This window comes from Cervus elaphus, chromosome 21 (assembly GCF_910594005.1).
Source record: "Cervus elaphus chromosome 21, mCerEla1.1, whole genome shotgun sequence".
Classification (NCBI taxonomy): Eukaryota; Metazoa; Chordata; class Mammalia; order Artiodactyla; family Cervidae; genus Cervus; species Cervus elaphus.
The window spans coordinates 3,809,873-4,098,230 of NC_057835.1; the positions used below are offsets into that span (position 1 = coordinate 3,809,873).

At 41.3% G+C, this 288,358-nt stretch overlaps 1 long non-coding RNA gene and 2 pseudogenes across 2 annotated transcripts; 1 reads left to right on the plus strand and 2 right to left on the minus strand.

Annotated features, from left to right (window-relative positions):
* Positions 1-21,775: 21,775 nt before the first annotated feature.
* Positions 21,776-215,364, minus strand: LOC122679146 (annotated as a pseudogene).
* On the minus strand, positions 59,679-124,970 carry LOC122679147. Its single transcript, XR_006336333.1, has 3 exons — positions 124,937-124,970; positions 98,365-98,462; positions 59,679-60,340 (listed from the first exon to the last, which is right to left on the minus strand). It is a non-coding gene; the product is annotated as an uncharacterized LOC122679147 (long non-coding RNA).
* Positions 139,547-140,275, plus strand: LOC122679145 (annotated as a pseudogene). The gene has a single exon (XR_006336332.1). The product of XR_006336332.1 is annotated as an SAP domain-containing ribonucleoprotein-like (transcript).
* Positions 215,365-288,358: the final 72,994 nt, after the last annotated feature.

The window sequence follows — 288,358 nt, forward strand, 5'->3', positions numbered from 1 at the left end:
ACTCACTCGACTTCCAGTCCTGGCTTTTCTTGGTTTTATTGTCTGACAAATTGGTGTTCTCTGTAAATAGACTAATGTAAATGTAACAGATGTAACATCATGAAAAAGTTCTTTTCTCTATTGGATGGAAGATAGCACAGAATCAGAATTGTTAGTCTTCCCTGTTTGTCTTTTGTTTGTTTTGAATTTGAATTAACTAAGAATTTGTATGGGAAAAATTCCTTGATACAGACCAGCGAGTCTTGTATTTCTGTTTTTATGCTTGATCCATAGCTGACATTTTAAACTTGAAGCTATTTCTCTCTGTATGTGTTTGTGTGTTTATATATATATGATTCAGAAAGACCTTCACCTTTCCTTTGTGTGACTGTGTAATGTTTTCCTGTTTCTGAATTGTATTACTAAATTAGATTATAAATCTCTTTATAGGAGCTCTATTCTGATTACCTTAGAGGTAAATAAGTGCTTATGTAAATGGAATATTCCTAAAATTCCAAGAAATTAAGGAAATTAAGCCCCAAATATTTTCAATGTGAAAAAGAGATATTCCTATGTAAATGAACTCAGAAATGATTTAAGAATTCAAGTTAACATAATTTAGGTAAATCTTTCACAAAGAAGACTTGTATAATTTTGGTTTAATAAAAACAGCTGTTTTTCTGAGTTATTGACAGTAAGTATAAAAATAGCATATGTTTTGTTGTACTTTATGGGTTTTCTAAACATACACGTGTTCACTTATTAGATAATTAACATTACTTTTACTTAATGCTTAAGGTTATGAAAGACATACATTTATATTTTCCCAAATTGAATCACTATTCTGAAAACTTTATTTCAACAGTAATTATCTTTTGTAATATGTAAGCTTGAAGGTAATTTCCCAGAATATTAGGTGATTTAAAACTTTAGACTTCTACTAAATTGAGTTTACATACATCACCTCCAAGTAAGATAGAGTACTAAAACATTAATTACTAATCATAATTTAAAGTTTGAATACACTTGCCTCTTATTTTTATACACTGCAGAGAGGTTTTCTACTTTGGGTTGTTAATGAGCATGTTTAATTTTTGCCACTTTGAGACACTGTATTGTAAGGGACATGTATGGTTACAGGAAGTTGTGAGCTCTGCTAATGTGCTGCAAAATGCTGGTGTGTGGCAGATTGTTCAGTTATCAGCCTCTTAATTTTCCCTCTGGAATAGAAGTTGCTGTGGTTAAAAGTTATAATCAATATATGTGAAGGAGATGCCAGAGAGGACTAACTCCATATGCAAGGTAGGTAGGATGTGCTTTTGTTAATGAAGCAAGAGAGTGGTTTGGTTCTAAGCTATCACTGGTTGCTGCAGAATGAGAAAGAGAAAAGAGGAAGGCCGAACCTAAATGGATGTAAAACCTAATAGAAAATTTGTGAAAAGGAAATTTTATTTGTTGTGGTCAGTGCTATCTCAACTTTGATAGGTTTCTTATAAGATTTCAAAAAGGGCTTTTAGTGTCAAATATTGGTGGTAGTGGTTTAGTTACTAAGTCATGTTTGACTCTTGCAACCCCAAGGACTGTAAAGTGCCAGGCTCCTCTGTCCCTGGGATTTCCAGAATACTGGAGGCGGTTGCCATTTCCTTCTCCAGGATCAGGAGAAGGGATCCTGATCTTCCTGGATCAGGGATCAAACCTCAGTATCCTGCATTGAAGGCAGATTCTACACCATCCAAGCCACCAGAGAAGCCCGAGTGTCAAATATTATGCTGATGCAAAATTGAGATTGTTTTTATCTCTGTTAAAACGGCAAAATTTTCTGTCCATTTAGCATGAAGTTTTAAAATATTATTCTTTGCCTTCTGCATAATGTTTTAGTTCACAAAGATTTTGTGTCTTAACAGAATAACCCTCTATGGTTTAATGTTGGTTTTAATGTATCTTTGAAGATTTAAGAAAATAAAAGCTTATCACTTAGGAAAAAGCACGTTACCTTCGGTGTTTATTTTTGGATGTTCCATTGTCACTTTGAAACAAGAAGCAAAATGTCTCAGGCACTCATGATGCAATTCTATCTTAGGTGTTCAAATTTCCTAACAACTTTTGAGTTTTGTATTTCCAAAATACAGTTATAAATGATATCTTTACACCTAAAACTGCCTTTGAGATTTCCCAGAGGGCCCCTAGAAACTCACAGAGAATTTGTTCTTTCACCTTATCAAAAGAGAGGTGCTAGAAATAATCAAATTTATTTCCTATGTTACTATTGATGAAAGGCAAAGAGTTGTCAAATCAAAAGAGATGCTTAGCCTTCCCTAGGTAAATTTGTATGGGTGATATTATTAATACAAACATTTTAAATTGTATGTCATAGAGGAAGTTCCTAGAGATCTGTCGGTGCCCTTGCTTTCTACAGTATGTTTCTATTTATCAGATTTCTGGTTCTTCATTGCCTTATATTAGATAACATCAGTGTAGTATTAGTCATATTTTCAGTATTTAAAAAAAATTTAACTTTGTTGCAACTTTATTTCTTTACTTTAAATCTGATAACTTCTAGAACTGAAATCTGACTGCCTAGATCCCTATTAGGATACTAGATTGCCTTGTAGGTGGTGCTATTTCCCAAGATCTGAAGAGGCCCTGCAAGCTGAAGCCCAGCAACTTGCCATAAACTTCCAAGGGCTCACCACTGCAGCAGAATTCTCCCTGTACAAGCTGTGTTTGGATCACTAAGTGAGTGCAGTGAAAAGTTCAGGTCATACATGCTCTTTTACAAGATGTAACCAAGACAGTGGACAACATCACCAAGAACAACAACGTCCCAACTGGAGAACTTTAAGAAATCGAGTACTGCCGAACAACCTTCTCCAACCTCTTGGAGTCCATTGGACTAGCTGCCCTTAGAATTCAGCTTCTGGCTCTTTACCTTAATACAACATTCAGTGCTAATATTTACCTTTCTAACTTTAGGTATCCCTCTTTCAAGATGCCTGATCTCCAGAACCCTAAAACGACTGATCTTCGCTACCACTTCTCAACAGATGGTTCACCTGGTCTTACATGAATGGCATTAACAAGAATGCTTGCATTGCAGGAAGAGGGACCCTGAGAGTGGATTCTTGTCTAACACTTGGAAATGAATTGGCACCTCCTTTTGACTTTCCCAAGTTCTTCTATTAATCATTGTTGGTGGCTTGTTAGTTTCATGTTCCTTACCAGGATCACTTGTCATCAAATAACTCACACAAATTGTTACTGTGGTGGCTGGCCAGGATAGGCAGTTTCAGTCAGTGTTTTCTCTAACAACTACCTTCCTGCAACACCTGGGAGACTATTTCTTAGATTCTACCTTGCCCTCTCAAGAGGCTTATAATTACCTCTGAGTTGTTCAGCAATGAATGATGCTTGTCTGGAAAAAAGGGGTTCTGACAATGTTGAATTATTTTCTGAAACTTGTGCTCTCAGAAAGTTGCAACAGTTAAGAAATCCCTACACTACTGTATATAAAATAAACAAGGTCCTACTGTGTAGCATAGGGAACTATATTCAACACCTTGTGATAGCCTATAATGGAAAAGAATTTGAAAAGAAAATTAGTTGTGCATATGTGTGTGTGTGTATAACTTTGCTGTACACCAGAAAATAACACAGCACTGTAAACCAACTATACTTCAAAAAGTAAAGTAAAAATGAATGCCAAAAGTCAAAAATCCAAAACCAACCAACCAAACAAAAAAGAAACCTTCCCCCTAATCCTTCCTTTGTATACTCCAAGATCCATTCCCATCCTTTCTCCTGACTTCCATAAGACTTGTAGATTACTTCCTTATTTATCTGCTCTACAAAACCCAGGTTCTCTTCCTTTTTATGAGATGCTCTTCATTAATGAATGTTGTCCTTGTTGCAATAGCCTGAACAAAATCATATCCTTAATTATCTGATACAGTCTGTCACACTCTCATTTCTACGGTTGAGTTCTCTCAATTTCTTCATTTCTCTGAGCCTCAATTTCCCCATCTATAAAGGACCATTATGTCCACCTCCAAAAGATGTGAAGGTTGAGGCAATACACAAGATAGAACAAGCTAGTCTAATAGCAGGTGGTCAATAAGTAATAGTCCTTCTCCCTAGAGGAAAACAATCTCAATGCAATTGGTAGCCAGAGTGGGAACTGTGGTGACTCAAGATTGAAATAGCAGATGAAACCAAGGAGGGGCTTGGAATGCAGGAACAGAAAAGCCAGACCCTTATTGTCCTTCCCTCCCCCATGTTGTAACTATTAATGGATTTCAGGTCCTCCTGGGCAGTGTAACCTGTCTCCCCTCCTACCCCACAGGGAGAAGGTATTTGCCCTACTCTTCCCCCCACCCACTACATGTGCCTTATCCAATCAGCAAATGACCCGCAAGACCCCTATCCCACTCCTTGTACCCTGGGTATAAAAGTGGACTAAGGACCCCTGTTCAACGTCCCTTCTCTCTTGAGCTGGCCAGCTGTTCTAACAGCGCCTCCCACTCTAATAAACTGTATTTCCCTCTCATTCTGTCTCATGTCTGGAAATTCTTTTCCTACTACTGCCCGGACCACGACCTTTTTGGGGCCTGTATGGGGACTTGGGGTCTCTTCCCCACTGCCTCAATTCTCCTTTCTCAAAGGGACCCTCTGCGAACACACAAGTGCTGTGGAGCAACTGAGGCACTCTGGCCAGGGTTATCCTCTGGTGTGTTCCAAAGGGCCCGCTGCCCGCTGCGCCCCAGTAGCTGCTGCCAGAACGGGTGAGGGTCTTTCCTTTGTCTTCTTTCCAACTGAGGACTAGGCCAACCAATATCGTGTGAGCACAGGTTAGGCACTTAAAAGCCACATGAAGACTCCCGTGTGAGGATAAGGGGCACACGGAACAGATCAGGCCACAAGGGCCTCCGCCCACAGCAAGACAACTTCCATGCACCGTGTCAGGCTCACAGTGGTTAACGCAAAGCAGAGCCCACTGTCCCCTGGTCACCGCCTCCCCAGGAGGCTCGGAAGGCAGATTCCTCAGCCTTCTTCCCTGTCACTCTCCCTTCTTTCCCTTTCAGTCCGGATTCGGTTACAGGAGCCTCGGTGTTGCCTCTGGGCCATGCCAAGAGTGCCCTCCGCGTTTCAGGGAGTCTCCCAGCCGTGCATCACCCTGTTGCTCCCGGGAAGCTGTCTTTCTCTGCCCGGGTCACACGGTGCCCTAGCTGCACGGCTCTCGGGGGTCGCCTCTCACTGTCGGACACGGCTGTGGGGAAGGGCAGCCATTTTTATGCCGTTAGTGGCACAGAGAGATCCCTGGGACAAAGGGACGCCTTTCTGTCAGCCGGTGACTCTCAGGACCCACGTTCTATGGCAGGTAGGCTAAGAGTGGGTTCTGGGTGTCCTGGGAGCCCTCTCAGACTCACCCCCTGGCTACATTCTCAGAGACGGGAAAATTCTGACCTTGTGAAAGGTCTGGCCTCAATACAAACTGGGGGACGCCCCCAAAATGGCCTCTGAATGGCACACTAGCTCTTGCCAAGAGCAGGGAAACGACCCAGAATCTCCTCACATTCAGTCCTTCATGGCCCTCAGTCAGAATTCGGATTTCAGGACTCATGCCTCACGTGTCTGTCTGTTGCCTCCTTATCTCCCGTCCCCCTCTGACTCTCTCCACCAGATTTCCTAGGCGACCCCTACTCGACCTTTCATATCCGCATGATTTCTAGGAAAGGATTCTGAGGTTCCCTTTGGTCCAAGTCTTTCTCCTATATTCAAAAGCCTGAAGGATTAAAACCTCTCCTAACATTCTAAAGAATGTTCTAACTACACTCATCTCACGGGTGTGGAGGGAACCAAGCTTTCCCCACTCCTGAACATCCTAAAGAATTCCCTTCTAACTACTTCTGTTTCTCAGGGTAGAGAAATACCAAGCTTCCCCCACTCCTGCAAACTCCCTTAACCCTTCAGATTCTTCTGATGTGACGAAGACCTCCCTTCCCACCAGAGATTTTTATCAGCTGATATCGCCTGATATCAGAGTCAGTTTGAGCACTATTTGGTCTATATTTTAGCTATAGAACTATGACTACAGAAAGGAAAGATGACTTTTTGACACAGGATGGCCATGATATTCTTTAGACTCTGGAGAAATCTGGTTAAAATGAAAATTTTTTTTCTTGGAAATTGCAAGACCAATTCTTTTTGCATATGCAATTAAAAAAAAACTAGCTTGTCAAAAGGCCTGCCTAGGGAAAAGCTTGAAGTTAACCCCTTCCATGTCCTTGAAACACACAACCAACTTTGAGACCTCAACCTTGGCCAAATTAGAACTGCAAGCCAAAAAAGAGGGTGGGGGCCGGGGAGGTGGTGTCAAAGTGATATTTTAAAGCTCAAGCAGAAAATTATGAGATCTTGCAGAAAACTGAGATCTCTGTCTGTCTGTCTGGATTTATGCATGTCTCAGTGTGTGTCTTTTGTGTTTTGTTTTTTTGATAATATTGCTGAAGTTGTAAATGAGTTCTAAATTGGCCTAAAGAAAAGTAAGCACTTACAAGTGAGATAATTCTAAATACAAGAGAAATTAACCTAAATGAATTTAAGATTCACATGAACTGGGAAATATTCAGTATTAGATATCTAGTATTAATGTTTGCTTGTTAACCTAATATAGGCATGTCCAAGAGTTATTAACATTAAGCATACTATTTTCACTGTCCCTAGGTTTATTATAAGTTATGTGTTATTATATTGTTATTATCTATTACAAGTTTATCCACAAGGAAAGAACCTCAAGAGAAGAAACTTCCAAAAAATATGTAAATGAGATATGAGCTTTTAGATAAACTCTGTTAAGAATAACCATACTTTAGAAATGTCTGTCTAAAACAGTCTCTCTAGATTTTGGTAACCTGAATTTCTAGGGTTGTGCTAAACTAAGTAACAGAAGTTTATTGAATAGATAGGTCATTTCCAAATAAAATAAGATTCTGAAACATTCATTACTGAATACTAACTTCCTCTTACAGAGAAACTAGAGATTTTGGACTATTAATGAATAATGTTTGATGGCATCCTGAGATGTTCTATAGAATTTTTTTTTTTAGAAATTGTCTATGTTCACCAATCTATAGAATGCTAATATAAAAGTCACTTCTTGGTTGCTTGAGGAAGGTAGGATGTGTGTTTTCAGTAAAGAAGGTATGAGGAATGAAATTACATTTTATAAATGGAAACATGAGTAGGTCTGACTTATAGGTGGCTGTTTCAGGATGGGTGAGGAAAGTAATGGGTACAGATAGTGATAAGAAGATTTTATGGAAAGTGGACCCCAAGGGAAGAGTTTTTTGCATAAATACAAGTTTTCTTGAGATGTTGAACTGCCTTTGATAATAGATTTTAAGTTTCTTTACCTCTGAAGTGATATGTTCTATGTTTACCTTTGAAATCTTCCTTAATACTTTGGTTAAATGAATATATTGTTTTACAGTGATCTATATGATTCTATCTGACTGTTATAAACCCTTTTGATATTTATCGACAAAACTTCTTAAATAACTTAACTTCTAGCTAACTTTGGGATGCTTCAGAGGGCCCCTGAGACATCCCAAGGAGCTATTAAACTACCTGGGTTCATTGGACATGTTAAAGTACATGGGAAGTACTATTGAAGGGGTGACAAATCTTCTCAGGTTATACTGAATGGTTGATGTTATTAATATAGATATCCTAAAGTTATATGGAATTCATATAGATCTGATATACCCTGAGAAAATGTGGTTAACTATAATGCTAGTTAGCATATTGAAGTGTTACATCTCACAGCAATGACCAGGCTATTTTGTCAATTGGAATTTAATCAGATTTTAAACATGCCTTCTATGGTTTCACTCTGATAACTGCAAGAATACTGCTACTTCAAGATTTATGGAAAAGACTTATCTAAGATTAACCAATAAACAAATTTTCTTTGTTTCTTATCTGGTAAACTGGTAACAGACTGGAATTTATTCTACTCTCTTTGTTAAGAGAACAAAGTTTTCTTAGAATGAAACTTTTGTTAATGGATTATGAATTTCTTTGCCTTTAAGTGATTTATATTTGTTTTTAAAATCTTTTGTTACTTTGATAAAGTAAATAAGTATTATTTAAGATTATGGTACATATAGGCAAAGCTCATTCTGCTTCTACAAAAAATAAGTCCTCACTGTTAGACCTTTGCTATCCTGATGTCCTTAAAACATGGCAACAGTCTACTCCTAAATCGGGGAATTAGAAATAGGTGAACAATAGCTGTAAATCAAAGAGTCAGGGCTGTGGGAAATCCAAGGTGGCCGCTTGGCTTTCCTTGCTCCCTGACAAACCTCATTTTCATTTGATGAGTTAAAGCCTTCCCTGGCTACAGGGTTAATGTCCTCACAATGACAAAAAATTATATTTCACTTAATATTAAGTTCTAGTTTTGCTAATTAAGGCCTGGTTTAGTACGATTCATTTCTGAGATAGTTCCTTGTTGTTATGTTATATTGCTAAAAGGTTTAATTAATTAAGTTATTAGAAAGGACATTCTAAGTTTGTTTCTAAAGCTTATCTCAACGACTAATCTTTGGATAAAGGTCAGAGGCTCCATGATGTACACCAGGAGATTAACACATGGCTATAGTCATTTAACTAAGTCAGATGACCTGGGGTATACTGGGCTATACCTAATGAAAGTTCTTGACTTAAATTCTTGCTTAAAGTGAAGTCGCTCAGTCGTGTCCGACTCTATGACCCCATGGACTGTAGCCTACCAGGCTTCTCCGTCCATGGGATTTTCCAGGCAAGAATACTGGAGTGGGTTGCCATTTCCTTCTCCAAAATTCTTGCTTATGACCTTACTAATACCTGCTAGCTATATTATTTTCTGTGTCACTTGTTTCAGAACTGTTTCTTATGTTACTAAATGTGTGCCTGAGCCTGTGATAAAATGCTGATATGCAGTTTCATATGAGATCAATGATTGTAATAATGTAACTCTAGAATTGGGAAGAAGCAACAAGAGGGAATACTTTCCTGGACCAAGAGGCTAGTAAGACAGGTATGGTCCAGAGACTTTTGCTACTCTCAAGGTCTGGTCCAATAACAGCACACTGAGTGGCCTCTCAATGGGATCTTCCCAAGACCTGGGAATGAGCCTTCCCAGCACCGTGGGACACAATGGCCATGAAATGCCCCCCAAACATGGTCAAATATGTGACTATGAAGGGATCCTGCTGACTGGAAATTGGTGCTTGCCAGCTATCTCTACAAAGATTACATCATGACCATTGCAAGCTGTTGACCTTCAACACCCCTTGAAAGAAATTCAGGGTGGAGATCAGAAATAAGGCACTCTGTGCTCTGGGAAAAACCCAAAAGAACTGGCCTTCAGAGGGTCAGATGCTTTCAGGTAAAGGTTTTTATGAGCCCAAATTCTTGCATCTTCTCTTACCTGGAAAAACACTAATGTCACAAACCAAAGTCTAGTCCTGGTTCTCCTGGCTAGCTCCTCAGAATCTTTTCTACTTCTATTAGTCTTTAGGCCATATATCTTTAAATTTCTCATTAAGCTGATTTCTTCTAGAAAACAAAAAATCTCCGAGTGATAGTTTGACAAGAATATTCCCGACCAACACCTAGACAATGCTGAAACAAGCCACTTTATTATTCCATGGACTCTCATCTCCCTCCATAAATGCACCCTGACAGAGAGCAGGCAAAGGGAACTGAAACCCAGAGCCCCAGTATGCCCCTACAGCCTGAAGAAACCAGAGTGGTCATCGCCTCTTTTCCTTTGAGACTGGGTTCCCAAATGCTTGAAAAGGAAAATAGGTAGATAGTTAGACGTGAGCAGAGTATCAACAGGGGCCAAAAATTTGGTCCTAAAAGTAAAGAGAGGGAGGAATGTGGTGACCCAAGGACGAATGAGCAGATGAAACCAAGGAGGGTCCTGGAATTCAGGAACAGAAAACCAGACCCTTATTGTCCTTCCTTCCCCCACATTGTAACTATTAATGGATTTCAGGTTCTCCTGAGAAGTATAACCTGTCTCCCTCCTACCCAATAGTGAGAAGGTATTTGCCTTACTCTTCCTCCCACACCATATATGTGCCTAGTCCAATCAGCAAGTGACCCGCAAGTCCCCTATCACACTCATTGTACCCTGGGTATAAAAGTGAGCTAAGGACCCCTTTTCAACATCCCTTCTCTCTTGGGCTGGCCAGCTGTTCTAACAGCCTCTTCCACTCTAATAAACTTTATTTCCCTCTCATTCTGTCTCATGTCTGGAAATCCTTTTCCAACCCGCACACAGACCATGACATAGATGATATAGATGTAGAATAGACTTATTAATAGATGGTATAGATATAGTGCAACTGAGTAGGATTCTAGGGGGCTTTTTCAGACAAGCCTTCCTCGATGCCGTATGCTTCTCTCTAAAGTACCTAGATTTGATGCACATTTCCCGAGTTGTTTTGCAGATGTGAAAATCCCTCCACAGATTCAGTGCAGTTCAGTTCAGTCGCTCAGTCGTGTCTGACTCTTTGTGACTCCATGAATCACAGCACGCCAGGCCTCCCTGTCTATCACCGACTCCCGGAGTTGACTCAAACTCATGCCTGTTGAGTCGGTGATGCCATCCGGCCATCTCATCTTCTGTCGTCCCCTTCTCTTCCTGCCCCCAATCCCTCCCAGGATCAGGGTCTTTTCCAATGAGTCAACTCTTCGCATGAGGTGGCCAAAGTATTGGAGTTTCAGCTTCAGCATCAGTCCTTCCAATGAACACCCAGGACTGATTTCCTTTAGGATGGACTGGTTCAATCTCCTTACAGTCCAAGGGACTCTCAAGAGTCTTCTCCAGCACCACAGTTCAAAAGCAATTTTTCAGCGCTCAGCTTTCTTCACAGTCCAATTCTCACATCCATACATGACCACTGGTAAAATCATAGCCTTGACTAGATGGACCTTTGTTGGCAAAGTAATGTCTCTGCTTTTTAATATGCTATCTAGGTTGGTCATAACTTTCCTTCTAAGGAGTAAACATCTTTTAATTTCATGGCTCCACAGAATAGAAGACACTAATTACTTGACAACTAAAAGCACACAGCCTCAGGCCTCCTGGAGCCTAAGGACTGATAATGTGACACCACCCTGTTCCCTCCCCAAATCAGAGAATTGTATACCAGCTCACCCCTCCCCCCTCACCTGGCTTTTAAAAGTGCTTTGCTAAACTCTTAAGGGAGTTTGGGCTTTTAGGGTGTGAGCCACCTGTCTCCTTGCATAGCCCTGCAATAAACCTTTCTCTGCTTCAAACTCTGATGTTTCAGTTTGTTTGACCCCAGTGTGCATGCACAGGAATGTGTGCTAACAGTAGAATAAGTGTAGTTGATATAGATATAGAATAGATGGAAATAATAGAGACATAGAATAGATGTAGTTCATATAGATGTAGATGTAGAATAGATGGAGATGATACAGATATAGAATCTGTGAAGAGCACCCTGGGGTGACAGTGGGGATGATACTGGGCTGGTGGAGGGACCAGATCCAGGGCTGGCTTACAAGCAGTGGCAGTGACACCAACGAACCCAAGGTGGGGGCCCGCACCATCATTGTGAGGCCGGCCATTTCCTCCGACCTCAGCAGCCAAGAACACATGCCTCCCGCCAGCCCTGAAGTGTCCATGCTTATTCCTGACTGGCTTTGGGATACCATTCAGCAGCAGGAGAACCAGGAGTCAAGGAGAAGACCAGAGAGCCTGCCACTCCCTCACCCTGCCCGGAGGCGAGGACCGTCACCCCCAGCTCAGCCCCCTCCACTCACGACACCCATGATGACAGCAGCGCCCGAGCCACCGATCACGCCGGTGACCGCCACGACACGTGCAGCACCACGGCCGTGGGGGACCACGCTGAGGCAAGCGCTGCGCTCACGGGCAGGACCGGGCCCCCCGGCCCAGCCGCCGCCGCCGCCACCTACCACAAGTAGGTGTCCCTGTCGCACGTGTAGGAGGAGGCGGACAAGGGACCAGGAGCCGGGCGGGAGTTGAGGGAGCTAGGTTGTTTTCCGTTGGTAGCTTTGCCAAGGTCACTTCCGTTTTACCTTAATGGTGCTGACGCCCGCTCCTGGGGCAACTTGGAGAGGAGGGGAAGGGGCTGTTTCCAGGGGGGCACCTGTCCCAGGACTTCTCAGAGGGGCTCAGCTGACGTCTGCTCTATCTTCCTGCCTTTTTGAGGGGAACCATGTTTTTAATTTATATGTCGTTTTCTTAATTTTTAACTTTGTTGCATTTTGGCAACAAAACTTACCTTTGCTTTGGGGGGGCGGTTACAATCCTGAGGTTGGCATTATAATGAAGGTCCACTTGGTTCAGGGTTCTGTGAACTGTGTGGTCTCAATTGGGAAAATGTATTTCCTATACTTGTGTCTTTAAAAATAATGTGAACAGTGAAAGTTTAGGTTGCTGTGAGCGGGAAGTTTCTCGTGGGCTTCTCCAGCTTACTTCTCCTTCCACTGCTTAAAGTGTCCCAGATGCTTTAAGATGAGCTGCTTGGCCCTTTCCCTAACTTTGGGGACACCCTAAGTCATACTGAGGAGGGGGAGCATAATGGGTTTACACCTCCAGAAAGTGACAAGGTTAGGAAATGTTGAGAGTTTCTGTGTGCGTCCTAGCTTTGTTTAGCAAGCTTGAGTTTCTTTTCTGTAGTCCTTGTAATCATTCTCATTCTTAACAGTGCCAGCTTTGCTTGAATGACTTAGAGGTAGCATTGTAAGTGTCCAGAATAAATGTTTGGAATAGTGCTAACCTAAGGGATGGCGATTGGTTGAACTTCAATTCCAGACTGTTAAGATGGCAGCTTTGTGCTGGAGGAGTGGGTGGTTCTTAATAGACTCTAGTGATCTTACTTAAAAAAAAACCAACAAAAAACTTGTGTTATATTTTGGTAAAAATGAGCCCACTTCCTTCTTCTGAAAGTACTTAGTGATAGAGCTGAAGGGGTCTCCTTTTTACATTTAAGGACTAAACTGGATATACCTCCTGTAATTAAGTAAATTTCCAACACTTCTCTTATCTGCTCCTCCCCCATCCCACCTCCTTTATCATGTTAAACAGTCCTTTTGCTTTTCTTATTCCTCCTCTCCTGGAGAGCTGTGATTAGAAACCACACCCATCCTTGAATGAGGGGCTTGAAAGGGAGGCTGGCTACCTGTGAACAAACATTGGCAGCAATGAGGGAAAATGACTGTCCCTGGACATTGGACTAGATTACAGCCAGATATTTCAAAAGCAGCGAGACACTGCTCTCTGCAGCCTCTGACAACAAATGAGACCCATAACACACTTGCTTAAGCTTTTGAAACGTGAATCAGTGTAGCAAAAGGAAAGCCGTTTTCCCCACCCCACCTCAATATATTTTTCTTTTCCTCCTCTTCTGAGAAAGCTTGTATATTGGTGAGCACACCCTCACAAACTTTACTGTTAGAGAATTCTGTTTGCTTTTCTAATCTGTTGAACCATTCCCTCATTCTTATATGAAAGCCTGCGTATTGTTGAATACACACGTACACACACTACACACACACACTTTACTATTAAAAATGCTGTTTGCTTTTCTAATCTGTTTAACCATTCATTCAAGAAGAGTGTGAGGCTATAGTTGGGGAAGGGAGTGACAGTGCATTTTCCGGTAAAATACTGGGGACTAGATTTAAGAAGCTAAAATGGCAAATGCAATTAAAATTTGGGAAGGCCTCTCTAGAAAAATGACAAGTATAACGATTTGCACTTCATTTATACCAAAGTTGGAAAAGTAAGATTTAAGCCCAGGGCAGCTTTTACTTTATGGATATTAAGTAAACAAGTGTGTATTTTCCACAATGGATTTAAGCACTATGCTGATGGAAAGAAGCATGATGTTAATAGTCTTCATGAACTTTCAAAGGCTGTTCATGTTTATAAAAATGCACTGCTCTTAAACACTCACCTAAATCAAAATTAAATTTCAGTATATTTGACAAAACCTGGTACACCGAGCTACAGAACTTTCTGCACATCTAATTCGTCTGCTTTTTCTGCAGCTGCTTAGAACCTTGAAATAGATCCCCTGCCTGAGGGCCAGTTCCTCTCCTGTTTTTCAAATGAGGACCTTTTCTGATCACCTTGACCTCTTCCCAGAAAATACATAGATTATTCTGCTGCCTTCAGTCATTGTGTCTAATTTGGGTTGTTCCTTTTCCTTTTTTTTTTTTTTTTTTTGTGGAAGAGTGTAAAGATGATGCAGAATTTATCTAAAAGTTGTGAGAGGATGTGGTTGAAGTGATTTAATTCTTACTTTTAAAACAATTATTTTTTTATTTCGGCAACATACCAAACCTAAAAAGAACAACCAATTTACTTTAAAAACAATTTAAGACAGTTAAGAGAAAGGATACTAAGGCAAAGAGCAGTAATAGAGGTAATGCACTGGAGGTTTTTTGGTTCATCCCAGTTGTTAGCGTTGCCTGTTTTCAGTCTCTCTCTCACCCCTGCTCTCCCTTCCCTCAAAGATTAAGCCCACTGCTTCCTGAAGTCTTGCATCAGCCACCCCTCCCCCTACCCAGGCAGAGAAACCCATCTATTTATGCTCACCCCCTGTTTCCATCTCATACTCAATTCTCTCCTGATTTTTATTTTCATTAGGCAGACCATCCATACTCATGAAAGCAATTATAAAATGAAAGGATGTGAGGTAGTTTAGCAACTTCTTTACAGCTAGCTCTGATTTTAGTGAGGATTTAAGGCCCAGTTTAGTCTCATACACAGCTTTTGGGCTGTCCCTTTCGTGGTTCAATTTTAAGCAATGTCTCTCAGCATAGATAGGAGGGTGAAGATTTAGAAGGAACTAATATGCGACCTATCAGTGAATCAGCTGACAAGAGCCTTAGGAAGTCTTTTTACTATGTATTATTAACCTCACATTCTGAAGCTGTCTAAATTGACTGGAAGAAAGTTCTCTTGGTGCCTTATTGGTTTATCCTTGCAAACCTTTGTCATACTTTCTTGCCGTCGCTTCCAACGACGGGCCCATGTGTGTGTTGTGTGTCACTGTGCGCATGTACAGGCTTAAATAATGTGCCAGCAGCCCTGTTTCCAAGTTGGTATTCATTAGGCCCTTTCCTCCTGGGCTAGGGCTGCACTAATCCTGACACCGGCTGCCAGGAGAAAACCTCATGGATCCCGCACCGAACCTTAGTAACAGCATCCGTGACCCGCAGTCTCAAGTACAGAATGGGAACCCCAGAGCTAGGAGACGTAGTTGTATATTTTAATGAACTGCCACCCCTGCTAAAGAGGCTTCTTTCACTTTTGTGCTCTACAGAAAGACCAAGGCGGGTAGGAGGGACAAAGCTTTGAATCACTGCTTTCTAACACTGAATGGGGCCAACAGGACAGAGAACATCACAAATCTAGGCAGGTGTGAGGTACAGTGGCTGAGAATTGCCTGCTCCCTCAGCGTGCCCTTTCTTGCCTCCAAAGTCCAATCAAGTGATCCTGGGAAAGAAATCTGCCTGGGTTGAGGAGGGTGGTTCTGAAAGAAAAAGCTACCAGGACATGAAAGCAGGGTGAAGGGTAGGCAGGATGAAAGTAACTAAGTAACCCGACTCAGAACTCTCAAAAGCTTCTAGCAGCTTGATGACAATTACAGGATTTATTTCAGCCAGGATAATGTCTGTGGTACATCATTTGAAGACAATATTACTTCATGTTGTTAAAAACTGTATGCATAGTATGTGTGTGTTGTGGGTGTATATAAATAATTTTTATATATGGGAGATTTAGTGACTTTTGATACGGGTTTGGTGCAGGTGAATTTATTACTGAGCCAAATGAGGCACATACCGAGTCAGTAGTTTGAGCCCAGGGCATTCACTACTTTTTCTGATTTCCACATATGTGTATTGCCTGTCCCATGAGGTATTGTCGATGTCATGTCAAATCCAGAACTCATAAAGCAATGCCAGTGGTATTTTATTTGTAGACAATCAACTCAAATCTATAAATTATTACTGGCAGATGATTATAATATTGAATCTCTTAACACTAACAAAAGGAAATCCAGAGCATCTTGATAAAAAGTTTTTTGTTTTGTTCCTGGAAGTCAGTAGAACAGCAGTTGCATGTGGTTATGTTAGTTTCAAGGTACTTAATTTGCTGACACTATTTCAGATAAAAAATCTGTATGTATTATATTTGTGGGAAGCTAAAATAATGGTTTGAGATTTTTATCAAATATGGAGAGTAGCTATTTATGAAAAACAAAGAAATGTCTGTTTTTGTTTCTTTGTTCCCAATATAGATAAATTTTAAAGTGCATTAAAGCAATGGTAAAGTAAGTAAAAAGATGCTACACAAGTATTTTTCTCCTCATGCTTTTTACAAAGAGACACACTGCTTTCTAAGGGATTCCCTGGAGTAGGAAATGGCAAACCACTCCAGTATTCCTGCCTGAAAAATTCCAAGGACAGAGGAGCCTGGTGGGCTACAGTTCACGGCATCTCACAGAGTTGGACATGAATGAGCATGTGCTGGCTGAAGGCGCTATGTGGATTCTAACTTAATTATCAGATTTTTCAGATATGAGTGGCAACCTTTTTGTTGATAATGAAATTAAGCAAACTCCAATCACAGAAGCAGAACTAATGAAAACATGTTTTACTTGAATATACTTCTTAGGTTTCTCCTGCCAATCCTGTGATTGTTTTATGATTCACTGGAAGAAGGGAAATACACAAGAGCAGAGGCACTGCCTGACATTGTGTTGTTTTGTCAGCTCTGTCTAGACTGCTGAAGCAATTTGGATGGAAGCGGTGCTGTTCTGTGTGTCTGCTTGGCAGTCATGAACTCCCCAAACTTGATCATTCAATTTACAACTTGGTATGAAGGCCTCCCAGGTGGCTGAGACGGTAAATTATGTGCCTGCAATGCTGGAGACCTGGGTTCTATCCCTGGGTCTGGAAGATCCCCTGGAGAAGGAAATGGCAACCTACTCCAGTATTCTTGCCTGGAGAATTCCATGGACAGAGGAGCCTGGTGGGCTATAGTCCATGGGGTCACAAAGAGTTGGACATGACTGAGCAACTAACACCTTCACTTTCATTAAGGTCTAAACACCAGTCAAGGAGCCCAGATAAGGAGATATATATTCTCCCTCTATATTTGTGGAGTACTGGTTCCAGGAACTTTCCCTCCTGCAAATACCAAAATCCACAGATGCTCAAGTCCTTTATGTAAAATGGTGCAATATTTCCATATAACCTACACACAGTCCTTCCGTCTTCCCCCTGCATCCTCCCATATACTTTAAATCATGTCTAGATTACTTCTAATGTCTAATACAAATCCTCAGTAAGGAGTTGTTTTAAGTATAATGCAAATGGTTGGTAGTATGCAGCAAATTAAAGTTTTGTTTTTCGGAACTTTCTTAAATTTTTTCCCCAAGTATTTCCAACCCATGGTGATTGAATCCACTGATCAGAATCTGTGGGTACAGAGGACCTATTGTAAGTTGATTTAAAGTTGCCACTTCCCTGACAATATGGACAGATGCTTAGCAAACCTGAGAGAATGTAGTGTCAAAGTAAGATGAGCATTGTTAGACTGGTACACATTAGGGCATTTGAGAGAATAGAAAATACAGCAGCTGAGCTGGATCCTGGTAGAAGAGCCACTGTGCCTTCCCCATACAGGTCTCCATAGTTGACACATCTTCCTGATGCTTTCTAAGACATTGCTTATTCCCCACCAGTAGAAAAGGGGCCTGTTAGACTTGGGTGGCTAGAGAAGTAGGTCATAATGCATTTTTAGTGGCTTAGTTGCACAGCTCTTTAATTGGTCACATCCAGCAGAAGGAGAGGCAGTATAAGCGTTCTATGCATAGATTTGGGAGCTAGACTGACGAGGGACTCAGATTCCAGCTCCATCAATCATGGGCTGCTTGATCCTAGACAGATGGCTTAACCTTTTAGTACTCTCATCTTAGCACTTTCTCATCTGTGAAAGGGCGATAATGATAGTATTTATATTTTAGAGTTGAGAGGACCTGAAGGATTAAACCAGGTTAAGGTAAGTATCAATAAAATGAGGAGGAAGCAGCCATTCAGGCATGGGATGGGAGAGAATTGAAAGACTAGTTTTCAAGTTTGTGTCTGTGTAAGAATCATTGGGGGTTCCTATTAGAAATGTAGATTTCCTGGCTTCGCTCCAGGAACTGAGATTCGTTTAGTCTAGGGCCCAGGAAGTGGTTCTTTTTGTTTTGTTTGCTTGTTTAAACTTTTAGAATTATTTTAGGTTTACACAGAAGTTGCAAAAATATATACATCTTGCCCTAATATTAACATATTATCATAGCACTTTTGTTAAACTGAAGTCAAGATTATCATATTACTATTAACTCCAGACTTCATTTGGATCTCACCAGACTTTCTACTAATGTTTCTTTAGCTGTTCCAGGATTCCCCTCATTTCTTACAAGTTTTCAGCCCATGAGAGGCAAGATGGTCTAGAGACCACATCTTGTGAAATACTGGGACATGTAAAGGACCAAGCAAGGTCAAACTGCCCTATCCTCATGTTGGGAAGATGAATGCAATTTTGAAGCAGAAGGGAATAAACTGGTGAGGTTCTGGAGGGGATGGGGGTGGATATAGCAGTTTGATTTTAAGCCTTGGGATGGAATTGCCTCCGTTGGATGAGAGGGGTTACCTTAAGAGTGAGGCATCTGTTCCTAACGCCAGGTGAAACAAGTTGTGGAGTCTGCACGTGGGGTTGCTGCTTAGCCTGAGGTGATACGTCTAGAATTGTGGGCAGGTCAGGGGACTGAGTGCAGCAGATGGGGAACAAGCACCTTGAGGAGGGCCCAAGCAGTTGATTAAAGGGGATCACAGGGACCAGTTAGCCTGTGAGCCATATAAATCCTGTACTTCCTGGAACCTGCTAAGGCTTTGGAAGTGGATCACAGTAGTAACCAGCATCAAGCACTGCCACATTTGGCACTAGCAGAAAATCAGAGGGTGAAGCTGAGATGATCCTGAGAGAGGCCAGTGGGAGGTGACCGAACACTCAACCTTTGCCCTTGGAAGGGTCAGTTCCCACAGGGAACTGTGGGAATACAGGGCCACCGTCTGGGGAGCCAGAAGTAAAGGTTGGAAATGAGAATGCTAGGATGAAGGAATAGATGTTTTAAGAAAAAGTCAGAACAATCTGAGTAGATATGGACACATTCTTGAGTACCTTAGGTTCTGAGGCTGTCGCTGAATTTTTCTAATATTCAAATTACTAGCTCCCTTCACATTTACCTGGGCCTTTTTTTTTTTTTTTTTTTTATGAAGATTACTTTCCTGTATCCATTTTATGCTTCTAACTTAGCAGTTTATCTTGCACCAATGTTATTCCTGTATTTTTGAAAAAACAGAAATGACGTGTTGTTTGTTTGGTAATTTCTTTTTTTTTTTTTTTTAATTTTTTTATTAGTTGGAGGCTAATTACTTCACAACATTTCAGTGGGTTTTGTCATACATTGATATGAATCAGCCATAGATTTACACTTATTCCCCATCCCGATCCCCCCTCCCACCTCCCTCTCCACCCGACTCCTCTGGGTCTTCCCAGTGCACCAGGCCCGAGCACTTGTCTCATGCATCCCACCTGGGCTGGTGATCTGTTTCACCATAGATAGTATACATGCTGTTCTTTTGAAACATCCCACCCTCACATTCTCCCACAGAGTTCAAAAGTCTGTTCTGTATTTCTGTGTCTCTTTTTCTGTTTTGCATACCTGGGCCTTTTTTAAAGAATGTTAACCACTTTTCATTTGACTCTGGATTCCTCTTAATTTCTGTTTCACTTTCCTAGTTCTTTCTGCATCCTAGAGTTCCCTAAACCACAAACTGGTATTCTTAAAATTTGTTTCACATTAAATTGTTCTCTCATCTGCCAAACCCATTTAAAATAGACTAAATTGCCTCCGAAACCAGACTGCACCTGTGTACAAGGGACCAGACTTTGCTGAAGGGCTCCTGGATTTTATTTTTGCTGGCAGTGTCAGGCCGGCCAGGGTGATAAGTAGCCAACAGTTGAGATCTTAGGTGATCTAATCCTTGGTAGATGCTAGGGATAATCGACAGATTCTGCACAGAAACTAGCGCTTGCCTGAGAGAGGCTCTGCCAGCCATCAGGTGCTTTACCTAGTAGCTCTGAACTCACAGACCACGGCTTCTGGGCGAGGAACAGTCCTAGTCACTCTACACGTGGTAGAAGGCTTGTGTGATCAAAGAGTTCAGGTAACCTACATGCTGTATGGAAACACTTCCCAAAACACTGCATAACCTGAAATATAGAGTGAATGATTTTCCAGTAAATACTGACTTCATCAGCACTTTTAAAAAATCAAGTAATGGTATATCTTATAAAATGGGAAAACTAACAAATGAAACATGAGTTGTTATAAAACCAGGACTTTGTAAGGTTGAATTTCAATAATGGGCATACAGGGTACTTTAGATGTGATAGAATAGGGTCATGATAGAATCTGATACAGAATGGAAAAAACTTCTCAGAAACACTGGGCCCTAAGTTGTCTTAGGGTGAACCACGTGAATTTAATGTAGAAAAATGACAATTTCATTTGGTTCATACATAGATTTGAAACCTTTGTCTTGTCCTTATAAAGTTCAGTTCACAGTATTCCAGTTAAAATTGCACCGTCAGTATATTCCAAAAACTAAAAATGAAAATAAATTTGAGTTGAGGTATTCTTTTATAGTCTTAGTACTTTAGGGAATAAACTCTTCCTAGGTATAAAATCTCAACACTACCCTATTGCCCCTACTAGGAACTAGTTTTCATGCCCTATAGTACTTATGAGAATCTTTAAGTTTTCCATTTATCAAAATGGCTGTAATTGTCTCTAGAATTAACACTGAAAGAGCAATGTTTAGTGATTCTAACTTGTCTTCAAACTACAGTCGTGTCCAAGCAGTGTTCCTACCCCCACTTTTTTTTAACCTTTGACCACTCAAGATGTGACAGCATTTCTGCTTAGTAACTGGCATATTATTACATGGTACAAACTATCTTAGTGATTTGTCATAGTTTTTCTCTCCTTCTGCACTAATTCAGATTATTTCTCCTAATCAACAACTTACCAAGAACAAAGTTAAAAGATCTGACCTTAGGTAGTGAATTAAGGTGGATGAAGACACAACAATACTATCAGGAGTGATGGAATATTGCGCGAGTGCAGTGACTAGGGTCTTAGAGAAACCTGATGGTGATCTGGTACATCACATGGCTTGTTTAACATCACCCTCTTTACAACAACCGCAGTTCTACTTCCTCTTATTCCATTTTCTTTCCTGTTCAGTGGCTTGAAATCCTCAAGTAACTCATGTTCTGATTCAACAGTATTTCTCTAACTCCTTTCTGTGTTTTACCTTTTATCTTCCAATGTGCTTTTTTCCCCTGTTGGTACAATAACACACAATTCCAAAGTGCCATCTAATGCACTATGCCACTGAGCACCACAGCCAGTGATTTTAAGTGTACTAAATTATCTTCTGGTTGAAAAGAACATAAGCCGAAGAAATAAATGCCTCTTAACTAAAGGCAACGGTCAAAGAAACTTTTGAATGGGTAGTCGGAAAATGCTTTCAGGCCTGCCTATCAGAGCGGATTGAGAACATTTGCGCTAAGCAGAGCCGTGATGTTACGTGAGCAGTGAGAAGGTGCACAACAGCCACGTATTTTAATTAAAATACTTTTATTCTTTTCTTTTAATATAAACATGAGGAAGAAAAACCACACAAGTTGTAGCATCCTTTTCAAAATAAAACTGCAATCGATACTTGAATCTCCAAGCTCCATAAACAACATTTTTTGAGGTGGTAGACTGTAATATTTTATATCCATTATTTATCGTTTATGTCTCTGTCCTTTAAAAATGATGGAACCTGTGGCACTCAATATAATGTGAAGCCTTGCTATAAAGAGAGAAAGTATTTATAGCCCAGAAATGCTTTGTTTACAGGCAAAATTCCTAGGATTATGTTTGAGAAGGTAGGAGAAAGATTTTACATAGTTGAGAACACTTTTTTTTTTTAATGTTTCACATTTAGGTGACATCATTACCAATTTCCTAAAAGACTGATTACTGGACCTCCCTGTCTTTTAATGGGCTTCCTGGTGGCTAAGTGGTACCCTGTGTTTTAAAAAGCCTGAGGTAAGGGTTCCTAAGATTTATCTTTCCTCAAGTAACAACTTGAACTGACACACCTACAGCCAGGTTAACACGCAGAACAGAAAAGCTGTTTCATGTCGCTTACTTCCCTGTCACTACTACTAGGGTCCAGTTCCTTTCAGTTTATTATCGATAACTAATGCTATTGTTCGTAATTCCTTTACCAAACCTATAAAAAAGAAACTTCCGGGCTCAAGCAGATCAACAGCCCAGCCAGGCAAAGGACTATTTTAAAAAGAGGAGGCCAGGTCTATAAAGATACAAGATATCCTCCTGAAGTCTTGGTGCAATTTGAAGCTTTGATACTTGTAGAAATATAAATGCTACAAACTTACAAAACATCACCTGAGAGTTTACTTGAATTTCTTCTAAACTCATTTAGTTTTGTAAATTTTAAACATTAAGCTCTTAATTTTAATCTTTTGTTTTAGCCTATTGTTTGCCATCTTCAAGAGGGACTGAAACAAAAAATTCAAATTAAAAGCTTAACATCTAAGATTTACAAAACCAAATGAGTTTAGAAGAAATTCAAGTAAACTTTCAAGTCACATTTTGCGTCTGTAGCATTTATACTTCCACGGCAGTGTCCTGGAGTGTCCAAGCACACTGTATTAAAGCTTAAAATTGCACCAAGACTTTTGGGACACCTTCTATTTCACTATCTGCTTATTCCTGGACTAACAGGTTGGCTGCAATTATGAAAATATCCTTTAATACAAGTATTTAACAAAGAGGAAAATCATCAGAAAATGAGAAGCACCATTAGAGTTAACAAGAAACGCAGCAGGGACCCAATAGAAGCAGGTAACAACATACTTTCTCTGCTTATGATCCCAAACATGCTAATATGCTAATAAGTAGTGCTTGCAAAAAAACTGAATGACAAGTGTTATTCAGCAGCTTTTTGGTTTAAACTGATTGCCAAAAATGACTAGCAGCTTCAATGAAATAGGGAGGAAGAATCCTTCAAAACCTAACAGTGCTACAGCAGTCTGTTCCTAAGTGGCTATATGAGTTGTCAGGAGTCCCGTGTTTGAACGGCAATACTGCACTGATTCTAAAGGAATATGCAGCAATATGGGTGAGAAAAATAGGAAAAAGTAAAAGTTATACAGTTAGTGTCTTTAAAGTCTAAAAATTTAAACTATTAAAAAAACCTCACATAGTTCACAGTTATCGGCCTACACAGTAAGCAAATATCTGTGGGTGGGTTGGGAGCTTTTAGCTTTGGAGTGGTTTTTGTAACTCTGTTTACATTAAAAAGGACAGAAGAGTGTGTTGTCTTGACAAGGTCCAGTTTTTTCCTATGACCATAACCTTTGCTGTCTGCAAGTCTCTTGAATTCAGTGTCTTTCTTCTGGGTGAAATACTAACTTTGCTGGTTTCTGAGCAGGAGAGGTGGTATTTCTCCAGTCCTTGTTACGAGGGGTTCATGATGTTACAACCCCTCACCTCTCTCTGTTCATGAGAGGATGGCATTGGAGCGCTGAATACCAATGAAATGATCAGCGCTGAAAGACCTTCTCACAGCAACTCTGCCCACTTTGTATTTGTCTTCACACAGTCTGGAGATGGCCTAAGAAAGTCAATCAGATAGAACATAAGTATAATTGGGGGAAAAAAGTTCCAACCTTAAAGAAAGCAGCATTGATAAGCCACACATCTGCATTCATTTAGGTTGACAGTTGCTGCTACTTTGGATAGCTCATATCTACACTGCTGATTCCCTAAGATAATATTCTTCAAGGGCTATGATGAGATTGCTGGGGCAGGGAGGAACATATTTAAAAACTGGGTTCCCAAAATAGGCCCCATCTAACAGCAATATGATGTTACCTACATACTAGGTCCTTAAGCATAATGAACACACCTGAGCAAAATCAGTGTTTACCCAGCTATTCAACTTCTATTCAGTCTTCATTATTTACTACACTACGAACATTTTAATGAGGGTAGGTGTGTGTTGAAGGCAAGAAAGGTCTAGTGATGAAGCACTACAAGGTGCTATTTCACATGCATGTAAATTATTGTAGAAAAATGTCTTATTTCTAAAGTACCAAGGTACCAGAAAAAGTGTCAACTTTATATGTATTCATTTCAGTTGTAAATTTTGCTGTATACCCACCAGAAATCACAAACTACTTCAAATTACTCTTCAAATCACTACTACAAATTCCTTCATCCCATGTATGTTACCACTTCCATTAAAAACCCACCTACTTTCTACATCCAGTTTCTGAACCCACATTCTAATTTCCAAGTATAGGTCTCACAGGTTAGCCCCTGATGCTTCTGGTCTAATAAACTCATGGGGCTGAACTGTGATACACAAACACACACTACAAGCTCAGGCAGTTAAGAATGGTAAGTAATTATCAATGTACATATGATTAGGGACACAATTATAAGAATTATTCCTGTATGGTTATATGTAAGTGTGGAGGTTCAAATGGAAAACCATTAAGAACAATTAAATCTGATTTAAAATATTCTGAATTATGGTTACATAAGAGATATCTGTAATTTTTTTAAAAAAATAATGTGATATCTCTGTCTAACCCATAAAAGACACAGGGAATAAGATGCCAATGGGTTAATAAGCTCTGCAAACTGTCAGTCACTGCAGAGTGTAAGTCAGCCACAGACGCTGGCTTTGGTGGCTGACAGAAAACCCAGTTAGTGAATCCCCAGTCTTACCTCTAGGCTCTGTGCTCTTTCTGTGCTAAAAGGAGCAATTGGAAAACTCAGGTTGTCGTCATCTGCTAAGGAGAAAAGGTCAAAGTAGTATCTGGCATAAACACTGGTGGAAACCTTAAGATGAAACTGGAGGAGCTCCACAAAGTGCAGTTCCGCCTCATTCCTGGGGGAGGAGAAGACAAAACCAACATAGGACAATTTTAGTCAACTGGGCTATCTTCAGAAACCCCATTCTGTGCCACAACAGCTCTAAATACAGCTTGGAAACAAATAACGGCTCCCCAGCTGGATTAATACACTCATGTTCAAACAAGGGACAGCTCTTGGTGGTTCTTCCTGCGTCCTGGCACTTGGAGTTTGGGACAAGGGGGGGAGGTTACGGCCCTCTTATGCACCCATGCTGCTGACTCGGGGGCTCATTCCTCAGAGTTCCATCAGTGCAGCTGCGCATTCATGCTCCACGCTCGCTCACACGGCCCCGCTACAGTCATCAGATGACAGGAATGATGTGTGCTGTTTACTAGCTCTGGAGAACTTGCAGACATTCCCACAGATAACAGGAAGGGGCTTATTGAAGTAGAGACACGCCAACAAAAGGAGTAGGCACATCACCACGGCAACAAATGGGGCCATGGAGAGCCACTGCTATTATCTCTGAGGGGAGAAGACTCTTGAGGCAACAAGGATTCATCTCAGATAAATAAATAAATAAGCTACACGCGATGCGAAAGGGAATCCCCTCCCCCCGCTCCAGTGCAGGGGACTGTGGCAAAGGGCAGAATGCAAGTTTCTGTTCCTCTTAATCCCAGTAGGACCAGAAGGTGTTCCTGGGACAGGATGGGATACACTTTTCAAGCTATGGGAGGCAGTAGGATTAAGGGGAGACGTCTTGGCTAGACTAAATGCACCTGAGCAATGACCCCGATGGAGCAGTTCCCCCTGCGCTCTGTCCGCCGGCCCTGACTAGGACAGAAGGTGCATAGGCACGCAGGGGGCGAATTCAATGAAGTGGGAAAGTAGGGTCCTGGGAGCAGGTCTTTCCTGTGGGACCATACACAGTCATTAGCTTGTCTAATGTTTAAGTAAATAAAATCAGAGTAAGTCTTACCACTTTCACAGCAATCACTTTAAAGAGTTAATTATATACAAATGATAAATACCCAGACAAATGAAAGTGACTTATTTTTCAAAATATTTGTTTCCTGGTTTTAAAGTGTTAATATTTTATCCATTGGTAAGTCATCAAATGTTTGATGTTCTCCTGCATGGAGAGCAGAGTGTGAGCAGAAATGAGGTTTCTCATTTGCTGAACTTTAAACCTAACTGAACCTACCTCCAAAATTAATTTCCTGTTCATATGGCCATAAGTCTATAGAAATGTAAAACAGATAATGTTTTGATAATCAGCTAATGAGGACTTAATTTATTATGGGAATAAATGCACTTCACTATCCCTTTTATATTCTCTTCCACTAATACATTTTAATTGTGTGGAAATACAGTACTTCATAGGATTAACATGTCTATTAACAGAGCTTTACTTACTGAAGAAAAAGGCATTAGAACTACAGAATACGCTTCTGCGTTTTTTTTTTTTTTTTAAATGACTAGATGACTGAAGAGCATGCCATTTATAGGTGCAGCAAATTTTCTGAACAGCAGCTGCTCAATATATTCAAACAAGATACATGAATGTTAGAAAACTTTTAAGGAAAAGCTGATAGATGCCAATTTTTCAATTTAGACTCAAAATGAGACCATTACAAATAGCAGCCAACAGCAGGGGGATGAGACAAATGTGACTTGAACACTTGGCTGTAATGCTTTCCAGTTTCCAAAGATCATAAACAAAAGCAACCTATTACGAACATAGCTCCTGGTGATTCTGTTGTACACAGAAAAGGGCTGTTTACAATTAGCTTCTTCCTGTAGCTAGACACTGCCATCAGTGCTATTGGGCTCACATCTATGAACATCCACACACTTCCCTGCATGTTCTCTGATGCTGTAACTGGACCCAGAGCCCCCGTCAGCTTAGCTGCAGGTTCTGAGAAAATTTCAGCTGCCATCATGGCAGACCTGGTGTTTATGATTACACATTTTCCTTCCTTCAAGGAACCAGTTTAAAGATGGATGATAGTGGTGCTCAACGTCACCTTAGTTTCTACAAATTCCAAAAGTACTTCTACTTATCTCGAATTATCTGCCGTAACACTAAGGTGGCTACCAGCAATATCACCATGACCCTTTCTATCATCAAAGTGGACATTTTCACCAAAAGCCACTTTGACAGCTACCAACAATCACTGGTCCCTTCTCTTAGTCACAAGCTTCTTTGCTTCAGTTGTAAATATGCACTTTGGTAAATCTGAATTAAGAGTCAGGGGCAAAGGGAACAAACTCTTGCCACTGCCTGCCATGACCTTGATCGTCCTCTGCTGTTCAGTATAATAAAGAGGTGCCCCTTTACGTTTTCCTAAATGCCACCCACAAGGACATTTTTCCTGTCAAGTGAGCACTTCTAGAGTCTGCTGCAAATACCTCTCTGGTTCCTGCTGCCTCCCACCCTCGAGGCCCTTCCCTGCAGCCAGACAGCAAGCCTGATGTTTCACGCCCATGGGAGCATGCCATCTGTGAGGAACCCCCCAAGTTAACTCGAGGCCCCACCAAGTACCACTGTGGTTGCTGAGTGCCCCGGGTGAGGCCCCACTGACACTTCCTGGGCTATCTGAGACAAAGGAGTTTCCTAACTCAGCAGACCTACTTCTAAACATGGGGAACACTCCTGACAGTGGAGGAGACAGAACACAGAGATCTGAAACCTTTCTATTTGGTCATCTGTACATCATGGTTTCCGTAACAACAGAACCTTAGAGACAACCTCAGATTACAAAAGAAAAGACCTGCAAAAACAAACATACAATGTGTGACTCAAGTTGAAGTTATAACCTCAGTAGTCTGGAGGTGCTAAGATCTCAGCAGTGACCACTTAACTTCCAAGGCCAGACATGTGTCTCTTAAAAACAGACTGGACCTGGTAGACAGCTTTAAGAAAGACGTGAAGTTATTTACTGCATCATGTTGTTCTGGTAGTGAGCTTGTAAAATGGCAAAAACCACCAGAAAAGTAATTTCAATTTATCAAGCAGAATATTACAACAGTAACACACCAAGATTTAACTAATTAATGATGGGAAATACAAATGGTTATACTACAGCTAGACAGAAAGAAGTCTAATTTTATATTTATACCTAATTCAGCTCTCTGCACAATGTAACATTTCTTAAAATGTAACATATCTTAAGCTGTAAACTTTATGGGAGTAAATAAGGTATTGGAAAATGGTTAGACAGTTCACCGTAACCTTACAAACTCACATGTCCTCAAGCGTAATGTCCTTTAGGATCTGGCAGTAGTCCGAAATAGCCTTATCGTCCCAAATCTTGGAGGCAAGAAGAATGGCTCCCAAAACAATTCTTTTCCAGTTAGTGGGGCAAAGGTCGATCTCAGCATAAGTTAAAAGCCTTTCTAAGTAAACCTGCAAAAGTAGAGGACTGACCTTTGATTTTAGTTCAGTTTAAAAGCTGTCATAGAATTGTTAGGAATGATAGGTTTCATCTGTTTTTAACATATCTTTTATTCTTTGGTTCTACAGAGACTTTTGCTTGGCCAGCCAAGGCCAAAGGCCAGGTCACAGTTGTAAGGCAAATATTTCTGTCAGTCTGGTATTTCTACTCTGCCCATGTGAATTTCCAACCCAATTTTGGTCGCAGGAATGAAAGGACATCTCAGCATTCTAAAGACAGGCATTGTGTTATTACCTTCCCACTTGTAAAAGGCAGCACGTATGGCCCAGCATTGATTCAACCGTTCAGTAAATGCTTGAGTGCCTACCGTGTGCAATGTACCTACCATACTGGTGGTGGGTACGTGGCAATTTTACATAAAGCTTGAGTATGTAAAACTCTGGTAAGACTGAGCATTTCTTTATCTTCTCTTCAGAGGGTGAACTTGAAGATAATAACTGGTGGTCAAGGAGCCTCCCAGGTCAAGGAGCCTCCTTGCTGCGCCCCACAGGGCAGGCAGCACGGAGCAGCTGTGCTTTACACTCAGGGCCTCTTCAGGGAAGATTCACGCACAAAGAGCTCTTTGTTCACACCCCGATTTTTCACATCTCCATTATTTCATAACTCACTGGTCTTACATATTCTGCAACTTAGTCAATTTGTTTGGTTCTAAGGTGGTTAAGAGCTGCCGATGTCTGAATCCCTGGGGCTCCTCTAAATCTGCCAGGTAGTTTGTGAGATGACTTCATGGCTTCTTTTATATGTGTCAAATGGCTATTCTATAAAGAACCAGACCAAGTTAACAGCTGAGTAAAGACTAAAGACATAAGTTGTGATGGTGTTACCTCTGCAGAAGAAAATATATGCCATTTGACAAAAAGAAAAATGTCCCGTTATCAGACTGACAGCTCCGATCTGCCAAAGCTCTCCAAACTCAATTGTGTTTCAAACAAGGTTACTGAGATTATATACTCTTAGTGAACTTCTGCACCCCACTCCCCAGAGAACTCCACACGCGCCAGTACTCTCCAAGAACGAGTCTCCCGCAGGGTCCGCCCCTCTGCTGTATTATGGCACTGACAGAGGCAGTTCAGCCTTAGGGGCAGTCCCTCAGCTTCCTCTCAGCTTCACTTTATAAAGGCAAACCTGGTCTCATTTACACCACTTGCCCTCCTGTCTCAGTGGAAGTTACACTTCTTTCTTTTCCCTGAAGCTAACTCTTCTATGAATGAAGTCAGTCCCACCTCTCATTTCTGCAGAACACTGTTCCCACAATTCATCTCTTCTTGAACAACCCCCTCTCTGTCAGAGATTTTCTCCAATGTTTTCTTACATGTTCTCAGCCCATCCGTCACCACCCCTTAGAACACTTCCTTCAGGAAATGTTCTGACACTGGCTCCTCATGACCCATCCTCTCCTTAGCCCATCTAGTCTGCCCCTGGCCGCCACTGCCCCCCTGAAACTACTGAGGCATGGTCACTGCTGCCTTCATGACAAACAGCCAGCACTCTTCATCACAGCGCCCCACTCCCCAGGCCTGCCCTCAGAGCTGAGAGACACTGCCACACGCCTGGCTGCCGGGACCAAAGACCTCCACTTGAGTTATCTCACTACCATCTGTTGGGAATTCTTATCTCCACTTTCACTGGTCACCTGCCGGCTCTGCTCTTCTGTCCGTCACTTCTGGCTTCTATCACTGCCATTGCCTCCTAACTTCTCTGCTTCCACTGAAAGCCAACCACAGTCTGTTCTCCCCAGAGCAGCCAGGAGAGCCTCTCAGATTAAGTGCACTTCACGGGCCTGCTCAACATCTGCCAGGGCTCTCCCATCAAACAGGTCACTTCTGTGGCCTGCTAGTCACGAGGCCCTGGGTGAGATGCCATCGTCCTTCTGTGCCCTCATTGCCTGTGCCTTCCCTCATTCCCTACTCTGATCACAGCGGCACCCTGCTGACCCCTCAGCACAGAACCCGCTCCTGTCTGCGCCTCGTGCTCTGCCCCCTGCCTGTGCTCTCAGGCCCCTCATCTTCCTCAGTCCAGCCAGGTCCTGGTTCAGATCTCACCTCTGTAAAGAGGCTCTTCCTGGTCTTTCTAGCGTGCATGTGTTAAGTCGCTCAGTCGTGTCTGACTCTGTGACCCCATGGACCCGTCTGGCTCCTCTGTCCATGGGGAATTCTCCAGGCAAGAATACTGCAGTGGGTTGCCACTCCCTTCTCCAGGGGATCTTCCCAAACCAGGGATGGAACCCAAGTCTCCTGCACTGCAGGCAGACTGCTTCCTGTCTGAGCCACCAGGGAAGCCCCTCGAATCTCTCCATCCCTTTACCTTGCTTTCTCTTTCTAGCTTTCACTACTACTTCAAACAGTCATCTTTTTAAAAATACTCATTTTAAAAAGTCTTACACTCTGTGGTACACCCGATACTTACACACACTGTAAATGAACCATACTCCATAAAAACTAGAGAAAAACAAAACCCTTATGTCTGCTATACTTACCTCAGAAAGGCAAGAACTCTCCTCCATGCCCAGCACTTAGAACCGTGACACGGGCAGGCATCTGGTGCCCATGTATGCCCTAAGGAGCTCCTTGGCAGCACTCAGCACGTGCACCATGCTCTCCTTCTTCAAGCTCTCCTGGCAGCTCTTCTGATTCTGTCCTGGGTTTCCTACCACTCCGGCCACTCCTCTGGGGATGTGTCCTGTGAGTGCTGACAGTCCCCACAGATCTATCTTCTCCTCAACTTTTATTTAACGTACTTTCTCTGCATTTGAACAGCTACACGTAATTCCCTGCCTCTTGCTCAGCTTCGGGCTCCAATCCCATACAGTCAAATGACTGCTAGACACTGTCACTCTGCTGTCTCACAGGTCCATCGGGCTTAACTTGTCTACAAAGAAATGCCCCTCTTCCAACCCACACACCCTCTCCTGCCTGCATTTCCCAGCTCTCCACGTGCCAGCGCCACTCCCGCCTCTCTCAAGCACATGCCAACTGAGCCCTGTACCTGGCTCGCAGCTCCAAGAAAAGGCCTGCGTCTGACCCGGGCCCACTGAGGGGAAGCCTCCTCTCCTACACTCTGCCTGCAGGGGCGCGGGCAGCGGTGGACGCAGGCCCTCCCTCCAGACCATGCAGCTGACCTTCCCCTATGGGTTTGCTATAGGGAGGAGTTAGGCAATCCCAACGACCTCTCAGCTGAATATGATGTATTAGTCAAATGATGAAATCTTACCACAGGAATTCAGTATGGATGACAGAAAGGTCCTCACATAGCTGGAGCTCGGCAGGCTAACCTGAGTAAAGCCTTTCCAAGCACTGCTGACACCCCAGTCCTGGGTACCTTCACACGCCGGCACCAGGGGACAGTAGAGATGGTTAACACTGTCGTCCAAGGTCAGGGAGGTGAAGGCAGTCAGTCTCAATCAAGACACACATCACACTGCCTAGGCAACACAGCCTGAGACTCAGAAACACACTGAATCTACACCTGCCGTGGGCCAGGAAGTTCAGTGATCGCCTCCATCCTACCACCCAGCACACTTTGCCGGTGTGCGCCTGTGTGCCCTGTGTGTGCATGCATCCTGAGGTGTGGAAGGAGAAACCAGAAGTCTCTCCTGCTGCCTTTAACATCAATTGTTTTGTGATGAGAAAAGCAGTGGCAACATTTTAAATCATGATGATTACTAAAGCTCAAATCTGTATGTTTTCATTCCTTTTGATACATTTCTCTTTAATAAAGTTCTGATGATCATTTCAGGAACCTACTTTCATTTGAAAAACAGGCCCATACCTTCTGTACAAGAAAAAAATTTCTAGAGATGCTTCTATTAAGAGAAAAATATATTACCAAAGTCACTATTGCACATTTAATAGTAGCCAGCTGGGCGGCACTGAAGAGAGCATACACAAATCTGTAGATGTATTTGGGTTCAGGATCATGCTGAAAGTACTCCTCCGGAACCCTTTCTCGCTGAAAGAAGAAAAAACACAGTGTTAAGTATCCACTGAAGAAAAATACTTAAAAGTACCCTCAAGATAGCAATCTTCACACGTGGGCCCACGTGCTACTTAAAATAATTTTGACTAGGTGACATATCTTGTAGTCTTTTAAATATAAACAATTGGATCCTAAAGTACCATAGTGATTCAATACTCACTACCATTCATTAAAGAAAAATGCAAGCACAACCTCAGAAAATGTATTTTCACCTTCTTCCCCAAAGAATTCTAACCAAATGCAAACTATTTTTAGGCTCAAAGTCTTGCTGATCATTGTACGTCATCAGACTTTTCTGCAGTCAACTATGAAAACACCTTTCCAGTGTCCTGTAACCAGAGGCTCTAAGAGTGTGCTCTCTTACACAGCGGTCACCAGTCACATGTGTCTACTGAGCACCTGAAGAAGTGAGTTTTTAAACCCTGTCATTTTAATTAGTTTAAAATTTAAACAGTTTTTAAATTTTCTCCTTAGAGGTCTTACATATGTGTTAGGAAATGTTTATATTGTGTGACGCTATGGAAAATCATCCTTTAAAAACCTACATTTTCTGTTGCTTGTGTATGTTTACTTACCTGCTCATTCGTCATACAAAGCGTAACTTGGTTCTTATCAGTCACACCCCTGACACAACATGCTTTTGGTAAAATTACTTGACATAATATGGGGTGGGGGAAGAAGACTTAAAGGAAGACAATCTTGGCTTTGAGCTGGAGGCAATAATTTTCTTCTAGTAATTAATTTCAAAGCAAATCAGCATGAAATAAACACAACTGTAATAAGAGAAAAATACACCTTCAATAAAAGTGACACTTACTGTGAGTGGATGTGATCTCTCATCAAAAATGTCCAAGGACCTATTAGAATCTCTATAAAATAAGAATGTGTATTTTAAAAATTAATTCAGGAGTTACTAGCTTAGTAAAATATCTGCTAAAAGTAGAGAGAGGAGTAGAGGAAGCTTAACCTTAATAAAGCAAACAGTTTTACATATTCTCCTGGATTCTGCCCTTAGAAAGGTTTTCTGACCTATTTTATACTCAGCACACCAAGTTGCATGAAATCTCTTCTATAACCAGCCAGAGCTGCCTTTACCCACACAGACCCCTTCTAACAGGCAATGTTCGTAGACCAATACATTTCCACTTCACTAACCTCACAATGGAATATACAAGAACATTTTATAAAGTGGTAGTAGTAGGCAATAAAGTCTTCTAACTTCAATGAATGTAAATATGAGATTCATGATTTTTTCTTGTCTCCACCCCGCTTTTGTTCTTCATATTATATTCTTATTGTTTATTTCTTCTTGTCTCTTTTAAATAGTTTGAGTTAAAAATTTTAATTGTCTTTTAAGAGAGACCAGGCTTTTTCTTTTAAATTCCACCACACTACTACACTGTGCCCATTTAAACAGTAGTTCTGCAAATGTGGTCTATAGGCCTCTATAGGAATCTCCCCTGGCCCCTCTTCAGAAATCCTGTAAGTCCAAAAGGTCAAAACGTGTTTTATAAGAATACCAAGACATCACCTGCCTTTACCCTGTTTGACACTTAACTATGATTGTATAAAAGCAAAAGTGGGTAAAATTGCTCATTTCTGAGTGTGAATCAAGGCAGTGGTATGAAACTAAATTAGAAGTCATTCACTTATTCCTGGCCAAATGAATGTAAAAAATCTGCTTCACTTAAGAACATCCATGATGAAAGAGTAAAAATTAAGTGTTCTTAAACCTTTACTCTTCTTCTTCATATTCTGAGTAAGCGGAAAGTATGCATTAAGCGCTTGTATGGACTGAAATATGGCTGTGCTAAGGAAGAGCATTTGTAACTTACTGGTAACCAAGTCACTTTCTTCCCCCTAGAACATCATATTTAAACCACTTTTTTCATGAAACGCCAATTGACAGTCATTTTTTCAAAAATGAACAAAGTGAGCCTGTCACTTCAAAGAAAACTCTAAACTATTTGTTGCCAATGATAAAATTCAAACCATCAAGCTAAAAATATTAGGATTTTTGGAAAATTTGTACCTTCCAGTGTGTTATTTATGGTGAGCTTGATTTATCAATACTTAAAGACTTTCCTGATAAGACTGGTAGTGATACTAACAAGAGTGAGTTTTTGACACTGTCTGAAGACATGTGAACCAATACTTTGCAAATGACAATGTATAATATAAAATCATGTACAGATAAAAAGATCCACTCAGTATGCATGACAGATCAATGGGCATTAATTTAACATAGTATCTACCTCAAGTTCACTGATAATGACTTGGAACTCCATCTTAACTAATTTAATAAACTGGCACATGTGGATTTTGGGGACAGTATCAAAGAATATGTCCAATTATCTCAAGGCTTTAAAAATTCACCTTTTCCCAACTATATGTCTGCATGTAGCTGGATCTTCATATTGCTTCTTCAAAGCAAATGACTGAAGACAATGTTGACATGAGAATCAACTGTCTCCTATTAATGAGATACTATCCTCTCCACTATTTTGTTGTGGAAAATGGTTATTTTTCATTAAAAAAATGACTTATGTTAAACACTGGGGTCCCCAGTCAGATGGTGATCTCATCCCTCAGGAGACAGTGTTCCTGTCCTAATGTGGAGAGAAGCAGAACACCTTACTTGCACCTACAGAGCAGAGGCCGGGGTGCTGCTAAACACTCTGCGGCACACAGGGTGGCACCCCACACCAAAGCCTCATCCGGCTCAGAACTTCAGCAGTGCTGAGGAAAGCCTGTTTTCACATACAGTGGATTTAATTTTTTAAATTTTAAATTTCAATTTCTAATACAGTAAATATCCATGTAAACCACATAAAACTTAAAGAATTAAGAGTCTCAAAATAAAAATAAATGATTCACTTCAATACTGTAATGAAAGGACTCCTAACAGTAAAAGCTTACTCTAATACTGTCCATTGTTATTAACACTAAACTTGATACTGTGTAAATTAATTAGCTGGAATAACAAGACAGGTTTTAAAAGAGCTCACCTGTTTTTTATGTGGTTATATATTTCTAAGCTCACCCTGTGGAGGAAAAAAAAATATTGTAATAATTGGTTTTTATCACATTAGGCCTGAAGACATTTTAAAGGGTTGGTAGAGAGGTAAGACCATCCAGATGCCCGGTGGCCCCCACACCCCCTAATTCAGAGCAGTACCCATAGGTGGTATCCCCCATGTTTTAGGTTCTTTGGCTTTTAGCAAAATTAGGAGACCCAAAATATAGATGTGCTCTTAGAAGACATGTTTGGGTTGATTATTATAATATATAAATTCTTACATATTTCCCCGGTCATTTGTCCTTCTATGCACAGAATCTTTCATCCCATACAAGTTACATCATCTATCCACATGGTTAAATTTAAGCCATACAGATTTTGTGCGTGTGGCTTTTTGTTAGGCACTGCATTTCAGTTGATTCCGTTCGGTAGTCCCCCTAACACATCTATTTTCCATTATTTCTCTAAAAGTAAGTAATACAAGTGCTCCATATCAAATAAAATGGATTTAAAATCACTTTCACACATAATTATTAGAAAATTTAATAGCAAAATTTTATAGTCACAAAATTGATGATAGGCCTAGTTATCCTGAAATAAGCACTGCTAATAAGGCAGCACAATACAACACAGTACACTATTAATGACAGGTATTTCCACATTATTTTAAATAAAGTATTAACTAACCAACAGGTACAAGTCCTCAGATAGTTTTTACACTACTATAGCCCTAAGTTATTCACAGATGCTGTGTATTAGGCAATTAAGGGGTTCTCTGGTTAAGTTATTTGCTTCCCTTTGTTCTCAGTATCTAAAATGAAACTCAAAATAATAGAGAGAAGGCAAATCTGAATTTTGTAACTCCTCTATAGAATCTTAGCATTTGCAGAAAGGCCTGTAACACTGTTAGCATCAAAGATGGATACTTCTATAGTGCTTCAAAGTTTCTTCAAATTGATTTTAAAGTCACAGAATTAAAAGTTACACGATAAAAAGGGCAACTGAACCTAATATGATACTTAACCCATTTTACAAATAAGAGAATCAAGGCTTAAAATTGACTTACTCAACGTCCCACCAGTTATCAGAAGTAGTTCTCTTTCTCCTACCCTCAAAGCAGAGAGTGGTTCCCAAGGTCAGCTGCACACTGGATTACCCGGGACGCTTTAAACACTGCCTGGCTTCTGCTTCAAAATGTTCTGATTTAACTGCATTAGGTACGACCTGGGCAACAGGATTGTATTTAAAGCTCCCCAGGTGACTGCAACGTGCAGCCAAGTCTAGGAATGAATGAGTCAGGGTTAAGATCAGAATCTCTCAGGATGCTTTTGTCTATGAAATCATGCCTCACACATCATTCCTCAGCTTGTCAAAAGGGGTGTGTGTGTGAGAGAAAGAGACACAGGGACAGAGAGGCAGATAGACCCACAGACTGTGTCTTGAGGGCAGGGAGGAAAGGTGGAATTCATGTATGTGTTCAGAGACATACATCTTGAAAAAGTTGCACAAGTGATTCTAATAAGGCTCACCTACCCCAAATGAAAACTAATCCCATCGTATTTTTCAAGATCATTCCTAAAAGCCAATTTGCCCTATTAATTTTCTCAGTAAACCTTTATTTCATCAATAATGAATGTGAATGGTCATTTTTAAAACTTAATGAGAAAAAAATTTACTTTATTTCCAAACACTAAGACTAGGTTGAGAATAAAAAGCATGAAACCTACTTGTCTGAGCAAGGTTAATCTTTAAAACTACTTCTGAATTATATACTGGAACATCAGGCTCTTTTGAATTCAAAAGAAGCTGTGAGTCTAGCCACAGTGAGAGTAGTTTTTAACCCACAGATTTAGAGTCTTGGCTGAATAAAAACATTCAGTGATTACGAGAGAAGTGCCAAAACTCAGGACTTTAAAGAGCAATGGGGCTCAGTTTTTGTTGAAATACGATTTGACCGAAACTAATATTATAAGAAAGTTACATTATTATGATTGTGAACTGGTTGTTTTTAATTAAAGTTAGAAGTTACTGATCATTTAAATAGCTAAAAAATAAAAAGCCTTGCACATTAAAAATTAAATTAAATTTATAAGCTAATTATACTTTTAAGACAGAAAAGTAAAATTAATGATAAGGATACTAATATATTTTTTTTAAATTTTATTTATTTTTTCAGTGGGTTTTGTCATACATTGATATGAATCAGCAATAGATTTACACGTATTCCCCATCCCGATCCCCCCCTCCCACCTCCCTCTCCACCCGATTCCTCTGGGTCTTCCCAGTGCACCAGGCCGGAGCACTTTGTCTCATGCATCCCACCTGGGCTGGTGACCTGTTTCACCATAGATAATATACATGCTGTTCTTTCGAAACATCCCACCCTCACCTTCTCCCAGAGAGTTCAAAAGTCTGTTCTGTACTTCTGTGTCTCTTTTTCTGTTTTTGCATATAGGGTTGTCGTTACCATATTTCTAAATTCCATATATATGTGTTAGTATGCTGTAATGGTCTTTATCTTTCTGGCTCACTTCACTCTGTATAAGGGGCTCCAGTTTCATCCATCTCATTAGAACTGATTCAAATGAATTCTTTTTAACGGCTGAGTAATATTCCATGGTGTATATGTACCACAGCTTCCTTATCCATTCATCTGCTGATGGGCATCTAGGTTGCTTCCATGTCCTGGCTATTATAAACAGTGCTGTGATGAACATTGGGGTGCACGTGTCTCTTTCAGATCTGGTTTCCTCAGTGTGTATGCCCAGAAGTGGGATTGCTGGGTCATATGGCAGTTCCATTTCCAGTTTTTTAAGAAATCTCCACACTGTTTTCCATAGCGGCTGTACTAGTTTGCATTCCCACCAACAGTGTAAGAGGGTTCCCTTTTCTCCACACCCTCTCCAGCATTTATTGCTTGTAGACTTTTGGATAGCAGCCATCCTGACTGGCGTGTAATGGTACCTCATTGTGGTTTTGATTTGCATTTCTCTGATAATGAGTGATGTTGAGCATCTTTTCATGTGTTTGTTAGCCATCTGTATGTCTTCTTTGGAGAAATGTCTGTTTAGTTCTTTGGCCCATTTTTTGATTGGGTCATTTATTTTTCTGGAATTGAGCTTCAAGAGTTGCTTGTATATTTTTGAGATTAATCCTTTGTCTGTTTCTTCATTTGCTATTATTTTCTCCCAATCTGAGGGCTGTCTTTTCACCTTACTTATAGTTTCCTTTGTTGTGCAAAAGCTTTTAAGTTTCATTAGGTCCCATTTGTTTATTTTTGCTTTTATTTCCAATATTCTGGGAGGTGGGTCATAGAGGATCTTGCTGTGATTTATGTCGGAGAGTGTTTTGCCTATGTTCTCCTCTAGGAGTTTTATAGTTTCTGGTCTTACATTTAGATCTTTAATCCATTTTGAGTTTATTTTTGTGTATGGTGTTAGAAAGTGTTCTAGTTTCAGAATCCAGATAGGAAAAGAAGAAGTGAAACTCTCGCTGTTTGCAGATGACATGATCCTCTACATAGAAAACCCTAAAGACTCTACCAGAAAATTACTAGAGCTAATCAATGAATATAGTAAAGTTGCAGGATATAAAATTAACACACGAAAATCCCTTGCATTCCTATATACTAACAATGAGAAAACAGAAAGAGAAATTAAGGAAACAATACCATTCACCATTGCAACAAAAAGAATAAAATACTTAGGAGTATATCTACCTAAAGAAACAAAAGACCTATACATAGAAAACTATAAAACACTGATGAAAGAAATCAAAGAGGACACAAACAGATGGAGAAACATACCGTGTTCATGGATTGGAAGAATCAATATTGTCAAAATGGCTATTCTACCCAAAGCAATCTATAGATTCAATGCAATCCCTATCAAGCTACCAACGGTATTTGTCACAGAACTAGACCAAAGAATTTCACAATTTGTATGGAAATACAAAAAACCTCGAATAGCCAAAGTAATCTTGAGAAAGAAGAATGGAACTGGAGGAATCAACCTGCCTGACTTCAGACTCTACTACAAAGCCACAGTCATCAAGACAGTATGGTACTGGCACAAAGACAGAAATACAGATCAATGGAACAGAATAGAAAGCCCAGAGATAAATCCATGAACTTATGGACACCTTATCTTTGACAAAGGAGGCAAGGATATACAATGGAAAAAAGACAACCTCTTTAACAAGTGGTGCTGGGAAAGCTGGTCAACCACTTGTAAAAGAATGAAACTAGGATACTAATATTTTCAAGTAGCATTTCCCAAACTGTTCTGGAAAGTCAACATTCATATGCTAAGAAGACATTATTTAATGTTCCATGGACAACCCCAAGGGAGGCAGGAAGGTCTGCATCCTGTTTCGTTTTTAATTCTCTCTCTTAAATAAACTTGAACATTCCCATGATTAGGGCGTTTTGAACTGTGCATCTCCAATTGTGGACTATGAGGGGCTTCCAGAAGTTGAGGAATAGTTTTCGTCATTGTAACACTGTTCGTGTCTTCTTAAGTATAAGCCTGGCCACAGCCTTGTTTCTGAAACTTCATCTCTTTTTTTGTTCTCTGCTTTGATTGATACAGTGTGTTAGAGATACACATATATAAACAAAAATTATAAAAAAAAAACAAAAACAAAAATTTAATGTGTCTATTAAGTTAAAATCTCAGTTGAACAAATTTCATCTATGGAGAAATTAAGCTTGAGAGTATGCCCCTTAAAACGGTTTTGATATATTTTCCCCCTCTTTGGGGGAGAGGAAGGAGAAGTAAAATTTCCTACAGAAATATTGCAGGAAAAAAATGCACGGTGGGATAAATCTGACCAAGTCCAGTTAAATTTAACTGCAGATTCACTTCAGTGCCAATAGGGGACAAGCTGTTCCTTCTTCTAATGGTAGCTTCCAAACTAGTATACATAGTTGTAGGACTCTCCCAACTCATAAAGAAATAATTTTTTTTCTAGAAACATACAATAAACAGGTACCTCTGTTTCTCATTATGTTCAACATTGTCTTAACAATAGAAATGAATCAAATGAGGTTTACATTTTTCCTGGGATTTCTCACTTGCTAACTGACTTTCCCTTCTATCATGTACTCTATGATTAACATGGAAACTGAAGACTCATATTGAGAGGTCCCTGAAGCCAACATAGAGTTGACACCAGTTTCTTAACCTGATCACTGAAAAGGACAAACCAAACGAATGAAATAATGTATGGCGAGGATGCTTTCAGCATGAAGGGGGTCTGCCACTCAGCCTTGGCAACCTAGTTGTACTCACCATTTTATTGTGGTTCTAAGATTAGGCTCGCTGACTGTGCTGTCATCTGGAAATATGGTTGGGCATGAGCTATACCTTTTAGTAAGCTTCCTTGGAGATACCTGAAGGGGAAGGGAGATAGAAGAAAATGTCACAGTAAGTTAAACCTATAAAAGTGTGTTTTTTCCTTGGTTAAAATGTCAAACGATAAAGCATTAAGATTTTCCTTATACTCCATGAACTGCTGAGTGTGGCATCACGTGCAGCTCCATGGGAAACCTCTGTACTCTCACTTCCACAGGCAAGATCTGAGAAATGTGGTATAAACTGCTGCTCTTGAAAAAGGACCCACAAATGAACCTGGAAAGCACCTATTATAAATTGCCTTTATAGTAATGAGAAAGCTTTTAGTAAGACTTCAGTGTTTCTTCCTTAAGCAATGAAATGCAGCGGAGATTTCTATTTCTATTCATTTACTACAATAAAATGCAATGCTTTATATAATATCGATGTGAGAGCATTTCATTGCAGTCAATGAACGCCAATCATAAATGTATTAGTTTGGGAGACAGTGTGAGGAAACAAGCGTTTTTGAATCAGAGGCTGGGCATGCCAGGGCTGCTCTATCACTAGTGACCTGAAGGCCATAAATCTCTTTGAGCCTCAGTTTCCTTATCTGGAGGATGAAAGGGTATAGCTTTAAGATTCTCTCACAGCCAAGAAACAGACAAAGCAGCTCTGAGAATTTCACGGTTAAGTAAGACTGCCATTATATTACACAAGGGAGAGCCTCAGAGAATACTTTCCACTCATCTCACAGTTTTATTAATTCTACTCTACATGTTATCTGCCACTCATCATGGCACTCTGCTGCCTTGCACATGCTGCTCTCTGCCTGCAGTGGCTTCTTCCTCCTCCTTGTCCCAGCAAGCTTGACCCCATCGACCTCCAGCAAACCTCAGCCAGCAGCCACACCACCAAACTTCTACCTTTCTGCACACTTACACCTCTGTTTCACCACCTGTTACATGGTCTCAACTGCTTGCCTGGTATCCCCCTCCTAAGTAAGCAAACAAGCTCCTCCAGGTGACAGATTCTTACTGCTCCTCCTCCAGCTGCTGAGAACAGAATCTGGGACAAATTAGGAATCAAGAAGCATTTGACCAATTATTTAAGATCGATTACAACTGGAAGGTAAATCATGCTAATGATACACATTCAAACTATCTGCAGTGGTGCTGGGTAGGTGACAAAGAGCTTTGTCAGACCCTCTAGAGAACAAGCTATCTTTAAAACACTTTAGAAGTATCCATTTATTTGTGAAGAGCCCAAAACACAGCCATAGTCAAATACTAAAACAGCCTGAACTATGTGAGGACAATTCTCTTCCTTTAAGTAAAGGCCAATAATCAAATCCCAGTCACTGTCAGTAGCTCTGAGTAATAGCATTCTTTAATACCACAGAACACAAACAGTTTTAACACTTGGTTTTCTTGGGTTTTGTTTACTAATTCCGATGAGCCTTCCTTCCTTCTATTAAAATAGTTTTCACCACGCTGTCACACTCTATCCATGTCCTCCACAAACGCATCAAAGGTGAAACAAGGAGAAAGTCTAGTCAATGTTTTTTTTTAAATACAGAGCATTTAAATAAACATTGCCAGTAGCCAATAATAAGAACTATCCAAATGGGTGTATAAGCCACCGTTTTGCTTGTTTCAGGTATTTTATGGCAAGGCCACTTACTCCTTATTAACAAAAAGTTCTATACATAACATACCTGAAAAGTACCACTATTTGGGAGAATTTCTCCTTCAAGCTAGAAATGATTTCAACTGAAACTCATATATTCCTTAAGCCATCTGGTTAATGTGTAATTTCAGAATCTCAAAAGAGACACAGCATGAAAACTGTTCATTCAAATAGTTATATTCTAAATGAAGTTATCTTTTAAAAGGTCACCACTATTAAGAGTATGACACATTACACACAGTAAAAGTCAGTTCTGACTATAAAATCTACCTATGAGGGGAATAAAAATAGTAAGAAAATGCACCAAAATATAGACTAGTTTGTAGAGCTTTGGCTTTGGGTAACATTTATCCCGTTTTTCTCTATTAAAACTTTTTTCTTTATTATGAATTATATCTGTTTATCTTTGGAAATATTAGTGCTGAAACGTTTAAGAAGTTTAATCAGACGTAGCCCTACAGACTACGGGCGCTCATTTAGTCTATCAGTAACCTACAGACTACTGGCTAGATCCTACCAAAGAAATAGTGAACGCTTCTCCAGGCCTACTCCTGAAGCGATTCAAACTTTTGGCATCTACTATTCACTAAAGGATGGCAGAATTAAAGCCTCTGAGCAAAGCCTGGATGTATTAGCTGCCAACAGGTTACTTTCCCCTCATCTCACTTTAAAATTTAAGGTAACTGTCCTTTATGATTAAAGCCTTATCATCACTGGCTCAAAACCTCAATAAACTACACTGACAAAGATTAATGATATAAAATGCAAATACAAAAATCAAACAGCAGAACCCACTCACTGATAGTTTAATGTTCAATGAAGAAGAGTATTTACCTTCATTCAGAGCTAAGGACAGAACAGATGGACTTCTACAATCTTTACAAGAAGGGAAAAGGCTTACTTAGTAGACTTCAGTGTTAATGGCAAAGACTAGAAAATCATCATACTGGAAGACTAATAAGTAACAATCCCCCCCAAAACTTATCATTAAAAGTCAAGCACCTGTTGAAATTCTGCCTCCACCCAAGTGAATCTTCCCATCCTGCCTACTGCCTCTGAGTTTAACCCATCAAAAAAATTAAGCTGAAATTCACTTTTTTCTTCCCCTTTCCACAAGCTTTAGATGTGTTTATTAATAATTATTAAGACTTTAACTTAAAATTTTGTAATATTCTATGCATTAGCGTGGGGCTTCCCTGGTGGCTCAGTGGGTGAAGAATCCACCTGCCAATGCAGGAGACGCAGGTTTGATCCCTCAATCAGGAAGATCCCCTGAAGAAGGAAATAGCAACCCACTCCAGTATTCTTGCCTGGAAAAGTCCATGAACAGGGGAGCCTGGTGGGATACAGTCCCTGGGGTTGCAGAAGAGTCACGTCTGACTTAGCAACAAAACAACAAGAAGTGCATGAGTGTAAACTACTCCATCCACATTACTGCACGTTAATGGCCAATGTGGCAGGATGAGTAGTCTGAACAGGATTCTTATCAAGGCCTTAGTAGAAATGTGCAGTATTCTAATTGTAGGTATAATAGAAAGTACTGTCTGAGTCAGTATCATTAACTATACTGAATTAAAACTTTTAAACTGAGAATTTACATTCAAAGTATAAATCCAACTTTGAGTGGACCAACCACAAATCTACTTCTTTTCCCACCTTCTTTCAGAGATATCATCTCATTAGAATTAAAAGTATTTTGTCAAAAAAGCTGTACCCAAGACAGGATAAACTGCAGATGATTTTTGATGTTTGAAAGATGAAAAAATGAGATAAAGGAGTAGTAACTGACATGGCATAACAGAGGAAGCACAACCTTGGAACCACAGAGTGACTGGGCCAGGAACAACAAAACCAATCTGCTTACAGAACCCAAGGCAGGTTCAAAATTCAGAGACGTGGTCGCCAAATCCGTGCAGTGAGGTCTATCAGTTAGCAAAGTGGTGCTTCCAATTAGATCTTAACAGACAGCGAGGGACCATCACATGTTTGAGGGAAACCTCCAAGAAGTCACAGATCAAAGCAGGGAGAAGGAACTGATGGGAATGATAAAAATCCAGGAGCAAATAAAAACTTAAAAAAAAATCTTCAACATCTACAGAAAGATGAGAAATTGCATCAGTGAAAAAAAGAATGAAAGGATGGAAGAGAACTCTAAAAAATAAGGTAGACAAAACAATATATTCAATAGAAGGATTAGAGCAGAGTCAAGGAAACCTCCATGAAGTAGGACAAGAAGACAAAATGGAAAACAGAAGGGGAAAAAAATCTGTACAGAAATATTGCTCTAAAATTTTCAACATCTAACAGGAATCCAAAAGAAAAAAATAGAAAATACCAAAGCAGCACACAAAAAAATTCACTAGAAGAAAAGATGTTCTGCATGTTTAAATGCCCCAATAGCGTGACAAGGTCTATACCAAACCATGTTATGAAATTTCAAAACCCTACAAAGACAGAGGGTACTACAAAGTTCCACAGGAGGAAGGAATGGAGAAAAGACTAACTTGGTAATATACAATGTATCAAATTCAATAGATTTAAGAGCAACACTGTAAATGAGAAGACAAGAGGGAAATGTCTCTAAAACTGCAAAAATTAGTTTCGACCTAGAATTCTACACTGTATCAAATAGAAGGAGTTTCACAGAGGCTAGGTCTTTATAAAATTTTTGCTCATGTGCCTTTTTCCAGGAAAATGTGCTCCAGTAAAACAGGACAGAGGGAAACAGAATCTAGGACATAGGCGATCCAACACGAGAGAGCAGTGATGTGAGATCCCAGGTGACTTCACATAGATATCCCAGGAAAACAGGCACAGAGCTAGTCCAGGAATCATTAGTATGTAGGAAGTAGGAAGACAAAAGGTTGGCGAAGAGTGTCTCCAAGAAGAAATGGAACAGATGTGGTTTTCTGGATGGTAAATATTTTTGATAGGCATGTGACAAATGTTACAACATTTGGGGGAAAAAATAGCTGTTAGAGTGAATATAGTCAGGAAATTAATTCCACAGAACAAAAATGAAGAATGTGAAAACAGGGAGACTGGCCAGGGAGCTACTCAACTATGTTGGGCTGTGTGAGATCATGTTTGCTAGAAAAAGCAGAACTGGATTATCCTGAGAAGTGTAGAAGTGCTCAGATTTCATTAATATTGAAGAAAAAGAATGAAAGGTGTATAAGGAGGTGGCACAGAGAACTATATGGCTCAGCAATGAACAATACTTGCTTAGTCATAATAAAGTAAACAGTGATTCCGATTTAACAAAAACTGATGCATGTAAAGGGACCAGAAGGAGGGAAATAAAATCACGGTGGACGAGGAGGTTAAGCTTTCACCTGTTGTGCCAAGAAGTCAATGGACGGTGCTAAAAATTAAATTACCTATTACACTTTTATTACTTTGGTTAAAAACTAAGATAAAAAATTTAAGGCAAAAGAATTTAAGGTAGATCTTTATGCTATAACCATATTATTGAAATTTAACTTAAATGTCAGGACCCTTAAAAAAAAAAGGGTACTACTAAGTCAAAAACCTTTCTGAATATACTTGATAATTAGGAACTAGAGATTCAGAAATTTTATAAATAAGAGGTTAAATGCTAACAGTATTGGATCCATCATACTTTTTAGGAATCATGGCAGACATACTTTTAATTAATCAAACTATTGATTTCTTAACTTTTCAACTATTTACTCACATGGTTTAAATGGTTGCTCTTCCTCTTTTCTCGCACTAAGAATAAAAAAAAAACTAACTGATGAATTCTGATAAAACTACCATAGAAAAATAAGTCACTAATTATCTGATGGATTACCAATATACACAATGAGTTAAAATTTCATTCTGTTTTTTAAAATAACTTCCAACAAAATATATAATTTAAACCACCCAGCAAAATGAATCCTATAAATAATATTTAAAAACTTAGTTTTACTATTTGACTAATACTAACAGATACTCTGTATTAGGTACAAATCAAAGACTCTCCATTTACAAAAGAAAAGGACAAAGCAAATTAGGCCAGGTGAGATATTTAGCTGATAAAAAAATTTACCAGCTGCACAGTATGTAGTATTTTCTAGTTCTACATGTACTTTAGTCACCAGGATTAACAGATGACAACTCCAAGTTCCAGTTTCTGGTCAAGCACCCGTGTCTCTGGAAGCATCCCGAACCCCTTATTGGTCACCTACTCAAACACCCAACTTAAAAAATACAGGTTCTTTACACACTGGAAAGTAATCTATAAATTTTAACATACGTGCTGACCTCACTGAACATACATCGACAGCACATAGAACTGTTTTGCTCCAACAAAGGCCAGAAGAATATAAGCTCAAAGAGGGTCTTAGGCCACACACTTTCCCACGGCATCACAAGCACGAATTCCTTTAGACTGAGGAGAGACAGGGGCATGGGAGAGTGTTTCTTTTACTCTCTCCACCGTCTCTCTACAGTGTGAGCAGCTCAGGAGTCTGGAAAAGACTGAGAAATACAGTAATCCTAACTAAAAATAATTGCCTCAAGGCAAAGTACACACACTTTAAGAAAATGCAAACTAGAAACCCCAGGAGCTCCCAGGTTGGAGAACATGTGGTACACTCTGGGCCCTGCCCCCATGCCTGGCCCTCTTCCGTCTGGCTGTTCCTGAGACAGACCCTTTGATAAAAACCAGTAATCTAATGAAAATAAAAGAGGAAAAGAACCCTCTATTTTTTACTGTGCTGCATTACTTCAAATATTATAGAACGTTCACTTCTGGTATTCCTGCTCTCATAAACAACCGAAAAACCTGATCATATATGGCTTTTTAGCAAATAAACTAGGATTTAACATATATTAAGGAAGACAAGCAGGCAAGACAAGCAGGAGTGCAAAAACTTCTGATTCTCATCTTAAAACAAGCAGGACACTGGAAATTTACACAAGGTTTCCCACACTGAGGATAACCTTCTGGAAAATCCCATATGGCAGGCACATTGGTCTGATTACCCTGACCCAGCACTACATCAGGATGAAAGAACTTTGAAGAGCTAAAAGTTCTTATAAGAACTTTTAAAAGAACTTAAAAATTCACATGAATCTGGATGTGAGAGAGGTTCACCCGGTTGAGCACTGTGCAAAATGGTGCCGAAATCACAAGCCTCGACTCCCATACATAACAACTGATTATGAAGACCTAACTGTGACCTAAACCGTGTCATTCATCTTTACCTCATGTGCTCTTGGAGCGAAAGGAAAAGGACAAAGTAGCATGGAAAAACAGACCACAACTAAATCATGTGGCAAGCTGACTGCTGATAAAGAAATAGCAAAGTGTATAAACAGATGGTCTGGGTGTTTTTCCTCATTAAAACAGTGACACCTAAATGAAAAATGTATCATCACATATTAAAATAAAACATCACATATTAAAATATTATCACATATGAAAAAAAAAAAAATTAAACCATTCTAAGTGCTTTTCTGTATCTTCCTATAATACACAAAACAAAAACAGTTTTCAATCTTTTTCTCAGGGGGGGAAAACACTGTCTTACCGTCCGTTTCAGATTTGCTCCGGAAAATTGTGCTTGCCCTTGGGTGGTCAAAAGGGTTTGATTCCAAAGCTAAGTCTGCACAGGAAAAAGAAAAAGGTGTGACAATTTAGTTGAGTAGAAAAAGACATGACTTTTAAAACAGCTACACGCTGATTTTAATCAAGTTTAATAGTCTTAAGAAGAGCGTTTAGTAATGACAAGAAGGAAACTGTAGTAAAGGCAACAATACAAAAATTCTATTGGGAAACAGAAAAATTGTAGAAATTCTCCATATATGTGGAATAAAACCAGGGCTATGTCTTAGGCTTTTTTTTTTTTTAACTTGCACTTAATCTATGCCACTTTTAGGCAAATCATGTATGTGATTCCCCTCCTACATATTGATTAAAAATTCAGTCACCTCTCTTTAAGCTGATATTACTAGCACATTTCAAGAAGTCTCAAGAAGCAAGTTATGCTGTAGTCACTTACTATCAGATACCAGATCAATCAAATATGCTATAACCAAATGAGCTGCTTTTGGCAAACGTTCTTCAGACAATCTAATGGCTAATTCCAACTACACTCAACAAACCAACTCATTTAGTTGGCTGCCGTTTATCTAGGGGCTATTCATCATGGCAGATTTAAGAGGATTACATAAGAGTTCAATGTTCTGATCCATAGGAACACTTCCAGGATAGTGAGTTTTAACTTTGCCCTCTATTTCCAAAGCTAAACTCTCACTTCTTCCTTTCATGCTGCATGATTAATAGAGGGCTTCAGTAACAGTATTTCCTGGAGCACATCAAAGGGCTGCTTGAAAAAAATTTTGCCCATACCTACATAAAAAAGGTGGGTCTGCTGGCAGTTCACCTTGCACCAAGGTGGGACAGTCTTCTATTTAGGCAGAAATATCAAGCAAGCACAGGCTGCCATGCTGGACAGTAAGGTTGTTGTTTAAAACAAACGTAAAAGCCCTATGGGCAGTTACTTAGTGAAGTCCACCTCAAACCAATTAAACAATCTTTTAAGAAACTGGACCAAGATTTTTAAAGAGCAACAGTTAAGGCAGCATTTCCCAAACCACATAATAATTGGCCTATTTTTAAAGGGGACTTTGGTGGTCAACGTGATTTACACATTATCGCTGAGAATCAAAAGAATATACACATTGATATATTAAAAACTAACCATGTGTTCCCCATCCCGTATGGCAAAAACTACTACAATATTGTAAAGTAATTACCCTCCAACTAATAAAAATAAATGAAAAAATAAATAAAAACTAACCAGTCCCATAGTGAATTCTGTCTGACCCAGCATTTAACAAATGTTATCTACCTAGAAGCCTTTTCTTCCCCAAAGAAAGAATTTTGCATGAACAGTAATTTGGGACTTCCTGGTTTAATGGGAATTTAATTGTTACTGCCAGCACTAGAAATTTACATAGCTAAACCGACTGCTTTGTTCTTCGTGAAAATTCCTTCACTGCATTTGGAGTTTATTAAGCTGTTTTTGGAGAAAATATTCTACTCAACAGTTTTATGTAAAAGACCCATAAAATTATTTTAAAGTTTTTTCCCCCCTACAGATTTGAAAAGTGGGACACTGGGAAAATAAATTATTTCAGTTATACACAAAGTTGACAGGCACAGACTTTCGACCTAAGGCTTCTGAAAGGATTCATGACTACTTACTTGTACCAGAAAGTAAACAGACTACACTGGAATCTAAAAAATAAGCAGAAATGCTTGCAAAGTAGCCATATTTTTCATCAGGGTTTATGGAATGGCAAAATTTAACAAGAGTCAATGGAAGTCCAGGGAAAATAAGTGTCAGGATCAAAGAGAAGCAAGCTTTAACATACACACACACACACCCCTGCCAAACACACACACACACACACACACACACACACACACCCCTGCCAAACCAGGGTGTGTTACAGGTATGCTATGATGTGCTACTACGGATCTATATATAGAAATCAAGAAGGCTGGGATAAAAGAAATGACAACATGCAGGAAAAAAGTAAACTTGCCCAAGTGATCAGAAAAGAGCTGGCACTCCCCCTACCCTACCCTAGAGGTTTCAAGGGTGGGCACATGACCCAGAACTGACTGACAGATCACAGCTTTCCTGGAACTTTCCAAGAAGCAGAAGAAGGCAGAGGGGTGCCCTAGGACCCTTAGCTAGTCTGGGGCTGCTGGACACTCCTCTTGCCATCATGAGGGGAAAGGCTTTTCAGGAGAGATCAATAGAGGACAGCAGAACTGAGATAGGCTGTGAGGTCATTGAACTCCTGGGTCAAGTACTGCTTAATTTACTCATTCAACTCCAGTTATATAAAAGTCAATATATATATTTTTTAATTTAAGCTATTCTGAGACATTTTCTCAAACTTGCAACTGAAAGAGACCTGGTTAACCAGCAGTACTGATGATCACAATGAAGGTGGGGAAAGGTAAAAGTCACTTGCTCATTCCTTTAACAAATGTCATGAACAAAAATTTGCATGAGCCAAAATGACCCTATTTAAAAATTAACCCACAGACTTACAACCCTTACTTTTAGTTGTTTTCCTTATACATTAGAAAAAGCTCTAATTAGTGTATAATTTATGTCTTCTTGTTACTAACAACCCTTCTACATCTCACTGTTGCATATTTACTGTTTAATGAATACACAACAGTCCATCAAGCGTTATTCCTGTGCTGGACTTAGCCAATCCCCTATTGCTGGGGTTTAGGTACTTACAACGTTCTATTCTTTGATGAGGAAACTTTTCATCTATAGTTATACAGCTTTTTAAATAAATAATGGTTTTATCTCCTTAGCAAAGATCTTCAAAAGTGGGATGTCTAAGCCAAAAGGTTAGATCATTTTCATGGCTCAAGGTACAGTGCTAAACTGCTTCCTGAAGAAGGTGGGGCCACATTAATGTATAATACTACCAATCATGACAGTTTTAGTTCCGACCCCTGCTCTGTACAGTTGAGAGGCGGGGGGGAAGTTCTACTAATATAAATAAGGAACAGCACTGTAGATCTAATCTGTATTTCTTTCGATTACACAGTTTTTACTACTTTCCCATAATTATCAGCATCATTTCCACTTTGGTGAGCTGCCTATCATTCATACATACTAAACATACCAGGGCCTTACTGCTGTCAATTTGCATGAGGTTTTCAGAAAATATTAATCTTCTGTTTACAGCCTATATAACAATTTTCTATACAACTTGCACTTTTTGCCAGTGAAAACTACATCACTATTTTATAACAGACTTGACAGGTAAGCCATTAGACAGTAAACTCATACATACACACAATATTTCTGCACACTCCATTAACTGTTTTGCCAAGAGTCTAAGGAGACGATGAAAAAAACCTACCGTACTCTTCACTGTCACAAAGGTAAGACTGTCAACTCTGAAGCAAAGCATTACCACCCACACTTCCCCTCATCCCCTCTCCCACAAGCACACACAGTAATGTTAGAGGTATTTTGAGAAATTACTGTGCATTTTATATGTGAATTCTTCCTAAAATTACTTCTCTAGCAATCTTTAAGAATGTTTTAACCCAGGAGAAATATTCTTGAGCTTATGATTAGGGGTTATCATTAAAGTTATATTTTAAGACCCATCACTTTTATATTACCAATTTAAATTGCAACTTATTTGACAGCATGATAGACTTATGTGGAAAAAGGATGGCTAAAAAAATTTAAGTTGGGGTCTTAATATAAACACTCCCAGGAGGAAACCTGTAAAATACCAGGTCACTGAACATTACTTTTCCTCCAACCTAACATTCTATCAATCGTGAGATCCATCTCAATTGCAGATGTTAAAAATATGAAAATAAAGGCCACTTAGGACAAACAAGATGCATTACTGAAGCCTAAAAGTGTTAAAATTATGCTGTCAAACTGTCAATAAATGATTTTTCCCTGTCAAAATATCAGAGAGAGGGTAGTGACTAAGAAATCATCTGACAGGAGGAGACTAATGCCAACATACTGACTTCAGTTCAGTTCAGTTCAGTGGAGTCCGACTCTTTGCGACCCCATGAATCGCAGCACGCCAGGCCTCCCTGTCCATCACCAACTCCCGGAGTCCACCCAAACCCATGTCCATTGTGCCGGTGATTCCATCCAACCATCTCATCCGCTGTCGTCCCCTTCTCTGCCTGCCCTCAATCTTTCCCAGCATCAGGGTCTTTTCAAATGAGTCAGCTCTCTGCATCAGGTGGCCAGAGTATTGGAGTTTCACCTTCAACATCAGTCCTTCCAATGAACATCCAGGACTCATCTCCTTTAGGATGGACTGGTTGGATCTCCTTGCAGTTCAAGGGACTCTCAGGAGTCTTCTCCAACACCACAGTTCAAAAGCATCAATTCTTTGGCACTCAGCTTTCTGTATAGTCCAACTCTCACATCCATACATGACCACTGAAAAACCATGGCCTTGACTAGATGGACCTTTTGTCTCTGCTTTTTAGTATGCTGTCTAGGTTGGTCATAACTTTTCTTCTAAGGAGCAAGCGTCTTTTAATTTCATGGCTGCAATCACCATCCACAGTGATTTTGGAGCCCAGAAAAATAAAGTCAGCCACTGTTTCCACATCTATTTGCCATGAAGTGATGGGACTGTATGCAATGATCTTGGTTTTCTCAATGTTGAGCTTTAAGCCAACTTTTTCACTCTCCTCTTTCACTTTCACCTTCATCAAGAGGCTCTTTAGTTCTTTTTCACTTAATATATTGCAATTAAACAGGACTGTCAGCATTTTCTGGGCCAACTTCTGGGCTCCAGTTTACTTAAAGGTTTACTCCATTTACTGAACTGCCCTATCACCCCTAGTCGTACAGTATATTAGTTTTATGGCTAATATTACATTTCATGTCTTACAGTCATCCGGTGATTTCATCTGAGTCCACACTTCACACCCTAGCCAAGCGGTTCTTGCCAGCAGATGCTGACCTGGGCTGTCTCACCGGAGGGCACACAGCATGCTCCTGCAACCCCCTCAACTGACCTGCTTCCCCAGTTTCTGACCAACCTGGCTTCCAAACTGCTTCTCAACTTGCCTCTAACTTGGTTCTCAGTCCTGCCTTACCTTAATCCTCAATCAAATGCTGTAATGATGATGACCAAGAGATGATAGACAGGTAAGTATACCTGGATTTATGTATTTCTAAGGAGTACTTAGCTTGGGCTTCTTGGACTTTTAGGAACCTTTCTGGGTTGCAAGCTATGGTGATTTCATTTCACATCATACAATGTTACTGTTTTAACTCTTCAAGTTTTATTGCTTTAATACCCTAAAAATAAACAATTTTTCTAAAAGGGGCGAGAAAAAAGGTAGTATTTCAAAGCAGAGCACAAAATGACATCAATAAATTTTATCCCTATATGTCATGTACATGGAATTTACAGTCCTGATCTATCAAGGTTTTAAAAATGAGTAAAACCTTGGACAATTCTATACCTCAGAGAAGAATCCCTACACTGCCTAACTCAGAACACGATAAGAATCAAATGAAATTCAAGAGCAATCCATACACTATAGCTTCACAGAGTTACACAAGCCCCTTCACCATGACAAGGCTGCAATCCATGAGGGGATATACTATATAAAGCATAATAAATGACACATCACAGCTTTCACAAATTAACTCAAAAGCCAAAAGTGAACATTTAGCATTTCATAGGAAAACTGATGTCCACTTATCACCCTCAGCCAAATAACATCTTAAGTAGATAGTGCTTTGTTGTTGTTCAGTCACTAAGTTGTGTCTGACTTTGCAACTCCATGGACTGCAGCACGCCAGGCTTCCCAGTCCTACAGGATTCTGTTTGTGCAAACTCATGTCATTGAGTCAGGCCACCCACTAAAGGAAAGAGGATAAGAGTACCCAAGGGCAAGCATTTCTCCTAGTGTTCTTCCTTTTTCTTCTTTAATAAGCAAATACATATCATTTCTCCTGCTTCTGTCATGGAGATTGGTGTATATTTTCTCCCCATTTTTTTTCAGGTTAACATCCCCTGCAGATGAAGTCATTAACAGTGGAGAGAGCTCCTTCACAGCTCCCTAATTCTTCAGTGTCTGGATGTGCTAGTTTACCAGTCCCTTACTGGACATCTGAATTATTTCCAGTATTTTGCTACTGAAGATAATGCAACATATGCAGCCTATACCTTCAGAATAAATTCCTTTAGTAGGATCTCTGGATTAAGTGAGACTGTGCCAACTTCCCCTTCAAGGGTTGACCAATCTCCCATTTTTACCAGCAATATATGAATGTAACTTTCCTCAGTATCACCAAAGAATGCAGTGCCGAGTTTCTGAATTTTCTCCCAACACAAGCTACAGTAGTTGTATTTTCATTTCTCTTATGTGTGAGGATACGCTTAAAAGCCATCCGCATTTCTTTTTCTGTGACTTATCCCATTCATATTGTTGTTAGCCTACTTTTAGATTCACTCAGTTTCTTCAAGTCAGCCTATTTTAGGCCCTTCTTAATGTTGCTTTTTTGTTCAAACCACTGTTGGCTCTCAGCTGAGTGACTACACCAGCCTCCTAGCTTGTCTCCCTGCTTCATTCTACCCCTGCCCACGTGAGAGTAGCGAGTAGCTCGTCTGATCTCCCTCCCCTCTCCCCACGTCTCCTTCCCCTTCTTTAAGAATTATCACCATTCCCTTGCATATAACCTTTCAATGGTTTCCCATTACAATTAGACTAAAATCCGTATTTTTTCTTGTCAAGGTCTACTAGACACAAGGCCTTAACCCCCTGATATTCCTCCTGGCATTCTTTCACTCAGCTGCAGCCACCCTCTTTCTGTCCTCTGCCTACACCGAGCATATTTCCTTCTGAGGACCTCACAGGGCTCCCCTTCACTCCTAGGATGCTCACTGTCACTTAAGGAGACCACCCCCAGTAACACTGCCCCCTCCCCAGTCCATGACCATCCTTTTCTTTCTTCTCAGTGTTTCGCTACTTGACATTATTCCTGTGTCAACAGGCCCCAGGGACCTCTAGGAAGTAAAGACCAGAGTTAGGGTTTGGGTTTTGTCAGTATAACCTCTGTTTGTCCTGCCCCTAAATCGTGCCCAATAATCATCCATTTCAGTGTACCCCAAATCATTTATGCTTCTCCCAATTTTCCTTCATCATCTAAGATTTCTTCTAATGCTGTCCTTTGATGGGTCTGTCACCCAAGACCAGCATTAATTTCAGATCTCTTCGAGCGGTAGTTTAGTTACTCAGACTCAAAGACACCGACAGGTTACCAAGACCCACAAAAACCTAAGAGAGGAAATCTACTGTTCAGTGACAAATCAATGGTAACTTTAATTTGGGGACAGAACATTTAATGTTAAAATACCTTAACTACAAAATGACTCACCCTATGAATTTAATTAAGTCGAAAGACAAAGCCACAAGACCAGAATTCTGCAGGGAAGTACGATACATCACTTTTTATGTCTGTGCCCAGATTAAAGCAATATAATGAGATTATAAAAGACAACCATAAAGGGTGGGTAAATGAATGATGCTCCAACCATTAAACAGGTGGTAAAAAGCAGACTGCACAGCTACATGCAGCTGCGTGGAAATACATCCTGGGGCACGCTTCAGGTGTCAGCACGGTTCCAGGAGCTTCCCGTCTTCACTTTACAAGAGAAAGTTACAATGTGGCACACAAAGAACGATCTCATACAATAAACACAACATTCTGTTTATTCGTATACAAAAGGTTCAGGAAGAACCAACACCAAAATATTAATGAAAATTCTGGATATTCTGAGTATGAGTGAATGACTTTTTAGTATTTTGCAAATCTTTTACCCCAAATGTTTACTGGTATCAAAAAAGTAAAAAAAAAAAAAAAAAAAAAGTGTTTATAATAGCTACTGAAAGGAGGAAAAACCTGTTGCTCAGAGGTTTTCCCCCATTACGTTGTCAATTCCTTCCCTACCCGCTCCTTGGAGGATGGAAGGAAGGAATCACTTGAGAGAGCAGCTTGCACCAGAGAATGAGCAAAGTTCCTAAGAGGAGAATATAAAGGCTGTTTGAAAAGCTGATGCATAATAATAAAATCAGATAATAGGACCTTAGCATCTTATTTTCTATTATTGACAGTAACATCAGTTACATTAGATACACTGTTAAAGGCAAGATAGCCACAAAATTCTTTTGAGTCTATCTGATATTTATACTAGGTTCGTAGGAGTTAACTGAAACAGCTTGAAGAAATCATGTTCTTCTCAAAGGTTTCTGAAGAAAAACACACAGCATCATTTATGTTTGGTTTTGTCTAAGTAACCAAATAATTCTTCATTGCAGAAAAGCCAAAATGTTTTATATCAATGCAGGTATTTCTCAGTTTCCAGGGAAACTGATATAAAATTGTCTGAAATAAAAACATTAAGAGCAAACTTCCAATGTGCTTGCACTTTACATTCGTGTTCTGACCTCGTATCTATGGAAACTTAATAATAGGCAAATGCTGAAATTGAGGTTTCTCTCATCACTTTATTGAATGCCAAAAAAGAGAGACAAATTTAAGTAAAATTTTCACAATCATGTCAAACATAAAAAGGTAAATTCTGTGCTCATGAACCCTCTTTTTCTAGTTCCCGGCTCAGCACTCCCCCTCACTAAATGCTTCGTACCTTACCTGCCCCCTTACCGGTTTCTCCTAATGTCCCTCTGTCCAGGGCATTCTCGGCTTCAATTTGAGTCAGCAGAACAAACTCTTTAAAATATACCAACATGTTTACCTGACTGGTAAATTGAGGCTATTTCACGACTTCTTTTATTCCTATCCATTGTAAGAAATGTACAGACACAGAATGCAGAGGTATGTGTTGCTTCTGAGTTGTGAACAATAAACTCAAATGGAAATAACCAAACTGAAGTTGAGTTAGGCCTATCTTATGGATAAATTATAAAATAAAAAGTGCATTCCAAACTTTTTTTTAAGCACCCAACAACTGAATTTGGTGTATCTACCATTCTCAAGTCTGTCTCTTCTGTTCAGTAGCTATGTTACACAGTTATTTCAGAGCTCTAAGTCTTGGCTTCTTCATTGGCATCACAGGGAGAATATTCACAGGCCTTATTTATAGATGGAAGGGTCAGGTGAAATACACCCGAAAATATGTTGTAAATCGTAAAAGAATCATACAGAAGTCCAATTTTGGTCTCCCTACACTAGCCTACTACTGTTTTTTAAAATCACTTAGAGGCTTACCTTATAGCAACAAGCTGAGCAGTTTTCACAGGTATGCACAAGCTTTGTTTTTAAAGCTACAATTAATTTACATTAATTTGTGCTTTCACAGTATCTGAGTATTCTGAAAAGGGAGTACTTTCCACTTACAAAGCCATGTCCATCATATGGGTGAGTTCACAGGCTTACCTATTCTAACTTTGAAAGAAATTAAGTAAACCCAAATAAAATTTAAATAGAAGAGCTATAAGACATATCCTCTATGAAATAAAGAAATACTCTCTGGCATTTAAATGAAACAAGTGGGCCAGTGGGGCTTTAACATCTTTACGGCACAATGTTTTCTACTTTAAAGAACACAGTCTTGATTAATGAGCCACAGTGTTATCCAGAATCTTTTTTTTTAGAACCTAGAGCCGTCCAGTCTCAAAATTCTAGAGGAAAAAAAAAAATCAAACATTTCCTCTCCTCTCTCTCCTCTTCTCCATGACAACCCACCCCCACCCCCAGCCACTTCGTCTTCAGAATTTTCCCTGAACGTTATAAAAGTTGACTAGGATTCCACGGGCAGGAGGGGGTTGGAAGGAGAGGTAGCCATGGAGACAACTTTCCTGCAGGATCTGCCATCTCAACTGCCAAATCTTTGCATTACAAATTACAGTCTGAATTTCTCTTTTCTCCTTTGAAACTTTTGACCAACAGTCTCAGGAACCACCCCCAATCCTCCCTTAGAAGAGGCAACATGCAAGTGAAGTTGGTTAAAGCTGGGGAGCTGAAGACATTTTTGTGTCAAAGTGGGAATCTTAATCTGAGCTCCGTGGGATCGTCTTTGGGTAAAAACAACAACAACAACAACAAAACTATTCCCTGCAGCCGTTGCAGTAACGTTTCACACCGTTCAGTTATTTTAAGACCCCCTCTAACCTTTTTCTTTCTTATCGTTTTCAAATTATAGTTAGAATAAGGTCGCTTCAATCAGGACAACTCTAGACAGAATATTACTTAACGCCACACTAACTCTGTCGATAGCAGTTTTGATTTTAAATAACCAACCCTAAAATCTGTCTTAATTGTCCCGAGTATCAACTATCCTAACGAGTGGAAGTGTATCTAGATCCTTACCTCGTTCCTTCTCTTAGGTACCACCTGAATAGGTAAGGATTGGAAGATGGGATGGATATCGCCGAAGTTGGGAGTATTTAAGTTTTCATTGAGAAAAGAGAGAATACATCAGAAAGTCTTTACAAAGTCCCACAAGATGTTAAATAGAATCACGAACAGGAGCCACAGACTTGAGGGTCTTGGGTCGGGTTGCGAAAAGGGAATGAGGAAGAATTGGGCGTTCGGGTAGAGAAGAGGGAGAAAGACTGGCCGGACGCGACGGAGAAAGAATAAGGGGTGGGGACGCCAGGCAGGGCCAGCCTCCGTCCTTGGTGCCCAGCCCCGAGAGAGCCAACTCCAGGCAGGAAGGAGCCCTAGGCGGCGGCTTCCTCCCGGGGGACCTGGGGGTCGGCGGAGGCCAGAGGTAAGCCCGAGAGCAGACGGGGCCGGCCCCGCGAGGGGCGAGGCGCGCCGGCCGCTTCCTTACCTTCGGGCATCCCCCGGTCGCTGACGTGCTGCAGGTGGTGGCCTTCACCCGCTCGGAAATCCAACTCGGTGGGTTCCACGGCAGCCGGCGCCGGTGCTACGGCCACCGGGTCTCCGGCCGCCGCCTCGTAGACCTCAGACTCGGAGTCTGGCGCAGGCCCCACGCGCCGGTTGGCACTGAGGCACACGCAACAGCTCAACGTGTTCCCCATGGGGCGCCTCCGCTCGGCCCCGGACTCCGCCAAGCTCAGAGACCGCCCCCTCCCCCAACAATGGAGCGGCGGGCACCGGCAGACCCGGGCTATGCCGGGGCTGCGCCGCACAGGTAGACGCGGCCTCGCCTGCCTCTCTCCTGTCCGCCACGCCGCCGGGGCCGGAGCAGGGCTCCGGCCCGGCCGCACCCCCGCTGTCTCGCCGCCGCCGCCTCCCCGGAGTCAGCTAGTCAGTGAAGGCTGCGACCAGCCGGGCTTATTTAAAAGGGGTGGGGACCCGACAAGCGCTGAGACGCACAGCCACTGCCGGGAGAGAGCGCGGTCGGAGCTCCTCCTCCTTCCGCCGCCGCCTCCAGACTGAAAGCCGCTCGCCTGGCTGGCCCTTGCCAACCGGAATGCGTCCTTCGGTCACCTGGTTACGACGGACCAATCACACACAGAGGTTCCTCCCCGCGCCCGCCTCAGAGAGCAGGCACGTGACTCACAATGCCCCGCCCCCACCCTGCGACTGCCCCGCCCCTCGAGTGGCGCGCCCCGGACTCTTGTTTCCATTCCTCGTGCGGCACTCGGAGCTTTCCGTGTCCTTCGGGAAGCATTGCGGGAGTTTGTGAATCGAAGCTAGAGAGTCAGTGGACCCTATAGAAGGCTTGTTAGTAAAGAGTCAGTTCCGTTAAGCAACTCGGTTTCACCGGGTCTGACAGCTGACTCATTTGATGCATTCCTCAATGAACTTAGTTACACCCGAATTGTTGACAGCTTTTGTAACTAAATGCTCCTCTCAAATTGACTTCGAAAGAGTGTTAGTTTCCGCCTTCAGTTTAACCATAGCAACCCCCCGGGTCCTCAATAAAGAGCTGTGTCTGTGTCTTGAATGAGACTCCAGGACACGTCACCCCTCCGCTTCCTCCTCGGTAAATTAGGGACCGAACGCCTCCCTCCCAACTCTGAAACGCTGGGATTCAGCAACTCGGTTTTCTCGCTGTTTCTCTCTTCCACGGCACGAGTCTCCAGGTTTCCCTACTTTCACCGGTAACATAAAGCATAAAGCACGATTTTCTCATACAAAACTGAAGAGTCGCAAAGTGAAGTACCGCGGTTTTGATTTAATGAAGGTGATGGTAAAGATATGTTCCCAAGGTCACATGATTGCTCAGGGGTATGGCCAGGATTTGGTCTCCGATCGTTTGGATCCGCAAAGGCACCTTATTGTGATTATCAGAAAAGAAAGGTAGAAGTCAAATTTGATTGGAAGTGGCATAGGATTTTCTCTAAGGGAGAACAATTTTTTGAAGTGGATTTTAAAATTCTTTCCCTTCCTTCAACATTGGTTAGTCCCTCCTACTTTCTAGGCACTGTGTTCCTGCAATAGCCCTGCCCTCGATGAGCTCCGTCAGGCACAGGAGAAAACAAAGGCTTAGAAAGTCCAGTTGTCTGAGGTCACTCACACTGCTGCCAAGTACTTGAACCTGAAATTCAAACCTAGATCTGTCTAACCCCAAAGTAGGTTCTGGGGTAAAGAGCTTGATTTTTTTTCCCCCCAGAAACATGAAAGCCTTTGAATGTTGTGACGTTAAGGAGTCACAATCAGGTGGTTTCTAGTGAGGACACTATGGACAATAAGGAGGATTGATGAAAGAAACAAGAGCAATGAAGAGACTTTTTATTCATCTAAGAGCGGAGTGAGAGTTTAAACTAAAGGCAGTGGCAGAGACTGGTGTGGTGGGAAAGGATTTGAGGTCATTTGGTGACTAGATACGGAGCAAGAGGGGGAAAAGAGAGGCAAAAATGGCTACTAGGGTTCTGACTGAGGGAACTAGGGAGAGCACAGTGACTTTTTCCTAGACAGTGCAGAAAGAGGAAGAGGTTTGAGGAGGAAGATCATTTGGGGCTCTGTTAATGAGAGCATGGAATTAGAGCTCTCCAGTTGAAAGTTAGATGTAAACTTCTGTAGGCCAAGTCCATTTTGTGATATCCCATCTTATGTTTTTGAAAATAACACATACTAAATCAATTTTAAAATGTAGTTGGGGAAATCCCCTAACGCTGTGCTGACAGTTAAGACTATGATATTTTTCATGGAGCAAATTGGAATCTATGGTTTTAGTAAATGACATGTCCTATGTAAACTAAAACTGTTAAATGAGAACAATATTAAAATTGTCATTGGAGTACGTACAAAGTAGTTGAAGCCATGGGTGTAGAGGTAATTGCCTCGAGAAGACATGTATAATAAGGAAAGGGATGAAGGGAGGAAGAGAGGGAACTTCACAAATAGGGAAATTTAAATGGCGTTCAAGTAAACCTGCCAAAGGGAGAAGTGGAAATCAAGGGACCTGTGTATTAACCAGAAGTGGCTGATCAGCTGAGTTCCATGAGGGTAGAAATCACATCTGCTCTTTTCTGGAACAGAGCACCTAGCACAGTACCTGGCCAGTAGAAGCTCTAATTTGTAATTCCCCAAACAGAGTCCAGTGTTGTCCAGAGGGCAGGAAAGTTACAAGTACCACTGACCGTGGTACATGGGTAACTGAGGATGGGTGCAAACTGGAAGGCAAGCAGTGAGTAAAAGAAAGAAATAGGCGGTGATAAAGTGGAGACAAGGATTTTCTTCCCAAACATTTGACTGAGAAGAGAGGTGTGCCAGTCATTAGAAGGAAATGTGCAGTTAATGATTTTTTAAGATGGAAAAAAAATGTGAGTATATTTATATGTTAAAGGGTATGAGCCGATGGAGAAAAAACGAGTTTGAGGTTAGAGGAGATGGGAAAATTGACAGAGCAAGGTCCTCAAGAAGGCAGAAGTGGATGTCCTCCAGGGCAGACATAGATTAGCTTTGGATTGAGAGAAAAGCAAGGAAGGAAACAGGACCTGGGTGACAGATGTCTGTTCTGGGTCTGTCAGAATAGAGACATTTCTGATAGAGAAGATGTTTAAGAAGAGCTCATCTGATGACCTCTATTTTTCTCTGTTATAATAGGCTTCTGTTTGGAAAGCTACTCCAGGAAAGTGAGGATAATGTGTAAAGAAGTTTAAACACTAGAAAAGCTTGATATACCTAATAAAAAGAAAATGATAGCTTCCCTCAAGGTGACTTGGACAAAAAAGTGTGTGTGATTTCCAAGATGATCTATGTATAAAATAATTTGCCCTGTGGCCATATCATAAGTCCATATTTTTTTGCAAATGAAATCATATTAGTCCAGAGTTTATTTGCTCAAAACTACTAGGGAAACAGTAGGATCTAGTTTAAATTGCTGTCAAAAAAGCAGGAATTCACTTCAATTTTAATTCTGAAGCTACCTTGTTGCTGATGTTATATTGGTGGGGTCAGGTCAGCAAATAAATCAAATCTTTAACTAGGAAAATAAGACTTCTATTTTCATAGGTATATTTGTTTCCTGTGGCTGCTATAACAAATTACCACAAGCATGGTGCTTTAAAATAGCAGAAATTGATCTTCTCATAGTTCTAGAGGCCAAAAGTCTGAAATCAGTAGCAGTGTGCCAAAATCAAAGGCACTGTGTTGGCAGTGTCCTCCTTCCTCCAGAGGCTCTAGGGGAGAATCCGTTCCTCGCCTCTTCCAGCTCCAAGTATCTGCCAGCATTCTTCGAATTGTCGCCATGTCACTCGAGTCTTCCAGGCCAGCATCTTCAAATTTCTCTTTGCCAGGTCTTCACATCACCTTTTCCATTGTGTATTTCTGATTCACCTTTCCCTAGTTCTCAAATATACATGTGATTGCATTTCTAGCCCCTAGATTATAATCCAGGAAAATCTCCATCACTTTTTTATATAAAGCAACATGTACAGATACTCAGGACCAGGATGTGAATAATGTTTGAGGGTCCCCTCCCAAACTACACAACAATAGGGAATGTTAGATAAAGCAGGGTAGGGAACTGGAAAGAACAAAAATTCTCCAGAAAACCAGGGTCAGGCCCTTGCTTTGTTACAACCGATCTGTATTTCCTAGGCAAAGTCACCTCTTCAAGGCTCACATTTATCATCTATAATACAGATGTGTAAGATGTTGGGTTTAGGAAAATAGATGCTCCCTAGAAAGAGATGGGAATACCAGATCACCTGACTTGCCTCTTGAGAAACCTATACGCAGGTCAGGAAGCAACAGTTAGAACTGGACATGGAACAACACACTGGTTCCAAATAGGAAAAGGAGTAAGTCAAGGCTGTATATTGTCACCCTGCTTATTTAACTTATATGTAGAGTACACCATGAGAAATGCTGGGCTGGAAGAAGCACAAGCTGGAATCAAGATCGCCAGGAGAAATATCAATAACCTCAGATATGCAGATGACACCACCCTTATGGCAGAAAGTGAAGAAGAACTAACAGCCTCTTGATGAAAGTGAAAGAGGAGAGTGAAAAAGTTGGCTTAAAGCTCAACATTCAGAAAACTAACATCATGGCATCCAGTCCCATCACTTCATGGCAAATAGATGGGGAAACAGTGGAAACAGTGGCTGACTTTATTTTTCTGGGCTCCAAAATCACTGCAGATGGTGACTGCAGCCATGAAATTAAAAGACGCTTACTCCTTGGAAGGAAAGTTATGACCAACCTAGATAGCATATTAAAAAGCAGAGACATTACTTTGCCAACAAAGGTCCGTCTGGTCAAGGCTATGGTTTTTCCAGTGGTCATGTATGGATGTGAGAGTTGGACTGTGAAGAAAGCTGAGCACCGAAGAATTGATGCTTTTGAACTGTGGTGTTGGAGAAGACTCTTGAGAGTCCCTTGGACTGCAAGGAGATCCAACCAGTCCATCCTAAAGGAGATCAGTCCTGGGTGTTCATTGGAAGTACTGATGCTGAAGCTGAAACTCCAATACTTCGGCCACCTCATGCGAAGTGTTGACTCATTGGAAAAGACCCTGATGCTGGGAGGGATTGGGGGCAGGAGAAAAAGGGGATGACACAGGATGAGATGGTTGGATGGCATCACCGACTTGATGGACATGGGTTTGAGTGGACTCCAGGAGTTGGTGATGGACAGCCTGGCGTGCTGCGATTCATGGGGTCGCAAAGAGTTGGGACACAACTGAGCGACTGAACTGAACTGAAGGTTCCTTTTAAGGGCTTCCCTGGTGGCTCAGTTGGTAATGAATCTGCTTGCAATGCAGGAGACTTCCTATAACACAAGAAACCCAGATTTGATCCTTAGGTCAGAAAGATCCCCTGGAGAAGGAAATGGCAACCCACTCCAGTATTCTTGCCTGGAAAATCCCAAGGACAGAGGAACCTGGTGGGCTACAGTTCATGGGGTCGCAAGAATTGGACATGATTTAGCAATTAAACCACCACCAAGGTTTCTTTCAGCTTCAAAATTATATTAGATATAGATAGCAGAACTGTCATATTTATCCTTCATTCTCTAAGGGAAGATAAACAGTGAGAAAGAGAGGCTGACAGACATGTTTTACATACCTTTCTAGCAACCAGAAAGGTACCAGAATAGTGGAACTAAGTCTCCAGCCCACATCTCAAACCCTACAAGACCATAAAGACAGCTCCCTTTGTTTGTATTCAGAGCTTAAAAGCAACATTTAGAACTAATTCTGTGTTCCAAAGACACTGATTTCAGGAAGTCCTGACCCCTAGGGAAAAAAATATATCTTCTATTGTAAATCGATGAATTGCCTTTCTGGCTGAGAAGCCAAATTTTAGAGGTTTCCTTAGGCTTGACCAATATGACATGACCTAATAAAATATAGTTTCTTAGTGCCCACTGATTTGTGTTACCTGCTGAGGTTTATCCTGAAATAGCCTAGAACTTATTTTATTTAAAAACATTTACTCAATGTAAATAATAACAACAACAACAATAAGGGTGTCTCACATGCGCTGAAGACTTACTCAATGTCGGCACAAGGCTAACTACATGAATTGTTTCACATGTCCTCCGTAATTTTCCATTGAAATAAGTTCCTGTTCAACAAATCATCATGGAACGCTTGCTGTGCGCCAGGCATGTAATTTACGCTGGGAATATAAGGGTGAGCAAAGGAACTTAATGTCTAAAAGAGGAGACAAATATTTAAGCAAGTATCACAGAAAGAAATGTACCATTAACAGCTGCGTTAAATGCTACATATCCAAAGAAAGCACCTGGTGCTACTGTACTCATTGCAAAGATAAATCACTTTAAAAGAAATGATGTGAACTGTTCCAAGTCACAACTGAAGTAAGAAGAAAAGTCCAGCTTTTGGTCGAGAACTATTGACTTGGAACCCCTTGAGAACTCTGGGTCTGCTATGCCTTGACCCACGCCTGATTGCTCGATCATTATTTGAAGATCTATACGCTTGTCTTTTCTGTTGGCAATTATTAAGTGGACATTTCCCACCTTGACTACTTGGCTCCATAGTTTAGTTTTATTGACTCTTCTGAACATTCCTCATATGTGAAAATTCTACAAAGAACCCTCAAGTCATTTCTGGAGTCTCTGACACTGACTTGTTATCTCATTCTATTAAGAGTTTGATTCCAGGGCCACTTCTGAAAAGTGAAAGTGTGTACTCAGTAAATTCCTGAAGCTGACAAAAACCCTTTGGCTATTATTCAAAAATGTCTACTACAGTGAACTAAAGTGGTAAGTTATTTCCGCACTCACACACGACCCCTGCCTTCAAAGTAGAGCACCAAACTATGTTTACCACTGGGTCTAAAACCATTTCCCCTTGAAGATAATATGGAATAATTTGATAATGATGGCGGCCTGGAAAGCTATGTTGACACAAATCTATTTAAATCTGCTACGCTTTAAGAAAGTTATTTTAACTGACCCCAATTGTATGCAATAAATTCCTTGTATAGGATTTTGTAATTAAACTTCACACACTATTAACTAGAAATGGTATTAGTAAATACAGTCTTTCCTCTTATATTAACACAGCTACACTTAGGGTGAACTCTCTCTAAGTTTATCCCCTACAGTATAGTCATTTTTTCATATATAAGCAATATATTTTATGTGGGCAATGCCAGAAAAAGCCAAAATTCATCATGCATTTTATAGTTCCTATAGGTAAATATAAGCAGAAATGTTGACTGTACAACTAGTTTAATTTTTTAAAAAACCTAGTTTCAAATCTTTCTTTCCATTTGCATCCAAGATTATAATACAAATTAGTTATTTTTTAAAATTGACTTTTTGAAAACATTTTTATAATTTGAACTAATGGCAAAAAATGACTTAAAAGAGGTATTTTTTTCCCCTTAATAAAGAAGCAATTTTGAAGAGCTTTCCTCTGAGCAGCTCACTGGCAAACTAGTCAAGGAGTGACCCTGAGACTTATATTATCACCATTACATACTCAAAAGCAAGGACCCTGATCAAGTAAACAGCACAATTCAAACTGAAACACCAACCAAACCACTTTCCAGTCCCATTAAAATTGGTGACAAATGCCATTTAACCCCAAAGACCTGCTCTTCCATTCGTCCCTCCTCCCCTCCTTAACCTGTGAGAGCAGAAGATTCCTGAGAAATCATTTTCATTCTGCCTAGATCTGGTCAGCCCTACTTTAGAAATCCTTAAGTAAATACTTATAATCCCTGTTCTATTCAAGTGATCAGTCAAAGAGGACATGACATATTCTCTTACATGCCAAAGAGCTGTTTCCTTTCCTAATTAGGGGAGAACACTGCAAATGATAGTTCTAAATAAATGTATAATGTAATCTACTGATAATGACAATGTAAATATTATGGCAATTAGGGAAACAAATGTACATATATTTGAATATTCCTCAGAGGCTGAAATCCTTCCATGGTAAATCTTTGGCAGAAAAACTCTCTGGTGGGTGGGTTCCGCTGAGGAAGTGGGGTGTTCTACTTGGCTTCTGGCTCAGGCTCTAGGAGATGATTTGAGGAGGGAGATTCCAAGAGAAGGAGCCACTTGCAGTAAATTACCTTTCAGGAGAGAATTAGGAATCCCTGTTCTCATGGTTTCAAATCCTGGGTGGGGTAAGACTAGATGTCCCCTTGGCAAGAGGTGTTGAGGAACAGAAGACAGACAGTTTGCAGGGATCTGGGCAATCTGTCTTTCTGAGCAGAGCCCTACTTCAGAGTTCACATATACATGGTAACCAGAGATCAAAAGCATTGTTTCACTGTGAGAACATTTTTCTCCAGATAAGGTGGTACTTCTTCATAAAGCATTCATAAGAAGAAAAAAAATATGAAAGACTATACTATGAATTACAACATCTGCACTGATATTATGCAAGTCCTACTTAATTTTAGGCCATGTTTATCTAGTCTTAGTCTTCCCACCATTAAAAAGGGATTGCACCATTCCCTCACACCATATATAAAAGTAACACAAAATAGTTTACAGATTTAAATGTAAGAATGGAGCCCATAAAACTCCTAGGAGACAACATAGGCAGACCACTGTTTAACAAATTGTAGCAACATTTTTTTTAATAAGTCTCCTAAGGCAAAAGAAACAAATGCAAAAATAAACAAATGGGGCCTAATCAGACTTACAGGCTTTTGCACAGCAAAGGAAACCACTGACAAAACAAAAAGGCAATCTATGGAATGGGGACAAATATTTGCAAATGATGGGACTGACAAGAGGCTAATATTTAAAATATACAAAGAGCTCATATAACTCAATATAAAAAAAACCCCAAACAACCCAATCAAAAAATGGTCAGAATATCTAAATATACATTTTTCTGAAGAAAATATACAGATGGCTAATAGGCATATGAAAAGATATTCAACACAACTAGTTAATAGAGAAATGCAAATCAAAGACAACAATGAGATATCACCTCACACCTATTAATGGTTAGCATTCAAAAACAACAAATGTTGGAAAGGATGCAGAGAAAAGGGAACCCTCCTACACAGCTGGTGGGAATATAAATTTGTACAGCCTTGTGGCTCAGCTGGTAAAGAATCTGTCTGCAATGCGGGAGACCTGGGTTTGATCCCTGGGTTAAGACTCCTTGGAGAAGGGAAAGGCTACCCACTCCACTATTCCAGTCTGGAGAACTCCACGGACTGTATAGTCCATGGGGTTGCAAAGAGTCGGACATGACTGAGTGATTTGGGCTTCCCTGATAGCTCAGTTGGTAAAGAATCCACCTGCAATGCAGGAGACCCTGGTTCGATTCCTCGATCCAGAAGATCCGCTGGAGAAGGGACAGGTTATCCAATCCAGTATTCCTGAGCTTCCCTTGTGGTTCAGCTGGTAAAGAATCCACCTGCAATGCAGGAGACCTGGGTTCAATCCCTGGGTTGGGAAGATCCCTTGGAGGAGGGATCCACTCCAGTATTCCCGCCTGGAGAATTCTCATGGACTGTATAGTCCAAGGGGGCACAAAGAGTCAGACACAAGTGAGCCACTTTCACTTTCACAGCCACTATGGAAAACAGTGTGGAGGTTCCTCAAAAAACTAGAAATAGAGATCCTATACGATCTATGGATCATATATGACCCAGCTTTCTATTCCTGGGTATATATGTAGAAAAACACTAATTTGAAATTATACATACACCTTAATGGTCATAGCAGCATTATTTATAATAGCTAAGACATGGATACAACCTAAATGTCCATCAACAGAGGATAGGGTTAAGATGTAACACACACACACACACACACACACACACACACACACACATACACACAGAAATATTACTCAGCCATAAAAAAGAATTAAATTCTGCCATCTGGAGCAACATGAACGGACCTAGAGAATATTATGCTTAGAAAATTAAGTCAGTCAGAGAAAGACAATACCATATAATATCACTTATATGTGGAAATCTAAAAAAAACTAAAACCACAAATGAAGGTATATGCAAAACAGAAACAAAATCACAGATATAGAAAATAAACTTGTGGTTACCAAAGAATAAAGTAAAGGCAGGAGGGACAAATTAGAGGTATAAGATTAAGAGATACAAACCAACACGAGAAACAAGGATGTGCTGCATGGTGGTTTAGTCACAAAGTTGTGTCTGACTCTTGCAACTCCGTGGACTGTAGCCTGCCATGCTTCTCTTGTCCGTGGGATTCTCCAGGCAAGAATACTGGGGTGGGTTGCCATTTCCTTCTCCAAGGGATCTTCCTGATCCAGAAATTGAACCCAGGTCTCCTGCATTGCAGGCAGATTCTTAACCGATTGAGCTACGAGGGAAGCCCCTATATACTGCATGCCAAAGAGGATTATAGCTCTTATTTTATAATAAACTATCAGTTCAGTCGCTCAGTCGTGTCTGACTCTTTGTGACCCCATGAAAAGCAGCACACCAGGCCTCCCTGTCCATCACCAACTCCCAGAGTCCACCCAAACCCATGTCCATTGAGTCAGTGATGCCATCCAATCAACTCATCCTCTGTAGTCCCCTTTTCCTCCTGCCCCCAATCTTTCCCAGCATCAGGGTTGTTTCAAATGAGTCAGCTCTTCACATCAGGTGGCCAAAGTACTGGAGTTTCAGCTTCAGCATCAGTACTTCCAATGAACACCCAGGACCGATCTCCTTTAGGATGGACTGGTTGGATCTCCTTGCAGTCCAAGGGACTCTCAAGAGTCTTCTCCAACACCACAGTTCAAAAGCATCAATTCTTCGGTGCTCAGCTTTCTTCACAGTCCAACTCTCACATCCATACATGACCACTGGAAAAACCATAGCCTTGACCAGACGGACCTTTGTTGGCAAAGTAATGTCTCTGCTTTTTAATATGCTATCTAGGTTGGTCATAACTTTCCTTCCAAGGAGTAAGCGTCTTTTAATTTCATGGCTGCAGTCACCATCTGCAGTGATTTTGGAGCCCAGAAAAATAAAGTCAGCCACTGTTTCCCTGTCTATTTGTCATGAAGTGATGAGACTGGATGCCATGATGTTAGTTTTCTGAATGTTGAGCTTTAAGCCAATTTTTTCACTCTCCTCTTTCATCAAGAGGCTGTTAGTTCTTCTTCACTTTCTGCCCTAAGGGTGATGTCATCTGCGTATCTGAGGTTAATAACCTATGATAGAGTGTAATCTGCACAGATATTGAATCACTATGCTGTATACCTGAAACTAATATAGTATTGTAAATCAACTACTCTTCAATTTAAAAAATAAATAAGTAAATAAAAATTTTAAAAAGGGATTGTGCTATATCCCTTCTAGTTCCTTTATGCTCTATCTTAAGGCAGTTAAAAAAAAAGACAGTTAACATCTAAGTAATATACTTCAACTGTTAGATTGACTATTTCTTGATTACAGAATTAATAAGTTATCATTATAATGCAAACATGAATGACTAAATGACAAAACTCCTATTTTTTATCATTAATTTTCTCGTATCTATATATGTGCACACACACACATACACATATATAGGCTATGATAAATATACATATTTGAATCCTGCTTCTGTGACCTTGCAACTATGAACATTTCCTCATATCATTAAAAAAATTGTGAAAATATGGCTTGTAGTGATGTATGATATTCCATTATGTGGATGAATTGTGATATATTTAATGTACCTATCATGAGATATATACAGAGTTTCTAACATCAATAATCTCTTATAAAAATGTTCATCTCTGTTGTGTTTGAGGCTCGCTCTCTCTCTCATGGTTGACTCAAATGCTAACACTGGCAAGTCAGGAATAAAGAGTTTTGAATGCCTGCCTAGTGCTTGCTAGCCATGTGATCTCTGTGGATGTTTAACTTTTGAGAATCTCAGATTCTGGATCTACCAAATGGGGCCCACAAGCCGTATCTTTCATGGCCATAGTCAAGGTGTGTTTATATGTATGTCAAATGTCTGCAATACAGAAGCCTCCTAGTAAGAATCAGATGCTTTCTCCTCCTATCTCTTTTTGTCTTAATCCAGGAGTCCAAACTGCCTGTGATTAGATTTCAGGATTTCTGTAACAATTCCTGGAATTGTGTACAAACTTCTGTATGCTCAGATGTTTTTCAGGGGGAAAAACTCCCATAAGCATTAAGAAGCATTGCAAATCTCATTCCTCCTCCATATCTTTCCATTTTGCCACAGTGCAGTAGGACTGGCATTGACCTTGTCCCTAAGGGCTGCCTCATTGGCCCTGATTTCTCTCTGAAGGTTTCCCTCATCTGTTGGGGAGCTAACTCTACAACATGAACCTAGCCTGACATACAGTTTCTATGCTGACATTCCAAGGCACTCAGCCTCCATTTCTTGGCACACAATGAGTATTCAATCACTCAACTGATGTAACTTGTTGCTGATATTATTATATACTTGATGAAATTTTCAGGAGAGGTCCATGCATCTTAAATTAAATGACTAGCTTGACCATGGAAGGTATGGTACATATGAATGGACACCTCCCTCCTCCTGTCTGTCTTTATCTCTGTCTCTCTCTCTTTCTCAACTCAGACCTATAGGGATTGAACCAAATTCTGAAGTTCCCTTTATCCTAAGAAGGTTTATAAATTTATCAAATGAGTCCAGAGATTACAATTTCTTTTACCTCATAGAAAAGGATGTGCGCAGGGGAGAGGGATTTGGCAAGGCAAACATCAATATACAATGTTAAAATGGGATGATGGTCCATCTGTCTTGAACAACCCCAACCACAAGCTGACTGGCAAAGGAGAACTTCTGAGATTTAGACACCAAGGGATTATCTTTTAATGGGCTGTCACAGGGTTCTGTGGTATGAAAGTAAACATTTACTCACAGGTCAGCCACTACTTACACTAGACATTCTGCAGCGTGAACTCCCTGGCACAATTACCAATGTGTGGCTTTACCAAGACAAGTTTTGGGGCTTTTCTCTCCTACTTCTGTTAGAATATAAGTAGTGGTACACACTTACTTCCTTTAGCTACAAAATTTAATACTGTACTTGGAATTCTGTAGATTTAAAAACCATTTCTTTTTAACATAAGGAATTGTGAGTTGAGCGCAAATAAAATATGCAACAAAATAAAACAAATAATGACTTCAACACAGTTTAACTTTGAATGAAAACTTTCCAGAACATTTATCTGAAAAAGGACTATTTTCCTGCTTCCATGTGTCAAATACTTCTCTATTTCCTCACAACTGTATTCTGGACAGGATGACAAAATATAACTAGAAGACTCCCCACTACTCTCTCTACCTTAACTATTATGTGATAAAGGATGGACTGGAATTCAAAAGCTATTGTTTGTTAGGATTAACGGCTGCTGGATTCGTTGAAAGAATACTTCTAAAATTACATGGATGGACAAACAACCTGAATAGAGAAATGAGCAAACTTTCCCTAGAGCTTCCTTGGCTGGCTGAATCACTGAATGGCAGCTGACAAGGTTTTCAATAATGCCAAGTCAGCTGGTTCTATAACACTGTGTGCCCCAAACATAATTAAAAGTGTTAACAAGTTTGTAGCCTTTATCAGAACATATTCCCCTTGCATACCTTCAGTGACCTGGTCACAGCTACTAGAGACAAATCTCTTGTTTTACTTTATGTACTAAGGTCACTGTACCCTAGGGAACTTCCTTGACTGTATCATGCCCGAATCCGGAAGACTCCAAAATCTACCCAGATGAATTGTATAGGCTTGCTCCAACAGCATCCCTTGCCTTTATTGGGCTTCCCTGGGGCCTTAGATGTTAAAGAATCTGCTTGAAATGTAGGGGACCCAGGTTTGATCCCTGGGTTGGGAAGATACCCTGGAGAAGGGAATGACTACCCACTCCAGTATTCTTGCCTGATTCCATGGACAGGAGGAGCTTGGTGGGCTACAGTCCATGAGGTGGCAAAGAATCAGACATGACTGAGCAATTAACAGTTTCATTTTTCTTTCACTCCAACAGCATCCCTTTCCTTTCTCAGGATGACAGCAAAACATTAATCCTTTCGGATGTTTATGGAGGAGAAAAATGTGTATGGTTTGGGTCATCTTCTGTTAATTACTTTAAGTCCGTCCATACAACAGTGAAGTGAGCTAGGTTTCCTCAGACTTGTGTTGAAAAGGGGCCAGAAGAATCAAGTTATCCCCAGCGTATTACATTTTGGAAAATGAGGGCTGTAGATGTAAGATCGCTTAGCAGCATCTGAGCTTTCTAACTGCTGATGTACTGCTCTTCCCATACCACACTGTAAATTGTTGTGTCTGTGCTTCTAGAGCTGGGATAACCACATAGACCACACAGGTCAAATCACAGGTCTAAAAGTAGTCACTGGTGATTGAGACGAAACAATGCCAGATATTCTTAAAAGAGAGTAAATGCATATTAAGCACCTACCTAATGTCTTGCTTATATTCAGTACTGAGTAAATGACAGTGATTTTTTTTTTCCTGTTATGTAAGGCATTATAGATAAATGGACAACTAGACAACAGTATTATTTTTCTTATAAGACTGCTGGTCAGGAATGAAACCCTTCTGTATTCTGCCAGAGGAGACATCATGACTTGATCACAGCATTCTTTCCCACTGATTCTCCTTGGAGACTTTGAATTCTTCAAAAGACATCACTTCCAACAGCCACCATGAAGTTGACTCCAAATGAAACTTACTTATTATACTTAAAGATCAGGATCTGTACCCTGTTCCCCTCTGCATCCCCCTACCAGTGCTACCACATGCTCTGTGCATAATACGTATTCAGTAAATATACTAAAAACATACAATCAACTTAACACCAATGGGATAATTACAAGAGTGCTGCCGGGGGAAAATTAGAGGCTGGGGATTGCTGTTTATTCTGAAAAATCCCAAACCTCTTGCAGGGTTGCTGAGAGCAATAACTCAAAGGACAGGGTTTACGCCGGGTCAGAGAGACATCTTGGCTCCTCAGAGCTCCTTTCTTAGTTAAAACAGGAGTGCTGGGGCAGGAAGGAGGGGGAGGTTGGGGGGGGGGGGTCAAGGGCCACCTAGACCTGAGCTGAAGCCATGTGGTTCTACTTGGAGCTTCCAAGTCAGTGGCGCCAGTGGTCGTTTCCTCAATTATTTTAGGCCAGCATCTCCCCCTTGGCATTGGTTCTGGATCTTTGTGGCTGGACATTTACCCTCCCTGGCTCCACATGAATAATTCAGGGAGGTGGCCCAAAGCCAGAAGCTGCCCCAGAGCCCCAGATTCCATCATCAGCTCTCAGATGGGCTTTACTTAATGGCACCAGGAGACAGGGAGAATATGGATGATGACTCACTATCACATCCCTTAGAGGGAGAAAAAAAGCCCACGGGGAAGAGATGAGCATTCGGCTCCTATGAAGTTAAGAAAATATAATTTAGTCATCCAGATATCTCATTGGTAATAAAATTACAGATGAATCAAATCTAATTAGACCTGTTAAGTCTGGTGAAATGTTTAATTAATCTTAATTGGCTACCTCTGAAAGTAGCTTTGCATCCATTTCTTAAACAAAATAGAAACATTACAGCTCAAGTGACAGACTGTATGATCAGGTGATGAGTAAATACTAGTAGAATTGAGATGGTGTTGTATGAATTTAGAACAGGGGTTTCAAATTTTAATGCTGTCAGGGAACAGGCTGGGATTTTAATTTGAGCAGTAGGACAAGAGGGTAGCTGGGATGAACAGTTCTTTTTTGGCTTAATCTTTGAATTCAGTATATTTATACACTTCTGGCCATTAAACAAAAAAATCATCTGCAGTCCAAATTTGGCCAGTCCACAGGAGTTTGCAACTCTTGATTTAGAGACTTCCTTAAAATGAGCTCAAGCTCTTTAAAAGAAATTCTTATACTCAAATAATAGATGAATCGTTCAGCAGAGTCAGGTTATTTTCCAATTTCTCATTTCCATCTATACTTCCTACTCCAGCAATACAAAGATGGGCAAATAGAATCTCAGGAATTAAGCTAATGCTTTAGCTGTAGAATGTGGAGATATTTAAGAGGCAGCATGGTTAGGCACTGACCAGTGAGAACAGATGCCAGTCGAAGAACCAGAGCCCCCTTAGGAAACTAGGCCGTTAGTTTCTGGAATGTGAGGAGGTCTGGAGGGACTCGGGCTGGGGGGCGGGAAGCTCAGGTAAAGAGAGGCCTGTGGAGGGCTCAGGCACGACTTTGCCCGACTCTCTGCGACCCTATAGACTCTAGCCCTCCAGGCTCCTCTGTCCATGGGATTCTCCAGGCAAGAACACTGAAGTGGGTTGCCATGCCCTCCTCCAGGAGATCTTCCCAACCCATAGGTTGAACCTGCATCTTCTGCATTGCAGGCGGATTATTTACCTCTGAGCCACAGAGGAAGCAGCCCCGTGACAGAAATATCTGTGTCTTAGAAACCAGTATGGCTGCTCTGTTATTTACTAACTGAATATCCCAGGAGGGGAAGCAAGTTCTGAGTTGCATCCAAGAATCTTTCCCATCAGAGTCTGTGCTAGCTTTCAAGACTACTTTTGATACTATGAATCCCAACGGTATCTGATCTGGCTATTGGGCATACCCAGTTCTGTTTGGACACTCTTCCACTGAGCTTACCATTTGAAACCTTAGCGAGACAAAGAAAACTTACAACCTAATGACTTTCATTTTCATACCTGACAGAAGATAAACTCACAATTATAGCCTGAGAGCTAGAGATCTTAGAAAATGACATCATACTTTCCACTTCTCCCAGGTACTTTTGAAGAGAAATATGCCTGAATCACTTCTTTGCTGTTTACTAATACTACACAAGGTGAATTTCAGGAAGCAGAACTGAAGTATTCTGAGGGGAGAGCTTATACAAGGCTGAGCCTAAAATCTGCTAAGGTATCTGGTCACATTTTTCATATTATGCCTCAGATTTAGCAAAATTGCTAGATATCAATAAAAATGGAAGATATTGCTTCCATCAATAGCAACAAGTTATACCATTCATTCAGCTGCCTCTTATGTTTACATTACTCAATGTATATGTATTATCTTTTAAGCTTACAGCAACCCTATGTGGTACATTTTATAATCCCCATTTGCAGATGAAGAAACTAAGGTAGTCACAGTGATACTGACCAAGGATTCTTAGGTGGTCAGGGGCAGGGCTGGAATTTGAATCCTAACATCTAACTACATCTAACTGCAAAGATTCAGCTCTCAATCTCCACCAGCATTGCTCGACTTTTCATTAACCCTTGCTGCTGCTGCTAAGTCGCTTCAGTCGTGTCCGACTCTGTGCGACCCTGTAGACGGCAGCCCACCAGGCTCCTCCATCCCTGGGATTCTCCAGGCAAGAACACAGGAGTGGGTTGCCATTTCCTTCTCCAATGCATGAAAGTGAAAAGTGAAAGTGAAGCCACTCAGTCGTGTCTGACTCCTAGTGACCCCATGGACTGCAGCCTACCAGGCTCCTCCGTCCATGGAATTTTCCAGGCAAGAGTACTGGAGTGGGTTGCCATTGTCTTCTCCTCATTAACCTCTATAGCCAATTTAAACTCTAAGCTCTATCCAAAGAAATGTAATGTAAGCCACACGAGAACGCTGAAAATGTGTGGTAAAATACACATAAAATGTACCGTTTTATAATCGGCATAATTCACTGGTACTAAGTAGTCACTACCACCACTATCCATTGCCAGAACTTTTTCATCACCCACAACAGAAACGCCTTTCCTTTTAAACACTAAGTCTGCATTCCCCCTACTTCTAGTCCATGGTCACTTCTAATTCTACCTTCTGTCTCTATGAATTTGCCTATTCTAAGTATTTGATATAAATGGAATCATGCATTATCTATCCTTTTATGTCTGCCTTATTTTACTTAGCATATTTTCAAAGTTTCATCCATGCTGCTGCATGTATCAGAATTTCCTTCCTTTTAAGGCTGAATAATATTTCATTGTATTATATTGTATTATATACATGAAATAATATTTCATTGTACCACATTAAATTTATCCATTCATCTCTTGACTGGCATTTGGGTGATTTTATGTATGAATTTTTAAATGCTCTGGCGTCTCATTTAAAAGTAAAAAGTGAAGTTAATTTTAATTACATTTTTTTATTTAACCTAGTATAGCCAACTTATTATCATTTCAACATGTAAAATTATTAAGAGCATATTTTATATTCTTTGTTACTAAGTTTTTGGGTTATAGTATGTATTTCATATTTACATCACATCTTAATCTGGTCCAACTATATTTCAAGGGTTCAATAACCACATGAGCATAGGGGCTACCAGCCTGGTCAGAGCTGCTCCAGAAATTTACTTGGGGCCCTTCTCTTTAATGATGTTCCTTTGAGTCTGAAACCTTACTGATGTAAACATACCATCTGGTTTCAATGATATTTAAAGTTCCCTTTTCAATTATCTGTAATTAATGTATTTCTTTCTAACACTGGATATTGTAAAAAGATAATACAACATGGTCAAGATGAGGTTCAAGACACATGTATATAAGATAAAGGCAAGGCAGTATATTATTTATTGCCAAAAAGCAAGGGATACATAATAGCAACTTTATCTAGAGCAAATATAAGGTTCCAAGACTATAGAATTTTTCTTCTGATTTGTGAATTTTTTACACACAGTTTATGAAAGGTTAAAAAATCATTTTACTTAAGCATTTAATAGATCATCTTAATTTAAAATATAACGACATGGAATCTGAAATTTCTTTGAAAACCTAGGATGATTAAAGGAGGAATTAAGGAGAGGCCCATGAATATCAGAGTCATTGAGGAAGAAAGGACAACATTTATGAAATGACAGCCTTGTATAAGCCACACCCCATGCCTACTATGTACACACACAGGTCAAATTGTATGATATCAGTATTTGACTGTTTTTGACTTAGAAAACTATCAGTTTCAAAAAGTTCAACCTAATGCACCATTTCATCACTGCATGTGATATTAGCAAATTAATTCTTCATGAAAAAAGTAGAGTTCAGCAGGGGTCTGAGGACTGTATACAATGTACATAGGAAGAGAGGAAGGTGAGATTCTTTTGAGAAGATGGAGTCAGGTAAAGGGAAGGGAATTAACTTTATAATAACAGCAGTGGCAATAATAATAATAGTCGTCACTGGTTTTTGAGTGCTTATAACGTGGCAAAGCATTTTATATGTATAACCTCATTTAACACTTATCACAACTTTGTAGGAAAGATATTCTCATTCTCATTTGGAAACGAAGATGCTGAGACTCAAGAGAGACATTTTTGTTGTTGTGGGTCAGTCACTCAGTCGTGCACAACTCTTTGTGATCACACAGACTGCAGCAAGCCAGGCTTCCCTATTCTTCATCTCCCAAAGCTTGCTCAAACTCATGTCCATTGAATTGGTGATGCCATCCAACCATCTCATCCTCGGCTGTCCCTTTCTTCTCCTTCCTTCAATCTTCCCCAGCATCAGGGTCTTTTCTGACAAATAGACAACTTATTCCTGACAACTTATTTATCTCTCAAGTTGATTAAAATTACTATGTTATTTCTGACTCCAAAGCACTCAACAACCATCCATGTTTGCCAGGGACCGAGGGGTTCCTAGAGCCTGACTTCTCATTTTAAAACAGGGACAGTCTTAAGCAAATGGGAACAAGTTAGGCACCCTAATGCCAGAGTTCTAATAGTCTGTTATGGCAACTTGGGGCCCCTGCCCACCAGTTTAAAGAGATCTTTTCACTAGGTACAGAATATATGTGGCAGATAGTAATGTTTTTTCCATTTTTTAATCTTTTTTATTGTTAATGTGAGCCAGCAAGAATATTTTCTTAAACTAGGTAATAGTTGAAACAATTGCCCACAAATGTGGACATTCCCCCATGATGCTGGGTACAATATTTAATAGTGGTGATTCATGGACTGTTTCACTTTAGTATCGATGGCAGGAGTTCTTAACCTGGGGTAGATGGTGGGGGGCATCCGAGAAATTATAACACTATCTTCATTAACTTCTAATTGAAATTCAGCATTTCCTTCAATTATGACTACAAAGAATCAACCACAAAATTATTAGCTGTACCTGTGATTTTATCACTCATATAAATTGTATATGTTTTCATATCACACTGTAGCTATTGAGATGCACGATTTAAACTCATCACTTTAAAATTACAGTAATTATCAGGCCTACTGCAGCTCTGATATTTAATATATTAATAAATACATGAATTACTGATTTGTTTTGAAAAAAATATTTTGACAAATGCATTTCAATATAATTAGTTTGCTTTGCAATTTTATGCTCTTTTTTACACAATCAAAAACATTTTGAAAAAGAGTTAATGCCCCACAAGAGGTTAAGAACCCATGTTCTAAACCTACGGGTAACAGACATACTTCCGTAAATCAACATCAACACTTTTTCTCCACTCCTGATACCACATCACCACATCACCAACCCACTGCTTCCACAGAGGAGTTAACCACCACGTGCCTGGCTTTCAAGATCTAATCGAAGGCTGCCTCTCAGGTTCTAATCTAATCCTGTTCAATGGGAGGATTTGGGCTACAATGGACTAAATTTAGAAAATAAACATATTCACCAGCTAGGAAGTGAGGGACTGGGCTTTAAGCCTTAGAAGGAAGTAGGCTCCCTTAACTCAGTGCAGCCCACCCATTCTTTCACAGGCATTTTCCTTCCCTGGCCAATTGTGAGAGTCTCTTTGTGAATAACATGTCTGGATTAGTTTGCTGAACAATTGCCTCGTTTTAGTTAGCCTCTGATTGTCCTTGCTTTTGTGAGTCAAAAATCCTTAATCTTATTTGAATGAAATTTAATTCCCTAGAGAGCTGAGTCTTTAGTCTCTTAGTTTTATAAAGTGAGTGCTTAGAGAAAATGTAGGAGAGCTGACATGGGACTCCTTTAAAGCTAGGTCAAGCTCCTAAGAAAATAATTAGATAAATGTGCACTCCAGTTGGGGAGAAAAGGAGGAAAAGAATTTCTCCACAAATTGCTTTTAGAACATTTAAGTGGAATTGAATTTGATTGTCAAGAGCCAGACAGCTCTCAGGAGGTCATTTGATCTAGTCCCCTGTTGCTGAACCAGAGCACATGTGTGAAAATCTAGCCCAAACTTAAAAAGCTTTACAGAAGAGAACAGATAATGTACCTAAGCAGGTCCTGCCAGGTAGGTGGGAGGAGGTTGCTGACTGAAAGGAATATTCATAATAAGCCATATGGTAGCATGAGCTCATTAATTAATTATTTAATTAATGAAATGCATATTTATTGAGCCCCTACCATGTATCAGAGACTGTCCTGGGCACCTGAGACATATTCGTGAGATTACATTTTAGTGGGGGGCAGGGAAACTGATACACAATAAACCTATTAAGAATGTGATAATGTGTGTTGCGAAGAGAGAAGTACACTGAAAACAGAAAAAAAAATTAGAGCAGGGAACAAAAATGGAAGTACTGAAGTGCTGGCAGAGAAGGGATACCTTTGTAAACTTGTAAATACAAATGAGTTACTACATGTTAAGAACTTAGAATGATGCCTAGTATGATAAGTCCTCAATAAATTATATGCATATAAAATATGCATTAAATATACCATATATATTTAGTAATGCATATTATATATTATGCAATATACATTATATATGTATGTATATACATATCATTTTGGTTACTATCATAATAGATGGGCTTGATTGGGTACAAGAAATAGAAACAGACTTAAGCAAAACAGGAATTTTATTAGAAGGGTGGTGAGGGTGCCTCTGAAGAACCTCTCAGAATTAGTTGAGAACTTGATGCCAGCAGAGAACACTTCATAGTGTTCTCTGCCCAGATCTTGGCAAGATGGGGAGAGCAAAGGAGAAGGTCATCTCAAAGAAGGAAATTGGTGAAAAGATGAAGCATTGAGACTGAAAGATAGTGTCATTCTAGTTAATAATGTGACAGAGTTCTATAAGATAGATTTGGTTTCCAAAGCAGGTACTGGAGGAGGGTGTTACACTTTCCCAATATGAGTCACAGATGAATATGATGTCAAATTTAGGGGATGGGTTTTAATTTCACAGCATATAAAGTATACTAGGGCTTCCCAGGTGGCGCTAGTGGTAAATAACCTGCCTACAGATGCAGGAGATTTAAGAGACATGGGTTAGATTCCAGGGGTTGGGAAGAACCCCTGGAAAAGGGGATTGCAACCCACCCCAGTATTCTTGCCTGGAGAATCCCATGGACAGAGGAGCCTGGCGGGCTACAGTCCATAGGGTTGCAAAGAGTCAAGACACGACTGAAATGACTTAGCATGCACACAGTATATACTATGACTTTCCTATCTAAAAATTACTGAATCACAACCATGATCAGTTCACACTTGGAAACCTATAGATGGATTCTGGATATACAGATAATCTCTGAGGAGGGAATTCTTGTCCCAAAGGTGGTCAGCTGGGTAATAAATGAAATGAAACCAAACTATATATGTTCTCTTGACTTTTGATCACCTCTTTTCAAAAGAAACAAAGTCAATGTTGGCTAAAACAACTTTCCCTGCCCTTGGTTTCCCTACTCATCATCCCTTCTTATTGCTTAGTTTAGACTTGTCCACGTGCTTACAGCTCTGACGCAAGAAACTGTCTGTTACCCAGAGGAAACCTGAGTGCCTTCAAGCTGAGAGGTACAGGGGTCTCTATGGGCTATTGAAACTGGTTGTAGTGCATCTAAGAGCATAATTACCAGTTCAGTGTGATTTTCCAAAACTTTCTCACCTGAGACACAATAATTAAAAACACAATAATTCTACCTGAGTAATTCAAACACTTGATTTGTCCCTGTGAATTTCTCCCAGCACATACAGAGGCTGGGATCTGTGGCCACACTATCCCCATTTGCATATTTTACTTCCAATCTCTGGGCATGGAAGTTCCCTTTTCCTTGTAGAGCCTCTTTTTAGGCAGAAATCTCCCATTTTTCAATGAATCATGCTTATTTTGGATGTCATCATGTTGCAGGTGTGTGAAGATTTAAAGGAAGGATTTGAGTCTGAGATATAAATGATTTGGGTTTCAAATATGGAAGGCCAGAGAGACTTATATTTTTATGACCAAATGGAATAGTAATATATTTAGACATATGGTATTCACATTATGTCTCATTTTCTTCAATGTTGTTGGCAGGAAAGCCATAGCAAGAGAAATGGCTTTCTCTTCCCTTGTGGTTATCTGAAGCAGTGGAGAGTCACCAACCAACATTTGGTTCTTACATTGATCCTCTCTGCTCAGGATAAAGAATCACAGGCCACCAGCTAACAATAGGATGGTATAAACCATCAAGTGTTGGGGAATTTAAAAGTATTCAAATGCCAACTCATTACCTCCCTAGACCTTACCATTTTCAGGAAGTACCTAGAAGGAGATAATACTATAATAACCTTACAGAAGGAAAAATCTGAGCCAGAAGCATCAGGGGTCTACTCCAAGTATGAGGATCCAGTTTCCCTTCTGAACCCCTTAAAGAATTCAGAACCACAGGGGAAAATAAAGGTAACACAAGACAACGTTCACTGAAGTGCAATATATGCCTATATCAGTAGGTAAAGTTCCTTAACCAGATGTTGGTACCAGGCACTGTTCCAAGCACTTTACATTACTAACTTATCTAAAAATTTCACAATAATAGTAAGAATTAGACACTTGTTATTTTGATTTTACAGAAGAGGAATCTGAGCAAAGAGATGTTAAATGTCTTGCCTATCATCACAAAGCTAGCAATTAGCAAAGCTGGGATTTGAACCCAGGTTTTCTGGCTCCCAGGTCTGTGCTCTCAGCTACCGTACCTATCAGTTTCACATGCATCTATCACTGTATATTTGAAACAAAAAGATAACAAGCTATTATTGCTCTGGATAAGCCTAAAGTACAGACGATACTGCTAGTCCGTTTGGTATAGATATGATACCCAAATGGGCTCATGAATAAGTCAAGCCTTCAGTGACAATACCTTCTATCATATCACATTGGAAGGATGGGTATGATGTTATCTTATGCTATTAAATTAAAACCAATGTACCTATATTAAATTACAGGTTTATTTTATTTTTTTATTTTTATTTTTTTTGATTGCATACTTTTTTTTAAAATTTATTTATTTATTTTTTCAGTGGGTTTTGTCATACATTGACATGAATCAGCCATAGATTTACACGTATTCCCCATCCCGATCCCCCCTCCCCCCTCCCTCTTCACCTGATTCCTCTGGGTCTTCCCAGTGCACCAGGTTCGAGCACTTGTCTCATGCATCCCACCTGGGCTGGTGACCTGTTTCATAAATTACAGGTTTATTTTAAATGTACAGATTTATACAGGTAATCTGAATATCTGTGTATATGGCTTTATTCTTTTCAGGGTTATATTTCATGATATTTTTCCCCAAAGGGCAAAAACTTTGAACGCTATGTTTGAATGATTAATTTTGGGAAACACTGATGGTAGTCCAAATCTCCTATTTTAAAAGTGAGAAATTCAAAGCCTGGGTTCCTAAAGGAACTTGCTAAAAGTAACACAGTTAATGTCAACAATGGTTAATGTTTTTTGAGCTCTTGCTATGTATCAGGTACCATTTTAATTGTTGTTAAAAGGCTTACAGATATAAATTTAATTACAACTTGTAAGGTAAATAGTATTGTTATTATCTCCATTTTACAGATAAGGAAATATAGGCTTAGAGATAATGTTTAATTTGTCCTAAAAGGCAATATGGCTGTAAGAGTTAGAACTGGGATTGGAATCTCAGTCTTTCTAATTCCAGCGCCCAGATGTCATCTGTGCAACTACATTTCCATTCATGAAGTGTTAACAGTTAATTACAAAGCAAATCCTTTTCTATAGTTCTTTCAACATTACATGGCCTCCCACTGCCTCTGTTTACTGAGATTAGCTGCCATAAAATATAACTTTAGATGTAAAAAGTGGAAGGTATTATGCTGACGTGTACCCTCTCCTCAGAAATAATTACTTGAAGTTTCAAAATGAATGCCTTTCACAGCAGAAAGCTATTATCATATCTGTCACAGCAGCAAATGTTCTTCATTTTAATATGACTGAAATAATGCCATTAGATTACAAATAATTAATGGTACATTCACAAAAGTTTTGTAAGACCATGATGTTTTCATAACAAAATGATGTAACATGTTAGGGACCAGCCAAGTATAATTTAACTTCTCCCAGAATTCTCCTTCTCTACCTTCTCTTGCTCCAACCCTCATCTTGTTTTGTATTTCTAAATTTTACTAGGCACTGATATTACTTCAATAACAAACCATAGCCTTTAGGTAAGTCTTTCATCAGAAAGACAATCTCAAGGTTTCCTTTATAAACAGCATGTTGATTCACTGCCACTCTTTGGTGATGATAAAAATGAAGCAATTGCCAGTCGAAGACAGTGGCTGCAGAAGAAATAAAGACTGACATGCATGTATGCTTGGTCATGGGCAACTCTTTGTGACTCCAAGGACTGTAGCTGCCGGGCTCCTCTGTCCATGGGATTCTCCAGGCAAGAATACTGGAGCAGGTTGCCATGCCCTCCTCCAGGGGATCTTCCTGACCCAGGGAGCCAACGCTTGTATTGCAGGTGGATTCTTTACCATGGAGACACCTGGGAAGCCATTAAGCCTGATGTTCTGTTTTTTTAAAAAAGCGGAGCAAATGAAGCAAAGCCGCCACATAAACCAGAGAAAATCTACTCTATGGAGATTAACGAAATCCCCTATCATCTCAGACATGAGTCAAGTGTGATTTCCATTTTACAAACTCAGGAAATTAAGGCCTCAGAACCCACAGGGAGTGGAACCCAGTGAGCACACACACCCACACCTGTCTACTGGTAAAGGTGCCGCTTCGCCATCATCCTGTGCCCAGGCAGGAGGAAAGCCGGCAGTGCACAGGGAGCCCTTGGAACACACACGATCCTGATGATGATCCTCTCTCATTATTTCAGTTTCCTAAACACTTTTCCTGTGATTAAGGAACTGAATTAATTGTTGACAAGGTGGCTGGCCAGCACAGAGCAAAAATCCCACTCATGTGGGATGTGTTCCCTCTAAGTGGGGCAATGGGAAAGCATGCGGTATTGTTTTGTTTTTTCTGAGAAAGGGCTTGACAATTGGTCAGTGTCCAACAGCCTGGTCTTTGAACATAAATAATCATTTCTCCAGGGAAGGCTCTACCTAGGTCATCTGATCTGTTTTCCGCACAAAGTGTATTGCACTGACAAGGCTCTCATCCCAAGGAAGAAAGCAGAAATCTCATAATAAAACATTTTTATCAGTGAATCCCGGGAAGGGCCACAGTTCCAGGAAGGACTATTTATTCCAAGCACTGGGATGGATTTAACAATGTCCAGTCATAAAGTAGATGGCCTCCAAGAAAAGGGAACTGTTGGTAGGAATATAAATTGGTACAGCCACTATGGAAAATTATGTGGAGGTTTCTCAAAAGACTGAAAACAGAGTCACCATATGATCCAGTGATCCCACTCCTGGGCATATATCCAGACAAAACTCTAATTCAAAAAGATAAATGTACCTCAATGTTCATAGCAGCACTATTTACAATAGCCAAGACACGGAAAAAACCTAAATGTCCCATCAACAGATGAATAGATAAAGAGATGTGGTACATATATACAATGGAATATTGCTCAGCCATAAATAAGAATGAATAATGCCATTTCAGCTATCCATCCATGGATGGACCTAGAGATTATCATATTAAGTGAAGTGAGTCAGGCAGAGAAAGACAGATAGCATATAATGTCACTTGTATGTGGAATCTAAAATATGACTATGTAACAGAAATAGACTCAGATATAGAAACAGACTTGCTTGTTACTGTCTGTTTCCGTCATTAAAATGAAACTCACTGAAGGAATGGCCTCTGGTCTATAGTAGCTTCTTCAGTAACTAGAATAATGCCAGGCATGTAGGAGATGCTCAATAACATCTGTAATTTTTATTCATGAAACCAGTCATAAATATAGAGTATGTAATTGTCATTCTTCTGCAACAGAAGCATGCTGTGTTAAAGGGGAAGGAGTATTATATAATGGAAGGGTTATTAAAGTGACTTTATTATTAGCAAGATCTTTTTTACTCATTTAATTCTCTTCCATCAAATATCATTGATTTCCAGTCCTTGAGCCAACAGGTATACTATTCTCCCTGATGTACTGTCAAACCCCTCTCCTCTTCCCTTGCCATGTGTGTCTCCTCCTGTTGGTTTTCCTAATCTGACCATATCATCCCCCAGCTTAAAACATTTCCATTACATGCCAGTGCCCTTACGATAAAGTCAACTAACATGACTTGGAAAACATTTTGCAATCCTATCTGTGCTCAGATCTTGAGCTTCACTGCTTGGCCCTCACTTGTCTATCTTTCCACTTTTTCTTTGGTTTCTTGAATTCTCTCTTGCCTTTGGGCCTTTGCTCCATGCCTCACCCCTCTGCCTGGAACGCACCCGCTTCCAATTCACCAAATTAACACACATTCATCTTTCAGCTTTGAAGAAGATGTTACTTCCTTCTGGAAGCTTTGCCAACCACAACACCTCTTCTAGTATCTTTCTTGCTCCTTAGTCGTTAAGTTGTGTTCAATTCTTTGAGACACTATGCACTGTAGCCTGCCAGGCTCCTCTGTCCATGGGATTCTCCAGGCAAGAATACTAGAGTGGGTTGCCATTTCCTTCTCCAGGGGATCTTCCCAACTAGGGATTGAACCTGTGTCTCTTGCATCTCCTGCATTGACAGGTGGGTTCTTTACCACTAAGCCACCTGTGTAGCCTCTCCACTACATTATAATTTACTAATTACTGCAACCATCAGTCTACACTCTTATCCCAGCTTCCTAGTTTGCCTGCTCCCCCATCGGGTTGTATTTGTCTTACATACTCTTATTCCCCTAGAATTGAGCACTATGCTTGATATTTTTTGTCATTTAGTAATTAAAAAAATAAGACAAAATAAAGGGATGCTTATGGCATGGTTTTAAAGGAAATCTCTGTGTTGACACTTGGGAACTTTTAACCAGTCGTCAAGTGTCTAATAAGCCCTCCATGCCCAGAATCACTTTGGCCCTCTCTCCTTTTTGAATGATTACCAAGAGGCACTGTCACCCCCTGGGGAGGCTTAGTCCCAGACTCTGCCATTTAGAGTGTAATATAAGAAGTCCTTTTCTGGAAGCAACACTGTGCGTGGTGGTACCTTTCAGCACAGCGAAAACTCGAAAAAGAGGGTGGTCTCAGCCAAGGGTCAAATTGCAGATACAATGCTTTATGTATTTGGCAGTGCTCTAGAGACAAATACATAATCACAGAGGTATGCGATCTGGTTGGAAAATTCGGGCCAGATAGAATGACATGGGTAGAAAAGCACATACACAAACACGTAACAATGAGCACTCTTATTTGTAAAAACCACATTAATGGATGGCAGCTCCCTACCTCTGAAGTGATTTATAAATTAAAATAATTGCCTCTTTGAACTGTGCAGATATTAACTGACCTATCACTAATGTACATACAGTGTCTAAACCATCCAAACATTACCTAAACATTTTATTCCCTTTATTCTGGAAACCCCAAAACCCGCAAAAACAGGCTCTTTGTTCTGGAGCCAAGGGTCATAAAGGAAAAGCCATCATCTTTGATGACTTTGCAATTCTTATTCTAGTTCTTCATCAAATTAATTCTGAGTGAAATTAGTAAGCACTCTGAGCTTGAATAAGTCTTCCTATTCCCCTCCCCATTTTACAATCTCATCCCAAGCACATGGATCCATTTCTGGCTCAAATTTCTGGTAATGAGAGCAGGGCAATTCATTATTTTTTTAAATTAATTTTAGCTTTGGGTACATATCCTAAATCACTCCAGGTTGTGGGCGCCTGGCATTTCCTTCCTACGTAAAATGAGGGAGAAACTAAATTGGCTGAAGCCCAGACATGCATGGACTATGACAAGCTTGCTAAGGGTTCATTCTGGAAGGGTGATCTTGACCTAAATTGAAAGGCAGGCAGAAAAGCACAGCAGTTAGGACAGGAGTCTTAGGGCAGTGGTTATAAACCAGAGCTGATTTTGTTTCCCCAGTGAAAATTTGATAATGTCTGGAAACATTTAGGGTTGTTGCAACTTGTTGAGAGGGAGGTACTGTTGACATCTGATGTGTGGAAGTCAAGGATGCTGCTAAACATCCTACAATGCCCAGGACAGTCCCCTATGCAAAGGATTATCCAGTCCAAAATGTCAGTAGTGCTGAGGTTGAGCAACTCTACCCTAGAGGCTGTGCAACTCTACCCTAAAGGCTGCGATAGTTGAATTCACATCCCAGCTTTGCTTTTTTTATGGCTGTGTTATCTTGAGTAAGTTTCTTGATTTCTTTGAGCCTTAGAAGTTTCTCTTCTGTCAAATAGAGATAATGATAAAGTAACTACGTTGACAGCATTTTGTCAAGCCTGGCATTTGTAAAGGTTTAAAAACATTATATTCTATTTTAACTGGAGTGGGTAGCCGTTCCCTTCTCCAAGGGATCTTCCCAACCCAGGGATCGAACCCAGGTCTCTTGCACTGCGGGCAGATTCTTTACCAGCTGAGCCACCAGGGAAGCCTAAGAATACTGGAGTGGGCAGCCTGTCCCTTCTCCAGGGGATCTTCCTGACCCAGGAATTGAACGGGGTCTCCGGCATTGCGGGCGGATTCTTTAGCAGCTGAGCTACCAGGGAAGCCCCAATTCACCAATTAATGTATTTCAAATAGAAATACAAATTGCCAAAACTAGGCGGGGGGTAATTGCCAACTTTTAAATATGAGTTCCAAGCCCATACTTTATTTTTTCTTTATACTGTTACACAATGGAAGGATAAAAAAATGCATCATTTTATTTAGAAAATAGATTTGGCAACAATTGACTTTTATTTGGTGTGACTAAGTGATGCTAATTTCCAAATCTCAAAGATTCATTCTGTTTTGATTTAGGAACAGGAAAGGATGCATTATGAAGATACACCTTTTCCAGCATCTACACAGATCCATAGTTTCTAAGCCAGAAATACAGTAATATTTGCTTTAATTCATAGAGTTTTTAAAAAAAAAAAAGCCTCAGTTTTCCAGTGAGCAAAGCACTGGAATAGCATTCTAAAAATGCCTAAGAGAGTGGAAGAAAATGGAAATAAAAATCATATTCTGATATTTTTCTATGTGATACTGACATAGTATAACAGGTTAAGCAAATATGGTTTTTATACAAAGTTTAATATTTATTTGAATTAAATCAATTTGGACTTATAAAATGTGTATACAAAACAGTTTCCTGAAGTTACTTCCAATAAGAAGTGTTCTAATATTACACAGCAGTCTGCTAGTGCTTTATACCCACTCTGAAAATACTCTCCCCAAATAATTTTATACATGAAAACCAAGATCTCCTAATATTTCTTAATGTTACAACTCCTACTTCTTTGTGCCAGGCTTTACTGAATGGACTAAACTGCACAGTCTTTTGGTCATTCTACAGATATTTTTGAATACCAACTACATGTTCCCATGGAGATGGGTGCTAGGATTATATCATGCTTTGAAACATGCAGATGGTCAGGAGACCACACAGGTTGGTGAGTGAGGACTCAGATTTCCAGAGTCAGAGAGAGTTGGCTTGACCTCTGGACATTTGGCTAAGTTATGTATTAGACTGGTGAGCCTTTGGCCATCTACTGAACCTGCCTGAGGATTTGTTTCCCCATCTGAAAATAGGTGGAAAGAGTATTTCTTGTTTGTTAAGAGGATGTGGTTGACATATTAATATATATATTACCATGTGTAAAACAGATAGCTAATGGGAATCTGCTGTACAGGGCAAGGAGCTCAACTGAGTGCTCTGTGGTGACCTAGATGGGTGGGATGGGGGAGGATGGGAAGGAGGGCTAAGAGCGAGGAAATACGTGTGTATATATACACACATATGGCTGATTCAGGGGCTCCCCCAGGAGCTCAGTGGTAAAGAATCTACCTGCGGTGCAGGAGCCGCAGGAAACATGGTTCAATCCCTAGGTCAGAAAGATCACCTGGAGGAGGATATGGTAACCCACTCCACTATTCTTGCCTGGAGAATCCCATGGACAGAAGATCCTTGCAAGTTACAGTCTAGAGAGTCAAAAAGAGTGGGACACAACTGAAGCAGCTTAGCATGCACGCACGCACATGGCTGATTTGCTTCATTTCACAGCAGAAACTAACGTAACATTGTAAGACAGCTATATCCCAACTAAAAACAAACAAACAAACAGGATACTGGTAAACAGCATTGAACTTGAGTCTTGTTATTTATTCAGAAAATGGTTCAAGAATGATTAGCTATGTTATTTTAATGACCACTGTGTTATTTTTTAGTCTAGAAATGGCCTGGTTTAGGAAAATGGAAGCTTTTTGGCATTTTCTTCTTGAAACACACAAGAAAACTGATGGGAGAATTTAAAAAGCATCACAAACCAGAAGTTGAATAAACCGTATTTCTTAGCACAACGTGTACAGGCTTACCAAATGGAGCCAGCTGTCACAAAATAACCCAGGGTTGTTGCTGGTTCTCTTTTTAAGCTTCTGATCGCCAACTGGATGCTTAATCCAGTAGCTGGGCAAGCTTCTCTATGAATATGCAACTTGATGGTTTGCATATTTTCTTAGACATGGAGTAGTATTATGAAATCCTTTGTACAAATCCTTCAGTATGCACACATTCAGAGCTGCTTTCTAACTGGACTTTAGATAAATGACTTTTTTTTTATACAGACAGCTAGCTAATAAAATTCTAAGTGGTTTTGAAGAAAAAAATTACACACTAAATAGCATTTATTAGTTTTGTTACTAAAAAAAAAAAAATGCATGTTTCCTATGGAAAATACAAAAAGCAAAAAGAAGAAAATACAAATATTCATCTCTAATCTCAATGACCAGAGATAACGTTTTGTGTATGTATGTATATGTACATATGGAGTGTTATTTTCCTTCAACAAATTTTTCTCCTTTCATTTAATACTATATTGGGATCATTAAATGTTACTACATGAGAGCAGGGGTCAACAGTCTTTCTGCAAAGGGCTAAATGATAAATATATTAGATTTTGTGGGCCATGCAACTTCTGCCCCAGCTACTCAACTCTGCCACCATGGCATGAAAGCAACCAGGAACAACCTCTAAATGAATGACTGTGGCCAAATTCTGCCCGTGGTGGGCTGGGCTTCTCCCCCAACCTGCAGTTCACTGACTCCTCTATACAAAAGCCTCATCAATAATTATGATATGTTATTAAATCTAATTATACTACAGTATCATTGAACTACATTTGTTATAACAGTTATTACGGAAAATGTATGACTTTTTAATCCTCTAGATCTTAGAGATTTCTTCAAGTGTTGTCTTGTTACTGCACACTTTGGGAAATTAAATATAATCAAAGAATAACCAAGCATCAGAGGAATATAGTTTTCTGGAGGTCAGTTAAAAAAATGCAAGAACTCTGACACTACCCTTAATTAAGTGTCTGTTCCATCACCATAATTTCCCAAATTCCTAGTGTTGTTTTGGGAGCAGTGGTCCCATGCAATGAAGGCCAATGCTGCTGGTTACTCTAAGCTACAACAGTGTTTCTGTTTATGACACGAATAGCACAAATCCAACTCTCTGCTGCAGCTGCTACTGAGACCCAGTCACTTTCACAAATAATAACACTGCTTGTTTTGAGATTGTTCTAGTAAGGGGGAATATTCCTTGAATTGATTCCTTTGTCTTTTAACTCTTTGAAACATAGAGTCATGGGTTATACACTATGCTCTGTGGGAAACAAACTCTGGGACAAATACTAGCATTGAGGAGATTTATTAGGGAGTGCTCTTGGGATCATCAACACCTGTGAAAGGAAGGATGGGCTAGAGGGACAACTTGAGCTCTGTTTTATTCGCAGGACAGGCTTCAGCTGACCCCAAGAAAAGTTCTGGAGCTGAGGTGGCTCTGTAGCATTGACTTGAGATGGAGGAAGAGCATGCAGACTTGACACGCTGGAGTTGACCACCTATTGGCTGAGAATGCGTGGGAAGGGCTTGGTGGCTCTCCTTAACAGTCTTTTCCCAAAGGGGGCCAAATAACCAAGGCTGCCATCTGACTGCACTCCCAGCAGTTCATGGGTAAGCCCTTCATTCCTGAAGGGGTTTCTTAGTGTGCATCAAGACATCTACCATCTCATGGGTTAAGTCCCAGTGAGAAACTTGCCCAAGTCAATGTTCTGTTCTCAGTTTGAAAAGCCAATAAAGTGATGTTTTTGAGGTGGTGTGGAATTTTAAGTCTGGTTTAATGAAACCATTTTGTTTAATAATTTCATTCAGTCACCCTATGAATACCAAGATCTGCAAACTCTATGTGCAAGGCAAGTGTGCATAAGTTAGTAAAACAGATTAAAGAGCCATGGGGAGCTTAGAGTGTCTTGGGGGAATGTGCAAATGTGAATTACAAGGTGAAATGATGGCAGTATTGGAGGTGATGTTACAATTATATCCTATAAGAAACCACAATTTGTTCAATTCAAATTCCCATTTTATTTTTTAAACTGCTTCCTTGTTTAAATTTATTAATAAATGGTTATCAGTAGTAATCACAGTTCAATTTCTACTGTAGCAAAGCCTGGAGTCACACATGTAGATGGAAAGACTTGGAGATGGGCACCATGGTTAAGATTTATTATTTACAATACACACTTAGTTATGAGCAGTTCCATGTGCCAGGTAATCCAGCTCTCAGCACTATGATCTATAACCTTCTTCTGGATGTCACTCATTCCTTCCCTCTATGATTGTATATATATTTACCAGCATTTTATAATACATTGCAGGTTTTACTCAGGGGCCCCACTGAATAAAAATACTGTATTAAAATGTATTTTGATTCACACATGGAATGCAGCTTCAGCTCTTTCTCACCTGCAAGTCAAGAATGAGGTCTCTGTACAATTAAAAAGCTAAAGTGGGACTTTATATTGGCACCTGGAGAGCTGTGGACTAAGTTCAAGATTATGAAAAAAATTGATGCAGAATTTCAATAAGGGCAAAAGAGATTTCACTTGGAATACATAAAATGCCAACATTACTGCTTAAGTATGACATATATGCAAGGCATATATGACCACATGCGATTTTATGGTTTCTAGGAAATACTGGGCATCAAAACAGTTTTCTTCAATAAGGCAATTCTGTAATAATGGTGTCACTTATTTATTTATTCATTCTTTCATTCAATAAAGGGTTGATGTGTTGTACATTTCCAGGGAGCATCAGTGATATCATCATCTATGTGGATAGTACCCTTGAAGCGTACAGGACACGACCTTCGCAACCATATTCAGTTTGATCAACAACATAAACTGGGTGAGTCCACGCTTGGCACTGAGAACAGTGCAGTGAGCAAGGCAGATTCGGATCAGACCCCTGTAAAGCTTTATTTCAGATGAAGTCAGACAAAAAACGAGTAGCTACAAAAACCAAATGAATATAAACTGAGATGAGTCCTAGAAGTATAGGGATGGGATAGCACAAGGACCTCTAACAAGGGCTACTAAGAAAGAAATTCGGAGGAAGCAATATTCAAGTTGAAGCATAAAGGATAAGTTTCCTTATGGATGTGAAAACGGGTTAGCAAAGGATGTTTCAGGAAGAGGGAAGGATATTTCAGAAAGGAAAAACAACAGCAACAAATCACATCACGAAAGATATGGGATAGCCAAGGAACTGAAGTGTAGCTCGGAAATGGAGGAGACAGGACTGAAGGGGGAGTCAGGGGCAGTGCCCTGTAGTGAGGTCACGCTTGTGCATATGGAGAAGACATCTGACACTGACGAAATACATGTGGCTGATGATATGAGGACTCTTTCAGTAGAACAAGTGAGAGACAGCGGTGGCTTGTCTAGGGCAATGCCGAAAAAGGTGAGAAGAAGTAGACAGATAAAAGAGGTTTTCTACTGAAATGTCTTAACCTAACTTCATTCTGCTATTTGTTGGCCAGTACTGTGAATTATTTTGACCTTTGCATGCTCTTAAGATAGTATTAAACATCAACTATTGTCACTGATTCTGTGAAGAGCAGAATTATTTGAAGTTAACATCAAAGACCATTGCAATCAAGTGTTGGGTTTGCCTATTAATATGTCATAATGACAATAAAACAGTCATTACACTCTCATTCATCAGAAATCTATTTGACAACCTAAAATTTAATCCCTCTTTACTCTTCCATAACATGGAGTATCTACTCATTTGAGATTGTGGTGAAGATGCAAAGAGATGATACATACCTAAAGCACTCATCACAATGTCTGCTATACCATATTTGTTGTTGGATATTTTTTACTACTGCTATTATTCATACTTATGATGGGAGTCTGGGGTGAGAATTAATCACCGTTTTTCCTCTGAGTTGGCTGGGCACCAAAATTTTGGGAAAGAGATACAGCAGTTAAATCAAGAGAGATAGAAATATTAGCTTTATCACCAATGTTGCTGAATTTAAGAACATGATTGGCTTTTCTGCCCACTTGCACCAAATCTAGCAATGGATACCCTTAACTGAAGGAAACCTTTATATTTACACCTCGAAATTGCTCTTGTGCCTCCATCAGGAACACAGAGGCTTCGAGCAAGACCAGGACCCTGCCCTGATTCTGGTATGCTTATGTCATGGAAGAAGTGAACAGTACACTTTCACTCTTCCCTGGAACCAGAGAGGGGAGGAATTGAGAGCAAGGATCCTGGAGTTTGATTGAGTGACTATACCTGGCTGTGCCATTCATCAGCCAAGCAGACATACAAGTCCCTCAGAGCTTCTATGAGTTAATCTCCTCACCTAGAAGATGGGAATGATAAAGTGCTACCTCACAGGACTGCTGTGAGGATTAAAGAAATGAAAATGTTGGTATCTGGCACGTAGAAATATGTTTGCCATGACCAGCATCTAAAAAAAAAAAAGAGTACCGAAAATGCCGCACTCTATACTTTTCCAATCTCATCCACCAGAAAGATTACTGTTCTTCCCCAGGGGAAGAGCATACGAGAAGAAAATATTTCTGAAAGAGAAAGGAATACATATTTCCAGTGCAATCCCTTCCTGAGGCATGGGATGGGGGGTAAGCCCTTCCTCTATGCTGAAGATGAGGGAAGAGTAGGAGTTGACCTCCCATATAGTCTATCATGGACTTTCCTGGTGGCTCCGACGATCAACAATCTGCCTGCTACTCAGGAGACCTGGATTTGATCCCTGGATTGGGGAGATCCCCTGGAGAAGGGAATGGCTACCCACTCCAGTATTCCTGCTTGGAGAATCCCATGGACAGAGGAACCTGGTGGGCTACAGTCCATGGTGTTACAAAGAGTCAGACACGACTGAGCAACACACACACACACACACACACACACACACACACACACACACCCTACTCTATCACTTGATACCTTGGCCTTCAGTCACACACACACACACACACACACACACACACACACACACACACACACACCCCCTACTCTATCACGTGATACCTTGGCCTTCAATCTGTCCTATCTGCCAGGTCCCTGTCTCTCCCTCCAACTACAAAGACAGGGATCTGTCACATTCATCAGTATATCCTCTTTATAACGTTGTACCATGTACTGTGCTTTGCATGCACTGTGCCATTTACAATCCGTGCCTGATGGATTTGAACACGAGCTTCTATGTCTGAGCTACCTTGTTTCTTAACTGACTTAATTATGAAGGGCTGCTGCTGAGTGGCAAAACACAGGCCCTGAGCAGGAAGAATGAGGTTCCCATTTGTCTGCTCCTTTCTTCAGACCCTGATTTTCAGGACTACCCAGAAAGCTGGGTGCCTAAAGCTAACAAAAATTTTCTTACCAAAAGGCAAACACTCTTTACATTTACATTCCTTGCTTCTGATTTTTGCCCTACTTTAAAATTCTTGGGTTTCTCTGTCCAAAGCAGAAACAAAGAATTTAGAAAAAGTTTATTATCTTGATATCTTTTATTACCTTGATATCTTTCCTTCATATATATGCTCATCAATTAGATTTAGCTACATGTATGACACAGAGGAAGGAATATTAGGTTGGTGCAAAAATAATTTTGGTTTTGCATTACTGAATTTTGCCATTTGATATTGGAATACATTCTTAAATAAATGTGGTTTGTTATACATTATTTTAACGTGCATTTCTTGCTTTATATTTTTTGCTAATGAATTATTCCTTGGTGTTTATTTTATATGTATTTTAGACTAGGGAAATGATGTTAGACAAAAATCAATTCAAATGATCTTATTTGAGCACAAAATGGGTCATAAAGCAGTGGAGACAACTATGACTTCAACAATGCATTTGGCCCAGAAACTTTTAATGAACATACAGTGCACTGGAGGTTCAAGTAGTTTTGCAAAGTAGATTAGAGCCGTGAAGATGAGGAGTGCAGCAGAGGCTAGCCATTGGAAGTGTACAACGACCAACTGAGAGGATCACTGAAGCTAATCCTCTTTCAACTACATGCAAAGTTGCTGAAGAACTCAACATCGACCATCCTATGGTCATTTGGCATTTGAAGCAAATTGGAAAGATGAAAAAACTGATAAATGGGTGTCTCAAGAGCTGACTGCAAATCAAATAAACAGTTTCTTTTAGAAGTGTCATTTTCTCTTACCCTATGCAACAGCTCTATGCAACAACAATGTGAATTTTATGTAACAACCAGTGATGACCAGTTCAGTGGCTGGACTGAGAACAATCTCCAAAGCCAAACTTGCACCAATAAAAGTGTCATGGGCACTGTTTCATGGTTTGCTGCTAGTTTAATCCACTGCAGCTTTCTGAATCCTAGTGAAACCATTACATCTGAGAAGTATGCTCAGCAAATCAATGAGATGCACAAAAAACTACAACTCCTGCAATCAGTGGTGGTCAACAAAAAGGGCCCAATTCTTTTCTGTGACCTGGCTGCATATCACACAACCAATGCTTCAAAAGGTGAACAAACTGGGCTACAATTTTTGTCTTAGGTGCAATATCCATGTGACCTCTGTCCAACTGACTACCACTTCTTCAAGCATCTTGACAACTTTTTGTACGGAAAATGCTTCCACAACCAGCAGGATGCAGAAAAAGCTATCCAAGACTTCATCGAATCCCAAAGCATAAGTTTTTATGCTATAGTAATAAACAAACTAATTTCTCATTGGCAAAAATGTGTTGATTGTAATGGTTCTTATTTTGATTAATAAACATGTGTTTGAGCCTAGTTACAGTGATTTAAAACTTAGCATCCATAAATAATTACTTTTGCACCAACCTAATAGTTTCTTTCATTTGTACTATTTATTCACTGAGACCATTTATTTGTTATTTACTATTTGCCCTCCCCAATTACAGTGTATGTTCAATGGGACTTTATCTAATATTTTGTCTGGCTCTTGGATGCCATGGTTTTATGCCACAGTTTAGTTAAACTGTGACCAGCTGGCCAAATCCAACATACTGCCTGCTTTGTAAATAAAGTTTTATGGGGAAACTATCAGATCTGTGTGTTCACATATTGTCTTTAACTGCTTTTGCCCTATAACACCTGACCTGAGAAGTTGTGACAAAGATTGGGTGGCCCTCAAAACCTTTTACTATGTGGTTGGCTCACTACAGAAAATGTTGGTTAATCTCTGGCATTAACTACTAACTGATGCATTCTAAGTATTTAAACACTTGCAGAATGAAGGAGTGAGTGAATCAATAAACATATAACCTATATAGATAGAGAGTAGAAAATACAGATAGATAAAATAGTGTGTTAAAGGGATAGGACTATGCTTAAAAACTGTTTTTCTTTTTAAATCTTGTAATATTTAAGAACGTCATTTTTTAAAGCAGATGCAGAATTTTAAAATACCACCACTTCTGTAGATTGCTGGGAATATTGAGTTCTTGTGGCTCAAGAACTGCTTCAAATATAGATTACTGAGCCTTTTGCCCATGCTTTCATTTTTAGTTCAAAAGCCAAGCACCCTCATTCCTAATTATCCTTCTAACTGTGAGCTAACAGTGGGGTAAGCCAGCCCATGGGGATTACTTGAGAAGCTATTTCCACAGTCAATGATGCGAGTTGTTCAAACATGAGTGGATCAGAAACAGACCTGACTTATGGAGTAATGTAAATAATATTTACCAAACTGGTCATTTATCAAAATTAAATTGATCCAAGACCCCACGAGGCTTGGTTATCTTAGTCTCTACTCCAGACATAACATTTACCTGATAACTCACAAAGCTCCCAGGCCAGCTCCATCCTCCTTAGCTTGGCATTTCTTACTTGGACCTTTCAAAGAAGCCTTCTTTGTTTAAACTTAAATCTGTTAAACAAGAAAAAGCAGTGAGCCTTTACATTTTTAAAAGATCAAGAAAAGAAAAGAGGAGAAAGAGACACTTTATTTGTTTCACACAAGGATGAAAATTGGTCTCGCTCACTGACTCCATCCATCTCCAGGTTCCTCTGAGTATGGTAACAGGATTTTTAAAGCTATTTGCTCATTTGCTTAATGCTCCTTTAGGGGGCTTTCCAATGAGTAACACAGCCCAAAAAGAGGAGAAACAATCTATTCACCAAAAGGCTGCATTTTTAAAAGACATTTTGCATACTCCATTTCACAAAAAAACAATGGTTGCAAGAGCTCTGGGACATTAATTTTTCAAAGGCAAAATATTCATCTTTAATGCACATGGCCATAGGTTCAAAAAGCAATGTTAAGTTTGTGTATGTTGGCTGGAGTAACGCTATTTAAGACTTCCTCCTAGTTCTCCACTTCAGAACAGTTTCATCCAACAGTGTTCAGCGTGTTGCTTTGCATTTCAAAGCCCTAAAATCAAATGTAATCAAGGTTCCAGGGTGGCTTTCAATGTAGAAGGCATGTGTTTAAGTGGATTTATAGGTATTTACATCCTTAATGAACACTGGTGTCATTTTTTCTAAAGTAACTCAACAACATGGTGTAAATTATTTGATTTTTTTTTTTTTTTTGCCAAAAGTAAGTAAAAGATCACAGTGCCCTAGAAAGCGGCCTGACCATCTGAGTGACCTCATTAAACATGGCTGCACCATCTAGCCCAGAGTTCCCATCTATAATTAATCATGAAAATGGCTAGACTAAGTAGAACTCAATTATGATGAAGGGTCAAATTTTTGAAGACAAAGTTGAAATGATTCTGAGGCTCAGGGTGATACAGCTCTTTGTAAAGGTTCACTTCAGAATTGACCTTTCTTGAGTGGAGAAGCGGAAAGTCTTAGACTGAACAAGGAAAGGCAGCAATTCTAGAAAAAACAGCAATGATGTATATGAACCCACACGGAGAATGAAGAGACCAAGTAGGACAGAATGCCAGAGACATTCAAAAAGTCATGCAAACAGAAATGGTGCAGGGATGCTAGTTGTGAATCTACTTCATAAGGGACATATTTTTTGAGGCCAATAACATCTTTCTACACAGTTTCAAATGTAGGATATCACTTAAGCCTCTTTCTGCTCCATATCTAAATCTATAGGAAGTCCAGCAGCCGTGTACTCTGCTTTTACTAGATTAAGCATATCCAGATGATTTTAATAAAGTTTTAAAAGGACATTAGTTTCCTGCTATTTCAATGAAAACCACTTGCAAGATGAATTTAAAGCAACAGATCTATTGCATGTCAACACATGCTCTCTTTATGCAAATACACCACTTTTCTCAAACAGCCAACAAAACAAAACACGGACACAATCATCAAGTGCATGAGACACAGGAGAAAAATGTCATTGTTGTAAATGTTTATGGGTAAAAAAAAAATGGAGAGTGTGATGGGTGCCAGGGTAAGCTGCCCAGATTTCCAGGATGAAGACTGAGGTTCTTATTACTTCAATGGCTAAAAGCACTCAGCATCTGTTCGAGTTCCTCTCTCTGGGAATTGTCAGCCAAGCAGTATCTTTTTAAAATTGTTTTATTGCAATATAGTTGATTTACAATGTTGTGTCTCACTTGTGTAGCATATTGATTCAGTTATACATATATATCTACTTATTCTTTTTCAGATTCTTTCCCCATATACGTTATTACAGAATACTGAGGAGAGTTTCCTGTACTAAGCAGTAGGTCCTTGTTGCCTGTCTATTTCATATGTAGTAGTTTGTGTATGTTAATCCCAAGCTCCTGGTCTATAATATCCCTCCTACCTCACATCTCCCCTTTGGTAACAATGTTTGTTCTTGAAATCTGTGAGTTTGTTCCTATTTTGTAAATAAGCTCATTTATATAATTTCTTTTAAAAATTAGATTCTGCATATTAGTAATATGTGATATTTGTCTTTGTCTGACATATTTCACTTAGTATGATCATCTCTAGATCCATCATGCTACTGTAAATGGCATTATTTTGTTCTTTTTATGGCTGAGTAATATCCCATTATATACACACACACACCCACACCCACACACACATATTCTTTACCCATTCCTCTGTTGATGGACATTTAGGTTGCTTCCATATCTTGGCTATTGTAAATAGTGCTGCAATGAAACACTGGGGTGCATATATCTTTTCTTTTTCTTTTTTTTTTTTTTTAATTGTTTTATTAGTTGGAGGCTAATTACTTCACAACATTTCAGTGGGTTTTGTCATACATTGATATGAATCAGCCATAGATTTACACTTATTCCCCATCCCGATCCCCCCTCCCACCTCCCTCTCCACCCGATTCCTCTGGGTCTTCCCAGTGCACCAGGCCGGAGCACTTGTCTCATGCATCCCACCTGGGCTGGTGATCTGTTTCACCATAGATAGTATACATGCTGTTCTTTTGAAACATCCCACCCTCACCTTCTCCCACAGAGTTCAAAAGTCTGTTCTGTATTTCTGTCTCTTTTTCTGTTTTGCATATAGGGTTATCGTTACCATCTTTCTAAATTCCATATATATGTGTTAGTATGCTGTAATGTTCTTTATCTTTCTGGCTCACTTCACTCTGTATAAGGGGCTCCAATTTCATCCATCTCATTAGGACTGGTTCAAATGAATTCTTTTTGACGGCTGAGTAAAATTCCATGGTGTATATGTACCACAGCTTCCTTATCCATTCATCTGCTGATGGGCATCTAGGTTGCTTCCATGTCCTGGCTATTATAAACAGTGCTGCGATGAACATTGGGGTGCATGTGTCTCTTTCAGATGTGGTTTCCTCAGTGTGTATGCCCAGAAGTGGGATTGCTGGGTCATATGGCAGTTCTATTTCCAGTTTTTTAAGGAATCTCCACACTGTTTTCCATAGTGGCTGTACTAGTTTGCATTCCCACCAACAGTGTAAGAGGGTTCCCTTTTCTCCACAGCCTCTCCAGCATTTATTGCTTGTAGACTTTTGGATAGCAGCCATCCTGACTGGTGTGTAATGGTACCTACCTCATTGTGGTTTTGATTTGCATTTCTCTAATAATGAGTGATGTTGAGCACCTTTTCATGTGTTTGTTAGCCATCTGTATGTCTTCTTTGGAGAAATGTCTGTTTAGTTCTCTGGCCCATTTTTTGATTGGGTCATTTATTTTTCTGGAATTGAGCTGCAGGAGTTGCTTGTATATTTTTGAGATTAATCCTTTGTCTGTTTCTTCATTTGCTATTATTTTCTCCCAATCTGACGGCTGTCTTTTCACCTTACTTATAGTTTCTTTTGTAGTGCAAAAGCTTTTAAGTTTCATTAGATCCCATTGGTTTAGTTTTGCTTTTATTTCCAATATTCTGGGAGGTGGGTCATAGAGGATCTTGCTGTGATTTATGTCGGAGAGTGTTTTGCCTATGTTCTCCTCTAGGAGTTTTATAGTTTCTGGTCTTACATTTAGATCTTTAATCCATTTTGAGTTTATTTTTGTGTATGGTGTTAGAAAGTGTTCTAGTTTCATTCTTTTACAAGTGGTTGACCAGTTTTCCCAGCACCACTTGTTAAAGAGGTTGTCTTTTTTCCATTGTATATCCTTGCCTCCTTTGTCTTAGGAGTATATCTACCTAAAGAAACAAAAGACCTATACATAGAAAACTATAAAACACTGATGAAAGAAATCAAAGAGGACACAAACAGATGGAGAAACATACCGTGTTCATGGATTGGAAGAATCAATATTGTCAAAATGGCTATTCTACCCAAAGCAATCTATAGATTCAATGCAATCCCTATCAAGCTACCAACGGTATTTTTCACAGAACTAGACCAAAGAATTTCACAATTTGTATGGAAATACAAAAAACCTCGAATAGCCAAAGTAATCTTGAAAAAGAAGAATGGAACTGGAGGAATCAACCTGCCTGACTTCAGACTCTACTACAAAGCCACAGTCATCAAGACAGTGTGGTACTGGCACAAAGACAGAAATATAGACCAATGGAACAGAATAGAAAGCCCAGAGATAAATCCACGAACCTATGGACACCTTATCTTTGACAAAGGAGGCAAGGATATATCTTTTCAAATTATGGTTTTCTTCAGATACATGCCCAGATGTGGAATTGCTGGATCATATATGGTATTCTTAGTTTAAGGAACCGCTTACTGTTCTCCATAATGGTTTCCCTGGTAGCTCAGATGGTAAACAGTCTGCCTGCAATACTGTAGACCTAGGTTCAATCCCTGGGTCTGCAAGATCCCCTGGAGAAAGAAATGGCAACCCACTCCAGTATTCTTGCCTGGAAAATCCCATGGATGGAGGAGCCTTCCAGGCTTGGAGGGCTACAGTCCATGGGGTCGCAAAGAGTCAGACATAACTTTTTTTTTTTTTCTCACTGTTCTTCATAGCAGCTGTACCAATTTATATTCCCACCAATAGGGCAGGAAGGTTCCCTTTCCTCCACACCATCTCCAGCACTTATGGTTTGTAGACTTTTTGATGATAGCCATTCTGACCAGTGTGAGGTGATACAAAGAAAATCTTTTCCAAGGTTATACCTGTTCTCTGGAGACAGCTCACAATTCAAAGACAGATCAATATGTGTATGTATATGTGAAGGGGAGGGTAGTGAGAGGTGTATAAAGTCATGGTTCCCTGAGATCAGGTGACCTGAGGAGCCATTCTAGTTGGGAGTTACTGAAACCTTCCTTGTCACTACAGTGCATTCCAGCATCTCCTTGGGCCCAGTTCAACTTCCTGTAATCTCCCACGGGGTTTACTCTCAAGAGCCCTGCATGCAAATCTCTAAGCCAATTTCCCAGGGAAGCCAACCTAAGAGGGTGAAGACTATTCCTTCCTAATGTCTCTCTCATTGATTTTATTTTTAACTTTTTATTATGGAAACATCAAATATATACAAAAGTCAAGAAAAGAACACAACTCATCAAATTTATAAACATCTTGCCATTCTGGTTTCATCTAATCTTTGTTAAAACTATATTCTTTTAAAGTAAATAATTTCACCCATAAATACTTCACTATGTATTTAACATATAAAGGTTTGGTTTTTTTTTTTTTTGAGGCAATAATCATGCCATTATTATAAGATATAAATTAATTGTAATTCCTTAAAGCCACCTAAAACCCAATATGTATCCAATATTCCTTAGTTGTTTCCATTTTTTTAGAGTACACATTGATTTGCAATTTTTTTTATCAAGAGGCTCTTTAGTTCCTCTTCACTTTCTGCCATTAGAGTGGGATATCATCTGCATATCTGAAGTGGCTATTTCTCCAAGCAATCTTGATTCCAGCTTGTGACTCATCCAGCCCAGCATGATGTACTCTGCATATAAATTAAATAAGCACGGTGACAATATACAGCCTTGTTGTACTCTTTTTCCAATTTTGAACCAGACAGTTGTTTCGTGTTTGGTTTTAACTGCTGTTTCTTGACCCACATACAGGTTCCTCAGGAGACAGGTAAGGTGGTCTAGTACTACCAGGTCTTCAAGAACTTTCCACAGTTTGTTGTGACTCACACAGTCAAAAGCTTTAGCTTAGTCAACGAAGCAGCAGAATTTTTTCTGGAACTTCCTTGCTTTTTCTATCACCCAACAAATGTTGGCAATTTGATCTCTGTTCCTCTGTCTTTTCTAAATCCAGTTTACACATCTCAAAGTTCTCTGTTCACATACTGCTGAAGGTTAGCTTGAAGGATTTTTGGCATAACTTTGTGCGCATGTGAAATGAGCACAACTGTATGAAGTTTGAACATTCTTTGGCATTGACCTTCTTTGGGACTGGAATGAAAACTGAACCTTTTCCAGTCCTGCGACCACTACTGAGTTTTCCAAATTTGCTGGCATATTCAGTGCAGCACTTTAACAGCATCATCTTTTAGTATTTGAAATAGCTTAGCTGGAATTCCATCACCTCTACTATCTTTCTTTGTAGTAATGCTTCTTAAAGCCCACTTGACTTTATACTCCAGGATTTCTGGCTCTAGGTGAGTGACTACACCATCGTAGTTATCTGGGTCATTAAGATCTTTTTTGTAAAGTTCTTCTATTCTTGCCATCTCTTCTTAATCTCTTCTATGTCTGTTACGTTGTTACCTTTGCTGTCCTTTATCATGCCAATCCTTGCATGAAATGTTCCCTTGATAGCTCCAATTTTCTTGAAGAGATCTGTAGTCTTTCCCATTCTGTTGTTTTCCTCTATTTCTTTGCATTGTTCATTTAATAAGGCCTTTTTATCTCTCCTTGCTATTCTCTGGAATTTTGCATTCAGTTGGATCTATCTTTCCCTTTGTCCTGTGCCTTTTGCTTCTCTTCTTTCCTCAGATATTTACAAGGGCTACTCAGACAACCACTTTGCCTTCTTGCATTTTTCTTTGGAAAAGTTTTGGTCACTGCCTTCTGTACAATGTTATGAATCTCTGTCCATAGTTCTTCATGCACTCTAAGAGATCTATCCCATGAATCTATTTATCACCTCCACTGTATAATCATAAGGAATTTGATTTAGGTCATACCTGAATGGCCTAGAGGTTTTTCCCTATTTTCTTCAATTTAAGCCGGAATTTTGCAATGAAAAGCTCATGATCTGAGCTACAGTTAGATCCAGGTCTTTTTTTTTTTTTTTTCTTACTGACTATATAGAGCTTATCCATCTTTGGCTGCCAAAAATATAATGAATGAATCTGATTTCAGCATCCACTATGGTAATGTCCATGTGTAGATCCATCTCTTGGGTTGTGGAAAAAGTGTATTTGCTATGACCAGTGTGTTCTCTTGACCAAACTCTTAGCCTTTCCCCTGCTTCATTTTGTACTCCAAGGCCTGTTATAAACTTGCCTGTTATTCTGGGTATCTCTTGACTTCCTACTTTTGCATTCCAATCTCCTCTGATGAAAAAGACATCTTTTTTTTTTTTTTTTTTTTGGTGTTCATTCCAGAAGATGTTGTAGGTCTTCACAGAATGTTCAACTTCTTTGACATCAGTGTTGAAGCACAGACGTGGATTACTGTGATGTTGAATGGTTTGCCTTGGAAACAAATTGTGATCATTCTGTCATTTTTGACACTGCACTCTACTGCATTTTGGACTCTTTTGTTGACTATGAAGGTTACTCCATTTTTTCTAAGGAATTCTTGCCAACAGTAGTAGATATAATGGTCATCAGAATTAAATTCACCCATTCCCGTGCATTTCAGTTCCCTGATTCCTAAGATGTCGATGATCAGTCTTCCCATTTCCTGCTTGACCACATCCAATTTACCTTGATTCATGGACCTAACATTCAAGATGCCTATACAATATTGTTCTTTACAACATCAGATTTTACTTTCACCACCAGACACATCGACAGTTGAGCATCTTCCTGCTTTGGTCCAGCTGCTTCATTCTTACTTGAGCTATTAGTGATATCCCTCCACCCTTCCCTAGGACTGAACACTTTCTGACCTGGGTAACAGAGGTTGGGGGTGGGGGGCGGTGTGGTAGTCATCTTCCAGCATCATATCTTTTCACCTTTTCATACTGTTCATAGGGTTCTCCATGCAAGAACACTAGAGTGGGCTGCCATATCCTTCTCCAGTAGACCACGTGTTGTCAGACTCTTTACTATGACCCATTTGTCTTGGGTGGCCCTGCACGGCATGGCTCATAGCGTCATTGAGTTACACAAGCCCTTTTGCCATGACAAGTCTGTGATCCATGAAGGGGCCTAAAGCTAACACATTATAAATCAATTATATCTCAACAGAAACAAAAAAAATCCGTATTTTCGAAGAAGCCTTACACAAATCTCCTAACCAGAATTAGTCTTTCTCTGAATTCTCAAAATACTTGTGCAACATATGGCAGCAGCAAAGACATAGACTCTGAGTCACTGTTCTGCAGGTTACCAGCAATAGGACTTTCTTATCTACAAAATGGGAATAATGTGGCATTTACCCAGATAAAATTTTTCTGAGGGTTAAACAAGAGAATGAAGGCATATGCTATTAATTCTAAACTCTTAAATTTAAGGCTTCTATAGAATTCATCTTTGTGGTTTCTGATGAGTCTCTTACAGTTTTGAACACAATATATTCAAAACTGTACAAGATTTATGTTTGCTAGAACATTACACTCAACTTTTGACTGAAATTCTGGATCATTTGTTATCTCCTTAACATATTGAGAAGATAAGTTATCTATACCGTTAGAGGGAAATCCTGTGTTTTAGGATATAATCATTGATCCTAAGTGTGCCCTTATATGCTAGATGGGCTTTGGAAGGTCACTTACCCTCTCGAGCTGTTTTCAGATCTGTGAAACTTAAGGCATTGGTCTAAATCAGTGACTCTCAAAAAAATGTCCTAGATTGCCAAGAACTTAAAAAAAATCAGTTTTCCTATTATTTAAGAGACTTTTTCTTTAAGAAAGCAATCAGCACTAGTTCAAGTAACAATCTATGATCTTCCTACTTTTTATAATCAAAGTCATATAAAAATGATTTTATTTGCTTATGTAACCTTAATCAAAAGTAAGTAGACTGATTTTCCCCTGAGCTTTCTGTAATACTGAACCACAGTACTTAGCCACAAATTGTACCATAAGTAACATAAGTTGGCAACTGCTGTTCTTAATCATTTTTATGGTTCCCTTTTGCTTGCAAAAACTGGGATGCTCCAAGATAAATCAGGCCATTTAACTTTCAGTTCTTTTATGGCATTGTCATGTTTTCTATATGTGCTTATATACTTTTTGTTATTGTTGTAAAGGGACCAAAGACATGGAATCCAGTGTGGGGTACATTTCTAAGCCTGAGTGACAAGTGGGCATCATCTAGATAAGTAATGGGATAAGAGAGTGGAATAGAAACAGTGACTTGAGCAGAAGGAACTGGTATATACGCCTAAACACAAGAGATAACCAGAGAAACTTTGGTACTTTGGGTAATTTACTCTGTGTGCATACACATTTGTACTGTATAATGATGTAAAATGTATTTCTATGCATTGAGGTCAAAAAAGTTTGCTCACCATGACTTCAGACTTCAGGAAGCTTTCTTTAAAAGGCTGCTACAAGTCACCATGGGATATAGGTGGTAGATATCAACAAAGCAGCACAAATCCATCTCTCCCACTAAAGCATGAGGCTCAGAAGAGCATGTCCTAATGCTGATAACCTAAGAGTCTACCAACAAGTTCAAACTGAAAGAAGGACTTCCTTCAGAAGACCCAGAAATGGGCTGCTTCAGAGAGATGCATCAGTTTACTGCATCTTGTGTTTGTCAGTGGTAGTTCTGGGCCATTTCTGTGGTGTTACATATTTGTGATCTCTTCAACTTCCTGTGGCTCAGTCACTTTTCTGCTTAGCATCTACCATGGGAGAGCTGGGACTTGCCATCTGGGCCGGGAACTTCAAAGATGTGTTTTGGTTTACATTCTGTTACAATGAGGTCAATGCAAATTGTTTCTATGTTGTTGTTGTTGTTTTAATTTATTTTACTTATTTTTGGAAGAAGGAGACTAAGGGGAGTGAGCAAGGACCAGCAACAGTTTAATATGGTGTTGGCCTGACTTGAAAAAGAAAATCTAACAGATGTTCATTTTGATTCATTGTTTTCTGTGGGAATTGACTTTTCTACTATTTTTCAAATTCTATTTAGATCCAGATTTGTCTTAGTAAGGGGAAAATGCTAAATTTCCATTTAGAGATAGTCACTTTAACAGTGGCAACTTGCCATATTCTCCTAACTTTCCTTATTTTTTTAGAAATAACACAAACACTTCGTTGAATTTGGGCTGACCTGAACTTCATTTAGCTCTCCTTCAAAGGTCAACTAAAAGGCGTCAGTTCTCATGGAGGAAAAGAATATCAATCAGAGTTCAGAGTGAACCAGAAGAATCCAATTCCTACTAATCTTGCAGAAGCAGCAATCAAGTCTTAGAGAAGTATTGCAAATTCCCCAAGGACAAGAGGTGACTGGTGGTACAGCTGGACCCAGAACCAAGCTCAGGACAACCAGATAAAGCCCTTTCCACTTGGCATCACTACCTCTTTAAACACTTAGCAATAGCTCCTCCAAGATGGTGATTTCATGGAAGTCATTAGCCATGCAAATCAAATAAAACTCATCATACATTTGTTACTGGCAAGGAAATCTCAAAAGTAATTCTTTTAGAATTGAACATTTTATTTATTGGTTAATTGAGTCTATTATCATAGTAGGAGTTTCCAGAGAAAATCTTTAGTTTATTAAGAGTTTTTCCTTTGACAGATAATAAGATGGAACGTGAAAGTGAAAGTCACTCAGTCCTGTCTGACTCTTTGTGATCTCTTTGTGAATTCTTCACGCCAGAATACTAGAGTGGGTAGATCTTCCCAACCCAGGGATCAAATCCAGGTCTCCCACATTGCAGGTGGATTCTTTACCAACTGAGCTACCAGGGAAGCCCCAGTAAGATGGAAGGAAGTTCCCAAAGCATCATTAATTGTGTTATGTGCTATACATAATGGCTTTCCCCTAGAATTACTATTTTGGGAAGTAAGTAAATTATAATCAGAGGAGTTATTCAAGTCACAGGCTGGAAGGTGGAATTGAGGAAGGAAATCTGTAGCAATTTAAACAAGAGTTTCTCAACCTTGGCACTATGAGCATTTACACCAAATAATTCCTTGTTATGGCAGTGGGGGGCTAACCTGTGATTGACTGTAGGATGTTTAGCAGCATCCTTGGCCTCTACCCAGTAGAAAGTGAAAGTGAAGTCACTCAGTTATGTCCGACTCTTTGCAACCCCATGGACTGTAGCCTACCAGGCTCCTCAGTCCATGGAATTTTCCAGGCAACAGTACTGGAGTGGGTTGCCATCTCCTTCTCCAGGGGATCTTCCCAACCCAGGGATTGAACCCAGGTCTCCCACATTGTAGGCAGACGCTTTACTGTCTGAAACCACCAGGGAAGCCCATACACCTAATAGAAACACAACCTCAATTGTGATAAGCAAAACTGTCTTCAGAGCTTGTCAATTTATCTTGTCAAGCTCTTGTCAATATCTCGTGAAGACAGCCTGTCAATACAGCTTGTCAATATCCCTGGGGGATAAAATAGCCCCTAGTTGAGAATCGCTAATTGAAACAAGTCTGGGTGTTCAAATTTTAAGGAGATGGTTTCTTTACTAAGAGAGAGGCAGAAGAAGAGGAGAAGAGAAACAGAGAAAGGTATTATTATTTTTTATTATAAATGTAATAAATATTTATAAAACATAATATATGGGAACATATTACTTAAGCAACACCAAATTACCCAAAGTTAGTCTCAATCTGGTGTCACAGTCAACAAAGTCACAAACTGACATCCAAAAATCAATGAAAATAAATTTAACTCTCTAACAAAATTTCCCTAAGAGATATGGGACAGGCATTTCCCCTGAAATGTCCTTACACCCCTCTTCAACCATCTATTCATACTCTCATCACCACAGTTGCTCTTTCGCAATCTCTTTCTTCTCTCTCAAATCTGACTGTAAATGTGCTGGCTTGCCTGTCTCCTCTCCACGCTCACACTTTAGTGTCCAATGTCTCAGCTTTTCTGATGTGGTTCTCCTGCCTTCTCTTGGTCTAGATCCAGGTAACCTCGTACCAGCTTCCCAGGTGGCTCAATGGTAAACAATCTGCCTGCAATGCAGGAGCCACAGAAGATATAGGTTCGCTTGATCCCTGGGTTGGGAGATCCCCTGGAGAAGGAGATGACAACCCACTCCAGTATTCTTGCCTGGAAAACCCCATGGATAGAGGAGACTGGTAGGCTTCAAGTCCATGGGGTCACAAAGAGCTGGACAGGACTGAGCATGCATGCACACACACAACATCTTACGCATTACTGAGATCCATACAACCAAAGTCCTGGATCTTAGGCAAATGCTATATCTTCCTTGGAATACTCTGAGATGGGGGAAGGTTTTTAATTTTATTGTTGTTGTTATTCAGTTGCTAGTAGTGTCTGACTCTGTGACCCCCATGGACTGCAATGCAGCAGGCTTCCCTGACCTTGACTATCTCCCAGAGTTTGCTCAAATTCATGTCTATTGACTTGGTGATGCTCTCTAATCATCTCATCCTCTGCCGTCCTCTTCTTTTGCCTTCAGAGTTTCACACATTTAAATCTTATACAAGACTAGTTTTATCCCTTTCATACTAGAAAGAAGAAAACCAGGATCGGCAGCAATCCCACTCCTCATAAACCCCAGAGTTCTTGGTAGGTGGTTTAGTCACTGGGAGCTGTGAGAAGAGAATCAAAATGAAAAAGTATAGTTTGCAACCCTAATCATGGGAGGAAAATACAACGATCTGACCTTTGCTCCCACATTGTTTTTTCCATCAAATTGTGAGGCTGACTTCAGGATGTTTCCATTTTATGTGGGGCCACCACCACCATAATGACCATTATCACATCATTATCATTTATTAAGTACTCACTATGTGCCACAATGTAAGCATTTTACATGAAGGTCATACTTTCAGTACTACTACTAACACAGGTGCTGTTAACATATTTCCAACTGACTGGTGAGGAAATTGAGTCTCACTGTGGTTATGTAAGCTACCCAGGACCACACAGCTATTCATTTTTTTATTTGTAAGTACAAGAAAAATTCCCATGCTCAGGAATCCCTGCTCTAACTTCTTTCTTTGCCATGTGTTTTCTCTGAATACCTGGTATGGTAGGTGGCCAGGTAAGAAGCACCACGTTGCCACTGCCATTCCATCTTCTAACAAAGGTCCATGGATGACTGATGAAGGGCTCAAATGGGTCACAGGAGACACTTTGCCCGTAATTTCCATTGTAAGAATCTATCCAAATATTCTTCCCCATGCTTGCTCTAGCTCTTTCAGAACTGTCTTGTGGCCTTGCTACTCAAGGTGTACTCCAGAGCATCAATATCACCTGGGAAATTTCAAGAAATGCATAATCTCAGGCCACACTCCAGAGCTACTGAATAGTTTCCCAGGTGATCTGAATACATTCCCTCAGGATGTTAGAAGGTTGTCCCAAATGTAAGACCTCCGTAGTCCAGTGGTTCTCACGCTGAGCAAATGTCAAGTTTACTTAGAGGACATGAGAAGTCACAGATTGCTCAGACTCCGCTCTGCTCTAGGGCTTGGGAGTCTGTAGATCTTGGGTGGGGCCCAAGATTTTGAATTTCTCACAAATTCCCAGGTGGTCTGGGACCACAGTTTGTGTACCATCACTATGGTAAAATACACTGAAAAACTGCTAAAAGGTAAACCAAACTGAAGCAGCTGATTTTCTAACAGGTTTCAGAATTGTTAATATGTTAGTACTTTGTTTCTCAAACTCCTGGCTCATTGAAACTATTTGGGAGGTGGGGAGCAAAATAACACTGCAGATTAGTATTCCACAAAACAAACTTTGAGAAACACTGCTCTACAAACACACAATATAAAGTTTGTCAATTATGATGAGAATGAAAAAAGTTGAATGCCATAAAATGACCTCTTTGGTTGGGTGAGGATTAGTCTTGGTTTTAGTACAGTGTCAGCACAGCTGTTATGTCTTTTAGCAAAAGAATAGCACATATCTCCAAGGGATTTGTACAGACTGAAAATAAATTAGAAATTATTGAGATTCACATAACATAGACCAGTAATTTAAAAGGGTCAAAAAATATATCGGCAACATTTAAACTGCTGTTTCATCCCCCCTGTTGAAATACAAGCCAAGAATAAAACACTGATTAAATAGAGAGCCCTGACATTTTACTCCTGGGCTGCTGGATACCAGCCTAAACAAAGAGCCAGTTAAATTCGAAAGACAAAGAATCCTTTTGTGAGGCAGTAAGTACATCCGGGAGAAATATTAAGTGAAGTCTCCAAGGAGAGAGTTCCCCAACATCTTTACCTCCAATGCTCATTGAGAGGCACTAGGTAAAATCACATTCAAAATGTACAAGGGAAGGAAGGTGAAGAAATTTATTAGAAGATGGAACTGGGATACACATAAAACTCAACTTTTGCCTCCAGTGAGGGACATTTATATTAGGAAATGAAAATCAAAATGAACAACGAAAAATGAGCAAGAAAATACATTTTTCTGAGTAAACAAAAAGTGTCAATTTTACCATATTTTCTAAAGATAGACAATATAGCAGTGGACAGAATGGACATTCTTCTCTAGTCTCAAAGACTGTCCAGAGTGATAAGGAATATAGGTTCAAAAATAATAAGACAATAAATCAAATAGGAGTTATATTTGAAGATAAACAAGGAGAAAAGAGAGAGAAAGATCGAATTTGAGTAGAGTTGCTTTGTGTGCTTCAGTAAAGCTTCTTGGGTGATTTATTTGAGCTAAGAAAGAAGAGAATTTGAGCTGAGAGAAGAAAGGACCAATATAAACATTTGGGTAAAGAGCATTTTAGAAATCCAGAATAGTATAGGACTATAATGGGAAAATAGGGGTATTTACGGTACTGAAAGGAGACCACATAAGTTGAAAACTTTGCTTTGTACATGTGACCACGCTAAGTCACAGTGCTGAGTCTAACAGCGTTGTGCAGGTGTCAGGTAGGATGGCAGGTGATGATGTTCAAGATAAGTTAGACCTTAGCCTCCTGACTGTGGCCATTTCCCATGATTCATTCACTCAGCCCCCAAAAGCAACAAGCTGGTTTCTGCTGTGTTAGTACAGAACAAATAAAACATCTGACTGGATCCTGTTCTACATGTAGAGTCATACATAATGTCAGTAACTGTTGTTCTGGCCAAAATATTCTTTTATAACCCCTGCCTGCTGTTGAGAGTTATTCCTTGACAATAATGCTAAGTTCAACTGTGGCAAACAACTTTAAACAATTTAACGTTGCCCAGGGACTTTCCTTGTGGTCCAGTGGTTAAGAATCAGCCTGCCAATGCAGGGGACCAGAGTTCGATTCCTGGTCCGGAAATATCCCACATGCCTGCCGTGGGGCAACTAAACCTGTGCACCGCAACTACTGAAGCCCTAGAGACCGTGCTCCGCAACAAGAGAAGCCACTGTAATGAGAAGCCTGCACACTGCAACTGGAGAGCAGCCCTTGCTCATCGCAGCTAGAGAAAGCCTATGTGCAGCAATGAAGACCCAGCACAGCCAGAAATAAATAAAATTGCCCACCAACTTTAAATCTGTAAGGAGGCGTATCACATCTCTTCATAACAGTGTTGCAATCAAACATCAAAGAGGCCTCTACTGGAGAATTCTGAGTCCATTAGGCACGAAGTTCATTCTCTTTGTCACATATTGTAAAAGAGTTTCAGATGAATGGATACATTAGGTGGATTTTAAATATAATGAAATGATTGGTTGGGGTATTTAATAAAGTACAGATAAAGATTTCTTAACCCAAGACTATGAAAAATGAGTATGCAAAGGATATAAACATATCTAGACATGATTTTGTTGGAAGAACATTTTGGAAAGTAAATGTGCTTAGGATTATTTTAATAAAAATAAAAAGTATGCAGAAAGATCCCCAAGGGTTGGGGTTAATTAACAAATCATTTTACTTAAAAGTCTTACAGGGTATTCATTCCTAAAAGACAAAAAAGGTTGGCAAGGGAATTCAACAAAGCAAGACAGCTCAGACTCTAGAAAAGAATTTATCTTCCCTACTGTGATTTCCAATACTATGAATCTGGACATTTGCCTTCTAAGAAGTTCCAGTTCTTGAAATAGAAACTCTCCCACTGTCCTGCATGGACTATGTGATTACTTCATGACTCAGAAGTCTCAAATATTACATTTGCTCTGTGCTTTTAAGAGGCATCAAGTGAATAAAGACTGGCTGAAATCATTTACGGAAGAGGCAAAAATCTGCTTTTCCTTTCTGCAAGATGACCTGACTGTCTAATCACATTCCAGCCAAATCTGGCTTGTGTTGTTAGAGGAATTATCTCCTCATTAAAAACAAATCTTAATAGGCCTAATTTGAAGTCTGCATTTGTCTGTAACTTGATCAAGAGGGTAATGACCGTGAACCATGCTCTACAGAGGGAAAGTAAAAGAAAGTCAGAGACATTAAACAGTGCAGATTATAGTCACATTAGAGGCCTTTTGATATGCAAATAGAGCATACTAAGCAAAAAAAAAAAAAAAAAAAGCAATGCGCTTGCTTCTATTTCTTCTCTTGATACTTTCCATAGTGTGTGCAGGAAAATCTTACTTTCTAAGAAATGGTTTAGTTTGAGAGATCTATAATTGCTCTTTTCAGGGCCTTAGTCTCCTCAGTTGTAACATAGGGATAACAATGTTTGTAATTATTATAATAGTAAGTAAGTAATAAAGTTGCTCAGTAGTGGCCAACTCTTTGTGACCCCATGGACTGTAGCCCACCAGGCTCCTCTGCCCATGGGGTTTTCCAGGCAAGAGAACTGGAGTGGGTTGCCATTTCCTTCTCCAGGGGATCTTCCCGACCCAGGGATCAAACCCGGTCTCCAGCATTGCAGACAGACGCTTTACCGTCTGAGCCACCAGGGAAACCCAATTATTATAATAGGGCTATAATAAAGATTAAATGAAGTAATATACGTGAAGCGTGCAAAATAACATCCAGGTTACTATCATTAGGCTTAGGTCTTATAGGTTTTGTTATTATATTGGCATTCTTTTCCTATCTCTATACGGTTCTATTGGAGAAGACAAAGGCACCCCACTCCAGTACTCTTGCCTGGAAAATCCCCTGGGCAAAGCAGCCTGGTAGGCTGCAGTCCATGGGGTCGCTAAGAGTCAGACACAACTGAGCAACTTCACTTTCACTTTTCACTTTCATGCCTTGAAGAAGGAAATGGTAACCCACTCCAGTGTTCTTGCCTGGAGAATCCTGGGGATAGCAAAACCTGGTTGGTTTCCGTCTATGGGGTCGCACACAGTCGGACATGACTGAAGCGACTTAGCAGCAGCAGCAGCATACTGTTCTATATCTATTCTATACCATTTCTATTTCTGTACCATTCTGTATCTATTTCTATTTCTAAACCAGTCACAGATTCACAGAATTAGATTCACAGAATTTGGGGACAGGAAAAAACTAGGGTATTGTTTCCAGAACCGTGTTCCATGAATAACTACTACTATTAAGATATTAAGTTAAATAAAAATAGGGTTCTCTATTCAAAGACTTTGGAAATACTTGGCTAAGTAAAATCAGAACCATATCGCAATAAGACCTTTCATAATTTTTAATTTACCAGCAACATGAATCTCAAAGAGGGTAACATTTTATTCAGTCTTTCCTATATTTATTTGACCGTAAACACATTTCCCATAGAATGTCTGATAAACTCTCCAAAGAACATTAGTTTCTAAAGAAAATTACGGATGACAACTCAGTGATACTCAAAGAGAAAAATGACTTCTCCTAGGCCCTCATCTACTTGGGGACAGAGTACAGACTTATGCCTGAGTCTCCTGGTGTCTCTAGGATTCTCTGCATAAATCTGGCATCTTGATCTGGCCTGCATTTCTGCAAGGAAAGATCTTCAGTGAAATGAGGAATAAAACCTGGTGTTTAAAAGCATGGACCCGATTTAACTGCCTACTTTCCACTGTATGATCTCATGAAAGTTATTTCCCTTTCCTGGGCCTCGCTGTGTTTTTGTTTTTTTCCTCTCCACTGAAAATGGGGGTAATGCTTGCACCAGCCTCATGGGATTGTTGCGAGTTTAAATGACACAATGGATGTAAAACACATATATTACTTGTAAACAATTTATCATTGTTCCTAAAACATATAAGTGCTAAAAATAAGTTGCCAGTTATTGAGAAATAGTATTTTTAAAGAGGGGCAGATTCCTTCATAGAGAAGGAAAATCTGATGACAACGAATTTTTTGCTGTCAACTACTTTTTAAGACTTTGCAGCAGAAGCTCCTCAATAATGTGCTACTTGAAGCAATGCTAGGAAGCTCTCTAAACCACTGAACCATGACATGGCCAAAAAAAAGAGAAGACTGAACTTTTTCAGGCAGGATAGGAGATACTGTCCTAGGCTTTGAGTCTTTGAATTCTACTGCAGAAATTTCTCAGGAAGCAGCCAAAGTGCCCCTAGTCCTAGGCTAAGGGTTCTGTCATGGGCCATGCACCAGGCTTATCTGTGAACTTCTGGTAACCAGTCCATTAGGTAAGTACAGACACTGAGACTTGCCTTTCACCTTAGCTAGTTTGAGAATTAGTCTAGAAGAGGGGCCCTCAAATGTGTGTTCCTTGGAGAAGGAAATGACAACCCATTCCAGTACTCTTTCCTGGAAAAATCCATGGACAGAGGAGCTTGGTGGGCTGCAGTCCATGGGGTTACATGACCGAGCACACACTCATGAGGGGGGTGGACAGAGATGGGTTGGTAGCAATAAATTGGTAGAACTGAAAGAAAAAAAAAAAATGTGTGGTCCTGAAACAGTAAAATCAGCATCTCTTAGGTACTTGTTAGAAATGCAAATCTCACTCCCACCATAGACTTGCAGCATTTGATCCTGGGTAGGGCCCAGCGATATTTATGTAGCAAGTCTTCAGGTAATTCACATGCACATCAAAATTTTCAAAGCAATGACAACATCACCAGGATAACTGCATCTTCAAATTCAGTACAGCAGGAATAAGTAGTATATCTCCAACTCTGCTGTACAAAAAAAAAAAAAAAAAAATACTATTTCTCTGAAATCAAATTAAATTTTACTTTGAACTGCTGTTCATTCAGGTTAGAAGTAATTTCAATGTCACTTAGGATTAGGTTTGTTATGGGTAATGGAGACCCAAAGTAACAGTGGCCTAATGAATAGGTAGACTTTTAACCCTCCTGCACTGTTGGTGGGAATGTAAATTGGGACAGTCACTATGGAAAACAGTATGGAGGCTCCTAAAAAAACTAAAAAGAGTTGCCATATGATCTAGCAATCCCACTCCTGTGCATATATCCTGACAAAAACATAATCTGAAATGATCTATGACCCCTATGTTCACAGCAGTGCTGTTTACAATAGTTAAGACATGGAAACAACCTAAATCTCAATGAACTGATGAGTGGATAAAGAATACGTGGTGCACATACACAAGGGAATACCACTCAGCCATCAATAAGAACAAAATAATGCCATTTTCAGTTACATGGACGGACCTAGAGATCATTAAGTGAATGTAGAAAAAGAAAAATATCATATGCCATCACTTACATGGGAAATCTAAAATATGACACAAATGAACTTATCTACAAAATAGAAATGGATTCACAGATGTAAAGAACAGACTTTGGTTGCCAAGGAGTAGGAAGAAGGTTGGACTGGGAGTTTGGGATTAGCAGATGCCAACAATTATATACAGAATGGATAAACAACAAGGTCCTACTGTACAGCACAGGGAACTATATTCAGTATCCTACGATAAACCATAATGGAAAAGAATAAGAAAAAAGAATACACACACACACACACACACACACACAAAACTGAATCACTTTGCCATATACCAGAAACTATAACACAACATTATAAATCAACTATATTTCAATTTAAACAAAATAAGCAGACTTGGCGAAAATAAAAGCCAAGCAGCAAGGGTCCTCCAGAGGTGGATTCTGCTTTCTGCCCTACAATCCACACACTCTGAAACAAGAGGACATACAGGCCTGACTACCATTTTTCACGGAGTAACAAAAACTTGAAGAGGACCCAAATCCAGACTTCAATATACTATTCTTCCATATCACAATAATTAATTTAATAATTCACCGTGGCAATCCCAGAGTCAGACCAATTCCTAGAACTTTTAAAGCTCACTTTAAGTATCTTGGACTTGCTTATGCATCCGATAGTCCCCCCTCCCACCTTTAACGATTAACTGCTGAGGTCTTTAAAACTCCATAATTTTGGAACCCATGTTATTTTCTTCTCATCCTCACTTGCTTGTCTAGGATTCTTTCATTTGTCATAGACTTTTATTTTCTTGGTCCTTTCTTTATACCTAGAACCCTTAAGCAAAAAAGGTGGGTGGAAGCACATTTTACAAATTTATTCTCATGCATTTAGTGTTGAAGTCAATCTCTAATTGCAAAATTATTTTCCAGGAGGAACTAATTATCATAAGATTGATACTTAGTGCAAATTTAGTTTCTTTCCAGTCTGCCCTATTTGTGTAAGTTCCTTTTTTCACTGTTTCTAGTTTGCAGCTAAGGGGTTCCATATTTCCATTGGTCTGGGCTACTAGCAACAATGTTTATATAGTGATTTTTTTTAAATGTAAGTAAAATCATTGGCAACTTCAGAAGGACTTGGCATACATTTCTCAATGTCTACTACTGTGTCTAATGAATAGTCAGCATTTTCTAGTGCATAAGATAATCAATTATGCATTTGTTATATTACTAAGCAGTAATGATTTCAACAATATATATTCAGAAACCAAATTTGATTTACTCCTATTTATGTTTTCCAGGATCATCTCTGTTCTATTATATGAATCTCTACATTTTGTTTCAGTCAATATTCCCCAGAAAATAGAATTTAGATAAATGTGAAGGTGATTTTTCTTCTATACCTGTTTACTTCTCTAACAAAAATTTCCAGGAGAAAAGGAGGAAAGGGGAAATCTTATCAAATCAAATATTATATCACTTATATTTGATAGGAATAACTCATTATGCAATTTGGATCTCAACTTCATTCTTTACTTCCCATTATGTTCATGCTCTAATATACCTCTTGGACAATTTTTTTTTAATGTGAAATTAAGAAGAGACAAGACATATGTGGTTTTTCACAAGAGGAACAGAAAATCCATATGAATCCAGGACACTCATCAACAATATCCTCACCTGCTAAGGATTAGGTGAAGCTTGTGTATACAAACTACATCAATAAAATGTACTCTGTACTCTCAACTTTTTGAACTCTGCATTCCGCCTGGTCTTTCATTTTGTACCAACCAGGCAAAGGCACAGAGGTAGCAAGATGGAATTTCCTTCTATGATCTCTTTGATTCACTCAAACCAGAATCTATTAGCTCTTCTCTCCTGAATGGAAGAAGATGAATTTTGAAAAGATGGAGTTCATGAGTGCAGAAGATTTATACTTCTGATTAGACCCTGACAGTCGTTCCACTTGTTCCAGAAACTGAAGGGAAAGGTTTATGGGGGAAAAGTGGGGAGGGTGAGAAGGAGGGGATGAATAGCTATATCATTTACGTTTAGCCACAGAATATATTATACAGCACACTTGATTTTACCTCTCTCCTGCCCTTGACAGACATTGCTAATCAATCAGGTCACATTTCCCACTGACATGGGTATAGCCTCAGAGTCTTTCTTGGCATAGCTTTTTAAGCAGCTGTTACAAATCTATCGGGTTTAGCTTAGGAGACTGATTTACTGAGTGCATTATTTATTCATTTATTCAACATTCATTGAACATCTAAACTGTGCCAGGGATGTCAAAGGCATTCAAGAGCAAGACATGAAACTTACATTGTAATGAGATGAAAACTTTTTATTGCCTTTTTCAGCCCTACACATTTGCTAGGCATACAGTAGGTGCTCAATACATTTCCTTTGCCACATTGCTATGAATTGGCTTGCGAAGAGCATTCTGGCATCAGCTGACCCTGCTAAGAAGTGGAGTGTGGCTATGGTTCTCTCTGAAATAATAACATTTGTTCCACCTCAATTCACTTCCTGCTTAAGGTCTATCAAAAACAAACTCACCCTCAAAATGAGTTCTCCACTGGATATGTTTCAAGGGGCAGGAGTAGATATCCAAGAGAAGAATCATACTTGGAAATGCAACTCATCCCTTAAATCTGACCACTGCATGTCTTTTAGATCTGCTGATTAGTCTTGCTAGAACACAATATCAGACTCCATCCTCAAAGGAAATAAATTAAGCTGCACCCCATGAGAACAAATGGTTGACACTGTGCTCTTGCAAGCATCTTGTGTGCAGCTGTGAACAGCTGTGTTAGTGCCAGTTAAGCTGTGATAGCATCACAGGGGGCGGGGGGCAGCGATAAAGGGCAATTCATTCACAAAGCACTATTCAAAGGGTCTCACAGGTGTGTTCTAAGGATTGGTTTTCTGCTATCTTCTTTCTATCTAAAATTTATCCTGAATTTAGATGATTGAGTAATAAAATTCTCCCAGAATTATAGGTCTGCTCTCTCCAGGGATGGTGTTTTCAGAATACATGCTGTGACATTCATAAACAAATATGAAATAGGGAGAAGCATTCCCCACTTGACAAAAAAGAATTAGCTTCTGACTCTCTGGAGTGATTCTTTGACCACTGATTCATTCCCTTATGAATAAGCCTCAGTCTTCCCTGCCTCCGATAGAGGAAAGCACAGAATGTGCCAAAGAGACTGGTTCTTTCAGAGAACCGTTTTATTTATCACCCTTATTTGCAATTTTACTCCCCTAAAAGGAGCCGTCAGCTGCTCATCCATTGACTACAAATGGCCAGCTCTTTTGGTGAACAAGGACGGGGTCAGATGCTAACTGCTGGTGAAGGGGACAGAATGAGGAGAGAAAAGGGCATCGTGCAAAAAGGAGAATGAAATGGCATTTAGATGTTTGCTTTAAACAGACTTCAATTGAAGGGGAAATTGTGTACATGAGGTGCTCTCTTAAGAAATGAGTTAGGAAATAAAGGAGTCAAATTAAAATTGGATAGAAATCCTAGGGCAGTGTTTCCAAATGCTGGCCCAGTTCATGGGACACCTCTTTGGAATCAACTGCCTAGTAATCAATTGCCTAGTAAACTTAAAGCTGCAGGTCTCTAATCACAGAATCACTGGGAAGTATGTCTGGGGTTTTCTGACTGACTCCCCCAGATGAGCCTAGAGCATACGGTTAGATTTGAGAATCACTGTTAGATCCTAGGCTAAATAAACAAACACAAAGATTAACAAAGCTGATGAAATATTTAAGAGGGAAAAACAGTGTATAGAACCAGAAAAAAGAGATGGCAGGGCTGACCTATCTGAAGACAAACTAATATAGCATTTTGCAATAAATGCACGGTTATTAACTGAAGACTTACAATGTATCCAGTGCTACTCCAAATGCTTTCTGTTTCTCACTTTTTAAAAATCTTTGAATTGTAAGGAAGTCATAAGCAAGGAAGGATCCAGGAAGCAGACTGCACACGAGACACAGCATTTTTAAGGCACTCCGAGATCGCACAGCAGGTAGGTGGCTGAGCCAGGCTTCCAACTCAGGCAGCCTGGATCCAGAACATGTTTTTGTTGCTCAGTTGCTAAGTCCTTCCCTACACTTTGCGACACCTTGAACTTGAGTCCACCAGGCTCCGCTGTCCATGGGATTTCCCAGGCAAGTAGGTTGCCATTTCCTCCTCCAGGGGAATCTTCCCAACCCAGGAACTGAATCCAAGTCTCCTGCATTGGCAGGCATGTGCTAAACCTCAACCAGATACTGTTTTCCCTATGCAAATGCAGGCTCTGAGGAAACAATGTTTAATAAGGTAGTATCTCCCCTTAAGGAGTTCATAGAAATTCATGATGTCTTATAGCAAGTGCAGTGAGTAAAGTGCAGACAGAAACTTAAGAGATCCCTGCAGGACTTGAAACTCATTTTTATCCTTGAGATTTTTCATGGTTTGTATGATTAAGCAGAATATAATTTTCTGAATATAAAACTGCCATTAGATTGGACACTATGAACCAATATTTGACCACTTTTGATCTACAACAAGGGAAATTCCAAAAGATAGCACTGAAGAGAGGAGCAGAAATAGAAAAGCTCATTTCTTCAATTGTGTTTTGATAATTAATAGGTCATCTCTCTGTGAGAAAAAGTTGAGGTTCACCATTCACATAATGACCTAGTTATTTGTCATGTATTTACAGACCCCTGGTTAAAAATTAAGCACTAGCTCCTTAACCATATTTAAATATTACAAACAACAATATGAAGAGAGAGTATTGTTTCTTTCTATTTTGAAGATGAGAAAACTGAAGCCAAGAAGGTTTAGATTAACGTGCAAATAAGAGGTAAAGCCAGATTTCAGACCAAGGTTTGCAAAATTCCAAAATTTGTGGTCCCCTGCCACTCTGTAGCTGCAGGTCATAGGTGAGGATGTTCACTTTCACATGTTATAACTCATATTTATAGCTGGCACCCACCCACCTAACATTAGATGTGTTTACTGCCTCCAGATGACATGAAACACGGTAGATGTCATCATTAACACTCTGAGTACTTAAGCCATATTAATTCATTCAATCAGCTTACAAACGAGACATCTTTTATACTTTTGTTACCCAAAATATTTTATGAAAATGAGTCAATCTGCTAGTCTCTGAAAAAAAGTTTTTACCTGTTTCTTTGTTCATCAGAGAAAATTCTGACTGCTATTTTAAAAATGAAGTAAGTTCTTAATCCATCAAAGTAATCCAATACCACCCGATTCAAGATCAGAACAGATATTAAAAATGCCTCAAAGAAGAACTCACCAATTTAGAGTTACTGAAGGGACAGGCAATTCTGAATTAATAAAAATCTTAATTAAAGTATAAGTTATAAGAAAGTATATCTTATTACCTTTTGATATCTGATGGATGAATGAATCAAACTGGAGTGTGGAAAGTATAAGATTATAAAATATGAACTGGGCAAAGACAGAACCATGGGGAGATCTCATTGGACCTATTTTGATGACCAGATGAAGGCTATTGAATATAGTTTTACATATATTTATGGACTTCCCTGGTGGCTCAGTCAAGAGTCTGCCTGCAGTGCAGGAGACCCCGGTTCAATCCCTGGGTCAGGAAGATCATCTGGAGAAGGAAATGGCAACCCACTCCAGTATCCTTGCCTGGACAATTCCATGGACTAGAAGCCTGGCAGGCTATGGAGTCTCAAAGAGTCAGACAGGACTGAGCAACTTCACTTTCACTTTATGTATATTTATAGGTCAAGGTGCTGTTATACTTTGAGGGAAAAAGTAGTTTGTGGAAGCCAGTAAAGATTTCCTTTACCCTTACAATCTTTTTATACTGTATTCTATATATAGATGCATGTATAAATGCCCAATCAGTAAGTCATGTCTGACTCTGTGACCCCATGGACTAGAGCTCACCTGGGCTCCTCTGTCCTTGGGATTTCCCAAGCAAAAACACTGGAGTGGGTTGCATTTCCTTCTCCAGGGGATCTCCCTGACCCAGGGACTGAACCTCTATATCCTGCACTGCAGGCAGATTCTTTACTACTAAGCCACTTGGGAAACCTATATGTATATATGCATATACACTGTACTACATAGAGACATAAAAACCAATTTACTGATATCAACTTTCTTAAGCTATTATTTCAACACAGACAGGTATGAAGAGTTGGAAGACAATGATAATAAACCCATGACTGGAAATTTGCAATCCTCCATCTGAGGATGAGAGGCAAGAGGGAGAGAATATCGATACGTCTACAAAAAGAATATAGAGACTGCTTTCAATTATAGCAAGTAGTAATGGTCCTACGATACACATACATACTAAGGCAAAGCAATATATATATATAGTATTATATATAATCTGTGCCATATATATGAAATCTCACAAAGATAATAAGCTCCCCAGATTTCATCTAAATAAACACAAAATTTGAATTGTTAGGGATGGAATTCATAAAGTCTTTTTATAGTGTCAAGCTTAAAAAAAACAACTAAAAAGGGACAACTGAGTATGGTTTTTCTATTTGAAACAGCCACACTTTGTTCCATCACATTTATGACTCTTCTCATACCAATGTCACGGAAAACAAAATTCTTATTGGCATTCATTTTTGGTTTGGTCATTTAGACCTACCTCCAATATCTTTCAAGAAGAAAAAGTCATCTTCTGCTACAAAATAGGAAGACTAGCCAACAAACAATAATGAATAATCTTGAAGGGAACAAAGAAACACATGGGAAAATATGATGTATCTATTGCTCATAACACATTATTCCAAATCTTAAGGGGCTTTAAACAACAAACCTGTATTATCTCACATGCTTGTGGGTCAGGAACCTGGAAGCAGTTTATCTGGGTGGTTCTGGCCCAGGGTGTCTCATAAGGCCGCAGTCAAGGTATCAGCCTGGGGACACTACCTCCTGGATAGGACTAGGGAGACAAGACCTACCCCTAGGACAGGAAGGAAGTGGGGAGGTCGTGCAGAGACTGAAAACAAAGCCAATAATTGTAACAGTGCACTGTCATAAATGTTATGTGGACATGGTCTCTCTCAAAATAGCTTACTGGACAAATTTAAAGCCTTTTCTATGTTAACTTTTCTATGTTAACTAAACGCTTTTCCGTGGCTGTAATTTCTCCAGTTTATGGTGCAACAGAAAATCTAACATGGATTTCTCCTTCACAATTTTACCAAGAGAAGAGTCGTTCTTACCAGAGATCTTCAGGAACCGCAGCATACATTTTTCCTTTGCTTATTAAGTCAAGGACTTTCCTTATGAACGGTCCTTCTGCTCGGTGTCCTTTCAGCTGACAGAATGTGACTCAGTTAGCTTCAGAAGCAAAGGAAAGCGTCCTTCTCTGACAGACGAACGGAGAGACACCAGCTCACGCACTGGAGCACGTGCTCTTCAGGGCCGAAGGCTGTGGTGGGGGCTGCTTTATATACGCCAAAGCAAGGAGGGGGCGGGGTTCTCTCCGCACGTGCCTGCGTGCGTGCGCCTAATGGATTCCGAGGGCCGAGTGCAGCTTCTCGGCCTGCTGCCTCCATCTTGGATTGACGTGTCATGCGCGGTTCTTCCCGTGCAGCCCACCAGCCGTTTTGCTATAGGAACTTCCGTCTGATGTGCCCGGTGCGAGACCTCTGTTTACAGACTGCCTTGGCTGATGTCCGGGATCCTAGACATCAAGATGGTTTTCACCCTTCTCTGATGAGAATGACTTCTTGTATCCAAACAGCTTGTGCAAAAATAATGGCTTATGCTGAATATCTGCGTATTGTTAATTTCTTATGATGCCTCATTTACAAATTAAATTTTCTTACGGGTGTGCTTGTATAGGAAAAAATATTATATATATAGGACTTGGTATTATCCATGGTTTCAGGCATCCATTGGGGGCCTTGGCACTTATTTTCCACAGATAAGGGGACCACTGTATACCCAGAGGTGAGATTTCTTAATGCTATGGTGATTCTATCCTAAAAGTTGGTTTTGGTTTTTTTTTTTAAATTTTACTTATTTATGGCTGCGCTGGTTCTTTGTGAGGACTTTCTCTATTTGCTGCGAGGAAGGGACTACTTTTTGTTGTGCTTCAAGGACTTCTCATTGCAGTGGCTTCTGTTGCCATGGAGCTCGGGCTCTAGGGTGCGTGGGCTCAGAAGTTGCAGCTCCCGGGTTCCACAGCAAAGGCTCAATAGTTGTGGTGCACGGACTTAGTTGTCCCGAAGCATGAGGGGTCCTCACAGACCGGGAATCTAACCGGGGTCTCCTGCATTGGCAGGTGAATTCCTCACCACTGAGCCACCAGGGAACCCCTATTTTAAGATTTTTGAGGAATCTTCATCTGTTTTCTGTGGTGACTGCACCAGTATATTCCTACCAGTGATACGAAAAGTTTCTCTTTCTTCCACAGTCTTGTCAACCCTTGTTATCTTCTGTCATTTTGATAACAGCCATTCTAAGAGGTATCTCATTGTAGTTTTGATTTGCATTTCCTTGAAGATTAGTGATATTAAAAATCTTATAATGTACATACTGGCCATTTGTGTGTCTTCTTTCGAAAAATGTTAATTCAGCTCCTATCCTCATTTTTTAAATCGATTTTTTTTTTTTCTATGAGTTGTATGAGTTCCTTGGCTATTTTGGATATTTACTCCTTATCTGATACATGCTTTGGAAATACCTTCTCCTGTTCCATAGGTTGCCTCTGCAATTTATTGATGGTCCTTTGCAAAACTTGAATTTTCTTATCATTATTTGTGTCCATTATACTGGAGTTAAAGTGCTAAGCCTGGATGAATCTACCTGCTATCTTCTCTTTAAGTTTAATACTTTAAGAAATTCATAACTTTGGGGGAAATTTTTTTTTAAGCTATGGTGCTTAAATTCCCAACTCTTTAGTTGTCCTTATAGGCTGATATCATTTATCATTTATCATTTGTCTAGTCGCTGAGTCATGTCCCACTCTTTTGTGACCCCAGGCTCCTCTTTTGACAAAATTTGCCAAGGAAGAATACTGGAGTGGGTTGCCATTTCCTTCTCCAGGTATTGAAACTGCATCTCCTGCATTGGCAGGTGGATTCTTTACCACTGAGCCACCACAGAAGCCTGACTTTCTCATTACTGAGACTTGTTATAGCACTATCACTTCTTTATATTCTCCTATTTTTAAAATATATATATATATATATATTCATATTCAAAAAAACTAAATTAGCCTTATAGAAGAATAATCGGATAAGAAGCTTCACCACAAACGTAAAACCCATCCTTTCTCATGTCCATGTTCTCCCTCTGCTTTCCTAATTCAATGAAGATAGTACTCTTTTTTTCTATCAGTGTCCAACTTTAGAAAATCTGTTTGACACTCTACATATCACCTTCTCAAACGTGTTATCTGCTCCTCATCCTGCCTTGTCCATCACTCCTCACAGTAGGTGATATGTACCTACCTTTACCCACTAACACAGATGCTTCTCTCATTTGAAATTGCAATACTTCACTTTCTTTCTTCAAGACATTTAATAATGTCTGTAATAATTACATGTATTTGTTGGAACTTCTGTAATGCTGACAGTGTTCTAGTTCTTGCCCTAAGAGTTTACACAGTTTTTATCTTATTAAGCTCTATATTTACTATGTTTGAGTAGTTCTTTTTCACATGTTTCTATTAGACTTCAGAAAATCTTAATTTGATATATAGATTTCTATCATACTTAAATTCTAATTGCATTTGTTATGAAGAACTCATGTCTGTATTGCACAATTGCCCAATATGAACATTTCATTATTAGTTAAGTTTTGGAGTAAAAATTCAGCAAAAAATTTTCTTTGCCAAAAAAAAAAAAAAGGAAAATGAATCCAAGATGGAAGCCAGTCTTTTTATAATCTAGTTTTGGAAGGAACTGCCTCACTTCTGCCAGATTCTGTGTATTAGAAGTGAGTCAGCAAGTCTGACCCACACTCAAGGAAAAGGGGTTACTCAAAGGCACAAACACCAAGAGAACCATCTCAGAGTCTGCCTACCACAGTGCATTTCTTCTGTGCTGACATCTCCATTCTATAGACTATCTCTTAGAGGTTGTCATTTCTGCAAAGCATGCCCTGGGAACACTAGGAGGAAAAATAAAACAAGGACAAAGTATCTAAACCATGTTTTGGCTCTTGGTTTCTCCTCCTGTTGAATCTTTTCCCTAACCCACTTACAGAAAAAGATTCTGTTCACATGATTTGTTCACCCAGAGATTGGCTGAAGTATTGGATGAAGATTGGGTGAAGTAGAAATATTGGTCATTCCCCTTGTATGACTTGTGAGGAGACAGGGAGACACCCCCCACCCCTTCTTAGAAGAAGCTACTTGATCCTTGGGGTGTAAATGTACATTCTCAAAGGGGGCAATATCACTCCCAAGGCAGGAAAAACTGCCCTGAGGGGGCAAGAAGTTGTTAGTCTTTTGATTTGTAAAGCACAGATGTACATAGAGTACATAAATAGATACACAGTATATTTGTGGTATTAAAGTTTTATGGTGGAATGATTAGGGAGAAAATGCCTTCAAAAGCTGCTTTAGGAGAATGATAATGAGAAAAGATTGAGAAAAACCTGATGCAGTGCAGGCTAGTGAAAAGAGTTCTAAGACAAAGGTTTCAGGGAGGGAGGGTCTGGGATGCAGATTTAGCTGGGGGTGGAGAAAAGGAGATGAAATTTGGAATGTGGCAGACTGTAAATGAATTTTCCCATGTACATATTAGGCTTTGGTTTTACTCCTTGATCTGATTTTAACTAATTGCTAACTTCCAGGGATTCCTCACAGTTTATGATCCAGTGAGAGTTCTTTTCCGGTTTTGGAGCAAGGCTTTGTACAAATTCATTCTAAACATGTTTTCTAACATTTCTGGGAGACTTGGGTTTGGTGGGAAAGGTAGTGACAAGTGTTCAGTTTACCATCTAGACACGGAAACTCTTCATTATAGAGTGAGAAAAGATTGGCTCCACTTTCCCTTTTTTCCCTCCTTCCCCCCATTCCATCTATTGGATGGAGATAAAGTCTGTGAGTTGAAGTAAGGCAGGAAATGGACTAGAAAATAGGCAGGAGGGTGTGGAGTTGAGGAACTGAGTGCAATACAAGAAAACTGGTCTGATCAGTCACCATATGAGGATCTGGTGCTGATGATGCTCCTAATGTATCCAAATTTCTGTTTTCTCATTTGTAAAATGAAGGGTTTGTATAAAATAATACTTACGGTTGACTTCAGCTTCAACATATGTCCCCATGAGATACCATCTCCATTTTCACAGTAATTCCTGAAAGCACAGCTGTTTGAGTTGTGCATCTTTGGGTTATGGTTGTGATTCTCCTGCTGCCATTTGAATACTCAGGGAGATCAATCAAGGCCAAGCTGTTAACCTATAATTGTCACCTTCACGTGAACTCTATCACTGCAGTAAAGGCAAAGAAAGAGCCCAATTCTGTGGAGTCTTATTGGATTCGATATAGGAGCCAGGTTTCAAGTCCTGTGGGCCCTCCAGGACTTGAAAGATACTCACAACCTATCTAGGCAAAATCACAATTTTACTTATTACAATGAGCCACATGAAATCCCCATTTTTGTAGGTCAAAAATGGGTGAATATTGCAAATGTATATAGTTCAACTTAGAGTTAAACCAGCAGATCACTCCCTTTTAATGAAAAGCAAGCTTTTTTTATTAACTAAACTTATATCTATCTTATGATACATTAAATAATTGTCACTGATTTCTATCCCCATCTTCCTTTGTTTTGCCATTTTTCCTATGTCTTTTTGTCATCAGTTAAATCCAGTTATCACCTGAATTTGAAGGTGAAAACAAAAAGATAAGTGTCTACTTATACTGAGCTTGCTTGAAAAGCAAAAAATATAAAGTTATTTTTCTGGTTCTAAGGAGAAGTTGTCCCCTAATAGATGTGGCCAACCAGCGGGTGGAGAGGGAGGTGGGAGGGGGGATTGGGATGGGGAATACGTGTAAATCTATGGCTGATTCATATCAATGTATGACAAAACCCACTGAAATGTTGTGAAGTAATTAGCCTCCAACTAATAAAAAATTAAAAAAAAAAAAAGAATGTAAAGACTATGCAGAAAGAAGAAAACTCAAAAAATCTATCATTAAAATTCTCAGAGATATGGAAAAAATATTGCATCTAACCAATAAGAACAGGATGCTATAAAAAGAACCAAAACACACACACACACACACTTAAAACTTAACAGCATGGTAACAGGAATAAAGGAAGAGTTGGAGAATGAATTTGAAGAAATCTCCCAGAAAGTAGAGCAAAAAGACAAAGAAATGTAAAATTAAAGAAAAGATAAGAAATAGAGGGCCAGTCCAGGAGGCACAGCATCTGAATAACAGGAATCCCAGAAAGAAAGAACAGAAAAAAAAAAAAAAGAATGGAGAGAAAATAATTAACAAAATTATTCAAGGAAACTTCTCAGAACTGAAGGAAACCAGTATCTGGGTTTAAAGGACCCACCGAGCACTCAGATAGATGGAAGAAAACTGGTTATGCCTGGGCATATCGAGGTGAAATTTCAAAACATTGGGGAAATGAGTAGTTCTTACGGGGCATCACTGGGGACTCAGTGGTAAAGAACCTGCCTGCCAGATTCTGGGTTCGATCCCTGGTCCCGGAAGATTCCACATGCCGCAGCGCAACTAAGCCAGTGTGCCACAGCTCTTAGGCCTGTGCTCTAGAGCCCGAGAAACACAACTACCGTGTCCACGAACTGCAGCTACTGACGCCCACAAGCCCCAGAGCCCGTGCTCCACAAGAGAAGCCACTACAGTGAGAAACTCACACACAGAAAGGAGAGAAAGGGCTGCATAGCCATGAAGATCCGGCACAGCCTAAGGGGAGGAATATTATTTTAAACAGTAGTTCTTACAAATAGCCTAAGAAAAACCGCGAGAACACATCAAAACAATTAAGAAACCAAATGGCTTGTAACTTCTCAACAGCAATGCTGGAAGTGAGAATATAGTGGAGCAACACTTTCATGTCACTGACAAACATTACTTCCAATCAAGAATCCTCAGTCCCTCAATCTAAGAGTGAGGATAGAATAATGATATCTCAAAAAAGTCATCTCCCATGCGGCTTTATCTCAAAAAATACTGGAGGCTGTGTTCCACCAAAACAAGAAAGTAATCTAAAATGAGGAAAATGTGAGGTTCAGGAAGCAGGAGGTCCAGCGCAGAGAAGCAGCAAATGGAATCATGAAAACAGTGAAGAATGATCCTAGAATCAGGAGTGTGAGACAGAGAGGACTAATCCAATTTCATCAATGTGACTAATGAGATACACAGGCTGAGTGCTATCACCACCAACCCCATTCCCTCCCTTGCCTTTTTTTAACCACCTTTTCAACCTGAATATAAAATGCTCAGGTGAGCCTGACCCAGACTCTGTGCTTTGGCTCATTCTAACCACATGTGAATGAAGCTCCTACTCAATTCCCCACCTATGCCCAATCCCACCTTGAAGCCTTTACCCACTGAAGACTTTCTTCTCACCCTGATTGCTACTTCCCTCTATGCTGGAGAGCTGTGGTGGCCAGAACCACAGAATTCAGAAACAGAAGAACAGAGATGTTCTTGTTAGCGTTTTTCTGCCAGGCATCTGACTCACACAACAGCCCTGCCAGGTTTTCTGATTATGGTAAACCTTTTGTTTCCCAGAACTCACTCATGACCTTGAGCACTAACTTCCCCAGAAGAAGCTCTGTAACCCTCCAGGAAAAATGAAGCCCAGCTATGATCCAGAGACTCAGTTTGGTCTCTCTAGTTATGGAGGCCACAGTGGCAACACTGCCCTTCCCTTACACACCCAGATGCAGAAAAGTAACTCAGCTTTTCAAACCAAACGTCTCCTGGGGGAGAGGGAAAAGGGAGACACGGGGAACGACTCCACTGGGAGCTTCTGGACACTGATAATGTTGTTTGCTTAACCTGGAAGTTGATTACTTAAGTGTTCATTTTACTATTACTCTTTAAAACATAATACACATTATATACATTCTTCCCCATATAGTATATGTCCCACAAGTTAAAAAAAAAAAAAACTAAGACATTAAGAAAAACTGGTTAATAAACCCCATTTTAACAAAGTTAGTGCTTTACTAAAATGACTAAAAAGTTACAACGACTGAAAACTATAGCACTTTCACAGTAAAGGCACAATGCTGCCCGTGGCAGAGAATTACTGAGTGACAACCTATGAAAAAACAAACTGTAAGAGAGCAGGCAGCCTCGACACGGCATCTACACAAGCTGAGGCCGTGTGTGACTATTACCTGTTGACTGAATCAAGGCTATGATAAATCTGAAAAGACGTCCATCTTGAACAACTTACCGCTGCACTGGCACAATTTCAGCAATTCAGAAAACCAGGTTTTCCAAAACAAATTGTAGAGGCATCATCATAACCAGGAACTGTAGAAATTGAACACTTGACTAAAATTTACTTGTTTTATGGTGTGACATGCAACATCAGACTTTAAAAAACAAAATATAAAACCCCTACATTTTAATTAAACTTTGGATTTCCACCTATTCTTAATTAACCAATAAGAGCTGGCTCAGATCAATGGTATCCATTCCCATTGATCTTTACCTGCCCTTACGGCCACAAAAAGCCTGATCTGCCCTGTAAGCAGGATAGGAAATGCCTTTCAGAGGATCCCAAAAGAGACCTGGGCTGGAGATAAACACATGGAAGCCACTTAGCATACAAACAAGCCGTAGCTGAAGTCCTGGCTGTGATCAGATTATCCATGGAGAGTGTGAGGGAAACAAAAGATAACGCTCACAGGAGAAATTCCAATATTTATAGGCAGATAGATAAACAGGTGAAAGGCTGAGGCACTGTGTCAGTGATCCTGGGAGGAAAGGTGAGAGGAGGGCTCTAGACGCCCACAGAGGAAACGGGTTCAAGAACGGGAAAGTGCTGGCTGTTAAGAGCAGCGGGTAATTAGCATCAGCAATCAGGAGGGAAGGCAGTCTTTCTACTACGTGCTACGCAGCAGGTTAATCTCACTCAATTCTCCCAACAATGCGATGAAATGGCTACCGCTGTCACCCCATTTTACAGACTCGAGACTCAGAGAGGTTAAGTATGAGCTCAAATTGAGAAAGCTGGTAAATAAATCCACCTACACTTGCAGCTCTTGCAAGATCTAAAAAGAGACATAAACTCAAACTATGAGCACATACTCATATATAGTCTGTAGAGTATAAACCATTCTTCATAAAACCTGACATCTTCCAAGGTAGGCCATGAGTTTTTTTCACCCCTAAAGCTCACACAGACAAGAAACGAGGCCTTAATTTCTTACATAACAGTCCAAAGCAAGTTTCAAGAATAATGGCTTAAAACTTCAAATTAACATGTAGGCCAATTTAGCCTTGGGGTTTTAAATGACCAACTTTCAGAGAGCTGGTTTCTTTAAATCACTTATGATCAATATAAACCAGATGGCTGGACTGTCAAACTGTATAGAGCTGTCTGCGTGATAAGGTCACTGCATCTGTCGCTGGGAGACTTTGGGGAAAGGGTCACACGCAGAACTCCCTAACCTCACAGCCCGTGTAGCTGAGAAGAGTCCACCAGGGATTAAAACGTGCAGGGAGGGGACTAGATGGGGTTACAGCGTTTGACAGCGTTCGCCTGTCAGATTATTGCTGGCGTTTTTATTTGGGGAGTACAGAAAGGAAACAAAATCAAAAGCTCTCCACAGCCTAAATAGCATCTAAGGGGTTTATCAAGGTATGTGATTTTATTCCTTCAACTTTAAACCACTTTTTACTCCATCTTATACAAACAATACAATCTTAACAGGCGCCATACTGTGTCTGATATCAGGAAGGATATTACCACAATTAAATGTTATTTCTGTGAGGATACGTGTGTTACAGGTTGAGACAAGATCATATATAGTATTATATTGCAATTTGCAAAATCATCTCACTCCTGCTGCTTCAGAAACTCACTCTGGAATAGCAATGACTGGAAAGCTACAGCAGTCTCATAATACCGGTGCGATGATGCCTGCGGCAGAGAGCTACGAAAAGAGTGATAAACATCATCTATCAAAAAATAAAAAATAAAATGTAAAAAAGAGTAGGTAGCTTGACATTCCCCACAGATACTATATTTATTCACACAGATCTGCAGCTCCAGTCCCCCTATGTACATTTCTATTTCACAATTTCCGCCCGAGGGATGCCTGTCTTCAGGGCAAAACAATCTAAAAAATAAGAGAGTAACCACTGGGCTCACGTGGAGTTAACATGCTTATAGGAACATTTTTCAGGATCTCTCTTTTAAGTCATAGACTAAAATAAAGCCTTGGGAATAGGTACTGTCTTGTCTGTCAATAAACATTCTTAATCTAGAGTGATTTCAACTCTCGTGTATTTGTTGCAGACTTTTTCACTGGGAAAAATGGCATGACCAGCAACAGTAATTATTTAATTACTCTACGCCAGAAACATAAAGGGACAGAAATGCGAACATGGAGACACACTGTATGGCTGCTTCACAACCACAATTAAGTCAGGTGACCTCAGAAGAGGAGTCTGGTCACGCACTACTGACCTAACTGCGGGAGGTAAAAAAGATTTTATCTTCCAGCCTGTAGAAGAAATTAGCCAGATTTAGCTTGAATTTGTATGCCTTCACTACAGTAAATAAACTAACCAACAGTCCATTCTTTACGCCTTCAGAATGTACCAATGAAGCCGAACTGAAAGGCTAAACATTTAGAGCACAGGCATTCTTCCATAAAACAGAGAAATCCAACATGTAAAAATTCATTGATCTGAAACTTATTGAGCATAAACCAGTGCATTATACCTGACCTGAATCCTCACCATTTTAAATTTTCACCCTCACTAAGCAACTTGTTCCAAACAACTCACCTGTTAATACAAAGCAGTATTATTTTCTCTATGCATTATAATTAGGAAGCAAAACAAGATAAGGTAGGTAAGACAACTTTTCCTCTTATATTTATAATGCTGAAGACATGTTAAAAATAGGGCTTGATACCCTGACAAGTTACAGGAACTTTAAAAAAGTGTATATGTATATGTCTCTATGCTTGCAAAAAGAACAGTTTAATTCAGAATCCCATAAACAGACTGTAGGAATTACAAACACAGCTGCAACCAAGATAATAGAAATGACCACAGCTAAAGTGTATAGCACATGACTCCATACTAGGCGTTACCCTTCAAGTTTCAGATATGCTGACTTGGTTACTCCTGCAGCAACCCTATGAGACAATTACTGAATCACCCCCACTTTAGGGATGAAGAAGCAGGGCTGACAGGGAGGTTACAGCCACACAGCTCCTTACGCTGTGCCAGGGCAGGGATTGAAGACCAAGCCATGTGCCTCCAGAGTTCAAGCTCTTAACCACTTTGTTATACTGTCTCTATGCCTTGGAAAATGTTTATCAATAACTTTACAGTTAAGATCTTATTTGATCTTCACAGTAACAGTCCCCTGTGAAAATATGATCTATATGTCCTAACTGTGTAGAAAACTTTCCTGGAATAGAAGAATAGAAATTTTGAGCTTACTACATCTACACTAGAATAAGCTGTTAACTCGAGAGACAGTGGCCTCTCCTTCCCTGGGCTTCGGTACTCGAAGAGCAGCCAGGCAATGAGAGCAGAGCCTGCAAATTCACCGATGTGGGGGGACACAGCCCACTGCGGAGACCAAGGTGCGGCGGGTGGGGAGAAGGCAGAGAGCTGAGGCCGCGGAGGGGCGCAGAACCCGGACGACCGGGGAGTCAGCGGAGGTCCCTGTGGGAAGCATGACACCGTCGCTACCCTTTTTAAGGGAATAGTTAAGTCAGTGCTGTAGAAAGCCTCAATAAACCAAGGGAGAGCATGTAGAACTGTTACATATTCCAGCTGTTGGCCTGAACTAAGGGCACAGAGAAGATGGTTCTGAGGAAAACATAATGTTGTGATCAACAGGCTGCAGAGAGAAAGGCGTCAGGCACTGAGATTTCTTTAAAGCTCCAGGCTTGAGAGGCAGACGGTGGTATCCCCTTTAACCAAGTCCGGGAGTGACTCTGAGTAGTAGCACTTTAGAGAGACGAAGAGAAGCCTTTTCTTGATGCCTTTATTACAGATTTTAAATCTGGGGAAGTCCTTTTTCCCATCCAAAGAGTTCATAAATAGAGATAGCAGAGCAAGTTCTTTATTTTAAAACAGCCTTTCTGAACAGGTAAAAGATGGCATTTGCAGGCCTCAGTCCAACTTCTAACAGGCAGGGCACGGTACCAAGGCTAGGAAGCCTGCCTCCTCGTCCAGAACTGATGGGTTAATTCCTACACTTAATAAGGAAGAATAAAATTTATGCAGTTCAACAAGAAAAAAAAAAAACTATCCCCTAAAGACACTCCTGGACCAGTCCCCAAGCTCTGCACCTGAGGGGACACTGAGCTTTACTGGCCCACCGGCCCAAGGTATTGTCTCCATATGTACCACTATTATTCTCTACCTCTTTCTGCACAAATGTGTTCAAGTGACATTAGGTCTCAAGTTTTCACAAGACAGAAGGACATTGCTAAACAGTACCGTTTAACAAACAATGGTTGGAACTCAAGCAAGAGGTTGGGTTGCAGACGGATAAAGACACACATGAAACCGAGGCCCAAGAAGCGGGCACCCTGTGAGAGGGGAGATCCCCACATCACCGCCTGTGCATGATTGTGAAGAGAAGAGAAAGCCACTCAGTCGTGTCTGACTCTTTGTGACCCCAGGGACTATACAGTCCCTGGAATTCTCCAGGCCAGAGTATTGGAGTGGGTAGCCTTTTCCCTTCTCCAGGGGATCTTCCCAATCCAGGGATTGAACCCAGGTCTCCCGCACTGCAGCCAGATCCTTTACCAGCTGAGTCATAAGGGAAGCCCAAGAAAACTGCAGTGGGTAGCCGATCCCTTTTGCAGCATATCTTTCTGACCCAGGAATCGAACTGGGGTCTCCTGCATTGCAGGCGGATTCTTAACCAACTGAGCTATGAGGAAAGCCCATAATAAGTGCATGACAAATACTTCCCAAATAAAGTATATGGATTGATCTCTGAATTATGCAGCAAAATAGTGAATGAGGTAGTCCAAACAGGTGAACTTTACATACATTTGCTCTTATCTTTTTAAATATTAGGTTATATTCTTAATAGTTTTGGTGGTTTTCCCAATACATTTTGTCTTCTTTAACAAAGTATATAAAACATAACACTTTTTCATAAACTTATAATTTCCAACACTAATTTTCTCACTACAGCATAATGTTATGATCTCCTTAGAAGTTACTATTGGCTCAGAGATATTTAGCACACCCCTAAATATCCCCAGTGTTCTTGCCTGGAAAACCCCATGGATGGAGGAGCCTGGTGGGCTGCGGTCCATACGGTTGCTAAGAGTCGGACATGACTGAGTGACTTCACTTTCACTTTTCACTTTCATGTATTGGAGAAGGAAATGGCAACCCACTCCAGTGTTCTTGCCTGGAGAATCCCAGGGACGGGGGAGCCTTCCAGGCTTGGAGGGCTACAGTCCATGGGGTCGCAAAGAGTCAGACATAACTTTTTTTTTTTTTTTCTCACTGTTCTTCATAGCAGCTGTACCAATTTATATTCCCACCAATAGGGCAGGAAGGTTCCCTTTCCTCCACACCATCTCCAGCACTTATGGTTTGTAGACTTTTTGATGATAGCCATTCTGACCAGTGTGAGGTGATACAAAGAAAATCTTTTCCAAGGTTATACCTGTTCTCTGGAGACAGCTCACAATTCAAAGACAGATCAATATGTGTATGTATATGTGAAGGGGAGGGTAGTGAGAGGTGTATAAAGTCATGGTTCCCTGAGATCAGGTGACCTGAGGAGCCATTCTAGTTGGGAGTTACTGAAACCTTCCTTGTCACTACAGTGCATTCCAGCATCTCCTTGGGCCCAGTTCAACTTCCTGTAATCTCCCACGGGGTTTACTCTCAAGAGCCCTGCATGCAAATCTCTAAGCCAATTTCCCAGGGAAGCCAACCTAAGAGGGTGAAGACTATTCCTTCCTAATGTCTCTCTCATTGATTTTATTTTTAACTTTTTATTATGGAAACATCAAATATATACAAAAGTCAAGAAAAGAATACAACTCATCAAATTTATAAACATCTTGCCATTCTAGTTTCATCTAATCTTTGTTAAAACTATATTCTTTTAAAGTAAATAATTTCACCCATAAATACTTCACTATGTATTTAACATATAAAGGTTTTTTTTTTTTTTTGAGGCAATAATCATGCCATTATTATAAGATATAAATTAATTGTAATTCCTTAAAGCCACCTAAAACCCAATATGTATCCAATATTCCTTAGTTGTTTCCATTTTTTTAGAGTACACATTGATTTGCAATTTTTTTTATCAAGAGGCTCTTTAGTTCCTCTTCACTTTCTGCCATCAGAGTGGGATATCATCTGCATATCTGAAGTGGCTATTTCTCCAAGCAATCTTGATTCCAGCTTGTGACTCATCCAGCCCAGCATGATGTACTCTGCATATAAATTAAATAAGCACGGTGACAATATACAGCCTTGTTGTACTCTTTTTCCAATTTTGAACCAGACAGTTGTTTCGTGTTTGGTTTTAACTGCTGTTTCTTGACCCACATACAGGTTCCTCAGGAGACAGGTAAGGTGGTCTAGTACTACCAGGTCTTCAAGAACTTTCCACAGTTTGTTGTGACTCACACAGTCAAAAGCTTTAGCTTAGTCAACGAAGCAGCAGAATTTTTTCTGGAACTTCCTTGCTTTTTCTATCACCCAACAAATGTTGGCAATTTGATCTCTGTTCCTCTGTCTTTTCTAAATCCAGTTTACACATCTCAAAGTTCTCTGTTCACATACTGCTGAAGGTTAGCTTGAAGGATTTTTGGCATAACTTTGTGCGCATGTGAAATGAGCACAACTGTATGAAGTTTGAACATTCTTTGGCATTGACCTTCTTTGGGACTGGAATGAAAACTGAACCTTTTCCAGTCCTGTGACCACTACTGAGTTTTCCAAATTTGCTGGCATATTCAGTGCAGCACTTTAACAGCATCATCTTTTAGTATTTGAAATAGCATTTACATACAAGTGTACACAGTATGTTCAGCAAGACAGGTCATATCTTATATGAGGCTATAAAGCAAATCTCACTGCGTTTAAAAGGATTGAAATCATACTAAAATTTCTAATAACAACACAATTAAATTATAAAGTAGTAACGACAAGAAATCTAGGAAAATTCGAAGTACTTGAAAATTAAACAACACCCTTCCCAATAATCCCTGGTTAAAGGAGCCTTTAGAAAACGTGTCTAACTTAACAATAATGCAAACACAAAGTACAGTTGATGGAATGGACCTGAAACAGTGCTTCGAGGATAACTTACAGCTTTAAATACTTGTATCAGAAACAAAAAGAGGTCAAAATCAATGACTGGGAGAGGGTCTTAGCTACATACACACTGCTGGCTGGGCGTGAGGCCTTGTGCACTTACACTGGAGAAAGAAGGTCCACCCAAAAGTGAAAACTGGGGCAGACTTATGAACTGCTTGAAAGTGGGATGCTGAACATTCCCAAACCTTGTCGGCAAAAGTGGAAAGCCTTAACGGCTCAAGGTGCTCAAGCACACCTGACTGATCACTGGCTGGACTGCTAAGCTATTGGAAGCCAGGCTCAAAAATATTTTAGAAGACGGCAGGGCGGGGGGGAAGCACATAACTTTCTACTTCAAGAAACTGGTAAGGGGTAACAAGATGGCGACTGAGACGGTGGAGCTTCATAAGCTGAAGCTTGCTGAACTAAAGCAGGAGTGTCTTGCTCGTGGTTTGGAGACCAAGGGAATAAAACAAGATCTCATCAACAGGCTCCAGGCATATCTTGAAGAGCATGCTGAAGAGGAGGCAAATGAAGAAGAGGTACTGGGAGATGAAACAGAGGAAGAAGAACCAAAGACCTTAGAACTGCCTGTCAAAGAGGAAGAACCTCCTGAAAAAACGGTTGATGTGGCAGCAGAGAAAAAAGTGGTAAAAATTACATCTGAAATACCACAGACTGAGAGGATGCAGAGGAGAGCTGAATGATTCAATGTACCTGTGAGTTTGGAGAGTAAGAAAGCTGCCCGGGCAACTAGATTTGGGATTTCTCCAGTTCCATCAAAAGGTCTGTCGTGTGACACCAGGCCTATGGTTAACCTGGATAAGCTAAAAGAAAGAGCTCAAAGGTTTGGTTTGAGTGTCTCTTCAATCTCCAGAAAGTCAGAGGATGACGAAAAGCTGAAAAAGAGGAAGGAACAATTTGGGATTGTCACAAGTTCAGCTGGAACAGGAACCACAGAGGATACAGAGGCAAAGCAGAGGCAAAGAGCAGAGCGCTGTGGAATTGCTTGATGAAAAGCTTTTAATGCTTTCTGTTCTCCGGTGTTTTCCACCTCTTTGACTCTTCCTGGTCACCTACATACCTAAATGCACAGTTATGTGCCTAGGTCCTGCCTTGCAATGAGGGTGCATGTACCCCAGGTACATCTGTGAACTCCAGCAGCAGTTTGACTTATTGCAGTTCCAACTTTAAGGTTTTTGTTGTTGTGTTGTTGTTTTTTAATTATTATTTTGCTTGTTAATAAAAAAAAGAATAGAAAAAAGAAAAAAAAAAGAAACTGGTAAAGAAGAGCAAAGTAAATCCAAAGCAACTTAAAAAAGAAAGAAAACAGCAAAGCAGAATCCAAAAAAATAGACATCAGCAAACAAGACAGAAAAATGAAGTCAGCCAAAAGCTGGTTCTTTGAAAAAAGCAACAAAGTCAGGAACCTAGAGTGACTGAGGAAAAACGAGAACACAAATCAATCCCACAAATGAGTACCTCTTCAGATTCGGTAAACTTTAAAAGGCTAACAAAAAGCACAGGTGAAGTTTAAAGTTATAAGCAAGACTCTTTGGAAATCCAGTACTGAATAATCACCTCAAAAACCACATCACAACTCTGATGTTTATCTGTTCAGCACAATCACAAGCTGGGCTTTTAAAAGGATGATTTAACATAAACACACCCATACTAGGGACTGAAGTGAAGCTGTAAAGCCAGGTATCTACCCATCCCCGTAAACTCATCATGAACAAGCTCCTAAGGCAGCATATCAGGAATTTCTGTAACTCCCTGAATGGGGGCTAGCTTTACAGAATAACCACTAGGTTTTTTTTACCTCTTCTACAGTGCCTTCATCAATTTTTGCTTTTTAAAATTTCTCTGTAGTATTCATGGTGTGTTCCAAACTGTGACTTTCAAAACAAATGAAAAGCTAATTTTCCTCAAGCTATTTCTATAAGAATTACAGGCAGAGAGATAATGCCTTATAATGTATTTAAGGGGTTTCCCTGGTAGCTCACACTGTAAAGAATCTGCCTGCACTGCAGGAGACCTGGGTTCGATCCCTGGGTCAGGAAGATCCCCTTGGAGAAGGGAATGGCTACTCACTCCAGTATTCTTGCCTGGAGAATTCCATGGACAGAGGAGCCTAAGGACACATAAGACAATGTCTAAATATTGAGAGTAAGACTAGGAAGTGCCAGTACATTTGAAATATTGTTGAGCTCTTTCCCCCATTTAATAAGACTGCATTGCTGCTGCTGCTAAGTCACTTCAATCGTGTCCAACTCTGTGCAACCCCAAAGACAGCAGCCCACCAGGCTCCCCCGTCCCTGGGATTCTCCAGGCAAGAACAATGGAGTGGGTTGCCATTGCCTTCTCCGAAGACTGCATTAGGTATATAAAAATCCTAAATATGTCTGAGTTATTCAGATGTGACCATTACAGGTGATTTCTTATTCAATGACTCTGAGAAAAATTCTCAAACAATGAGGCTCAGTGATCTCCTCCATGGCATCAAGTCCCACACTGGCCACAGGCTGTCTTCCCAGACAGAGGGGAAGAATGTGAAAAAACAAAGAAACAAAAAGCAACAGGAATCAAACTAAATGGCACTCAGGAGAAGAGTTTTAATCATTTTGATAGACCTGAGAAAGAGCTGTCATAGTCATGAAAATGCTTTGAAGAAATCTTGATTAGACTCAGCACGATGAAGAAATTAAAAAAAAAAAAAAAAGACAGGTGTCAGTTAAAAAGCAACTCCTTAAATGTAAATCAAAAATAGTTTGTAACTGAGCCAAAGAAGCCATTACAAGCTGCAATATAAACAGGCATTTAATGATTTTTCCAATGTTATGTTATTGATCTAAGAGGCCCTGTGTTTCCGCTGAAATGAATAAGTAATTTGTTTAAGATAACATTAACAGGATTTGCAGCATATTAAATATCTTCGGTCTCGCTCATCGGTAAAATCACCATGATAAAAAACAAATTCTACAGTGTCTTTCAGTGAAACATTTGCATCATTTCAGAAATCACAGCACAAGGCCTGAGACACGAGATACACCCAGCAAGTGCAAAAAGGCATTTCTAAGTCATGACACCTTGAATGGCATTTATTCAGCTTCTAACATATTCATACACTTCTAACATTATTCATACACTTCTAACATCAGACACTACAACTTGAAGCCCTGAAAACACAATGGCAAACAAGAGATGAGGTCTCTGCTCTCGGAGTTTCCAGTCCATCTGGGAAGACAACCAGGGAAGCAAGGTATGCTAAGAAAGGGTACCAGGCTCCATACAGAGAACGGGGCCCAAACCGCTGTAAAGGAAGCCTAAGAAGATCCTGGAGACACGGATGCTGAGGCTGAGGCGAGGATGGAAGTAGGACAGAGCCAGGCTTCTGGGGGGAGAGGATGGTTTAGTAAAAGACGGCTCCTGGCTAAGAAAACTGCAGTCATAGGCACAGTACATGCAAATGGCCAGGTATTTACGTTAAGAGTTGTCTTTTCTGTCAGAAGAGAGACTACTGTGGAATATTACACTTGCTTAGTAAAGCTGCATGTATCAAAAGACAAGTCACAGGACTTTCCTGGTGGTCCAGTGGTTAAGAATCCGCCTTCCAAAGGAGGAAAGCAGGTGTGATCCCTGGTTGGGCATCTAAGCCCACGTGCCGCAACTACTAAGCCCTCCGGCTCTAAAGCCCATGCTCCGCAACAAGAGAAGCCACTGCAAGGAGTGAGCACACTGCAACTAGAGAGTAGTCCCAGTGCGCCAAAACTAGAGAAAGCCCACATGCCGCAACAAAGATCCCCAAAATAAAAATAATAATAAAATAAATAAAAAATAAAGAAGAGAAGGAATTAAAAAAAAAAAAAAAGCAGCCACCTAACTTCTTAACCTAGGAAGAAGAAAGGTAGAAAGGTCACAGTTTCATCTTGGCCGATTCCCTACATGGCCCTTTCACAGGCCAGGCGTGAGAGGGGGATCCAGGGCTGAGTGCATTTGTGCCTCAGTCACTCAGTCGTGTCTGACTCTTTGCAGCTCTGTGGACTGTAGCCCGCCAGGCTCCTCTGTCCATGGGACTCTCCAGGCAGGAATACCGGAGTGGGTAGCCATTCCTTTTCCAGGGGATCCTCCTGACCCAGGGATCAAACCTAGGTCTCCTGCATTGCAGGCAGATTCTTCATCATCTGGGCCACCAGGGAAGCCCCCAGTGGTGAATAAGACGGCCAAATGAACAAATCAGAGGACTTCTGTGGCTACGTGATTCTGAAATCTAGCTCCCTGATTTCAGGTATCGCTGAATAAAATAGAGCTTAAAAGCTACTGTACTATTGAAAGATGCAAAAATAAGTAAGGGAACAATCATTACAGGACATCAAATACAGTATAACAGGAACATTAAAAGAAGCTTTGACACCTCTTACCCATAAACAAGGAATTATGTTTGCATTTTCAAGTAAATACTACTCACTAGTGTCTTACAGATTCCAGATTTACACACACTTATGTTTACTGTTCACAGCGAGGGAGGCCAAGCAGTATCATAATAATTACTACCAATTATCAGGCACTGCTGGTGGAGTGCCAGACTCTTTGCTGGGAACTTAAAATCTGTGATTGTGGGGCTTCCCTGGTGGTCCAGGGGCTAAGACTCCGAGCTCCCAATGCAGGGGCTGGAGAGCCCCTGGTTGGAGAACTATATCCCACAAGCTGCAAAGAGTTCACATGCTGCAACTAAAGATCCTGCATGCCACAACAAAGATCAAAGATCCTGAGTGCCACAACTGAGACCCAGAGCAGCCAAATTAAACAGACGGACAGACAGTGTGTGATCTCATCTTACAAAGTAACTATCATCATCTCCATCTCTCAGTGAGGAACCTGTGGCTTAAGAGTTTATGTAACAGGCCTCGAGGTGCGTGGCTGACAGGTGGCAGAGGCAGGTTAGGTCCCATGTCAGTGTGACTTTAAAGCCTTTGCATCCCCTTCGCTCCCATTGCACGGCATAATTCCTTGTTTACGGGTAAGAGGTATCAAGGCTTCTTTTAATGTTCCTGTTAAACCATATTTGATGTCCCGTAATGATTATCCCCTTAACTCATTTTTGCGTCTTTCAATAGTACAGTAGCTTTTAAGCTCAGTGACCAGAGCGAGGGAGGTGAAGGGCAACAATGAATGAGTAAAGATGTGACGAGATTTAGGGTGGAGGACTTCCCTGTTGGTACAGTGGGTTAAGAATCCATCTGCCAATGCAGGAGACATGGGTTCGATCCCTGATCTAGGAAGATCCCACGGGCTTCGGGACAACTAAAGTCCCTGCAACACAACTCCTGAGACTGTGCTCTCGAGTCCGGTGCTGCACCTACTGAGCCCACACGCCGAGAGCCCGAGCTCCGCAAGAAGAGAAGCCACTGCAATGGGAAGCCCACGCGCCACAAGGAAGAGCAGCCCCCGAGCGCCACAACTAGAGGAGGCCCACGCACGGCAGGCAGACCCAGCACAGCCAGAAACAAATGAGAGAGATACATGGGGGAAGAAAAAGATTTGGGGTGGGGAGTTCCCATCAGTGCTCTCTCAACCATGCTGAAGTCTCAGGACCGTCTTAATCTCAGGGGCCCTGCCCCCACACCTGAAGTCATCCTTCGGTTTCTAATAATCCATTCCCTTTGGATTCCATGTAAACTGTCTTTCTAAGGATTGTGGGGGCATGGGTCACAAATAAGCAAATGTGAAAACATGTCACTATTAACAGCAGTATCATTCACACCCTGTATCCAGTACTGTTCCTGGTGTCATGAGCTCCTGCGGTGCCTTTCATATTGAAATCTACTTCGAAACAACCATCATAAAAGTTCAAAGCAATGCCAGCTTTATATACATAATCATTTCATGTAATCCTCACAACAATCCTAGAAAATCCGTAACACAGTCCTCAGTTTATAAAGATAAGCAGAAGCTTATCAAAGAATCTGCCCAGGGTCACACAACTATAGCAATATGATTCCAGAGCCTAAACTTTCCATTTCTATAACATGGCATATATTCCTGTGATGGTTATATACTTTTTTTTTTAAATACCAAAAAAAATTTGACCTGAATTTGTGTTTGTAGAAATTTTCATATAGAGCTGCTTATATTCTCCTCATACGTCATCAGAATTATATACTGTTAGTCTGTGGCACTTCGTTTAATAAGAAGAAAACGTTAATCAGCATACTTAACATTTTCACGTGTTTTTATTATTAACACCAGGGAACTTGAAATCTATGTGAAGAAATAGCTGAACAATACATATATTCTTCAATAGCTTTGCATCCTAAGAAAACGGGATGTTTTGTGATGGTTAATATCAAAACTATTTAGGGTCCAACAATAAGAGAGTTGGTATTCGACCTTTTTACAACCCTAGTTTAGAAGCAACTGAAGTATCTTTCAGTTTATTTGTTTGTAAAACAAGTATTTGATACCAGTTTAATGGAATAAGTGAATCACAAAAAGTTATAAAATAAATGGGAAAAAGTACAGAGGCAAACAGGTCAATATAGGAATCACCATCTGGTGTCCCCCATTCCTCTCAATTTGCTCTTTTTATCCTTCCAAGTAAACATACAAATCATTTTAGAAAAAGGGCTATAAGAAAGGAACAGAAAAGTGAAAAATATATGATAGAGTATCTCTAAAGAATCAGTACATTTGTCTTATTTTCTCATCTACGTGCAATACTTACTAACTACTTCCTTTATTTTAGAGACAAGCTCAAAACAAACCAGGCAACAATGCTTGTGAACCAGCTGACTGAACACCACAGCATCTAGACTGGGAAGTGGGCAAGCTCCCACCTTTTAGTTAACACACAAGACAAAGGCCCAACACACTTACCAATTGGTACCTGTTCAGGCTGGCTGAGAGAAACAAATGCTGACGTGTCATCAATCCAGGATATCTCAATGTTACCTGCAATATTGAATTAAAAGCAAAGTAAGCATTTAGCCATTAAGATAGCTATCAGATTCCATTTGTATATCTGATATATTTCGGAACATCCATCAATTTAAAGAGAGATGAGGTGTTAGTTTAAAAGATGATCAAAATCTCAGCACTAAAGAGAAATAAAACTTAAATCTATCACAGTAGCTACTACAGTTAAAACTTCAAGAAAGCAGATAAACCAGGACAACCAGAAGAATCTTTAAAAGTTTGTTTTAAAAACAAACAAAAAAAAATCCTTCTGGATTAAATCCTGAGGCAGTTTATCATTCAACCCAATCTCCTGCCAGGGTTAGAGACTTTTTTCCAATCAAGATCAGGAGAAGGGAGTTCCCTGGTGGTCTAGTCATTAGGATTCGGCACTTTCACTGCTGGGGTCAGGATTTAAAATAAACAAACAAATGAAAACTAATGAAGACTTAAATAAATGAAGGAATATGCCAGGTTCATGTACTAAAAGACTAAAAAGTCCATGAGCCTGGTATATTTTTTAAAAGATCACTAGTAAAAACCAGAGACCATGTGTGTAAGAAATAAGAAAAATTCACTGTTGATCTCAAGGCCAGGGAAAGAACTCAAATAAAGAAAAACAGGTAGAGGATAGAGGATGAGGAAAAGAAGGCATCAGAGAGAGGAAACCAAGACAGACCAATACAGAAAAGAAAAACACGGAGGGACAGAAAGCAGTATAGTGGCACAAAATGACTTTCACATACAGAGACAAGTCCTCTGCAAAGGCGAAACGCAAAGAGTGGAATGCAGGAGAGCAGACAGAGGCAGGAGAGGAGCAGAGGGCTGGGAGCTGGAGAAAACCCAGGGCAAGCAGACATCTACCCACTACCCTCTTCCTGAAAAAACACAGGAGACTGGAATTTTTTTTAAATGGCTAAACATCACCAGAACTTAGTGATGAAAAAATGTCTTATTATCTATTAAAATTTTTGAAGGCTTCGGAACACTTGAAAACTGCTTTGCTTCTCCTTCACAGGAAAGAACTTTTACTTCCTGCTGCACCATGGGGTGCCAGGACTTTCTCAATTACAAAAGTCACAACCATGACTTCCTTAGCTCTCTACCCTGTGTGTTTTTTTTAGACAAATAATATTTGGGGGCTTCCCAGGTGGCTCAGTGGAAAAGAATTCACCTACCAATGCAGGAGATGTGGATTCAATCCCTAGGTTGGAAAGATTCCCTGGAGGAGGAAATGGCAACCCACTCCAGTATTCTTGCCTGAGAAATCCCAGGGACAGAGGAGCCTGGTGGGCCACAGTCCATGGGGTTACAAAGAGTTGCACACGACTTAGTGACTCAACAACAATATTTAGCGTTTCTTAAGTAATTACTCTAGGCCACATACTTCTGAATGCGTTCCATGGATCAGCTGATTTGATCATCCTGACAAGCCTATTAAATAGGCAGTACCATTATCACCATCATCATGTCCAAGGAGGAAACACAAATACAGAGAGGTTACCTGTTCAATATCACACAGCTAACCTTTCTTTAATTAAAATGAAAAATATTCTACTCAGAGCGTCCTGCTGAATTTAGCCAATTAAAGCTTGAGTAAATAGGGGTAAGAGCAACACAAGATGGGAAACAACATCAAAAGCTTACCAAAGGAATGTGCTGTGAAATCTAACTGCATTTAAATTAAAAAGCAGGACCAGAATTTCAGAAGTCATTTAGACTATCTGCAAAGATGAGGATAACTTGCTAGAAACACACTTGTGTTCATTTACGTTCCTAAAAATTGCACGATGTTTTGTACTTATAAAAGCTAATATATGTTTATTTTAAGAAATACTGAAAAGCACAAAGAGGAAGAAAAAATCCTATCTAAAATATTCAGTGATAAGAGCATGGTGCATCCTTTCAGTTTGATTTCTAAGTTCAACAAAAATGATGTTAGTTATATAGGAATTCTACTTTGTATCTGCTTTTTACCATAGATGCTAAAATATAAACACCTTACCATCTTTTAACAAACTTCAACTCTTTCTAAAACGGCTACATGCTAAGCTGTTGGGGACACATTAACATTCACTAAACATGCTTATTATTGGACAATCAAGTCTTTGCTGTTTCCATTTTAATCACAAATTTCCAGAGATGACAGTTTAAATACTTTGTTAAAATTAAGAGACACTGCTGAAGACTTACAATCAGAATGGCCTTTATAAACCCTAATCAGAAGACTGTTCAATTGAATCTAATGGCCTGACCTGATAAAAAAGGTAACAAAAGAACCTACCTCATACTTGGTCCTCTCAAACATCTGTGCTTATCTGCTGGGCTATTTGATATCAAGCAGCAACTGCCTGCCCTTATGAAACAGGTATTCTCTTTCAATTTCACCTTAACAATTATTTAGCCTAGACTTCTTCCCCATGGGTCGTAAGGGGCTAACTGTTCTTGATTTCCATGGATATAGATGAATAACAGTGCTCTACTGTGGGATGCTAGCAAAAGGTCCTCAGGTCATATTGGCATAAGAAAGCAGCATACCAAGCTCCAAAAACTCTCCGAGTGAGATGAAAACTTTGCATATTAATCCTCTTTTATGTCCAAGCTAAAGCCATCTATATACTTTGACCACCTAGACCGTAAGAAGAGCAGGACCCTGAAAGGACATCTATACTTATGCTTGACTTACCAAAGGCACTGAAAAGCTGGTAAAGGTCGCTGGTTTTCCATTCTTTGGGGAATGTCACATGGAGGACGTGATCACGTTTAGGCTGCACTACAAAACAAATTTTTGATGAAAGGTTGATGGCTGAAAAGCGGACAGCTGACCAGTGGTTCGTCAATGAAACTGAGGCCAAGCTAACTTGGAGAATAATTATGAGAGCCTTGCAATTACCAAATGAGCCCTAACGTTCATGTGTATCCAACTTAAAAAAAGAAATGCACTGTCCAAACTGAATGGATGTGCTTGAACAGACGCGGTCCTGTCACAATCTTGATTTCTAATCCCACACCCACCACGTGACTGCGACACAGAGCAAGAGACCTAACTACTCAAGCCACTCGTGGTTACAGACTGGGGACGACGAGACTCAGCTCACAGAACTGCTGCGAGGACGACAGGTTTGAGCATTAAAACTACGACGATGTCCTCAAACTTCTACTGCAGTGATTATTATCACCGTGTATAAAGCGTAATTCCTCTGTTTCTATATGCCTATGGCATATATTAAGGCAATTTACCAAGGCTACAAAAACAGCAATGGAAAAGAACAATCGGAAGAAGCAACAACTACCTCTCAAACAGCCTGGTTGTCTGAGGTCTTCAAAAAGAAAAAAAAAAACCTAACCACAAAACTTAAATATATACATACTCAAATAACTGGAAAACAGAAAATGTACTGTTATTGACACAGCTAGTACATCTTGAAATCTATTACATATACAATTTTTTTTACAGAAAATCATGAACTCAGAGTGCTGAGTGAAAATGAAGTAATGATGAGAAGATATATATTTTTTTAAATTCAACTCATGTATAAACTGGAAAATGTAAGTAAAGAGATGGGTTAATCAAGGCCCAAGGGTAACATTAACTTAAGCGTACTATTCATATCAACCACAAAATCACTGGCTATTTTTAAGTGAATAAAGCTCTTTCTTCAGTAATTCTGTTCCTGTTCTCCTTTCCAGACCACACACTTAAATGTGCAGATGCAATGAGAAAATAAAAAATTCACTTACAGTCTGGTCCTTCCAAGTTTAGATAGGGGATATCCATGACTCTCATAAGAAATAACCTACCAAAAGAAAAGGAAAATGGATAATGGACTAACTTCTATTTAAAAAAAAAAAAAAACCAGCTGATATAAACATCTAGAAAATTCTTTTGTAGAAGCTCCTTAATTACATTACCTTATTTCTAAAATCATTTTGAAGAGTCTTAAGATCCACTTCACATTTTTCTCTAGAGCTAAATATTAGTCAGACATGACTGAGCACACTTCTTGAGTCTGAAATATTTATTACAAATAGAAAACAAAAACTGGTATCCCCAACACCTACAACAGTTCCTGGAGCTGTTCCTGGAGTAGTTCAGGAGCTACTCAATAAATATTAGCTAGATGAATAAAATTAGTCATCAAAGAGTCAAAACAAAGTCCTCTGCTGAGCTGCCCTGTTAGTCCAGAGAAACTGAGAGAAAACAAGTCCTACAGTGTACTGACCATCTTAACCCCCGTGAACAACTGTCCCCACAAATTGTAAAGGTAATCCCTATGGACTGGTGTTTTGTGAGCTAGGAATGTGTCACCAATGTCTTTCTTTTCTTCTTTTTTTAAAGTGAAATGCCATCATTGGATGAGTACTGATCTTACTGGGTGAACTGTCATTACTCCCATTTAAAACATATTAAAAGCATGAAGCAAAATAATCCTTGGTAAAAACAAACAAAAAACCTAACACACTGATAGAAACCATAGCAGTCATTTATGTATACTTTTAAAATGGATACAAAGGCACTTTTTAAAAGAGTGCTTCTAAATTACAGCTCTCCATAATGCCATTCAATTTGCTTTTATTTGCAAGATTGTGGGCAAAATATCAGGCATTCTGTTGTCTGTAAGATGATTTTAATGAGTTTTATTTAGATAACGGCATATTGTGCATTTCTGGTAGGGACTGCATTATACAGCAAATTAAAAAGGCAATCCAAGTGCCCAACAAGCAATTAGTTTGGCTTCACTGACCTGCAATTAAGGCACATTATTACCAGGCATTCAAAAGCCAGGCAGGGCATGATCCAGTTTACAAATGGAACCATCAGCATGAATACCACTGTTCTGTGAACGCCAGAAAAAAAAAAGTCCTGGTACTCTGCGGTTTGAGGACTTGTTGCCTAGCCTACAATTTAATAAACCAAATCCTATGGCTAAGAAACCAAATTTATTTTTAGTTCACTAATTTAGGCTCAAGTGTACTATTCTGGATCTGGTAGCTGGTTCACCCAGTTTAATCGATACCGCCTGCAACGCCAGAAAACAATGAGACATATAAAAGCATAGATTCCCCTCGAAAGTGGTTGTTATTACTACTGACAACCAGAACCTGATGAGTTAGTCCTGAGTTAGAAGGATCAATAATTTTATGGTTCACGTAATTCTCAATTCTCCATTTAGTAAATTGAGAGATGGCTCCCAACTCTAAACCAAAAATACAAAAAAAAAAACCAAAACAATTTTCAGTAAAAGTTGAAGAAACATATCAGCCACTATAAAAATAAATTGTGTACCCAAATTTCAACAGAAGAATAAAAACTGAATCAACAAGATGTTCACTGCTATACCTTCAAAGGCACCAGTAATCAAAATCAACCTCCAGATTCAACAACCTATGTGCGTGGGTAAATTACAGTTCATCATTCCAACAGAATTAATTTCAAGATAACTTTCAAAAAATTCAAAACATCAGTAACTTGTAGGGCAATTTTTAATTTAAAAAAAGCACAAAATTTTATACTATTGTGACAGCTTTGTAAAACACTGGTATCATTAAACCAAAAATAAAAAATACTCCCCACTCCCTGCTCTGAAAAAAAGCAGCCAATGGTTCTGGGAAACTGAGTTTTGTTTTTCAAAAATCCTTTTATGATTATTTTTTAAACTTAAAACAGAGGCTACCAGAACTGCGAGCCCCAGGGGTAATAACTAGAGATTTCCTTAGAGAAAGTTCAACTGAAAACACCAGTAGAATCAATCCGTATATCCTGTGCACTACCCCACCTGCTGTGGGGAGACAAATATAAAGAAAAATCACAAGTTTGAGTGTTCAGCTGCTTTATTTCTTTTAAAAATACTGTTTTCCTCTTAAGGTCATGTGGCCTCAACAAGTTTAGAAAATCTAATGTATAAATACAAACAAGGGTGACATTTAAAAAGCAGATTTCCCCAATTCTCTCACCATGTAAATATATATTTTCTTAATTTTAAAGATACATTTTGTCAAGCATTACACTGGCTGTTTGTCCTTTAATATTTCATCTCGATTATAAGTATCATTTCTGTTCAAACTCAGTAAAAATTTATTCTCAGCAGAAACACTCAAAAGATTTTTCTTAAGTTAGTTAATCCTACACTACCTTGTTTGCTTACTCAATACTTTAACTAAATAGAAACCCCTTCCAAATGAATTATATTAATAGCCCTTCTCACTCATCCCTCCAGCTTCATGTTTGGGCTTTACAGAGAAGCAAATCACCCCAAACCCTGGAAGAACACGCAAACCAATCTGTGTATGACTTGGCTGACTGCACCCCATGCAACTGGGAAACCAATTCTAAAACTGGAGCTGAGCATCTGTGGAACAGAACCAAAGTCAACTCGCCGAGGGCCTCCCTCTCCTTTTAGGCCAGACAGTTTGCAGGCCACTGCTCTGGAAGCATCCCCGCCTGCCCTTTTGAGGGAAAATTAAAACATTTCATTGCATGCATGCCTCATACTGACTGGCTGTCAGATGGCCTACACTGACACCCTGGGATGATCTGATAAAATACCTCATGTGTGGCTCATCTGACCGAACAGTTTTCATTTTAACGTAAGAGAAATGCACTAGGCGAGCAGAAATACTGACAAGCACATGAAAGGATGCTCCTTCCCTGTGAACTGCATTGAAGAACAGTCTCTCCCAGAAGGCCTTTCATCTGCAGATATTGGAAACACACTCGGACCATTGCTTGCAGGAAATGTTATTTTTATTTCAGTGAAGATTCAGGGTGGCTATAATTTGGTAGAGACACACAAGACTGTGTGGGGCCCTGGCCACGTTCCTGCAAGCTTCCTGATGAAACACTATTTTTGCACTTATTCTCTGAAGGACTGACAATGATTCTGTCAAAGACTAAAATTAAAGTTCCCATCTGATACAAGGGCCAATCGTACATTGGGATTCTATCCCAGTACACTACATGACTCATGTTCACATTCTAGATGCTATAAAATAAATTCTACCCTTTGGGGCATCTGTCAGTTTTTTAATGTTCTGTGATGACACTGGCGATGTTGTTTAGCGCGGCTTTCAAACATCCCAACAGATCCAAGGGTGGAGCACAGTACACTCCGGGGTCATTCACTCAGCAGACTGGATGACTTCAGCTCAGCCTCTTAATCGGCTCCACAGAACAGGCTGTGGACAATGTCTTTATGTCCAAAACAGCCACCCGGCTCTGCTGCCCATATGCTGCATGGCACTCATGGAAAGTCATCTGCTGACATTCTTTTCTGACCATGGCAGTGTGACACTGATCCAGACTATGTTAGAAGGCTTGTAGTCACAGGAGAATTTCATTTCAGACATAAAGCTTCTTAGGAGCCTAGAAGCTTGAGCACTTATCAAAATGTGTTTCCCCAGATAGGCATCTTGATAGAAATGCAAATTCCCGGGCCCCACCCACTTAAGCCCCACTGACTCAGAACCTGGGAACTGAAAATCACTGGGTTCACAGAAAAAAAGTATGTTCAAGACTGTGTTAATTTCCACGAATGATGATTCACTGATCAGCTGGGTAATAATGACTTGTCTCAACTTCTCCAAAAAGGTATTAGTCTCAATGATTTGTTTGCAGTAAATCATTTTGACTTAAGAGAAACACAAAACTATTAAAACAAACACCAAGGACTACCTCAACATCCAGGCAGCAATAACAAGGCTTCCACCATTCCCTGAAACCAGGAGGTCAACTGTGGCAAACAACTAGGTTCTCTGCAAGATGTCAACTGGGGGAAACAATTGCTGACCACTGTTTCCCTCATTTTGAAGAAGAATGTAAAAAAAGATGGCGTAAACTACTCTCTTGGCAATTCACTGGCAAAAGTCCAACCCTTTCTGTAACTTGGCAACAAAGCAGCCCCTCCGCATCACAAGCTTTAGTCAATAATACGGCCTCCAAGGCTGGCACACACACACACACACACTGAATCTCCAAACTTGTCAAAATTCTCCGACCTTACCAACACGCTTCAGACCCCAATTCTGGCAAGCATGAGACACAATGAGCAGCTCAAAAGAGGTACACTAAGATCAGAGGGTATTCTTTGATGACACAAGAGCGTGTCTTGGACTGTGGCTGATCTGAATCATTTGCAGTTGTCCAATGTGAAAAAGGATGGCAAAACAGTGCTGGTATTAACCTGTTTTATGCAGCTGTGCTCAAGAAAACAAGAAGGGCAAAGGTAACATTCAAAAATGCAGACAGGAAGTCCTGAAGGTGATTCAGGAATATTTTGCACAGAGGCTCAAACCTCTGGGAACCAAAGAGATCATTACAGTTCGTTAAAATTCCGCATGACCGAGTCTACGTGTAAAGCCAATAATTCTATTCAGAAATGAAAGGAAACAGTTCATTTAGCTCCTGCAGCAGCATGGTTTCCACTGCTGCTAAGTGATGGCAGAAAAAGACTGTGGATCAGTGACTTGTACTCAGGGCCACTTAAAGAAGCAATCGGCAGGACTTCCCTGGTAGTCTAGTGTCTAAGACTCTGCACTCCCGGTGCAGGGGGCCCTGGGTTCAATACCTGGTCAGGGAACTAGATCCCACATGCTGCGAGTCATGATCCCACAGGAGTTCGAATGCCGCAACTAAGGATCCCGAATGCCGCAACGAAGACCCGGCACAGCCAAATAAATAAATTTAAAAGAAGAGAAGAAAGAAAAGAGACAACTGGCAAGAAACCAGTAATACCTGTGCACCTGACAGAAGGCCCGACACACAGGTCAGGTTATAAGAGGACCAGGATGTCCCACCTGACAAACCACTGAAGACCAGCAATGCGATGCTGCTGACCACCGGTTTTAACGTCTTTGGAAAAATCCTTTATTGAATTTTTTTAAGTTACCAAATCATAAACCAGTACAATCTCAATTAGCAAATGAAATAGAGATAGAAAATTAGCAGGAAACACACCAAATGACAGCTTTTTTTTTTTTTTTTTTCGTTTTGGCTGGTAGAATTACAAGTGGGTAATTTGTGTTTCAATCAGGATAAAAATATACTATTTTTTAAAAGGACAAGGTTCCTGACTAAAATAAGTGTTTGTTACGGCGCACTCAGCCTCCTCTGATCCTCTGGCGTCTAGAGGACAGGCACCGAGTCCTATCACACAGGGAATGAGGAAGCAGCTTTTTCCTACTCCAGCGGCTTACCCTTGGCCAGCATGGGAGTAGAGACAGATTCAGACCCAAAGTTTCCCCATTACCAGTCTTACACTAAGGGCCTCACCATCTCTTTGCCAGGTACCCCCTCACGTGCGTGTGAGCTAAGTCGCTTCAGTCGTGTCCAACTGTGCAACCTCGCTGGGCTCCTCTGTCCGTGGAATTCTCCAGGCGAGAATATTGGAGCGACTTGCCATTTCTTCCTCCGGGGGATCTTCTTGACCCAGAGATTGAACCCACGTCTCTTACATCTCCTGCACTGGCAGGCAGGCGGGTTCTTTACCACTGATGTCACCTGGGAAGCCCATACCCCCTTCACATCGGCTTTTAACCTGAGCTCTTCCCACAGCCTCATGTGAAACTGAGCCTACAGTCCCCGCAGGAGCCTCTAAGGGACAAATGAGGACTCGCGTCCTCAACCACCTCTAGTGCAAGAACTCGGGATGTAAGATCTCAGATACAGGCTTTTGTTGGCTTTGTTGGCAATGCTCTAAGGGCTGATTAAATTATAGCTTCGTGCAACGGGGCAGAGTCCAGATATAAGAAATGAGGCTGCTCTCTGAGAAGAGCTTTGGGTGGACTGAGGAAAGCAACCAGGATGAAGGAGCAGAGAAGAGAGCCATGCTGCTACAGGTCAGAGGACAACCTTCCCACGTCTGCAGCGCAGAACCAGCTGCTCCCAGGCCTCCGGCCTCACGGTCACACCTGCCCCCCACACACCAAGATCACCATCAGGGAAACCCTGTGAATCGGCCCATCCTAGGGGTGAGTGAGATAATGGTGTCTGAATACAGGACCTTTATTTCCTGTAAGGTCAGATCTGTACACACACACACAGGCCTGGATGATCTAGGATTTCTGATGTCACAGCCTGTCTTCATAAGAGAGGACAGTGTTTACTCTGGTTCTGCCTGAGCAAAAGGAAAACCCTCCAGGCCCCAAACTTTTCATTCTTCCACCTAGAAACTCAGTATTTCATTTAATGAGTAAACATGCGCATTTCTTCAAGACTACATATCTCTTCCTAAAAAGCTCTGCCTCAAAGAACAGATTTCCAAGCAAAACTGTACTCCTCTTATGCCACTACAGACCGGAATACGGAGATGCTGAGTACAATCTCATCTCAACACGATTTGAGTGGTGAATTAATTTGCACCTAACTCCAAGTCCCAAGCCTTCCAGAGGAAAATTGAAACCTTTAACGACTGCCAGCTCTACTGTTCTTGCAAATGGTCTCGGTATTTCCTTCAGGGCACAGCAGTAAAAAGCACTTCATGAGAACCGTGTATGCAAAGGCTCATCATTATACATATTTATGCGCCATAAAAAACTAATTTTATCATCCAGGATAGGAAGCATGCAGACATCTCTCACAAAATAAGCTCACTTATTTTGCTCACTAAAGCTCTTGTGTAAAATAAGAGGGCAACCACTGGGTAGAGGAGAGTCCTTGTGGCACCAGTTATTTTCATTTCACTCAGGGTGGGGGGAAGAGGGGTGCACGTGCAATTTCCAATCTAGTCACTTGATATCTTGACAAATAGAGAGTTACCCAACATTTGTCCCAAAGCCAACTCATGTCCCTTCTCAGAGATGTAATGCAAGAAACAAGTGTGTGTGGGGGGGGAGGGGGGACAGTGCGGGGAAGAAAGGCAAAAGGAAAGAAAGTCAGCAGCATGTTTAAACAGTCTCCATCAAATGAACCATATCAAATTACATCAAATAAAAGTGTTAAACTAAACATTGTACAAAGGCAACGTCTGCTGGACCTATAAAACAGCAGATTGTAAAATGTCAGAGGAAACTGGTCGCACTCGATCCGGTGGTCCAAGTCAACATCTTTTAGAATCACTGCCCAAACCAAACATGCAGAGAAAGAAATCTTTCAGCGATACTAGCATTGTCTCTTAAGAAAATGTCCTACTAACTGTTGAGCTGTCTCTTTTAGAGAATGATGCTTTGGAGGAAGAATCCTATCCCCAGCTGAGGACAGACCTGGGTTGTCCCTGACTCAACTGTTTCTGGGGCCCGCGGCAGATGGCCTCAGCTTGCAAATGGGGGACCTTATTACCTACCTCCTCAGGGATGCTGTCAGAAATTATAGTCGCTGTGGGTGAAACACTCTGAACCATGGAAGATGTTCAGTGGAGAAGATATTTGGCAGCTAGTCTAAACTCCTTCATGGCTCAACCAGTAAGGAGTCTGCTTACAATGCAGGAGACCTGGGTTTGATCCCTGGGTTGGGAAGATCCCCTGGAGAAGGAAATGGCAACCCACTCCAGTATTCTTGCCTGAAAAATCCCATGGATAGAAGAGTCTGGCGGGCTACAGTTCATGGGGTTGCAAAGAGTCGGACAGGACTAAGCAACTTCACCTCTCTTCACTTCTTTTCTTGCAAATTTCTTAGGGTAAATTGCTAACCTCTGACTCATATAAATTAACTGTGAAACAGACTTGGAAATAACCATGACCTATCTGCTTACAGCCAGGGCCAAGGCAAGGCAAGGACTACCTAAGAACACGGGCTTTACTACCAACATGCCTATAAACAGGCCTCCAGAAAGCGAGGTCCACAGCCTAACTCCCAGAGCCTCTGAATGCTGCCTTATTTGAAAAAAGGATCTTAGCAGATGGAACTAGAAATTAGGTTAAGGACCTTACATGAGGACATATCTTAAACTATCCAAGTGAACCCTAAATACCATCACAACTGTCCTTACAAAAGAAAGAGGGAGACAGGATACACACAGAGGGGGAGGCAGAGACTGGAGTGACATGGTGACTAGCCAGGGAGTGTCAGCATCCCCAGGCGCTAGAGAGGCAAGGAACAGATCCTTCCCAGAGCCTGTGGGAGAAGCACAGCCACACCTATACCTTAACTTCAAACTTCTGGCCTCCAGAACTGTGAAAGAATAAATGTCTGTTGTTTCAGGTCACCTACCACGCTTGTGGAGATTCAAATAGGAATCACAGGAAACTAAAATGATATCCTGCTAAGAAGGAGGCAAGCTGCTTAAACATATATCCAGGGACTGATTTTTTCTAACCTCTACAAATTGTAATGATAAACAAGTTATTAAGCTAGAGAGACACATACTTTAAAGCAACCAGAGCCAATACAAGGGCAGAAGGGGCCCACGGGGCTAGCACGCCGAGCAGAGGTGTGTGGCGTGGGTTTCCCTTAAGGTGTCTCTAGAAAGTGGCCTTATGATAAAGCCACAGAAGCAGCTTGCCTGATCAATCTTGGGAAAATAAGGTTGCACGGCAGAAATTAGGTAAGGCAGTATCAGTCTGAGGCAAGCACCCCTTGCTGGGAGAACTCAACGACTAGTTTGCAAACAAGCACTAGTTTCCAGCCTTAAGAAGCCCCACGCTCAAGGCAGGCTCACCTTGTCCTTCACCTTCATGGGAATCAGGGCGTCACTTTCAGGGCAATCAAACCAAGCCAATGCTTGGAGATTATTTCCATCCTACTGATTTGGGAAACCCAAGGTACTGTTTCAATAGATTAAGATCTCACTGAAGCAATGAGTTGCTCAAGAAGAAACAGCTCACAAAAGGACAAATGCATCGACAGAAAAGCAGGTGAGAGGTTTACCTGGGGCTGAGGGGAGCAGGGGGATGGGGAATTACTGCCTAATGACCACAGAGTTTGTTTGGGGTGAGGAAAAAGTTCTGGAAACAGATAGTGGTGGCAACTGTGCAACACTGTGGATGTACTTACTGCCACTGAATTGTACGCTTAAAAATCGTTAAAATGGCAACTTGTATGTTACATATAGTTTACCATAATTTTTTTTAAAAAATGCATAATGTCACATACCCCAAACCACTGAATTGTACACTTTAAATGGGTGAATTGCATGGCGTGCAAATTTATATCCCAATAAAGCTGTTAAAAAAAAAAAAAAAAGAAACCACTTTCAAAGGGTCACTTAGTAAATGCTACTTCTTTACTTTCCTCTCCCAATAAAAACCTACAACTAGAAATGCTGCCCAGCCCAGACTGAGATTTAACCATATGCCTCAAAGCGGGAAATAAAAAGCAAAAAGACATACATGCAAATCTTCCTGAGCACCACTGAGTTACAAGCATGCTTTATCCCGCTATCCCTCTTTTTTCTGATCAAGGCTCATAACTGAATACAAAGCCCACCTTATAAGAGGCCTACAGTACTAAAGATATGATTATATGGTATTTTCTTTAAAAATGAAAAGCTCTCCATTTGTTCCCAGCATTTGGTCAACAGAAGTCTTCAAAGTATAAATGTCCCCAAAGCAGTGACAAGCTGACTGAGGCCTATGACATGTCAGGCACTGTGCATTTTATACACATTCTCCCGTGGCACTCTGACAGCAACCCTATCCAATGGGCACCATCGTTCTCAACTACAGATGAGGAAGCTGAGGCACACAGAGGGTAACTTGCTCAAGGGGGTCCAGGTATAAGGAGCAGGGCTGGGATTCAAATCCAGGTACCTGATCCCACAGACCACAGCTGCTCTCTACTACACAGGACCCTGAAGTGAGGCAGTTCTACTGGAGAAATTAACCAAATGATTTTAACACATGAAACGCATATGGAAACCCATTATGCTGAGCACTGTGACAGTCACAGGTAGGCCTTCCCAACAGCACAAACTGTATTGCACCTCTCACTTATGTTGTAAAGCTGGAAAGCTCTTGAGGGAAATTACTCTAACACTTAAAACAATGGACTCATGGGCTTCACTGGTGACTCTGTGGTAAAGAATCCACCTGCCAATGCAGGAGATAAGGGTTTCATCCCTGATCTGGGAAGATCCACGTGCCGCGGAGCAACTAAACCCATGCAACGCAACTACTGAGCCCACAAGTCACAGTTACTAAGCCCAAGCACCCTAGAGCCCATGCTCCGCAATAAGAGAAGCCACTGCAATGAGAAGCCCGAGCACTGCAACCAGAGTAGCCCCCACACACCCCAACTAGAGAAAGCCAGAGCAGGAACGAAGACCCAGCACTGCCAAAAATAGACAAATTAAATTATTAAAAAAAAAAGAACCACAATGGACTTGATACCCAACATTACCAGGATCTCAATGAAGACATATTGGCTCCCTCACCCAGGATGCTAAAACCCAACAGCAATTGCTGGGAGGCTTCCCAGATGGCACATTAATAAAGAATCCACCTGCCAATGTAGATGTAAGAGACGCGGGTTTGACCTCTGAGTCAGGAAGATCCACTGCAGGAGGAACTGGCAGCCTCCTCCGGTATTCTTGCCTGAAAACCAACAGGCAGAGGAGCCTGGCGGGCTACAGTCAGCGGCGTGACAGAGTCAGACACTCAGGCTGAGTGCCTGAGCACGCGCGCAGGGCAGACCGGCCTCGCCCTCCTGTTGCCCCAGCGCCTCTCACTCCTCTGTATGAGAAGAGGCCGGCAGGACCGCAGAGGGTAAGGTGAGAGCCGCCCTACAGGGGCCAAGTACTGCTCTCATGAAAGACAAGCAGGATCTGCACTTCCGGACACGTGGGTCACCAGTGAACGACATGGTTCAACGTGAAGGGTGGCTGCTGGTAACTGAGACAATAAGCGTGGTTCCGTCCAGCACCAGTGAAAGGAGGTTTCGCACGCATCTGAAGTATTTTGTTTTTCTACAACCCTTCAGTTTAAAAAATCTCTCTGATATTAAAGGTGAAGCACAGGCATATTAGCAGAAAGAACTTACTGCCCGCACATGACTGCTCTCCATGGAGGAAAAGGGAGAAGACATCAGTGTGCTTTATCTCAGGCGCCGTAATCATTCCTCCTACTCGCCACTTATCATTGTGTTGTGTAGCTATACAACCTTCCATAAATTGCTGGATTCATCTGCATAACAAAACTTTCTAAAATGCTTCAAATCAAAGCAATCTTGCTTCTATTATGTACCAATCTGACAGACTTCATTGTCCTCTGATTTTTCCTAAGCAAACACTAAAAGGTGAGTACAGGGAAAGTGGATGCCTCACATTTGCTCCAGTTTTAAATCAGCACTTCAATCCATTTTCTTCTCTATCATGAAACTTAAAACAAAAACACATGCTGCTACCATATCTACTGTTTTGAATTTCCCAGCATGTCAAATTCTCTTGTACTTCAGGAAAGGAAAATAATAGACCCTGGCCACCTACTAAGTCTGAGGAACTATCAAAGTCCTTTAGCATCTCATGTGACTTCTATAACTTACATGGGAGGGGGGTAGTTCCAGTCCTGTTTTTACAGAGGAGGAAATGAATTGTCTTATCTTCAGCTTAGATGGAACACATGGCCCTGTCATCCTAGGAAGACTCCCGTTGAAATTCAGAATGCTGTGGGACTTCCCTGGTGGTCCAGTGGTTAAGAATCTGCCTTTTGAAGCAGGCGGTGTGAGTTCGATCCCTGGTCCAGGGCTAAGATCCCACATGCCTCATCACCAAGAAGCCAGAACATAAACAACAGAAGCAATACTGTAACAAATTCAAGAGACTTCTAAAAGAAAATTAAAAAAAAATCAGAACACTTGTGCCAAGCATGACGCAGCTGTCCTTTACAGTAGAGTGCAGGCACCTCTTCCTTTTTAATCCCACTACTTAGAGACTGGCCAAAATAAGATACATGTTCATTTCCTTCCTCCTTCTAAGAACTGAGAAAAATCGAAAATAACCTTTCCCCAAAACCCTTCATAAAAGGTTATCTATTAATACAAGAGCGCTCAAGGTGTCTTGCAGAAACAGATGGCTGTTAATAAAACATAACACTGAAGTCTGATTATGTGCTTTCTGTCGTGCAATAAAAAGTATAAGCAGAAAGTATTTTTAGCTCCTTCCGGGCCTAAAAGGATTTGACCAAAGGATCTTCTCTAAGTCTGGTTTTCTATGCATTGATGAAAACTGACCAAGGTCATAAAAGAAGGTAAACCATTTCCTGAGCAGAGAGCCTGCAACATAGAGGAAGAGCACGCTGCACACAGCCTGTCATTAGCAGTGGTCTCATCCCGATTTCCATCGTTCAGCAATCTTAGGACTTTCATTCTGAGTCCAAAAAAGAAGGGAGAAACACACAAGGAGCCCAGGAAAGGAAAGAGACAAATGGTACCCTGCAAAGTCCTGCCGGGACATTTCCCTGGACAAATCGGGCTTAGAAAGTGCCCTGTACTACACTCCATCTCTGCAATCTGCTCAAGCACCAACTGTCTTGGGATCTTCTCAATAGCTGACTCGGTAAAGCTTCCCCAAAAGGCACACCGAACACAGTCAGATGCTAATTTAAAATAATGCAGAAATAGGCTGGGTTTATCTCCACTCAAGGTCTACTTTTTAAACATAAACCTTGTGAGAGCAAAGCAAAATATTATTTACACGTGTAAGTCATCTCATGTCCACCCAAATTCTTATTAGGGATATGTGTGTTTGGTTAAGCTTACATTGAGAAAAGCCAGGTGCCAAAAAGAAGGCTGAGCGCCAAAGAATTGATGCTTTCAAACTGCAGTGCTGGAGAAGACTCTTGAGAGTCCCTTGGATAGCAAGGAGATCAAACCAGTCATCCCTAAAGAAATCAACCCTGAATACTCACTGGAAGGACTGAAACTAAAGCTGAAGCTCCAATACTTTGGCCACTTAATGCAAAGAGCCGACTCATTGGAAAAGACTGATGCTAGGAAAGACTGAAGACAGGAGGAAGAGTGTGACAGAGGATGAGATGGTTGGATGGCATCACTGATTCAGTGGACATGAGTCTGAGTAAACCCTGGGAGGTAACGACAGGAAAGCGAGGCATGCTGTGCTCCATGGGGTTGCAAACAGTCCAACACGACTTAGTGACTGAATAACAACAAAAACAAATAAACCCTCAGAAAGATTTAGATTCTTCTAAAATCAACTGCTTGAGATAACACTGATAGCAATTGTTGCACAGCTTTTTACAAGAGCAATTTTGAAGAAAAGTAACAAAATCAAGGTTTAATATCATAAATGAAACCTGCCTTTAAGTAAGAATGAGGTCAATATTGGTTTCCTAGGTGGTGCAGTGGTAAAGAATGTACATGCTGATGCAGGAGATGCGTGTTTGATCCCTGGGTCGGGAAGAACCACTGGAGGAGAAAATGGAATCCCACTCTAGTATTCTTGCCTGGGAAATCTTATGGCCAGAGAAGCCTGGTGGGCTACAGTCGAAGGGGTCACAGAGAGTTGGACACGTCTGAGCAACTGAACATGCGTCCACTCACAACATCAAAAGCAACTGCTTTTCCCACTTTCTTAACAGGTTCAGAATGGGTGGCTATACTTAACCAAGCTAGTCCAATATAGAATAAAAATAGTCCTTATTTTGCACTTTAAATCCTGCTAGGATCTTTTTCCCTTCAAAGATAAAGAAACAATTCTTCCTTCACAGATAGGGAAAAATAGAGAAAAAAATCAAATTGGGCAAGAATTTTCAGTGCAATATCACAGGAAGATTCCTAAATCTCAACTATTTTTGGTATGCATCTAGGTTTTAGCAAAAAAATAATCTGAATGGACACCAGTCCCATTTTAAAGTTAAGTTATGTGTTTACTGCCCAGTTCTTCTGAGTAATATCTTTGCCCATAATTAGCAATACTAAATTGATCTAGAAATATATAAAGTCTTATTTAAACTTTTAAAGGGCTTCCCTTGTGGCTCAGCTGGTAAAGAATCCTCCTGCAATGCAGGAGACCTGGGTTCGATCCTTGGGTTGGGAAGATCCCCTGGAGAAGGGAACATCTACCCACTACAGTATTCTGGTCTGGAGAATTCCATGGACTTTACAGTCCACGAGGTTGCAAAGAGTCAGACATGACTAAGCAACTTTCACTTCACTTAAACTTATAAACCAAAGCCTACTTTGACTGCTCTTCATTTTGGCCACACAGATAACTGATAAACAAGAGACATCCTCTATCTACCCCCATTTGCAACCATCACCTGACTTTATTAGGAGCTGATTTTAGTGCAGAAGCAGGATTGTTGTTTTAAATATTTAAATGGAAGTAAACATCTCCCCAGTTGCAAATTACTGCTGAATGACAAACTTAACATCACATGCATAAAAATGCCAGAAAGGCCACAATCCAAATGTATTTAGTGTCACTCACAGGTTCCACGGTTGATGCCATAAGCGGGCCTAAGATTTACAAAGATAAACACTGCCCCCAATTTAGAGTTAAGGGGTTAGAAAATCCCACTGTGAACTGGATAGATAGCAAGAACTTAACTGGTGGCAGAACTACTTTTCCATGCAGAAAAATTCAACTTAATTTTCAATATATACTACATTGTTACCCAATCCTCTTTGAAAGACTTTTTTTGAAGTGAAAGATGTTTTTGAAAAATCAAACACATCTACCTCTGAACTTCCACAGAAAAGAACAAAGATTTAAAAAGGAAGAAGCCACAGGATGACAGAATTCACTAACTCAGACTACAAAAATTCCAAACCTGTAGGAATCCAGATGTTTGGAATTAACTTCTGACTCTGCAGCATGGCACCTATGAACAAGCACTGTGATACCAGAATTTATAAACTCCGGAGGAGACGGCATTCTTACTTGGGAAAGCACTAATAGACATGTAAAATGCCGCATACAATATAAGGAAATGACGTCACCAAGCCGACCCTGAAATGGCTCTCTCAGAAATGGTGAGTGATGTGGGCTGCCCATTTCTGTCTGGCTCACCTAAGCCTCCCAGAACCAGCCCTGCGGAGAGAGCCGGGGTAGAGACGAAGGCCTGGGGCCCTGGCACAAAGCCAGGCTGTGGCCAGCTTGATGATCACATTCACAACTTTAGTCTCAACTGTGCCAAGAAAGCGCCAGCCTCGCTTTGAAGTGACAATCTAGAGATTCTTTGGAAATGCTCTGAAAGCAGACGTTTCCCTACAATCACACTGACTTCCTCCGACGGTGAAGGTGCAACTTCACCGGATCCATTCAGATGAGGGTTTGGGATGCAATGACCATCAAAACTGCTCCACAGGTTATCTCAGAAGTCATTTGTGTAACCAACATCTTCACAGAAAGGACGTTATTTAGTTAGGTAATAATGTAAGCATGAAGAATAATCTCACTTGTAAAGCCTGTTGGGGTTAGATAGGTCTGACTGTGTACACAGACACATACACAGAGTCTCCCTCGTGGGACATTTAAACTCTGAAGCCGTCAGTCCTTTGTCTTGGAAGAGATGTGCTACCTTTCATAATGTTTTCTAATTTTTTTTAGCCAATATATTGAATACATTCTTTTTGAAAAGGTCAACTTCTATTTTTCAAAAAACATCTGAGTCACCAGAGATGAGGAATATCTTATCTAAAAATGCCCAAGAGCTCCCAGTCACCCCTCACCAACATCCCAGATACTGGGCTTTTCCACCAAGAGAGGAGGCTGGGGCCCTGGGACTCTGATTACTTACTTGTTAAAAAAAGGTTCGATGAGTTTTGATCTGGCAGATACATGACTCTTTGGAGGACTAAGAAAAGAACCTAATGAAGAAAAGAAACAGAGTATCACAAACAGTCAAGGAGACAAAGCCTGAAAAAAATATCTTGAAAAAAAAAAGGAAAAAAATATCTTGAAATCAACAGTACGGTTCCGCAAGGGTAAAATAAGTGCTCATGTGGACCGAGTACCACAACCCCAGGTAAGCATTTGATGGTTCCTCCTGTGCACTCCCCAACCCCCACCCAGCCCCCTCCCCCTCCTCCCTCAAAACCCTCCCACTTTCTATTGGTTGAGTGGATCCCAGGGAAAGGGTAGACAGGGAAGAGTCCCCTCCGGACCATGGTGTGTTGACAGAGGCAGGTACAGCGTGTACCTAGGTAGTTGGCCATGGAGATGAAACACAGTCCTGTAATATAAGCATCATAGCCGGCCTCGTGGAGCTGCTCAGAAGCCGTGTCGTAACTCGGAAAGCCTTCTGCACTTTCTAAAGAGAAAAAAGAAAACACAGTCTTCCCAAGGTCATCACAAATCATGAAGACTGGTAAGCATGCTGCCCTGCCAAACCCAGATGTCTGTGCGGCAGAAACACCCTAAATAAGCAGAAAGAAAGCTATCTCCTTCTTAATTCTCTCCACACAAGACCTTGAGATAACAGAGTCACTGAAAATGAGGGCTTTGGTCTGGACTAGAGAAGTGTCTTGGTTACATTATCAAAGACTCAGCCCCAGGCCTCCCAACTGCATGCTGTTGGATGCTATTTACAACCATGCATAACTCACTCTTGTGACCATGACTCCTCCTCTGATTGGGACGCAAGGGGTATTTCAGAGCAGTTGTCCCCAATCTTTTTGGCACCAGGGACCAGTTTTGTGAAAGACAAATTTTCCATGGGGGTGAAGGTGGTTTGGGGATGATTCAGGCATGTTACATTTATTGTGCACTTTATTTCTATTATTATTAAATCAGCACCACCCCAGGTCATCAGGCATTAGATCCTGGAGGCTGGGGACCTCAGAGCAATGGCTAAGAGCATGGCCCCCAGTGTCCACCGTCTGAGTTTGAATCTCTGCTCTATCACTTAGCTGCTGTGTGATCTTGGGACACGTTGCCCCCTCCGGGCCTCTACCATGGTAGAAGGGCAATGACAATCAGAGCCCCCTTGTGAGGCTTTTGTGAGGATCAAATGAGCTCACTTAAGTAAAGCTCTCATGCCACGTTTGGTACATGGTAAACACTCTGTAATTGTTATCTGACAATACTCCAGCTCACCCTCCCCAAAAGCCAAAGATTCCCATCAAGGTTGGCAGTTCAAGTCAATAGTGTCCTTCACTATGTCTCCGAGCTCACAGATACAAAGATGGAAAGCACAACCAAGTCCAAAAACAGATCAGAATTTGCTGTAATGCTGCCCGTGCAAACACGGCACATCTTCATGGGAGAGACAGTTTTATGACATGCCTCTCTGGTCACAATGATATTCACAGATGCTGAGAGAATGAGGTTTGCTGAACCTGCTTTAGACTAAACTCTCCTTACTGGAATATTATGTAGAAATAACGGGATAAAACGGTAATTCATAAATAGTTATTTCCTAGAACCATTTTGTAAGTGAGTATCAAAAATGTTACAACAGAATCAAAAGCATGAGTGGAAATTAACAATGAAAAAGCTATAATTGTTTTTATATCAATACAATGCTCTTTAAGCAAGAATTCTTTAACCTCAGTAAGTATCGAATATTAGATTTTAAGCTTAAAAAAAAAACTCTTTTAATGTGATAGCCAACTAAGTCATGGCCTCTATTCTACTACCAGCTGAGACACTTATTTCCAAAATCAATTATTTCCATTATACTGCCCATTATATTATTAGAGGAAAGGTCTAGGTTTTCTCCCCTCACCCTTTTCTTAATTCCTTTTTTGGACTATTCCAGAAAGGGAAGCAAATAACTGTATTCCTGGCTGCTTTAGTACCTTCCATTGTCAATTTCTGAGCCATTAGCCCTGTTATCAATTTCTCAGGAAGCTGCAGGCTACATCTAATGGGATGTTAATTACAATACCAGCAGCATGACTAAGATCAACAGGAACCAAGGAAGTAACTAACACCTGGAAGTTTCACCAAAACACATGGGTGGAACCATGGCCAGATAGGGCAAACATTTCCACCCCGGAGAAACGTCCCTCCCTTCTCTGGTTTTCCTCACCACTGCTGTCCAGTGCCTAAGCTACCTCTGAAGGAGGCAGAGGTGAAGCCCCCTCCTTCCTCATCTGTAAACCCAGTTCTTGGGCTTTCCTGAGACAAAAAGTATATTTTCACTCTACCCCTGACAATTAATCACCAGCTCTTTGTCTTCGCTTAAACCAAAAGGAAGACCCATAAAGTCTGGGGACAATTCCAAGATTAAGAAACAAAAAGTCCTGAAGATGCCATTGCTAAACTTCTTAATAAACAGGCTACCCAATCCTACCCGTGCAAGGTAGAGTTAGGATTAGAAGACCATCTTTATTTAGAAAACAGCAACTCAACCAAGGGTATGAGCAAGTTAATTCAGCCAAAATTTATAAATGTACAATTTATTTAGTTTCTAGAATAGTTTTACCTTTCTTCCATAATAGACATCCATAATTATCATTGAGAGTGTGGAGCTTTCTACGATCATTTATATTCTTACCAACTTTAGGAGGGTTGAAAGGTGTCTCTTTTAACCGCTTTTCCAATTCTGCAAGGGATGTGTTGTTAATGATAATCCTGCAAACCAGGAAACACAGGGAGGAGCTGTCATCGTCTCAGAGCAACATTTACTAGAGATTCATGAACAATCAGTACCAAAAAAAAAAAAAAAAAAGAAGTACCTAGTACTGCCCCCTTGTGTTCTTTAAAGAAACACAGGAGTCCTTCTTCTCAATATAAGAGAGAAACCACAAGTTTAATTTCCACCATATGGAAAGTACAGCCACATGAAAAGTTTTTATAGATGTGTTCAGTATCTACAGACCTTTGGCCAGAAAGCTATACTGTTCTGGCATTCATTTCACTCAGCCATATAAAGTCACTTCAGAAAGAAGCAAATGATTATATTTTTACCTGAATTCTCTTGATTAGACTATATACCCAAAATATGTAAAATAAGGAAAAGGAAAGAGTGTATGCATCTGTAATCTATTCAAAAATTCATTATATGTTTTAACATTAAAAATTTACATTCAGAAGGAAAAAACCCTCACAATTCCACTACCCAAAGACAACTGCTATTGACATTTGATGTATTTATTTCTAGTCTTTTCCTCAATTTCTTTTTTATCTTTTTTGTTTTTTCAGAGAACAAAAGGTGGTTAAGGGGAAGGTGTATTGGAAAATGACATTCATTAATTGACCAGAATTCTAAAGCTGTAAGCAGCAATCTGGAAAATTTCAAACTGTAATTTATCAATAATAATTCTGATTTTTAAAATACCTTAAAAGGTTGTGTGCTGGCCATCAATTTTGTATCCAAGAGCCTAAAAACAGAAGAATTTTTTAAAAAGGTAAACAATGGACAGCAATGTTCAAAATGTACTTTACTCCAATGAGTAATAGTGGACGGGGGCATTAGGCACATCAGTCATCTGCATCTCCACCACGTCGGACTGTGGATGAGGTCCCCTCATCCGGGCACTTCATCACAAGGCTGCGGGGAAGCCCACAGCCACTTCTGGAACAGAAGTTCCAGAGGGCGCGGGCTCACACTGACATCGGGGTAAGTCAAACATCCTCATGTGTTTGCACGTGGCTCAAACACTGCTGCAGGGCTGATGCTCCCAAGCTCTCATCCTCTCCTACCACTATCCAGATCTGTACCATATAGTATCCTAGAGGGTCAAAACCTGCATTTGCAGTCTCACACAACTGTTATTTCTCACTACTCTGCTTCAGAGATTGCAATAGAAAAAAAAGAGACACACACACACACACTCGTATGAAAATACTATTTCCTCTCACATAAATATGAGTAACTGCAGATAATTGGGCAGAAACAGTCTGGCTGAAAGAGCAACTGCTCCAAGTCCTCTGCAGACAGGTCCTCGGATACAGACTCTTGCTCTGAGGGCTCCATGCGGCTGACGTGGGATCTATCAGAACACACCATACTAACCATGGACAACACCAACAGGCTAAGGCACTGACAAAGTTGAGAAAAAGGAGTTCTCTAGCCAGACAGTTTTTGACCGATGACAGAATACTACTCTCAACATATCCAACTCTATCCAACTATATATTCAACCGTCTTCAATACTCAACTGAATACCCTCAACTGGATGCTTCACTGTGACAAGGTTCACCCAACAGACAAGGCAGGTAAGCGCCAACTCAAGCAGACCTCACAGGTCCCTCAGACAGTGGGAGGCAGGATGAGAAAAAAAGCAGCTGCTGTCCATTTTCATCCTTGGGTCAAATTCTGATTTTTACATTTTAACAACAAACATCATCAACATTTGTAAAAGCAAACCATCAGCAAGGTGGAGCTATTAAGCCATTTTCCAGCTTATGAAAACTGAATTGTGACCATGATCTAATGGTTTTAATAAATTACTGTATACCTTTGTGTAATTATGGATGCCCAGATGGCTGTTTTAAACCAAAGGCAAATCCTCAAGGAAAGCTTACCTGGGGATTTTTCCAGATTTACCTTAAGGATGTTTTCACCTCCTTAAATTCATTTAAGTCCTAAAAAACAAGAACGTGACCTGTTATGATTTTACTGGTATATTTGCAATATTTAAAACAAATATTTCAAGTCCCATGGTTCTCTTCTCAAACCATGATACCAACACAGGCCCCTGAAGCTAAACTGTCAGGCCCATTTCTCACTAATATCTAAAAATTTGGGCAATTCCTCACTGATTGGGAATCATATGACCTGATACTAAAATTCTGCATAAACAAAATAGATATGTGAGCATTTTATGGCTGAAACAGAAGAGTTCGGGAAAAGGGTTTCTATTATATGTAGAAAACTATCAGTAATACTTCTCTTACACAACTCACCGTAAAGTGAGACATGTAGAGTTATTTAAATAAAATGGTTCACAGTATCTTGTGATAAAGCATAATGGACAAGAATGTGAAAAGGAATATTTATGTTTAACTGAGTCACTTCGCTGTACAGCAGAAATGAACACACTACAAATCAACTGTACTTCAATAAAATTCTTAAAAAAATAAAGTGGTTCATGCAGGAAATGGACATACTGTAAATTGGATCATACTTTTAATGGAAACACCACTGAAATATTGGTTAAAATGGCCACTAAAACAGAGACTTTCCAATACACATGATTCTTACTTTAACTACTTGGAAAATTGCTTAAGTGGCACCAATAGCAAATGCCTAAATTAGGCAATTCATTTCCCAAGTTTATTTGATCAGGAAGTCTAGAGCTGGAATGAGATTGCTCTCATTTTGAATTAACTTATTTATATACATAATTGCCATACTGCACTGCCTACTCATACTCCTGACCCACTGTGACTACAGTTCTCTTCAGCGTTATTCATGCTTCACAGGAAACTGCCATTTCCCATTAGCTTTTCGAGCCTGTAAATACAGTCTGTATTTAGCTAGCTTGAAGTATTTACCAGCTTTTCAATGGCTATCGTTAAATTAATGAACAATACACGAATAAGCGGTTTCAGTGCTAAGTCAAACAAAAAGACAATAAAGAGTGTAATCTCTCAGTTTAGAAAGTCTCACAAGCAAGAAAAAAATTAGAATTATGGCCAGTTCCAGGGTCAGCATATAGCAAGGTAGACCAATGCCTTCTAAAAGGTCATGCTGAATGAAGTAGCAAGACTTTTAAGAAAAGACTCTTCCCCTAAAAACCTGCCCCCAAATATAGATTCTTTAGTGCACTTTTAAATACAACATTGGTAACAGTGTATGTAAAAGTTCTATCATTTTAATTAGGCTTGTTCCTTTCCTGTCATCACTTCTTCCAAAGGTGGATGGAAGAAAACCATTTTCTCCTTCTGACAATGACAGAACACAAAGAAGTTATATAACATACTCGGGCCTTAGTAATAAAGCAAGGGATAAAACCACTTACCGGGGGGAGGAGCCAAGATGGCGGAGGAGTAGGACCGGGAGACCACTTTCTCTCCTACAAATTCATCAAAAGAATAACCGAATGCAGAGCAAACTTCACAAAACAACTTCTGATCGCTAGCTGAGGTCATCAGGCGCCCAGAAAAGCAGACCATTGTCTTCGAAAGGAGGTAGGACAAAATATAAAAGATAAAAAGTGAGACAAAAGAGCTAAGGACGGAGACCCGTCCCGGGAAGGGAGTCTTAGGCGGCCTTGCTTGGGCCAGGGTCCGGGCCTGAGTGCCCTGAGGACAATCGGGGGGAGCTTCTGTGAGGTGCCAACTTGAACTGTGGGAGACCAAAGGAGAGAGAGAAAATTGACCGGCCGGAACACACTGCCGGCCGTTCGCAGAACAAAGGGACGGGGAAAGTCCCGAGAAGAGCTCGCAGGCTGCGGACCGGCCCAGCCCCGCCGGAGGCAGGAGGCAGGGGGGAGGGGAAGGTCGCGGCGAGACACAGGGTGCAGGCACCCGACCGGCGCGGGGCGGGGACTGGGGCTGGGGACGCGGAGGGCGGAAGGCGCGCGCACCCGCCTGGCGCCAGCGGAAACTGAGACTGGGTCCGCGGAAGGGAGTGGGTGCGCCACACCTGGGGATAGCGCGCCCACCAAGCCCCTGGCTGCCTGGACCGCTCTGACGGGGAAGGCACAGAGAGCAGGCGCAGCTTTTCCTTCCGCGCTTTTGTGTAACACCCGAGGGCTGGAACCTCGCGCAGCGCGGGGCGCGCTCCATATAGAACAGCCGGGAGCCTGAGCAGCGCAGACAGAGAAAGCAGCGTCAGCCCCTTCCGGCAGCGCCAGCCCGCCCCCGCAGGGCCAGCCCCTCCCCGCAGCGTCAGCCCCGCCCCCGCAGCGTCAGCCCCTCCCAGCAGCGCAACGGAACTAGCTACCTGAATAAGAGTCCGCCTCCGGCCGCCTGTGTCAGGGCGGAAATGAGCCTCTGAAGAGACCGGCAAACAGAAGCCAAATAAACAAAGGGAACCGCTTCAGAAGGGACTGGTGCAACAGATTAAAATCCCTGAAGAAAACACCGACTTCACCGGAAGGGCCCTGTAGATATCGAGAAGTGCAAGCTGGAACGAGGAGCTATCTGAAACTGAGCTGAACCCACACTGACCGCAACAGCTCCAGAGAAATTCCTAGACATATTTTTACTTTTTTTTTTATTTTTCTGTTTTTTCTAAGTAAGGAAAAAAAAAAGAAATTTTTTTCTTTTTATATTTTTCTTTTTTATTTTTTCTCTTTTATTTTCCTTTAAAATTCCCTATTACTCCCCCATTACTCCTTAACTTTCATTTTCATAGATTTTTACGATTTTTTTAATTAGGGGAAAAAAAATTTTTTTTTTTTCTTTCTTTCTTTTTTTTTTTTTTTCTTTTTCTTTTTTTTTCTTCTCCTTTTTCTTCTTTTTTTTTCTTTCCTTTTTCTGTTCTATTTTCTATTTTTCTTTTTCTCTTATTTCTTTTAAAGTCCTCTAGTACTCCTCTACTACTCTTCATTTTCATCTTCACTACACTATAACCTTACAAAAAAAAAAAAAAAAGAGAAGCCCTATCTTAAAACCGAAGATTATTCCCTCCCAATCTTGACTCTCTGTTTTCTACCTCAGAACACCTCTATTTCCTCTTTTCCCCTTCTCTTCCCCATCCAATTCTGTGAATCCTTGTAGGTGTCTGAGATACGAGAACACTCTGGGAACAGACAGCTGCGTAGATCTGTCTCTCTCCTCTTGAGTCCCCCTTTTTCTCCTCCTACTCATCTCTATCTCCCTCCTCCCTTTTCTCCTGTTCATGTAACTCTGTGAACCTCTCTGGGTGTCCCTAACGGGGGAGAATCTTTTCGCCATTAACCTAGAAGTTTAATTATCAGAGCTGTATAGTTGGAGAAGTCCTGAGACTACAGGAAGAATAAAACTGAAATCCAGAGGCAGGAAACTTAAGCCCAAAACCTGAGAACACCAGAAAACTCCTGACTACATGGAACTTTAAGTGATAAGTGACCGTCCAAAAGCCTCCATACCTACACTGAAACCAACCACCACCCAAGAGCCAATAAGTTTTAGAGCAAGACATACCACGCAAATTCTCCAGCAACACAGGAACATAGCCCTGAATGTCAACATACAGGCTACCCAAGGTCACACCTAACACGTAGACCCAACTCAAAACTCATTACTGGGCACTCCATTGCTCTCCAAAGAGAAGAAATCAAGTTCCACGCACCAGTACACTGACGCAAGCTTCCCTAACCAGGAAACCTTGACAAGCCAAACGTCCAACCCCACCCACTGGGTAAATCCTCCACAATAAAAAGGAACCACAGACCTCCAGAATACAGAAAGTCCACTCCAGACACAGCAATCTAAACAAGATGAAAAGGCAAAGAAATACCCAACAGGTAAAGGAACAAGAAAAATGCCCACCAAGTCAAACAAAAGAGGAGGAGATAGGGAATCTACCTGAAAAAGAATTTAGAATAATGATAATAAAAATGATCCAAAATCTTGAAAACAAAATGGAGTTACAGATAAATAGCTTGGAAACAAAGATTGAAAAGATACAAGAATTGTTTAATAAAGACCTAGAAGAAATAAAAAAGAGTCAATTAAAAATGAATAATGCAATGAATGAGATCAAAAACACTTTGGAGGGAACCAAGAGTAGAATAACGGAGGCAGAAGACAGGATAAGTGAGATAGAAGATAAAATGGTGGAAATAAATGAAGCAGAGAGGAAAAAAGAAAAAAGGATCAAAAGAAATGAGGACAACCTCAGGGACCTCTGGGACAATGTGAAACGCCCCAACATTCGAATCATAGGAGTTCCAGAAGAAGAAGACAAAAAGAAAGGCCATGAGAAAATACTCGAGGAGATAATAGCTGAAAACTTCCCTAAAATGGGGAAGGAAATAGCCACCCAAGTCCAAGAAACCCAGAGAGTTCCAAACAGGATAAACCGAAGGCGAAACACCCCAAGACACATATTAATCAAACTAACAAAGATCAAACACAAAGAACAAATATTAAAAGCAGCAAGGGAAAAACAACAAATAACACACAAAGGGATTCCCATAAGGATAACAGCTGATCTATCAATAGAAACCCTCCAGGCCAGAAGGGAATGGCAGGACGTCCTGAAAGTAATGAAAGAGAATAACCTACAACCTAGATTACTGTATCCAGCAAGGATCTCATTCAGATATGAAGGAGAACTCAAAAGCTTTACAGATAAGCAAAAGCTGAGAGGATTCAGCACTACCAAACCAGCTCTTCAACAAATGCTAAAGGATCTTCTCTAGACAGGAAATGCAGAAAGGTTGTATAAACGTGAACCCAAAACAACAAAGTAAATGGCAACGGGACCACACCTATCAATAATTACCTTAAATGTAAATGGGTTGAATGCCCCAACCAAAAGACAAAGATTGGCTGAATGGATACAAAAACAAGACCCCTATATATGCTGTCTACAAGAGACCCACCTCAAAACAAGAGACACATACAGACTGAAAGTGAAGGGCTGGAAAAAAATATTTCATGCAAACGGAGACCAAAAGAAAGCAGGAGTCACAATACTCATATCAGATAAAATAGACTTTCAAATAAAAGCTGTGAAAAGAGACAAAGAAGGACACTACATAATGATCAAAGGATCAATCCAAGAAGAAGATATAACAATTATAAATATATATGCACCCAACATAGGAGCACCGCAATATGTACGGCAAACACTAACGAGTATGAAAGAGGAAATTAATAGTAACACAATAATAGTGGGAGACTTTAATACCCCACTCACAACTATGGATAGATCAACTACACAGAAAATTAACAAGGAAACACAAACTTTAAATGACACAATGGACCAGCTAGACCTAATTGATATCTATAGGACATTTCACCCCAAAACAATCAACTTCACCTTTTTCTCAAGTGCACACGGAACCTTCTCCAGAATAGATCACATCCTGGGCCATAAATCTGGTCTTGGAAAATTCAAAAAAATTGAAATCATTCCAGTCATCTTTTCTGACCACAGTGCAGTAAGATTAGATCTCAATTACAGGAAAAAAATTGTTAAAAATTCAAACACATGGAGGCTAAATAACACACTTCTGAATAACCAACAAATCATAGAAGAAATCAAAAAAGAAATCAAAATATGTATAGAAATGAATGAAAATGAAAACACAACAACCCAAAACCTATGGGACACTGTAAAAGCAGTGCTAAGGGGAAAGTTCATAGCATTACAGGCTTACATCAAGAAACAAGAAAAAAGCCAAATAAATAACCTAACTCTACACCTAAAGCAATTAGAGAAGGAAGAAATGAAGAACCCCAGGGTTAGCAGAAGGAAAGAAATCTTAAAAATCAGGGCAGAAATAAATGCAAAAGAAACTAAAGAGACCATAGCAAAAATCAACAAAGCTAAAAGCTGGTTTTTTGAAAAAATAAACAAAATTGACAAACCATTAGCAAGACTCATTAAGAAGCAAAGAGAGAAGAACCAAATTAACAAAATTAGAAATGAAAATGGAGAGATCACAACAGACAACACTGAAATACAAAGGATCATAAGAGACTACTACCAGCAGCTCTATGCCAATAAAATGGACAACTTGGATGAAATGGACAAATTCTTAGAAAAGTATAACTTTCCAAAACTGAACCAGGAAGAAATAGAAGATCTTAACAGACCCATCACAGGCAAGGAAATCGAAAGTGTAATCAAAAATCTTCCAGCAAACAAAAGCCCAGGACCAGATGGCTTCACAGCTGAATTCTACCAAAAATTTAGAGAAGAGCTAACACCTACCTTACTCAAACTCTTCCAGAAAATTGCAGAAGAAGGTAAACTTCCAAACTCATTCTATGAGGCCACCATCACCCTAATTCCAAAACCAGACAAAGATGCCACAAAAAAAGAAAACTACAGGCCAATATCACTGATGAACATAGATGCAAAAATCCTTAACAAAATTCTAGCAAACAGAATCCAACAACATATTAAAAAAATCATACACCACGACCAAGTGGGCTTTATCCCAGGAATGCAAGGATTCTTCAATATCCGCAAATCAATCAACGTAATACACCACATTAACAAATTGAAAGATAAAAACCATATGATTATCTCAATAGATGCAGAGAAAGCCTTTGACAAAATTCAACACTCATTTATGATTAAAACTCTCCAAAAAGCAGGAATAGAAGGAACATACCTCAACATTATAAAAGCCATATATGACAAACCCACAGCAAGCATCACCCTCAATGGTGAAAAATTGAAAGCATTCCCCCTGAAATCAGGAACAAGACAAGGGTGCCCACTGTCACCACTACTGTTCAACATAGTGTTGGAAGTTCTGGCCACAGCAATCAGAGCAGAAAAAGAAGTAAAAGGAATCCAGATAGGAAAAGAAGAAGTGAAACTCTCACTGTTTGCAGATGACATGATCCTCTACATAGAAAACCCTAAAGACTCTACCAGAAAATTACTAGAACTAATCAATGAATATAGTAAAGTTGCAGGATATAAAATTAACACACAGAAATCCCTTGCATTCCTATATACTAACAATGAAAAAACAGAAAGAGAAATTAAGGAAACAATACCATTCACCATTGCAACAAAAAGAATAAAATACTTAGGAGTATATCTACCTAAAGAAACAAAAGACCTATACATAGAAAACTATAAAACACTGATGAAAGAAATCAAAGAGGACACAAACAGATGGAGAAACATACCGTGTTCATGGATTGGAAGAATCAATATTGTCAAAATGGCTATTCTACCCAAAGCAATCTATAGATTCAATGCAATCCCTATCAAGCTACCAACGGTATTTTTCACAGAACTAGACCAAAGAATTTCACAATTTGTATGGAAATACAAAAAACCTCGAATAGCCAAAGTAATCTTGAGAAAGAAGAATGGAACTGGAGGAATCAACCTGCCTGACTTCAGACTCTACTACAAAGCCACAGTCATCAAGACAGTATGGTACTGGCACAAAGACAGAAATATAGATCAATGGAACAGAATAGAAAGCCCAGAGATAAATCCACGAACCTATGGACACCTTATCTTTGACAAAGGAGACAAGGATATACAATGGAAAAAAGACAACCTCTTTAACAAGTGGTGCTGGGAAAACTGGTCAACCACTTGTAAAAGAATGAAACTAGAACACTTTCTAACACCATACACAAAAATAAACTCAAAATGGATTAAAGATCTAAATGTAAGACCAGAAACTATAAAACTCCTAGAGGAGAACATAGGCAAAACACTCTCTGACATAAATCACAGCAAGATCCTCTATGACCCACCTCCCAGAATATTGGAAATAAAAGCAAAACTAAACAAATGGGATCTAATGAAACTTAAAAGCTTTTGCACTACAAAGGAAACTATAAGTAAGGTGAAAAGACAGCCGTCAGATTGGGAGAAAATAATAGCAAATGAAGAAACAGACAAAGGATTAATCTCAAAAATATACAAGCAACTCCTGAAGCTCAATTCCAGAAAAATAAATGACCCAATCAAAAAATGGGCCAAAGAACTAAACAGACATTTCTCCAAAGAAGACATACAGATGGCTAACAAACACATGAAAAGGTGCTCAACATCACTCATTATTAGAGAAATGCAAATCAAAACCACAATGAGGTACCATTACACGCCAGTCAGGATGGCTGCTATCCAAAAGACTACAAGCAATAAATGCTGGAGAGGGTGTGGAGAAAAGGGAACCCTCTTACACTGTTGGTGGGAATGCAAACTAGTACAGCCACTATGGAAAACAGTGTGGAGATTCCTTAAAAAACTGGAAATAGAACTGCCATATGACCCAGCAATCCCACTTTTGGGCATACACACTGAGGAAACCAGATCTGAAAGAGACACGTGCACCCCAATGTTCATTGCAGCACTGTTTATAATAGCCAGGACATGGAAGCAACCTAGATGCCCATCAGCAGATGAATGGATAAGGAAGCTGTGGTACATATACACCATGGAATATTACTCAGCTGTCAAAAAGAATTCATTTGAATCAGTCCTAATGAGATGGATGAAACTGGAGCCCATTATACAGAGTGAAGTAAGCCAGAAAGATAAAGAACATTACAGCATACTAACACATATATATGGAATTTAGAAAGATGGTAATGATAACCCTATATGCAAAACAGAAAAAGAGACACAGAAATACAGAACAGACTTTTGAACTCTGTGGGAGAATGTGAGGGTGGGATGTTTCAAAAGAACAGCATGTATACTATCTATGGTGAAACAGATCACCAGCCCAGGTGGGATGCATGAGACAAGTGCTCGGGCCTGGTGCACTGGGAAGACCCAGAGGAGTCGGGTGAAGAGGGAGGTGGGAGGGGGGATCGGGATGGGGAATAAGTGTAAATCTATGGCTGATTCATATCAATGTATGACAAAACCCACTGAAATGTTGTGAAGTAATTAGCCTCCAACTAATAAAAAAATTAAAAAAAATAAAAAAATAAAGCATGTAACCAGATGATTAAAAAAAAAAAAAAAAAAAAAAAACCACTTACCCTAACCCACCTTCTACTTTGCAATAAGTCATATTCTCTTTCCAGTAGAATTTGATTGAAAACTAGCTACATGCAAGATAACATTTATTTAGTCCTTACATACAAAGGCTATGCTAGGCATTTAGACACAGATAATAAAAAGGTCACACTCCCTGTCCAAGGAGGGAATCACTTAGAGAGAAAAGTGGAATAAGATGTAAAGGCAACATTTATGCAACAGAAGAGGTACACGGTTCTCTGGCAGTTCAGAGAAAGGAAAGATCACTCTTGGGCAAGGCAGCAAGCAGGGAAAAGGTGTACACCCAAAGAGGCACACACTGGACCTGGGTAAGATGGGTAAAGCCGTAAATAGCAAACACTGAGAAAAGCCAGAGGAAATTCAAGTTGAAGGATTTCATATACCAAAAATTACAGACATGCAAAAGCACACGTTTTCTGGGGGTTGAAAAATGAGCCAGTCTGGCTGGGAGGAAGGACAAAAACGGGTCCAGACTACACAAGAAGGTTGGGCCAGATCACAGAAGGCTTGATAATGCCAGGCTAAAAAGAATCAACTGTATAGAAAAACAAAGAACATGGGATTAACTCAGAATTTAACTCAGGGTCAGTGATGTGGACAGAGCCATACATCAGGAGATTACAAAGCTGACACAGTTGGAAGACACTCATTTGTTAAATCAGTACTTAATGCCTGTTACAAGCCAAGCTCTGTTTGGTGTCTGAAACACCTATAAACACAGCATTAAATACACTTTCCTTACAGATAACTTCACTGCTCTGAAGGTCAAAAAGCCGTGAGAAAGGCTACTACTATTCAGTCAATAAGGAGTGACAGCTCTGAAATTAACATTAGCCCTTTAGATTTACACAATGCAAATTCACACCCATCATGTTTGTTTTGAGGCTCACAACTATGATGCCTTTGAGTCCCTGAGGGTGATGCAGTTTTTATGAAAAGCAACGACAATCTTAAGGCTGCAGAAATAGGAACAGGCTTCCCAATAGACCTGCGGTACTCAGTGTTGGAATTTTCCAAAGAAAAGTAATCAAGATGCTGAAGGAACGACGCATTGTGAGAAACGTGAAGTAACTGAGGCTTTGCAGATGTATAAATGACACTGAACTCTAAAGTAGGTATCATCCAATCCAGAAGCCATAAAAGGTGAATCTGGTGGTATACGCAGACACAGCAGTAGAGAATGGACTTGCGGACAGGGCGGGGGAAGCAGAGGGTAGGATGAATTGGGTAGCGCTGACATATATACACCACCATGCGCAAAACAGCTAGCTAGTGGGAAGCTGCTGTGTAACACAGGGAGCCCAGCCTGGTGCTCTGTGATGACCTAGAGGGATAGGGTCGGGGGAGGGAAGAGAGCTCAAGAGGGAGGGGATATATATATAATTAGAGCTGATTCGAGTTGTTGTATGGCAGAAACCAACACAATATTGAAAAGCAATTATCTTCCAATTAAAAAAAAAATCTGGCGGTATGATAGTTTAAAGCAGAGGCTGGAAACCACGGTCTGCAGGCCAAATCTGGCCTATCACCTATTTTTAAATAAAATTTTTCTGGGACAAAGTCATACCCATTTGTTGACACACTGCATTCTACAGCAGTTTTCAGGTGACAATGACCATCTTAAGAGTCCTGACAAAGACTAGGCAGCCCGGAAAGCCCCAAATATTTGACTATCTGACCCTTTATAGAAAAAGTTTGCCAACCTCTGTTTAAAGGATGGGCTGAAGGTTAAAGTGAGGCAGGGAATCCTGCCTGGAGTTTGCCATCTTCAGATGAGGAATAAGGCTACTTGCTACTTGAAATGGAAAGAATCCAGATGTGAGAGACAGCCTGGAGACAAAACTGCCAGGATTTTCTAACTGGCCAGATCTGGGGGACAGAGGAAGAGCCAAAACGGATGTTAAAAACCATGTTGGTGACTGGGTATCATTTACAGTAAAGCAATCAGGAGGAAGAACGGGTTTGGAGACAGAAGGAGAGAAAGGTTACGTTAAGTTGCACACCCTGTTTGCGACACATGAATTTTAAACCCCACTCATTCTGAAAGCTACCCAGGTAGAGACGTGCGGGGTCAGCGTAAACTGTGACCGGATCTGAGGAGAGATGCCAGCTGGAGAGGAAGATGTCGGTGTCTCCAACTGAAGTTCTAGAAGGCGGGTGAGGTCACTGAAGGACAGAAAACAGGGGGAGTAAATGAAGGCAAGGCACTGCAGTGATGAGCAGCAGTAAGATGAGGCCCTAGGCAGTCAGGGAGCGAAGAGGAGGAGACAGAGAGAAGCCCTTCTCCCGGACTCTGTGCTTTGGTGCCCTGAGACCGCACGGCTCCAAGAGTCCCAAAACACCACGGTCCACAGAGAATCTAAGGGTTACCTTGCAAGAAGCAACCAAGACTTTTACACAACCTGACCCAGTCTACAGACCTCTAGCACCACCACCCACCCCCGCCCCCCACCCCTACCCCAGCCACCCCTGCTTCAGCGCCCTGCTGTGGCTCACGTTAGCAGTATCAAACCCGGAGACCACATCTGCGGCTCAGCAACCCCTGCTCAGCACTAACTGAGCAAACAAACCTCCGGCATCAAGACGAAACAAATGTTTAACCTCGCTCCAGCAATGGCAGATGTCCGAAGATCCTTTAAAATCTCTTCAAAAACATTCAACCAAGTGCAGGAGACTGTCCCTCGGGGACTGGTGCAGACAAGGGAACGGCACCCCACAAAGAACACTTTCTCAGTATTGAAGATGAGAATTTTTAACACAGGCTGACAGGTCACTCACCGCGGGCAGAGGGCAGTAGAACTGATGAACCGTGTGCATGACATCCAAGAGCATGTTGTGTCCAATGACAAGCTTCCCCTGAAAAAAGTCAAGGTTAGGAAAGACTCCTTGGTGCAAAATTTTATCAGGGCTTTTTATTGAAGAGCTCAAAAAAACAGAAAATGCTAAGTATCTTGAAATGTATGGCTTGGTTCCATGAGGATTTTGTACTAAACTTACTTTTTGACACTAAGGGGAAAAAAAAATGTATAAAGATATGCAAATAAAGAAATTTGGGCTGGCTTCATTCCTCTTCTGGTGTAAAATCCAGAATGCAAAGTAAAAGCTCCAAATGACTTTGATTTCATTGATCTTTTTCTCTGATTTTATTCATTTTCTACCCAAAAGAATCAGAAGTAGTAAAATTTTTACTAACACAAGAATCAGAAGTAGCAAAATTTTTATTAAAGAGCTCAAAAATGTAACTGAAAATGCTAGATACCTTGAACTGTCAAATAATTTGTGAACAAACTCCAAATATCTATTTCAGAAATGTATTCTTCAAAACAACTCACTTATTTTCAAAAGACACACTTATAACAATGCTAGAAGGTAAAAAATAAGTAACTTTATTAAATAGAATGTTTCCATTTCCTTCATCATGTATGCCAAATTCCACAGGGCTTGTTTCGAAATATTGTTTCCAATGAAATTCACTGCTCTTCAACCAACGAGGTACAATATATGTGCAATAAATTAGTCCATTTTGATAAAAATTAAACTGCAAAAATGGAACATCAATTTAGATTTAGCTAGCCAGGTGACAGCATTTTTAACATAAAGCATCTGGAGCTTTTCTCTACGTCCCAGTGGACCTTCAGAGCAATACTCCTTGACTCACAAAGGTAAGCATAATCCTCTGAAATAAATAATTCTATACAAAATCTCCCAAATCCAACAGATGAGCTATCCTCTCATTCTGAATATCTACACAGTGCTAAGATACCAAGTATTGATCGAAACCACAGAGAAGGAAGAAACCCAAAATGGAAGCCCTAAAAGATAAACCTAACTGTATTATAAATGAAGCCCTCGACCATACTGAAGGTGGCTGGGAAGAACAGAAGTAACATCAACACAGCAGATAACAAGAACTGCAATTCCCAGTGTTGGAGGGAAAAAAGTTACAAAGAAGAGAGAGTAGGTTAAAAGTAAACCCTGTGGTACTGGACTAGAATCTGTCGTGTATCAGTATAAATTCATTTTTTAAAATATGCATGTAAGTCAGACACGGAAATATCAACGTGTGTAAACATGCGTGGCCACACACATGTATCATTCTCAGCTCTGTGCAGGGAGGGGAACTAGTAGTAGTAACACCACAGCAGCCCAGCACCAGAACTTGGTTTCTAAAAGGAACCCGGGCTCCTTGGAGAAGTCATTGATTCTAGAGCTGAGGAAAGGAAGATACAAGATGAGTGTGGAATATCTTGTGACGTCAGAAAGTAAGGAGGTGCTCAGAAAAGGAAGGGGCTTGTTACAGGCGAGCCAGCCTGAAGAAGCACCAATGGCCCATGTGGTACCATCCGAGCAACAAAATAAATGATAAGAACACTAGATTAAAATCTGTAGAGGGACCTCCCTCATGGTCCAGGGCTTAGGAATCCACCTGTCAATGCAGGGGACACGGTTCGATCGCTGGTCCAGGAAGACCCCACAGGCTATGGGGCAGCTACCCCGTGTGCCACAGCGTCAGAAGCCTGCATCTCTAGGGCCCATGCTCCACAACAAGAGAAGCCACTGCACCGGGAAGCCGTGCACCGCAACCAGAGAAAAGTAGCCCCTGCTCCACTGCAACTAAAGCCCACAGGCGGCAATGAAGACAGCACAGCCAGAAACAAATAAATAAATAAATAATGTTTTTAAATTAAGAGATAAATCTATACAATGGGGACTTCCCTGGTGGTCAAGTGGTTAAGGATCCACCTTCTACTGCACGGGATGTCAGTTCGATCTCTAATCAGGGAACTAAGATCCTACATGCCTTGGAGCAACTCATCCCGCAAGCCCCAACTACTAAGCCTGTGTGCCACAACTAGAGAGCCTGCACGCTGCAACTAAGACCTGCTGCAGCCAAATAAACAAATTGTTTAAAGATATGTAGAATGAAATAAGTTTCTCTGAGTCCAAAAAAAAAAAAAAAAAAGGATTAACAGAAGGGGAGCAGGGGCGGCTCTTCTAGAAGATTTCCAGAAACAAATGGAGAAAGAGGGAAACACAAACTCACCACTAGAATACCACAGTAATGACGGCTGCAGGCAAGATCCACCGACAGATGCTGTCACTGGCAAAAGCTCAAGAAAAAACAGGGTTTTCAGCATCTCAAAATATCGCCCCCAATATATTTATTAACTACAAAAGGGAAAACAGTAACTCTACAGTGCATAGACCCAGCAGACACCACCTGAACTGAGTGATGGGGGTCAACGTCATGAACCATCATTTCTGTGGTCTGCCTGCCAAAACTGTGTCTTCAATCCTACGTGAGAAAAGATCAAACAAATCCAAACCAAGGGACACCTGACACAATTACAATCAATCAATACTCTTTAAAAACATCAAGGTTATAAAAGACAAAGTAAACTACAGACTGCAGAAGAGTAAGGAGAAATAACAAGTAAACTCAATGTGGGATCCTAGATAGAACCATCAATAGAAAAAGGACTTAGAGGAAAAACAGGTTAAATTCAAGTTAGCTCATAATATTGTACCAAGGCTAATTTCATGGTTTTGCAACTGTGTGGTTATACAAGACAGTAACATCAGGTGTCGCCAGGTGACGGGCGTATAGAAATCCTCTACCAGTTTTTCTGTGGGTGAAAAATTAATACGAATTTTTTTTAAAACTAGAGAAAACAGATTCCTTACTAAGAATGACGGGGAAAGAATCTGGTCTAATACAGAGTGTTTACTTGTTCACTGGCTATACAGAGCTCAACTATGTTAGTAGTTGTAAAGTATGTGACTTAAATTTTAAATGTCTGGATCACTAATAAACAGGGCTAAATTTTTATCACGGTATGCTCTGTGACACGCACTACGAATGGTCCACAACTTGCCATGAATCACTCTGCAGAAGAGGGACCACAGAGAGGAAAAATAGAGGCACAGCTGGCTCAAGGATCTGAATTGTTTGTACAAGGCAAACAAATGCCCCCATCTTGGAAAAGCCCCCTAAACCATCATGCTGGTTATGGGAGCTCAAAGCCAACTGCTGCCCCACATCTGTTTCAGGGACAGCTTCAGTCAATCCACCACTGCTCTGAAAACGGCTGGTTAAGTGTGTATAATGTAAGCAAACACAACCAGAAACTCCCCTCTACTTCTGTGTGGGTGTGTGTGCCTCTCGGTCATGTCCAACTCTTTGTGGCCTCATAGACTGTAGCCCACCAGGCTCCTCTGTCCATGGAATATACCAGGCAAGAATACTGGAGTGGGTTGCCATTCCCTTCTCCAAGAGATCTTTCTAATCCAGGGATCAAACCCAAGACTTTTGCATTACAGGCAGATTCTTCACCACTGAGCCACCAGGGAAGCCCTCTCTGCTTCTCTGGATACACACAATCTTGTTGCTGTTGATCAGTCATATCCTGACTCTTTGGACTGCAGCACATCAGGCTTCCCTGTCCCCCACCATCTTGTGGAGTTTACCCAAGTTAATGTCCATTGAATCAGTGATGCCATCTGACCATCTCATCCTCTGTCACCCTCTTCTCCTTCTGCCTTAAATCTTTCCCAGCATCAGGGTCTTTTCAGACCCTGAATATTCAGGACTGATTTCCTTTAGTTTAGGACTGACTGCTTTGATCTCCTTGCAGTCCAAGGCACTCACAAGAGTCTTCTCTCCAACACCACAGTTCAAAAGCATCAATTCTTCAGTGCTCAGCGTTTTTTACGGTCCAACTCTCACATCCATACATGACTACTAGAAAAACCGTAACTTTGACTATATGGATCTTTGTTGGCAAAGTGATGTCTCTGCTTTTTAATACGCTATCTAGGTTTGTCACAGCATTTCTTTCAAGGAGCAAGTGTCTTTTAATTTCATGGCTGCAGTCACCACCTGTAGTGATTTTGGAGCCCAAGAAAAAGTCTGTCATTGTTTCCATTGTTTCCCCATCTATTTGCCATGAAGTGATGGGACCAGATGCCATGATCTTAGTTTTTTGAAATGTTGAGTTCTAAACTAGCTTTTTGGCTACTTCTCAAGAGACCCACACCTTTGTTTTTCTCCAGGCTCATCCCTGGTTCTATTCTGTTCCAGTAATATCATTTACTTGAAAGAGCTCCTGAGGAGCCAGCCCTTCTCTCTCTCAAGGTCTAAGTTCTGTTTACCCCTTCCCAGGGCCAGTGGCTGCCTCCCCAAAAGTGCTCCTGTGTGACAAGGCTGCACCTACTGTTGAGACAACCACGGACTCCTGAAGCACTGCCCTCAAGCTTCCCCGATGCAGGGCTCAGCATTTAAGGGACAAGATGACTCCTCCAGGGAGACAAATCCTTCTCCCTAGGCCAGCTACTCAAGGACAAGGAAGTCTCGGACTCCAGGAAGTTTAGCATCAGGCAAGCAGTGTGACTTGGATGGGTAACTCAACAGAACAACCAGCAGCAAGACCCAGTTTCTCTCTGCAAGATGGGTGTGCTTCTTTTCTTAAAGGATGTAAGAAACAAGGGAAAATATCTACTATATCTATCACAGAATCCTCCAGCACATTTACATAAACAGTTGACACATTTTTTAAATGCATCAAATGTTATCAAGATATAATTAATTCAGGGCTTCTCTGGGGTAGTGGTAAAGAATCTGCCTGCCAATACAGGAGACACAGGTTCAATCCCTGGCCCGGGAAGATCCCACATGCTGGGGAGCAACTAAGCCCGTGTGCCACAACCATCAAGCCTGTGCTCTAGAGCCCAGGAGACACAACTACTGAGCCCATGTGCCATGTCTACTGAGGCCCACGTGGTCTGGAGCCTGTGCTCCACAACAAGAGAAGTCACCGCAATGAGACGCCCGCGCATCGCAACTAGAGAGTAGCCCCTATTCGCTGAAACTAGAGAAAAGCCCTCACGGCAACAAAGACCCAGCACAGCCAAAATAAATAAATAAATAAGATTATTTTAAAAACAAAGATACAAGATTCAATTAAGTGGAAGAATTCAACACAATTATTTTTATCCTCTAGATTTCTTTTAATGAAGGAATACAAGGTTTCAAACACTGGATTATTTCTCCTCATATTCTTTAGTTTGCTATTCTGCTTCTTGTTGGTTTTGAGAATAATAAATATCAGTTTCATGGAGCCACATAAGGCCATCACAGTATAATCCTCTTCTGCATTTTAATAGAAATGCTTTCTGAAAAAATGGTTTGGATGTAATTCAGCAATTACAATGTCACACTGAGCGCATTATGACAACAAGCTATCTTTATGAAGTTCTAACTTCTCCCTCCAGACCAGGAAAACATTCTAACATCAATGTGACCAGATGATGGATTTGCAATGATAACTTGGCATTTCACAGTAAATGTTATGTCCAGGAAATTAATTACAAAATGTGTTTCACTTACCGAATTAGCAATGGCATGAATGACTCTAGAAAATCCCACGGCATCATTCAGTTCTTCCTAATTTAAAAACAAAACAAAACACCAACTATTGAAATATATATGTTCCTTATTTGAATGAGTTCTTTATTGAATCTAAGCAAAAAAAAAAAAAAAAAAAAAAAAAACCAGAGACTGAAATTTTATATCCAGTTAGATGACTTTTGTTTGCTTTGAGTCCATCACCCCCAAACAAGTGTGTTGGAAATGATTTCTGCATGTACCATTTTTCTGTTTCAGAGAGAGGGCTGAGCAAGTGGCAAACTATTCACTAGTTACTAAGATAACAGTGCTAGGGTATACTCATCACTTCCAATCAACTGTTGAAATTTCCATATCCCTCAAGCTGCCTTGAGGGGCTTCCTGGTGGCTCAGCAGTAAAGAATCCATCTGCCAATGCAGGAGACATGGGTTCAATCCCTGGGTCAGAAAGATCCCCTAGAGGAAGAAATGGCAACCCATTCCAGTATTCTTGCCTGGGTAATCCCATGGACAGAGGAACCTGGTGGGCTACAGTCCATAGGGTTGCAGAGTCTGATACAACTTAAGGACTAAACGAGAAGTTGTCTTATAAACAGGGACTTTTAAAAGCTGCCACCTGCTGGCCAAATCAATACTGCATTCCATTCTGAGGAGAACCACTCAGACCATCTGTTAATCAAGAATTCTCTGATTTTTTTTTTTTTTTCCTGAGTGAGTGCTTAGTTGCTCAGTCGTGTCAGACTCTTTTTGACCCCATGAACTGTAGCCCACCAGGCTCCTCTGTCCATGGAATTCTCCAGGCAAGAATACTGAATACTGGAGTGGGTTGCCATTCTCTTCTCTAGGGGATTGTCCCAACCCAAGGATCCTCCTGCGCTACAGAAGGATTCTTTACTAACTGAGCCCCCAGGGAAGCCCCCCCCCACCACCCCGCTGTCTTTTTTCCTGGTCAAATGCATTTTTACAAAATTTTTATAGCATCACACTGAGACGCATTCCCACTCAGCTTCTTCTCTCCTGTCTTCTTCATGACGGTGCTTAAACAGACTCAATTTCTTTCCTATCTTGAAATCCCTTCCTTAACTCTAAACTCTAGAGAACCATTCTCCTTCTCCTTATCTCTTCACAGCTAAATTACTTAATGACTCTTCTCCTGGGATGTCCCTGGTCCAGGGGTTAAGACTGTGCTTCCATTGCAACGGGCATGGGTTCTACTCCTGGTCAGGGAACTAAGATCCTGCATGCTGTGTGGCATGGTCAAAAATTTAAATTAAAACAAAAAAAATTCACTAGGTCCAGTTTAATTCCCAGGAACCTGCAAGCCCCCTGCTCTCCCACTTCACCCTCACTGAAATTGTTTACCTCCTTAAACTACTCTTGAGTCTGAAAAGCACTGGTGGTTTTGTGGAGAAATTGGAACACTTGTACTTTGTTGGTGGGAATGAAAAGTGGTACAGTCACGTGGGAAATAGCATGGTAGTCCCTCAAAAAATTAAAAATAGAATTATCATATGATCCAGCAATTCCACTCCTGGGTATATGCCCCAAAGAATTGAAAGCAAGGACTCAAGAGAGTCCTTGACAACCATGTTCAGAGCAGCATTAGTCACAAGAACCGAAAGACAGAAGCAACACAAGAGTCCATAAACAGGTAAATGGACAAACATAATGTGGTATATAGAATATTATTCAGACTTCAAAAAGAAAGGAAATTGTGAGGCATGCTACAATAAAGATGAACCCAAAATGCCATTACGCTAAATGAACAAAGCCAGTAACAGAAAGACAAATACTATCCAATTCCACTTATGTGAGGCATTGAGAGGAGTCAAATTCACAGACAGAAGGTAGACCGGTGGGTACCAGAGGCTGGGGGATGGGAGGAGTGGGAAGTTACTAGTTAATGGGTATAGCGTTTCAATTTTGCAGGATAAAAATAGTCTGGAGATGGATGGTGGTGATGGTTGTAGGACAATGTGAATGTACTTAACAGTACAGAACTGAACACTTCAAAATGGCAAAGATGGTAAATTTCATGTTACATATTTTACCAGAATTAAATTTTTTAAGACAATATTTTTTTTAAAAGAAAAAAAAAAAAAACCTGTTCTCAAAGCTAAGCCCCTCTAGAGGAGGGCATGGCAACCCACTCCAGTATTCTTGCCTGGAGAATTCCATGGACAGAGGAACCTGGTGGGCTACAGTCCATCAGGTGGCAAAGAGTTGGACATGAAAGACCATTTAACACTTCCACTTCACTTTCTCCTGTTTAAGGCCACTGGTGTCTCTTAGCTGGTTACTCTTCAGCTTAACTAGTCTTCCTGCTCGAAACCATTCTCCAGAGGACAACTAGAGTGAGGTTCCAATGTTAACTATGAGCATGCATCTGTAGGCCCATATCGTCTCAACTTTGTTTTAGGAAAACTAGTTAACCGGGCCTGAATTTAGCCACGGTGAGATCACTTAATGGGCTGAGATGCTCAGTGACACAAAGTCTGAATGATAGCCACTAACTCTTGCTCTGAGATGGCTTCACGGAGGTGAAGACAGTCCACCACAATGCCACCCTCACTTTGCTGGCTACATCTAAATACCTACCCTCATTCTCTTTCAGGTTTTGCTATGAATTCAACTCTTCTATGGTAGAAAATGATTCACTAAATTGAATCTAACAAAAGCTCTACAATTCTCTTGGCATTTCTCACCCAAAGGAAATGAGTGTAGTTCAGTCACCTGTTCCTTAGCCTGTTTCTGCTGCTCTCTTCTGCGTTCTTCTTCATCTACTTTGCTGATAACAATGTATCGCTCTTTCTAAAAGACATAAGGCAGATATTCAATTTTCTGGAAGCTACCCGACCCGCCTCACCCTCTTGAAATTCAGGTTCTGCCACCATTAGAAGTTATAATTTTTTATCAGTGCACAGTCTTTCAGGGGAAAAACACATTCAAAGTATCTTGAAATGCCACCAAAGTTGAGTTGTTGCTTTACAAACTAGAACTCATCTCCATGTTTCCATGACATTTTCCTATGATTTATTAATTCACCCCAACAGAGTCAATTATAAATATCAAGAGACTGTGAGAGTAAGACACTCCATAATGGACACTAAGATGTTGTACTTGAACATGGATTTCAAAATAGCTGGTTTTAAAATAAAAATTCTATGTAACCCATATAAATTTAAATCATTATATTATATACCTAAAACTAATACTGTAAGTCAACCCTACCTCAATTTAAAAAATTTCTGTATTGTATCTTATTAACATAAGAGAAAAATCCTGGATTTTCCAGTAACTTGTCGGGTAACTAGCATCTTCTTTCTCACACTGCATTCTGGATCAATCAAACACCACAAAATCTCCTGTGTCAAAGTTTGAGATTTATCTTCTAGCAAGATTTAATACATAATCTCTTAATTATACATCTCACTTAAGAACAAGAACCAAATTCTTTTTTTTTTTTTTAAATACTGAGTTTATTTCACATGTATATTTTTGTCTCCGCACCATTTCCATCTGTCTGACCACCACTACTACTATTCCTATCATAACATTCCATACATACTTAAAACCAAGCAAAGGGTGGAGTTCCATCTTTAAAAACTAAACAGGCATTTTGGACAACACATTCTTGGCAATGGAACGTGGACAACATTTATCAGACACGGTAGGAAAAGTTCTCACTCTGCATTATAAAAAGGACAGCCAGATATCAACTGTTACAGAAATGAAATAAATTCTAAAATTCTATAGTTCCGTCAAAGGAACCCACCATCAGCCCACCATTACCCATTTCGGTTCTATCACTGCTCTCTGGGAATACATGATGACAGCATGCTTATGCCCCAGATTCTAAAACCTAATTTTAGTGGCCCATGTAACAAGAAGCAATTACTCCAGGAGTACCATGCATACCAGCTTTCTGTGATGATGAGAACACATACTAACATTTGCATGCTCTCAAGTTTACAAAGTTCAGTTCCATCCACTACTTTTTAAAAAGCCGTGAGACAGTAGAGCTCATCATCACCATGCTCATGAGTGGATTTACAAATGAGGAAACTGAGGCTGGCAGCGGGGAAATGACTTGTCCAATGTCGCCCAGCTCATGCGTATGGGAGTCAACTCTGATTTTCAACTTCCTGATCTGACTGCACTTTGTATTTGATTACTATGGCACTGGTTCAGTGCATTTAATGTTGGCCCTGGATAAGCCTTGGGGTTACCTTTTCAGTTTCTAAAGTCTCAACATGAATGCCTTTGGGATACCTAAAGAAAAGAAAGAAAACGTGCTTATCAATAGATGAGATAATGACAGCTAAGACCCTAAAGTACTTTTAAAACAACTATATAGCTATAATTTCATTACATCAGTTTTATTAAGTATGCAATAAATATCACTACAGGAAGACTGTAGAGTAAGCCTATTCCATAATATTTCAGTTTCCAAATGTTTCCCTATCTCTGCTCTTAGAATACAGCAATGTATCTCATTTCAAATTAAGTTTTTAGGACTTAGACAGTTTCTGAAATGTCAGGCATCATATAATACAGTCAACACATTACTTCACAGTCAAATCTTGCTTCTAAATGTCACAATGCTTACTTCCTAAGTGAAATTTTGAAGGTCTCTTTAGATGGTTTGGGGCACACACAGGGGAGGTTTGAGATGAGTAACTCTGTGGTAAGCTTGCACAGTAGTTGGCATCTGCCAAGGAGAGGAATCTGGAATCCATAGGGAGTATGTTGCAAGGATAACATGAGAAGAAAGGAGCCTGATCAAATAATAATGGCCCTTTTCCTGGTCTGGTCAAAGTAAATTCACTGGCAGATTCTAACGAAAGAACAAGAACCCCAAACAAAGTCAAGTGCAAACATCCATCTCTCCAATCCTGACCTTCAACTGCTAAGTTAAGAGATTTACTTGAAAATATAACTAAACTAATGGAAACACCTCCAGAAAAAAACACATACAAAATTTTGGACATTATTTCAGGAGATTCACAGGCCTCCTGAAACCCACCCATGGTCTAATCCCTGCTTTAGAAAAAGCATTCACCTTTCATTTAATCTACTTTATTTCAGTATTTCTTATAAACAGCAAAAGTATGAAATTAAAAATTTTGTGTACAATGCTACTGAAATATAGTAAAGAAGGCAGCCTAATATAATTAAATATTTTAAGCTGCATAAATTAAATGACAAGAATCTAAGTAAAAATTATCCTGTTTCAAAAAAGAAAAACAAAGACCATTCACCTGAGTATTTCCCAGGTCTTAAAGCCAAACTTTATTATATACCTTCAAAGGTACTACACATACCTTCATATACCTTCAAATAATACTTCAATTTAGGATATGCCAAATCGATCATTAAAAGAAAACTGTAAAGCCTTTACAGCAGCTACTAAGAAGCAAGAGCAAATAAATTAAGCGGGTATTTAACTTAAGAAATTGGGGGGAAAACAGTAACAAAATGAAGCACTGCCCAAGAACACAGTATGGTCAAGTCACCAAAACCAGCAGAACATCAAAAATGAAATAAAGGCTAAAAAACTGCTTTTAATTTTTTAATCCTGGGTCCCTCACAGAGCCCTCATGTATAATATAAACACTTACTTCCAGCTCAAAGTCTGATAAATCAGTTTTCTTTGGAACCTACGAAAACAAATGAAAAGGTATTAATTTGCAATCATTGAAGCAAAATTCAAACTGACCAAGCACTGGTTGGGAAAGACCACATAAGTTTTAAAAGAGGCTTCATTAGAAGTGACAGTTAACATGCAAAAAAGAACAGAGAGGATGCTTGAGGTGGGAGGATTCCTCACCACCTTTCTTCATCAAAATGCTCTTTACTGGGACTTCCCTGGTGGTCCAGTGGTTAAGAATCCACTTTTCAATGGACAGGACTCGGGTTTGATCCCTAGTCGGGGAACTAAGATCCTATATGCCAAGGGGCAACTCAGTCCACACACCACACAAGCTGCGAGACAAGCCCGTGTGCCACAACTGTGTCCCGACACAGCCGAATCAATGAACTGAACGTGAAAGTGAAAGTCGCTCCGTCATGTCCAACTCTTTGCGACCCCATGGAACAGTTCATGGAATTCTCCAGGCCAGAATACTGAAGTAGCCATTCCCTTCTCCAAGAGAACTAATGAATTGAAAATGCTCTTTATCACTGCTATTATTATACTGCCTTTATAAAAGAGGCAGAAGTCCTTATCAAACCAAAATATTACCTCCTGTGGCTGTATGAAGAGAATTTTAAGTAGACAGATGCATTAAAACACTTCTGTTGAAGCTAGTCACAAAGGAGAAGGAAGGAAAGCAGGCTGTTTCAATTACTGACTCTTTGAAACACCGATGCTTTTTACTGCAGAGAGAAATGAAAAGGACAGAAATAGCCTAACAATGGACTCTGGCTCTTCTGAAGTCTTTCTGTATGAAGCACACATCAAGGCTACAATAATTACGCACTCTTGAGCATGTCTTAAAGCAGAGGTGCATAACAGTTTTCTTCCCTCCAGGACAGGACAAAGCACTCATTCAGTGTCTCAATATACCATGCTCCCCACTGTGTTAACACTAAAGTTAGTGCTGAAATCTTGGGAACATACCTATAATAAAAAGACTATTTATGAATGTTTTTAAGAGACCAAGAAGAGCACATGCCAGAAATCATCTACCTTTCCCAAAAAAGAACAAGTGAAAATATTCAAGGCAACTGACCCAGTACATGGCTCTAAATCCAAGTTCTTGTCCTCTTCACTTTGTAATAAATCTTCTATTTTCTTTCTGAAGAATTAGAATAAAAATATGACCATCAGCATCATTAAGGAACGAAGTCATCAATCAAAAGAACCACCATACTCAAAAGCAGTAACATATGACAATGTAATTTTACCAAATCATAACTTTTTAGTTCAGTAAGGCTTAAAATACTTTACTTTGGCAGATTCTTTTTGTCATTGTTATTAATGAGTCAGTGACAACTTCTCAAGGATTCATTGATACAAGTGATTTACATTTTTACTTTCCTAGTCAAGTAGTTTTGTTATTCAGTCGCCAAGTAGTCTGTTGTTCAGTCGCCAGGTTATGTCCACGTCTCAACAACATGGACTGCAGCATGCCAGGCTTCCCTCTCCCTCACCATCTCTCAGAGTTTGCCCAAGTTCATGTCCATTCAATCAGTAATGCCATTCAACCATCTCATCCTCTGTCACCCTCTTCTCCTTCTACCTTTAATCTTTCCCAACATCAGGGTCTTTTCCAATGAGTCAGCAGTTATACTGATAACTAAACTAAGCAAAACCAGACGCTCCTCCCGTGGCACATTTGCTTGTCAGAACTTCACCACAACAGAAAAAAAAAAACACAGATATGTTGCAATATCTGGATGGGCCTCTGCCTCTGGGGGAACAGTGGCTGTCAGGCCTGTGGTCCACACAAGAGGTCTGCCCCCTTGCCAAGGCAGTCTCAGGCCTGGTGACACATGGCAATTCTGCGCACAGTACACAAAACTCCATTTACAATTGACAGCAGATGGTTGGATGGCATCACCAACTCAATGGACATGAGTCTGAGCAAACTTCAGGAGACAGTGAAAGACAGAAAAGCCTGGCATGCTGCAGTCCATGGGGTCGCAAAGAGACGGACACAACTCAGCGATTGAACAACATATAACACAAACTCAGGTATGCCACAATTAAATCCTGCCCTCACATCACCCTCTGTGTGCGCTGTGTGTGGGTATCACAAGCCTGAGATACAGGCATCGATCCTGCCCCAAGACACACGTCTCATCGCACGTCTGCTTTCAGTTTAGGAACTTACACTACTTGGTCAATAAACTTCTTCTGATCGTCAGGAATTGTCACGGGACACTTTGAAGTGTTAGGAGACGTGTAGGACAGAGCACCTGCGCCGTTGGACTGCAAACGCTTCTCATCATACTGCTCTCTTAACTGTCTTTCTTCTTCCTGATTTAAGTACGGAATTCCTGAACAGAATTTTTAAAAGCGTGTATTAGCAGAAGTCACTGTTTATCATAAAAAATTTTGTAACAAACCACAGAGTCTAAAATACTTGGGAAAGACCATATTTGACTACAGCTCAAAAAAAAAAAAAATCAATGGAAACAGCAAGTGATTTTGAAATGTATGTGTCTTATTTCATTCACTCCATGTGCTCATTCGTTCATTCATCTCTCAATAAATTGTAATTTGGCATGTACACTGTGCCAGGCACCATACCAGGTGCCGGTGAGCTAATGATGAACAAGGTAGATGCGTCCTGCTCTGTAGTGAAGGGAACAACCTTAGGACGACCAAAGAAGGCCACCAGGCAGGAGGACCCAAAAGGTGAGCATGGATCAGACACGCAGGAACTGGGGGAAGAGTATTTCAGGCAGGGAACAGACATAAATGCCCAGAGGACAGAAATGGCTTGGACTGTTCCAGAAACAGTTCCAGAGAAGGAAGCTGTAAGCAGGAGAACGGAATAATGTCAGGCTGCAGAGGATGGGGCAGGATTACACGGGCCCTTAGAGGCCACGGTAAGAATTTACTTATTCTAAGGACAACGGGATGCTGTTGCAAGGCTTTAAGCACAATAATCACATTATCTGCTCCGTTATTTTCATGTACTTTTTAAAAATTATTTACTTATTTATTTTTGGCTGCACTGGGTCTTTGCTGCTGCGCACGGGCTTTCTCCAGTTGCAGACAGCAGGGGCTACTCTCTAGCTATGGCGGGCACAGGCTCTAGAGCTCACTCAGGTTCAGTAGCTGTGATGTACGGGCTAGCTGCCCTACTGCATATGGAATCTTCCTGGACCAGGGATCAAACCCATGTGCATTGCAAGACAGATTCTTAACCACTAGACCAGCACGGAAGCCCTGCTCCATGTTTTTAAAAGACCATCTGGACTTCTATGAGAACTGAAGTAGGGAGGTCAGCCAGAAGGAACTGTTCACTGTGGTTGTCCAGGCAGGAGATAACCGCTTAGATCAGAGATCAGTACACCTTTCCTTAAAGAGACAAACAAGAAACATTTTAGGCTTATGGGCCATATGGAGATCTCTATGGCAACATGAGATCTCAACATCTTTGTAACATGAAAACAGCCACACACAGTGAGTAAAATAAATGGACACAGTTGTCCCAATAAAGCCAAAAGCTACCTCCTGGACATATTAAATCATCTAGGGATGTACATATAAATGAAGAGCTACAAATAAAAGGCTAAAGCTTAGGAGAAAGGTGCTGAGATACAAATTCAGGTGTCATCAGGATAAAGGGGGGCATTACAAGTCATGGGACAGTTAACAAACTGTGGAACCAATGATGAAGTTAGAAAATCATCATTTGTCAGCAGTAATAACTGTCTCAAGCAAGACTCATCAGTGGATGCTAAACCTAATTGAAGAAGTCTGATCAACATTCCAAACACCAAAAGCTGCACAACAATATGCATGTACTTAATACCAGCCAACTGTATACTTAGAAATGGTTAACAGATGACGTACTGTACGTGTGTTTTTCTAAAAGTAAACAGAAGAGCGATAATCATCAGTAACTCGGCTCACTGGTGTCACGTTCTCCTGATATGATGTACTGAGCAGCACGCATCTGCAGTGTCTCTGCCCGAGACGAATCGATGCCTCTGGACTTGGCTGCTGCTGCTAAGTCGCTTCAGTCGTGTCCGACTCTGTGCGTCCCCATAGACGGCAGCCCACCAGGCTCTCCCGTCCCTGGGATTCTCCAGGCAAGAACACTGGAGTGGGTTGCCATTTCCTTCTCCAATGCATGGAAGTGAAAAGTCAAAGTGAAGTCGCTCGGTCATGTCCAACTCTTAGCGACCCCATGGACTGTAGCCTACCAGACTCCTCCATCCATGGGATTCTCCAGGCAAGAGTACTGGACTTGGCTGAGGAAACATCAAAAAAGTCCCAATCGAGGGGCATGCCACAAACTAGCCTCCGCTACAAAATACTGTCAAGGTACTCAAATCAAAGACAGACTGAGAAATTGTTCTGGATTGTAAAAGAGCAAAGAGATATGACAGCTTAAATGCAGCGTGTGAGCCCAGAGTGAATCTGGATGGGGAGAAGTTGTTTTTCTCTTTTACTCTAAGTAGCAAAACTTATATACATTAGGTTTGTAAATGAGGTAACAGTACTAGAGCAACATCCATTTCCTAATTTGGATTACTGTACTGTGTAAGAGAAGGTACTTGTTTTTAGGAAAATGCACACTGAAGTAGTTAGAATAAAGAAATGTCATGTTTGGAACTTACTCTAAAATGGTTTGGGGGGAAAAAATTATACACAAGCATGTAATGAGAGAAAGGATGACAAGGCAAACAGTATAATGCCAACATTCAGGAAACTGGAGGGCAGGTACCAGGAATTCTCTGAGGTATTTTGGCAACATTTATAAAGTCTGAGATTATTTCAAAATAAGAATTTAATAATAAAAAGTAAATAAAACCATGGAATATATGAGACTAACATTGAAGCCAGAGGAGACGAAACAGTCAGAATGGGGAGAAGTCCAGAGGGAGGCAGGAGGAAAAGCACAGAACGAAGAGTCTAAAAGCCAGGGGAGAGTGTCCAGGGGAGGAGGGAGCAATCGACCCAGTCAAATTCCGCCAAAGGCGGAGTGAAGACAAAGAAGGATCCACAAGGTGTGAGATCCTGTTAGTCTGACCCGACCTCAAGTCCAAGGAGGGCTGTGGACAGCAAACGGGCTCAGGTGGGTAAAGAGAAAACTAGAGGGGAAGAGGCAGGAATGGCAAGCGCAAGCCCCTCATTCAAGATGCTTTCCTCTGAGTGGGAGCATCGCAGGCCAGAAGTGGCGCTGGGGATGTGGAATCAAGTGAGGGGCGGGTGTGCTTGGTCAGTGTTATTCTGAGACAGACAGATCCCCACGGGCGTGATTCATCTTCACGTGCCACCTACTCCTTTGGTGGTCGGGTGAAATCTACAGGCCCTACCTCAAAATGACGTTTTCAAATGCATAAAATAAAATACACAAGATTATAAAGGAAAGTAATTATACTGAAATAGTTACCAAGAACTTTTTTTATATCTATGATATAGTAATGTAAGATACCAGCTTCCTGGTCAACACATTAAATAAGAAGACCTAACGGCAGGCACTTCCCCACTGGTCCTAAGACTCTGCGCTTCCAATGTAGGGGGCCCGGGTTCAATCCTTAGTCAGGGAACTAGATCTGGCATGCCATAACTGAGAGTTCACATGCTGCAACAAAGATCGAAGATTCCAAGCGCTGCAACTAAGACCTGGTGCAGCCAAATAAGTAAATTAAATACATAAATATTTTTTTTAAAAGACCTACTGGCAGGTGAATTAATGATGGTAATTTCAAAGTACTGGCGAAGGTAAACAATATTCAAGATATCTGCCACAACAAAAATGCCACTTGAAGATACCTAGGATTTCACTGAGGACAAACTTCCTGCTACTGCTAAGGTGGCTGGGTTGTTGCCTACATTCCTAACAGAAGAAATGAACAAATTCAGTTCAAGGTTAGACAAAATATAGATGTCAACTCATCACCACCTTCCCCAGATTCAGACTCCAGAACTCACTCTATAGCAGGAAAGCAGCCTCTGGACTAGATTAAGGAGCTCTGCACTAAAAGACGAAGAACGCAATGGCACCCCACTCCAGTACTCTTGCCTGGAAAATCCCATGGATGGAGGAGCCTGGTAGGCTGCAGTCCATGGGGTCGCAAAGAGTCGGACATGACTGAGCAACTTTACTTTCACTTTTCACTTCCATGCATTGGAGAAGGAAACGGCAACCCACTCCAGTGTTCTTGCCTGGAGAATCCCAGGGATGGGGCAGCCTGTTGGGCTGCCATCTATGGGGTCACACAGAGTCAGACACGACTGAAGTGACTTAGCAGCAGCAGCAGCAACACTAAAAGAATGTTTACAAAGGTTGATGGAATGATCAGCAGAGAAGGGAAAACATCCAGCAGACAGAAGGGCAAACTGGAAGGGCCAGTGCCTGACACAGAGGGAGGGACCAGCCTTCTAAGGAACACCTGTGAAAAGGCTGGGCCCAGGCTCGGCGGGGAGACCTGTGGGTCTGGTGGTAAGAACACAAACTGGCTCTTGCCTGCTGGCTTCTATTTTCATTGAGTCATGACCAGCAGCTGAGAGGGAGGCCTGGAGAGAGAAAGTAAAAATACTGATATCGTAGAAAGTCAGAAAGGGAATTTCTAAGTCAGAAAAGTATGATTTCTGAGCATGATGGAGTCCTTACTTGATGCTTGTGCTCATGCATTTAAAGTGACAAATGAGCTCAGGTATGTTCCATTTTACTGCAATACTCAGATGCTCAGGAAGAGAGAAAGTGAGTGATCAGAACCAACTAAGGCTGGGACTTAGCTAGACGAGTTCAATATGTGGAGAGGAGCAAGAGGAAGAAGAAAGGATAATAATGGACCAGGCGGACAAGGAGCGAAGTTAAGACCAGACAGTAGGAGGTAACTGACAGTGAGAAAGCAATGGAGATCAACCAACTGCTGAAATGAGGTAGCCAAGTGGATGTGAAGGACGAGAGGAGGCGCTGTCAAGGAGAAATGATGGAGGTGGGCACAGTTCCTCCTGATAAGACCCATGATGCCACTAAGGGAGTGGACAGCTAAGGGGAGGCAGAAGCGAGGACTGCTGACCCCCTGGGAGTAGACACGACAGAGCTTTTGCAGGTGCTCCATGTGGATGCTGGAGTAACCCAGAAGGAGGAGAGAGGTAGGAATAGAGAGAAAGATGAGCCAAAGTCTAGGCTTCTGGTGTCCTTGCAAACAGAACCTAAAATAATTGAGGCTGGGGTGAAGAGAGGGGAACATTTGCAGGAATGCAGATTCCACCTGGAGGTTAAAGAGCATAAATTCAGGTGTTAGACAGCCTGCACTAGAATCCCAGTTCTATCACACCCAGGACGTCAGCAGAAGGGGGACGGCAGAGCTGGTTACACAGCCCTGGGAAGAGCCGTGGCTCCTGAGAAGAACTCAGCTGGACTGAGGTGGAAGGCCTACCGCCCGGCTGCATAGACAGCTGAAACCATCTGTGCTTGGGAGAATGGTGACGGCAGTCACCTGGTTCCACTTCAGACAAGGAAGTCAGAGGTATGTCCAAGGAGGCTGCCAGGAGGAAAGGGTCTAGCATGTGCAAACCCTAGAGTGCAAAGATTTAATAAGGAAGAGGAATAAAGGTCCGGGTCAGATTTAAAGCACAGGGATAAGAGTCTCAGTAATAACAGATGGCCTGGGAGCCCTGATGCAGTTGTGACTAAAATACTTCAAGGTCTGACTACAAAACTAGAAAATGAAGCATCCTTCATGAAGCTGTTTCTCTCCTTCTATGAAAATAAAACCATCAGGCTGGAAATTACACATTCATAGGAATCTGGTTAAAGTAGTTCCTTCAAAACATTTCTGCAATAAGACTTCCCAGATGGTCCAGCGGTTAAGACTCCATGCTTCCAATGCAGGGGGCACGAGTTCGATCCTTGGTCAGGGAACTAAGATCCCACATGCCAAAAAAAAAAAAAAAAACTGCACACATTCCATCATAGTACTCTAACTATATGTGGAATTTGTATTTTATAGTGGCTTTCAGAGTCAAGCATGAGCCACAGGAAATAAAATTACTTTGTTATACCCAAATTGTGTTACCCAGCAGGTTTACCCACTAGGTTAAGCAGTTTGGATTCAAAAATTTTTTTAGCATTTCCAAATATCAAAAGCACCAGTAGATATGAGGATGCAGCACCACTGAAGCAATTAAACAACCAACATGACATGGTCCTAAAGACCCTACAAGGAGATCATGCTGAGGGAAAGAGATTGTAGCTGAAGTCTATGTTCTGGAACCTTTGCTGAGAAATATCTCCTTCCCTACCTCACTCAGTAACACATCCACCATGGGAAAGAAAGCAGTTTACAAGAATAATTAAATGAAAAGTAGCTACTGACCTTAGAGCAGCAGGCACTTAATACTGCTGGGAACGACAGAGGCTTTCCCAGGCACTTTTAGGGAAGTAAATGAATGGAGGAAAAAAAAAAACCACTCTGATGTGCTTGAACGTCCAGTGTTCATTAATTAAATATTTAACAATCACCTCTCTGAGGGATCATGCCCTACGCTGGGGACAAGGACTCGGACTTGGTCCCCCCACCCCACCAGGTTGCTGGTCAGCACATCACCCAGCAAGTTAGCCATCAGAACTGAATTTTTTCTTCCAAAGACCATCGCAGTATTACTGAAACATGGCCAATTATGAAAATGCGACACTGGACCACTTGTCTCAGTGGAAGACAACAGGGACACATACCCCACAGGGAGTCTGCCAGGCGACTGAGTCACACCAGTGACAGCACAAGCCCCACCCAACGACTCTGGGGGCTCGAGAGGCCTCATCAGAGCTAAAGGAGGCAGCAGCGCCTCTCCTGTGCCACTCATGCTGGACCAGGCCTTCAACAGCGGGGCACAATAAAAACTCTAACGGCTGCACAGGCTGGAATGGAAATCCGAGACCCTGTCTCAGACAGTACGCACAGAGAGATAATTCTCAACCGAGTCCAGATTTACAAGCTCTGAAGAGAGGTCACGTGTAATCTTACCGTTGCGAAAAACCTTATTAAAATCAAATCCTTGGCTTGCTAGAAAGTCAATGCTTGAGCTCTGAAACAAGAGTAAATAGAACATGCATTTCAGTGATGTTCATGGCAGGTGTGTGAACATAAGCAGAGAAAGAACTCTGGGGAGTAAACGAAGGCAACCAGGCAAGGGGGTAGCATGCCATGGGTCAGAGAACAAGGGGCTTCTACTCCACGGCTGCTGAACTGTCCATTCATTCACTTCAACTATCTGGGCTTTTCCCTTATAGTTTGTAAGACAAATATCCTTTGTTACCCAACATTTAAGAAAATCTTACTTGGTGAACATATATTCTCCCAAGAGGCAGGAAACTGCTGAATAAAAATTAAATGTATTTCTATTATCTCACCCCAGGTTCAAATTTAAGGGAAAAAATGTGCAAATTATAAGGTATCAATATTCACTTCAACTTAGATTCTGGAAGCCCAAAATCTTAACTGGATGTTCTTTACATTCAACATCATAGTACAGAAAAATTCCCAGTAAAGAGACTTACTAAACACATATCTCAAAGTCAAAATATATACGTAAATGTAGAAAAAATATCAAGTAAGTAATTATACACAAGAATGGGAACATTTTCACAAAGTCCTTACTCAACTGACTGAAGGTGGGAAACTTCACTGAGCTTCTCTAATTTTATTTTCGTTTTAAGTCAGAACCGCCTTGTCTAACTCAATGAAACCATGAGCCACTCTGTGCAGGGCCACCCAAGACGCAAGGGTCATGGTGGAGCATTCTGACAAAACGTGGTCCACTGAAGGGAATGGCAAACCACTCTAATTTCTTGCCTTGAGAACCCCATGGACAGTATGAAAACAGAAAAAGATACATGACACTGAAAAATGAAATTCCCAGGTCGGTAGGTGTCCAATATGCTACTGGAGAGAAGTGGAGAAATAACTTCAGAAAGAATGAAGAGACTGAGCCAAAGAGAAAACAATGCCCAGTTGTGGATGTGTCTGGTGATGGAAGTAAAGTCTGATGCTATAAAGAGCAATACTGCATAGGAATCTGGACTGTTAGGTCCATGAATTAAGGTAAATTACAAGTGGTCAAACAGGAGATGGCAAGAGGGAACAGTGACATTTTAGTAATCAGTGAACTAAAACAGACTGGAATGGGTGAATTTAATTCAGATGACAATTATATATACTACTGTGGGCAAGAATCCCTTAGAAGACATGGAGTAGCCCTCACTGTCAACAAGAGTCTGAAATGCAGTACTTGAGTGCAATCTCAAAAACGACAGAATGATCTCTGTTCATTTCCAAAGAAAACCATTCAATAACACAATAATCCAATCTATGCCAGTAATGCTGAAGAAGCTGAAGTTGAATGGTTCTATAAAGACCTACAAGACATTCTAGAACTAACACTCAAAAAAGATGTCCTTTTCATCATAGGGGACTGGAATGCAAAAGTAGGAAGTCAAGAGAAACCTCGAGTAACAGGCAAATTTGGTCTTGGAGTACAAAATGAAGCAGGGCAAAGGCTAATAGAGTTTTGCCAAGAGAACACACTGGTCATAGCAAATACCCTCTTCCAACAACACAAGAGAAGACTCTACACACGGACATCACCAGATGGTCAACAGCAAAATCACACTGATTATATTCTTTGCAGCCAAAGATGGAGAGGATCTATGAAAGAAAGTGAAAGCGAAGTCGCTCAGTTGTGTCTGACTCTTTGCAACCCAATGGACTGTAGCCCACCAGGCTTCTCAGTCCATGGAATTTTCCAGGCAAGAGTACTGGAATGGGTTGCCATTTCCTTCTCCAGGGGATCTTCCCAACCCAGGGATCGAACCCGGGTCTCCCACACTGCAGGCAGACACTTTACTGAGCCACCGGCAAGCCCAGGAGAGGCTCTATAACAGTCACCAAAAACAAGACCAGGAACCAACTGTGGCTCAGATCATGAACTCCTTATTGCCAAATTCAGACTTAAATTGAAGAAAGTAGGGAAAACCACTAGACCATTCATGTATGACCTAAATCAAATCCCTTACGATTATACACTAGAAGTGACAAATAGATTCAAGGGATTAGATCTGACAGACAGAAAGCCTGAAGAACTATGGACAGAGGTTTGTAACATGTACAGAAGACAGTGATCAAGACCATCCCCAAGAAAAAGAAATGCAAAAAGGCAAAATGGTTGTCTGAGGAGGTCTTACAGATAGCTGAGAAAAGAAGAGAAGCTAAAGGTAAAGGAGAAAAGGAAAGATATTCCCATTTGAATGCAGAGTTCCAAAGAATAGGAAGGAGAGATAAGAAAGCCTTCCTCAGTGATCAATGCAAAGAAATAGAGGAAAACAATAGAATGGTAAAGACTAGAGATCTCTTCAAGAAAATTAGAGATACCAAGGGAATATTTCATTCAATGATGGGCACAGTAAAAGACAGAAATGGTACAGACCTAACAGAAGCAGAAGATATTAAAAAGAGGTGGCAAAAATACACAGAAGAACTATACAAAAAATATCTTCATGACCCAGATAACCACGATGGTGTGATCACACACCTAGAGCCAAACATCCTAGAATTCGTGATGTCAAGTGGTCCTCAGGAAGCATCACTACGAACAAAGCTAGTGGAGGTGATGGAATTCCAGTTGAGCTAGTTCAAATCCTAAAAGATTATGTGTGAAAGTGCTGCACTCATTATGCCAGCAAATTTGGAAAACTCAGCAGTGACCACAGGACTGGAAAAGGTCAGTTTTCATTCCGATCCCAAAGAAGGACAATACCAAAGAATATTCAAACTACCGCACAATTGCACTCATCTCACACGCTAGCAAAGTAATGCTCAAAATTCTCCAAGCCAGGCTTCAACAGTATGTGAACCATGAACTTCCAGATGTTCAAGCCGGACTTAGAAAAGGCAGCAGAACCAGAGATCAAATAGCCAACATCTGTTGGATCATCTAAAAAGCAAGAGAATTCCAGAAAAACATCTACTTCTGCTTTATTGATAACACCAAAGCCTTTGACTGTGTTCAGTTCAATTCAGTTCTGTCACTCAGTCATATCCGACTTTGCAGCCCCATGGACTGCAGGACACCAGGCCACCCTGTCCAGCAACAACTCCTGGGGTTTACTCAAACTCGTGTCCATTGAGTCAGCAATACCATCCAACCATCTCATCCTCTGTCATCCCCTTCTCCTCCCCGCTTCTATCTTTCCCAGAATCAGGGTCTTTTCCAATAAGTCAGTTCTTCACTTCAGGTGGCCAAAGTATTCAAGTTTCAACTTCAGCATCAGTCCTTCCAATGAATATTCAGGACTGATTTCCTTTCGGATGGACTGGCTGGATCTCCTTGCTGTCCAAGGGGTTCTCAAGAGTCTTATCCAACACTACAGTTCTAAAGCATCAATTCTTCAGTGCTCAGCTTTCTTTATAGACCAACTCTCACAAACATACATGACTACTGGAAAAACCACAGCTTTGACCAGACGGACCTTTGTTGGCAAAGTAATATCTCTGCTTTTTAACATACTAAAAAGAAACTAAAGAGCCTCCTGATGAAAGTGAAAGAGAGAAGTGAAAAAGCTGGCTTAAAACTCAACATTCAAAAAACGAAGATCATGGCATCCAGTCCCATGATTTTGGACTCCAAAATCACTGTAGATGATAACTGCAGCCAATTAAAAGACACTTGCTCCTTGGAAGAAAAGTTATGGCTAATTTAGACAGCATATTAAAAGGCAGAGATGTAAAATAAATAAATAAATAAAATAAAAGACAGAGACGTTACTTTGCCAACAAAGTTCCATCTATTCAAAGCTATGGTTTTTCCAGTAGTCAGGTATGGATGTAAGAATTGGACTACAAAGAAAGCTGAGTGCCAAAGAATTGATGCTTTTGAACTGTGGTGCTGGAGAAGACTCTTGAGAGTCCCTTGAACAGCAAGTCCAAGGGAGATCCAACCAGTCCATTTGAAAGGAATTCAGTCCTGAATATTCACTGGAAGGACTAATGCTGAAGCTGAAACTCCAATGCTTTGGCCACCTGATACGAAGAACTGACTCACTGGAAAAGACCCTGATGCTGGGAAAGATTGAAGACAGGAAGAGAAGGGGACAACAGAGGATGAGATGGCTGGATGGCATCACGACTCGATGGACATGAGTTTGAGCAAGCTCCATGAGTTGGTGATGGACAGGGAAGCCTGGCATGCTGCAGTCGATGGGGTCTCAAAGAGTTGGACATTCCTGAAGTAACTGAAGGTAGAACAGTTAAATCTGACCCTTTATAGAGCAGCCCTTCCTGAGTCGCACTTGATGTTACACCATCAGTCTAGACTGAGGATGCTCTGCCAGTTCCAATAAGCTCATTACCATATCCACTTTAGAGATGCTGCTGAAGACAACGTCGTCTACACAGAGGGCTTCCCTGGTGGCTCAGATGATAAAGAATCTGCCTGCAATTAAGGAGACCTGGGTTCAATCCCTGGGTCAGGAAGATCCCCTGGAAAAGGGAATGGCTACCCACTCCAGTATTCTTGCCTGGAGAATTCCATGGAGTCTGGCAGGCTACAGTCCATGGGGTCACAAAGAGTCAGACATGACTGAGTGACAAATACCATGATAACAGAAAGGGAAATGTCTTGGGGTCTCTAATCTGAGGAAAGCTGAACTGGTCCTAAGTCCTGGTCCATTTTGATCCTTTGGACCACAGAACTGACCGTGTGTTTCCCCCTTGTCTTGGCTGGTAGGAAGCTCAGAGACAAGCAGGTAAGACTTTCTTTGGCATGAATTCTGTGTTCTAATCATAACACAGTAATCACACCCTCATTTTTCTTTTCTTCCAATTTTTCACTTACTTATTTTTAATCTTAGGTTAAAAGGTTTTATATATTATATATACTTTTATGTACTTTATGTATCTTTATTACTTGACACCAGTTCTTTTAAACTATGAGCAACCTAGTCAAATATACATGGGTATGTGCATGCATGCACACACACACACAGATACAGACACATCATTTTCTATCATGTCCAGGTTTTCTGTGATGTGAAATAAGCAACCATTTCCCCTATATCTTCCTTGTTCATCCTGTTCTGAAATAAGACCCAGTGCCTTCTGACTTGGGCCACAAGCCCCTCTACCTTCCATGCCTGAGTACTCTTAACTCTGCTCCCCTAATACCCATCACTGACAGAGACAACAAAAGATGGCTTATGGAAAGGCGTTTTTACCCCTCCTATCACTAGACTCCATCCTAACTTTCTTCTTTAAAAATCAGAGTCAGAGATCACGCATCCCCTTTTTCAAGCTATTTATTTTCTACTCAAATAATACTCTTTAGACTGCAAAAAAAAATGTACTCTATGCCCCTGAATTTAAAGCCTCTTAAAATGGTAAATTTTAGGTTATGGATTTTTTTTTTACCATAATAAAGAGAAAACACTTCAAACCAACAAACTTTATTTATAATATACTAAACACTATCTTTGGTTTGTTCTAAATGTACCATTTTCAGGATTCAAAAGATGAGCATAGATATTAGAGAGGACAATTTGAGGCATCTATCAAAATTTTAAATCTATAAGTTCTATGACTCATCAATTCCCCTCATAGGAAAGCTATCCTATAAAACATTCCTGGAGTTCAACTTGAAACTTAGTCTGTGACAACCTGGAGAGGTGGGATGGGGTGGGGGAGGAAGGGGAGGGAGGTGCAAGAGTGAGGGGACATATATACACTTATGACTAATTCATGTTATTGTACGGCAGAAACCAACACAGCATTGTAAAGCAACTATCGTCCGATTAAAAATAAATTTAAAAAATAGCTTAAAAACATATGTTGATTCGGCAAAAAAAAAAAAATTTCCTATATACAACCAAGACACATGCACATGGACACTGACTATAGCACTGTTTAAAATAGGGAGCCACTGGAAAACTTTCCAATTCCAATTAGATAAATTATAATACACCTGTATTATGAAATATGAAGACATTGTGTTAAATGGAAAATGCAAGTTATTTAAAATATGAATGTTATGATTCTGTGTATATTAAAGCAAAAAACTAAAACTGTGTTTGTGTGTGTGTGTGTGTGTATATATATGTAAACACAGGAGCATATGTATATATGGCACAAAAGGAGTGAAATGGGGAAAGAAGTGGCATGGGGGAAGAGGGGATTTAAAAACAACATTTTTTACTCTATAGACAGCAGCAGTGTTTTGACTTTTCACGGCCATGTATGTATTTTCTTCCATGAACTCCACTACAGATGTTCAGGCAGAAAAAAGAAGAACAGAAGAAACAGGAAGTGAAGACAATGAAGACGCCTTGCAATTCACCTGGACGGGCACGCGCTGCAGGCGTGTGCATGGCTCTCAGGGCGTCATTCCTCCACATCCTGCCTAGTGTGCGTGGCTCACTGTGTGTACAGATACTTAGTTTTCACACAGCACAGGAAGTTGTCTTGCCCCCCAATTTTCCCTGCTTTAAGGATAATAAAAGCTTTTCAAGATCAATTTTTCACTAGACACAATCTTCACCCTACTCGCCGACTCTAGAAGCTAAGTTCCTTTAAAGACGCGACTCTGCTGCAGGCATAGATTTTTAAACAAGACAAAATCCACCTTAGATGGAGGACCAGAAAAAAATCCAAAGATACTATCATTTACCTTATCCATACAATTGCCAAGTTTACTTACTGAGTCTCAACCTCTTCCCTGCCTTTGTTTTTCCAGAACAGAGAACTGCACCATTTGAGCCCATTAATCTCTGGCCTGTCTTCAAGTCTATGATGTTTTTCCTTTTTTTAAGGAGTGCCTGGCTATCAGGACTGCATGAAGTGTTCCAGGTGTAGTCACAGGATGATTTTGTGTGATGGGTAGGGTTCTTCCGACCTGTCTCCAGTTGTGTTTGTGTTGGTCTTTTAGAACATACTGTCATCCCTAAGATGTCTCACTGCCACTGTGTGCATTTGATTAATTCCTGGCTAAAACCATGGAATCCACTTTAAGGAACTGTCTTTTCCTGCTACCACTGGAAAACTACATCCATACAAATGTCCAAACTGAACCTATCTTTCTCAGAGAAAATTTACAAATACCATTTAATGAAGTATTCTATACTCATGTGACTGGTAAATAGCTGTTAAATGAGGATGTTAAATGACGGTTGGATGGCATCACCGACTCAATGGACATGAGTTTCAGTAAACTCCAGGAGTTGGTGATAGACAGGGAGGCCTCACGTGTGACAGTCCATGGGGTTGCAAAGAGTCAGACATGACTGAGCAACTGAACTGAGCTTATTGCAAAGTAAAGAAATATCAACTATGGTTTATCTGCTAATTTAAGAAAAATACTGGATACAAGAGTAAAATTACCTTCTCTCCAGCTCCTGACATACAATGAATGCTGCTTCATTTGTTTACATCCTGCCTTATTACAGAGAGAATCTGACATGACTCAATCACTCAGAAGCCTACCCTCCAGGCTTTCTTAACTGCAGTACTACTTAGATGCAGGAAAAGGGACAGATGGGAAGACTCAAAGGAACTAATGTTACTCCAGGGAGAGAAGCTCAGACATAAGATTATAAGGAAGAGAAGACCAAAACTCAGGTTTCATCACATATCCATATGATAGACACTAATTCACACTGTCCTTATCAATAGAGATCAATGATCTCCTTATTCATTAATCAGATTATTAAGAGAGCAGAAAGGGGAAGCTGACATTCACCGAATGTCCACCAGATCAGCTACAACTCTGAACTGGCTGTTCTAAAGGGGACCCTCCCTGAATCCTCACCTTGGCTCATAAAGTCAGCCCTTTCCTCCTCAGGAGGCACCAGTGGTCTTTTTCTACCCTCTTTCCTAACTGGTAAGCTTGGGAAAAGAAACCGAGCACATGTAACTTAGCCCCTTCTGGGTTCCCTAGTGGCTCAGACAGTAAAGAATCTGCCTGCGATGCAGGAGACCTGGGATCGATCCCTGGGTTGGGAAGATCCCCTGGAGGAGGGCACAGCAACCCACTCCAGTATTCTTGTCTGAAGAATCCCATGGACTAAGGACCCTGGGAGCTATGTTCATGGGGTTGCAAAGAGTCAGACACAATTGAGTGACTATACTTTCACTTTCTCTTTTAGGTTTGCTCTTTTCAAAGAGCATACACACATACTCTGCTCCTCCAGAAAATAAAGGTCTACCCTTGAAGAGGCGTGCAGTGAAAATGGGGTTGGGAAAAAAACCTGCAGGTCCTAATCTATAGGTTCAGTTCAGGGGTAAGACAATAAAAAACATCCCCCAAAGAGCCACAGTACGAAGTCACGGTCTCAAATTCAGCTCTACTTATAATAAAGTTCATGTTCCCATGTCCCTCTGCCTGTCTCTTACATCTTATTCCTTAACTCACTCTCAGGTCAAAGGAAAGATGAGAGTATAATTTATTTATAATCCAAAAACTGAAGGTCAGTGAGGTAAAGTGATTTGCCCGAAGTGCAAAGTTGGTTATAGAACCAAATTTTAAAGAGAATTCTGATTCCACGTTTCCACACAGCTTCATCAGGGATTCGTAACAGAAAAAAAAGGAACAACAACTCAGTTATACTACTAACCTGACAAACAAATTTGACATCTGGTGAGGATCTATTGAAGGGTTTCGGGAAAACATAGAAGTTAAAAGACTTCGTTATATACCTGGGGAAAATAAGATAAAAGGAGACTTAGGGTGTTATATTATGCCATGACAAAAGAATTCCCACCACTTGTTAAAACAACCTACTTTGAATCTGTGTAGTCATACTTAAAAGTGCAAAGGCCAAACTGAAACAGCAAAAAGTCCATGGAATGCTGGAAAAGGGAAATAAAATATCTGTCAAAACAATGCTGTATAGTCGACATGAGCAACAGTATTTGCAATCAGGTAGGTTTTCTGATTATTCTACTTGACTTTGGCAGAATACTTCTGATCCAAACCGATTATAGATTACCTATCAGGAGCATTATTAATTTATGAATATTTCTTACTATTTTTCCCAACTAAGCACTTATGCATCATCCAGAGCATCATAGTAAACCTATTTCCAAATGATTAAAATAACCACATCATATTTCCTGTAAATGAAATTAACAATGAAAATACTAAACCTTCCCCAAAATGTTTTCCAGCAAACAATTATTTTTGCTGTTGTTTTAAATACCACTAAATATCAATTCATAGCTGGGGTTGAGAAGTTAATAAGCAAGCTTGACAATTTTATTCCTCTATAATTTAACATATGCAAGACCAACATGGGAAAAAAAAATGAGATTTTCTAGCACACCCACTTACCTTTTAAAGCTTCTGATACCTTTCTTCTGCAGTGTCAAAACCATTTGTTAATGCAGTGACTGAAGGTCCATCGCTGATTCCTAGATTTTAAGAAAAAAAATTTTAACCTATTCGTAAATGCTAACAGAAAATGTCAGTCAACTATTCAATGGCTCTATAATTTCTTATTTTTATGAATTAAAACTAACTGGAAGTGCTCTTTATTTCACTTTTTCAAAATTAGCATGAATTTCGCAGGCTAACAAGCCAAACCCTGTAATAGAGAATTCAGAGATACAAATGTTTCAATTTGAGAATGGACAGTTTCAGTATCTAAAACAGATTTCAAATAAAGAAAACCCTATAGATATCTCACCAAAAAATTATTAGAACTAATAAATGAATTCAGCAGAGTTGCAGGATACAAAATTAATATTCAGAAATCCACTGTAAATTTCTATACACTAATAACAAACCATCAAAAAGAGAAATTATAAAAACGATCCCACTGACAATTGCATCAAAAAGAATAAAACACCTAGGACTATATTTAACCAAGGTGAAAGACCTGTCCTCTGAGAATTATAAGACACTGGTGAAAGCAATTGAAGAAAACATGAAAAACAGAAATGCTCATGAACTGGAGGAATTAATACTGTTAAAATGCCCATATTACCCAAAACAATCTATAGATTCAATGCAATCTCTATCAAAATACCTACGGCATTTTTCACAGAACTAAACAAATAATCCTAAAATTTGTATAGAACCACAAAAGACCCCGAACAACCACAGCAATCTTGAGATACCACCTCACATCTGTCAGAATGGCCATTCTCAAAAACACAAGAAATAACAAATGTTGGCAAGGATGTGGAGAAAAGAAAACTATCATGTACTGTTGGCGGGAATGTCAATTGGTGCAGGCACTATAGAAAACAGTATAAAGCTTCCTCGAAATATTAAAAATAGAACTAACATATGATCCAGCAATTCCACTTCTGGATATTCATCAGAAGAAAACAAAAATTATTTTTTCTTCAATAATTCTAACTGAAAAAGATATATACATCCCTAGGTCACTACAGCATTACTTAAAATAGCAAAGATAGAAGTAACTTAAGTGTCCAAGGATAAATGAAAAGATAAAGATTCTATACATATGTAAAGATGCTATAAATGTGTGTGAGTATGTGTGCGTGTGTGTGTATACATGCATATATATGCATACATGGGGCTTCCCTGATGGCTCAGATGGTAAAGAATCTGCCTGCAATGTGGCAGACCAGGGGTTGAGAAGATCCCCTGGAGAAGGGAATCGCTACCCACTCCAGTATTCTTGCTTAGAGGATTCCACGGATAGAGGAGCCTGACAGGCTCCAGTCCATGGGATTGCAAAGAATTTGTGTAAAGAAATATTATTCAACCATAAAAAAGAAAAAAAAAAAAAACAACCTTGTAATATGGATGGACCTAGAAGGTACTATGCTAAGTGAGTGAAATAAGTCAGACAAAGAAAGGCAAATACTGATGATTTCATTTACTGATAAAATCTTAAAAAAAAAAGAAAAGAAAAGAAACAGAAAGAGACTTATTGATACAGAGAGTAAACTGATGGTTGCCAGAGTGAAGGAGGGGAGTTTGGGGGGGGGGGGCCAAATAGGTAAAGGAGTTTAAGAGGTACAAACTTTCACTTATAAAATAAGTCAGTCACAGCACAGAGAATATAGCCAATAATATAGCTGACAAGAACTTTGTATGGTAACAAATGGTAACTAGACTTAGCGAGGTAATCAATCCATAATGTATAAAAATACCAAATCAGTGTTATACACTTGAAACTGACATAATTGGTTGATCATAATTCAGTAATTATAATTCTATACCATTATTTATATAACTATATGTATATAATTAAGCAATTATAATCCAGTAATGGATTATGCCCAGTAAAAACAAAGTTATGCCCAGCATGGATTCCTTTAGAAAGAGCTGAAGTCTTTGAAACAAGCACAACTTGTAGCAAAAACGGCTATCTTTACCAAAAATTGGATATCTCTGATCCAAAAGAAAAAAAAGAACCTTGCAATTATAACTGTTAGTTACACTAATCTAAGTACTAGATACATGTGTACACCCACGCCAAGGCAGGCAGTGAACACGTTCACTAATGCCTAAAGGAATACCCTCATTTATTTGCAGAAGTCCAACCCTAAAGTCAGCCACAAAGCACAAATCTTGTATGAGCCCTCTTAGAGCAAATGTCTAAACTAGTCAAATTCATAGATACAGAAACAATGATTGCTAGAGGCAGAGGGGAGGGAGGAGCTGGGAATTACTGTTCAATGTGTAGAGTTTCAGTCCTGGAAGATGAAAAAGTTCTGTGGAGATGGACAGTGGGGATGGTGGCACTCCAGTGTTACAGTCTCACTTAACTTTAAAACCACTTAAAAATGGTTAAAAGGATACATTTTATGCTATGTGTATTTCACCACACATCAAAAAAGGCCTGACCCTAACTCTCCAGCGCTGTCCCACACCTGTCCAGCTGTTTTTAAGCAGCATCAAAAGCGTAGTCTCTTATCTGCAACCCTCAGAGTTCGAACAACCACAAACCCAATCAGGAAACCCACCGCACCTCTTTCGTGCTTTTGAAACGTTTAAGAGGAAACGTGGAGACTCATGCAACCTGACCCAGAAAACTCAAACAGGGAGGAGCGACCAGCAGGTATAAGCCCAGGCCAGGGGTCAGGAGGGCGCGGGGGTGGGGGGTGGGGGTGGCGGGCAGGAGGAGGCTTGGCTATGCATTGCAGGGTGCCAGCCTCGAGCTTGCAAGCGAGGGATACCTGAAAACTCCCCATCGATGGCGAAGAAGTCGGCCTCCTCTATAGCCTGGTACACTTTGTGGAGATTACTCTGAAAATCTGCGGAGAAACCGAGAAGAGGCTCAGAACTGGTGGCCTGGCTTTCTGCCCACGGGTTACTAGGGGGATAGGGAAGGAGGGAAGGGGAGCTGCCAAGGATCCTGGGATGAGAGGACAAGTCCCTAAGGGGTGCACAGACCGGAGGGATATAAGCCCCGAGGGGTGCACGGGCCAAAGGCGAACAAGGCCCCAAGAAGCGCAAAAGGGGAGCAAACCCCTGAGGGGACGGCCTCTGCCCCAGGCCGGGTCAAGTAGACCTGCCGCGGTGAGGGCCTAGCAGGCCGGGTGAGGAAGTGCCCCGAGGACGCAGGGAGGTGTACAGCGGACACGCACTGCTCCTGATTATCTCCATTCTGCGGAGTGGCCAGGCCTCCGGCCCCGCCCGGGCCCGCCTCGACCGTTCCACTCCCGAAGTTCCGCGGCGACAGCGCTGGCAGCCACGGCAGAGACCGCGGGGGCGACTTCCGGAAACAGCGCGCGCCGGCGCGCGTCACGTGCGCCTGCGTCATGGTGGGGCGGGGCCAAGGGTGGGTTTCATTCCCTGGACGCAGCAGGGCTAAGAGAGTTCCAGAAAAACATCTATTTCTGCTTTATTGACTATGCCAAAGCCTTTGACTGTGTGGATCACAATAAACTGTGGAAAATTCTGAAAGAGATGGGAATACCAGACCACCTGACCTGCCTCTTGAGAAACCTGTATGCAGGTCAGGAAGCAACAGTTAGAACTGGACATGGAACAACAGACTGGTTCCAAATAGGAAAAGGAGTACGTCAAGGCTGTATATTGTCACCCTGCTTATTTAACTTATATGTAGAGTACATCATGAGAAACGCTGGGCTGGAAGAAGCACAAGCTGGAATCAAGATTGCCGGGAGAAATATCAATAACCTCAGATATGCAGATGACACCACCCTTATGGCAGAAAGTGAAGAGGAACTAAAAAGCCTCTTGATGACAGTGAAAGAGGAGAGGGAAAAAGTTGGCTTAAAGCTCAGTATTCAGAAAACTAAGATCATGGCATGTGGTCCCATCACTTCATGGGAAATAGATGGGGAAACAGTGGAAACAGTGTCAGACTTTATTTTGGGGGGCTCCAAAATCACTGCAGATGGTGATTGCAGCCATGAAATTAAAAGACGCTTACTCCTTGGAAGGAAAGTTATGACCAACCTCAGTCAGTCAGTTTAGTCACTCAGTCGTGTCCGACTCGTTGCGATCCCATGAATTGCAGCAGGCCGGGCCTCCCTGTCCATCACAAACACATGCCCATTGAGTCGGTGATGCCATCCAGCCATCTCATCCTTTGTCGTCCCCTTCTCCTCCTGCCCCCAATCCCTCCCAGCATCAGGGTCTTTTCCAATGAGTCAACTCTTCGCATCAGGTGGCAAAGTACTGGAGTTTCAGCTTCAGCATCAGTCCTTACAATGAACACCCAGGACGTACATATTTTAATGTATGTCCTTTAGGATGGACTGGTTGGATCTCCTTGCAGTCCAAGGAACTCTCAAGAGTCTTTTCCAACACCAGAGTTCAAAAGCATCAATTCTTAGGTGCTCAGCTTTCTTCACCGTCCAACTCTCAAATCCACCCATGACCACTGGAAAAACCACAGCCGTGACTAGACGGACCTTTGTTGGCAAAGTACTGTCTCTGCTTTTTAATATGCTATCTAGGTTGGTCATAACTTTCCTTCCAAGGAGTCAGCGTCTTTTAATTTCATGGCTGCAATCACCATCTGCAGTGATTCTGGAGCCAAAAAAAATAAGTCTGCCGCTGTTTCCACTGCTTCCCCATCTATTTCCCATGAAAGTGATGGGACCAGATGCCATGATCTTAGTTTTCTGAATGTTGAGCTTTAAGCCAACTTTTTCACCTCCTCTTTCACTTTCATCAAGGGGCTCTTTAGTTCCTCTTCACTTTCTGCCATAAGGGTGGTGTCATCTGCATATCTGAGGTTATTGATATTTTTCCTGGCAATCTAAATTCCAGCTTGTGCTTCTTCCAGCTGTGTTTCTCATGATGTATTCTGCATATAAGTTAAATAAGCAAGGTGACAATATACAGCCTTGACGTACTCCTTTTCCTATTTGGAGCCAGTCTGTTGTTCTATGTCCAGTTCTAACTGTTGCTTCCTGACCTGCATATAGATTTCTCAAGAGGCAGGTCAGGTGGTCTGATATTCCCATCTCTTTCAGAATTTTCCACTCCAATCCCAAAGAAAGGCAATCCCAAAGAATGCTCAAACTACTGCACAACTGCACTCATCTCACACGCCAGTAAAATAATGCTCAAGATTCTCCAAGCCAGGCTTCGGCAATACACGAACCGTGAACTTCCAGATGTTCAAGCTGGTTTTAGAAAAGGCAGAGGAACCAAATTGCCAACATCTGCTGGATCATCAAAAAATCAAGAGAGTTCCAGAAAAACATCTATTTCTGCTTTATTGACTGTTCCAAAGCCTTTGACTGTATGGATCACAATAAACTCCTGCTCACTGGCAATTAAAACTCCTCAAAATAATCCCTCTTGAACCTGAAATATTTATACTCTCTCACCTGCAAGATTATAGTTAAGATTACATTTGAGTAAGTTATCTATCTAACCGAACATATTCAGGGACTTATCAAACCTGTAAAATTTACATTCTCTCACAATGGGGACCTATTGGGGATACTGTATCTTCTTTAAATGACAAATATTGCTTTTTCCCCCTAAATTAAATATATTTAACTCTCTGAATTAAAACTAGTCATGACACTGTACTAATTAAGTTACAAATCTGAAGCGACATGAGAAATTTAATATACACTACTCCTCATACATGCATTTAACATGATTATGTGTTAACATACAACGCATCTAAGAACACTTTAATGTATTTTTTTTTTTTGGAAAACTGATCTCTAACCCAGAGGTGAAAATTGTCCCACATAATCTGCATATCTTTTCAGTCACTTATCAGCTATTTTGTTATCTTAATTCCAGATGATAACATTTGACTGGGGAATATCTGAATACTCACATTTTTACTAGCTCAACAGCTTTAGAACACAGACTAAAAGCTGGGTGTCACACCTAGCGGAAGAGGAAATTCTCTGCACACACTTCATGCTACACAATCTAGAGATTCAGGCTAGTTTTGTCACGCTTATTTCTCAACAGTTGAAAATTAGTCCTTAAAGCTTAACTAATGACTGTTGCCCTCAAGAGAGATTCTCAGGACATCCAAACGGTGTTTCCAAGGAAGCTGGTGTCTTTGCTGTTCTTGTCAGAACGGTAGCGCCCTGAGCGACCTGCGCAAAGCAGGCAGTCACTGTCTACAGCACTCCGCGGCTCAAGCTACAGTTACGGGCAGAGTCAGAATCAACCCTGACCCCTTAACTGAGGGCTCCTCCTTAGGTATCATTTATTAACTTTTCATGCTTGTATCTTTAAAAGCAAAAAGGAAAATAATTATTTTCGCAATGACTAATTTCTCAGAGAAATATTTATGTTGCTCCGAGGAGGAGTCATCAGTGGTTCAGGTTCTAGTTCTTAGATGAGTTGACTAGTCTGAGGTTTACACAGTAAATATAATCTATGGATACAAATGCTGACTTTTGAAGCCCACAGGAAATCATAAATGCTTGAAACCCACACTATCAATTATCAGATGAAAATCTAATTAGCACGTCCAGCTTTTGGCAGTAGCCAATCTTTGAAAATACCAGTCAGGATTTTATTGGGAAGGATAATGGAAAGGCTACTGTTGTGAATACTACAGTCGCACACGTTGCTGTGAAACAATGAACACATTGGATACATTTTTTAGTTCTGTATTTAACGCAGCTGATTAAAAAGCTAATTTCATTCCCCTTCTGTATTACTATTCTTCTAGTGTACAGCTGCCAACCACAGTTAAATCTGATGAGTCCCCATGTTGAGTTAATCAATTTGATAACATCAGACATTATTAGGAAAGCGCACATAATACGGTCACAGTGTCTACTATCAAAAGCATATGCACCAAAGCTTTTGTTTTCCCAGGACACTGCAACCGCTTAAAGTAGCTTAGCCTTATTTTGCTTTGTTTTGAAAAGAATTTTAAAAGAACAAAACTTCTTTATTTCTTCCTTAGGTCAATACAAAAAATTATTCTGTAACAATATTAATACCATGATTAACTTTTTCTTTATCGATGTTTATATAATGAAATAATCCCGGAATCACAGTCACGATTAGAAATAAAGACCAACAAAAATATAAATGCTCACAATGTAAAATAGTATCCCATGATAATATCCTGAGAGATTTTTCTATTCTGTTTTTGTTTACAATGACTAAAGACTACTTCAAAACACAAGGCCCCTAAGCCCCAAGGCCTTTGGTCTTTTACTTTTAACTCTCCCTGCCAACCTTAGGTGGGCTTCCCGGGCATGGCCATCCGACACCAGCGCCCTCTAAGACCAGCGGAGCACGCAGCTTCCTCGGGAGGCTCCCGGCCCCCTGCACACGCGTCCCCTTGGGTGAGGAAGCACCGGGGCACCCGGAGCCGCCCAGGGCAACAGCAGAGTCAGCCGCCGGGAGGAGAGTGGAAGGAAGCACGCGGGTTTTCACCAGGGTGCCCGCTTCTGCGTCGCCCTCCAGCCTATTCCGCCTTCCCCGCTGGCTCGCCTAACTCCCACTCCCATGACAGCTCCATCTCCAGGGTCAGGGGAGCGCCGCTGCTGGCCCAGTCACCTTTCCAGGCGGGTCACCACTCGTGACTGGCCCCCAGCCTTCACCCCCCTGTCCTAGACCTCATCCGCATGTGCGCGGCGCTGCCTGACAGCGGAGGGCAGGCAGTGGTGGGGGAGAGCACCTCTCTGACGGCTGATCGGTTGGCCACCGTTTGCGGCCGCGACCTGAGCCCCAGCATCTCTAAGCCCCGTCACCCGCGCCCCAGATGCCCAGGTGCAACCCCCGTCGGGCTCTGCGTTTCACCTTCCCTCTCCCTCCTCACTGGTTTCCTCCCCTAGACGTGCAAACGGCCTGAGGCCTCCTCCGTTCCTTATACAAAAGTCCTTCAACCGGGCCTCTCCTCCCCAGGACTGCATGCACCCACGGGCGCAGGCTACACAAGGAGCTCCGGTTGCGCCCTGCACTCCTCCCCAGCCCAGAGCACCGAGGGTGACTACTCCTCCGACGCTGCCCCTGCTGAGGCACCCGGGGCCTGTGGCCACGCAGTGGACACTAAAGTCCTCTCTGACCTGGCACTTCTCTGCGCACTCCACAGACCTGAAAAAACGCTTTCTTACTGGAAATTCAACTTCTTGGCTTCCATGACAGTCCCCCTGCCTGGGATAATTACCCACTCAATTGTGAGCTTAATAAAATGAACAACTGTCACCGTTTCTTGTTTACCCTTCTCAATTTTCAAAACAGAGATGTCAGCCAGGATCTGCTCATTTGAAGTATACACAAAGTATACTTTGGTGCTTCTGAAGTAGACACAAAGACCCGGATTAAGTGGCAAATGTGCAGCCATCTATGTCATTCCTCTCAGTATTCCGGATTTAAAAAAAAAAAAAAAAAATTTCCTGAACTCCAGGTGCCTTACAACGCTGTGTTACTTTCTCTTGCCCAGCAGAGTGAGTCAGTAACACACACACACACACACACACGTCCCCTCTGCTGTAGACCTCCTTCCCATCCGGGTCATCCCGGAGCACCGGGCAGGGTTCCCTGGCTGCGTGGCGGGTCCTCATCACTTGCCTACTTCACACAGCGCATCAGCAGTGTCTGTGCGTCAATCCCAACCTCCCGATTCAGCCCACCCCCTCCTCCGCACGGGAACCAGAAGTTTGTTCCCTACGTCCGTGACTATTTCTGCTTTGCAGGTAAGTTCACTTGTACCAATTCTCTAGGCTCCATGTATAAGCAACGTTATATGGTATTTCTCTCTGTCTGACGTACTTCACTCTGTATCACAATCTGCAGATCCATCCACGTCACTGCTAATGGCATTATTCCATCCTTTCTACGGCTGAGTAACACTCCACTGTATATGCATACCACTTCTTCTTGGTCCCTTCCTCAGCCAATAAATATTTAGGTTGCTTCCATGTCCCAGCTACTGTAAATAATGTGGCTAGCATACATCCTTTCAAATTATAGTTTTTTCAGGCTATATGCTCAGGAGTGGGATCATGTAATAGCTCTATTTTAGCTTTTCAAGGAATCTCCATACTGTTCACAATAGTGTCTATACCAATTTACATTCCCACCAACAGTGAAGGAAGGTTCTCTTTTCTCCATACCCTCTCTAGCATTTATCGTTTGTAGAGTTTTTGATGATGGTCATTCTAATTGGTAATACCTCACTGTACTTTGATTTGTATTTCTCTAATAATTAGGGCTTCCCAGCTGGCACAGTGGTAAAGAATCCATCTGCCAATGCAGGAAACGCAGGTTCAATCCCTGGGTTGGGAAGATTCCCCAGAGTAGGAAACGGCAACCCACTCCAGTATTCTTGCCTGGAAAATTCTATGGACAGAGGAACCTGGCAGGTACAATCCATGGGGTCTCAAAGAGTTGGACATAACTGAGCATGCATGTACACAATAATTAATGATGTTGAACATCTTTCCATGTTTTTTTGGCCATACGCATGTCTTCTTTGGAGAAATGTCTATTTAGATCTTTCACCAATTTTTGATTGGGTTGTGTGTTTCTTTGATACTGAGCTGCATGAGTTGTTTGTATATTCTGGAGATTAATCCCTTATCTGTTGCTTTGTTTGCAAGTATCTGCTTCCATTCTGAGGGAGTAGGCTAGATCTTACAAATGGATCAAGCCACTCCATGCATGCTCAGTCATGTCTGACTCTTTGTGACCCTATGGACTATACAGTCCATGGAATTCTCCAGGCCAGAATACTCCAGTGGGTAGCCTTTCCCTTCTCCTGGGGATCTTCCCAACCCATGGATCAAAGCCCGGTCTCCCCCATTGCAGGCCGATTCTTTACCACCTGAGCCACAAGGGAAGCCCAAGAATACTGGAGTGGGTAGTCTATCCCTTCTCCAGGGGATCTTCCTGACCTAGGAATTGAACCGGGGGGTCTCCTGCATTGCAGGCAGATTCTCTACCAGCTGAGCTCTCTGGCATCTCACTGCCCAGATCATGCTTGGGCATTCTGGCCTTATGGTTTGTTGTGGGATTAAAAAAAAAATCCTATTAAACCCATCACCCATATACTATAGGCAGTGTTATGAAGAAATCATTTCCAGCATCTGATCCCAGTGAGTCTCCTTTGGAGGCACCCACAAGGGGGCTCTATTTGAGGATTAAGTCCTAAGAAAAAGATTTTAAATGGTATTCTCCCAAACCCCATTCACCCTTCCCACTTTTTTTTTTCTTTTGCTATAGGAAATTTAGAGTCAAATTCATGGTTGAGTCCCAAGAATTGTGGGACTTGAAGACATGAATATTCAATGTTTCCGTCTTGTTCCTCTACCCCTACTGATTCTGTAGAGGTTGGGAGCAAAGGTTAGACTTCTGAGGCTAGCATTCTACCTCCATCTCCCAGAATGTTAAATGTCGGCAAGTTACTCAATTCCTGTAAGCATCACTTTCTCAAGTGCACAACACAGGTAAGAGCAGTCCCCACCTCCTACGGCTGGTGTAAGAAACACGCACCTAGATCACAGGGAGCACCCGACAAATGCTAACTATGCTGTCGCTGCTGGTGCTGTGGCTATCATCACTCACCGCAAACCCTCTGTGCGGAGACAGGAGCACAGACGCACAAATAAACTGCAGTCTGGCGTGCCCAATCTCGAGGTTTGTTACTGAAGAAGAAAACAGACAAAACAGGGAGGTGGGAGGTTTAAGCCTATCTGTTCTAAGTTATTATGGATCTATGCTGTTTCACCAAAACTTTAATAAAAAAGGATTAAATACAACACTACTTTGGTATTGTTTAGATATAATGATGTATTTTATAAAATATGTATATGTTTTAAAAAGCTTACCCTGAGTCCTAAATATCTAGACCAAAATTTATAATATTAGTATAAATATTAGTATAAAGTCAGGTCTTTGAGTGCTCCTTTTAAGTTGACTCACATATCATTACAGCTCTTAAACAAAAGACCCCACCCAACTATAAACGCTTTAAAAGATAAGCATCCTCCACTCTGTTGAGATGACCCTATTAGCATGTTCCAAAGAGAGACTCAAGAAGCAGCTGATCTGGTAGCCTATTACTGTCAGAGCAGCCAAATATCAATTATCCCAAAGCCAATACCACACGGTAACTGGCAGATGCTCCTCAGAAATTCTATTCCACATGTTAACTCATTTACTTAAGAAGCTGAACTTAAACACATTAAAGATCTTTGTGTAAATGGTATCTTTCTGACTTTATGAACTAATGCCTGAGGAAAATGAGTAAAAGATGGAAAGATGGAAAACCATGGTTTGCTCACCTAACTCAATTGGCTGTCGGAACACCCCAGCTGTCCCAATGGCTCAGGATGTGAGGCGCCAACAGACCGCTGCATCCCAGCCACACGTGTCCTCTCCCCTGCAAGCCAACTGTTTCTGCTCCCATCCTCATCACGGAAGGGGGGACACTAATCCAGGAGGTAGATCTCTGTTTCACAACACCTACGTCACACCTGCTTTTACTCATCAGAAGGAAGTTCTTGTCCTCTGCACACTTAGAAAACAAACTAGCACAACTCTTAAGAGTTTTATGTCTTTCTGAGACTAAAGACTTTATAAACTGAAACTTGAGACTACGCTAAGGTTTAAACAGTATGACCATCCTGGTGGTTTTCTAAAGATGTGAAAATGAGTTCTTTCATCATCATGTATAAGAACTGACTTTTTAAAAAAAAGATCATATTTCATATGTGATAAATTGCTACAATTTACAGGAACTCAGTATTTGGTTACTAGTAAGCAATGTAAGGGTGTTGTAGAATCCTTTAAAAACTTTAGAAATTATCATTGAAAGTCCCTTTTAAAGTATGATATTAGAAAAGACTTCTGTCTATGTAGAAGTTAAGGCAAACCACCGAGTTGGGGATATTGTTTTTTAAATTAAAACTACACTATGAAATTGTTGCCACAGACAACAATTTGGTACAGGCTTACAATTTACAACTGTTTTCTAAATCTTTTTTGTTTTCTAATTCTTAAAAAAAAAGAGCATTATAAACATACATAATATGTGGATTAATAATAGTGTCTTCAAATTTTATAACATACCCATTGAGCTTACCATATGTATAATGATTCATTAAACAAAACAAGGGCTTCCAACAAAACAGGAGTAGCAGAGCAGAAACCACTTTCATAACTCAGATGTTTTCAAGGACACAGATTCTATTCTAAATGATATCAAGGAAAGAATAACATTTTAATTAAAAAAATTTTTTTTTTACTTTTGTGCAACAGTGAATTGCTTTTCATAAAGAAATTTAAATTCTCCTTCAATCTCTGTGTCCTCTGGGCCCTAGTTCTCTTCTCCGTTTGACAACTTGTTTCTACAAAAAGAAGTCTAGGGAATACTTTTGAAAGAAAAGAGAATTCAAAGCAAGTATTATCTTTAATGAATGTAAGATGGATTTTGCAATCTATCCACCTAGTTCCATATATTTTCTACCTGTAACTCTTGTTGATACTATAAAGCAGAAAAAGGTAAACAAAATCAGTGAATTTTATTTCTGAATTGGGAAAGTTCTCTACATAACTTTATCCTGAAATCTTTCACAGAAATCTTCCCTATAAGGAACTGGATCACCATGAATCTCTTCAAATATGCTAAATCATTCAACAAGCAATTTCCACAGGGTAGCTATGATGTAAGGTAATTTTTCTACATGCAATCATACACATGCAATAAGCTTTGGTCATCAAATTCTACTCTAAAAAAACATTTCAGCATTTGAGTGATTTTTTTTAAATAATACTGTTCTTTCGTGAGAAGAAATAATACAGTAACAATGCAACATTTTCACTAACTATTTAGAGAAAAGGGAAAAAAACTAATATCTTAGAAAACCATGCCTCCAAAATAACTTAAATATTACTTTACAAAAATTAGCAGATCTTGGGATCATAAGTGAATACACACACATACTTACAAATATTAACAAGTAGTGTGTGCACATGCATGTGTGCAAGCCACCCCCCCCAACACACACACACACACACACACACACACACACAGATCCCACAGACAGTGATCTAGTGATCTAGAGCCTTGTGTTTTCAGGAGAGAGGAGACAGCCGTTCAGTGGGCCAGCCATCACTCATAAAACCCCACAGAGGTACTGGTTGATAACATTCATGTTCTACATATTTCCCATAATCTAAAGTACCTTTTCATGACTTTCTGCCCACTGCAACACTCATTTTAAAAACAGATGTCAAATGCAAATCAAAACTACAATGAGGTATCATCTCACACTGGGCAGAATGGCCATCATCAAATAGTTTACAAACAATAGCTAGGACATGGAAGCAACCCTGATGTCCTTCAGCAGATGAATGGATAAGGAAGTCGCGGTACACATACACAATGGACTATTACTCAGCTATAAAAAGGAACGCATCTGAGTCAGTTCTAATGAGGCGGATGAACCCAGCGCCTATTATACAGAGTGAAGTAAATCAGAAAGAGAAAGACAAATATCGCATATTAACACACATATATGGGATCTAGAAAGGCGGTACCAACGATCCTATGTCCAAACAGGGCAGCAAAGGAGACACAGATGTAAGAACAGTCTCTAGGACACGGCTGGATGAGACGGCGGGACGACTGGAGAGGAGAGCGCTGGAACATGTGTGTTGCCACAGGTACAGTAGCAGCCATGGGAGTGTGACGTACCCGCAAGGAGCGCAGGGCAGGTGCTCCCTGGCAAGCTGCAGGGCCGGGTGGGGAGGGGTTCAGGAGGGAGGGGTCACGCGGATGTAAGTCAGAGGCCTCCACAATACTCTCCGGGGATCGTCTTCCAATTAAAATAAATTCATTCATTAAAAAACGAAACACAGATGTCAGAAGTCCTGCAAGGCCGTGAAGACACGCTGGCCCCGCAGCCCTTCCCGGCCTCCAGGGCGCCCCGGCCCCGGCCCAGAGCCTCCCTGGCGGCGGAGCGCCCGACGCCCAGCGCTGGCGGCCGCAGGGCAGCCGTGTCACGAGCCCCCTCCACCACTAAAGCCATTCACCTCTGGCCTTAGACTCAACCAAGCTACTTTGTTTAAAATAAACGTGTCTTTCTAACTGACCATTCCATGATAGAACTGTACACCTAGTCTCACACGAGGCTGCGTGGCAGGTGCCCGCACACACAGCCCCGCGGAGCGCGGCGGCCGTCCTGGCCGGACTCTGCAGAGGGGGCAGCGGGGCACGCCCGCCGGGAGAGAGGGCGCGTGTGGCCGTCCGGCCGCCTCCGCCTCCCCGACGCCGGCCTCAGGGAAACGCACTCCGAACAAACCATTCCGGAGACACGCGCCTCCGCCCCAGGACCTGAGCGAGCCCCCCGCAGTGGACCCCGGGCTCAGAGAGGAAGTGTGTGTCAGCTGTGACAACGGGACCCCCAGCCACGGTCTGCCAGTGTGGGAGTACACGGAGATCTCCGCTAAAACTGCTCTAAAAATAAGGCGCATTCAAAAAATAATTTGCAGGTACCAAACACCACCACAGACTTCACTTGTATTAAAATGGTACCTTAAAGTTGCCAAAGATTCTCCGTATTTCAGGATAAGTCTTCTACTGCGTTTAAGTCAAAATATCATGGTAAATACCTTATTCTTACCAGAAGTTAGAGCCATGTTTAGAAGACCACCACCAAAAGAAATGTGATTGTTAAAATCAACATAAGGATCTGGGTTTTTGTAGCTTTACTGTCATTATTAATAAAGAATACTGTAGAAAGGCAAAGCTCTTTTAAAGTGGCCATTCAAAAGCAGTACATTAATAGGTGACTTTTTTCGATAGACCATGAATCAGCTTAAGCCGTTTTTCTCCTTTTTACTATCACTGCTCACCCCTCTCTCAGCAAGACCATTCCCAGGGCCGCGACTCATCCCCTCTCGTGCTCCAGTCTACCCTTGGTGACATCTCCCGCTTCCGTCCCGCAGTCACGGTCTCCGCTCCCTGATGCGCCTCCGCCTCCCATCCACGCGTCGGCCCGCCATATCTCCAGGGCGTCCGCTTGCCCCGCCCTGCTGACACCCCATCCGTCCGGTGCCGGCTTGGCCTCCTTCATCGTGTAATTAACGCATGATTTACTGAGCAATCACACGGTTATGTGCACTGTCAGCTCTCCTCATTAACCTTTTCTTTTTAGATCCATTTCTAACACTCATTTCTCCTAGGAAGGGATTTGTTTTTCATGGCAGTGGCTGAACACATGAGAAGCAGATCTGAATAAAGAAAAGCAAAAACACAGAACATAGGAGTTACATCAGGGGTAGATTTCTTTATGATTATTAACCTGCAGTCCTGGAGGATGAAGAAAGATGAGGTGAATGCCAGTCTGTATACTGCACATTTTCTACAAAATACTGATACTTTCTCCAAATTAAAAACAGAGAGACGAAAGTGACGGTGACATGTTTAGTACTAGACACTGAGTATTTTTTGGTTCCAAATGTACCTTGAAGCTAAAAAGAAAAAGTAAGAAGCCAGAAGAGTCCTAACACATGAAACTTTCCTTCCCTTTAGCGGGGCAAGGCGTGCAGCAAAGCAGCAGCGCTGTGCCGTCCAGAACCGCCCTCAGGAGCCGGGCCCTCAGACTGGAGCGGGCGCACCGGCACTGGGCTCGGGCCGCTCACTGCCGGGGCAGGGTGCAGGGTGGCCGGCGCCGACACAGAAGAGCTGGTGGGCACGGTCACCGAGACGGGCCTTGGCCAGAGCCGGGTGCAGGACCATCACCGCGTCCGCCCCCCTGAGATGACACTGGGGCCAGGAGAGCTCTGGCCCGGCCTCTCCTGGAAGGTGGAGACCCACAGAGGCGCCGTGGCTCAGACTCACCGACAGCTTTCCCACGGCCGCGTCCACCTGAAGGAAAGGCCCATCCAAACCATCACCCAAACACCGAGGGAAACGGAGAAATAACTCGCTGCCACTTTCTGCTTGAGTCACAACGGGCAGACAGATAGATTTTTACTCTTTTCTAAGTGCCTGATGTTCTATCAAAACATGCAGATGCGTTAGCAGAACTGAAACAAACTGCATATTACTCAGGCTAGACCAGATGCCATGCTAGCAACCTCTGGAGGAATAAAGTGGACGTGGACCATAATACGGAGAAAGTGATTCTGGGGTGGTGTCAGAGTCTGAGAGTGTGTGTGTGCGCGTTTACATGTAGGAGCCTTAGAACAAGTATATAAAGATTCGAAGTAAACAACTAAATATCAAAGCAATATCTAATGCACTGCATTAAAAAGCAGAAAGAACTCAGATCAAAACAGGCAGCCAGGCACTGACCTAATTTAGTAATAACATTATTATGAAGAATTTACATACACCACTAACTCCAAAAGGAGTTTATTAACTGCTTTAAAAGAAATTGATGTTAACCTCAATAAATCATACTTTCCTCACTTTTCGGAGTTTGTAACTAAGAACTAAAATGCTCTTGGATAAAATAACATATCCTTCAGGAATATAGTTTAAACTAACTTGTTTCTTGTCCAAGAAGTTATTTTAGTGTATATTACTAATAAAAATGCACAGAGGCACATACATCCAGTTATGGAACATCTTTTAAAATAAAAGACTAATAAAAACAGTAATATAAGTCTCCAAGCATTCAACATGAGATATTTAAATAGCTAAAATAAACTATTATATTAATTAGAAATGATTATAGATGCAATCCTATTCATTTTAGCAAAGTATTTACCATACTTGGGCTTCCCTTGTGGCTCAGCTGGTAAAAAATCCTCCTGCAATGCAGAGACCTGGGTTCGATCCCTGGGTTGGGAAGATCCCCTGGAGAAGGGAAAGGCTCCCCACTCCAGTGTTCTGGCCTGGGGAATTCCGTGGACTGTACAGTCCATGGGGTCGCAAACAGTCGGACACGACTGAGCGCCTTTCACTTCACTTAGCATACACACTGCAAGTACACGTATGCGAACGGAACTCTGTAATCTGAAATGTATAAGAACAAAGGCAAAGTCAGGTGGCATGATCCCCATGCCAGTTTTGTTCCTAAGAGCAGACAAACAGAAGGACCTCCACGGCTGCCTCACAGGATAAGGATGGGCAGTGTCTCTGACTTTTCCTGAATTAACTTCAAAGCCTGGCCTGGGAAAGTAAGTTTAGTGACCAGTACTCTCTCAAAAGCCACTGTGCTTTAGTATCTCAACCGCAGCTACTGGGAAATTTACCCAACACTGAAAACAGTTTAGATTAAAAGAAGCTAAATCTGCTGAAAATGATAACAAAGACCCTATTTGTAATAAAAAAAAAAAAAAAAAAGCAAAGGATTCAGAAGCTCATCTTCTGTGAGACAGAAAAAGGAGAGCTCCTAGACCTACCCACCACTTCCCACCAAGACCATTCCTTGGGAACGTATCCATTCCTTGGGAACGTCACTTCTCCCTACTGTAGCTCCTTCTATATCTGTATTTCTCAACTCTCTTTAGCTGCCTCCCTGAATTCCTGAATTCTTGCTTTCTGCTCATATAGCATATCATTAATAAATAGGAAACTTTTACCTTTTAAACTGTGCTGTGTTAAAATTAAATAAAAGCCACAGCTTAAATTGTCCTTACTGTCTCCCAACAAACTGTTCTAGATGTGTCGAAGCTGGCCAAGTCATGTGAGATCACAGACCACCTAGGCAGCACTGGCTTAACCCTCTCATCATCAAACTTCTTTTAAACGTGGTGATTCATTTACTGACATATGATGCACATGCAAAAATGCCTTAAAGAAGCCAACAGAGCCACCTGCATCCCTTTAATAACCGGGCTACACCTGCCTTTTCAGACTGCTCTTCTCCTCACTCCCACCTGCCCGCTAACTGCCACTCACCCCTCAAGCCAGGCTCACTTACAGCCTCCTATAGCAAGTCCTCCCGGGTCACTATTCCAGCCGCCTTCCCAGGCAGAATCAGAGCCCCCTTCCCCCGCTGTAGTCCTACAACATCTGATGGTTTCCTTTAGAACAAAAAGCACCACACTGTCTGGAATCGGGATTTCGTGAAAGGAATTTTAATAAAGCCCCCCAAAATCTTCATGAACAAATTTAAACCAATACACTGGATTTTTAGTTAATTCTCGTTCCCCATACTGGACTACATGTTCCCTGAGAACAGAGCCACCTTCACGTCTGTTCACTAAGGCATCCGCACAAACCAGCAGGGGCCAGCTTCTCAAACACTGGCCACCAACCCTCCTTTCATTGGCCCCGCGCACCTACTTATTTACAACTCCAGAAACACGCGGCAACCTGGATGTCCCTTAAACCCAGGATATTTCTGTGCCTTTACTCATTTTATTCCATGTTCCTTCCTTTTATTTATTTGATGGATCCGCTGCTGCCTTCCAAGGATCCATGAAAAAAATACTGCTTATTTCATGACCTTTCATCATCCTCCAAGGCTCACAGCCTGTTATATAACCTTTGGGAAGTCTTCCCTGCATCCCTCAGTCAAAATTCCCTCTTTCCCATGGTTTCAAGTCATTCTTAATGTAAACACTGGTGGAAGCATTTAATAAAGTGTGACTGAAAGCAGGGCCTAATCAGATACAAAGCTCCCATGGAGCTGGGACCACATTCTTCATTCATCCTCACCCCCAGATACATGCCTAGGAGGGTTTATAAGCATGCCACAAGTGTATTTAAATAAATACCTAGCTGACTATTCCCAGCACAATAGTACCGGATGCAAATTAATGGTTCTACCATCAAGATGTGAATAGAAGAAACAGCATCTCATTGATAGTTTTAGATTCTTAGACATTTTCAGTGCCTTTAAAAATTAAGTTTATTTCGTTAAGAAATATTAACTTTTAAGGTTCCTTTGACTTTACAAGAATCCAGTATGTAGAAAACTGAATTTCAAGAGTCTTCGCAGAGCACTTAAGTTTCTCTCATGCCAATAACTTATTTCTTTTTATTGTAGTTCTAACCCACTAGACTAGCAGTTCCTCGAGAACAAGAACTAGACTGTCTTAAAAATGTAAATCTACATTTAATTTTTTAAATTAGTATAATACTATTTCAGAGAGGCCAGAAGGGAGGAAAGGAGAGCATCTGTAACCTCATTACTTGAACCCAGATTAATTAATTTATTAGAAATTAAATTTTCTTCTTTTCCTTTCAAATATTTAAAATATGTACATTTTATAAACTTATCATTTATGATATATAGTATCATCTACTCCTTCTTACATGCATCTTTTCATATTGTTATATAGTTTGCCCATTTGTTTTCACTGGATACATAACCATCCGAAGGATTAACTTTAGCCGTTTCTCGTCACATAACATTGTTTACTTTCACATTTCATTATTACACATCCCAGTCCTTATTTTTAATTATTTTCCATAAGCGAGGGTCCCTTATGTTAAATTACTGAATCAAAGGTTATGAACATTTCTCTTGCTGCTGAAGCACAACCAACATGTTTTCAGTTAGAGCTACATCTTCCTCTAAGGTTTTTTCATTTATACAGTGGTAAGAAGTAGGTGTCGTCTCTGCCAGCTCCCACAAACCTACTTCAGAACCATTCACATGCCATTCACATTCAATAAATGTTCAAATATTCCTCATTAAGAGATAAAATGTAGAAAATATTACCCATTATTATAACCTTACCAGTGTCTTTATAGGCTATATATAGAATATATGAATACAATATGAATAAAACAGCAGAATACACTTTATAATGAGGGACAAGACAATGCCGCAGATCTGCTCTCTCTATTGCGGGAATATAAATCATATCATTTAAGGAAATCTGTTTTTGTTGGCACACCAAATTTTAATGTGTGTGGTTAAGTGTGGTTAAGTCATACAAATTCTTTTTCCACATACCAAGCCTGCAGAGTAGCAAGCTGGATGGTAGTGTGGGATTCATTTTCCTCAGTCTTCAACCTTGGATCTCTGTTACTCACAGGGTTCTATAACCAGGGAGTGAAGAACTATTGAGTCATTTATTATAACCCACACCATAACTCACACTGCTATATAATTCACAGACACAATCGCTTTTATTATAATGACACTTTGGTAGTAGTATTTCTTTTTGTCAGTCATCAACTCTTCAGGAGAAAAATATGTATTTACATACAACTTATAGATTTAAACAACCAAGACATCGCCTAGTGAAAAGCAGATGGCTTTACTCCCTTTTTCCAACTTGAGTAACTGTAATTTTATTTTGTTGCAAAAGAACACTCAATTAGACCAAAAAGCCTCTATAATCAAAAACATAATACACGTGCCCCCTTGGATTATAGCACAATTCTGTAGAGTACCTGTCAGTACAATTTGCATTTGAAAAACTATAAAAAACACTTAAGACGACAGCTGTGGAAACTAATCTGAGTAGTGAGGTTGGCAGCGCAGGCTTTATTTTCCTCCAATGGGTATGACTGTTACCTATCAATGCACAGGTCTAGCTAAAAATGGCTGGTAACTCTACCCTATGTATTTTGGGAGTTGTTTCTCCTAAAATAGAAACAGTCCAGAAAAATGATTAGAATGGCTAGAATCTTTTCTGTTTACCCACAAAACAAAGGAAGAAGATGAAGGAATATTGTTTACATGTATAGATTTTGGCTGTACATGTAATTGCTTAAAATGTTAATTCAAAATATAAATTAATTCATCGTTTTACAAATACTTTACTATTCGCTGTTTAAGGGCATGGTAAAGGAGTACGGCAGGGCTGTCTGCTGCCACCCTGTCTGTTTAACCTGTGCGCTGAGCACAGCATGAGAAATGCCGGGCTGGGTGAGTGACAAGCTGGAGTCAAGAGAGGCAGGGGAAGCATCAACCACCTCAGAAGCGCAGGTGATGCCACTCTGACGACAGGAAGTGAAGAGGAGCTAAAGAGCCTCTTGATGAGGGTGAAGGAGGAGAGTGAAAGAGCCGGCTTAAAACTGAGTGTTAAAAAAAACTAAGATCATGGCATCGGCTCCATCACTTCATGGCAAATAAAGGGGGAAAAGGTGGAAGCAGTGACAGAGCTCCTCTTCTTGGGCTCAGAATCACTGCAGATGGTGACGGCAACCATGGAATCACAAGATGACTGCTTCTTGGCAGGAAAGCGATGACAAACCTAGACAGTGTGTTGAAAAGCAAAAAACTCTGCCGACAAAGATCCATACAGTTACGGCTCTGGTCTTCCCAGTGGTCACCTACAGTGGTGAGAGCTGGACAGTAAAGAAGGCGGGATGCCAAAGAACCGATGCCTTCAAACCGTGGGGCTGGAGAAGACTCCCGAGAGTCCCTTGAATCAAGGAGATCACACCAGGCAGTCTTAAGGGAAATTACCCCTGAATAGTTGTTGGAAAGACTGATGCTAAAGCTGAAGCTCCAGTATTTTGGTCATTTGATGTGAAGAGCCGACTCACTGGAAAAGTTCCTGATGCTGGGAAAGACGGAGGGCAGAAGGAAAAGAGGGTGTCAGAGGATGAGATGGCTGGATGTCATCACCGATGCAATGGACACGAACTCAGGCAAACTTCAGAAGATGGTAAGGGACAGGGAGGCCTGGTGTGCTGCAGTCCATGGGGTCACAAAGAGTTGGACATGACTGGGCTACTGAACAACAACATTTAAGGCAATAAATTAAGAGGGAAAAGCTCCTTTAAAAGAAAATAAATGTAGTAGGTACATGATATGCATGAATACATCAACTATTCTTTAAGCTCCTAAGACTGAGTGTCTTTTAAAATTACAGAGAACCGGTTGATAAAATTAACTTACTTGTCAGAGAATTTTCTGACAAAATTGAGAAACAGGATAATGATTTGAATGTATAGGTATGATTTACAATCAACCTATTGCCAAAAAGGTTATAAGCAGATTATAACAAGAGAGTTTGTGAGACCATTAAAATATAAAATGAATAGCCAGTCCAGAGAACAATGGTTCCTCACTTTTGGGGAGCAGGTGGAGGTCACTGAAATTTTGATAAACACCAAGGAAACTCCCCCAGGTTCCCAGCTGAACATACAAATAATTTTTCCTATCATTTCAAAGGGGTTCATGAACTCCCTGAAGCTGATACACAGAGGACAGCTTAAAACCTCCAGCCACAGTGAGCCAGAGGAGAAATTTACCCCATCAAAAGCCTAGGTTAAGAAAGTTACTGTAATTAAAATGAACTATAACCCCAAGCTCCCTTGCAGCCAAAGCAAATATTAATAGAAAGCACAACAGGCTAAGTAATTGTCAGCGGCTGACAGGAGGAGATGTGCCCGTCTGTAAGAGAACTTTCCTTTGAAACCAAATCCTTGAAGAATCTGCTATGTGAATTCTTACAAAAGGACGGCCGAACACCTGAACAGACCGTGTCACGGGAGACACAGACGAAGAAGTATTTACCATACAACTGCATTTAGAAAGACTGGTAAGATATTAGGGAACGGTACTAAAATATAGACCTAACCAGCTTTCTGATAATCTAGTTTGACATAAGGTAGAAATGAGGTGATGTCACCACTCTCCAGCCTCATGTTCATTAGAGCTTCTGATACAAAATGAGAAAATTTTCAGAGTCTGGACCTAGTCTAGACAGCATATTAAAAAGCAGAGACATTACTTTGCCAACAAAGGTCTGTATAGTTAAAGCTATGGTTTTTCCAATAGTCATGTATGGATGTGACAGTTGGACTGTGAAGAAAGCTGAGCACCGAAGAATCGATGTTTTTGAACTGTGATGTTGTCAAGACTCTTGAGAGTCCCTTGGACTGTAAGGCGATCCAGCCAGTCCATCCTAAAGGAGATCAGTCCTGGGTGTTCATTGGAAGGACTGATGCTGAAGCTGAAACCCCAATACTTTGGCCACCTCATGTGAAGAGCTGACTCACTGGAAAAGACCCTGATGCTGGGAAAGATTGAAGGCGAGAGGAGAATGGGGACGACAGAGGATGAGATGGTTGGATGGCATCTCTGATTCAGTGGTCCTGAGTTTGAGCAAGCTCCAGGAGATGGTGAAGGACAGAGAGGCCTGGCGTGCTGCAGCTCATGGGGTCACAAAGAGTCAGACACGGCTGAGGGGCTGAACAACAGCAATAATGCCTAGTCTAGACCCCTAAAGTAGGCACTGCCCACAGTGAAGTGGGCATTTGAGACCTTTACAAATGACACAAAAATAACAATCAAGAGTCAGCACAGAAGACGTGTTAAGAGTGCAGGAAATGGAGCCAGTCTGAATGTGGGACCCTCGATCACGTACCTAACAGCTGTGTGACTTTCTACCTGTGATTACACTGTAGGTTCTCATCTACAAGCTTGTAATAACAACTATTTTCACTCTCAACAGAGCTGCTGAGAAATAAGTTAATACATACAAGCTCCTGAAAAGGGTCTCTTGACCCACTCAGAACTGTGAAGATTAGACAGGGTTGGCAGGGTCTGACATTTGTTTCTTATCAGCTATTAAATAATCCTTCAAGAATATATATATATATATATATTTACAACTTATTTAACATGACAGGCTGTAGATTTAGTATAAATATGGACCATAAGTCTGAAATGGTTTAGAAATGTTATGTTGGTGAAAAAATAATTAAAAACTGAAAACAAATTAATACTTTACATTAAAAAAAGAATACATATATTTAAAACTTTAGGTTACTATAGAAGCCGTTTTAACTTAAGGCAGATTTAATTTAAATGGTCTGATTTTTACTTAATGTATACATTTACTGTTAAGGTCACTACAATCCCTAATCGTAGCTAATTTATCTATATCTATCCTGAATCAATCTCTTGCTTCCCACTTTTTCTCTCTGGTCAAAGTTTTAAGGAGTTGGAAAACCTACTCAGTTCAGTTCAGTCGCTCAGTCATGTCCAACTTTTTGCAACCCCAGGAACTGCAGCATGCCAGGCTTCCCTGTCCATCACCAACTCCTGGAGCTTGCTCAAACTCACGTCCCTTGAGTCGATGATGCCATCCAACCATCTCATCCTCTGTCGTCCCCTTCTCCTCCTGTCTTCAATCTTTCCTAGCATCAGGGAAAATATACTAAGCAGTTTTTAATGAAAACAGATTTATTAAAGACTTACTTCTCTATGAGTATCTCACCGAATGTCCAGGATTTTTCAAAACCATTTGTTCTCAAATGCCTCCATTTGGCTTCAGCTCTGTTGGTAGAGTTAATCTTTAATGCACATAAAATTACAGCAAAATCACACCTTACTCCAGAATTAGATTCTAAAGTCATCATAAAAGGAAAAAATTGCACACAGTCAAAAAATTACCTCTGAGTACCTCCTTAAACCAGAAAGAAATGGCAACCCACTCCAGTATTCTTGCCTGGAAAATCCCATGGACAGAGGAGCCTGGTGGGCTATACAGTTCATGGGGTCGCAGAGAGTCAGACAGAACTGAGCAACTAAACAACCACCACCTCCTTACACCAGCCGGTAAAGTGACGTCCTCCCATTGGGCCGGCAGAGCCCGTGTTCCTGAGTGCTGCTGGGCTCACGGCTCGTCCTGCTGCGAACGGATGAAGGGAAGAGCGTCTCTCGTCTCTCACTGAGGGACACACACGCGCTGACGAGGAGGCAGCAGAGGCCCCACACGCTCACCTCGTCTCCTTAAACAACCCTTCCCTCAAGCACGCTCTCTTTTCTTCAAGGGAGATTAAGGATGAACACTTGGATTGACAAAAGTTAAATAAGACACAATGATGTGAGACAATGTTTGCACTAAAAATTCTAAAAGCATCAATAGTTCGGATGCCATACAATTTCAACATTTCTAACTTAGCCATATAATGTGGCACTTTTTTTTTTTTTTTAGATTTCCATATACAAACTGGTCAGATGTTTTTGTGCTGAATGTTCTAAACTTTCAATATTCCACTTAGCTGACAGAATTCAAATTCTGAGGAACAATTTCAAATTTCACCTGGCCCCCTTAACCCTTCCTTCAGTCAGGGATTATAGTATAAAACTAAGCTGAAGTCTCAAGGAAATTCCACAGAAATTCCTTTCCTTTCTATAAAAGTGAGAGGAACGCCAGTAAGGATGTGCGGCAATTCGGACCACACTGCCTGGTGAGTATTCCCATGTCTAAAAATGGAATCAGATCCCTGTCATTAAGGCCGTCACCTAATGGAATCATCTACAGAAATGTGTGAGGCCAGGCCATATCAGGTCAATCAATGATCGCTCTGCTAATGGAAGAAAATGTATTTAACCACACACACACACACAACAGCAACATGATCTATGCTTCTGCAATAGAGAGAAGTAAGAACAAAATCTGTAAGAACTGGGAACCGGAGACAAAATACACTTGCCTGGCACACACAATGGGCTCTTCTGAAGCTTTACGTTAATCAAACGTTTTGCACAGCAATACTATTCTTTTAAATCCAACACTAAGACGTTTACAACTTACAGTTTTAGGGTCGCTATTTGGGCACAATGGAAAACCAAACTGAATTTACTAGTGACTTTTCACAAGTTATTGTTTCTCTTCCTAAAGCGGGGAGAGGAGGGAGAAGGAGTAAATGTCAGCAGAATTGTTTTACAAGCTAATTTCTGGGAGAGAGCTGAGACGGGAAGTGCCTTTGCAAAGGAACCTCTATGTTCAACTCACTGTCGTGAAGATGCCTTTCCAACACCCTGGAAGAATTCTTCCTCTTCAGGCCCAAACATCTCTGCCTAAAAGATGATAGACTCATAGATATAAGTAATACATAACCAGGTTATTTTCTGATTTAAACATCAGACAATAAAGAACAAGATAATACAGCACCAGAACAATAACGTGTAAAACTAGTCTAGTTGTATAATATTTCGGCAATTAAAAGATTCTTTTTTTTTTTTTTTGTATTCTTTGGGAAGCGGCTTTTTGAGAAATGGAAAAAGGAGTAAGACTAGAAGTCTCCCCTGTGGTCACCTCCTCACTTAACAGCAGTGACTGAACGCTCTAAGCGCCGGGCCACGACCCAGGCGCGCTGTCACGCCCTCCCGTGTAATTCTTGGCGAGGATGTGTGCCACTACGGTTTCAGAAGATTTCATGAAGTGCCTCATTTTTAACTGATTATATAACCAGGTAGTCTATGCTCAAAATATATTTTATTGTCTATTTTCAACAACTGGAAGCATCTTGTTACTCCTTTTGAGTCCTGTCCTTTTGTTTATTCATTCAGCCATCCATTTATCCATAACTGCCCAACAAGATCCATGTATGTTAATTCGCAAAGACAATTTCTGGACTTAAAGAGGCATGGTTCTTCTTTACCTGAGAAAGGTTCAAGAGGGAACAAAACCAATCATTCGGCAGATCTAATGAAAGGTTTAAGGTGCTCAAGTAACAGATATGGAAGTGTCCTTTAAAACTATAAAGTGCCTTTCTAATTCAATATATTATTTCTGAACAGAACTACTTGCTTACTTTGACGACTTTAATCCCTCATGCTATTATTATGAATATCAAGAGTCCCTTCCTCACCTGGATTGGTACTGTCAGGAGCCAGGTAAGGCCTAGCCGATTCCTTCTTTGATGAGTTCAGTCTGAGCATTTCACTGATGACATCCAACACCGTGCCGACCGACTCAAGTTTGAAGAAATTCTGTCCCTTGAGGGTATCTAGCCATTTATTCGGGTTTAGTGGAAAGAAAATGGGATTTAAAGTTAGGATCTGAATTCTGGCTTCGTGTGCGCTTCCACAACGTAAGCTCTCCGGAACTCAGTCTCCACAACAAAATGACAGGGTGCAGACACCCCCGAGACAGACGCCGTGCAGATTATCTGAGGGAGAACACGGTATTCTGCGTACTCACATGTGAGAACTCAGGGTTTCCCGTGTACCCGTTTTAGGACAGTGTACAACCTATTTATCATTACCGGTTCTATTTCCTCTGTTACCAGACAGTAAATACTCTGTAGGGTTTTTTGTTATTTTTTTCATTTAGGACCCTCCATTCTCCTGTAAATAGAACTGTGATCTCAGTATCTTTCACTATCTTAACTTTCTTTCTATGTATCCCCACAGTGCCTTGTCGGGATATTGGCTAAGCACATTTACTAGACCATAATAAGTAGGCCCAAAGGGTATTTTCATTTATAAATGTATTTAATAAAGAGAAAATGAGGGGGAGTATCTGAAATCAGGACTTCCCCAGAAAACATAGGCTGAACAAAACCCTAAATTCTCTGCACACTATCTATTGCAAATTTATTATTTAGTTATTGGAATATATCATTTTTCTTTAGGTCTAATTCAATAAAATCAGAAACCACTCCCCCCCAAAAAAAACTGTGCCTTAGAGTGAATTTCATTACTTTTGTAACATTACCCATTTGTAAAGAGCTCAGGCTTTCAGAATCAAACTATACATAACACTTCTCCAATACAATCATTTCTCCAAGCAAAATTTCCATTATTTCCTTGCAACAGTGTAACAGAAATGGCAATTAAAATCAGACATTTTAGTTCCTATTATCTGGAAAATGTAAGCATGTGCTTACAAATTTACCAACTACCCACTGAAGGTATTATTACAATTGGCCAGCCTCACACGCTGCTGTTCTTCACTAATCTTCTGTGTGTTTTCCTCTTTGAAGCATTGTTCTAGTTCTCGGCTATAATAAACAAACCTTGTATGGTTAATTATGCTGTGCACTAACAATAAAAAGTTGGCCCTCTTCCACTCTGACTGTAAAAATCTTCATTAAGGAGGCTAATGAACACTAATTCTGAGAAAGTAGACTACACAGTCATGTGACTTGTTAAAAGGGAGAACGTATATGAGAAAATAAAATTTCCACAAAGCTAAAAACAGAACAATGTATAAACTATTTATCACTACCAGTTATATATCCTCTTTTACCAGACAGCAAATACTCAGTAGGTTTTTTTTTTTTTTTTTCATTTAGGACCCTCGATTCTCATGTAAATAGATCTGTGATCTCAGTATCTTTCACTATCTTAACCTCCTTTGTGAGTATCCCCACAGTGCCTTAAATATTGGCTAAGCACATTACTAGACCATAAGTAGGCCCAAAGAGTATTTTCATTTATAAATGTCTTTAATAAAGAGAAAATAAGGAGGAGTATCTGAAATCAGGACAGATTATACAAATATGCAAATATGAACCTGTCAACATATGGTGAGAATCCATTACTAAAGATCATTTAATCTTTCTTAGTTAAAGTTTCTGCATAAGGCATACTCATCTTAAGTTTCTCCTAGGTATGTCTCCAAAAAATCAAAAATCAAACTTAGGCATATTTAACATTTTTCCCTGTAACAATATACTTTGTTTTCCATATAAAACTGAGAGTATATGTTTTCTATGAAATTGCCCTTAATAAACACAAGAATAACGAGATTGAAAACTGCACGAGTTGAAAGAAAAAGCCTGGCCGGAGCAGGGAAATGCCGTCAGGGCTGCGCCAGACACACAGCGGCGTCTAAACCAGCAAGTGAAAACGAACAAACGGGCCTAAAGAAAAGTCCGGAGCAACACAGTTCTCATAAAAACGCAAATATTCTCTAAACTGGCATTAGGTGGAAGGAAATCTGCTGCATCTTATCACACTTAAGTATTCTGAAGAGAACTATCGGGAAGAAAGCCGTGCTGTGCTGCGCTGAGTCGCTTCAGCCCGGCTCTCTGTGATCCCAGGACCGCGGCCCGCCAGGCTCCTCTGTCCACGGGGTTCTCCAGGCAAGGATCCTGGACTGGGGGGGCCATCTCCTCCTGCAGGGGATCTTCCTGACACAGGGATCAAACTCGACTCTCTTACGTCTCCTGCACTGGCAGGTGGGTTCTTTTGCTGCTAGTGTCACCTGGGAAGCTCCAAGAAAGCCTTAAGGGCCAAGAAAAAGAAACCCAGTTATAGAGAACCAGAAAAAATTTTAATACCATAAAGGTATTCAGACGTTCAATTAGCCTAACCAAGGCTTGAAAAGATGCCATAAACTTGCCACAATAATTATGCCTGAACAGCAGAATAACGTTTTTGCTGAGGCAGAGAAGGATGTTAAAATTAACAGTAAATAAACTATTTCCTTAAAAAACGCCATTAACTTCAAAATGAGTATATGCTGCTCTTTAGAGGAAATTCAGAGGAAATACAAAATAAAGAGTCAGGTAGAAGCTGGGGGAGGGGAAACAGGATGTAGGATAAGGAGCCCAGTATTTGAGGTCTGATAAGAAAACTGAGGCTTGGAAGTTGAATAAAACATATTTAGAAAAGTGAAATTGTAGTATCTGCCATTATAAAACTGTTGGAAGCATAAAAAAGCATGAGAACCAATACATAATAAGTGCTCAACAAATGATAATACTAAATTGTTTGTTCATATTACTGGATCTTGTGCAGCACATGAAGAATAATTTTGTTCACCAAATGCCCAAATCAAAATACTGTCCATTAAAGGTTTTCCTTGCAGTTCTCTTTTTTTTATTTCACCAGTCATTTGATCTTTTTTATAGATCCATTCAGTGATAACTATTTTCAAGCAAAGCACTTATGGCAAGTTGTAAGAAAATCAGGTTTTAATTGCTTTTATTAACCAACTTATTAACCTAAAATCACTTTAATGGTAACAATTCCATTTTTCTCAACAGAAAGATGTAGAATGTACTGCTTCACTTTTCAATATGACAATTAACCTTGATATTCACCTGCAACGTGCTCCACACTGTCAACAGAATAAAATTATCTTCATCTAAATCACAGAGATCTAGCAAAGTGGCAAAGGCTGCTGTCCCTGTGACATTTGCATTCATAAGCAAAGAGGACTGCAAACGCACTTCCATAAACTCTAAACACAATCTTGGTGCTGCAAAGGGCGTCTCAGCTCTGTGGACTGCTCAGGAGACACCGGAAAAGGCAAGGTGGAGCAAGTGTCACTCCGGCCTCACTGAGGGGCAAGGCTCTGCGCAGAAACTTCTCATCGGCAGCTGACCTTTATTCGTGGGAGACGACCTCCAATGAACTAAAAACAATGTTAAAGGCTATCAGACTTGGGGAGCAGAGTGACGGAAGGGGAAACAGGGGCGGCTCCTAGGGTACCAGTAATGTCCTGCTGCCAACATCATACACTTTCCTGAACACGTAAACCATCAGGGCCTTCAGGACGCGAACACGCTGATGGGAGACCAGGGATCACAGTCACACCACAGACGCCAGTGTCGGACAGAGTGAAGGAGGCTGGGTGAGCTGAGGCCGTGGTCAGAGCAGCTCCGTGCGGCAGCTGAGAAAGAACGAAGATCAGGGGGCCAGTCAGGCAGCTTTTGAAAGAAGAGCCATCCAGGCCAAGGACAGAGGCTCGCAGAGACCCGGGGGGCGCACGCCTGGCCCGTCTGAAGGACAGGAAAGAGCCCCTGCAAAAGGACCACAGGAGGCGAGAGTCGGTGAGGTCAGGGAGAGGAGTGGGCCCTGACCACTTAGCATTTCACAGGCCCCTGTGATGGGAGTCCCAGCAGGAGAGCGTCTGACTTCCACCTTAAAAGGATTGCTCTCTCGTACCAAGAACAGACTGCGCGGGAGGAGAGAAGTGGGGAGAGCTGGTGGGAAATCATGGCAATTGATTCAAGCAAGAGACGGAGATGGCTCGGACGACGAGGAAGGGAGCAGTGGTTAGACTCTAGGTATGTTCATTCTGAAGGCAGGGCTAAAAGAATGTGCGGACAGGACGAATGCAGACAGAGAGAGAAGAGAAATCTAGGATGACTCTAGGGTTTTCTGCTAACTGGAATGGTGAGCTGCTGTTAACTGAGATGAAGACTGTGGGTGAACTGGACTTGGACTGGAAAAGAGGGGTTCAGTTTTGGACCTGTTCCTCTTTTGATGTAACTAAGAAATATTCAAATGGAACGCTGAACAGGCAGCTAGACATAGAGGTTAAAATTTAAGTGATAGAGCTTATTTTAGAGGCAGCTAAACAAAAATAAATTTTAAACAAGATTAAATCTTAACTGTTAACATCAACTTGACTAATCAATATAATAAATTTTCACTATTACTAATCTTCATTTAATATATCCAAGTAATGCTCCATCAATAAAGGTTACATGAAAAGTGAATGTGGGCAAACAGAGAAAATACTAAGGCTATCCAGTCAGCTTTAATAATCACAGCTCAACAATACAGAAGGCTTAATTTGGCCCTGGAGCAGATGTATAATGCTTAGAGGTGGAAATGCCCAAAGACCCTGTCGGGCTTTGTCCGTATCTTTCACTGCAGACACAGTGAGCCTTGCAGATTTCTAACGGCGTCGTAAACAGTGCTATTGTGCAGCAAAGAAACAAAACGATTTAATGACAGGTTTCCTCCCTCAACAAAGTAACTGGATCATGCCTGTTGATTAAGGATAACATGGTACAATCAGAACTGAGTATTGATGTCAAATAAGAATATTGCTATGCAGCTACACACACTGCCATATTCAAGCATTACCCAAGTTAGCCGTTTACCTGACAAGATTTTTTTTGGTTATAAAGGCTAATGCATTTGCACAACTTTAAAACAAAACAAACAATCAAACCCTGTAAGAATCACTAAGTTAACTGACATGGGGAGAGATAAGACTGTCAATGAAGTAAATGAAAAATGGGAATTATCCATTAATAAGGGCTTCCCTGGTGGCTCAGCCAGTAAAGAATCTGCTTGCAATGCAGGGGACCCCGGTTCAATTCCTGAGTCAGGAAGATTCCCTGGAGACAGGATAGGCTGGAGTGGGCACTCTATATTCTTGGGCTTCCCTGCTGGCTCAGCTGGTAAAGAATCTACCTGCAATGCAGGAGCTCTGGGTCTGACCCCTGAGTTGGGAAGATCCCCTGGAGAAAGGAACAGCTACCCACTCCAGTATTCTGGCCTGGAGAATTCCATGGACAGAGGAGCCTGGTGGGTTACAGTCGATGGGGTAGCAAAGAGTTGGACACAACTGAGCGACTTTCACTTTCACCAATTAATAAAATATGGATGTTTAGCCAATTATCCTAACCTTAAATATTAAGCAATAAAGTATAAAGGGAAATTACTGAGATGTCTACTCTCCCAGTCAGTATTTGAAAAATTTAACTGGTTGCTCTACCATTAATTTATACACACACACACACACACACACACACACACACACACACACACACACACACACACACATATAAACCAAGGATAAGGCTGGCATCATGGAGCAAGAACTCTATATACCTCAAGAAATGGAAACTGGGAAGAAGCGGGAATTATACTTTAAAAGAGGAATAAGACGAGGGTGGGATGTTTCGAGAGAACAGCATCGAAACATGTATATTATCTAGGATGAAACAGATCACCAGCCCAGGTTGGATGCATGAGACAAGTGCTCGGGCCTGGTGCATTGGGAAGACCCAGAGGGAGCGGGTAGAGAGGGAGGTGGGAGGGGGGATCGGGATGGGGAATACATGTAAAACCATGGCTGATTCATGTCAATGTATGACAAAAACCACTACAATATTGTAAAGTAATTAGCCTCCAACTAATAAAAATAAATGAAAAAAAAAAAGAGGAATAAAAGCTGAAATCATACTAATCAAAGGTTGACTGTAGTAATAATCTGTTATCCAACTCCTTTCCAAAGGGTTCATTTAGCACTTCTACACATTAAGAGGATATTACTTCTTTCTTCAAAATCCAATTATCACCAACCAGGGAGGAAGTGTCAGCACACCTTTCAGAACCGCCTCTGCTTTACCGCCCAGTAACTCAGCCCAGTGCCAAGCTCACAGACACTTCAGAGAATCTGGACTTCCTCTGGTCTCGTCCTTTTTCCTCCTGGTTCACCTTCCTCCTCTCACGGGCTCTCTTAAATTTCCTTCCAACTCCACTCAATCAATTTGACTAGCATTTTTTTATTCTAAATCTGAATGTTTTCAGTGAAAGAAGCCAGACACAAAAGGCCACACCTTGTAGGATCCCATGTGGGTGAAATGTCCGAGGCAGAGAAGCCACAGACAAAGTCAGTCAGTGGTTGCCAGGCCTGGCGGCGGGAGGATTGGGAATGTCGGTTCTCGGGACTCGGGTTTCTTGTGGGTGATGAAAACACTCTGGGAGTAGTCTAAGGGCTGAGGCTGCCCAAGTCCATGAATACACTAAACTACTGGATTACACTCTCCAAAAGGGTGCATATGTCAATTTAGTAAAAGATAGTCTCCAGAGATCCTTTGAAGGCATGAGGTAAAAGCCAAACACACCTCACTAACTCCAGCTCTTCACCAACCCCTGCACGGCAGAGGAAGGCCCTGGCTCCAGCTCTTCACCAATCCCTGCACGGCAGAGGAAGGCCCTGACTCCAGCTCTTCACCAATCCCTGCATGGCAGAGGAAGGCCCTGACTCCAGCTCTTCACCAATCCCTGCACGGCAGAGGAAGGCCCTGACTCCAGTTCTTCACCAACCCCTGCATGGCAGAGGAAGGCCCTAAACGAATAAGAAAATATTAAACTCGTTATATCCTGTTTTGGAGAGGAGGAAAATGCAAAATCCACTTTAGAAAATTGATAATGTGAAAGGTTATTCCAGTTGCTCAACGAATTCAGTCAGGCAGTTCACTCCATGTTCAATGAAACACAGCTGGACAATTTCCCAACGTGCTCTTCTCTTCCCAACTACTTCACCAATTCCAGGTGCTGGCTTTTTAAAATTTATTTATTTGTAATTGACAGATTAATTGCTTTACAGTATTATGTTGGTTTCTACCAAATATCAACATGAATCAGCCATTACCCATGTCCCCTCCCACCAGGGTACTGGCTTTTAAAAACAGTCTCTCCCCTGATGCTTTCTGGGGACAATCAGACCCACCCCTAAGGTTCACCCTGACTATCCCAACAGTCATTGGTATTTCTTTTAACTGTCACCATACATATGGTCTGCCTCTGACAATTTAACACTATACAACTCTTCATATTTGCACAATGCTTCAGTGTTCTAAGAGCGCTCATACACATCATCATATTTGATCTTTTTATCGTCCTGTGCGTAAGTAGACCAAGTAAAGACAAAGAACTTGTTCAACTTCTCAGTGGCAGATCTTGGGCTAAAATTCAGAGGTTCTGAATCCAGTGAGAAAGAGATGCTCAAAAGGCTTTTGGTGAACAACAAACAAGACTGCTAGATGAATTATCTTACTATTTTAATAACATCACACTTCCTTTGTATACCATTTGATATTTTTCTCTATTTCAAGTGAGTCGGTCTTATTTCAACAATTAAGATTCTAATCTCTGAAAGTGAAGAATTCCACATCCCCAGTGCACTGACCCCTTGGAGATGAGGTGATTAAAATGCCAAGCTGCCTGTGTACACCGAATTTAGTCATACAGACACGGCTGCTGAGCTTATCATGAGAAAAAACAAACTGGAAAACACTGAAAAATTTTTATCTTAAAAAAAGATTTCCCCTCTCCTCACAGGAACCTGTATGAGTGCTTAAAACCAAGCTCAGGTTCATATTATAAAAATTGTGTGTATGTATATATATATATTTTTAACAAATGCATTAAATTCTGTTTATTAACTGCACTGCATGGAAGAGATACTGACCACCAAGTATTCAGGGTCACACATAAGACATCCGTGTGTATGCCTAGTATTCTAGACAAAAACAACACATTCAGTTCTCTGCCTTAATAATTTACTACTGCAAAAAATATTGAGTGTCTCTTACACACAGTATACCATGTTGAGAAGATAGTGAATTACATGTCATAAGCCTTCACCATCCTCAAAACAAATGAGGACAGTAAATGCATAAAACCCTTATAAATAATGATAACTGCACAACAGCTAACAACTCCTGAGCCCTATGAGCCGGGTCCTACTCTTGAGTCCTTTACACACACAACTCACACAATCCTCCCAGACTCATGGCGTTTTACAGGTAAGGGAACCGAGGGAAGCCACGTAACTGCACCGAGAGGACGACTCTATAAACCCAGGCAGTCCCTGCGGCAGAAAGGGCTGCGCAGCATGCCTCTCTGACCGGACGCAGCGCGTGCTGCGGGCGTGCGGAGGGCGGAGAGTCAGCAAACGAAGGGACATCTGAGCGAGGCCCCGAGGTCCAGGGAGAAGACGTGGGAAAAGGCCGCGCCGGGCGCCGGGGCGGGAACGGCTGTCCTGCTCACCCGGGCGCAGGCAGCGGCGGCCACCGGCCAGGCCAGCGCACACCCACAGGAAGCGTCGTGAGGCCGGCTCCGCCACCCGCGCTCCAGGAGCCGCCCGTGCCGATCCCCTCGGACAGCAGCCCTGACGGCTCTTTCTCGGCGACGGAAGCGAGGGCCAGGGCGTGCTGACCACGCTCCCTCTGTGCTCCCAGAGCATGGGCGCCAGCCACATGCAGACTCAGAGGCCGCCAGCAATGGCTTCCTAATTAAATGGTCCCTGAGCCTGACCGGCCAGCGTTCAGATGGGCAGGACCTTGCACCCCCAAAGGGAAAAGGCATGCCTTCTTGAGCCCAATTATGGACTCTGCGTGAAAAGGTGATGCGAATCATCTTGGAAAATTATAAAAGAATTCCTCTGGAAATCTCAATGCAACTTGATAGTCTTTATTCCCTTATTACTTTCCTGGTGGGAAAAGTAATTACAATTTTCATTGTTGCTATTTAGTCACTAAGTCCTGTCAGACTCTTCTGTGATCCCATGGACTGCAGCCCACCAGGCTCCTCTGTCCATGGAATTTTCCAGGCAAAAATACTGGAGTGGGTTACCATTTTCTTCTGCAGGGGATCCTGTCGACCCAGCGGTCGAACCTGTGTCTCCTGTGTCTCCCGCACTGGCAGGAGGGTTCTTTACCTCTGAGCCATCAGGGAAGCCCAGTGTTACTCCACTTTTCATTCACTTAAAATTTTCATTCATCATCAATTTAATTTTTTCCTTATGGCTGAGTCACCTGTAGGATCCTAGTTCCAGGACCCAGGACCAAAGCCGTGCCCCTGGCAATGGACGTGGCATCCTGACCACTGGGAAGCCCCCAGGACCACCAGGAACTGAGCCCGCCCTGCCCCGGCCTGACACACCTCCCCCTGCACCCGGCTCCCTGCGGGCCAGCTCCCGACTCCACACCCGTGGTTCCAGACGGCCTGGCCTTGGGTCCCCTTCTTTCCCCACACCCTTGCCATACACAGAGGCCTCCACTTCCATGGATTTAAATATCTTTACGATGACAACTTTGAACTGGTATTTCCAGCTCTCCGCGGACTCCACCTCATGTCTGGCCGCCTGTCTGACGTCTCCACCTGGAAGTGCTAAGCCACTCCCAGTTAGCAAGGCCAGAAGAAGCCTCCGAGCCCGCTCCCTCCACCGTCCTCCCAGGAACAGGTGCCTCCCTCTCCCCAACAGACTCAATCCCAAACCGATGCCTCCCACATCCCCGCCTCTGCCATCACCCCCCAAGTCCGCCACTTCTCCTGCAAGAAGCGGCCCAGTCCAGCCCGTCCAGAACGCCGTCCTGCCTCCCCAGCGATGAGCAGCCGGCCTCCAGCCCAGAAGCCTCATGAGAACCAACCCGGCTCAACTCGCCAGCCTCACTTTGCACTCGCACCTTGGGCCCCCCCATCCCAGGCAGGCTCCTCAGCGCCCGGGGACCCCCGCCCGCTCCCCCAAAGGCAGAGCGGCACCTCTGTGACACCACCGCGGCCAGGGGCCTGCTCACCTCGGGAACTCACACCGCGTCCCCTCCCGTCCTGGGTTTAGACGCCACCTCCTCAGAAAGGCCTTCCGAGCCCAGAGGACAGGCAGGCCCCACACTGAGCCCCGCCCCGCGCGCGGCTCATCTGCCCACTGCCCCCTCCCGAGCAGGCCTGGACTTCTGCAGCGACGTCCCTGGCTGCCTTCGCAGCAACGCGCGAGCGCCACACGGGCTGCACACCCCTGCGTCTTGTTGGGACGAACTGCAGCCCCAGCACGGTGCTGACCACACAACGGGCTCTTAGAAAACATCTGTTTGGCGTTAAACGACTATTCCTGGGGGAGGCTCGGCAACCCTCTCCAGGATGCTTGCCTGGAGAATCCCGTGGACAGACGAGCCTGGCGGGCTGCAGTCCACCGGGCGGCAAAGAGTCGGAGACAACTGAGCAACTTGGCACTCAAACGACTGTTAATTTCAAAATACACCCTACTCAGCTTATTCTATTACTCACTTAACCTAATAACAGCTATTTTTGGAATACAACAGCACCTTACACACTCTTATTCAGGAACATAATTTTATTTTGCTGTTTCTAGGCACCGATACCATTCTGGGCCTATTCAAAGGCTTGCCTGTTAATCTCTGGCCGGGTGCTTTATCAAACATGAAGGTTATTCTTATCCCTGTGACAAACTCTTACTCTTTAACAACACGGCAATGTGCATGTCAATAAGCACTTATCTGAAGCTGCAGGGATCAGGGTGTGAGGAGACCCCCTCTTTCCCAAGCCTCCAGCAGACCACAGGGCAGCAACATGCCAGTCCTTGACTACGCCCACCTATGAAGTGAATGTTGCAAGCACACAAACATCCATGTGAGCCTGCCTGATCTCCTACCTAGGCAAGCATGCTGACTCAGATTCAATCTCTGCTTTGTAGACTAGTCAAAACTCCCCAGCTGGACCTCCCAGCTCATGGGCTCTGACCACGGAGGAACGGAAGGTCACTGGGTGCACTTACATCTATGTGTCCAACTGAACATCCATCTCTGACTACCTTCCACACAGAAGAGTAAAAACCTGCTCAACCTAAGTTTACCATCTTCAAAATCCACTGTCAGGAGTCCCCAGTTGACTGATTACAAAGCTACACGAAATCTGGTCATGTCTCCAGGCAAACCCCTACTTCCTAAAACGATGGCAGACAGGGGAGTGACAGAAGATTCTGAGAATGGAGAGTGATGACGTCAGAAACCACACACAGCTTTACTTCTCTGTCAGTGACCAGTCCACCCACACACACCTCTGGCAAGCTCAAAACCGGGAAGAACTGTTCAACGATTTCTCCTTGCTTTAAAGTTAGACACATCTGGCTTGTATGTAATTTGAAAAAGGAGAAAGAATCAATTAGACAGCTACCACTTGTTTAGACAGTCACCACACCCATATTTGCATATTTGGGGAGGCTACCCTGAATTTATTACTTAAAACATTTTATACATTATTGCAAATACTATCTATAATCCATACTCCATGGTTCTTAAATGGTGTATTCTCACCTTAGATTGACACAGGAAATTATTAATTTCCCATTTAATTCATGTAATTAATGGAATAGGTCTGCTACACAAATATTCTTCATGTATCATCCTTTTCTTATAAATTTGAAAGTTATAAATAGACAAATAAAAGCCTCATTTACTAATTCATATACAGAACTTACAACAAATAAACTATCTGTTTTAAATAAACCAGCTAGGCCAATAAACTATACAAATTATGAACCACAGGCTCCAAGAAGGCAAAGGAGAGAGAGAGAAACTGACTCGCAACCCACAGAGGAGAAGACGAAGCCGAGTCCAGCGGCCGGGAAACACGTCCACCAGCACGACCATGCAGCTGAGACCTGAACACTCCTCTGAAATAAGCAAACAGAGTCATTTTTAATTCCTCCAGAGAAGGGGCACACACTACCTACCTCCCGAGTTGTCCATTATTTCTCTGGACAGCTCTGGACGAAGACGAAGACTTTGTATCAAGAAGGCAATGGTTTCCTTCTAATTTAATACGGCAGTGCTAGTTCTACACCCTGACATCCCATGGAGTAAGGTGAATCTCTCTTCCGTTTTCTGGCTCTGAAAACAGTTAAACACAGCCATGGTGCCCCCTCACTCCCCCAGACAAGGTAACTCCAGTTCCTTTCCAATGTCCTTTCTGATCGCAGAGAAGACTTCCAATCTTCCTTGTTTATATTAACGGTATCTACATTTCCTAAGTGTATAAAACACATCCATTCTGTCGATGAAATCAGCGACACATCGACTCTCAGAACTGAATGCTGGCCTGGGCTTCGTCATGAAACTGCGTGTCCCTGTCCACGCGCGGGCTTCTCTCTGGTTGGAGGGAGGCCAGACCACACGCTTTCCCGTTTCAAAATCCTGAGTCCATAAAAACAATGCTTTCAATGCCACTTTCACTTTGTTAAAAAGAAATGAAACACCTTTAACCATACTATATAATATTAACATTTATATGGGTCTTTTACATAATTAAGGGCATTTTGTGTGATGCTCTAAAAAATACGTTAGCGGTCGCTGGCTCTTAGAAAATAACGGTGGTTGGTAGGAAGGGTGGGGAAAGACAAATGCATAACTGTAAGTACCCCTTAAAAACTCAAAATGACCTGCTAGCTTAGTCTCACCTGACGTTAAAGCATAAATTTAAGCTTGAGAAATGTTCATTTTTCTAAGTCTGTACTATGGGACACAGTAGCTCCTAGTCACATATGGTCACCTAAATTTAAATTAAATTTTAGTCAAATTATAAATTAATTTACTCAGATTAGCTATCTTTCGAGTGCTAAGCAGCTACTGCGCAGGATGCCAGATGCAGACCACTTCCGTCCTACCAGGAAGTCCTGCGGGTCAGCGCCATTCTAGACCGCTCTCCTGTGTCCACTCCGCAAAAGGCAGGCAGCGCGGCAGAGGCTCCAATCACCTGGGCTCCAAAGCCTGAAATCCCAGTTCTGCGCCGTCGGCTCTGCAACCTTGAACAAGCGGGCTCACCTGTCTGAGCCTGTCTTCCCACCTATAACACCATCCACAACCACTGCCTCCCTCCTGGAGGGTCACGAAGATTAAATGGGACAACGCTGCTGAATGACAGGCCTCGGCACACCGCCGCAAACACTGGCAGCATCCAGAGATGCCAGCTTCCCAGGACAGCAAGTGTATCCGTGCCCTCGCGGTCCACCAAACGTCAGATGAGTGCCAAGATCTGAAGTACAGAGATTAAAGAAAGAACTCTCACCCAACTGGGCAGGTCAGACAAAGGAGTCATACCATCGGGAGACCTGAGAGCAGGGGGCTGAGGGAGGCAGGGGGCTGGACCCCTCGAGGGTGGAAGCAAGCCAGGGACTTGGCCCGGGCACCAGGGCCCACCTCTGCCCCGGAAGGTTCGGAATCACCACCAGGCCTCCTCTTCACGTGCAGAGAGGGAGAAGCGAGTCGGTGCACGTGTGGGCTCGGTTGCTTCAGTCGTGTCTGACTCTTTGTGACCTCACGGACTGTAGGCTGGCAAGCTCGCTGTCCGTGGTATTCTCCAGGCGAAAATACTGGAATGAGTTTGCCATTTCCTCCTCCGGGGCTCTTCCTGACCCAGGGATCAAACCCATGTTTCCTGCGTCTCCTGCATTACAGGCAGATGCTCTAACGGCTGAGCCACCAGAATAATATGCTGCTTCTACCCAAATAAGGGCTTCCCTGACGGCTCAGTTGGTAAAGAATCTGCCAGGAATGCAGGAAGACCCCAGTTTGATCCCTGGGTTGGGAAGGTCCCCTGGAGAAGGGAAAGGCTACCCACTCCAGTATTCTGGCCTGGAGAACTCCATGGACTGTATGGTCCATGGGGTCGCAAAGAGGTGGATACAACTGAGCGACTTTCACTTCACTTCACTTCACTTCACCCAAGTATGGAATTCGTTATACCTTTAAAGGATCCTATTAAGTCCCTAACTTAAAATACACAGACATTCTAAGTAAACAGTTCTAAATGAACATTTACAAAAAGCATAGTCAGAAAGCTAACGGTGGTAACATTAAATTTAAAAAATCAAAACTTACACTGCTCTTAAAATAAAAAATGCTAATAAATATTGCTTGACTTGCTATTTGCAATAATGCTTAGTTGATAAAAGATATTGAAGCCAATGAACAGTAATAATCACTGTAAAGAAAATGCTTTGGGCACACTAAAGAATAGCTTTCAGGACATCTTAAAGACAGAACAGCTATGTGAACTAAAATATTACCTGCTAGACAGTAACATGACACTTTCTATCAAAAGTACTTAAGTAATAAATCTGAAATAATAACCAGTTATAAAACCAGGCAAACTAAAACAAATGATAAAATGTTCTATTGCTGTTATAAAGTATAATCCCTTTGTGATCAGTTAATGCATGTTTTTTTCAGACATTCTTATACTGTTCTTAAAGCAGCAAAGATTAGAAAAAAATAAAAAGAAAATCAGAAGTCACAAATAATGGGTACAAAACTCTATCACTCAACATTTTCCCTTATTATGAAATAAATACTTTAAAAATCTATGGTTAAAGGCAGATGCTAAGAAGTAACATCTTGGAGTAAGAAAGGAAGGAATCTCTCCAGGGTCTTATTGAGACAGTGACGTCTTCCCCAAGCTCAGTTTTAAAGTAAAGGTGCTGGCAGCAAACGACTGCGCCTGGACCACGATGTCTGCAGCAAGGGCCCCTCGCGGCGGTGTTGGCTGTGTCCGGTGAAAAGTCAGCTTTGAGGTGAAGCAAAAAGAGAAGCACACGTGCACTGTCCGTGGTAATGAAAGCGCACACCACGAATGTCAAAGAAGGTACAGAAGCAAGAATACAAACAGGCGTGAGGCTCCCGACACAGCTCTGCCAGGGGAAGGTCCGGGTCGACCATGCTCCCCAGGGCTGCAGCGCCGTCCATGCCCCCTCGGCCCCCGGCCCAGGCCCCCGCACGCGCTCCAGGGTTGCACTTCCAGCAACCCAGATGTCAGCAAAGACTTTTGTCCTCGGAGAGTCTATGCAAAACCACGCAACACTGCAGCCATGGAGTCCAGAACTCAAAGGAGTGAATGAAAAATATGCTTCTATTATCTCTACTGAAGAAAGGAGACATGCATATGAAAAATTCAGCATCACAGGGCCTCAACATATACTTAAATTTTGTCAATGTTAATGACTCCTCATAAGAGGCACTCCAGCATTCTGCTTCCCTGGACTTCCCTGGTGGCTCAGACGGTAAAGAATCCGCCTGCTATGTGGGAGACCTGGGTTCGATCCCTGGGTTGGGAAGATCCCCTGGAGGAGGGCATGGTAACCCACTCCAGTATTCCTGCCTGGAGAATCCCATGGACAGAGGAGCTTGGCGGCCTACAGCCCACGGGGTCACAAAGAGTTGGACACGACTGACTCCTCAGAAGAGGCACTCCAGCATTCTGCTAACAAAAAGGTGTTCACATCACCTTTCAGTTATCCAGTGTTTATTTACTAATAATCTGCCTTGCTCCAAAGACTGAGGTGGCTTTGAAAAAAACTTACACAGTATAAGAGTACAAAGTGTTGAGAAGACACACGGTGGAGAAAAAGAGTAAGAAAATAAAACAGAACCAGAGGTCAGGTTTCTACAAAATGCAGCTAATTATCAGGATGGGGAACACATGAAAATCCATGGCTGATTCATGTCAATGTATGGCAAAAACCACAACAATATTGTAATTAGCCTCCAACTAATAAAAATAAATGAAAAAAAAGGCAGCTAATTACTAATGCTGAAGAATACACAAGGCCATCGGCTTTAGGGTCACAGGGTAAAGAGGGAAGCAGATCCCTTTTAAGACCCGCAGTCTACAGATACCGGCAGTCTCTGCCAACAGCACCATCATTTCCCTGGTCTTGGTCCTAAAGCATTTTATGTTTTCTCTCTCAGTTAGTTTTAACCGTATCTACAGGATTAGGAACTACATCTGATTACCTTCTTGCAACCTACACTTTTCCTACCACAGATCTAACACAGGAAGCCCTCAGTGAATACTGAGGTGTAGGGGAACATGACGGAGAATCAGGCTGAGGAACAGGGAAAAACAATTTGGCATTAAAAGTGCAGACATGGAACTGCAAACTGCCAAATGTAAAAAAATATCCTTTACCCGGCTCAGTGCCAGTAACAACATAACACGAACATATACACCCATACAAACACACACACGACAGAAAAGTGTCACAGAAATCACACTACTCAAATAATTACTTTTCAGAGTGTTCCAACTAACTATTGTTTCATGGAATTCAGAAATTTAAATCAAGCATAGTACCTACAATATATTGGATTGCCTTGCATGTTGATTTTTTCTTTTTTTTTTCTCCTTAACTAAACCACATGTACTTAGCCACAAATGTAATGTTTAACGTATTTCTCTATCTACTCACACATTTGGAAAAATAAAGGATGAATGATCAGAAAACCTGGGTTTAAATGCAAATCAACCATTTCTAGTCATGCAATCCTGAGCAAGTTACTTAATTCCAGGAGTCTCACAGAAAAAGACTAAACTGCATCATACATAAAAATCCTTTAAAAGCTACAAAATGCTGCACAAATATTATTATAATGACCAATAAAAGGAAAATAATTAACGACAACAGATTTTTACATTGTTGGCTCTCTGTAGAAATCACACCTATACAGACACAATCCCTAGTTTCTATCTCAATGCCTTCCTGTTCTATGATACAGTTTGGAAAGCATTAACTCACACACTTTTTCCCCACACACTGTCTCAGTTACTAGGGTCTGGCAAACAGACCCTCCTCTGGTCAGTGGCTCTCAACAACAGGAGGAGGAAACAGTGGTAAGGCGTACGCCCAGTCCCAGTCTCATCCATTCCGATGATGCCTTAACTAATGAGTTAGAACAGTGAAAAGTGAATCAGTTACAGGACTTACACACCAAAGTTTCTGACTCAAAACTTACCACAGAGCTCCAGGGGGCTCAGTGGTAAAGCATCTCCTGCCAATGCAGGAGACACGAGTTCCATCTCTGGGTTGGGAAGACCCCCTGGGCATGGAAATGGCAGCCCACTCCAGTATCCCTGCCTGGGAAATCCCATGGACAGAGGAGCCTGGTGGGCTATAGTCCATGGGGTTGCAATGAGTCACACACGACTTAGTGACTCAACAACAAAAATCAAGACTGTGGTACTGGCCTAACAACAGACATAGATCAATGGAATAATACTGAGAGTTCAGAAATAGACCTTCACATTTATGATCTATTGATTTTTCAACAGGATATGAAGATAATTCACTGGGGAAAAGGGTCTTTGTAGCAGTGGTGCTGAGATAACTGGGTATCTACAAGAAAAGCATGAAGTTGGACCTGTAGCTCACACCATATACTAAATGGATCAGACACCAAAATATAAAAGCTAAAACTAAAAAAGTCTTATTAGAAAAATGTAGGCAAAAATCTTCTTAATCTTGGAATAGGCAATGGTTTTGCAGAAATAACAGCAAGTGTGTAAAGTAACAAAAAAATAGATAAACTGGACTTCATCAAAATTTAAAACTTTTATGCTTTAAAAGGAACTATCAAGAAAGTGAAAACACTATCCACAGAATGAAAGAAAATATTTGCAAACCATATATCTGATATGGGACTTGTAGTCAAAATAAATAAATAGTACTTACAACTCAACAACAAAAAAGACAAAACAACTTAAAAACTGTCAAAGAATTTGAATAGACATTTCTCTAAACAAGATACAAAAATGTCCAATAAGCATATGAAAAGATAGTCATCAAGATTGTTATACAGCAGGGTAAGAAATATCCAGACCACAGTGACACAGTACTTCACACCGACAAGGAGGGCCATCATTAAAAGACAGACAATAACAGTTGCTAAGGCAGTGGAGAAACTGGAACTCTGATACACTGATGTCAGGAAGGTAAAATGGTGCAGCCACTCTGGAATATAGTCCGGCAGTTCCCCAAAAGGTTAAACACAGTTAGTGTTTGACCCAGCAATTCTACTCCTAGGTCTATCTATACCCAAGAGAAATGAAAACAAATGTCCACACAAAACCTTGTACACAAATGTTCATGGCTGCATTATTCACAATAACCACAAAGTGGAAACAACCCAAACTTCCATCAGCTGATGAACAGATAAATAGGATGTACTATAGCCACACAATGGAATATTATTCAGAGACAAAAATAAAGTACTGATGAATGCTACAACATGGATGAATCTTGCAAACATTATGCTTCATGAAAGAAGCCAGTCACAAAAGACTACATATTGTATGATTCCATTTGTACAAAATGTCCTGAAGGCAAATCTATAGAGACAAAAGTAGACCGATGGTTGCCCAGGGCTGGATGGTTGTGAAATTGGGAGGAAATGGGAAAGGATTGCTAAAAGGTATGGTGTATCTTTTGGGGTGATCTGAATGCAAAATTGATTATGACAGATATAAAGCAGTGAAGACACTAAAAGTCACTGAAATTTACACTTCAAATTACATCTCAATAAAGCTGTTACAATTAAAAAATAAAGCAGAGTCTGTGTTCAACGAGTAGATAATTGAAACATAGCAATAAAAGTAAAAACTGCTAATATAACTGAACTACATCCTCTTAAGTATTTTCTCCTTTCATTTGCTCAAATAGTAAATCAAAAATCAAAATCCAAGCAAATCATTTTACCACAGTCTCTACTTTTAAAAAGTAGCAAGGATCTCTGTCATTTCCATGCTTATAAAGCTAATATAAATTTGGGCAGTATCAGACCATAACAGAATTTGAATCTAGCTTCTGTGCAATCAGAGACACAGGTTATCCTCAGGATGACAGAAACTTGTATCTTAATTCAGAAATTTTTCCAGCTAGCTGCCAGTTTCCCACTGACATTGAGGAAATAGGAATGAGCACACCAGCACATTTACAGATTTTGAGTCTGCATTTTTGACGGCTCTGCGGAGTCCCCAAAGCCGCAGCATAGTCGTCTAGAAGCTAAGCTGGCGTGCAGGTCACTGAAGCAGTGAGCAGCTGCGGCCACTGGCAGCACCTCCAGCTCAGAGCGGGACCGACACGCGGGCCCCTGCAGAGGCCTCGGAGAGAGCCCTTCAAACGCCACGGGCCAGTTACGTTCTCACCGCACACCGAGACTCAGCAAAGCACCTCTACTATCCACAGAGAATACTCGATGTATATAACCGAATCCCACCCAGATCATGTGCACTTTCCTATGCCTATGATCCCACAGACCCTACCATTCTGGGAATAGAAACTTTTTTCTTAGATAAATCATAAAGTTTTGGTTTTAAATATTAATTCTAGTGTTATAAAAGAATTAACTTAATCCAGCCTAAAAAGAAAAAAAGATTACTGCACTTTTACCTCAAAGACAACAATGACCCAAAAAAGTGAAAAGATACCTAGAAACTGTATAGGCAGATATTACCTATACAAAGAAATAATTTAACTGATCATCAAAATATTTTGCGCATACTCTTAAAAGATTTAAGTCTGTTGAAAACCTGGGGGGGGGGGCAGGGGAGACCTTCAACAATACTACAGTAGAAGACAAACACATGCTTGTCCCTGTAATATGAACCCAAGAGTCGCTTAGCGGGCATCTTAAAAGAGATGCACTCAAGTTCCGAGGTCCCATCTCTAACCCGACACACCCACAGAAAATCCAAGGCCTACGGTAAACCCCTTAGCAAGCGCATGGCCATCGACGTGAGGGGCAGGGCTCGCGGTGAGCATCGACGTGAGGGGCAGGGCCCACATGGCCGTCGACGTGAGGGGCAGGGCCCGCAGCGGGTGTTGACGTGAGGGGCAGGGCCCGCAGGGGGCGGCAGGAACCCCCACTTACACCAGCGCAGCAAAGAAGACCCTATGCAACAGGGGAGCCACGAACATGAAGGTGGGCACGACCTTCGTCCCTGCCTGATCAGTCCATCAGCTATCTAGGGATCAAAGAAGCTGCACCCGTAGGCCTTGTTCTGAAGCAATGTGAGCTATCCAATCTTCACATGGTTAAAAGGATTACAGTGGAAGTTTCCATAAGCCAGCAAATCCACCGAACAAGCTATCTTTCTGCAATGTTATATGTCAGTATCTCAATAAAACTGGGGGGAAAAAATACAACTGAGTAGGTTTCTTTCTTGAAACTGAGGAGCTAATTATATGTGACATCTACATTTTTTTAATGAAAAACTATTAGAAATATTTTGCTTGCACAACCAGTACACTTTAACTAAGGCTCAATGAAAAAGTAAACCCCCAAATTTCCATAGTTAAAACATTTCTTTTTTACATTAAACAGAACTATGATTTAACCATTTTAGTTTATTTAAGGAATAAACATCATGTAATTTTCTTCCTCAGAATTTTCAGTTTCCATGCACATTTATAATATATTGGTTTAATCTAAGTTAAATTATTATCTGTAATAAGTCAAAACTAAATTAGAGTAATGCACCAGGAAATAATATATCTGATAGCAAAACTGCAAACTCTAATCATCACATATTATACAGGGATTACATTCATCAAAAAGGAGCCCTAAACAAGCTCATTAAAACAAAGCAATTAATTTATTTTGCCAATAATCTGTTTTCAAAGTTTAAACAAAGTTTTCAAAGTATATAAACTAAGTTCATATATTGTACCATTTCAGTTGTTTGTAAAGAAAGGTAACAGGAATAATATATGTGGTAAACACAGTTTATTAAAAAAAAAAAAAGATTCAAACATTAAAACAAATACTACCCTACGAAACAAGAGAGTTTAATTCAAACTGAAGTTTTTCCACAAATCAATCCATTTACACGAATTGGCCACCAAAGCTTAAACAAAGATGTGACGTCTGAAACAGCTCTAAGGTAACACAGCCTAAGTGTGACAAAAACACCTGACTACCCAACAGCTTCTCCTAACCAAGAAGTGATTTGTTCTAGTTGAGTGAAATATTCTTCAAACATTATTACTACAAGTTTATAAATGTGACTCCCGTGTAAAGAACTACAATAAATTCACTACAAACATTAAGTCTTATTAGAATCTTTCCTACACAAAAATGGCTGTCAATTAGCCATTTAGCCACCTACAGGTTTTTCACTTCCATTAATACCTAGAGCTGTTATCTTTGCTTTCATATTAAAACAAGCTCAGTTAAATCAGAAATCACACCAACAATGTACTCAATACTGAAGCGCGTCCTCTCGCCTCTGACGCACAGCGCTACCATTTAAACTACACAACTCCGCAGTGGCTTGGTTCCAACACTGAACTGACATCAAAACACAAACTTCTTCAAGGAGTCAAACAGCCATCTTCCGACTACTGTACCAGATCCAAGATACAGCAGAAGCTAACTTCCCTCCTTCTACTCTACATATATCATTAATCAACTCCAAGCAAGCACTTTAACTTCCCATCAGTAAACTCAGACCAGATTGAGGGTATGTGGTCATAATGGAGAGAGTGTTTCAAACTTAACCTCACCACCTCCAATCACCACAACCTAGGACTATAAGAAATAATGTAAACCATGAAGAAACACTGTTTAATGTTCCAGCACTTCTAAAAATCAATTTTCAGCAAGATAACAACTAAATAAATTATCAAACAGCAAATATTTTAGCCACAGTATTACTCTATCATGAAAGAAATCATTTAAAACTCCAACACCTCTTCCACTAAAAGATCATTGTATGTGTTACCCTATAATTCCATTATCTTACTGTTATTGCATTACTCTTTTTTTGGCAACTCCATCTACCATTACAAACAGATTCATGAAGATTCCATTTCTGCATGGAGACCACCACAACCACTGTCTTCACAGTCACTTAAGTCCAAAACAGAACCATGTTTTCGCTAATTAATCAGGCTCCAACAACAATAGTTGAGACATCACAGCAATAGTTCGATTACACCTTCTGCAAAAGATACAAATAAAAATCCATTAAGTACTTACCTACAGTTGGGGGGTGGGCCCAACGTAATTTCTGCAAGTTCCTTCTGAATTCTTGAAAATAAAGACAAAGAAAGTTACATTAAAATGTCTTTACTCTTTTAATATTCCATTAAATTTTACACTTTTACACTAATCTTTCCTATTTGTGCACTTTTAATTTGAAATACTATCACTGTATAAATCATCATACACAGTACCAACAAAGTAGCAATTTCTGCCACAGTTTCCACAGTGCATCTACAAAGAGGAGACCGGCCGCTATCTGTGCCTCCATCTCTCACCAACAGCACGACTTAAATCAAAACTTTAAGCCACTGCTGTGCTGTGCTTAGTCACTCAGGCAACTCTTTGCAACCCCAGAGACTGTAGCCCCCAGGTTCCTCTGTCCATGGGATTCTCCAGGCAAGAATACTGGAGTGGGGGGCCACTCCCTCCTCCAGGGGATCTTTCCAACCAAGGAATGGAACCAGGGTCTCCTGCATTGCAGGCGGATTCTATACCAGCTGAGCCACCAGGGAAACTCAAACCACTGCTAACGCTAAGCACACATATGCCTTCTGCAAAGGGGGAAAAAAGAATTTTTATTTTAAAAACCTGTTTTTACCCTCATGTGTTATTTTCATCTTTTATGTTTTACTTCACCTAACCCCCTATATGGGCTTCCCTGGTGGCTCAGTGGTAAAGAAGCCACCTGCCAATGCAGGAGACGTGGATTTCATTCTGGGCTAGGAAAATCCCGTAAAGGAAACGGCAACCCACTTCAGTATCCTGCCCCGAATGAAATGTCTGATACAGATACAACTATCACTTCTCTAAGTCGTGTGACTCAAGGTGGGGAAGACGTTATGAAATGGGTGTTTGTTGTTCACTGGTCAAGTCCTGTCTGACTCTTTTCGACCCCACAGACAGCAGCACACCAGGCTTCCCTGTCCTCTATCTCCCGGAGCTTGGTCAAACTCATGTCCATCGAGTCAGTGATGCCATCCAACCATCTCATCCTCTGTCGTCCCCTTCTCCTCCCGCCTTCAATCTTTCCCAGCATCAGGGTCTTTTCCAATAAGCGGGCTCTTCGCATCAGGTGGCCAAAGTATTGGAGCTTCAGCATCAGTCCTTCCAATGAATATTCAGGATTGATTTCCTTGATGATTGACTGGTTTGACCTCCTTGCAGTCCAAGGGACTCTCCAGAGTATTCACCAGCACCACAGTTCAAAAAGCATCAACTCTTCGGCGCTCATCCTTCTTTACCATCCACCTTTCTTTACCATCCAATTCTCACATCAATACACAGACCAAGACTAACAAATCTAAAGCCAAAAATAAAAAACCTATTAATTCAGCTGTCCCACTGAGACTTCTTAGATTCTATAGTGTGTTCATGTGCATTTAAAGTACATATGGCACATAACTAAACAAGAGAAGTCTCAAATATCTGATAGAGAACACCCTTTGTGGATTCCACACAAAAGTGTAAATAAAACAGGCACTGTGAGGCACAACGCGTCACGTCCAGGTTAAAGGCAGTGAGCTGAGAGCACACACTCCCCCTCCACCCCATCAGCGCCCCAGGTGACGGCGGGGCACACACACAGAGGGCAGAAAGGGATCAAGGACAGAGACAGGGGTGGTCACCACTGGCGGAGGAATTCCACTCTATTTGGAAGACAAAGTACATGCTGTGAATCAAACAGGTTGAGACGCTCCAGAGGGCACAGAGCATATAGGGTGTAATAAAGATACACCACTCAAGGGAGAAAAACAGTCACAAATCCCACAAGAGAAACAACTCTGTAAGAAAATCACAGATAGAACAGGCACGAAACTAAAACATAAAATACTTTCAATCCAGTAACAGATATTAAGGGATAAAAAGGAGGCATTTTGCCTAAATGCTATGATTCATTGCGTAGCTTTAAGATCCTAGTTCAGTCACTCAGTCGTGTCCGACTCTTTGGACCCCATGGACTGCAGCACGTCAGGCTTCCTGTCCACCACCAACTCCCAGAGCTTGCTCAAACTCATGTCCATCGAGTCAGTGATGCCATCCAACCATCTCATCCTCTGTCGTCCCCTTCTCCTCCTGCCTTCAACCTTTCACATCATCAGGGTCTTTTCCAATGAGTCAGTTCTTCACATCAGGTAGCCAAAATATTGGTGTTTCAACTTCCGCATCAGTCCTTCCAATGAATATCCAGGATTGATTTCCTTTAGGATGGACTGGTTGGATCTCCTTGCAGTCCAAGGGATTCTGAAGAGTCTTCTCCAACACCACAGTTCAAAAGCATCAATTCTTCGGCGCTCAGCTTTCTTTACGGTCCAACTCTCACATCCACACATGACAACTGGAAAAATCATAGCTTTGACTAGACAGACCTTTGTCGGCAAAGTAACGTCTCTGTTTTTCAATATGCTGTCTAGGTTGGTCATGGCTTTTCTTCCAAGGAGCAAGCATCTTTTAATTTCAGGGCTGTAGTCACCATCTGCAGTGATTCTGGAGCCCAAAAAATAAGTCTCTGTTGCCACTGTTTCCCCACCTATTTCCCATGAAGTGATGGGACCAGATGCCATGATCTTAGTTTTCTGAATGTTGAGCTTTAAGCCAACTTTTTCACTCTCCTCTTTCACTTTCATCAAGAGGCTTTTTAGTTCATCTTTGCTTTCTGCCATAAGGATGGTGTCATCTGTGTATCTGAGGTCACTGATATTTCTCCTGGCAATCTTGATTCCAGCTTGTGCTTCCTCCAGCCCAGCGTTTCTCATCATGCACTCTGCATATAAGTTAAACAAGCAGGGTGACAATATACAGCCTTGACGTACTCCTTTCTCAATTTGGAACCAGTCTGTTGTTCCATGTCCAGTTCTAACTGTTGCTTCTTGACCTGCATAAAGATTTCTCAGGAGGCAGGTCAGGTGGTCTGGTACTCCCATCTCTTTCAGAATTTTCAATAGTCTGTTGTGATCCACAAAGTCAAAGGCTTTGGCATAGTCAATAAAGCAGAAATAGATGTTTTTCTGGAACTCTCTTGCTTTTTCAATAATACAACGGATGTTGGCAATTTGATCTCTGGTTCCTCTGCCTTTTCTAAATCCAGCTTGAACATCTGGAAGTTCATGGTTCATGTACTGTTGAAGCCAGGCTTGGAAAATTTTGAGCATTACTTTGCTAGCATGTGAGATGAGTACAATTGTGAGGTAGTTTGAACATTCTTTGGCATTGCCTTTAGGACTGGAATGAAAACTGATCTTTTCCAGTCCTGTGGCCACTGCTCAGTCTTCCAAATTTGCTGGCATATTGAGTGCAGCACTTTCACAGCATCATCTTTTAAGATTTGAAATAGCTAACTGGAATTTCATCACCTCCACTAGCTTTGTTCGTAGTGATGCTTCCTAAGGCCCACTTGACTTAGCATTCCAGGATGTCTGGCTCTAGGTGAGTGATCACACCATCATGGTTATCTGGGTCCTGAAGATCTTTTTTGTATAGTTCTTCTGTGTATTCTTGCTACCTCTTCTTAATACCTTCTGCTTCTGTTAGGTCCATACCATTTCTGTCCTTTATTGAGCCCATCTTTGCATGAAATGTTCCCTTGGTATCTCTAATTTTCTTGAAAGAGATCTGTAGTCTTTCCCATTCTATTGTTTTCCTCTACTGCTTTGCATTGATCACTGAGAGATCCTAACACTGGACCTATAGGAAATCTAATCCTAACACCCCGTCTGGTCTGGCACTAAACAGGTAAACTTATACAGAGTTTATTGGCCTTTTATTACAGATAAAGCACAGATAACAAGTTGTAGTTGCACACTACAAAATGGAAATACTACTAACCATGAAGATGTAAAATCAAGTGTAGCTAATAGAAACCAACTAAAAGTGGATGGTGGGGCGGGGTGTGAGTAGATGGAAGGAAGAACAAAGGTATTAATACCCTCATTTTACAAAGTAAGGAACCAACGAGTATTGCTGAAACGTGAAGCAACGAGCAACAGTGGCTTAAATATACTACTTCATTTAGAAAGACAGCCAACACTCTTTTTTTAAGTATTTGTTTTAGTTGGAGGCTAGTTACTTTCCAATATTGTGGTGGTTTTCGCCATACATTGACATGAATCAGCCACAGGTGTACATGTGTCCCCCACCCTGAACCCCCCTCCCACCTCCCTCCCCATCCCATCCCTCCAGTACTTTTTAAAAAATATGAATATCATTAACTGGGAGGCGGGAAAAGAAAACAGGTGAACAAGCTGGTGAACATCCTCAAAATTCACAGCAAGAAGACAAAAGGTATTATTTAACAATTCAACAAGTAGGTATAAGTCTATTACTTAAGGTCAGGTAGAGTCAGCTAACAGGAACTGCCACAGGGAAAGTATCTCAACAGAAAACTGCTACTTTGTAATCAAAATGTCTCTGTGCTGTTTAATTTGCCAGCGGGAACATGAAAAACTTTTATAAACATTTTTTTATTTAAGCATAGGTGATTTACAATATTGTGCTAGTTTCAAGTATACAGAAAAGTGATTCAGATATATGTATCTGAATATGTGTGTGTATATTTGTGTGTGTATACATACACATACTCTTGTTTTTAAACTCAGAAAACCAAAAGAACAGGGATTCAAAACAGTATGCTCACAGTGTCAAAGAAAACAATTTTACTGTAAAAGAACTTCCTAGGGATTTTCAAATAATTCATCTTGCTTTATGCTTATACTGTCCCTTTGGTTTAAAAAATTGATGTCATAATTTTGTCACAGAATTCTGTAATGGAACTTGAAACCCCTCTAGATGTCTATCATTCTAAATCTAATTATTCAATACAAAAAGCAATTTACTGATAAACTTGACAATTTGGAGCAGTGAGTCAGTGCATTACAATATATTTTGAGCCACTGCTACCAAAGAATGGCTGTATTTCTCTTGACAGAAAAGATTATACTAAGAATTGCTATTTAAACGGTTGCAAGATGTCCTGCTGTTTTCAATGACAGCAATTCAATTCTATCTCAAAAGTTGTGATCATGGTATGTATTAAGTTTCTCAGTCTTGACATGTGGGGTAATAAGGAAGGCAGCTATTTCAGGCACTGTCCCTTAGGGTAAGGAAAAATGAAAAAGTATCAGTAATTTACACTTACAATGCACCTTTTACATGATGATCTTAGGCTATTAAAAGTGAATTAAATAAATCTCACAGAATTCTTTAAGTACTACCATTTTATCAGTTCCCATTTAGGAAACTCAGGCTAGTAACTGCATGCTGTTAAGGTGAAAAGACAAGCAATTATCTTGCTAAGTCAAACAAACAAAACAACATCTCCTCTCTCTTATGAGAACTTTTAAGACAAAATTATTTCTTTAGAAACAAATCCACTAGACAACTGTCTATATCCCCAATTTCTGTCCAGCAGTGCCACTTCCTTGGTTGTCATGATACATAAGTCAGCAACTGCACATGGTTACTGAAACAAGTCAGAAGCAAAATGCAGACTAAATTTCAGTTTGTACAACTTCACCTGAAACCTTAAATGTTCCAGGAACGGTAGGAGTTTACATGTGACTGTCATCTGCTAAAAAGAAAGAGGAGTGGGGGGGGCGGGGAAGGGGAGATAATTATGACTCATTCAGACTGAACTGAAGACCACAGCGACAAAACTGAACCCAAGTGGAGAAGACATGAAGCACTCGTTTTAATACTAACATACTGGATTAATGGTTCAGAAAAATGAAGCAGTATATATACCGACGTGTCTCAAACACAAACACATATTCAAGCTTAAAGAAAATTCAGTAACTCACTCAGGGCCAAGTAGAACATGAATATATGGACTTGGGGATTCACAAAGGTATTTTCTTAACAGTTATTTAAAAAAAAAACTTCATCCACTTAGATGACTTTCTACATTCCCCTATGGTCTGCATTCCTCAAAACCTTCCAAAATGAACTCATTCTCAAAAGAAAACATCATGTAACTAGTTACTAAAATTTCTTAAATCTCAAAGTAATCTCTGAATTAACTTAGAAAACACAGGGCCACTGCAAGTAATAAATCCAGAGTTTAATTCTGAGTGGTGCTACATACTGTGCACCTATGACTCCAAACAACTGCTCGATTTTTAAGACAACCTAAATTAATGATTCTGCACATCAACTGTAAACTGCATCCTGATTTCAGGAACATTAAAAACTTAAATGAACATTCAGAATCAATAAAATACAATAATTACAAAAGATTATCTATAAAGAGTACTTCATTCTCATGTGGAAAAGAAACAGATTAGCCCATATAACAAAATATCACAGTCAAATATACTGAAATCAACCTCCCAACCTAACAACAATTTAGAGTCTAAAACCAAATATCATTTCTAGGACAGTATTATATTGTATCCAATAAAATCACATCAAATTATGAAGAGAACAGACCATGCTAAAAGCATTCTGATTTTTTAAGAAATAATTTCATGCCAAAGAAGAGCAAAAATGCATCAAGAAGTAACTGTAATCTCCCTCTTAACTCTGAAACAGACAAAAATTAATTTATACCATTGTTTAAATAAAATTCCAATTTAATATTTTCTGTATCCAATATTACTTTGCCATAACACCTGAAAACTGAGATTTTTTTTGCAAGAAAACACATTTCTACACCTAATGATTAATTCTACAATTACAGCATATTTTATGCAACTGAACACCTATGTGCAAAGTACTTTTCTTGAGTTACTATAAAATGTATATATAATTACAGCATCTGAGCTTTACTATTTTAACAAAAAGCACTAAGTCCTCATAGCATTAACACAAACTTCATTTTTCTAAAATTTATCACATGGACTTAGTAAAATACTATTGTAGGCTTTAACTGGCACAAAGTCTAAGAACGACAGCATCAGTGTATGAAACCTTTCTGTGTGCCAAATAACAGCTTGATCACTTTCCATCCTCACGCTGGCCCTGCGAAGATGGGACTATTTCTGTCTCCATTTCACAGATGAGAAAGGTGAAGCTTGGAAATGTTAAACTATGTTTCTAATATCACAGAGCAACTAAATGCCAGGACCTAGCATTAGGTCTAACCCAGATTCTGTCTCTCCAGTGCAAGCTCTGCACTGCTGATTAACTCTCCCACAAAATGACACTATTTGGAAAAGATGTCTCATCTGCATAAAAATCAATTATCAATAATAATAAATGAGAATTTTATTGTGAAACTACCTCCACCTTTGATCTTCTGAACATATCAGTACTAGGATTCTAATCTCTGGGGAAGATCCAAGCCTCACAACAAACCCTAGGTTCTAAGGCAATCAGTCAATAAATACGACCCTACTATGCAAGGCACATGGTGAATTAAAACTATGTTTTGAGTCCCTGTCATCAAGATTCCCAATGTTTTTCCTCAGTTGTTAGAGCTCAGACAGAGGGACTTCCCTGGCGGCCCGGTGGCTAAGACTCCACACTCCCAACAGGGAGCCTGGGTTCCACCCCTGGTCAGGGAACCAGACCCACCTGCTGTGACTACAGAGATCCCGCATGCACAACTCAGGCCTGGTGCAGCCAAAACAGACACCTACTTAAAAAAAGAAAGGAACCTAAAGCAGAGATGGGGGACAAAATCAACTTCCACTATCAACTAGACTGGGGAGAAGGAAAGGAACAGAGTTCAACTTTTTAGTATTGGGTTTTTGTCTTTTACCTGAAAATTTGCCGTGAAGCAGCATTTTATATTCAAAAAAATAGTAAATGCCTAAACCCCCTCAGACACTCAACCATAAGCCACCCAGAAACTGTGTAGAGGAAAGTCATCAGTCACAGTCTGAAAATCACAGATTCACAAGAATAAATTTGCCAACGGAGTGACTTTTTTTCAGCCAGGAAGCAACTTAAAAGGCATTTCTTACTTTCCCCAATGCCGTACTACTAATTCCTATCATGTGCCCATCAGACACTGTCCTGGATTCTTCACACACACACACTCAGAAATAAACTTTATCCCCAATTTAAAGAGTGGGGAAAAGGAAAACTAGGTTTGAATACGTAATCTCAACTTTGTACACACTGTGGGAAAACGAAGTAAAGAATGACTGTTACCGAACAAGCCTCACCCAATCCCAGCTTTCACACATGGCCCAGTTTCCACTCCCCCGGCAGACTGTGGGCCTTGCTCCGACGCCGGCACGATGCCCGGCCGCGCTCCACGGGGCACCCGCCGGTGGGGAGCACTCCCAGACGATCGTCCTCCCCGGCCCCCGCAGCACCCTCACTCTCAGGGGCTGTGTGCGCCTAGTCGCTCAGCCGTGTCCCACTCTTGGCGACCCCACAGGCTCCTCTGTCCATGGGATTCTGCAGGCAAGAACACTGGAGTGGGCTGCCTCACCCTCCTCCAGGGGATCTCCCCGACCCGGGTCCGCGCTTTGCAGGCGGATTCTTTCCTGTCTGAGCCACAGGGACGCCCTCAGTTAGGCGGGCCGCAGTCTGTACCTGAGGATCTCCTGCCCACGCACACCCACGCACCTCCCTTCCTTCCTCTAAACGTTCTGTTTCTCCATCCCCGCTCCGTTCCACCCTAGTCCACGGCATTCCCTGCAGCCGGTAGTTCTGCGCTGTGACCGGGCAGCTGGCCGGGCCCTGAGCCGAGGCCCCTGGAGCTGCGCTGTGCCCGCAGGAGCGCATGGGGCCCTCCCCGCCGTCCAATACAGAGGTTAGAAGGCCTCAAGTCCCAGGCCGTCTCACTTTCTCACGGCTCCTTCAGCAGAGGGCGGGCATCCGCAACCCGCTTCCAGGACAGGGAAGCTGGCTACCCGAGGCCCTTAGAATGGACGGCGCACTCTAACAACTCTCCCCAGAAAGGCACGGCCTGCAGGGGGCCTGACAGAGGTCTTCCCAACCTGTGGACTGACTCGACCAGAGAGAAGCAAGCTCCTCCAGCCCACACGGGTACGACCTCTGGGATGGGTTCCCTCATCCACACCAACAGTAAAGGATGAAGCTGTCACTCAACGGTCAGTCCACAAGGCCCCAAATTCTCAGACAGTACATCACAGGGCCAGGAAAGACTACTAGATTCAATTCACCTTTAGATTATTTACCAAGAGATATTCTATAATGTAACAGTATTAAAGTGTATATTCCCTCTGCTGAGTCCAATGACATGCCAATCACCCTAAGCAACTGATGTGGCAGCAAAGAATCACCCAAAATATCCTGCTTCCAGATCTACCTGTTCTCTGGAGGAAAAGAAAATCTGTTATCAAGACTAAACCACTGCCTGATATAATGAAAACGACATGCATCTGTTCTTCAGTTCAGCTCAGTCGCTCAGTTGTGTCTGACTCTTGGTGACCCCATGGACTGCAGCACACCAGGCTTCCCTAGCCATTACCAGCTCCCGGAGTTTGCTCAAACTCATGTCCATTGAGTCAGTGATGCCTTCCAACCATCTCATCCTCTGTTGTCCCCTTCTCCCACCTTCAATCTTTCCCAGCATCAGGGTCTTTTCCAATGAGTCAGTTCTTCCCATCAGGTGGCCAAGGTATTGGAGCTTCAGCATCAGTCCTTCCAATGAATACTCAGGACTGATTTACTTTAGGGTTGACTGGTTGGATCTCCTTGCAGTCCAAGGGACTCTCAATAGTCTTCTCCAACACCACAGTTCAAAAGCATCAATTCTTCAGTGCTCAGTCTTCTTTATGGTCCAACTCTCACATCCATACATGACCACTGGAAAACCATAGCTTTGACTCGGACCTTTGCTGGGAAAGTAATATCTCTGCTTTTTAATATGCTATCTAGGTGGGTCATAGCTTTTCTTCCAAGGAGCAGGCGTCTTTTAATTTCAGGGCTGCAATCACCATCTCCAGTGATTTTGGAGCCCCCAAAATAAAGTCTGTCACTGTTTCCATCGTTTCCCCATCTGTTTGCCATGAAGTGATGGGACCAGAAGCCATGATCTTAGTTTTTTTAATGTTAAGTTTTAAGCCAACTTTTTCACTCTCCTCTTTCACCCTCATCAAGAGGCTCTTTAGTTATTCTTCGCTTTCTGCTGAAAGGGTGGTGTCATCTGCAGATGTGAGGTTATTGATATTTCTCCTGGCAATCTTGATTCCAGCTTGTGCTTCAACCAGCCCAGCATTTCTCATGATGTAGTCTGCATAAAAGTTAAATAAGCAGGGTGACAATATACAGCCTTGACGTACTCCTTTCCCTATTTGGAATCAGTTATTGTTCCATGTGAATCCATCTGTTGTTCCATGTCCAGTTCTAACTGTTGCTTCTTAACCTGCATACAGATTTCTCAGGAAGCAGGTAAGGAGGTCTGTATTCCCATCTGTTTAAGAACTTTCCACAGTTTGTTGTCATCTACAGTCAAAGGCTTTAGCGTAGTCAATGGAGCAGAAGTAGGTGTTTTTCTGGAATTCTCCTGCTTTTTCTATAATCCAACAGATGTTGGCAATTTGATCTCTGGTTCCTCTGCCTTTTCTAAATCCAGCTTGAGCATCTAGAAGTTCAGGGTTCACGTATTGTTGAAGCCTGGCTTGGAGAATTTCGAGCATTACTTTGCTAGAATGTGAGATGAGTGCTATTGTGCAGCAGTTTGAGCATTCCTTGGCATTGTCTTTCTTTGGGGTTGGAATGAAAACTGATCTTTTCCAGTCCTGTGGCCACTGCTGAGGTTTCCAAATTTGCTGGCATATTGAGTGCAGCACTTTTACAGCATCACCTTTTAGGATTTGAAATAGCTCAGCTGGAATTTCATCACCTCCACTAGCTTTGTCATAGTAATGCTTCCTAAGGCCCACTTGACTTTGGACTCCAGGATGTCTGGCTCTAGGTGAGTGATCACACCATCGTGGTTATCTGGGTCCTGAAGATCTTTTTCGTATAGCTCTTCTGTGCATTCTTGCTACCTCATCTTAATATCTTCTGCTTCTGTTAGGTCTGTACTGTTTCTGTCCTTTATTGTGCCCATCTTTGCATGAAATGTTCCCTTAGTATCTTGAAGAGATACCAATTTTCTTGAAGAGATCTCTAGTCTTTCCCATTCTATTGTTATTAACTCCCACATTTCTCACTTTACTAACAGTGAGTGTAAATAATCATCCAGTAACTATTTCAATAGACTCCCACTTTTATTCTCTGCTGCTCAATAAAATAAAATAGTAATGGTCAAGGAACCATAAAACAAATTATCACACTTTTACATGCACTTTCCTATTCATAGTCACCTAACAATACATATACACACACTATGGATACATAGTTTATAATTTTGCCATGCTGTTTAACTGACTTTAAATACCAAAAAGTTCATATTGCATATAACTAAGATCATGAAAAAGAAATAACCTTGAAGAAGAAAAAATCCATGAACTTCATGGTCCATATCCCAGAAAAATGATTAAATGCAAGAGAAAGTCAGACTTAAGGTGATAAATTGATACTAAAAGCAAAGAAGTTCCCGTAACTGAGGTACCTTTTAGCACTAGTAGACAGTTTAGCAGCTGTTTTGCTGGATATCTTCCCCTCCTTCTTCTTCGGCTGAACCTGCTCTCTCTCTGGTTCCCACTAGACACTCTCACGCTGGTCTCCATCGGAGCTTCCTCCACTAGTGCCCGGACTGTCGTCAACTCTTTGTGCCTCAGTGGACATTTTAGATCCTGGATTAAAGAGTCAAAAAAATCATTTATTCAGTTGGGGAAGGACTGCAGAAAGGTCGCTCGAGAACAGAGAGAAAGTGAATCTTAACAGGAACCAAAGAAAACTCACTATAGAATGAATGACTTGCTCACTTTACCTAACAGCTTTGGGAGTTGCCAAAACTTTTCCTTCATCCATTCAAAATGTATTGAGAAAAGAAATGAAAACAAATATATATACACAATATGTTCACAGCAACACTATTCACAGAACCAAAAAGAGGAAACAACTCAAATACCCACCAGCTGACAACGAACAGATAAACCAAATGTGGGATATCCAAGCAATGGAATGCCATCCAGCCACATAAAGGAACGGAGTACAGTATGTGCAAGCTACACCGTGGATGAACTTTGAAAACACGATGTTCAGTGAAAGACACCAGGCACAAAGGGCCACAAATGGCACGAACCGTCCAGAATCGGCGAGTGCGCAGAGACAGAAAAGTCAGTGAGTGATTGCCAGGGGCTGGGAGTGAGGGAAGAATGGGAATGGTACAAAGCTAAGAAGTGCAAGGTTTCCTTGTGGGGTGATAAAAATGTTCTTATATTAGATAATGGTGATATACAGCTCTAAATATTCTAAAAACCACTGAGCTATACATTTTAAAAGAGTGAATTTTGCAATACATGAATTATGTGTCAATAAAGCGTCATCGAAAAAGAAAAAAAACTGCGCTACCCACCAGGCACTGTGCCGGGCTCTTGAGTCCTAGGATAAGCAAGTTGATTCAGTGGGTAAGACTACTTGCTAGGGGCTGTAACAGAGGTCAGTAAAAATGGCCAAAGAACACAGGGATAGAGCAAATGCTGGCACCAATACCACATGAATACATCCTCTGGCTGGGCTACAATTAAAATCCTCTAAGTCAGTCAACTGTTTTAAGTAACCTTTGTGATAACAGAAGAACACAGAGGCCTCCGTGATTCTAAATAGAAGCTGAACTGCAGGACGGTGCCAGCCCTGATCCAACAATTTACCAAGCAACCAGGTTCCACAGGAGATGAAGGCTGTATGGAGACATTAGGGGCCTGTCTTTCCCCCCACGGTCTGGATGAAACATACCTCGAGGCTTTCAAAGTCCCTTTGCTCCACAAGCAACTCTGATTACCAACTCAATCTTCTCAATATCTTGGTACATGGGTAAGCTGTTACAACCTAGATAATGCACAAAAAAATTCCAGTTCTCTCTTGCTAACAATCATTCTATCATAATTGATTTCTGAGTCTGATTACCATGAGTACATCCCCTGTGACCCAACTAGCTTAGACTTTACTGACAAATCCAAAACCGAACTGATAAAACCCATGCCCACACTCTCACCATGTTACTGCCACCTCATAACTACCGGAGCTGGTACACCTACCTTCTGGGGCGCCTCTCTTCAAAACACAGAACTACCTTTAAGGAGTGACATCAACACCACAAAGTACCCCTTTAAGAACCACAAATAAATGGGAACAAATTCCTTTTGAAAAAGATACTATGTAACTCTTAGTCAAATTAAGAGTTAAAACTGTATTTGCTGGATCAAAAATAAGACTTAATATGTAAGAGAAAGATACCTCAAATAAAGCACTGTTTGATTACCAGAACTGGTCCAAATGTAGAGCTAGCTGACCATAATTAAAATTCTTCCTCACTGAAGATTTAACTTATAGCTCGCTCTATTTCACTTGTAGCTTGCTCTAAATCAAAGTGATTTCATGAGACAGAACTTGAAGTGGTTGAAATGAGAAAGGTTAAGACAAACCTGAAGGAGAAGTGAGGACGCGGGAAGCAGAGCCGGTGAGGAGCCAGCAGAAATCCTGAGTGCCTTCACTAAGGCATCACCAGACACAGCCCCATCACCCTCAGCAGCTCCCTTCCTCCACGCCAAAGAAAGAGAGGTCTGCCCAGGCAGCTCTGAAGCGGGGAACGCGATGGCTTTCCCCTGTAAACGAGCACAACCGTCTCCTCAGCTGGAGCATCTTCTAGGAGCACTCGAGTCACTTAACAGAATCCCGAGATTTTATATCAGCATGTTCCACATCCAGCTCAAACAGTCCTAACGTATTTCTTGCTTTCTTTTTTTTTTTTTAATTTTTATTTCACATAAAATTCTCATCCTTGGATTTAATGCTGAATTTTTTTTCAGCTTACTTCTTTCAGTAAAAAAAAAAATATATATATATATATATATATATATATATATATATATATATGAGTTTAAACCCTTGTAAGTATGTACATAAGAGCCTGTGAGAACAGCTGTGCATGGGAGTAAGAAAGAGAGTAATTCTTAGAGAAAGGCCCTCACATGCAGCAAAACGCTGCTGGCAATATTTTGAGATATGTGAAACGAGTGAGAAATCCTTTTATATGTCTTAAACTGGAAGCAATCCATTAGTTGACAAATACATGAAAACCTAAATGGAATAAAATTCTTTTTTACTGAAGCTCCAGTTTTAGTTTGATAAACTATGCCTAGAATTTCAGTTGCATATTACACTAGTTATAAAGCTACATATTCATCTTAATATTCTTATTTATGTGTAATTACATAATATCTAATAATGCCATGAGCATATATAATTACTTAAAAGACTACTCAGTGATATAATCTAAGCCACAGTCTGAAATCCACATTTCATAAACTGCCCCACAGTATCAGAAGACTAAAATTAGTCTCACTAGGGAACTATTAAAATACCCAAATAGATGTATAATTTCTACAGTTTCACAGTAAGGAAAAAAAATTTCCACTTTTGACCTAAGAAGCCTTATTTCATCCAAATCAACCTATGGATGATAAATTCACCTAAGGCCACAAATAACCACTATAAAAGAAGCTTTCAGAAACAAAGTTTTCATATCCTGTTCAAATACTAAGAGTAAGGGGAAGTTCTGTGGGTTTTATTAATAGTTTTTGAGTGTCTAATTACAGAAACAGTGTGGGGAAAAATTACTGCACTACTTAGGTGGCAACTAATTTTTATGAAGAAAAAATAGTCTATACACATTTTAATTAGCTGCAAGACTGGTGTTCTGTCTCTCTTAAAGTACAAATGAGTAAAAAAAAAACTTTCTGGGCTTCCCTGGTGACTCAATAGTAAAGAATCCGCCTGCCCATGCAGGGTTCAATCCCTGGTCTAGAAGATCCCACATACTGCAGAGCAACTAGGCCCCTGCACCCCATCTCCTGAAGTCTGCGCGCCCTAGAGTCGCGGGCTCCTCCGCCACTGATGAAAAGACCAGCGCAGAGCAGCCCGGGCTCGAGGCAACGAGGGAGAAGCCCCTGCAGAAACCAAGACTCAGGACAGCCAAAAATAAACCACTTTTTTTTTAATTTCCTGAATTAAAACTCTCTCAATGTTATCTTCAAGGGACTCCTGCGTCCCCAGCACAGAGGGTGTAGGTTCAATCCCTGGTTAGAGAACTAAGATCCCACAAGCGGCAGGGCAGAGACAAAAGAGAAATACAGGAAGTGAATGTTATCTTCTAAATCAGCGCTTACTTTTAAGATGAATTCTTAAATAGCTAATTGGATCCAATTATCTAATCTAGAGTGAAGATAAACTGGAATCCCAGGGTTATAAACACAGAGCTACTCTTCCATGATAGTTTCAAAGATATTAAGATTTTTACTTTGCACTCAAATACTCAGTTTCTAAACATAAAATAGTAAAATTGAACTTTCCTCAAAGAAGTGTTAGATTAAAAGTCTGAATACTGTTCTTTCTTCAACTCAAAAATTATCTAAAAGGGAATTAGCTATGTATTCTATACGGTAAATTACAGTCCTGGAAATTAGCAACATATGAAAATAAACTCACATGTTCCATAGAAATGAGATGATTTGGTGATAAATATTATCGATAACATAGAAACAACTATAGTCACTCCGTGAATCCGGATTACCGTCCAGATAAGACGGTATAAAACTGTATAAAACTCGCAGTATAAGACTGCAGAAGCAAGTGTTCCTTTGAGCTTTCACAACAGGAAAACGCTTAATTCGGTCCTGTTTCTTGCCACTTGCCTTCCCAGTCGGGTTTCTAAACTTTTCTAAAATGTAAAATTAAATTATTTATATTACCTTTAACTCACCTGCAAGGATATTTATGCAGGAAATAATAGTGGAACACCCAAGATTTGAGGAAAAGGTGCTATGGTGTGGCGGTGAGCACCTTTCTATAATGGGGTATGACATTATATGCAAACCCTCCATCACTGGCATCAGCCCACAGACAAAACTCTCCAGAGCCAAAGGGCATCCAAACTGAGTCAACACAAATTTTTAGATTCCCAAGGTCCAGAACGAATTCTCACCTATTCAGAAGCATACTTTTTTAAGAATCGAAGATTTAAAAAAAAAAAAACAAAACAACAACCAAGAAGAATTTAAAATCTTTCTGAAGGGCGAGATGGCAAGATACTCTTAAGGTAAACCCTACCATTTCCTTCTGCACTTTTAAATAAAAAAATATTTGCGTACACGCTCAAGAATACACAATGCAAAACGGTGAATCTGGGCAACATGCAAATGGGTCTAACAGCCACCGAGCCAGGACGGGGTCCTTGCAGAGCGGCCTTAATTTCCTTAAGAGAAGATGGATTGGACATTTCTGGTCGGTCGTGGGGGGGCGGGGGGCGAAGCCACAAGAAGCTCCGCTTCATCTTCATTAGAAATAGTAAAGGGCAAGAGGATGAAAACCCAGAGAGCGAGGAGATACGGCGGGAGTAGACGGAAGGGGGGCGCTGGGGGTGGAACCCGGCTTCGAACCGAGCCAGCGGGGCTGCGGAGGACCGAGACCAGGAAAACGGGCTCGGACCGCGGACTGCGGGCTTCACAAAGCGGGGACAACACACGGCCCGCCGCAGGGCGGACGCCGCACGGCCCCCGGCCGCGGGTGGAGGAGGGACCCGCAGGGACCCCGCGGGCGGCGATGATGGGGGGCAGATCCGCAGGGACCCCGCGTGCGGCCGGGCCGGCACTTCCCCGTGACACTCGTCCTGCACTTTCCCGGAGACTTGGTTCCGGGAGCGCTGGACAGGGAAGGGGCGGCGGGCGGCGAAAGACTGGGACGCGAGGTCCGAAGGGGGAGGGGGCGCCGGGGGGAGGGGAGGGAGGGGGAGGGGCGCGGGGCTTCGGGCACCTGAGCGAGGCCGTCCGCGCGGTCGCGGGATCGAGCCCCAGCCCGGGGACAGAACGCTGAGGGGACGCGGGGGGCAGGGGCGCTGACGAGGCCCCGGGGGTCGGCGTCCCCGCGGGCCGTCCGGTCTCCGAACCTGCACCCCCGCCCCGCACAGCGGACCGCCCGGCCACGCCTGTGCCCGCCGGACTCACCCCCGGCGCCGCCGCCGCGCCCGGCCGTTCCAGCTCCGGCTGCCCAGCCTGCTGCCCGCGGCTGGCGCTGTCGCCGCCCCTGAGTCCTGGAAAGTGGAGCCCCCGCCGCCGTGCGCCGCCGCCGCCGCCGCCGTGCGCCGCCGCCGCCCGGCCGTCCGCGCGCGCGCCCGGGAGAGAGCGCGAGCCCCGCGCCGCCCCGCCCCCTCCCCGCGCCGCCCCGCCCCCTCCCCGCCGCGCGCGCCCGCGGGGCGCCGAGGGAAAGTGAAGTGACAGCCGAGCCCCGCGAGCGGACGGCGGCGGGGGCGGGCGAGGGGCGCCCCCCGGGACGGAGCGCCGGGGCCCGCGAGACGCGGGAGGGAGGCTGCCGGCCGGTCGGGAGGGCCGCGGGCACCTTGACGGGCGCGCGCGTTAAAGGGACGCGCTGCCGGGTGCGGCTCGCCCTGAGGCAAGGCAGGAGCGGCGCTTCACCGCCTGCCTCTGCCGCCCTGGCGACGCCCCGGCTCGGAGCTCTCTCCCGGCGGCTGCGGCGCGAACCCGGGGGCACTCACCCCGGACGCGCGATGCCCACGCGCGCCCGGGGGTGGAAAACTTCCCGCCGGCCGGCGAAGCGGCCCGGGCTGAGGCGGGCTCCTCGGCCGGCTCTGCGGCGCGGCGGGCCCTCCGCCCCTGGGGCCGGGGCTGGGGGGTCCATGCGGGTGGGGGCAGGCGGAAGCTTTGGGAACAGGAGCGGGGCTGTGGGTGACCCCACGACACGGGGTGTGTGTGCGTGTGTGTTTGTGTGTTACTCAGTCGTGTCCGACTCTGCGACCCCACAGGCTGTAGCCCCCCAGGCCCCTCTGTCCGTGGGATTCTCCAGGCAACAATACTGGACTGCGTTGCCATTTCTTCCTCGAGGGGATCGTCCCCACCCGGGGATCGAACTCAGGCCCCCTGCACTGCAGGCAGATTCTTTACCATCTGAGCCACACGGAAGTCATTGGGTCCCCTGAGTAACCATTGAATGAAGTTGCTCAGTCGTGTCCGACTCTTTGCGACCCCATGGACTGTAGCCTACCAGTCTCCTTCATCCATGGGATTTTCCAGGCAAGAGTACTGGAGTGGGCTGCCACTTCCTTCTCCAGGGAATCTTCCTGACCCAGGGGAGTAACCATTAGAAAAGCACAAACCTCTGTCTGCTGTGCAAACTCTGCTTCCACACTATTCCCCCACCTCCACCTTCGCCGCAGGCCCTCTTCCGGGCTGACGGCTGTTGGCTGCCCCTAAACATCTCCTGAATAGAGACCCTGAAGCTGTCTGTGGACAGTGTCCTGCCCAGCAGACCTGAAGACAGCCCCGCGGGGTGACTCGAAGGACAGGAGAAAGTCGAGGTTCCCTGTACATAGGTCTGGAACGGAACACCCTTTTATCAAATGTCATCTTTAAGAACTGACAGGTACTTTGTAATATCCTGAAGATTGCTTCTAGTCTCCATGAATCACTACAGAGCAAAACGTGGGTGTGCTCTTGTATACCAACTCTATGTATCACTCAAGGACATCAACAAACCTGATTACCCTTAAACTCTAAAATGTATATTGGGGGATTAGAAATCACCATATCCTGGGCTTATCATCAATTATGTAGCCATCTATCTCTCACATGCTGCAGTATACTAATAGGAAAAGATGAAATAAAATGCATTGTATTTTTTAATATTTAGAATATGACCTAGATAAGGCATTTCATAGATGGTCTGAAATGTGGTACATAACTTATTTTACCTCATGAAATCCTTGGGTATTAATGCTCTCATTTTATTGACTGTGTTTCAGTATGTTTTGCAGTTGTCTAGTGAGGATACACGACAGAATCCCCACTTCCTAGGTCTCTCTGTTTTCTCCAAATAAGCTAGTCTTTCCTATACTCGAAGGTGTATTTCCTGTTGGTTTCTGTTTGTTCACAATGAATATTTTGTAATAAAGTATTCTTCTATATTACAGAAAGTTACTCAAGCCTTTTTCAGTCCTGGTCATTGGCAGCTGAGGGCCAGGCATGCAGCAGTGACCACCTCTAACTTCAAGCAAGGAAGAGGCTTCGTTGCTTAAATGCTGAAACTGTAGTTACTACAGGACTTCATTTATCTGTAGTTTGTTTTTTTAATTGGGGTATAGTTGCTTTACAATGTTCTATTGGTTTCTGCTGTAGGAGGAAGTGAATCAGCTGTATGTATACACACCTCCCACTTGAGTATCCCTCCCACGCCCCACCCCTGTCCCATCCCTCTTGGCCATCACAGAGCACCAAGCTGAGCTCCTGTGCTAAGCAGCAGCTTCCCACCAGCTATGTGTTTACACACGCTGGTGTATAAGTATGTGTATCTGTGTCAGTCACTCAGTCGTGTCCAGTTCTTTGCAACCCCATGGGCTATAGCCCGCCAGACTCCTCTGTCCTTGGAATTCTCCAGGCAAGAACACTGGAGTGGGTAGCCGTTCCCTTCTCCAGGGGACCGCTGGGAGGTGATACCTCATTGTAGTTTTGATCCACATTTCGCTAATAATTATTGATGTAGAGCATCTTTTCATGTGCCTCTTAGCCATCTGCATGTCTTCTCTGGAGAAATGTCTGTAGATGTTTTAGCTGCTTTCTACTATTCGCTGAGTTTAAGGAGGGCATCGTAATACAAATCAGAGTTACCCTTTTCATTGATTTCAAGGCATATTTATTGAGCACCAGGCACTATCTAGGTGATCAGGACGTGACGTTGAACAAAAGAGAAAAATATACCTGTCCTCTCAGAGCCTTTCTATCCTTTACACACAGCATTCAATTCCTTGGCAGATTCTGGTGAGATCTGCCTTCAAAAATATACCTGGAAGTATTCACTTCTTGCCATCTCCCTCCCCACAGCTGATTCCCTGGTCCAAGCCACCAGCATCTCTCAATAACGGCCTCTGACTTGATCTTTCCACTCGCCCACCCACTTCCCCACACACTCCAGCCCCCACGGCCGACCCAACAGTCCTAGTGATCCTTTACCGTATAGGTGAGGTTATTTCTCTCCTCTTCTCAAAACCTCCAGTGGCTTCTTATCCTAAACCAGTCAACGGATGGCGACAGTGGCTGAAGCCACCCCAGGATCTCCCTGCCACCCCAGCCAGAACCCCTCCGACCTCATGAAGTGTGGCTTCCTCCTCTCTTTTCTCCTTCTGGCCACTCTGGCCTCCTTGCTCATATGGACCACACCAAACATTACCCGACCTCAAGACATCTGACTTAGAGTTTGCTCTGTCATATTCTTTCCTCCTCCAACATCTATTATCTTCCTTCTCTGCTTTATTTTTCTTTTTAAAAAAAAGTTTTAAATTTTGTATTGGAGCATAGCCAATTAACCACCAATGTTCTGATACTCTGAGGTGAACAGCAAAGGGACTCAACCATATATATAGATGTATCCTTTGCTCCCCCAAACTCCCCCCATCCAGGCTGCCACACAACAGTGAGCAGGCTTCCCTGTGCCTCACAGTAGGTTCTTGTTGGTTATCCATTTTAAATATGGCTGCTTTATTTTTTAGATCATCATAATAAATCTGAAATAATATATGAAATAATATATTTTTTGCTTATTTCTTTTAGTCCTCCCCTCCTCCTCTGCTCCTCTGTCCCTCTCCCCTCCTCATATAAGCACTTTGGGAAGAAGGATTTCATTGGCTGGGGGTCATTGCTATATATATTCAATAATACTGGTTGAGAGAATGAAACTGACCTCTTTCGGTTGCTGGTGTAATAGGCATTACTCTAATCTCTTCATTAATAACGTTAACATGCAACATGTTCTTAACCGGTACCAGGCAAAATTCCAGCACTTTATACATATACTAGCTCACAAACAGCCCGTAAGGGTGGTGTCATTCACTCACCCCCCTGTGCAGATGAGAACACCGAAGGGTAGGGAGTGAAGTCACTCGGCCAATCACACAGCAGAGCTGGGATTTGCAATCAGCACTTTGGCTCCAGAGTTAATGAGTGTCAGGACACTTCAGCATGAGTCCAGTGTTAAAAACACAGATTTGTGCATGCATCCCTTTTTTTAAAGATAAGAGAGAAGGACCTACTGAAGGATGCTCTGAAGAAATATGTAAGAATTCAAAGAATTGGCTTGTTTTCCCTTCTGACAAGTACCAAAACCGAGTTATTCACCTGTAAGGAAGGTTCAGTTGGAAGAGCTAAATAGAGTTCTTCCTCTGCCTGTTCAAAGTGAATGGCAGACATCCTCTTTCTCCACCATCCATAGCTCTTCCAAGAAAACTCACAGCACCCTATATCTTAACCCACAAGTTAGAGAGTATCAGTTGAGACAGATGTGTACATAAATATCTTTATAAAGAGCATATACAAATTTTTCTTAGTTGATCTCTCAAAATTTGTAATTACTATTGGATGAGTAATAAAAATTGTTTTGCAAATGCTATCAGCAAGTTTCTGAGTATTTTTCCCCCCTGAGACATAGACTAGATTTTCTGCAGTGAAATTCTGTGCAGGTTGACCAATCACTTTGAAATTGCTAAATTATATGAGGACTTCTTTTAGTCCCACTACTTAGTAGTATAAACATCACACTGAATTTTTTTTAATTCACTTAAAAAGATGGGGTAGAGGGATAAATTGGGAGGTTGTGATTAATATATACACACTACTATATATTAAAATAGATAACCAGCAAGGACATACTGTATAGCACAGGGAACTCTACTCAATTCTCTGTAATAAACTATTTGGGAAAAGAATCTGAAATAAGAGTGGACATTTGTATATATATATGTGTATATATATATAACAGATTCACTTTGTTGTACACCTGAAACTAATACATTGTAAATCAATTTACACTCCAATATAAAATATAAATAAATAAACAGAAAAGAATTCTAATTACACCATCCACACCGCATAGTTCTCCTTTCCCCTACCATGAAGCATGTGTTCCCGTTATCTTTTTCTTCCTCTCTTCTCACACCTCATAGAATCACAGAGGATAGAGGAAGATAGGGGAAAGGGAAGAAGACAAGGCCCCAGCTTGAGTCTCATTTGCCCAGCCTAGGATTCAGAATGTCTGGTGTGTGCCTGCTGGTAAAGCAAGCCCTTGGGGAAGACATTACTACGAAGGACCAAGGAGCAACCTAAGAAGACCTGACCATAAGGAAAAAGGGTTTGGAGACTTAGAATGCTGCTCAAGGATGATGAGAACATCCCTCTGGGAAAAGGCAGTTTTAAGCCAGACCAAAATCTGTTGCTCTCTGATTATCCCAACTCAGTCTCTGGAAACTATTAGTGAAGTCCAAGAGGAAGAAAACAGGAACAGCTATTTGCCCATAAACTCTGTTCAACACTATGGGACCCTGGCTTGACAACCATTGCACAGTGGAACGCAAGAGAGGGAGGTGTTGCCATGTTGAGGGAGTTGTCAGAGCAGTGGATGTGGGACCAGCGGGACGATGGCTTGGCACAGTGGGCAGCTGTGGCCCAGGGAGGCCTCCATGGAGCTGGCAGGGGTAAACCATCAATTACCACCAGGATTTCATAGGCTTTGAGGCGTCAGGAAGTGTCCCACTGACAGGATTCAGAAGTAGAAAGAATGGGTTCTGTTACGAGTACATGTGGGAACATACCCGATAATGCCCTGAGAGGATGGGATGGGGCTTCTGAAGCAGCTCAAAGCTCGTGGCAATAGTGATGCTGAAAACCCAGCCTCTCTGCACCAACACCGACCCGAATCTCAGAGACAAAGTTTTGGGTGAAGTAGAAAAGAATGGCTCTATTGCTTTGCCGGGCAAAGGAGGACACACTGGGCTACTGCCTTGAAAAACCGTGTGTCCTCACCTGGGAGGATTTGGTGAGGAGTTTTACAGCAGTGGTTTAAGGGCTCAAGGGTGGGGTTACCGATAAGGATCTGGGTGTGTGTAGGGCCTGCATTCCGTGACCTCCTGTTACACTTTTCTGGTTCCTTTAATCTGGCCTCAGGTGGTCTCTTCCATTTGTTGGGGGTTTTAGTTCTGTAAAGAGCTCAAGTTCAGTTCAGCTTAGTTGATTAGTCATGTCTAACTCTGCAACCCCATGGACCGCAGCGCGCCAGGCCTCCCTGTCCATCACCACCTCTGGAGCTTGTTCAAACTCATGTCCATCGAGTTGGTGATGCCACCCAACCACCTCATCCTCTGTCGTCCCCTTCTCCTCCTGCCCTCAATCTTTCCCAGCATCAGGGTCTTTTCCAGTGAGTCAGTTATTCACATCAAGTGACCCAAGTCTTGGAGTTTCAGTAGCTTTGACTATGTGGATCTTTGTTGGCAATGTGTCTGCTTTTTAACATGCAGTCTAGGTTGGTCATAGCTTTTCTTCCAAAGAGCCCAAAGATACTGTTGTGCGTATCCCTTGAGGGGAACCAGGGCCCTGCCCCAAGGTTGCACTATTGTTTCTTGACTGTGCCTCCCTGGTCTCCACATCACCTTCTTTCCCTGATTAGCTTTAGTTGGAACCTGCTCTTTGGAACTCAGGGAAGGCCATGGAGTCTACTCCTTACAAACAAGGAACAGAGGACACAGCAAGGCTCCTGAGCCCAGGAGCCCCCAGGGTCCAGCTCAGTCTCAGTGGTGGAGAGGATTTTGCAGGATGTCCCATCCAACTCCTACCTCACTTAGAATTCTTTCAAAATAATTTACTTGAATGTCTCTAGAGATGGGACTTCCTACCTCCCCCATAGCCAACTTCATCTTTGGACAGTTTTCACTCTCTTCACCCCTAAATTGCTCCCCAATTCTTTTCTCTTGTGCTTTTGGGACTATAGAGCTATGCTACCAGCTCTCCTGCAAGAAAGCTCTTTCATTATTTAAAAGTGGCTAACATGCCGCCATAAAATTAGAAGATGCTTGCTCCTTGGAAGAAGAGCTATAACAAACATAGACAGTATTAAAAAGCAGAGGTATCACCTTGCTGACAAAGGTCCCTATAGTCAAACCTATGGTTTTTCCAGTAATCAATATGAATATGAGAGTTAGACCATAAAGAAGGCTGAGGGTCTAATTGATGCTTTTGAACTGTGGTGCTGAAGAATACTCTTGAGAGTCCCTTAGACTGCAAGGAGATCAAACCAGTCCATCTTAAAGGAAATCAACCCTGAATATTCATTGGAAGGACTAATGCTGAAGCTGAAGTTCCGTTACTTTGACCACCTGATGTGAAGAGCCGACTCACTGGAAAAGACCCTGATGCTAAGAAAGATAAAGGGCAGGCGGAGAAGGGGGCGACAGAGGATGCGATGGTTGGATGGCATCCCCAGCTCAGTGGACATGGGTTTGAGCAAGCTCCAGGAGACAGTGAAGGTCAGGGAAGCCTGGCGTGCTGCAGTTCACGTGGTCGCGAAGAGTCAGACACGACATAGGGACTGAACAACAACATGCCCATGGGCTCCCCAGGTGATGCAGCGGGAAAGACTCTACCTGCCAATGCAGGAGCTGCAAGAGACGTGGGTTCAGTTCCTGGGTCAGGAAGTTCCCCTGGAGAAGGAAATGGCAACCCATCCAGCATTCTTGCCTGGGAAACCTCATGGACAGAGGAGCCTGGTGGGCTACAGTCCATGGGGTCGGAAAGAGTAGAACATGACTGCACACCTGAGCACACGACGTGCCCGCTGAGTTGTCTCCTCCCCTCCCCGGAAACATTCCTGTTCTCTCCAGTTCTTCATCTTGTGACACAGGTTTATGTTCCGCCACCATTTAAGTCCCTCTCCTCCCAACACACCCTGACTTGTCTATGTTCCTATTGCAACATATTGTCAGGAACTGAACCCAGTATCCCAGGAGGGGCTGCTTAGCTGAGAGCAGAAGGAAGGTACATGTCATCTGCTATTTGTAACCCAGGAATCCAAACTCCTACACTCCTACACTTCCAAACTCCTACACTCAGTATAAATTCTTCTGATGCTTGAGGATGTTGCTTTTTCAACTAAACGCTAGATTAGGGTCAAAAGAATTTAAAACTTTTTTTTTAATTCGGGACACCCACAGCCCAGGAAACAATTCAGTACATTCTAAATCTTTTTCTCTCCAATTAGCATGCACCCACCATAGGGTTATAGAAAATAAGATTCTTGGCATTAAAGAACAGTGATACATTTTACCTCTTTCAGAGACTCTTGGTTGGTTATCTTAGAAATGCAAGGAGGAAAAGCAATGGGACTGATGTCCTTTTATCCCAAGAATGTGGGGATGTAGCCTCCTTAGAAGATTTCAGATAGGATTGTAATTTTTTGAAATTATGTTAATATCATGTTTTCACTTTAGTAGTAGAAACTATAAATTGATTTCTTTTGAAATTGTCACACTGGGCTTCATCTCCAGAGCACACACAATAGCAGATCATTATTATTTTCTTTTCAACAAGAATTTGCTTTTACCAGCAAGAAAATTTGTTGGATAAATACACTTACATCCAGAACATCTTCTGGCAGAGCCATGAATAATTAATCCAAGCGTGGCTGACTGCAAAGACAACTGTATTACACTAACACTATTAACACTTTGTTGATGAAACTTTCCCCCTCCACATCACAAATTCAACGTGCCAAACATTTCCCATACTTTTCTGTTTCCATTTCTAATAGCTGAGTTGTATATATAAACATGCCTTTATTTGTGTCATGTTTTGAAACACCAGGATGATTCTCACTTCTTTACCTTTGCATGTTATTCCTGAAACGTACTGCTGTGAAATAAACCACTCTGAAAGTTGGTAAGCAACAAAAATCATTTCTTTTGCTCATGAATCTGAAATTTGGCCAGGGTTGGGGGATTGGCTTATCTCTGCTCCATGCAATTTGACTGAAGACTGGACCACTTGTTTTCCTGATGCCTCATTCACGTGGCTAGCAAGTCGGTGTTGGTTGTTGGCTCTGAGCTCAACAAGACTCATAGGTGGGCCCTCGGTTTGGCGCCGCTGAGAGTCTCCGTGGCCTTCTTAGCTTCCTCACAGCATCGTGGCTTGGTTCTGAAAGCAAGCAGCCAAAGAAAACCAGACAAAAACTAAATGCTGGTTTTTAATCTAACCTCAAGTCACTAAGTGTCATTTCTCCATATTGTATTCATGGAAGTCATTCATAAATCCACCCACGTTCAAGGGGAAGGGAATTAAATGTCACATCGTGATAGGAGAGTGGAAACTTCTAGAAGGTTTTATGAGGCTAGAGATATTGCTGCAGCCTTCTTTGGAAAATGCAGTCTACCACAGATGCATCAGCCCCTTCGTTGTGAATCCCCTTTCCCGCTGTGTTCTCTGCGGAGCCCAGTGCACCCCTCAAGGTTTGCCCAGACGTCACTCACCTCTGCTGTGTCATCGACACACACGTGCCGACAGCTCCTCGTCGTCCAATGCCCCGCAGTTCTTTATTTGTATCTAACGTGCGCGGGGGACTCTGAGCCCCTCAGGAACTAGCAGCGCAAACAGCGGTCCTTGGCCCCCTGTCGGCCCTCACCAGCTGCCCGGCGGCCGGTGAAGGCGCCATGGGCCTGGGCGGCCTGCCGCTCGCCGAGCCGTGTCTCCTGTTCGGGCTGCAGTGGGTTCTGACCGCGGGCCCTCGGCGGGCCGGTGACCTGGGCCCCTGTGTACGGCTCCGGCGCCCCCAGTGTGGTCCGCGGCCCCGGCGCAGCCGTCACCGGGATGCTGGCAGGGAGGCCGCGCCACGCGCCTGCCCCGCGACCCCTAAATCCACATTCTAACAGGATCCCCGGTGCCGTGTCTGCGTGTTAGAATCTGGGGGGCTGTCTCAGAGGACTCCTCTGGCTCCTTCTGAGGGCCTGGGAGCCCATGTCGCTGCCTCCAGGGAGCAGAGCCGTTTCCTCCTGAAATGGCTCAGACGGAGCTTCTCCTCTGTAGCTGTTTATTCTCTGTGCTGCTAAAAGGGGATTTTGTTTTTAGTGGCTGAAGGGGTGGCCAAAGGGAAGCTGTCTGTGACGGGTGAGGAGAGGAAAGGTTGGAAGTTATAGCCGTGGGCTGGGACTCACACACACACACACAGACACACAGGCAGACACAGACACACGGACACTCACAGACACACACCACACACACACACACACAGGCAGACACACACACACACAGACACACAGGCAGACACACACCACACACACACACACCACACACACACACACCACACACACACACACACACACACAGGCGGACACAGACACACGGACACTCACATACACACAGACACACACCACACACACACTCACTCACACTCAGTTATACACAGAGACACAGACACACACACACACACACACAGACACACAGGCAGACACACACACAGACACACAGGCAGACACATACCACACACACACAGGCAGACACACACACACAGACACACAGACACACACCACACACACACACACACAGGCAGACACACACACACAGACACACAGGCAAACACACAGACACACACAGACACACACCACACACACAGAGACACAGACACTCACATACACACAGACACACACCATACACACACTCACACTCAGATATACACAGAGACACAGACACACACACACACAGGCAGACACACACATACACACAGACACACACCACACACACACACACTC